At 35.4% G+C, this 219,103-nt stretch overlaps 10 protein-coding genes and 1 non-coding gene across 17 annotated transcripts; 6 read left to right on the top strand and 5 right to left on the bottom strand.

The window, feature by feature from the left end:
- Positions 1-3,128: 3,128 nt before the first annotated feature.
- PAN3 (Poly(A) specific ribonuclease subunit PAN3) lies at positions 3,129-26,750 on the bottom strand. Its single transcript, XM_076135395.1, has 15 exons — positions 26,166-26,750; positions 26,003-26,089; positions 25,804-25,920; positions 25,367-25,454; positions 22,978-23,091; positions 15,958-16,056; positions 15,380-15,619; positions 12,852-13,006; positions 12,184-12,305; positions 11,694-11,796; positions 10,526-10,662; positions 8,979-9,057; positions 8,173-8,288; positions 6,222-6,384; positions 3,129-6,145 (listed from the first exon to the last, which is right to left on the bottom strand). The coding sequence occupies exons 1-15, from the start codon at positions 26,268-26,270 to the stop codon at positions 6,029-6,031; spliced, it is 1,842 nt and encodes a 613-aa protein (XP_075991510.1). The 5' UTR covers positions 26,271-26,750; the 3' UTR covers positions 3,129-6,028.
- Positions 26,751-27,182: 432 nt separating this feature from the next.
- On the top strand, positions 27,183-35,426 carry LOC142986673 (syntaxin-7-like). Its single transcript, XM_076135244.1, has 8 exons — positions 27,183-27,451; positions 27,538-27,660; positions 28,833-28,902; positions 29,437-29,587; positions 32,656-32,749; positions 33,263-33,393; positions 33,978-34,133; positions 34,214-35,426. The coding sequence occupies exons 2-8, from the start codon at positions 27,552-27,554 to the stop codon at positions 34,298-34,300; spliced, it is 798 nt and encodes a 265-aa protein (XP_075991359.1). The 5' UTR covers positions 27,183-27,451; positions 27,538-27,551; the 3' UTR covers positions 34,301-35,426.
- A 1,535-nt stretch (positions 35,427-36,961) lies between these two features.
- LOC142986154 (protein NDRG3-like) lies at positions 36,962-103,890 on the bottom strand. Of its 5 annotated transcripts, XM_076134444.1 has the most exons (11): positions 103,525-103,888; positions 101,264-101,452; positions 99,060-99,131; positions 89,177-89,355; positions 69,272-69,389; positions 50,756-50,897; positions 46,258-46,404; positions 44,170-44,415; positions 42,168-42,252; positions 39,782-39,883; positions 38,744-38,884 (listed from the first exon to the last, which is right to left on the bottom strand). In XM_076134444.1, the coding sequence occupies exons 1-10, from the start codon at positions 103,689-103,691 to the stop codon at positions 39,816-39,818; spliced, it is 1,413 nt and encodes a 470-aa protein (XP_075990559.1). In that variant the 5' UTR covers positions 103,692-103,888; the 3' UTR covers positions 38,744-38,884; positions 39,782-39,815. The 5 variants fall into 5 exon arrangements, with proteins under 5 accessions (XP_075990558.1, XP_075990560.1, XP_075990561.1 ...); XM_076134443.1 differs by lacking the exon at positions 39,782-39,883 and having other exon boundaries at positions 36,962-38,884; positions 103,525-103,890; XM_076134445.1 differs by lacking the exons at positions 39,782-39,883; positions 103,525-103,888 and adding an exon at positions 100,831-101,017 and having other exon boundaries at positions 36,962-38,884; positions 101,264-101,783.
- Positions 83,621-83,692, top strand: TRNAA-CGC (transfer RNA alanine (anticodon CGC)). Its single transcript has one exon. It is a non-coding gene; the product is annotated as a tRNA-Ala (tRNA).
- Positions 103,891-117,843: 13,953 nt separating the features above from the next.
- Fkbp14 (peptidyl-prolyl cis-trans isomerase Fkb14) lies at positions 117,844-158,518 on the top strand. Of its 2 annotated transcripts, none has more exons than XM_076134420.1 (4): positions 117,844-118,124; positions 154,257-154,345; positions 155,624-155,877; positions 157,566-158,518. In XM_076134420.1, the coding sequence occupies exons 1-4, from the start codon at positions 117,937-117,939 to the stop codon at positions 157,746-157,748; spliced, it is 714 nt and encodes a 237-aa protein (XP_075990535.1). In that variant the 5' UTR covers positions 117,844-117,936; the 3' UTR covers positions 157,749-158,518. The 2 variants fall into 2 exon arrangements, with proteins under 2 accessions (XP_075990535.1, XP_075990536.1); XM_076134421.1 differs by having other exon boundaries at positions 117,845-118,124; positions 155,624-155,811.
- A 1,768-nt stretch (positions 158,519-160,286) lies between these two features.
- Positions 160,287-166,980, top strand: LOC142986382 (heparanase-like). Its single transcript, XM_076134858.1, has one exon. The coding sequence runs from the start codon at positions 160,393-160,395 to the stop codon at positions 161,935-161,937; it is 1,545 nt and encodes a 514-aa protein (XP_075990973.1). The 5' UTR covers positions 160,287-160,392; the 3' UTR covers positions 161,938-166,980.
- Positions 166,981-167,925: 945 nt separating this feature from the next.
- On the top strand, positions 167,926-176,146 carry hig (locomotion-related protein hikaru genki). 2 transcript variants are annotated; one of them, XM_076134667.1, is made up of 10 exons: positions 167,926-168,202; positions 168,698-168,789; positions 169,345-169,447; positions 170,777-170,865; positions 171,233-171,392; positions 171,840-172,013; positions 172,629-172,763; positions 173,416-173,559; positions 173,781-173,990; positions 174,657-176,146. In XM_076134667.1, the coding sequence occupies exons 1-10, from the start codon at positions 168,124-168,126 to the stop codon at positions 174,917-174,919; spliced, it is 1,449 nt and encodes a 482-aa protein (XP_075990782.1). In that variant the 5' UTR covers positions 167,926-168,123; the 3' UTR covers positions 174,920-176,146. The 2 variants fall into 2 exon arrangements, with proteins under 2 accessions (XP_075990782.1, XP_075990783.1); XM_076134668.1 differs by lacking the exons at positions 167,926-168,202; positions 168,698-168,789; positions 169,345-169,447 and adding an exon at positions 170,226-170,379.
- A 4-nt stretch (positions 176,147-176,150) lies between these two features.
- On the bottom strand, positions 176,151-178,416 carry LOC142986265 (uncharacterized). The gene has a single exon (XM_076134669.1). It carries the CDS (start codon positions 177,938-177,940, stop codon positions 176,780-176,782), a length of 1,161 nt encoding a protein of 386 aa, XP_075990784.1. The 5' UTR covers positions 177,941-178,416; the 3' UTR covers positions 176,151-176,779.
- A 737-nt stretch (positions 178,417-179,153) lies between these two features.
- Positions 179,154-191,118, top strand: LOC142986443 (glycosyltransferase 25 family member). The gene is made up of 10 exons (XM_076134953.1): positions 179,154-179,487; positions 179,877-180,108; positions 180,286-180,401; positions 182,553-182,779; positions 183,223-183,532; positions 183,649-183,723; positions 184,850-184,907; positions 185,302-185,423; positions 186,448-186,645; positions 188,489-191,118. Exons 1-10 carry the CDS (start codon positions 179,282-179,284, stop codon positions 188,658-188,660), a joined length of 1,716 nt encoding a protein of 571 aa, XP_075991068.1. The 5' UTR covers positions 179,154-179,281; the 3' UTR covers positions 188,661-191,118.
- Positions 191,119-191,750: 632 nt separating this feature from the next.
- On the bottom strand, positions 191,751-193,479 carry LOC142986444 (cytosol aminopeptidase-like). The gene has a single exon (XM_076134954.1). The coding sequence runs from the start codon at positions 193,477-193,479 to the stop codon at positions 191,869-191,871; it is 1,611 nt and encodes a 536-aa protein (XP_075991069.1). The 3' UTR covers positions 191,751-191,868.
- A 216-nt stretch (positions 193,480-193,695) lies between these two features.
- MnM (myomesin and myosin binding protein) lies at positions 193,696-198,065 on the bottom strand. The gene is made up of 3 exons (XM_076134952.1): positions 197,913-198,065; positions 196,114-197,595; positions 193,696-195,323 (listed from the first exon to the last, which is right to left on the bottom strand). Exons 1-3 carry the CDS (start codon positions 197,980-197,982, stop codon positions 193,696-193,698), a joined length of 3,180 nt encoding a protein of 1,059 aa, XP_075991067.1. The 5' UTR covers positions 197,983-198,065.
- Positions 198,066-219,103: the final 21,038 nt, after the last annotated feature.

Here is a 219,103-nt window from a genome sequence, read left to right on the forward strand (position 1 = left end):
AGATAGTCAGCTGATATTTTATTATAGTTTGATTGTCTGTTCCTAGTAAAAAATAAAGATTATAGATGTAGGTATTTAGTGCAGTTGATACCTACATGAAAATTTTGAAAAAAATGGAAGTGTAATTTTATTTGATTTTTTTATGGTCTTACTGTTCTAAATCAGTTACTACGGTTTACTTTCAGCATTCTAAAATACATATATTCTATTGAGCATAAAACATTGTCGCAATAGCTAAAATGATTTAAGATAACGCAATAGGCAACATAATAAATATTTTGTATAAAATTAAAATAGGAACTGATTAATCAAAAGGATGTAATATTCTCCACACCAAGCAATAGCGAGCTTTACAGCCGGAGGATGTACCTACGAGCATAGTTTTGCCAGACAAAATAATCGTCAGTCGTATCTTGAATGTGCCGATAAAGCCCAGGAACTGTAGGAACAGATTCAGATTCGTGATTGGTGCTAGCTAATGTTTTATTGATTTTGATATACATTCTGTTACTAATAGGTACTACCTACGCACGGAACGTTGTATGCTGCGATTGGTCCTGTACCGGGCGGGGGCCTTTATTGATTGATGCGCTATCTGCACAATACGCTTACTTACACATAAATATTGCATTTCACCGTGACCTGTTTGTTTGTGTTACGGTAGTGCACTAGTGTATCCAACAGGTCCATAAAGCTTCTTTTCTTCCTTTCTCTCTCGTTCGAGATTGTTCAATGGGGACTTTCGATGCTGGAATTTTCGGCCGACTCTTTAATCTTGATTTAATTATCTTTAGAATCAAGCAGGCTAGTTAAATAAGTAGCTACCTACCTTAAATAGATATAATAATATATTTGAGGTCGGACTCTCTGCAGATTCTCCATACTTAATAAATTATTTTATTACGTACCTACCGCCTAACAACCACATCTTCGTTGTAGCTTTGAACTTCTTGATGAGGAGGTCTTGGTTTCCACGTAAGATGTTTCAAATGTTCGTACAAAATAAAATGCTCATCAGATTTAACAAATTTTATTAAGATGCCATTACTATGCACATCGCAGTAAACAGATACAGGTACAGATAGCCCATTATCTTATCATCAGCCTAGTCTTCCATCCAACTACGTTGGAGTCGGCTTCCAGTCTCTCCGGCTGCAGCTGGATACCTACCAGTATTTTACATGGAGCGACTGCCTTTGGGACCTCCACAACCCACTTACCTACCTGGATTTTAACACGATACCCTTCGGTAAGGCTGGTTGTCAGACTATCAAACTTCTGACCACTGTTAACGACTGTCAAAGACTTTTGAAAATGACAGCCGGGACCCACAATTTAACGTGCCTTCCGAAACACGTAGGAACTTGATATGCATAAGATGGTCACCTATCCACAGAACAGCCTCGGCAAGCAAAGCTTTACCTCAGAACGATCCGCGCGGCTGTTGTTAATTAAGTTCATAATGTCTGGCACTTAAAATACCAATAAAAAATGCTCAGTTCCAACAATTTGTGATAAGGTGCTATTTCTATATTTTTAAAAATATAGTGTATCTGGTCTATTTTATTACTGAATTCTAGTTTACCATATCAATATTAGCCAAATAATAATAAGTTTTATATAGATCGTTTCCTCTAGTACTTTCGGAGATCTATGAGTATAAACAGTCACACAAATATCCTTTGCGAATTTACGTAGCCACCGTTGTTCGAACCAAGAAATCCGTTAGGTATCTAAATCAGATCACAGATAAGATGCCTTCCTCTAGATAATTCTCAAGTTCATGATCAGGGCAGACTCATACATGAACATATGAAGTAAAGATTGCAAGCATTCCATATTTATTGTTTGTCTGCCAATATGCTTGTGTTGAGGAGCATAATGTACAAAATGAATAAAACATGACCCATGACAATAACAAGTTTGCAAGTCAATACTATGAAATTTAATCTGCAATATTGTTGTATTCACTGTGCAACTAAGTAGTCAACTACATATTTCGGCTTCATATATACCTACATTACCTACCTAGCGCATATATTAGTTTGTGTGTTATATTAAAAAGAGATATAGTCACTTTGCCTAACGTCTTTTCTTTACTAAGATTTACAAGTAGGTAGGTACTAGAAAAATACGCTAAGCCCATCATTTGTCAGAAGTCGACTGTGTGATGCCGGGGCTAAGGTCATATAAATAGTAATACATCTCTCTCAGCTTAGGTACCTATTAGATACTATCAAGCTACTAGTTCTGTATAAGTACTATTATGTTCCTGCCGTTAAAGAAATATTAATAGAAAAGTACCGGAGGATACACGATCCTCCGGTACTTTTTCTATTAATATTTCTTTACTTCTCAGTATTTATTATAGTTACCCACGTCCTACGAAGGCTGACTGCTAGTATCAGCGTTTCCTGCTAAGAAGGGAAGTCGGGTGAAATGGTCACCGTTCTTATTTACTAGAAACAATGAGTACAGCGTATTGAGAATAACCGGAATAGCTTTGATTTTGCTCTAGTAACGCTAAGTAGGTACTAGGAAAATGCGAATTTTATCTGTGTCAAAAAAGAGCGCACTGTACCTGTACTAGGTGGGTAAACCACTTATTAAACCGACTTTGGACGTAACGAAATCTATATTTATTTAGATAAGCATTAAAATACTAACGGGACGTTTAAACTTCGTTTATACGACGACTTTAATAGATAAAATAACGTAAGAGTTATTATGTGTTTACAAAACTGACTGACAGCTATTCAAAGCCGGTGGCCACTTTACCCGACTTTCCTCTACCTACCTGTGGAGTCTTTTAATTAGACCATATCTAAGAAATGTACGCACATTGCCAGCCCCTTTTCACGGTTTCATCGTGGCAACCTGTAATTAGGCAGTGTGAGGTCGGAGCATAAAGGGTACCATCATTGTAAAGGTTTAAAACTTAGATAGTTAAATAGAAAGCGTGCGTACATATATTATATTCGTACCTAATTGGCCTAAGGAAATCATTCAACCATTGTAGGAAATAAGGAACGGAAAGTTATCAGGTACCCAGAGCTGTCACTACTTAATCTAAAGGAATTCAATACCAAGGGTTACAGCTGTCTTGCGACAAAAATAAAACAATCCGATAATTTAAACGTTTTATTTGTTAGAAAAAAATATACACTTATAGTTATCTCAAAATATTTTTATTCTCGTGTCCATCTCTACATAGATCGGAATTTGCAAATTTAACAATGGGATGCCTACATCATATTAAAAAAATAATAAATAAATCATAGAAACATAATTATACGTCTACATATTTAAAACTAGGAGTGCGTGCCGAGTAAAATTTCATCATCATTTTATAGATAAAATTCGGTTTAGACTATCAATGATAAAAGCTGCAGTCATGTTAATTTATTGCTTGTATTTCATATTGCTCATTTTATTTGTGTATAAATGTATTTTGTCAGGGTATTGTCAGTTGATTTGTTCGTGAGTCAAAATACTCTGAAGTCAATAAAAGTGTTAAAATACTCTGGAACGATTACGAGCGCCGCCGCCGTTACGACGGCACTGAAATAAACGTTAGCGTCTGTTACACTGTTCCCACTAAATTGATCGTGGCCGATTTATATTTCATAGGTATTCTAAGTATGGAGATGAAATCATGTATAGCCTCTACTAGAATATCAAAGGTAAAAATAAAAGTGGCTACAATATCTATGGCGAATAATCAACTGAGAGTTATTACATTTATTGCGGCACGCACTTCTGTTTATTTATATATAGTTTCATTTAACTCAAATAAAATAATACATAATTATGGTATGGTTAAAATATGGTAACTCACTAGTTTACCCGTAAGTTACCACAAGGATCGAAGGGCTAAGGGCTTGCCTGTATCAATACGAGGATATGGGTAGTCTCTAAGGTTTCCGCAGATGAGCCGCATGTCATATTTCCAAAAATACGTATGATTTATATTTGAATACATAATTTTATGCGTGATCACAATATAGGATGGATGGCATGATTTAAATTGAAATAGTGCATAGCAAAATTATTTGAAAAGTGTTTACTTAGCCAAAGCTCTGTTCACTTACCCTGCTTACATCTAGATAAATAGCGTCGACTAACTTTTAAAATAATTACTCATTTTGATAAAATGAAAATTATTTACATAAATTCGATAGGTCTATGCTCTGTCATTCTGCAGAAACCTTAAGTTTAGAACTTACGGCTTGTTGTGGAACGTTGATTGCCGAACGGTTTCATCGACATGATCGAACAAGCGGCATGTTCTGTGGGGCGATCGCGAAGTTTCTATCGAGCATGATATGTCAAGTTTATATCATTGAAACGTCGGACACATAGGTGTAGGCGTCATTTAGACATAACGTATAAGTAATTAATCAATATCTTTAAAACGATGGCATTTCTGCACAAAAATCGCCAAAAGCTACACGATGACTAACTCGTAGGTGATTCGTGATCGCCCTTCAGGTAATGATTAAGGAGGCGATAGTTGGCAAGAAATAAAACATTGTAAATGAAATGAAACAACGTGCTTTGAAGAGGGCAGGGCGGACGCACGTCATCCGCGGCCATATAAAAAGTTACTTATTGCCATAGATTTATTATTGAGATCACTATGATCTCCGCTAAGATTAACAGACCCGGCTCTTCGCACTTACCCGCCCTCCCACGACACATACAAATTCAGATCTACGTGACGTAACAGTTACTAAGCTAACAATCTTTATGCGGACGCTTTTGAATAATTAACGCAGCATAGCTTAGGTTAGGCGACGAAGAGACTTCGCTCTTACTATGTGATAGAAAGTTGTGCTGAACAGATAAATAGTCTCGTTAATTATCAAAAGCGAACGTACAAAGATGTCGTTCGATACATAGAAAGGCGAGGCAGCGGTATGGCCCGTGCCACCACCTCCGGACAGTACCGACTGTTCAATTCAGAATTTCGAAACAGTCATTTGATCGCTCCCATCATTTGTTGTTGTTAGTTTGGAATGTTTGTGGCGTTTGTTCAGGCGGCTGATCGTAACGGTACATCGATAAGGCCCTATAAAACCTATTATTGGACACTTAAAGCTTCGAGTGGATGTGATAAAAATTTATAGTCAAGAAATAAAATCACCCACGAAAATTAATAATTAAAATCAATCACTTGTAACGTGGCGCAGTTATTGAGAAGCGTTCATGAATCGGGTCGAGATCGCTTCGGAAATGAGATCGCGTTACAACCCAGATTTAGGAATTGACCTTAAAAAGCAAATTACACATGCTCTGTGGCTCTACCGAGTCGCAATACCAGACTAGGCGAGAGAGCCGATAAGGGATATCGTTAAGAGTGGCTAGCTCTCCGAATGTGAGGGTAAACATCGTAACGACAAAAAACCTTAAAACTCTGACCGCGGTACAATCAAATCCTTACGATACTTTCAGGCAGTACGTAACGTGATTAATATTTTGTTCGACGCGAACTTAACTTGAAATATATTACGATATTTCCCAAGAGCTCCAACTACAATGTTATTTTTGGTAATCCCTCTGATTTGTATATCCCAAAAGAGGACATAATAACTATGATATCGCCGCTCGTTCAATAACTGCCATCAAATATAACTTGTACGAAACCAGCACAGAAATGGCGATGCACCTACAAAAATATTTTATACTCGCGGATGACAGAATTGAACACGGACCAGCACGACGGCTTCACATTACAATTACTTTAACATTTACAACTCGTTTACCAGACTACTAACATCATCAAAAATGCACATGTAACGCACACTAACACGTGTTAATACATAGATGAGGTACAATCGACACGTCGCTCGCACAAAAAATATAATCAATTTCATTGTAATGATGAGCATGAGACGGCAACGTTTAGATGAGTGCGAGTGGCATGTGAATCGTACCGGTATTCCGAGCTACATCGATGAAGGCAGCCATGTATTATTACTTGATTGATAGATTATTGCAATGTGTAGCCGCTCGCAGTCGACTGCAGCTAGGGGCCAGTGGCAGCCGCCTGCATCACTTCGTCAAACGCCTGCTCGAGGCAGTGCTTCAGTTCCGCATAGGAAACCACCAGGACGCTTTGTTCGTCGCGGGACATCAGCTCCACCTAAGCAAAATAAATGGCACATGTTATTTATTGAATAAAATTACCTACAGCGTAAATCACGTGTAATGACCAGTACCTTAGCTGAAGTTCCACCATCGAGCTGGTTGAGGCAGTGTGCGAGATGCGCTTGGTCAAGCCAAGGCCTGCCGTCAGCGGACACCGAGTGGAACAGGTAGTCGCGGAACAGCTTAAGCATGTAGCGATCTCCTGTCTCCGACCAAGAAGCGTCCATGTTCAACCTAACGAAAATAAATTATTAATATACGACTGACAAAGTCATTTAAACTAAAATCACATAACTTTACCGCCAATCAGAACACATAAATACATTTTATTTCCAAAAATAGTAAGGGAATATTCGAAGTGATTATGTTACCGTCGAAATAATAAAATCATGATTTTTTTTTACCATTACTAGCATTGCACTAAACATGGAGACGCAAAGTTGGAAGCTCGGTTCTAATGTGTTAGTACCTCGTGTGAGAAATAACTTCATAGGACGGACTTATCTCGTGGAAAATAACAAAGCTATTTATCGAACAATCGCAATTCTGCACCTATTATCAGAAGCTATAAGTAGATATAAGCATTACATTGTGCTGAAAATATCTAAAAGGTTCATGTCACTCGACCTAACTGACACCTCAGAGTAAAAACACCTCATATTTTCTTTTTCTCATTGTTTGCTTTACAAAGGACGATTCAAAGATGAAGGACAAGGTCTAATGGAATTAAGTACAATGAAGATGCATTAGTTCTACCTCAATGACGTTGTTTACGGCAAGGGGTTCTTAGAAACTTCCAGTAGGTACATGTCTATAGATGATAAAGTTACATTTATAGAGAGGGGCGCAGTCGTTAGTGCTCTGAACCGTAATAAATTATTCCAGTCATAACAATAACAAGTATCAGGTATCACTGAAAGTATCAGCTCTATGTATCAGATTTATATGTGTGCTAACGTCATGCCCTTGTCGCTACGCACTAAACAATACATTCCTATTTTGGTTAACCTTTTATTGAACCATGAATTTCTTTTTCACTTATTTTTGTTTAATCTTTTCGAGGCCCTTTTTCGCAGAAACATACAATGACTACGTCCTCGTTTTGTAAAAGTTTGTTCTCTTGTAAAAAAGAATATAATACTTATGAACTTATATTTTTAGACAACATTATACTTGTAAGAATGATTTGATCTTCAAGAAGAATATTCTGCGAAGTCGAAGTAGGTACTTGAATGGGGCGAACTGTTAACAGTGTTAACCAGCAAATGACCGTTTATATAACTGTTATAAGCGTTTCCGTTGGCGCACGTTGGAATTGCAATGTGATAATACGCGCTAGGGAACGTATGCAGTTGCCGAGTTATAACAACGTAATCGGACATATTATTCTATTAAATCACGTTTGTGCGTTCTTGACCAATGTGCCTACAATGGAAAGATGCTTCTCTCGTACCTACCGTCTCGAACAATCCACACTCCACAACCAGTATAAGTACAAACATATAACTATAAATAATATCCTTGTCGACCCGAATAGATTGTGGTCTTGTCTTGTCTACCGTTCAGGAGTACTCTTATAACCGCTCCTCAAGAAATTACAACAATAACCACAAAATAAGAAAATACTATTATATTATTAGGCATTATAAAGAAGATGTGACAACACCCTTATGTTTGTGAAATGCATTGGAACAACATAACGTTTATGTAAATAGACAGGTCCTGAGTAAGATGACTTAAAGGTCAGGTGTAGGGTGCATAATTCACTTGTTGCTCTCCTGCCAAGGGCACAAACGATTTCACAATATGACAGGGTTTCTAAACACAACGCCCACACTAGGTAAAATATTTAATACCTATAAAACAATAAAAAGCCTAGGATCCAACAAGTACCTGCGATAAATCATTATTTCCGAACCTCGAAGGCTGTGTCGATAACCATTGCTATCGGTCACTATCCCGATGTGCTTTAAGCGCAGTCGATGTTTCTTATGTATAGAATTGTGAATGCATTTGTCTTACTCAGGGCGTTCGTTGACGACTCCCAATTTGATGAGAATACGCAGCAGTCTTCCGTTGTCGATCTCTCTAGCCAATTGGTCTTCGAACACATCCGCACGTCGCTCCAGTGCCTCCACCTAACACACAACATCAAGTTTACTCGAACAGTCCAATAAAGAAGTTACATGTGCTTTTATTATCTTCATTATATTTCGTGTATCTGATTTGGCTTGGCTTACGCGATAGCAAGTAATAGGTACATACGTATCTACTAAAGTGGTGTGTTAGTGGACTCCCCGGTATTGCTCGATCTAATTGTTTGGACGCATAAAAGCCATGAGTGCTATTAAAATGAACCACTATTCCGAGAAACCTAATGTTCTAACATAATAATATCAACCTTACATGAATGAATGATGAACGCGAACGAAGCCAAGCCTTCGACCTGAATCATTAAAAGATACTTTTGCCTATACAACAAATTTTCAAAGACAGTTGTAATTATGAACAATACACACCAATGACCGCTGAACATCAGCATATTAAAATGACAATTGTAAGCTTGTATAATAATATTATTATCTCATGTTACCAAACTGATTGAACACGGGACTGGTGTCTACTGCACCTTATAACTATGTTTATTCTATTAAAACCGCAACTAATACGCAAGCATTACACAATCATGCACCACTAAATAGTATAACTACTTCTACTTAACGTCGAGGCACTAAGATCCCGCACAAAAGCTTTACTTATTTCTATATAACTATAAATAAGAAGGAATTACTAAAGGAACCTATATACTTAAAAAGCATCAAAATTACCTGTGTGTAAAACCTTGCACCTATCATCGGCATGAGATCAGTGACGGAGCGGCGTGCGGTCGACGTTGATAATAAATACCTAATGGAATTTTAACACAATACAGCGTTACAACAAACATACGTGATCCTCCAATATAAGTACAAGCATCTAGAATTTTCACAATTACCAGTTACACGTAAAGGTTGCAACGGGCTGAAACATTCAAAGCCTTTTCGTCACAAAATAAGCTCTCCTAACAGGGATTGGGGTATTAGGTTTACAACAAAAACATCAACTTCTAGCATAAAAATAATAAAAATAACTCAAAAAAGAAATAATTAAATATAACGACCAATACGTTTGTTTACGTTAAACTGAAAGAATATTCTAAGAACATACGTAGTTAAGAGTTGCGATTGCCAACTCTGTGTCGGTCCGAATAACGGATTGGTTCAGGCAGTACCTAGCGTTCAAATTATAAAAATATTGTTAAAAAAACGTCAAAATAACACCAAACAAGAATATATGTCAACAGCTGATGTATCAAACTGTCCCATTGTCCCAAATTTTGACTTCCCACCTAAACAGAAATTTTGATTAGTTTTACGGATTTTTATGTGACTTTTACATAAATATGACTAACCCGAAAAAAAACCCATAGAAATATAGCACACAATATAGCCGTATTCAAGTTATCACTTTACACGTTCATATCGTGAATATGAATCGGTAAGCTCATATATCAATGACAATGCAAATGGCACGTGCATTAAAATGTTGATTTCAGCTTTATATGCTTACAAACAATAATGTATTAAATTAAAATAAGGAGGATTTTGATATGCCATGACTTTCAAGAAAAATCACGGTGCGGTAAACAATCTGTGGGTAAAGCAAACGTTGGCGCGGTCCGTAGATGGGTGACGGCATAGTGGTATTTGAACTGGGTGTCTCCGTGCTTCGGAGGGCACGTAAAACGTCGGTCCCGGTTGTTGTCAATTAAAATAACAGTCGTTAAGCCACGTCGAAGGGCTTCCAGCGGCTTGAACAACTTTGACACTAGGTTGACAACTAATCATACGATGAGAGAGACTAATAATACTATGTTTTAAAAACATATCAAGTAAATTTCTGTGTAATAAAATACACCATATTCACCAAAAAAGATTAGAGGGCCTGTACAAGCCAAGAGTTAAGACTTCGTGCCCATGATTCATTTGAATAGCAGGCCAGCCTCCAACGTTTTGTTTGTTTGATTGTTTGAACGTGCTAATCTCAGGTACTACTAGTTCGAATTGAAAAAATCGAATAGACCATTTATCGAGGAAGGCTTTAGGCTATTTAACATCACGCTACGGCCATTAGGGGCGGAGTAGCAATGAAAAATGTTACAAAAACGGGGAAAATTATGACCCATTCTCTCTTATGCGACGCAGCGAAGTCGCGCGGGTCAGCTCGTCGTATACATGTATCAAGAAAACTAAGCACATAAAAATCCGTAAAACTGTAATGTCCAAAGGGAATTTTGCGGGTGATATTCAGCAATAGTAATAAGTATTGGTCATACAGTATAAGGTTCTTAAGGTCGGCGGAGTAGGTCCTGGCGACGAGCTCCATGGACGCGGCGAGGTTGTCGCAGTGGATGGTGCGGCAAGCAAGCGCGAGGGCCAGCCGCCCAAGAGCTGTTAGATCATCTTGCTGAGCCTAGTACAAAACACATTCTCATTAAAGATTTGTTTTGCTGCTGCTGCTGCTCTGGGAAACGGGCCAGCGGGTGTCGGACGGAAAGTTCCTTGATCAGCGAAATAGAGCTGGTACTGCGGTGTACATACTGCTTAAGCGAGCAGTTGTCGCTTGTATAAAAGCATTTGGGCGGTTGTTTCTTGTTTCTTGTCAACCATTGTCGATTTGCATTCGATTGTATTTTATTGCAGCAAGATCTAATGAGTTTATGACGTAACATTCGAAGATTTCATACCTTTTGTAAATGTATTAAGTCAGAAATTCGTTTTTACGTTACTTTAATGTTATATTCGACTAGTAACACACACATAAATCAGGTGTGAAGTAGTAACCCAACCCCTTTGAGTGGTGAGCCGATAGTGTGAAATACTATACAAGTAGGTAAACACTGTCTTCTAATGGATTTTCTCGGTGAGTCATGCGTTTTTTTATACTTGATGATGTTTGCATAATCATCTATCCATTAATCCATCATTGTATGACTGCTCTATCGAGCGCTTAGCGTTGTCTTCGCTATTAGTGCTGACTATAAAAACATCATATTTCACGGTCATTCATCATGTCAATACACCTGATCGATTGTTTTAAGTCCTAAGTGAAAAAATAGAACAAATTGCCTACTAGCTATTGAAATACTGTTATTCGCTAATGTAGGTAACCGAATGTACGTAACTACATTTTGACAGGTACTCATATAAACCGCGACACTACAACACAAATGCATTTAGATAAGACTTATGTATCGGGTGACCATCATATTAAAAATAAAGGTTACTTTCAGGACTATACATATTTTTTCTTTTTTTTCCATTTACTGTTGGGCAAGGTTCTCCTCCCAACCGAGGGAGGGGTTAGGCCTTTAGTCCACCACGCTGGCCAAGTGCATGGGGACTTTGCATGCCCTCAATAAATCATTCAAATGAATACAGAAACCTTTATCAATGTTCTGTGGAGTGATATTGTATAGAATGTTAATTTAATATTGTTAATACCTGTGCTACGTCATTCGCGTTGGCGTGCAGAGCGTCGATCACGCCAGACCAGGCCACGCGTACGCGGCATCCGTTCATCACGACCTTTGTGGGGTCCAGGCCTCTGTTGACAATATACACGTATTTATACTTGTACGTTTTTTGAAGAGCTTGTGTTGGCATGTTTATTTGTTTATTTTTTGTACAAGATTATAACTTAAGCTAACGGAATATTTTTGAGATGTACTGAGACGTTATCCGTTGAGGATAGTAATTGAAAGGTATGGACGTACTTTACGCGTGAAACTTGGACGTCGTGTAAGTTTTTTGACACAGCTCACCTTAAAGCACATCTTTACTAGTTTTGCGACTTTACATCATGCACTTTTATAATAGCAAAGTTCGTTTCTATTTTTGATAGATTAGACATTGTTCTCGCGAAGAACTGTCTAAAATGTTATATATCTTCACTTCTCTATGTAATTATGTAGAAAATGTGTAGTGTGTTTACCTGCAAGCCAGTCCCGCAGTATGTATAGCTCGCAGAGCCGCCGTCAGTTGAACGAGGAGGCTCCACAACACAGCCTCGGGCAACAGAGCGCCGCAAGCCACCGCGCGGAGCATCGCGTTTTTCTAATAAACAATACATTTTATTTACTCATAGGCAATTAATCAAACCCCACTATAAACTAATGTAGAGAATAAATATAACGAGTAAGTGTATGTATGAATTGCATTGTATAAAGTTTTAAAGCAATCGGATTTAGCACATGTTTTCCATCGGTCTGGCGTCTATGAATTTCATACATTATTCACATGTACCTGTAGATTCATTCATACAGTGTTCTATTGCATATGATAGATGCAGACTAATAGCTCTATTGAATTTAAAGTAGACAAATGTAGTCAATTAAGTTAAAAGAATAAATTCATCTAATGAAGAAAGTCATCTTCAATTATTGCAACGCGCTACAGAAGGAAACTTAATAACTTTTTCTTATTTATGCACAGTACTCAGGTCAAACCTCTCTCCGATTTCTCTAGACCCTTGCACAGCTATAAGCTGAATACTTGTTATTGCAGTGTCCTGGAAAACCACCAGTGGCAGAGACGTCTGGAAGTCTAGAGGAGGGGTCTTTACTCAGCAGTAAGACATAAATTTAAATGCAGTGTACAAACCTGATGGGTATACGGTCTTGGAGCATCAGGGTCAGAGGAGAATGGGTCGTGGAAGGCGCCGTTAGCATCTGAAGAGTTGCTGCCCGCGGCGCCTGACAGATACTTGTTCATCAGCGTCACGCACGCCGGGTGGTAACTGTAGACCAACACCATCGCTGCGACAACACACAAATACTCATCAAGGAATTTGTTTATAATTCTTCGCTTTTTGACTTTGCGTGGAAACATGCGTACTATAAGCTTCCTAAATTTATATTTGTCCATTAATATTTAATAACCAACTATTACAACGTTTAAAGTTGTTTCGGTGAATCTGTCTAGTGTCTACATACACACAAACTCGCAAATTTCTCGCTCTCTCTTTTAAAAAAGTAGTATATAAAAATAGTAAAGCTTCACAAAGCGTCTTCGTAAAGCTTACTAGGAAATGTACATTATCCACTAAAAGTTTAATTGTATTTGACAGCTAAGAAACGATAAACGTATTATTACGGTGGTCACATTAACACTTTAAAATGTTCACCGTTTATTTCAGACAAAATCAGAATATCGGTAAAAGGATCACAAGGGTTTATTTTTTTCGGAATAATAAATTTGTGTCATTCTGCTCGACCCGATTGCATATTGATAAAAAATTATAAATTGTAATTTGTCGAAATGCGTCGCATTTCGGAGTGCAGCTGTATGCAGAGGTCACGTATGTATCTTAAAGTGCATCAAAATTCACATATTTATAAAGTATGGCCGCCACACCGTTCGCACATGTGTTAGGTATATACTCAGGAATCAATACCGATACATAAATAACATTTAAATCATATGGAAAAGTTTTTATGCAGCCGATCTTTGTTTTTGAAATTGATTTTACTGCTTGTTAAACATTGATGTAGCAGTTCATTGTGAAAAACGGCATGCAGTATTTTTTCGTGTGGGTACGGATAAGGCCTATATCAGGTTTTATAAAAACCCAAATAATAATTTCATATATCTACGTTCTTAATACCAACATTAAATATGTTTTACTTGTATCAATTAATCTTAAAATATAATTTTCTTCACGTTAGCGTCTTTGTTTTAAAAAGAATGCAAGACTACAAGTCTTTTCATTCTTACAGGAAGCAAAAATAATTTTATTAAGATAGAACATTTTCCATATCATGTCATCATAACTTTGTGTATATTATTTGAGTGTACGTAATCATATTAAAGTCTAGGGCGTTGTTTTGATTCGTATAATCTTTATAATTGATTATTATTACTATCTATTAAATCGCACCTGATAAAGGTGTCCAAAACGACATTGCTTATGGATTGTTTTTTGATCTGACTGAGTACTTAATTGTCAGAAACAAACAAAACAAAAAATAACAATGACGTGACTTTTTACATCGTGTAATATAAATATACCCTAGGGACCAATATTTGCTAAGATTACCTCTGTATGATATATACAACCAATTTTAGGCTTGTATACCAGTTTTCCATCATGCGACACGAAGAATTTTTTTTACGGTAAAATATCCGTCGTTGATAATCTAGTTTAAGAACTATCTATGCGCCCAATTTAACAAAAAAACATTCTTTAGTATTTGCTTACAACAATAGCTAGCGCCAACATGTCCCCAAAAGCTTTCGCATTTACAAAATTAAAAAGATATAATACAATTTTTTACACAAAGTCATAAATGAGATATAAATTTTGCAAGAGAACTTATTTCAGACCAATGTCAGTTGCGCAAACAATAACGTAATATTATGACTTATGTCTAAGGAAATAGCTGATAGTACTTTATCAATACTTATCTAACTGCAGTGAAGAAATACGTGATGTAACTTAGTACGTATCTTTGTCCTACAGATAACAATATTTTGAATACAAACAACTTTGAATTACTTTACTTAATTTCTCCAGAACTATAAAATAACTTTTTTTTATTCAATTCTGGATTAGGCATTTGTCTCTCATTTCTTCAGATAGCAAGTGACGATGAGCATGCCTATTCAAGAGAGATAACTTTTTGAAACTTCCAGGATTGTGTTTGTACGGGAAAATATACGCAGGCAGATCAGACCTTACATATTCGTACTAAAAAGGAACTTACGAAGCGTTTAGTTCGACTCTTTAGTACTCCAACGATATTATTATGGAGGAATGGTGATGGTCCTACTAGCTCAAAGCTTAAAGTCATTCAGTGTATTTATTTATCCTAATTCACATTTTGAAGGTTTTCATGGTACGTTGCAATCGCCAAATGCGAATTAAAAACCAATTGTTTGTCTGTATGCTCTAAAAGAATCCAAGCTGTTTTTTGCTAAGTATTTAAAATGTAGTGACCAGAATTATTTCCTATCTTTCACCTTTCCTCTATCTTTTTCTTTATCTTTCTTTCAGCGTTAAATAACTACATTTAGATGAACTTCCAAGTTCTTGTCAAGTGAAATTCCGTCATCACATACGGGGCGGTACGTCGTTTGATAGCGCTAGCTTATAAAATAAAAAAGAAAGTGATTTTTTAGCAGATACTAACAATGGTCACCAAAGGCCTTGGTGGTGAACCAGTCATGGAGTTTCACGACATTGGGGTGATCGATCTGCTTCCACATCTCGAGGCGTTTAGTTGCCGAAGTGGAGTACGAGTGCAGGCGCCTCAGAGCGTAGTGCTCGCCGCTCTGTCGGTGAGTCGCGCGGTACGACGTCGCGATCGAGTGCGGAGCCGCTCCCTCTAGGGGAGTCAATTCGGAGTACATTTCGACGTTTTCGGGAAGGTCTGGAACAAAGATTAATAAAATAATCGATAGAAAAATGAAATAAGGTTGACGAAGTATAGTCAAGTTACTTCTATAAATTATACTAAGGAGACTTTAAAAGTTCATTGCTGCTAGGCATCGAACCTATCACGCAGCGCGAAATTCCCTCGCGTAAAGATAACTGGTCGTTTTCGTTGGGGATCGATTGCCTCTAAAAAAATATTCAATTTCTCATTTACTCGGTAGTAGATTTGCCTTTTCTTTATATACTCCTTACAATTCAATTCATCGGACAGTTCCCTTAGCATCATGTGGTTTTAGAGAAGTAAGTATTTCATAATAAAACTGTCATTTATACCTGGGTATTGACGGAGATCGGTCTGTAAGAACACATCGTCGTTTCTCTGGTATATCTCCGAGCGAATCGTCTCGGGCATGTAGAACGACGCAGCAAGACCTTGATGCAACAAAAAAACATTGTTATTCACATAAATAACAAAGGAACTATTCAAGAAATATAAATACTAGAACTATTTAACAATAGAGATAATAATACACAATAGAAAAATGTAGGAGATATTTTTCACGAACAAAAAGCATGAGATTGCAGAGTGGATAAGAACGAATACGAATAACTTTAGTTGTATAAGGGAAATATTGTATACAGCATAAATACATGAGTGCACATTATTCATGGTTTTACAAACAGTTACTGTTTAAATCTCGCATAACAATGCATCCTTTATGAATAGCAAATTAGAGGACCGCGGATCAATCAGTGTCGCACTTCGCTTCTGCACGTGAAAACATATTTGCGGCATTATTTCATGGCCTTGCATGTATAAAGTAAGCTGGGGCAATATATTAACATAATAATTATTTCTTTTATTCTTTATTACAGCTGTATGTTTTAGACTGAGTGGATTTTTCCTAAATTATTCTGTTACTTCTTGAAAGTGCTGTAGATATGATTGTTTTTCGCCAGCATTATAAACTACAGTTTCTATATATTCATAGCTATTTATTTATAAACAGATTTTATCTGTCTCGAACAAGGAGGATAGCAATGAGTTTTTTTATAATGATGTCTCATGCCTGTGGCAGGCTTAGGTCTCCTCCTTATACTATAGCCTATACCCTATAGCATAGACTATACCCTATAAGTCCCTCCAATTAACGACTCTATTAAAACAGTCCAGAACATCGCATCAGCATTTTCTTAAACTACTTTGTTTACTGTAATTGAGACATACAATGTTTTCATTTACATTGAATGGGAAATCGAATCCACAACATGTAACATTGTAAGTTGCAAGATCAACATAAAAATATTGTTGATGTAAAATCGACCTAATAAAATGACTTATAATTAAACGTTTCAATGTAGACATTAATCATCATTTTGTATTGAACAGACGGTTTTATACGTCCTTGAACCAGATAGTTATAAGCAAAACATTGATCAGCAGTAAATAATTGTGTATCTAATCGCATTGCAAGGCAAACTACTATGTTGCAGTGCTTGATAAGCGAAATGCAAAATATTTAATGCAAGCATTTCGCATGCGGATACTGTGACATACTAACAACAGCAAATTACCTTCGCTATAAAAATGCATTTCATTTCCTTTAAATACGTGAGTCATTGTCGTGGGAAACCTTATAACTGTCTCTCATATTACTTTAGATAGAAATTGATAGTGTATTATACCTGACAATAGAACGTGATGAGCCTAAACGTTTCAAAGCTTAGTTCGAGTATCGTTATCAAGATAAGATACGTTGTCATATTTCTAGAAATAACATTGTGTATTTTTTTAATGACTCAACATTTCTCTGCCTTTTTTATCATTTCCTCGATACAAAATCAATACTGAGTTTTTAAAACCATATTGGATAGGCAATACAGAATAAAAATATGGCTTATAAGTACTAGTAGACTAGTATTTTATATATAACTAAGCGTACTAACATGTATCGAGCATAATATGAAATTACTGTGACTAAATGAAATCCTGAAACCGTTTGCCCGTCTAAGGTATCAAGTCCGAGACATCCTAGTAGACCCCTAACGCCAGATCAGATTTATTCATACGTCGTGTGGTTATTTGTCAACCTAGTTTCAAAGTTGTTCAAGCTGCCCGAAGGCCTTTGACGTGGCTTAGATCAAATAAAGCAATTGTTTATAATCATCAAGTCAATATTAACATCAACTATTCTTAGAAACTTACAAGGTGTTAAATGTAAAAAAATAGAAAATCGATATAGGCATTATGCTTCGCTGTTAGCATTCAACCATGTCCTATCACAATTCAGCACACAGTGGGCAAGCATTGCGTAATGTATGGTAATTCATTGTATGTAGTTATTTCGCGACTACAATGAAATATTACTCTGCATTGACATTGAATTCTATCGTATTACAAGTAAGGAAATACTGGAAATATTTCGCATTTCATTTTTATTGTTTTTACACAGTAGACTTTACACGACAAGGCTCATATATCACGATGTCTCGTGAACTAAAAATAGAAACTCTATAAAAAATCAGTTTATCCTATCACTGTTCTAGTGCTGTCTTCTTTAAGACTAAGGGAATGCTTACGAATGCGTACGCCTTGAGTCTATTAATATAGTCTTATTTAAAACCCTGTTGCACCACCTACATATTTCTATTAAGTAGCATATTAGATAAAATGTTGACAGTTGTTTTTGTGTATTTATTGTCACTTTATTTAACAAGTAGGTTAGCTGACACTTATGTATAGACACTAGACAGTAAAACTGGCCATTAGTCGTACAAAATGTAGGGTACTTAGGATCTTTCGAATTAAAGGTAGATATAATTTCAAAAGTGTGTATTGAATTAAAATGAAATAACTATTTGATAAACCTAAGTATGCTGCAAATAACTTGTGGTAAGTATTTCATTTCAAAAGCTTTTTATATCAAAGTAATACGCCAAAGTAAACTAACGCGTGACTGTTTGTCGACCAAGGGTGTGGAATCAGAGTTTCAATCGATAAGACTGAAATAGAAAACCGATCGAAATCCTTCTACTGAAAGATGGGAAAAAATTGAATAGGTAGGGGAATGTGAGGTAAGTTTGATAATAAGTTCTATGAACTTTTTTGAGTCAAGTCTTTTACGTACATGTTTTATAGCCAATAGAAATAACAACTACCTTATATCTATCAGTCACACAATCCTATCACAATCTGAAGATCTGATAGTGAGATTATAATACGAAGTTTAAAAGTGTGAAAGTTATTAAGAAAACAAGTTATTTTCAAATGTATCGGTTTAAATTGATAAGTCTATTAGAAGTTAGAAGACATTTCTCGAATCCCAACGAAAAATATGAAAGACGTGCTTCACATGTCTCAAGTTACTTTTTCGATTCAAGGTAGCAAGCACGTGAAATAATTACATTTTAAAGAGTACATGTTTATTCGCTACTTCTTAATAACTTTGAAAGAGCTTATCAATACCTTAATTTTTTTATTTTATTTTTGTTATATTCATACACTTGCTGTCACTGTATCTAGAAGACAGTTTATTGGACACCTCGCCAATACCAGTGCGTCGAGAGGTCTTGGGTTTGATTCCTACAAGGAACAATTATTTGTGCGATTCACAAATAGTTGCTTCGGGTTTACTTGTACTTCGTGTCTGTTGTTTGTATATTTGTAAAAAGTCCCCGCGACACAAGAGCAATTCTTAGTGCGGGACTCGACTTTTTTTAATAGAAAAGAAATATAAATTTATTTTTATACTATGAAACTGGCTCTTTCTGTCTTATGACTTTATTTTCAATAAATCTTCGTAGTAGAAGTAGTTAACTTAAAATGGTATACAGGTAAACGTTTTATGAATTACTTAGTTTTCCTGAATAACTAGTTAAAGTTCATTTACTTGTTTGGTTTCTTGTGTATTCCTTAATAATATTGTTAATTGAGTGTCCTTGTTCTATATAACAAGAATAAGACAATAAAAGTAATATTACAAAGACTATAGCAGTTAATTGAACATACATTTTATAATTTCCTATGGTGCTTATTTTGCGAGTTTATAATTAAATCCGTTTAGATAGACACATAAATATTGCATTATAAAAACTGTAGATTATTTATAATAACACAATCATTATTATCGATATTACTATAAACAGACTTAAACAAGCATAAAAGATAAAAAATATTCAAATAATTATTATAACAAGATTTTTTTACGTTAACATGATATCAATTATTAGGAGAATGTTGTATACTGTTTTTAAAACATAATTAGGCGTACGTACACAATATGCAATTGTATAGTACACATCTAGATTCCTAGCTCAAACAACAAATACCAAGTACGTCGTATATTCAACAACAAAAGTAGTTAGACAAACAGAATATTTCTAATCGCATATCTGCTACATCGTGAATATCTAAATTCTCGCGTCACAGTTTTCGTTACAGTACTCCTTCGAAACGGCTTGACCGATTCTCATGAAATTTTGTGAGCATATTGAGTAGGTCTGAGAATCGGCCAACATCTATTTTTCATACCCCTAAGTGACACTTTGTTTTTATATCAGCAGTCAGCTAGTGTATTTATAATATAATGAAAATAGTTGGGATTTCTACACACATTATTTCTCAATATAATACAGCAGTCCTTTCGGAACCGGACGGTAGCGCCGATTATTTATCCTACATCTTCAAGTTGACATTTTATGTATTATACCTTAAATAAACAATATTAAATCCATACTAATAGTATAAATGCGAGTAACTCTGTCTGTTTGTCTGTCTGCTACTCAATCACGCCTAAACTACTGAACCAATTTGCATGAAATTTGGTATGGAGATATTTTCTCTTGGCGCAAGCGAAGTTGCGCAGGTCAGCTAGTTACATATACTTTCTACATGAATCACCTCATTTATTAGTGAAACCCTAAAAAACAAGTTAAGTATTTTTTGAGTTTATCGTAAATAAACAGACGTAATGAGGACGGAGGAGTTGGTTTCTCAATGTAGAGTTTCTTTATATACTATTGTGCAAAGAAGTCATCATCTTAATCATTTGCACTAGATGATGATGATGTATAGAGACTTAAATTGAGAGCTAGTTTTGTTATTGCATGTACCAGCTGCAATTCCTAACAACCCTTAACAAGCGCATGCATATTTTATGAAAGGAAATTGTTAAATTACACGGCCGGTATAAACGGAAGCTATCAAGTCAGTGCAAATTGGCGTCAATCGTAGCAAGTGTGTGGCATGCATTCATTATTGTGTCTCCATCAAGGGGCTCATCCGTTCCACCTCGGAGTAAACAATGCACAACAACGTAATAACTGACTGATAAACTAACAACTTGTAATTTAATAGACCAGGTTATCATTTCGACGGCACTTATAGTGCAAAAAGCCGCTTGCTGTGCTAAGGGTTCGGTTTCCGGCACATTGTGTTAACCACAAAAGTTTTGGTTTCTTACCTTTCTAGAATATTCTGTTCGTGTTTTGTTTTTATCTACCATTTGCGTCGTAGGTGATGCAACAACTATTCCTAGCACAAACAGTCTTTTCAGATGTAAATGTAGTAAAGATTAAAATCTCAGCTAGGTCATCAGCAAAAACTATCTTTTGACTAGATGTTCGATAAAATCTAAACAAGTATTCAGCTCTATTTTACGGTTATAGAATAGTTCATTTTCATAACAATACAGAACTTCATAGAAAATTTCATTCGTCATGATCTAAGAAAATAACAAACACCTATTATGTTTTCTGTATAACTGCATCAATGAGTTACATTTACGATTGCACATCAATTTAATAGATAATTAAAATGCCATTCAATAGCTATTAATCGCTTTAATCCGTAACCGACCAGTAGCACGATAAAAAAAACATGGATTTAACTGATTGCGTTCAATGTGGATTTTCACACTAATCGTTTAGTTAATATAACTTGAATAAAACCAAGTCTAGTAGCCAAACCTGCACAACACAGTTTGGGTTTAAGGCTAAACCCGTTTCATTCCGAAACATAACCTTTGCTCAGATGATTTATTGATTAAAATAGTCCTCACTCCAACAAACCTATTTCTACTATTAGTGTTTCCCTATTTTGGTTCAATTACTTAAAATGCATTATTACGATAACACATAATAATCAAACTAGCCTGGCTCAGAAGGCTTCTTATTCAGTGCAAGTGAAAATAAGGGATACATAATAGCATAAAAACTAGATGAACATGCAAACATATGAAGTTAGCGTGAATCCCGTCGCTTGGTTTAAGTTTAAAATGTAGTTTTAGCTTCAATACCAGTGTTATTGACCTGCGCTTGTTATTTAAATTGAGCCAGTTTATACTGAGAAACTATTTTATAAAATAAAGTACCGTTAGGTTGAACATTCGTGGTTTAGCCGTTGAAATGTATGGCGTGCATTAAATATTCTATCACACACGCAACCCGTAATGGAAACCGCATCGACAAATATCGTTTTTTTGCCCACATTATTGATTAGCTATAGGAATATGTAACGTGTTCGTAGAATGTGTACGTATACGTAAGAGATTACAAACATTTTTGTACACAGTTCTTTACTACTTATTATTTTTAATGATACATGGGATCATAAACAACCTACGAAGCATAATAACAGTCAGGGCGTGCTCTTGCTAGTCTATACCCATGAGAAAAAGTATAATGTTACGTTCCTACGCTACTGCGTGATTAGTGGGCACAGAATTCCACTCCTAAGTACATTAGGGTCTGCATATACCTACGCGAATCGAATTAGCGTGAAAACAGTCGCGCACATAGTCATAATAATGCGTGAACTAATGCATTAGTATTATATACGGTACGATAACATAAGAAAGTAGTACGTAATACGTATACTAAAGGCATTATTTGTCACACGTGACATCTTACAATCATGTTAAGTGGTCACTGGTTTGTTGAACAGCTAATGTCTATTATAACTCGCACAGCATGTAATTGCAATAATTAAATATCACTAAGGTGTTAAAACGACAGTAAAATATGTAATGTTCGCCAGCTCGTTGACAACATAAAAATGGGGGTAAAGATGTTTGTCATTACACAGCTGTTGTGTTATTATTTGTTTTATTAATGACTAAATGTAATGTTGAGATCTCTTGGTATTTTTTCCACTCTACTGATGTTGTTCGTCATACCTACAAAAAGCATACACACCTAAGACATAATTTGGAATCTGGAGCTCACAAAGAATACTATCATAAATGTCATAAAAGTCAAGATCTAAGACTATCAATAATGTATTTTTCAGGTCGTTGAAACATAGAAGTGCCCGTCTCTATCTCCTTATACCAATTATTATGAGTCTATAGTTACCTGATTTGGACGTCATCGGCCCCATGTGAGTGGGCGTGCCGGAGTATATCTGTGTGGCATACGGCGACGCAGCGCCGGCGCCCACGGGCCCGCTCAGGCATGCTTCTGATCCTCCTGAAGACAAAACATTGAGTATGCGTTAATAATATTTGTTATTTCGTTTTATAATAGATAAAGTTAGTCCCTAGTTCGTACTTGGCCATTGTGATAATCAAGACTTAATTTGTAGTTCATTCCAGTAAAACACATCTGCATAGCAGTGATAGAGTCGGTACAATAAACTACGATGCAATATAGCTTTCCAATACATACTATACTTTTTTACAGCTCGCTGTTAAATATTTCTATATACTCAAAGCATTGCCTAGTTAATGCTAAAGATTAGCGTCGATAACATATCGTCAAGTAAATCTTCTAATATCTAAATGCTAAGATAACTATAAAGTTGATTTAAAAATTAAGCTATGTTTTATTTTCCCTTAGCCATGATGTACTACCAAAAAGAATATTGAACCCGTAAATGACGTCACGAAGCAATGTGTAATTTTTAAGGAGCACTTTACAATTATGGGTAGAGTCCAAGTGCATACATTGTTAATGAAACCATTATGTAATATAGTAGTGTCTGATGAAAACTATTCTATAAATAAAAGATCGAAGTTCAATTAACAAATCAAGCTCGCCACTTGACCTAGGATCATTGATCTTAGTTATTTTTAGGCAGTTCGAAGTTAATTATCACTTGCTTGCGGCGAAGAAAAACATCGTAGGGAAACCTTACAGGACCAGAAATAGTGATTGATTCTTTTTCATGCTCCCACGTCGAATTGTATTGCGAAAGTCTAGCCGTACAAAAGGGACTAAGAAAAAGATGCCAAGATGGACCTCATTTTATCGGAGATGGTACCTAAGTTTATGGTTTACTAAACTACAATGTACAGTGCATTATGGGTCCAGGTATGCTTAAAAGCCTATATTAGCAGTAGATAAGTAAGTAAGTACCTCTGAAATTCGAATATACAAACTTTCTTTCAAACCTCAATTTGTGTGAATTGAAAGTACTTAAATGTCTTGTCTCCCACTAAAAGCAATTGAACTAGGGGGCTGGCACACATCCCGTTAGGTATAACACGTGTATACATCTGTGCCTGGACTATAACGACCTAAGTTGTACCTTTTGCAAGTTTGATGCTAATTATCAACAATTTTTTAAACTATTCATTTTAGTCGTTAAATATATTGCGGAACGTCGTTAAAAAATATATTGACACAACCATGATTTAAAGTCGAGCTAAGTTTTAACATAATGTTAATGGGGTTTTTCATCGAAACACGTTTCTATTTAGAAGAGAATGTAAATAGAAAAACCAATAATTGCGAGTGATAGAGAATACCATTGTCGATAGCTCAGAGTCGATGAAACGTATATTTTAAGGACTTTAGGTGTCGAATTATTTTTATTCACATTTATAGCTATAAGACTATCTATTAGATATACGCGGACGTATAACAAATCAAGCCGTACAATAACAGATTTATTGAGGGCACATAGTACAGTACGAGTCCCACTGCAAGTCAGTTCATTGGCCCAATTTGCAATGATTACTGAAAGGATCCTACGAGTGGCGACGTAGATTATATCATTGTAGTCAATAGGCGAGATGCAGTACAGCAATACCGTCTTACACATGCGAGATACTATCTCGGTACATTACTTGATTGGAAACTAGGAGGTTACGAGAATACTTAAACTATCGCGAGGATAATAAGGATACTGATTTCCGTTACTGTCTTTAGGAGAAAATAAGTGCTCACAATTGCAACCATTAATTGGTGAACAATAGAAATATAAAACCTACTTTAAAACCTAATCATTAATCAGCCTCTGCATTAAGATGATCTTAAAATTGCAAAGAATACCTATCAAAAGGACAAAAAGAGTATAAACATCGAAATCTGCATTTTCATGATCATAAAATGTAAAAAATAGAAAACCCTGTGTTTTTTTATGTTCAAAGTCTTTGAGATGAATCTTAATGATTGTTAGACAGGAAAAATATGATCAAAATTTTTTTGTAACTGGAATTTCTAACTGATCAAATTAGTGATAGCTATGTAGAGTCCTATTGCAACTGATAAAAATGTTATTACACCAAACACTAAGTAAAGGCTATATTTTATTGAATGGGAAGTATTTAAACTAGTACTAAATTAAAAAAGAACAGCAATATATTATGGATTTATTAATCAGCAGCCAAATTTACTTTAATTGGTTTGGTAGTTTAAATGCAAGAAGCTATTTTACTACATATTAATGTTATAATGGAATTATGGATAAAAAAAATGTTATATTGAGGAAATGAGATCAGAGTCATTAAAATTAACTTACCCATAGAGGCAGAGGAGTTGAGACCCCCTGAAGTGTTCAAGCTGTCCGAGTTTGTGGAATAAAAATATGTTGTGCCACCAACATTTTCCTGTGATAAAAAACAGACCATATTTAAAAAAGAGAAAGCTAAAGTGTTTCAGACCAGCTTTTGATATTTCAAAGACAATAAAATGTAGAGATCTTTATTCAATTGTTTTATTATTATTCATGAATATAATTATGATGGTTAGCATAAATATAATGTAAACAATTAATTGTATAGTTTAAACAACCAGCTTTGTCACATTAATATTGGTAAATCTGTATAAAATACTGCTAGAAATTATGAAACAAGTTTCAAAAAAATTATTATAATTATGTTATTCATTATTTCAAGTAAATTGTAATCAAAATAAATATTTTGATTTGAACTCAAACATTTAATCAAATATATTTACCTGGTGGACTTGTGATGTGTTGGGGACACTGGATAGAGGTGATGAGCTTTCAGGAGAGTCCGGCATTATATTTGGCTGAGCAAAGTAGTTCATGGGAACAAACTCTGTGATTACAACCTGAAACAAAAATAATACAAATTTCCAACTTTCTTTTATTAAAAATTCAATTAAAAAATATTAATTGAAACAAAAAATATACCTTTTTGATAGCAGTTGGGGAGGACTCCAAACTAAGCTTTCCAAGTGCCTGATTCATGGATCTTGTAGGTGTCGAAGTAGAGCGATTCTGAAAAATCGTATAAGTGAGTCACCTGAAAGTTCTTATAAAATCTACAATAAAATAAGTATGCCAAACTTCGTACCATGTAGGTCGCCAACTTCGACTCCTGAGGCAGCCCATTGGGGGGTGAATATTGTAAAAAAATGGAAGGATCCATTGTCTCCAATTCTCTGTGCAGCCAGCTCATGGTGGATAACGAAAAAGACGTCTGTAACTAAGGTGAACCGGCAGTGGGTATCCGTAGAACGGCTTGACGTTTGACTGGTGGCTACGCGATCCGAACTTCGCTCACCTGGGTAATCATCAACAACCCATCTTCCTCATCTGTCACTCTAAGTTTACCGCACTCAAACATCACATCGACTAACTGAGAGCCCAGACATTGTCGCTTTCTTTTTTATGTATTTGATACACTATATGTAACACCCGTGACAGACGATCAAGCCATACATAAATATGTGATTACCAGGCTCATTGTCACAAGAATTGTGAGTAAAACATTTGCTCATTAAGCAATTAATTCATGTGTGATTCAAAAGATTACTCAACAAGAATATAACATTTAAAATTTCTAAATAAAAAAACAGAGGATAGGGACACGAAGACAAATACACAGTAATAGGTATTATCTATAGCTACAGATATATACGTGTATGCTGTAGTGAGAGCGAGATGCAAAAACGTAATATTCTGATCAGTGTTGCCATAATTGGATTTTAAAATCTAAATACTAAGAGAAAGCAAAAACATCCATGGGAGAAAGTTTTGGAACAGAAATGTTTTATAACAATATTGACATTGGCTTAGCTGCAAGGAATCAGTAAAATAAGCCTTATCATCACAAAGATTTTGTCGAGAATATCCAGTAAATTTTCTCGGCAACTTTGGTCACCATCGTATGAGTGAAGCGTTTTCGGGACCACAGGTTTTCAAATAAAAATTAAGACGGCTGCAGGGCTCTACAGATACCTACGTGATTATATTTAGGTAAGTACTTTTGTTTTTTTGCTAAATTTCGAATACACAATCGATCGACTACCTACAATTTTAGAAATAAATTCGTTCTCTATTAGTGTTGTACAATGCAAATAATTGCAGAATGAGCCTACTGTGACTGACTAACGAAGTGAATATTTTTTTGTGGTTTGATTTGTCGTTTGTCCTGTCGAAAAGTTCTCAGGGGTCTCCCAAGGCTCCCAATTTTGTGTTTATAGTGATCCAATTTTATTTATTTTATTTTGTAATGCTCATTTAGTGCTTTATCGTAGTCTATTCCGTTTGCCTGGAAGTGATACAAGTGTATTTTTGACAGGGAAAATAGTGTACGTCACAGTTTAATAATTTCAAATTAGTGTAACTTGATTACAAGTACGTATTGAACATTATTAGGCTTCTCTCTACGTTTGTGGTGATTGATTCTTGTTATTCTTGAGATATTATCATTGTTGTTGTAGGTGACAAGTTCGCGATGGAGTCGTCTTATCAAGGAGGTGTGACTTACGAGGATGCTGGGAGTAACAATTACCAGCGTCTCACGCAGACCATTGCAAGTAACATCAAGAAGATATCACAAAATGGTTTGTATTCATTTCTATTGTTTTTTGGTTATCTTGAATACCATTATCAGTTGCTTACATATCATTGTGTTTGTTGTTAGTCATCAGTATTCTCACTACATTGTCTTCATAATGCTCAGAACGCTACTGCGACGTAACGTAAAGCAATAACAAAACACATCTTTGTTAAACTGAAGGACAAAATCCAACTATATTTGATTCCTATACATTGTCTGGTTATGTTATGAGGACGAGGAATGATGTTTATCTTATTTTTGCTCATAACTTCCTTCAGTATTTTATAATCCACAATTGCAAGCCCTATATTTGAATAAATTAATGTATAAATTTTAACTACTTAATCTCCTACAGTTGGGCAAGGGTCTCTACCCGTAATGAGGGAAGGGATAGACCTTGAGTCTGCCATGCTGGCCAAGTGGAGGCTGGGGACTTTCCATTAATTTTATGACACCAAATTTATTTATATTACTATTATGTGTAATCAGGATATTAATTGGATAATATGTTGAAGCATCTGTTTGATACATAAGGAAGTTGATGAAGTTTAAATATAAATTTGTACTAATTATATGTGTTTATACTAGTATAGTCATTGATTTAGTTTTCCTTGGAGAATAGATATGATTTTTATATTACTTAGTTAAATGCTTCTGTCTTCCTTTTTAATAATAAGTTAACTTAACCTCTTGGCATTAAGCAGGCATGGCTTAATATCAAACTGAATGTACCTTCTCATGGCAACAAATAGCAGATTAGAAGGGAAACGTACAACATACTACTAAGTACATAGTAGGGCTGACTACCTAGCTAAAACATTACCAAACCCAGTAAATACCTTGTGCGTATATTGTATGGCTACCTGCTAACATGACCATTTTCATTCCAATCAAACTAAATCATCATTATCATCCTAAAATTGAAATGATAGAACTATCATGTCTCAGCCTATTGTCAGGTTTCGTACAATAAAAAACTTGTCTTTGATGATGAAATAGAGGCTGTCAACTGGTCTGATAACAGAGATTGGGTACTTAATAACTCATCTTTTCATTAAACTTTATTATATTATACTATTATACCCTTACTATGTACTGATTTTTGTCCTGCTGCTGTTTTATTCCCATATCCAGATAACATTTAAAGAATGGTAACAATGTAATATTATCTTACAGTATCTTCTATGACCAAGATGGTGAATCAGCTGCAGACACCGCAGGACTCCCAGGAGCTCCGGAACCAGCTGTAAGTTGTTATGTATTTATATATCTTAAAACTATGAATGGCAGGACATTGGTTAATGAGTAATTGTAATCAGTGGCTATTTTGTAGTGCATATTCTTTTGGTAGGCATAAATTCCTTCATGTAATTACATGTTATTTTTCCTTTACTTTTGTGGTTAAGATTCTTGAAACCAATTTAGAGCTTAATATGTTAAATAAATGAATTTAACCCATTACTGTCCAACTGCTGGGCAAGACTTAGGCCTTGAGTTTACCACACTGGTCATGGGTGGGTTAGGGACTTTGCATGCTGTTAAGAAATGTCTTAAAGAACTCTCAGACGTGCAAAGATGCATCACAATGATTTCCTTCACTGGTGGAACAAGTGACAATTATTCCTTATACACATAAAACTCCGAAAAGTCATTTATGTGTTGCTTCAGGTTCAAACAATCGACTGCTTGCACGAGAGATGCATTCTTAGATCACTCGGCTATCACTACTTAATATATTATCATTAAGTATGCTTGTGTTCATTAATCGATTTATTTATAGGCGTCAAATCCAAAACTATACCCAGAAATTGGTGAAGGACACTTCCTCCCTAATAATGGACCTGATGAAGCTGCCTACAGATCAGCCGGCACAGAAACTGTTAAGAGAACGCCTCAGTGATGAGTACCTGATCACACTCAACTCATTCCAGGTGTGTATGTTGGAATTTTATATCTATACTAATATTATAAAGCTGAAGAGTTTGTTTGTTTGTTTGGATGTGAATCTCAGGAACTACGGGTCCGATTCGAAAAATTCTTCAGTGTTAGATAGTTCATTTATCGAGGAAGCCTATAGGCTATATATTGTCACGCTACAATCAATAGGAGAAGAGAAGCGATAAAAAATGTTACAAAATCGGGAAAAATTTGACCCACTCTGACTAATGTCACGCAAGCGAAGTTGCGCGGGTCAGCTAGTTAGTTATAATTTTTAAAGCCTTTTACAGGCAAGAAATGGTTGACTAATTGTGTTATAACTGTATTTGGAAATAAAACCGAGGAGATAACTATTGTGTGAGTTTGTATTAAGCTCATAACTAATTATAATGACAACTTATTTTTTTATAATAATATGAAAGTTTGTGAGTATGGATGGATATATGCTACTCTTTCACGATAAAAACATTAAACGGCTTTAAATGAAATTTAGTCCATTGGTAGCTTATAACTTGGATCAACGCATAGATTACTTTTACTCCGGGAACTTGTTTCACGCGGACAGAGTCGCGGGCAGAAACTAGTATTTTTATAGTTCTACATAATGACATTTGATTATAGTAGGTAAGCTTTTTTACGTTCACAATTAATGAATTTTAATGAACATATTTCTCGTTTGAAATGTTATCGCGATGCCCTTCAGATTCTACTCAAATTATTCGAGATTATGTATTCTCTCTTTTGGGTAATAACTTGATGATTAAGTTATTATGTAGAATGAAACTTATATGTATAGTATCTGTAGCTCACCGCCGTTTATGCTTACCTCGTTTACGTTTGTCGTCTACGCCCATCATAGTTACGAGTATCTTGTGTTTTAGTTTGAATTGGTTTTGTATGGGCGTTTCACACACATAGTTACTATCAACATACAAAGTCCTTGCTACATGGACTGCTTACGTTTTTATTACTTTTGCATCAAATTTGATATCTATCTATACATACAAATCATTGCAGTGAGGTCAATTCTGTGCATTGAATATATTTAGATTTGAATAAATATGATAAGAATATTTTAGAATGTAAACCGAATGATTTATCTTATATTAACACCATATAAGGAAACCATATACACATACATGTGATGTCAGTAGCGCCTACTAAATTGCCAGTTGTAGTCAATTTATGGTAAACAATCAAAAGGCAAGTCCTTAAATTTTTGAATAGGTGGGTCACAATAAAAGAGTATAGAAAACAAAAGGTTTTGTTTGTACAATAAAATGTATGTTTATCTTTTACAAACAAATATCATATTCAATTTGAGACATGATGATAGCAGGGATAATGATTTTAAGCTTATCAGTAGTATTATCAAATTTTGAGAGCTGAAATTCTTTGTGTACTAAAATGATATGAAGCAAATTGTTTATAGATAATACACTAATGTCTTAACAAACATTTAGAACACCTTTTTTTAGTATAGAATGAAGCATGGTAGTAGTAATTTTAGCATAGAATGAAACAGTAATAATTGAGCTGTATTAAATCAAATATTTGAACGTCAGTACACGATGATATCACTCGCTGATTAGTGTTTTAAATGCGATAAAACAATCGTTAATTCGTTACGCTTTTGTGTATTAAATCCTAAATAGAATGAAACTCGATACAGTTATGAGGAAAAATTACAACTAATAAACTGATGTTTAATATATTGGTTACTCATGCTATGTAAAATGGTATACCTACTTTGTTGTACCTGAGGCCTATAATCAACGAAACGATTGAATTTTTTTTTTTCTTATAACAATTATATCCGTTATAAAATTCCGGTAGAAGTTGTGTTACAAGAATAAAACGCATACTTATCCGATAGCGCCTACTCCTTGTCGCAATAGAATATAGAGAAATATTATTAACGGACTCCTTCAATATTTCACGAACCTTAGTAGGCCTATGTAGCCCTCTGTTACTTTCCCACTCCTGGGCAAGGATCTCCTTCTAGTATAAAGTAAGGGTTAGATCTCAGGTTCCCAAAGAGATCGTTACCGCACGCTAGTGGACACTAACGCTCTTCATGTAAGACAGTAGCGGGTCGAAAAACAAATGATAAAAAAATATACATATAACATACAATGTTAATGTACTAATATGGGGGCACTGAATTTCTTTCCTTGTAAAGGGACGGTATTACAAAGTAGGTTGGAAACTTATCGGTTAGACCTTGAGTTCAACACGCTGGCAAAGAGTGGAGAGCTAGATTACTGTTGAATGAACTTTCAGGAATACAAGGTTTCTTCTAGAGGTTTTCCTTATTGATAAATTATTTATTATAATTATTATGCCTTTGGTCTCTGTCTCTAACAAAAATAACATGATATTATGTATGTATAAATATATAATGAAGTTATTTTCAACTACATGTGTAACTTAAAAGCATTTATTTACTTATCTATCACATTATCTGTTAGGACACAGACACAGGTGATAAAATTAGTTCTCCGAGCATTAGTCACAAACTATTAAATTATTGTAATGAGGCTTGCTTATCTCAATTAAGTCAATGTACGATACAAGTTGTAATTCTGTACCATTTCTTTATTTGTAAAAGAACAATAGTAATTTAAATGATAAGTAGGTATGTATTTAATTATTGTAAAATAAAAATATGAAGTTGTATGAATGATACATGGCTAATACTAAAGTGAAGTGACTGTTCTATATAAATAGTCCTTTTCATAAATTAGGAATGATAACTGCTGATTCGCTTATATGTGATTAAAAAAATGTAAATACATACATAATATCTCGCCATTTTCTCACGAAGTAGGTAGTGACTAGTGACCAAAGAATGCCACTTGGTACGATCCTTACAAACTTCCCTTGCCTCATTCACATCCATACATCTTGTTATACAGGATGTTAATATGTAAAGAAAAAATGTCGCAATATCATTCAGTACAAGGGTTATTGTTATAACACATTACGAATTATTGCAAGTAGTAGAAGATAATATAGTGCAGTATAAAAAATATAATGTGACTGTTAATTTGTTTGTCAGGCCACCCAAAGGCTCGCAGCACAGAAGAGCAAAGAGGAAGTGAAGAAACAAAAGGCGCAGTCCATCACCATCGGCGATCCATTCAATATGGGAGGTCAGTTTATATTGTAGCTTTTATTTCATATTATTATTAGGTCGGGGAAAAAGTCTTTTCGCATTATAGTATGTATGAACTTGTAATAAAATCTTTTCTCTACACAAAAAAGCTCGATATTTGGGTACCTGACTAGCTCACTGAAAGAAACCTAATGAATCGTGTACTCATTTGTGATTCTTGAAGCCAAAGAGATTTTATTACAAGTTCATACATACTATAATGCGAAAAGACTTTTTCCCCGATTTACAGAAATCATGGATACTTAGATGTTTTTTGAGGAACATGTAAAATACCGTCTATCTTAATTGGGTACTTAATCCTAAACAAGTCCTAAGCCGATGTTGTTAGGAAATACAGGATTTCTTGTACATAGATTTATTTTATAACCAGCAAACTGCTTTAAATAGTATATCATCATCTGAAGGCACTCTCTCCTAAAGTCATTTCAGTAAATAGCTAGAAGCCCATGGTTCATCTTTAGTTAACAATTTTATTATATACTAATTCCAGGTTCTAGCGGTAACAAGGAATTGGTGGAATTAGGTGAAACGGACTTGCGCAAACAAGAGCAGCTCACGATGCAGACGGAACGCAGCCTTAACGAACTTGAGGAGAGGGAAAAAGAGATTCGCTCACTGGAGGTAGGAATATATCCAGATATTCTTTTTATTTTTATACCAGTGTTCAGAAGTGTGCGAGATATATATATTTCGCTGTTATATTATTGATAGTCTATAAATAAATCCAATACTGTGTCAGTCTTATACCCGAGTTCCTTTGATCGGTTTGTTTTGGTTTTTATACATATGGGTCATGAGAACATGTAAAATGTCTATGTTACCTGAATTATGTGTTAAAACAGTTCACTTACTCACTTTCGGTTTATCAAATAACAGATTATACACAGATTCGGATCGGTAACATCAATTTAACACGGTCGTAACAGTCATTTGTTGCAAGACGACCAGCGATAGCTATAATTTTGATCGCAATACTTAAAATGTTTTGGATAGTTTGAAACGTTTTTTTTCTAATCAAACTACATCTAAAATCTTAAATTGTGCTATATCCGGAAAGATGATTAATATCTCATATTAATTTTAACATCGATTTCATGTCACACAGCTTAGTTATAGAAAATCGCAATACATTATACACGACTACGAATAAAACCTAAAAAATGACATTTTCAAGATCCTCTCACATACCTATATTTTATTTCCAGAGTGATATAATGGACGTGAACCAGATCTTCAAGGAGTTGGGCACGATGATCCACCAGCAGGGCGAGGTGGTGGACTCGATTGAGTCTAATGTAGAGTGCACCACCATCAACATCGAGGCTGGCACGCAGCAGCTCAGTGCGGCGGCTACTTACAAGGTACACATTTATTATACTTACTGTTTACTTATTTCATGTTGGTTTTAGGTCCAGATATTAATGCCTCTGTTACTTTACAGAACAAGCTAAGGAAGAAGAAGGTGTACCTGATGCTGGCCCTTATCATCATCATATCCATCATCCTTATCCTCATATTCCGCAACTAAACGTGTGAACAACTAACCGGCGACTAACTAGAGGAACTAATACACTCCAAATATTGCTACTTAAATGTTCCAAGTTTCCCCTACACTTCGTATATAGGGCTATGTTATTGTAAATAAAATCGTATTTAACTATATTATTAATATACATATAAATCGCCACACGGCAGCGGTTCCAAGATTATACAAACGTACTGAAATATCGTTGCCGCTCCTAGTTGTATGGTATAGGGAAAATGTATTATACTCGTGATTATCGATGTCTATGTGAAAACACTATGTATACCTGCGTATATACTATCTAATAGTTATTCTCAACGCGCTATACTTAACACTATAGTGGTTCAAAGTATAAGTTTGCGACGATGAACGTCACAACGTAGTTGTAATCATCGCGGTAGGCCGAAATTATTATTAGTTGTAGAAATTATGTTATTAATAACTGATATTTAAACATATAGATCAAAATATAAGTTATATATTTATAGCCCGCTGATACTAAGTAAGCTATGTTTATATGTTGCCTTAATTGATTTAATTAATATTTAGAACATTAGTCATTAACTACTCGTGCCACGTATTACATCACATCGGGAAACAAGTATCAGGTTTTACAAGGAAAGTCCTGAATTGTTTCTTAAGCTTATTTTCGTCCAAAAGACATAACATACATCACTTTCATGTACCTAGAATTCTAAAAAATCACTGTGATCATAATGGGCACACAATATGGCTGTTATGTAATTTATACATAGGTTTTGTTATACCTGCAGTGGATCATTTTTTTATTATATCATTAGTTATAACAATATACTACTTAAGCATGGTTTTTACTCCATGAGCTTGTGTCGACGACGACGTGTGTTGGCTCTTATTTCCATGATGGTGCGGTCAAGACACGGAGTCATCAGCTAAAGCCCCTTTCACAATCATTTGTAACGTAACGTCACTATTTGAATCCGTCTCGCCATTTCGCTTAAGATATTGTTTATTTAAATATAAGCATTCATGTATAGTTAGATATAAAACTTGCAATATACTATTAAATGTAAATTTAAAACCCATGTTTTGTATTAGACACATTTTTTGTTGATATCTTCTACCTTAAATATATGAAGTCAAACACCAACTCGTTCGTTTCATTTGCTGTGCGTTAACTTTTATTTGGATACCTTTTACTATTTCAGAGAGAGTTTTAAATGATAAAAATAAATAAAATATGTTCATTGCGATTGGTTTGCTGGCGAAAACTATAAAAATATATGCAAATGTCTAAAGCTGAAGATATTACACTGCGCCTAAGCCTACTAAAATATAAATGCTGTGCTCAATTGACATCTTTGTGCTTTGCGATTTGTGTTAATAAATTATTCACTGCCTTCGCCTGCTGTGCGTGAGAAAACCTACGAGTACATATAAATTACTCCGAGGCCTACACTGATAATATAAAGACATGGATATCAGATAGGTATGAGCATACCATGGAGTTTAATAATTAATTTTTAGTTAATTGAAGTATACCTCATTTGGCTATTACAATATTTTTATACCGTTCTTATTATTGGTATACGAATATGATGTTAAAGAACGTTTAAACAAGGTAGGAAAAAAGAGCTGTGCATAATGATGATGAAAGGAAAACAATTGTTACTCAGAAACAACTGTCTTTATTAATATTTAATGCAGGATATATTTAAACAAGTAGTATACCTACATACTGTAGACCTTTCATTAAATTTAAGTAGACGTTAGAGCGCTCGTTATTCCGTCTCTTGAATTGAAAGTCAGTTTTAAAACTACAAATTTAAGCCTTATCCCTTGCTCTGATACTTGTTATGATTCATACGATATTTACGGTTTTGTAAGCAAATAATTCTAATTCAATCCCTTTTGTGAAATTCGGTATGCAGCGGCGGTGCAGCATATATTTGATGACAATAGACAACGAGAGATGGCGTTGTCAGTCTTTAACAGCAGTAATAGCTTCAGTTAGCTCAACTTTGGAAACTTTAAAAGTTCATATAAACTTCTCTTTAACCTTTGATTGGTTTTCTTAACGTGTATTATTACTTCCGAGAGTTACCAAAGTGTGTTCAATTATAAAACAAATGTTGAAATGTTATGTAACTGGTAGATCGTTACTTTACGTAATCTGGGTATGTTTTTAGAGTATCTCATAGCAACGTTACATTCTGAAAGCTAACTTTAAAGTTTTCTATAGGAAGTCTCCTCCAAGTTCGTCCAATTAAAATTTTCCTTTGGTCCACTTCCTTTATCCAGTTTATAATATGATAGTGTCTTCTATAGCTTGCCATCTTGTAATCATGGAACGGTATAGAAATTGAGACTGCACAATGAAACAGTATTTGAATAATTAATGTGATTCACACCTGTAAGAAATATCTTTCGAGCCATTTTGGTCTGGTCTATTGAACTACTTTTTATAGAATCATTTAAGTTGGCAAGATAGTAGACTTATCACAGGTACTTAAATTGCAACGTAGACCTGAGAACTATAGGCATTAGGGTGACAGTCAAAGCTTGCTCATATATTTGTATTACCTGTTTTCTAGTAGTTTCTGTGTATTATATGGATCTGCATCTGTGTGTTTTTATTACCTATGGGATAGGGACTAACTACGAGAAATAAAAGAATAATATTTATAAAATCACTTTTAATCGATTCATATTAAATTCACACGAATGTCATTGTGAACAAAAATGATCTAAATATAACATCTACAGTTCAAGTCAGAAATTAATAGATAAATTTTGAAATCTATAAACTAAAGTTGGTAATATTTGATTGTACGTCTACAAAGCATAGAGGCAAACCTCAATATCGTTCGTATGACGCGTGTAACTGCGTGTAACTATGCCGATGTAGCGCCATACCGGTGGAGGTGTTAACGAGTAGTTATTCTACTGAGATTCAGCTACTGATCAAGTTCTAACTATTAAGAGAAATATTTCAACATCGTAAACACCAAAGGTTGGAACAATCTATTATTTTGCGTGGCCGGCCTCCTTCCATTTTATCAAAACGCGAGCTTTGCTCAATTATTGTTACATCTTATTCGTCTCATACTATAGTTATTTGTTCGCACAAAGTAAGTCTCAAATAGAAGCAGTCGGCCAGTTATACATTAATTATTAAATACGTCTATCAGCGTGTCAAGTCATCGCGATCGCGATACTGATGCACGATCAATTCCAAGTGTTTCGTTACGCAAGTTATAATATTGTAGCGATAACTTCACGCTGCTGAGTGTACTCCGGCTAAAACCTAAGCACAAGTCCACTATTATTATAATGTTATACTCATCAATATCAATTATGTAATATTCAATAAATAGTTACTTAATATAAAATAAAATATTTTAAGCCGTTGCACAAACGTTATTGTTCTAATCGTTATGTTATTTATGTAAACTACTAAAAGCGGTGATAGATACCTACTTAACTATTATAATTATATAAAAATAAATCGCTTTAAAATTAATAAAAAGTAATTAATACTGATTACTATAATCAAAGTATTAAAAATAATATTAAAAACTTATCACAATAATTATAATAAATTAATCACAACTATAATATGTATATAACACACAATAGGCCTTACAACTAAACATATGATCACACAAGTTATGCATTTAAAAAAGAAGCTAAAATTCTTCCAAAACGACTCATCAAATGATCAAGTTCAAAATCTATCTTGGTCTTAGCATAGCACCCAGCGACGTCGTTGCGTGCGCGCGGCGATACCGTACGTAGTGCGCCGTACATTATACTACAGCGCAGTATCGTACAGTATAGTACTAGTATACTAGATGCGTGCCCGCCTCGGCCGCCTCGCTCGCACGCCACGTACACGCGACGTACACGCGGCGTGTACGGCGAGCGCACCGCCGCCACACTCCTCACCCACCACCATTAATTTTATCTCTAAATAATCACGCTAACTAACCTCCTTACACAGTCGCGTAAATAAATACGTACATATACGTGTGTAATTAGCCTAACTCAATGATATTAACGCTCGATAGTGGTACATATATATAATGTATATATCAGTGGGTTCTAGTAAAATTCTCTTAAAATTATACAATGATATAACTTTAACAGTGCGACTCACTATTAACAGTGAGGAAACTTAGCTAGATGTTCCGTCGCCCAGTCGTATAGTGAGCCTCGGGAGACTCGCCGCCTCGACGTGATCTCTCTGTAAGTAGGCATGCCATGGAACAACCGCTTCGATGAGCACTTAAGGCATAGTGCAGTATGGATCGCTGACAGTATAGTATCGCGGAGAACATTCAAGGATGATATCTTCGTAAATAGTTTGTAAACGACGGATCCTATAGTTCCACGTGTAGGCAAGCCTCGGGTTGAGGGGTAAGGGTGGGGTCAGTGCACGTCGAGGGCGACAGGGTGGTATTAGTCGGTCGGCCATCTAGCAGACCACAGCCTCCGAGATGGGGTTCTCGGTGATGCGGATGACTGGCGAGTGGCGGCAGGGGCGACGGCGGCCGGCGTCCGACAGCCGCCGGTACAACACGATCTTGGTCGGGGACAGCGGCGCAACTGTAATGTCAACCACATACATTAGTCATACACGCAGTCGAGCTGTCGAGTGTGGGATGCGACAACGACTTCAATACACGATACGTAAGCTAAAACAACGTTAGCAACTGCTAGTGTTAGAGATGTGGTATTACTGTTTAATTGATACTGTAACTTGATTCTAAACGAGTTGACTAGTATACAGATAAATCCTGTTCTAGTATACAAATTAATGAGGATCATGGTAAATATTAGCTATCGAAAGAGAACTTTGATAAAATTAAAAACTAACATTGTTCATTTGTAATTTCCGTATGAGATTCTATCGGTTATACAGTGTTGTGTACAGTAATATGCTTTGAATACTAACCTTGAACGAACATTAGTTAAAGTTCAACCAAATATTTGACCCGTACCATCTATAATAGCCTAAATTTAGAACAAATATTTATCTTTTAAAGTTATGGAAGCTAAAGTTGCTTAAACATGAGACCGTGAACTGTTGTTTTGTGTAGTGCTTTATAATCAAAATAATATGTTTTGTATGATAACAATCACATCTAATTTCACATAACGGCGAACCAATTAATTAAATATGTACAGAATAAACTTGTTAAAGAAAAATAAACTCGATTGAGAGTTACGTGAAATTAGACCACAGATACTGCACGGTAGCTGTTGAAATATATGCTGGGTTCTTCATATGGAATTTTAGTCTTCAATATCAACAAAAATTTGTTGATTGAGATTTAACTGAAGTCGCTTAAAATCTAGGGACTGACAACAACACAGAGTAATCATTTCCACGATTACTTTTGCTGAAACGTTTATATTTTTAATATGAAACAGCGAAGAAGGAGAACGAGAGAATAATTTCAAAAGCTTCCGTGCAATGCGACATTTAAAATGAACACTTACTTTGTCTAAAAGCTCGGTAAGATTAACAAACTGGCTAGATGTTTACGCTCGGCGTTGATACTGTACTAGCTCGACGATATAATTTTTGCAGTGCTATAACGGCTACAGGGTGATAAACATAAATAATTAAAAAATAAATCGCTAAACGAGCATTATTACTAAAACATTTCTGTATGTTGCAGTTTTAAGAAAATATGTAACTAAAAGTTAATTTAAACCATTTATTGCCCGTATTTGGGCTTACATCTCCTCCCGGATTGAATTAGGAGTTAGGCTTTAATACGTGTATCATTATAAAATTTTATCTCACGACTATATGAAACTCGTTAAGGTATAGAACCATAGTTTTTTAGTAACTTTCGCAACATACGAAAACGTTTTAAACATGGTATAAAATAACATCTACAAAATAAATTGAATATCTAATGAGATGTTTTATCAATGAGTAATTCGCAGGCCATTGCTTTCTTCAGCAATTAATATAAATTTAATCTTATGTGTATTGTAAGTACATTTAATGTATTTTAGTAAAAGAGTTGTTTTAGTGCTCATTTTTGTAGAATAATGTAGCTAAAGATATTATTAATATCTTTTTGAAAAGCGGTGTACTTATTAGTTAATTCCACTATTATATTTCCACGGTTTTAAAAGCAATGACCTGTAATCTAATACACTCCTACGAGGTCACATTTCAACGTCGCTGTAAGTATTGTTCTAGAAAATAAGTTACATTTCATAAATCGTACACTTTATTTTAATACTTTGTAAGAGGAATGCTTGAAAGGTGACCTGATTCAAGTGTGTTAACATTTAAAAAAGGTAATATTAGCCAAGTATATTATTTAAAAAGTTATCAAGTAGCAAAATCAGGAAAGTTCGACCAAGGGGCTAACTACCACATAGACAGTAATAAAAATTGAAGGATAGATAGTATAAAGTATGGGCCATACAAGCTGGTTATAAGCTCTAAAGAGAGTACATACCAATCGTTTACGGACTGCATAACGCTATCGCATATCCAGGCTCAAACGTAAACGGGAGAATAGAAAATAAACTGGGCTTCAGACCTCATCACTTACAAGTTAGTTCACCAATTATAATAAAGCAAAATACAATATAATTTTGATGTATGATTACAAATCGTATTACTCAGGAAAGGGGAACACTTAGATAATCGAAGGGAAGAAAACTGTTGTAAAAACATACAGGTTAAATAAATATAATAATCTATAAGTAAATATATGTTATTTGTATTAATGTAAGGATATTTAATTATATTTGAACATTCAAACTTATCATTAACAATAATTGTAACATATTTACATAAAGCTGCAGAATAGATGCAATATTAAACTATTAAAACAGAGTTGATGTACAACTCTGACTTGGCAGTATTATTACTAAACGTTACTATGATAAAATCTGTTCGAGAGTCCTTTAATACCCGTCGTTAATAGTTATAAAAATATGTGATTTATCTATATTTATTAAGTTATTACAAAATATAGTTTAGGGAGCGATGAATTATGCTACGGACACCACATCATCAGCAAATAAAATATATTACGCGTTAAATACTAGGAACAACTGCGCACATACAAAATATGCACAATATGCTTTATATGCACATATCGAATAACAATAGAAGTTAAAATCAAAAGTTTGTTACTCATAATCAATACGACTGACTGGTTTTTGATGCAAAATGACATACAAAAAGTAATTTGAAAGTTTCGAAAGTAGCATTATGCACTTAAAACAATTAAGAAAGATATTTTCTTGAGCTCAAAGTTTCGGTCAAAAGCTGTTACTATATAAGTTTGCAGCATCATAATCAAATGGTCTCCGTGGCGCAGTGGTTTAGGTGGTCACCTCGTCACTAATAGTGCATCAAGAGTTCGTGGGTTCGATTCCCACACCTAACAAATATTTGTGCGATCCACAAATAGTTGTTTCGGGTCTGGTTGTACGATGTTTGTATGCCTGTAAAAAGTCTCCGTGACACAAGAGCAATTCTTAGTGCGGGAGATGTCTTTTCAATTTATTGTGTTCTTTCAATACCGATACGACGTAAAGAAACCTCCTCATAAGAAACTTCTATACATATTTATCTAGGTAATGGGTGTATTTAAAATAGTCATAGCGAAAGAACTTGATGGTGTAATGTCCATAGAACGTCATCACTCACCCTCATCAAGTATTTACAATGTGAAAATAGTATATATTATATTTTCAATGAATGTGGACGGGTAAGTGTTATCGTGGTCTGCATTATTGCATCTATTGAGCTAGGCGTGTAGTGCAATGTTGTAACATTCGAACTGCAATGCAAAGCTAAGCTTGCATCGGAACAGTGCTACAGGCCGGTGGCGCCGCCGTTACTTACCGTAGCCCTCGCCCTGCAGGAACAGACGGAAAGCCTCAGAAATCTTAGCAGGCTGTTCCTCAAGTACCATGCCCGAGTCTGAGATCTGAAATCGTAGTTTGTTGTTTTACGTGTGTTTTCTAATATGTCTATCGAAGCAGTACGATTCTCTGATCTATGATCTTTTTGTAGATTAGTGTAGTTTTAATATATACAAAGGTACTTGTATAGCCTTCAGACTGTCTTAAAACTTCAGCTTTTACTTATTACTTAGTTATGAAAGCTTATTCAAGAAAATGAATAGCGAAATTTTCTTGAATTTTAACGTGCATCCAGACAAGATTATTTTTGAGACAGCATCTCTGTATTTCATTTAGATTAGAATTTCAAAGTAGTGGGCAGTATTAAAGAAAGTAATTAAAAACGACCACTCTGTAAGCACATCAAAGCTTTACCGAACGGCAAGTAGAAACGCACGTTCGTCCATCTACAGTTTGTTAATTACGTTACACTCTTATTGCTTGTGGTTTGCCTGCAACCAAGTAAATATCAGGATTTTTTGCTTCTCTATGTCCCTGCTCAAATTGCAGAACTTGGATTAATTAACAATCTTTGATTTCTACAAAAATTACGCTATCGTTGAGTCTAGAGGATACTTTTTACAGGTTAGAGTCGGGAAAACAGTTTGACTTATAAGAAACTCACCAATAATCACTTCGGACTTATCCGAGTGGCGGCTAGAATTTAGGGTTATGCACATGATCTATCTTCCTTTGTGCATCAAAGGGTATCAATAACATAATTGAAGGTAGTTATATACACAATACTAATTAACTAATTGTAATAAATAGGTATACGTATTGTGTTTGTCAGAGGCTATCAGTGAGACATCTAAAGACATCTTCATATCGTATGCATCTATTAATTAAATGGATGGGCCCGACGACTGCAACTGTCGTGATTAAGTTATTAGCTGAGCGGCGGCTCGAGGCTTAAGCTGACTTAAACGACATATTATAATCCCTCTGTTCACTTTACAATTAATATCACTCGCGACTCTCTCAACTAGCTTCATGATTTCATTGTTGGAATTAAGCTCACAAAGCACTCCTAAGAATTGTCTTATAATGAAGTATGCTACTATAATATGCTGCTAATAATTTCAAGCGAAAGGTAGTCTGAAGTAAGTTAATTAGATTACCTTTTATAAGGTGCAGCGAGACTAAGAGAATTGCTTTTAACACGATTAAAGTATATGCAAAGTTAGTGACGCATACTCTGTATCGCGCAGACATGAAATATGATGATCTATTTCTTCGCGATTAAATAAATATTTGCATAGTGCCTTCCCATATAGAGTAGCCCTTGGTCTGTTGTTTTGAATTGAGTAATATGCGATCTAGATTAACATGACCAACTTGAGATACGTTTGAACTGACGCATATCAATCGTGTTTGATCTGCGATTGGCAGCACAAAGCTAAACACAATAATACGTGATCGACTAGTAAATTACCTTCCAACTAGGCTAAACAAACAATCGATGTCACTGAATCAATTATGTTAGTCTAGTACTTGACAGTCGGACACTTAATAAGTAATTACAGTTTCCCGAACGAGGCGCCAACCACGATGTTCTGAAGTTGGTGGAAATGTTTCCTCGTTAAATAGCCAAGTGGATAACTAACAGGTGCAATACTAACTTTTTGAGCATACAGATTTAGCTCCGCTCTCGGTTACATTGTTCGCTTGATTAGCGTTTGGAATAATTTTAAAAACTTTAAGCACATAATAATTAATTCCGGCTACGAATATCTGAATGTTTGTATTCATACGTTCACGTAATTAGATTAAACAGGTGATCAAAAATCTGTGTTAAGTTCTTGTAAACTATCGTGAAATGCTTTTCAAGAACAGAGATTGATAAGTCACATACACAGAGCTTGTAAGAAACCTTCTTCCACTTGCATCTGAAAGGCACAATTATAAGTAGAAATATGGTGTAATAATGTAATGTAACTCACCTTCATCCAAGTGGAGTTGTTGGGGTTGAGACGTCCGTTGAAGGTGACGGTGTCATCCACGTGCGGGGAGAGCGCGCCGGTGATGTTAAGCACGGGCACCTTGATGGTGTCGGTCTCGCGAGCGATGCCCAGGTCCGTGCGCCGCACGTACGCGTCAATGAACAGCGACAGGTTCGTAGGGTTCACGTTGCGGGTGAAGTAAGCCCGGTACATCTGAGTCAAGTCGTGGTTGCGCTCCTCAGGGAACTACGACAAATGAATGCCAATTGTTAATAGTTGCTGCACATTTACTTCTTTTGATGTTGTAAAGAGATTCGATTAAGGTGAGGCCCACTGGTCGGTACGGTGTAGAAGGTAATTTAGGTGATGAATAAAATATGTTAAAATAATACTTGATTATACGAAAATCAAGCTGCTATAATTCTCGAAAAACTTAAAGCATGAGCATTGTCATTAGAATTTAAGTTTACCGACTTGCAATTAAATTATTTATATTCGTCACCTAAAAATCCTTTACCGTGCCGCCAGTATGCGACGGGCCTAAAAATTTTATACCGTAAGGGTGTATCGTCCACTATAACACTATACTATGACCGTCACCGTCTCGAAAAACCTCGGTACACCGTCGACTGTCAGCACCGACCCGACACAATTGATGAGCGAACAGCGAGTCCGGAGATGCGACGTGGTTGCAATGTTTATATGTACTAATACATGGTACAAAAATTGACACTGTGTGAGGTGTCGAATAAATCTGCCACGTAAGTTTAAACAAACATGTGACTATTCGGTGTAACGCGACGCTTCGCCGTGTTTGTGCGGATGTCATCAATGAACATACGCAGATACTTATAAAATTCACAATTTTATTCGGCGACTCTCGCCTCCGTGATACGAGATAGTGGATACACACTTTAATCGCGAAGTCATAATAAAAAATGCAGTAGATAATAGCACATTACATCGATAGAAGGTAATAGGTTTCTTCGAAGAGACCTCGTTATTCTAATCACACCCTATCAAAAATGTACCAATGCGTCATAGACTACTTTATGCTGAAAGGTAATTTTCCTGTACACGAGTTTTGCATTGGATTATTGATTTGTTTTGCATTCATTACGGTAAGGGCACGAAAGAATCGTAAGGCAGCCGGTCACGGTCACAGTAATTTCTGTATAATAAATTTAGTTGGCATCGCGTTTGCACGCAGAACATAAAGTTCGCCACGCGATTCGCAAGCAGGCTCAGCGACTTACATAATAGATATTGATTATTAGATATATTGTTGACTTTTATGGAACAACGCAATATACGAAAATAGAGTAACTTTGATTTATAGAAAAGTATATTAAAGTCACACACAGTCGATAATTATAACCAACATATTGATAACTTTTGTAATTATAATAATTAAACAAATTATTTTCACTTTCATCTTAGTTATCACAAATTTAAAGTTGCATAGGCAGTCGCAAGCACAGTTTAAAGTACAGAACAATACGTTGAACACAAAAGCACAATTATGACAACAAACAAAATAACAATCACGTTACAAACAACAAGTTAATTAGTTTCTTTACAAACCACAACACAAATGAAAAAAGATTCACTGAAAATCAGACCATAACTTTTTACAAAGTCACTCAGTATATAATTTGTAAAAGACTGCAATTCGTTGCATAAAGCCATTCATACATTGTGAAAATTTCTGTTTCCCTAAATAATTACTGTATTCATCCGATGTGGAGGCGAATATTAACGGAATTGGATGAAAATTACAGGATAATTACAAATTGCGGTAACTGCTACTGATACATGAATAAGCCGTGAAATAATATTGAATATTAAGTCGTTAGAGAGAACTGTTGAGGAAATGTCACAAAGAGATTACATTAGAAAAAGCTTTCCATGCGATCTTTAAAAAAAACATTACACTGCGATAAGTTGCATTGGACCTTGTTTCTGAAATGTTTGTGCACCTAATTTGGGAGTATTCAAATTCTTAACAAAGGGAAGTTAGATAAAAAATATAAGAATAACACGACATTAATAAGTAAATTTAAGCAATGAGTAATATAGTGTTCATACCCGTCCAAAGTGATGCCACATAAGGTAATCGAGGACGCCCTGCGTCATGCCGCGGGCCTTCAGCGACCGAGAGTTCATCTTTTGGTAGGCCCACTCGATCCATCCGGCCTGGTTTGACGTGCAGTTGATCAGAGCAAGAGCATCCACCTGCGAACAATATTACTATTAAGTATATATGTTACTGTAAAAACACGAACTGTGTTAAATCCTAAGATTTTCCGATAAAACCTAATTAATATTTACCAACTCTCAATGGGGAAAGTCCGAACGTTCTTTTATTTCGAACTTTTACCACCATTTAATTGGTAAATCTTAGGATTTACATAATGACACGGTAAAAGTTGATAAAGTCATATCATAACGTGTTCGAGCCGTAATATAATGATATTGCTAGGGATATAATTATATGCCCTAACATAGTTCTAATGAGAGTTTGAAGATGTCGCCGGAGCCCTACCTCGCGGGGCTCCTCCTTCTGAGTGGTAATAGTTAAACTCAAATGGGCAAAAAAGAGCCGTCCTATGCCTAAAAACTTTATTCGAGATATAATTGCGAAGGTTTTGACAGATTATATGATTATAGGGCTGTTTACATTTTCATTTAGGTAATAACGCTCGTGGGATATTACATGTTTACGTGACTGTGTAAAAACTCAAAAAGCTAATAAAATCTCAGCTCTATCAAAATATTAAAAAAGTACTTTAATATTCAAATGCGTAGGCTTTGCGAAGTAACTGTCACCGTCATAATTGAACTCATCAAAATTTAATTTGAAGTAGTTATTTGAGATAATGTCCAGTACCAGTGGGTGTTTGTAAGACCGCTGTAAATTTTAGGCATTCGGTTCTGATTATTAAAGGTTTACTTCATCGACCGTTCCCAAGTTCACCGAAATAGTTGTGTAATTAATAATTCATCGATCAAATGTCACGTTATTATGAATGCTTACAAAGACTTACGTTTAAGTTAATGTTTATATTACATGACACTATTCCGATTATGGTAAGCGAGTGATGGCCACTACGATATCCAATATCATAATCTAGGCATACCTATTGCTGCTATTGCTACGCTTCAATTACATGTATACAATTCCTTATAGATATGTGGAGTAATACCCGCTGAGTTGTAACAATATGCCCTATAATTAGCTTCCAATATGAAATACAATATTCTAGATGACATAGTACAAGACTAGATATACAAACGCATCAAAGGAAAGTCACTCATACGCCCACGCGTTGTACACGACATTGTGCTATTGTTAGAATATTATTATCAATATTTTTATCGTGCTTCCCTCCATTGTGATACCAATATCTATTTAAAAGAACATTTTGCCTCGATAGCGTATGCCACTGCTAAACACAAGGTTTTTGAGTTAGGTAAACTAGATGTATTGTGTTAATTGGGACTAAAATTTAACCTAAATAATGTCGACTTTATTGTTGGCTTTCATAAAATTAATATTTTTGCTTTTATAAAGAGCAACGTATATGCAAAAGAAATCTCTCTCGCAGAAAAACTTAAAAAATATCACAGAATAAAATATGTACAAAATAATGACACTAGAATAATTACGCTGTCTATTTCTGTTACAAAAGAAACGAGCGGCAACGCTACAACGTACAAAATAATTAAAAAGTATTTCATATCATAAGTTAATATTGAAACCGATATCTGCTTTGAAATCGCAATATTCTACATAAATTCTTGAGCAAAATTCTGGAATACAACAACGAAGAGCGCGGGCAAATATAAATGTAGAGCGCAGGTGTCATGCATTGGCCATATTTCTTCACCAAACTACTTTAAAATGTTCGTGTCCAAGGACGGGGCACGGAAATGCACTATTAGTCGCGGTACAAGAGCACTAGCCCTCAATGTTGTACTGTAGTCTGTTCTTTACAGCCAGATATTACCTACGTGACCTACATCTGCCTGTGTGATTAGCGATCACTCATCGCCACTATTCAATGAGAACAACCTTGGCCGAAGTGAGTGTCTAATCCGCGCTACACATGTTACGGTCACTAAGTTTATAATTATAGGATTATACTGTTTCATTGTCTCACTCTATACGATCGAGATATAAATGTTAGGTTTATTTCGTTACAATAATTTGTTAATATAAACTGCGAAAGAAAACCGTAATCGTGGTCCCTGTAAAATTAATATGGGTGTTTCTTTACATTAGAATATCTGCAAAATATAATCCAATTATCTAAGAGAATTGTGGGATTTGGTCAGAATTAGTGAACAAACAAACATTAGTGAAATAATTTCAGCTCCTATTTGTGTTTAAATCGTCTACGTATTTGCTGATTCAGAATTCCAACTTAATGAGAATCAGTTCGGACATAATTGCATGAACATGAACAGTGGTATCGGCGATACCAGCAACCATAAAATATTCATACCGCTATAGACGGTGTATTGGTTGCTGGTTGCATTCGATTCGATGTAGTACCAAATATAGGTAGGTTATTCGACGATTCAACGGATGAGCTATTCATCGAATACCGTAGTGGCCACGTAAATTGGCATCGCGACATCCGCACTCGCTATTGCCTCGTATTACGAGCGCATGAAAAATGAAAAATCTTACTTTTTTTTCCAGTTCGATAGTTCACTACTCGTACAAAATTGTTCGCTCGTTCGTTAAAAATATTTCTCATAATTATTTGGTATATTAAAAAATGATAAGTCGGCGTTGGTTTTTGGAAATTAGAGGCTTCAAAAATCAGGCGTATCAAACTTAAAACGAATCAAAGTCTGTTTCATTTAACGGGCCATTCTGTCCTGTCTGTTCAGTCTATAATACATTTATTCGTAAATACACGTGTGCGAAAGCTCATTACGTTGGATGGACAGGAATCTAATTGGCGACTAATGGGACTGAACGTGATAAATGAAAAGCCAAAATGCTGCTTTTCAACAGTAAAAGTCTAAAACAAATGTGAAAACTATACTAAAATAATATAGTGGCGTAAGAAATACGAAACCGATGCTTAAGGTACTACAATACGATTGTAGAGAGCGACGCGTGGCGTGTTTTGTATTACGGCTTGTATCAGCATGAATCCAATTACAAGGAGAGCTTTTTACAAGTTGATTGAAGTTCGCCGCCACCGTTTACTGACGCCACTATATCGGTTGAACGGATCCCATTACAAATAATATTGTTGCTTTCTTGTCAACGAGAGCTTAATGTTTTGAAGCGACGTTCTTTGACATTATTCACTGTGTATCTAGAGCTCAGTGCTTTGACTATGAAACAACCTTGTATCAATTTGTTGTTTAAGTAGTAGGTATATATCTCGTCAAGTGTTATTTGAATATGTTTCATCGGGTTTTTGGAGTGCAGTTAAGTTTTTAAATCTTTATAACATACAAAACGCGCTTTTTTGTAAGGTTTTGATGTGCGAAGTTCGGTTCTAATAGAAACTTAACTACAAAGCTCATACACTCTTCATAAGTTATAAGTAATCATTCAGATTAACATAAATAGTAACTCAGTGGTGGACCCGGAAGTTGTTTACGATGACGTCCAAAGTAGATTCAAAGCCAAGCAATAAAAGCTGCACAGCAACCACCTGTTTTATTTTTCCGAAATGTGCTAGGTGGACTGCCGGACGCTATTCAGTACAGGTTTAAATCTCTTTACCGATAAGGTGATTTGCAAATCAATTGCGAGTCTTTACTTAGTCGTACTAAATAAAAATTATGATAGCTTTACCCAGTTTTATTCTTGACATGTTATTATGCTAATTAATATAGTGTGCACTGTAGTCTATGCAGTTATGTTACATAAATTACACAGGTGATTTAACGAGAAGACAGCGGAACCTAATTATCTAATGGCTCGTGTGGAAACGCCCGCGCTCCGAGAACGTAATGAAATATCACAATGTGCCAGTGTTCACTGACGACCATTTTAATCTAGCCGCTAATACAAAATATTATGAAATTACATTAAATAAGAAAGAGGGTACAAAAAATAAAAGTAGCTATGATATTTTATGTCGTTTCAGGGAAGTAACTCTGTTACCTTGATGCTATCTAGTTTCAAGGAAGACTTGTACCGTCGCAGACACTGGTAGCGTTAATGAGGTGTGACATTATTCTAGACTCACTAGCTACAAGTCTAGATCCCTCACAGGGCGCGCGGTGTTTTATCCGAAGGTTTATACTTGTGTTCATTGATTCACGGCTCCGCAGAGTTTGTGTCTCTGATTTACTTTCGATGTCCCAGAGGAGTTCGAAGCTCTTATATTTTCGTTATACCCTAAAAATTGCGTAGGTGCTATGTCAATAAGATAAGTCGATTTTTGTGTAAATATTCTCTCTGCCATTTACACTCAGATTCTTATCACTTTTGTGTAATTATTATACAGGTGATAGCAGGCTGAATAACGCTGTAAACAGTATTTAAGATAAAATATAGTTAATAAAATCCGCATTAACATAATAAACACAGATATTGTATATGACATACCTTTGATGGATGAGTGAGAGCAAAGCGGGCGAGGATGTTAGCGCCGGCACCGACGCCAAATCCGATGAACGACTTGATGCCGAAGTGGCCCAGCACGTAATTAAGCTGGTTAGCCAACTCGTCCATGGTGGGGTAGATATAACTGAAACAAATTTAAACTGTTACCAACTAACTCTATCTAAGCAATGTCGTGGCATGTATCTTTCTGAAATAATATCACGTTCAATGTAGCTTGTGTACTTGATTGTTGTCTTTGCCAGAGTGAAGTGTAAAAAAAAGCTTTGCAGATCTAAGCACATTTTTTACTACAAGTAGTCATATAAATCCATAGTCAAATCTAGTTTCTCAGTAAACGTACATCAGAATACTGATAAACAGATAATGACATTACTGTATTTAATTTAGATTATTGCTCATACCACTCGTACGAGTATAAACACATCATTGCACAGTGGCATGCGCGGTTCACGGAAAAACTTTTGTATCATATCACGATGTCAGGTAAAAGTAGAACAAACATTTATATATTTGACTATGACAAAAAGTTATAAAACAAGTACGAACAATGTGGTGACGCGGCCCAGGGACGTTACACAACACTGCGGCGAAAATGAATGAATTATGTACCTACTGCAAGAACAATCAACGGTAGTCGGTAGATACTTAGATAGCTTTTCAGTCAACCTTTGATAACATTCCTTCTGTACTAAGTTTCTTTTTGTAACCACATAAATGTTTAGCGAGACATGTGACGTATATCCCAAAAAAATCGTGCCAAAGTGATTTTAAGGTCGTTTTAAGTGTATACTTAGCAATAATAGAATATCTCATACACAGGGGAGCCTAATTACTAAGAGTAATTTTCCAAGAATTGAATCTAAATGTTTTATGAAGAATGTAAATATTTGATGCACGAAATTTAATACATATAGACGCGTAAGTATATGCCAAGAAAACTCAACGGAGGCCATTGAACGCAGGTATCAATCGAGATGATTGAACAAGCAAATTATGCATAATTCAAAGATAACGCCAGCATAACGGGGACTCGATCAAACTTGTCATAAGTTTAATATACAAAGGCTAAGACGAGGAAGTCCGCTCACGACCGCACCTTCACTAAGTAACTTAAGTCATTTGTACGTTAGCGCTTGAAGCTTCCGTTATTAGTTTTAAGTAGTTTTTTACACATCAAAACATTTGATAGTGTATTGCAATTTTAAGAACGATAGAATTTCATCGTATGCAAGGTAAATCGTGTTCGCAAAGATATGCGGCGAGTATTTGGTCGCGCCACGTCGAATGTGTGAATGTCATAACGCCAATGCTTTAGATTGGACATGGATCAGTGAATAGCTCCGAGCTGCGATGTTGACAGGAACTACGATTTTTATTGGGAATGTTTCGCCACTACACCGACGCGTACAGTTTCATGTAATAAAACACTCTAGTAAATTTTGGGTTTATTTTCAAATATTGTATGGCATAGTATCACGGTGTTATCTATTATTTTAGGTCAATAATTATAAAGTATATAATAATATTACTATGTGAATGGAGTACGTTATTATCAGTGAACGAGTAATTCAATAGTATACCGAGAACCAGATTTTATGAAATAATTTTCCATTGTCAAATATATAAACTGTCCCATGTGTCTACAGAAACAATGGCCTTTGTTTAATGAGTTTACAATAGTACTGATATATGAAATTATAGTTTATTTCAGCGAACTTGTATTAATTAGAGTTAATAGAATTTAAAATATAATTATTTGCTTCAAATACATTATAATATATAAATGTGTTAGGGTTTGTTTATAAAATGTATTCAGATTCGAATGTATGTAGGGCATAAAGCGCGAGTCAGAGATCTGTAAGGAGCGTGGGAAACGAAGAAGCGGTCTAATGGTAAAATATCGCGGCAAAACAATTTTCCAGTGAGTGATTTCCAAAGTCCCAGAGGATAGGCGGCGGTATGACCAGACGTCGTCAGCCGGTAGCCATCGCGCCGCCGTCATGTAGTAGGTACAGTCTATATCGAGCGGCACACTCTTACATAACACTGCGGTACGAGACCCACTGCCGATTCTATTCCGCCTTACATTTGTAATACAACCTTATTCAAATATTGCACGAAATATCACGTTTTTGCTAACTCTAAACCTTGTCGTTAATTGGTTCTATTGATAATCCTTCAACGAATCAAAATTGAGTCGATTTCGATAACTATAATATTTAGAATAGAAAATCGCAACAACTCCAACGTTTGTCTTTCGTGATTTTATTTGTTTTCTTAATACAATTGTTGTAGAACATTTCAATTGCTTTAGAAAGGCACTGTAATTAAGATTTACTTCGTACAATGTAAGGGAAACTAATTAGTGCTGTGACCAACGCGACTCAAGTATAATTACGTCAAGCGAGTCCCACGGTGGGCGCCAAGCTGGAAAAATGTTGTTGCAATTTATATATACAGGAAAATAAACAGTATTAACTCAGTTACGTCTCTGGATATAGAATCAGTAAATCTTCTCACCTTCTTTACACGTCTAAAAATTGCTATCATCTATCGCTCTTATAGTACAGCCACTCGTGCGATAAAGTGCAGAAGTGGTTTTTGCAGTAAGTGAGTAGTATTTGATAAATATTTTGTATTGTCTCATTACTAGATCAAGTAGTAGCGGAGCGTATTAGTTAATTGTAGTAGAACAACGAACAGCCTTGCCGTCCTGTCTACATATATTAGTGCGTGTTCTTCGCAGCCGGCGCCGATGTGTCGCGTCGCCCCATTAATGCAGTTTATTCACCTACCCTTTACGGGGAAGACTGTCCATTGTCATTTCATTACTCACACCCTCGTGGCTTCGTAAGGTTGTTGTCACTTTTAATCTGTATTAGTGATTTACGTCACCTCATATAAACAGGTAGTCTATCCCACAAGATCGAAGTGTTTACAATAAGTTGTTGAACAATATATTATTTTCAGATTAAAATTTAAGATAGGGAGGTTTCCAGTTGTTCCAGGACTGGGAAGGTACCTCCACATTTCGTTATGACAACAATGGCTATTTTCACCACTCTGTCTTAATACCCTATAAAAACCACTTGAACGAGCTCTTAATTTTTCATACACATCTATAATAATATCAAAGGCGATCTACTAAAATTTATTAGCACAAAGACTCTTACATCTGCACTAAATTATGTAAATAGGTTAATAAATTGTAAAACGCCGACGATGCCTACACACTACACAAGCTATGTTAAGTGTAGGCGTCTCGTTGTCTACCGGCGTGTCGGGATTCACACGTTCGCAGACTTAGGAAACCCGTCGTCGGATCGAGAAACAACGGAATGTAAGTGCTCTCCATGCTTTTTACTTTGTTCCTTTAGAGCCTTCAGGCATCAATAAAAATAGAGGGCAACAGTAAATTAGATGCTCTTGTTTAAGTGTTTGGAGCTTCAATTTTGTCAAACGTTTTTACTCTTTAATGAGCTTAAAATGTTTCTTTTAATTGTTTTTTTATTCGCCAAGCGCAATGAATAAAAGTAAAGTAAAGTGTTGAAAATACGTATCAGTTCGAATGTTGTCTGGAGAAATTTTTATTGCGATATTTATTTTATAGTGTGTTGGCACCCTCCTTACACGGACGAGTACACGACGACGTAAGTAAGACTCATTGCCACTTGCGCGAACATTTATTGAGAGCTTATTGACGGATCCCAGAAAATTGACGTCGATTCTTAACTCATACTGTTTTATTAGCTGTCAATATGACAACGATGTGACGTTAGCTACACTTTACGAGAAATGTTTGAAGAAAATACGTTGTAGCGAGATGTGGGAGAATATATCGAAAATCGTAAATAGAAAACTTTATATTAAAATGCCTTTATAAGTATAATCATTGGTATGGCATCAATGGTAATAAACAGTTCAAGGTAATGTACATCTTGAAGATAACTTTGAATCGCCACAAGTTCTTTAAGTATCAGGTTTAATAGTTCCTCGATCGTTTTAATCATATTCACTAACTAGCTTACCAACCGCGGCTGCGCTTGCATTTTATTTAGATAAAGTAATACTTAGTTTGAGTTTAACCCCAGATCTATCATCTAACTATCACCGTGAATATACACATTCGGAATACGTGAAGTGATCCATAGAGCAAGTTATTTAGTTTAAACGAATCGCCCGATACTGTTATTATATACCTACTTGTCACCTACTTACGCATTTTAATTTAATTGTGCATTTTTGATATTTATAACTTCTAGCGGAATTTTGAGAATTATTCTCATTAATCAATGTAAAAAGAGAAGGTTTAAAGACGCAGGCTCTTCGATGAATGCGTTTAAATACTGAACTGTATCTACTTACTATACTGAGCTATACCACCTGGGTTCAAAATTTACTTTTCATAATTGGCAATTTTTTTTGTAGCAAGGACATGGTGTTGATCATTGTTTTATCTCAGATTTTAGGACTAATACTACTAAAACTACCTTTTTCGTATAATATTCCTAGTAAATTGAAGCACTGTACATTGTTTATTATTTTTTGAACAGCCTTCAATCAAGCTTTGGCCGCCATACTGACGTTGTGCTCTATTCAAAGCGGATACCTCGCTCCGGTGGGATTCACCATACCTACAAAACTGACGGTACCAGCACTTAGACTTACCACCACTAAGAGATTATTCAGTCAGTATCCATGACGTCGCCCGACATATCTAACCCATTAGAAGGGATTGAATATTCCAAAGTGTTCATACGAGTTCGAGGCTATTCACTACCTCAGACGATTACAAGATTAAAATGAGTAACAATTATAACAAGGGTTTTCTAATATTTCATTCAAGCTAAAATTGTTTTTCGTATGAAGGAGTGAGATGATGACGGTACCTACTGGAGGAAAGGCATTACGTACACCCGAGGGGTTACTAATGTCTCACCGACCTTTTTAAAGGTTGAACGCTCTATTTTAGTACACATTAAAGCGACGTTACTGTTATATTTAGTTAAGTAACTTGTAAGAAACGATCTTGATCGATCTAAACCACACAACAGACACTTGAATTGGTTCAAGATAAGTTTCCCTCAGCACGGTCCGTATCGTGAACTCGAGTAATTTAATTTATACCATATCGACTGACGTTACTAAGAACTCAGTGGATTCAGACGCCCTAGTGACCCGCTCGTTTCATTTATTATGAACCTACTTGAAGTACAATGAACGTGCGACCGTAATGCAGTCAGATAAAAATACGGAGCGAGTACACTGTCCTTTTGTATCCTAGCAACGTTCTAGTACACAAACCGCAATTTATGTACAAACAGTTTTGAGGTTTAGCTAACACATTTGTATACATTCGGTGGCAAAATTTTTGTTAGTCGTTTCACACTTCCAGTTTTATCAATACATACTCGTACATTCTATATAATATGTAAATAAAAGAATAGAAATACATTTAGGTGTTTGGGAACGCGGGCTACAGCCGTCTTTGTTTTGTGATCAAAGGTTTCCGTCCTTTGTCTATTGTATATTTTCACGAGTACCGCCTATGCAAAACATATGTAAGTATAGAAAGCGATAGTAAGGTGAAGGGCATTGATGTTGTATACATATTGTAGAAATTGTAGAATTTTTATGCATTCTTTGTAGATTTCTGTAGACGAACAATTTTGATAAAGTATTTTAACGGAACGTTCGCTGAACAAGAATGGCATTGAGAACTGCTGCAGTAGTTTTTAAAACTTCAACGAAGAATTTGTTAAGAGAAGCGAGAGGGACACAAGTACGTATTTGCGTCGACCTCGAAACTTACTCGAACACTGAAGCACTAGTTTCGTTTGGAGAGGCAGTGTCTGTAATTGCGTCCCAATCCCGTAGGAAATTAAGTTTAATCACAAAATTATCGTTTGTTGCTTCTTTCGCAATTAAAACCCTTAAATAGGCAAATACCAAAATGTGTACTTGTTTGTGAATAATCTTTTTCATTAGATGATTCTGGCTGACGATTGATTCGGATGACTGAGCACTCACGGTGCAACATTGTTTCCATTTCACGCCGTCAAACTAATGGAGCTGTCAGGAGAGCGTCGCATGACGGTTGGATAAACCAGCATGGTTTGTTATAGCGCATTGTCAAATAACCAGGTGCCAAACATTTTGAATAGGGATTCGAAGTCCTGTTCATTAGAGTGCTTGGACTGGCATTCACAATTAGCGACTAGTACGTGACCAGGCGTGAGCTCTGCTATTGTTAGTTATTGTCGGGATATTTCTATATTTTCATTGGTATAAACCGCTTTGTGAAAATGCTTGTGACAGCTGTTGAAATAAAAACAGATTTGTTCACTTTTGTGTTGACTTCATTCACGCATACTATCACAAGCGAATATTGACCATGCTTAGAAACAGTGCTCAAAAATATTCTCACGCAGTTTATTGACGTCACTGCGCTCACAGCGCTTAACATTGAAATAACTTTTCATCTATTAAAAGGCCAATAACTCTCAGGTAAAATATTGAAGAACAAATATTATACATTCGATCAGAAGAAAATCATAAAGACGTTTCACTATAGACACTATGATAAAATACTTGTAATGTACATGAAACTTAAAACACCGTAAAATACTGTAAGGTACACAATTTGGGCATGTAAAATGTATATTATCCGAAGTCTAAAACCTAGTCAGAGATCTCAGGGAAGACGACTACACATGGAAATTAAATTAACCAAACTATTTCTGAGTAAAGGTTAATAAAATTTCGAGTATCATCATGAAATCGATCGGCCGCAGTCAGCATTTAATAACAACTTCGCCGGCTCTACATAATTTTCAGTTGAATGAACACGAAATATTTGTTTTCCCAACAATTTAAATAGTCGAGATTTTGCGAAACACCTTTTATATTGTTGCTATGAAGAAAAAATAATACAGCTTTTTTTTGGCTAGGCTTATAAACAACCAGAGCAATTATTTCAATAGGTACTAGAAGTACAAATACGCGAAATTTGTTGAAAAAATTCTTTAAGCAATGATTTCTAGCTTTTGTAACTATAGTAATAAAACATATCTAAGGTTTTTGAAGAGTTTTATATTTGCGAAAATGTACTTAGTAATTCTAATATCAATCATGTATCTAATAATCATCTCTAAAAGATGAATACATGCCAATTTTGATAATATTTTGTAGAATAAAATTGTTTCAGTATTTATCATAAATGTATGAAATCATTGAACAAGTACAACCAATTGCAGAAAAACCATTGTAAAAAAAGATAAGTTCATTCGCCTGGGCTTCTGGAATCGATTAATAAGTACTTAGAAGGCGGCAAACCAAACATGTTTTCTTTCATATAAGTGAGTGTTTGCAAGGCTGCATGGAAGTGGGTCACGAAGTGTGTAATTGACATAATGTAGGGGAAGTTAAAAGGCATTCATTGTATGGTTACCTACATGATATAAGTAAAACAAAGCGATCATGCCTTTTCATAACCAGTGCTTTTAGTATTACGTACAAGAGGAAGACAGGGCGGTTATTATGCCAATATCATAAAAGAACACAATTTTGGGTACATTATTGGAAATATGTTCCGATCATTAGCATCATTATCCAATATCATTACACATGAAATCTCGTAATTCCGAAAATTGCATCAATTATATTTTTAAGTATTGTGTTAATCTTTTCGAATTCGTATGAAAGAGTAGAATATGTAGGCGAAATTACGCAGTCAGTAATATTTAGGGTATAAAAGGTAGATGCACAATAAATATGGAGTAATCTGCGATGTTTCGCCGTAACGAACGACACTAACGAGCACGCTAGTATCTGTGGAGATTTCATCGACGCCGGATGTCCCACCGGCAGCGACTTAATGACTACTCCGTCAAGCCTCGCAGATAATAAGTCCATTTTAACGCCCGTGTAAAGTCTAATAGGGCTGCGATTTGTGGGTAATCATTTCCTCAATTAATATCACTCTTCATTTCTTCAAAATACTGTGAAATTGTATGTATCTGCTTTGAGCATTTTTAGAGTAGAGCAACTTAATAAGTACATACTCTTTATATTACCCACAATAAATAATATAAATGTCTAAAGTAAAAAAAAAACATTGTGCCATACCCCATAAACAGTATTAATAACTTTGACACATGCGATAAAGGTAACCGAGCAAGTCATTAAAATTACAATTTATAAAATTGAAATCCCTATCGTACACAGTTAGCCAGAATAATCCCAACATTGCGTGCGGCGCGTCCGTTACCTACCGACTGACAGAATTAAACAAAATCGTGTCTTGATTAATAAAGGTTTTTCTTTTAATTTACATTATCAGTAGAGGACATAGACATAATGAGCATTTTTAACTTTGGACGGCGTTCAAATTGTAAAGCGGCTTTGCAGTTTCCATTAAGCTTTTATAACGATGTCTTTTGTCGCTGAACACAGGCTTAAATCAACGATGCTGAATGTTTAATGAAGGCCAAAAACGTGCATAGAGAAGTAGATATAATTACTGGTTTAACATTACAGTAGCCAAATGCGCGAATTTATCGACGCTTATTACATGACCTAAATCCGTTTGCGACTGTTCCAAATTAAGAGTTTCAAGCTGTGTTTTAATCGCAATTTAACCACGGTACTATATGTTAAGATAGCGATTGCTTAACATTATTCGATGCACAAGTACAATATAAATAAACGTTATCACATCGGATGGTTGTAAGAGCAACACTTATGAGAATATGGCCCAGGCTCCCTCTGTAACTAATGGGCGGGCTATTACAGACTCAAGGATGCGAGGCGTTAAGTTACGTCACACCAAGTGCTACACAAGTTTAATAGAAGAAAACTGTTTGTGTGACTGTGCATGCTTCTTTAACACATTGCGTCTGTTAGTCAGCTCTACCATAGCTTGTATGAAAATGTGTTATACATATTGTCGTTTATTATCACTGCGCTGCTGAAAGACAAACAATGATGTAATTCGTACCAACGTATTCATGTGTTAGCTTTTTCAAGTTACACAACTTCTGGTTTACGCTTCATTAAAGAGTGACTGTCTATACGATATTTAGTTTTTAGATAAAAAGAGATGATTAATTTGGAGGTTAGTACAGCGTTGAGCTACTGCGTTTGTGTTTCGTGTGGAAGGTGTGAATCATCGTAGATGGGAGCGGAAATGACGCGCGGCTGGACGAGTCTGGGTTACTACAGTAACTGCCGGTGTAGACGTTTTCATAGTGTCGTTAACATTAACACATTGTCCTTACTGATATCACAGTGTGGCTTTGTTTCGGAAAGAGTTCTTACCGCTAAGTGAGCTACTATTTTAGACACGCTTTGTAATAAAATGTTATTTAATACATATTCCCTGTTCATTAAGTTTGCCGCAAGACCTATTCCTTCTTAGAATCAAACAATACCTATAATGAAGGAACATTGTTATTTTTAAGTCCTGGCAAACTTTAGTAAAAGTATAGCTAAGATTTATTTTGCCGGTTTAATAATAATATCTGTATTAAGACCTAATGTAATAAAAACAATAATAATTTGGAGCTATTTTGAAGAAGTTGATACAAATGGATTAAATAAAAACGATTCAGTTACTACGCATAGTGGATATAGACTAGCAGTAACTAGGTTAGGTCTGCAATATTTTTACTGTAAGCCGGTTGAAATAAACAAACCCAAATAGATTTGTGACGGTCTGCATCTTCGTGTACTGGCATTCAATCCATAAATCATTCCTTTACAAACTATGAAGGTATTTATGGTAATTTGACCGACATAATCAGTAGGGATATGTTTACATGGGCATCTTTGCGAGCGTCTACGGCTAGTGTGCGTGTTTGTGTAGAACAGTGTAAATTATCCGTAGTATGCCGCAGGGTCACCGCTGAAATGTTTGACTGTTATGGTACTAATTAGAACAATAAACTTGCCTTACATAATGCCAGGCCAGATTTGGGACAGTGACTACTTGTATAACACGAGTTTACAGAGATTGATCATTTCAGGAATGTCCACCGTTGACAAGCTCCGCTACGCACATTGTTAGCATGCTTCAAACTATTGGTACGCTCGTATCTCCAACGAGTACACGGGTTTAGGCCGCTACTTTATACAATAATTTAAATGTTTAGCGCTTTGTGAAACTCTCTGTGGGCGTGCGTTAAGTCGTGACCATGACAGGTTTCAATGGCACCAGTTTCGGTGCTCGGAAAATCGTGTCATTGAACTCGCCGATAAAATTGATCGCCGCTGTATGGGAAAACCATTGGAAAAAAATAATGGATTTAGTCCAAATCACAATTCATATAAAAGAGAAATCTGCACTCTGAGACATCTTTGTACAAAATGATAATTTCTTCTACCGCACAGAATACTAATGGAACGCCCTCTTATTGACTGTGGAGGGAACACTTTTAAAGCGGATTCCTAAAGGGAATTGAGCCTGATCTCGTGCCCAGATTTAGTGAATCGATAATCTAGATTGGGAATTATAGGCTTAAATATAGTGTTTTAATGTTCCTTTTTATTCCATGATAGTTGGTAGTAGCTTCTAGTTCACTCTGCATTACAGCTCGCGCAAAACCGGGTCAGGAGCTTTGCAGGAAGATTTATAATGCCCTTACGGCTTATGATATGTGAAAATGAAAAAGACCGATATCGGAACAAGAAGGCATTATTCAAATAGTATTACTTGGACGTAGTCAGTGGCGCGTGCCGTTCAAAAAAATCAATACAACCCGCACGCCCTGACTCGCTCGCGCTCGCAAGGACACCGAATAAACGGTTAACTAGCTAAATGTTACTAAAACTTGCGTCACCACATTTAATTCATTGACTTCGTTCCGATTTGTACATACCTTTTAAATTGATTCTCATTTGGGAATTCGATACTATTTTTAGATCGAAAGAGAACGATACGCCGGCGGGTTTACTACACGGTTTTATTTTATTACTCGTACCTAATGAATACGTGCCTTCGATATGAGTGAGCGTGTAGATGTTTTACCAACATTTGGGGGCGGATTTGTTAATATATCCTGATAAATTGAATAACAGTCCATTTAATCACGTCTTTTTATTTCTGTACTGCTATCAATTGAGAGTTGTATCAACAGTCTTTCATTAGAAAACATAGGGAAGGTATACAGAAAAAACTATGTAGCACACAAAACGTGTTCTTGCTTACGTAACTTTTCTTTCTTGAAGTAGAGCGCGGTAATTTGACAGAAAGATACGATTTTCATATAACAAGAGTCATGATAGTCGTTTGTCTAGTGCGGGACGCAGTGCCAGTGTATACTGTATATCGGCAAAGATGTTTGGATAAGATACATTATTGTTTCACAAAAAATATGTGACTTGGTTCTGGCTATTGTGCTCCAAGTGGGGAGGTACGCTGTTCTACTACGACTACTAAAACTAGGCTGTTCTGTTCCACTAGGACTAAATTGAATAAGAAAATTGTTGATTGTTTATTACGAAAATACATCGAACTGCAAGTATTCCAAAATTAACTATGCATAATAAGCGGTGACAAAGGAAGACTTGACAGAGACGCAGGACAAGTTAAGACCTCTTTAAGATTTTTACTAAAAAGTACATAATTCGGAAAAATATGTTTTGGAAGTAATTCATTTTCTTTGAGAAAAACGTCATTAATACAGGACTGTAATTATGCTGGTGGCACAAATGTGGTATTCGTACTGTTAACAGTATTTTTTTTAACTATGTCTGTTTGGTTTCGAAAATTAACACTATATTCCTGAAAAATCGCTTCAACTCTATGTTTGAAGATTCGAGTATGTAGATAGATTACAATAGTATGATAACATATTATTACTTCCACAGGGGTTGTACCTACATGTTGAATCCGTCTAGCCAGACATCTTGCGAGTATAGACTAGCCTCGTTCTACATCTATACATGTGGAATAAATTATCTGCACATAAATAATCCAGTTAGGCCATGTTGATTTACGTCTGCGTTTAGACATTTATCTTTTGTCGTTTCGGGATCTTCAACAAAGTAATTGACATTGTATCCTGTGCAGTATGAATGCTAGAAGTAGGACCGCTATAATTCAACTCTCGTAACAGTGAGCGCAATAGTTTAAAAAGTTTTGGATCCCACAGAGTCGTAATTATGAACATCCCGGTGCGGTGATGTCAGGAGTCGAATTGTGAACTAGTTGGAAAGGCGTACTCTCAAACATGAGATAAATAGTTATAATTTTATTCACAAAAATGCAAGTGGCGAGTTAAAGTAAAAATAACAAAAACACAATATAATATGAAACTGAAATGAAAGCAGAATAAAATCCCGCTCTTTTATGTTTCGTTAGCAGAAAAATATTCAAAAGAGAACAAAAACAAGATAAATAAGCAAAGACTAAGTAGTTGGTAAAAAGTGCAAGTGTGTCACTTTAAAAGTGTGGTGGCATTTACGTCTGCAGGCTCTAGCACTAATTGTACTCGTAGCCTGTCTTTTTAGAGATTAGTGCTGGCACCTGATTCAACGGAAGTGCTGTGTGGTTTTATTTGTTTACTCGAGCACTCCATTAGTAGCCAGTATTACGCGGTGACAAAGACGACAATTGAGGTTTATCATGGCATTATGCAATATTTTAAACATATTTCAAACATTAACAGAAATAATAAATCTCCCATTTATAATAATATAATGAGTTAGTTGGAAACATAAAAGGCGCTTTAATTAAACAAAATATATACCCACTAAATTCCATGAATTTGAACAAAAGTGGACTAATAGCATTTTTTATATTGACAGAGATCCGGCGTACAAAGCATTTTCGGTGTACCATATTTGAAAAGCGTTGTTTGTCATTTCAACCTTAATTTAGTTTGCCGAGGAAAGTTTGCATGGACACACGACTAAATCGTGACAAAGAGAGCTTGGGAACGGTTCTACCGAAACATTGTTTACTTTTTAACTACTTAACTTCAATGCGGGTGAATTCAAACATAAATTGACTTCATTATATTCCGAATTCGAAGTGTTACAAAACACAGCACTCGAATGTGAATAAGGATAAACACAAATAGTGTTTAATGTGTACCTCAAATAGCTATGACTTCCACAGAGCTGAATCGATATTGTTAAATTAGAACTGTTTCTTTAAAGCTTTCATCCTTTAATTCCATTTGGAAAGTAGCCGTTTCAAGGGAACCGCAGAATATTGTGTTTAAGATTGAAGCTTTTCCCAACCTTAATCCAATGGATCAGAGATTTACTCAAGTTGCGGTTTATAGAGCTGCAAGCAAATTTAACGACAAGTTTTCAAGTAGTGTTAGAAACTAGGCGTACTTCATATACTTCAATCAAATAAGAGCGTTAGAGCGAAGCTTTAAATGTATAAAATGTTTTTCAGTAATTTGTAGTTCGACGTTTGAATTGCAAAGGTCACGGCTCTCTAGACTACGAGGTGCTTGAGAGTAATAAAAACCGAGTAATTAAAAAAGCTTTTTATATCCACACCTCCAGCAGTAGTATTTGATTATGTAAGGCGAGAAATTAAGAGTGAGAAACATCTACCAGTATTTTAATTTTCTATTAACCTTTTCCAAACAAATATAGAATGAGATCATGAGGGGATTATAGAGGTTAGGTTGTGTTTCAAGTCGCGCGTTATTTGCAATATTTCCGGACTCATAACACCCAACAGCCTAATGGAAAGGAACTAACTGTTCCCGAACGCTATAACATAAATATTAATATTAATAAAAGTAAACCAAAAATGTTTTGGAGCGTAAAGAATTCATCAAATGAACTTAATTTTGTGCAATTCTTCAATAATGGGTTTCCATTATGGTTGTCCAACCCTTACTACAATGGGGGTGCAATAGCCGGGTGTCAAGAATGCCCTGGATTCCCGACCTGTTTAAAGTTATTGCGTTCCACGGCGCTCATTACGGCGACGGCGACGGAACGCCAGGGCGGTGCACGGCCCCATTGCCACGAAAATACAAAAAAGAAAACATTCCTCTAAGACCGCCTCAGGCGTAACTTGACCTATTCCATTTTACCATACTTTTTTGAAGTCGCATTTCATTTCCGACTTTTATTATTTCAATTTAGACGTCTCAAAGTGGATTGTAATAACGATTATGAATTTACCATCATATTCTACAGGTACTCCAAACAATTCTCATTTTATGTTGGAGTATAATTTTACATTTGTTGCGATGAGCTCAGTTTAAAGAGAACACGCAAAACTTGCGCGGATGTGGTTGTGCTCAGGATTCTGCTGCATCTAACTGGGTTTAGTGAATGCAGCCCAAGTTAAATGTTTCAATGGAAACTTAAAGTGGATCAACGCCGTGGCATGAACGGATTGAGCTCATTACATCTAATGCTCTCAATATTAAATTTGTTGAATAAAATATACCGAGCAATAAAAGTTGTTTCAAATACAAGATTATTATCACTTTGTAAAACCAGACAGCACTCGTACAAAGTCGTTATTTTACAAAGGAACTAATATCGATACTGACTAGGATCAGAATTTAAGGTAGTTACGTAATTTCGGCCTTTGTATCGCAGCACCCAAATAGTTTGAAAGCTTGTCCACATTCATCCATCATTGACGTACTAACTGTTGATGAATACCAACACGAAACTATTAGAAACGGACTGACCACGCAAACTCACCGAGTAGGTATTATATAAAAGTCTAGCGAAGGCCTTAAAATCATGAGGGTAATCTTTCAGAACGTTTCTTGGGGTAGAGAAGGGTTCGTGTTCCATCTTCATTTTTGTAATGATTGAGACAATTTTTTCATTATATGAAAATGTAAGTCGGGTGTGGTACAAAGCATTGCAGGATTCAGGGTGGAGGTGGTCGTTATCGCGCGACGCAGACTCGACCGACTTGTTGTTTAGAAATGTAGCACTGTTTGACTTTAAGACGCGCTGTTGTATTTGTGAGATGAATAGACGGCGGATTAGCTTTGTGCAAATTTTAATGGACTGTGTTTCGCTTTATTTTGTTATCGTCTGAAATTATTTAAAAGCTGTTATTACGCCGGAATTAGTATTTTCAAATACTCAGTAGCTTTAAAATTATTGAATAAAGAAGAATATTTTTTACAAAATACAATAAGCGCTTGAAAGTTTTTAATACTATAAAATTAGAAGGGGCTATTATTACTGGTTAACGTAAATCAATGAATATTGGCCGAGATTAGAAGTAGAACAACGATCGGTCGGCAGAACCAACATCGTGTCGACCGTTTTATATTATGAGAACGCTTGTAAAATTAGCGCGGCGAAGAGCACAGGGACTGCCCACAAACGTGTAGAATTAGAGATAGGATTGGAATTTAAATCGCACTTCGTTCCGAGCTTTAACTAGAAAACGACTACTATGAATACTTTTAGCAGGTTAAAACACAATGTAAGTATGCTAATACATGACTATAGGTATGTAACGATTTGCTTTTCCTAATCACAAAGTAAATATTAGTATTTATATGGCGTAGGTGTCGTAACGTGTTGTTTTAGGCATTATATTTATAACTAGCTGACCCGTGCGGCTCCGCTCGCGTGAATTTCGTACTGTTGCTTATTCGTTTGAGCACGCGAATTGCGAAGCACTCGATACACCTACACATAAAAATGTTAACAACTCTTTTGTCATCTAATGGTTATTTACGAAAGGGACCCGAAGGGCACACAATGTGACACAGGCTCAGGCAGGCCTGATTTCCTGTGGTTACCTTCTTTTCCGCTCTCGTCTGTATCCGTAGCAGTTTACAGTGTAAAATATAATACCTTATTATAGACTGACCATTGCTTACCCGTCTAGATTCAGAATATTATTATAGGTCCTATCTGCGCCGGAGCTCTTCAGACGCGTAATAATGTATACTTACGATGATACGTCCGAAACCGCGTAACCCGTAATTATTTTTTATACTTATATCATCCGTTGTTTATTTTTTAAAACTTACCACATAGTCTGTTTCATAGCTATCCATTTTTTTTCCTTAATGCAACCAATTAATTTGGTTATGTGTTACGAACTACAACGCCATCTGTTAGTAGCGGCGAACAACGACCACAAACGAAATTATTCAGTTTGCCACCTAGGATATCCCGACCGCACCGGACCCTCGTAAACCAACATTTTTGTGTAATAAATCATACAACATTTATGTTTGAAAATCTTATAAATGTATAGCCTGTTTCAAAGGTATTTTTTTTACAATAAAGCAATCAAAATAAATTAATTAGGAAAAACATGCTTTGTTGCGGACTATACGCCATCTATTGGTTGGTGCGAACAACAGGTATCGATACGGCAGGCGCCGCGAACTATATTGCGAATGTTGTGAAATGGATTCGCAACGCCATCTATGGTATCTTTAGGGAAACGCAGGTTCGAAAGATTTCTACGTATTTTTTTCAATTTTCTAAAAATCTATGAAAAATTATGCGATAAAAAGTATCCTAGGAACTGCTCCACTACTTATTCTATGCATATAGCAAATTTCAGTGCGTTCTATCCGGTAGTTTTTACGTGATAGCGACACATACAGACGGAGGACAGACAGACAGACAGACAGAAAAGAAAATTATAAATTGCAGATTCGGTATCAGTATCCGTTACTAAACATCCCCCATTGGTTTTTTTTTAAATATATTCAATGTACAGAATTGACCTCTCTACAGATTTATTATAAGTATAGATAATTGTGAATCGCCTTGTTTGATGAAACACGTCCTCAGTTCTAAACTCCTTACAGCGCGATATTACCACTTAAAATGGTTTCAGAAACTTAGATGTTTGCAACGCCGGAGTTCCAAGGAGAATAAGTAATCAAATATGGACTTGTACCTCGAAACTTGCATGATATGTATTATATCAGTTTCACTTATCTGTTTTGAAATCTTCAAGGTAGCTTTTGAGGAATCTTAAACATTTTAAATACGATCATACGACAACCTGACGAGAGAATAAATAAGTGTGAAAGGAAGTGCCAAGTTTACTTTACTTTTGCATGCGACAACTAACTAGATCACTATTTTTAGGAAAAGTTATAACCGGAACCCTGAAATCTTTATGAAGATTAATGTGTCGCAAAGTGCAATCCTATTTCTTATACGTACTACTCAGAATAATTTAATCATAAATTGTTAAACTTGTAGCACTAACCATTATAATAATTCAATTATAATATACCTAGAAATATCCGATAAAGGTAGCAGATTGAACGTAATCTCATAGCACAGACGTATTGTGTTTAAGTGGCTAGCTAGATACGTAGAGACGTCCAACCGAAGTTGTTGGTCGATTAACGTCCATCATGCTCACCGCTCCACACTCAATATATTAGCAACTAATCGTTTAAATTGATGGCCGTTTAGCACTGCTATCGATTTACCAACAAAGCTTTGTTTGGATATACTACGGTAAATTTTCCTATAGATATACATCAATGTAATAGTTCTAAGAAACGTTTACTGTCCATTTCGTCCCACGTCAAGCCCACGTCCTTTAAATACAAAATCGACCATTTAAACAATTCAGATTTATTAATTTACAGCACATAAACAATTCACTGAATTGACTATCAATTAAGATGGATTAGAGCAAAACGCTTGCTAATTGTTATATGACGTATTTTAAATAATCATTGAGAAATGTCAATTATATTTGTTTTCGAAGAATGCAAACGACATAATATGTAAAGAAATCTCTTTGCAAATGTTGTTCAGCCAACCATAATTAAATCAAAGAAGATGCTACGCAAGTAAATAACATCGTGGGGGAGTGGAATGATAATATTATGTGAATCACAAAGCAGGGTGCATTGTGTCGCACATTCCGATGCGGGGCAAATTATCTAAACGCAGTAGAATTAATAAGATCAACTAAGTGCGCCGCTCGGCGACTCTGGACATTGTGCGGAATAATGCCCTTAAGAATGTTCAGTACATCTTAATACTATTATAGCTTCTAGAAGACGCAATGGATACTTTAAATGCGCGCCTTTCGTATTAATGTATCTTTTACGAGCTCACTTTCATTTCATTTATGAGCAAATACTTTTTTCAGATTACTACTTTACGATGTGGAATCCACAACCTGTCCAGTTTTCAGATACCTAGCTGAAGCGAGTAACAAAATTTGTGGATATGGGTTGGGCAACTTAATCGCGATGAACTGACATCAATAAAGGTAAATTGCCGTTAGAACCAACAACGAGCTTTTTATGCCGACAGCAGTTTAATATATGTTCCCGTATAAAAGTACACAGCTAAAATACGAGAAAGATTTATGAAAACCAAATTTGAATATACTTTTGAAGAGTAGATTATATCGAGAACTTTTGGAAATGCTATTTTCATTCAAGAACTGTAAATTCGACGACAAAAACAACGTATTTTTATTCATGTGGGTGAAACTATTGGTATAAATGTGTCAACCCTACAAAAAAGCTAAGGTTAAGTACTCACTCTTCTGGTAGACTTGGAGCACCATCCTCCTGTCCCGGCGCGTTCACATGGTACACGCAGAAGTTCTCCAAGAGAGCCCTCATGTCCACGAAGTTGAAGAAAGGTTGGAAGCAAACGTCTGTGGACATACAACACGAATTAGACTCTACAACGACGGCGCAAGACACAATTTAGGGCGCCTATTAGGCTTGGGATATTTACATAAGTTGATTAATTAACAGGTCTTTTATTTTGTTCCAGCGCGTGTCGTTTAATAGACCAAATTAAACAAAAGTTATGGTACCACCATTCTGGATACAAATTAAATAGGGCTTTGTCAATTATGAGGCCTGTTTTTTAAATAATTTATACCGGCCTGGAAAGTATACTTGGAACACCAACGGTTGTGCTATAATCTGTTTCAGGAAAACCAGCAATTACAATAAATTAAGTAATTTGAAAAAGTATAGCTTAGCTTATGGTAACGAAATCGCAATGCAGTATTCGAACTCGCCTTATAACACGTATATATGTTCGCGATGCAGGTCGCTAGCAGGCTTTCAGCGGAATTTTCGAGTGGCACACTTTCATCACAATATGCCAGAAATGCCATTGTTTTCTGTGAAACAATCGCCATAACTCATGGCAGCGAGTGTTACCGTCTGATATCAAATAAAATGCATTTTACCAGTTCAATTGAGCCGTATAGACAATACTGTCATAAATTCCCGGTGTTTTATTTAATTATAGTGCACTGACCGGTCTGACTGAGGCTTCAGTTTAGTCAGCGAGAATAGCTGTCAAAGCTCTCGACGGATTATTTATCAACCGGGTTTGTTATATGGACACATTGTTCCCTACTTTTCTACAACAAATCAGAGATAAATGTTTCGGGTAGACTGAAGAAACTCAACGGCCATGTAACCTAAGCATTTCTTTTTTGGTTTTTAGAGAGCTGTCTGAAATACAGTACACACAACAGTGACAACAAATGTATATTTATATAGTGTTGGGAGACACGTTGTGGACAAAATTAAAATTCATAGTTTAATTAAAACAAGTGAGGACATGAAAACAGAGACCCAGTGGAAATCAATCATTGAAACGAAAACATAACCGGTCTGTTTAAATTAACTGTTATCTGAAGTGCGCAATATGCAGTGAGAAGTAAAAGAACAGTGAGGAAATATTGAAATCTTTGATAAATAAGGAATAAGATTTTTTTGTATTTTAGAAAAAAAAAATGCATCTGCAACAATTAAAATTCTATTAATAATTTTAAAGACATCATAGTATTTATTCATAGTAGATTTTTGTTATACTAATAATGCGATGAATAACTACAGGCATAAGTGTAAGAAAAAAATCAGGTGTCACATAATTTTAGACAATTTAACTTTTAAGTAATTTTAGTTTTGGTTACATTCATTGATGTTCTCTTATAATTATTTTATTGTAAACACAAAATTTGGGAATATATTTCACAAAATATAAAACCTTTGTAAAATACATTTCATGAATGAGGGACAGTACAATTTCGTGAAGTTTCTTGGTTTACTGGACAACTAAGCAGTAGCCGGAGGCATTTAGTTGATGTATACTGAAATATGGACCGACTGTGCTTTTTCAGACAAACTTCGTTCAACTGAAATGAAGTAAACATTATTTACTTGAACACATGATCGTTACTTACAGGCGCCCTACTTATTATTTTTGCCCAAAGAACTTAGTATAATCGTAAAATAAAGTAGTTGCATTTTTTCGGTATCGATAAAGATATTGGTAGGTACTATACGATACTTCCATTGTTACAATAATAGATTAACAAAGTCGAAAACATCGTAAGTAGTAAATGGTTTAGGGTATATTTTTAAAGTAAAATTAAGTAATTAAAACTGCCTGTAAAGAAACTCTTACTGCTAGTTATAATTAGATAGTTTTATAGACGTGAAAGTCATTCAAACCGCAAAAACAATTCTGACGCCGCCGGAGGTACAGACAATTCAGCGCAAATTAAAATGAAACAATAGCCGACTGTCGATATAATAAGGTACTTCGACATTGTGTTGTAACCAAAGTTTCCGGACCGACGCGGGAAAAAGTGGCGAACAGACGTCTGAAAAGCATTTCTATTTATTTGCAATAAAATACTGTAATTATATTATAAAATTTGTTTTATAATATAATTACAGTATTTTGTACATACAGTATACAGTACTTTGGTACCAGATACATTTGTAACACTTAATTTCCTAGATTTACGATACTAATCTCGATGGAAATTGATTTTTACCAAAAGCATGAAACGCTTTTACGACTAGTGGAAAAATGTTCATAGCGTGGTAGCTAGATTCGACAAGCGCAGCCGCTACCAAAATATTATTTAAACCATTTCCGTCGCTCCATCACAAACTATTTCGACGAGATCAATATGCGTTATGTGATTGTGTGTTAGTGTACAAATCCATCCATAAACCTATATCTGTAATAAGCTTTGGACAAACAGCGTCAAGAGGATATTTAATATACATTGAACATTCACAACATGCCACGGATGGCACTGACATTTTCCTAATATATGAATATTCCTTGGCTCTCCAATGCTTTGTAAAATTCGTACTTGTTTATAGAATTTTACCTAAAGGATATTTTAATACTTCGGCAAAATATTTTAATATAACAGGTTGTTTTGTTGTTACTTTGACGAACATAATGATCGTCAACGTAAGACAACATTTTGTTAAATATGTAGGATATAGCACCGCGTGTTTTATATGCATTATTACACACAATATTGAAATTGTAATTATGATATAAAATTCTGAAAACAATTTTGCAATGCATTTTATTTTCCATGTATTTGTGCCTACGTAGATTTCCAGATATAGTTTTCCAAACATTGACTTTAACAACAACAAGCTTAATCCTCAATTTTTAATATAGAATACCAGCATGCACCAAATCCCTATATTTTAATTAAATGAGTAAAACTAATTTGTAAAGGCAATAATTTTACTGAATTTGTTGTCAAAAGGCTGTTTTCCTAAAAGCAGCTAAGTTATTTTTTCACTAAGTAGTTGTACACACAAAGTAATGCGGACCTGGTAGCTTGAAAAGACCATGCGCCATCTTATTTCACAAGAAAGTGTATGCAAAGTTTACTGAAGTGACATCGACGCGGCATGCTCTTTCAACCTGTAAGTCGCCCGGTGCAGGTACAAGCTTAAGTTTTCTTCGGGACGCTATTTAGCTCTTTTCACCGGTATTATGTCATTAAAGTTCTGAATAGGATACAAAGTTGGATATGAATTGCAAGAAATATACACGAAGAAAATCTCCGAAGTAATTCTATACGGGATATTTAGAACAGTCCGTATAGCAAATAATCCTTTCCAAGTACTTTAATAATACAGATTATTACGAGTATTATGAATATATCGAACATGGAAATAAAAATCGACGTTGAGGATTACTACGAATCGTGTAGATTGTGTAAGAGGCAGCTCTGTATTTAAGGGCCATATAAGTTTTATGAACGGAAATGTGAACATAAAGATTGTTACACGTCATATAATGCAGCGACTGGGTAATTTAGCAAACCCAAAAACAGAAAAGGTTCAATAACGATAAAAACCATATCCAGTACCAAACCAATTCAAGATGGTGACCCAAAAGCCGAACAAATAGGCGTTCAGTATTCTCGACGGGTTTTAAACTCATATAAACTAGTCACACCGTGTCCTTTTCAACTATTCTGCGAAGCTCTTCAGAATGGGCTGAAGACGTCAATGTGTAAAAAGGTTTCATTCACAGAGAGTTGTGAGCGTGTCTCGTCCTATAAAACCATGACTGCTTTCTAAACATTATGACGATCATTTATTCATAAGTAATATTAACCCATTCTAAAGTTGACATGCAATTTTATATACAAATAATAATTTAATATTCTGATGTAGTTCTATACCTTGCGCCCTAATGTAAAGGTTAATGCCATCAAAAACATTCTGTAAAAACCTCAAGTCTCGCCGTAAAAAGTTGTGAGATCGATATAATACCAAGTCGATTAATCTATTTAGTCTCTACTTAAAGGACCTTCTGTCTTAAGTTATTACGTATGTTATTATCATGCCGATTTAAAAAAAAATACCTTTAAAACAAATAGACCGACCTGGCCATCGCATGATTTAATTATTAGTATGTATCACACTACACAGCACGACGAGAAGTTAATGCTCCTGAAATGTTAATGGCGAATTTGTGTTTTCTTGCGATGACCAAGTCGATCTAATTGTTTTAAAGGTATTTTTTTTTAAATTGGCATGATAATAACATACGTAATAACTTAAGACAGAAGGTCCTTTAAGTAGAGACTAAATAGATTAATCGACTTGGTATTATATCGATCTCACAACTTTTTACGGCGAGACTTGAGGTTTTTACAGAATGTTTTTGATGGCATCTCACTTCTTTTTGTAGAGCGAACATAAGTCCAATTTGTATGGAAAGACGATTTTTTTCATAATTCAACATATTTTCCTATGGGAATGTTGTTCAGTTTCATGGGCTAAACACCCTTACCCACCCTATACCCTCTCCCCCGTTATGTCTCATATAGTAGGTACCTATTTACACCTATTTATTTTATTTTCTACTGTAATAATAATTCATTAACTGCAAATGTAACCTTGTAATCTTATACATTTATATGGGATTACAAAGTTATTGTTGCAGTTGGTGTATTTAGAAAACTGGACCGAAATTAGAAAATATTAAATTTTTCCCATGATTAAGACACTAAACCCTATTTGTATTCTAAATTTTAAGCTTCTAAGTCTGCTAGAAGTACCTTAGACTTTTGATGATCGGTGAGTCAGTGAGTCAGTGAATCAGTGAGTGACAAAATTCAAAATTTTAACAAGTTGTCATTCCTAAACTACTGGTTCAAATTGACTGAAATTTTAAATATACCGTGTTTATACAATGACTAATTATTTGCTGAAAATCCAGGCTTCTTGTTTTATCCACAACGAAATTATAAGGGTGTCAAAAATAGCCCGAATTGCTTCGAGAAAAGGATGTTACGGCCGTGCCGCTTTTTTTTTGCTCGACTTGCGGGGGCACTTCCGTGCCCCCAGATATAATCTCTTTAAGAATCTTCTTTACACTGCTACTGAAAGGAGCTTTATAAACAGAATACCGGGTCTCCTACAATATTATTTGCGAGGAATACATTGACAAAGATAAAATTATATTCCATATTTCTTATTTCTTTAACTGTGCATAAAAGTTTGGTGCATCTGAGGTCACAACACGACTAAGGTCACATTGTTATACCATGAGAATCACGATAACAAACACCAGATAAATCACACGCAACGTCTGGAGTGAAAAGAAAACTTTTACGCTAATGATTAAGAAAATTTTAATAATGTTACCTAATTTTGTACTTAATGTTGCACAGCTTTGTTCACATAAGAAAGTTATACCCCACGTACTCTTTTCAATCCTATTCAAAACACGTAGACAATTTCTTGAAAGAAAACTACATGAGATATTTTTGTTAAGAAATATTGTTTATTCCGGCATTTGGTATAATCTCGCTACTACTTTAATCTTCCTTGTTATCTTAGGATTTATTTGTACGCGTACACAATAATAGAAGAGGTAGAACATCCTAAGTAACTACAAGAGAGTTTAGAAGAGGATTCAGGAAACGGTGCGGTGAGATTTATAACGAACAATCGTTATACTTCGCTATCTGTATGTAAGTTCGGAACCAGTTCAAACAATTTTGGCATGAATATATCCATCGAATGCGTCTCGGTAAATCGCTAACGAGCAAAACCATTCGTTCCTAGTTCAATAGACTGTTCGTGTTTTCAAATTGCCGCAGCAGAGTAATGGGCGATTATATTTCAAATGTGTGGTTGTTTAGGAGTAAAAGATCATTATTGTGATAGCGATCGGTGGTAAGTGACACGATGCGAGCAATCAGCGGCCAGTGTCAACTTGATTGCTTTGCTCTTGCACTGACCGCTTATAGAGCGACACGCAAGAGCCACCGCATACTCCCATCTCATCTAACCCTGTGCCTGTGGACGCTATCAGTAATTACTTGATTCAATGGACTCAGCTTTTATACAACAATTCGATCAAAAACAATATATTGTTTAAGTTTAATTTACATAAACACAATTTTAACTAGATTCCTAATTAATGAGTGGACTAAGTACGCGAAAAACGAACTAACAAGAAATGATTCTTATGACTACATAAGAACCATCTCTTGTCAATACTTGTCATAACTTAGAAATTCAAAGTTGTCTTAAATATTAATAGTACAAGAACACTTATGTACATTGACACATTTTATTCACGTTAATAAGGATAACTTAGTATCACGAAGGTAGAATAAAATTTATACAATGAATATCAAATATAAAGGATTAAATTCCGACGTTGCGACGTCTTTGGCACGAATTTCTAGATAGATTGAGTTCGCGTAGCTCGCGCCATGCATCGGCGTACTTCTATTTTTCACAATTACTGCTCCGTGTAAAAGCAGCGAAGTAAAAAAAACAAGAGAACAAGTTTAGAGGAGTTAGGAGTAGTAAAACGACGGCCGCTCTAAAGGAAACTGTTATATAATATTCGACGCTGGCATTCTGAGTAAAAACGTATTTCGAGAATAGAAAATGTGATAAAACCGATTTAGCTTATAATTTATGCATATTACTCATATCACTTGTGATTTTATTAACGACTAAGACTATACCTATACAATATACATACAAAGGCAGTATGAAATACAAATAAAATTAGCCCATGAGCCCGTGTAACCTCTGCACGAACCTTATATCTATCACACAGCGGTAATAGGATATTCTCTGTGACGGTCAAGCAAAGAATGTTCAAGATAAACAATGTGGACTAGATCTCATCGATCCTTTGTGTAGTGCATTAAGAAAATAAGAAAGCCTTGCAGTCTCATAAACAATAGTACGGCCATCAGGCATCAAAAGGAAGTCAACGTTGTAACATGTGAGTACAATGGATAAAGCGTTAGTGGAGTTTAAAACAATACATCGCTGAATACATTTTCATTTTCAGTAGAACCTATTGAAGCCCTTTTCTAAATATCTGACATCATTGTTTTGCTTTAAGCTTTTATCTGTTGTTACTATTGTCTGCGGAGAAAAAAATGTGAGAACTAAAGCGAATTTCGCAGACGAAAATTTTGATGCAATTGAGTTAAGGCGGCAGAAAAAGAATTCTTTAGAGAAAACATACAATACCAATTTGATAAGATAAGTATTTCTCAATGCTAAAATCTAAAAAAAAAGCAAGCAAACGCATCCCTAATAACCGTCGTGAGCATCAAAGAATTTATTAAAAGTAGGCAACCAGTGTCAGGAATCGAGCCACACGCGGTGATTTGAGACATTCAGCGGCAGCATTCGTTAGTAAAGTGCTTCTGCATTATTAACGTTCTAATGATAACTTAAGAGGTTATGTTACGTAATAACGTATAAGCTTAATACAGGATCATTAATATGTCACACTCACATCCATTAATCCCCCTAAACCTACATATGTCTTTTTTTATTGAAAAGCACCTTGTACTTCTATCAGTGATATTGCAGAAATTAATAATTAAACGTTCAATTAATAATGTTCAAGGTTGACGTTATTACTAATTGTCAAGGGCGATCTTAGATCGATACAGCTTATTAGTGTTAAACAGAAAGTTACCCCCTTTGCTATAAATGCTAGAGTGGTCATTGGTTACTCACCGACGATCTAGAGACCTTAGCTTAAGCTGTAACAACGTTAACTTCAGTGCCCACGTTAACTAGTTTAGAGCAACTCCTCTGCTGATGAAATATATGTCTTAGCTGACTAGAATTTAGTTACTTAAACACAGAGCTCTACAGTACGATCTAAAGTTTAAGGAATTCAAACACCGCACTAAATATGCAACAAAGCAAAATATTTGCAGAAAATACTCTTCCCGTAGAAACTATCCCTTGTAAAGAAATAAAGAAAGCTTGTTGAGCGGTGCAGGTTAATAAGTATCGAGTGTTTGCCTTAAATCCCAGGTCAACATAGATTTAATTAATATAAACCATTTCACCCGTAATCCCAAAGGGAGCCCCAAAGGCGATACTCTAACAATTCAACGATGTCGGTTTACGCCATTTATAGCTCAGTTCTAATCTCAGGCTCTAACTGAAAAGCGTTTTAACAGAAAAGTCAATTATACTTTTGTACAACAGGGATTGCCACCCGAGCCTTCCAGGAACTAAAAATATTTGGAAAAAGTGGCGCTGCATTCCGAGCGAAGCCCGTACGTAACACTCGCCCGAAGCCTTTTTTATTTTTATCAAAATATGGCCCAACACGTTGAACATTCTTGTACAGCCCGTTTTGCTTCACTTTTCGCAACAATGGTGTTCCGTAAACTTGCAGTAATCTTTCCATTTAATTTAATTCATTTACTCGTTAACTAATAGGGAGAGACGTTTGCCCAAAATTAGGATGACGCTAGCAGTATTACTATCGTTTCTCGTCGTTTACAAATATTTTTCCAAGCCAAACTTTGACGTAAATCTCCCTCAAAAACACGATGCTAGTGGATAATGATTTTAGGATCGAAAGGTTTTTAGTCCATTGCAGCGAGCTGTTTTTGGACAAACAGGTATATCAAGAAAATACACCTATATTTTTTTGGTAAAACCGTTACTTTTACAAAATGTTACAGGTTTCGTAAAACCTTATTCAGGTTAATTCAATTTTCTGTACGAAATCACTTTTTGCACCGGAATCGTTGAAATTAGAGGTCCTTCAAAGTTTGGAACCGAAGAACTCCTTTTTACGAAATTGTAGAGTGATGGTGGAAAAATGTTTTCGTTCATATTGTTGCGATTCTTTGTGGGTCAGGGTCTGATTGAATCACTTATCTTATTCTCTGAGTTCACAAACTTGGGCTATTTTACATCAGCTAACAATTTTCTCGTTCGAATTTTGTTTCCCAACTATTGAAATGTATTAGCGACCTACTTGTCGGAATTTATTTCCAGGTCTGTTTCGGATTAGGAAGTTAACAAAACCAAACATCGTTTGTGATAGTATGTTCGCGCATTTTAATCACATTATTTAAAATGTCAAAATAGAACTATGTTTAAAATGTTTAACTTTATGATAGCTTTCTACAAAGACTGTACGAAAACGGGTAAACAACCTAAAATGTATTGCATAACAGTTCATAATTTAAAAATCTGATATGTTGTATTCATAAAAAACATAAATAAAATTAGATCACTACTAGTCTATAAAGTAATAACTACACCAACCACGGTAATAATTGTGATTCGACGAAAAAGCGAGGACATTTCCTCAAAATATTAATCAATATCTTTGAGTAAAAGACGAATCGGCAACAGGCTGTAACGCAGCGGAGGTTAAGCCGCAAAGCTCAAACTTTCGCAAACAGTAGATATATAAATGATACGCTCCAGCGAACGTTGAAGATTTATCGATATTCTGTAATTTACCGTTTTCTAGGAGCGTCACGGGCTAGCGCACCCCGAACCGGGTACGTTCTATCACTAAAATATCAAGACAAGGGTGTAACGTGTTTTAATAGGCGGTGTTAATAAATAAATAAGCGCTTGATAGTGGAATGAATTCCAGGCACATCGTCTCCGGTGTGCAATGCTGCAGCCCAAAAATGCAAACAGCTATTTACGTAATGCGCGGTAAGGTTGCCGTGTGACGTCGTAACAATGTTTCTTGAGTATTTTCAAAAGCTATTTGCCTTCAGTTTTAGTAGAAATTTTCGGCATTATTTGCAACGTTTATTAAAATAAAAGTAATATGGGTTGTGAGCCTGTCAACGTTGTACATCTACGTTATTTAGTACCGACGCGATTTGTTACTCAATAGTTACAGTTTGACATTTACATACAATTTGATTGATTCGTACATACTCAGAAACTCTTATATTTAGGGTTTTGGTCGTAAGTACTTCTATATTTCGTTATTAAGATTATACAATTCGTCTAAATATAATTCATAGAACCACTTGAGATAATCCGACTATTAAATGCAGATACAAGCTATTTCGATATTTCTATTATTCTTGAGTAAATGTAAGTGATACCATGAAAGTTGGACAATAAGTAGTTAAGGATTTGAAAAAAGGTTAATTGATTTCCAATTTAAGAAATCAGGCATAGATTTACACTTTAATTATAAGATTATTCATTGAGGTTTTAAAAATTCAACGATCATTTACATTTCACCACAATAGTTAAATGTTCGTTTTGCATTTTCATTTTCAAGTATACAAAGAGGCCTCTGCGAAGGCATTTAAGGAGCAGCAGTAGTTAAGTAGTGCAACTGTAAAGTTTAACAGGCATTGGAGAAGCTAACAATAGCGCAACAGACTCTTCATTCCAACTGTTTGTATTAAACATCCTCGAAGCGCTTACCGACACGTTTACTTTATAATACTCCTAAATTTTCTCTATAATGTTGTGTCTCTAGACAATATTGTTTGACTCGCGTAAGCTTTTACCCACAAAGCAGGTACTCCGAAATTTTCCTAGGTAAGTGAGCTTGCAGAAGCTTCTCTATGATACTAGACCATTCTCGTATTATGGACTAAGTTGGAGAGACTGTATTTCCTAAATTGTATTAAGTAATGCAACAATAAGATATATTCTACGCCAATTTGCCTGCAGCTTCGCTAATGGAACTAGTTAGCCATTTAGTAACATACATGACGGCTTTCAGTAAGATGTCTTCTCCGTTTTGTAAACGTACCTAAATTGAATGTAACCACTTAGCGACGTCATACAAACATAATAAATGTACCTATCGGCGGATAATAATCTTTCAGCAGGTACTTTTCTTTTATACGTGCATGTTGGTGCCAACGAAGTGGAAACGCAGTTATAGGAGCTTCGTTTTAAAGATTTTACATCCGATTTGCCGTCGGAGGCCTTGTTCAATCATGTGTCCTAAATTTTCATATGTGCTTACGTTTTCAGATAGAAAACATGCACCGGAAAATACTAATATCTGTGGAACATGGCGACGGTTGTAAACTTATTGTGTACCTATATGTTATGATTATATTATTCACAGCGAAGACTAAGAATACAAGAGTAGTTTCAGTAAAAATTCCGGAGCAACGCTAAGAGAGAGGCATAAAAAATTGCCATAAACTTATGTAAGATGAGTTTCTCTCTAACGGTAAAGTATAAAATCCGTTATATAGCGTATATTAAATAAAGAAGTTCACAATAAAGTACCATTTTTAACAATTTTCGCCCAAAATCTCTGGTAAAGCGGCGCTTTTCAACTCAAATGTCATTATAACTTTCAAACTAGTGAACGGATTTTAATAGAAACGAAATGGTCGGGCGCTCAGAATTTGCAGAGACAGACTGACGCCTACTCAAGAGTTTGGGAGATATTAAACGCATATAATAATAAGTATAGAACAATTCATGCAAAGTAGTATGGATGCATAGTTTGGTATACACTTTTGTAATGTATCGTTGTTAGTACTGATCTTGTCAAACAGAAACACCTTTTTAATTGGGTTAAGATAGACCTCGTAACTCGTTATTACTCTTTAGTTAGTTTTAATAAGGTCGCTATAACAGGTGCGCAAGCCTAAAGTTTATCCCTAATTACATTGTGTTATATATTTCTTACCAATCGGATTAACTATTGTGTATTAAAATAATAGTGGTTTATTAAGATCTGTTCCATTAACCACCAAAGATAAATTTATTTAAAAAAAATGTTGTCCATCGATTTAATATTAAAAATGAAGACAGAACTCCTACATATGAACAGTCAAAGTTTAAAAACTTTGTACTCGCTAATAAAATATGTACATGTATTCTCGTATGAAGTTTCCAGTTAAAATCTTCAAGGGTTTCAATATTTTAAAAAAATACTTTGTAGTTTAGACATCTTCATAACTGGCAATTTGTTTATTTTTTGGGCAATCACCTAACTATTAATTGCCGAGTTATGACCTATTAGTGTAAAAAAACAAATATGTTTGTCACCAAACAACTGTATGAGTCTAGTTTGTAGTCCTGTCTATCATTTGTATGTTTGTAAAGTAAGTACCGCACGCTAGACATGTTAAAACGTCCACTGTGTACAGTTGCGCGACAATTACCCTTGACAGGTGTTGTGGCAGACCGTAGTAGGAAGTAGTGAGTCGTGAGTCGTCTGTCGTCACTCAAGTAGCCTCTTACAGCCACCGAGGGTTCCAGTACTCGTTCTATTCTTTGTCAAGATGGCAGCGCAATCCAGACAAAAGTAGTCATAAAATTCAATCATTTTATAAGCAATTTATACCACTATTCCGCAAAATAACTTTCATTTCTCAACAACAACTATACTTGAATAAACTTTAATAAGCAATATCAGCATCAAAGAAATACGGTATTTCATCGATGACCGACTCTGAAAGCAGGAAGCTTTCAAGTTACGAGTATATATTATATTATCAAAGCCTAGAAAGGTTTCTCAAATCCACTGGGAATTAATTTTCCAGGAATGATCCGCTATGCTATATGCATCACAATTTGCAATGTTATACCAGTCTAACGAAAAGTAAGCAACAACAGATAGTTGCAGAAATTATTAAAGTTATGCAATATTTGAACGTCGCACATCCAGGAATTAGGAATGTGAGCGATGGACAGTTATTTGATTCACAAATTAATTGGCGAGAGCTGCATCCGTGTTTTAATTCACGCCGACATCTGTGACAATCTGGCTCTTTGATATATTGAAAGCGGTAGTAGGAGTGGTACCCGTCCAATTAATTGGTTTAACTCAACGACCGCACTAATTAATTGCCCAATTATATTATCGCACTATCACGAGATTGTTTGTAATCATCTAAAACTACGCAAACTATGTACTGAAGACAATATTATTTAAATATGAACAGTAAATTACTATTTACCAACAACATAGGTAACGCTTAACTACTGAATATAGTGTGTGTTGATACTATTTAGTTATGTATGTCTTTATTTACCTGGTGATTGCTAGCATAATGGAATCTTTACAAAATGTGTCGAACTTTTGTTACTTTACCTTATTTTCTTTATAAACCCTTTTTTGTGTATAGTCGATGAAATAATGTCTGGGCGAGAGCGTGACTTGCGTCTTTTGTTTATCTGGCTATTGTGCGGATTGTACCTACCCGACAAATGTTGAGTCAAGGAATCGATACCGACACGAATCAACGTACCCAATTACAAGCTTCCAATGACTCAAAAAAATATAAAGTAAGGAAATTAAGTATTCTTTTAATTATAATGAAGAAAATTGTCTTCAATTGAAATAGTTGTTGGCAGCGTAATATCTTGTGAACTACGTATATATCATTTGATTGCCGCAATAAAAAGACGGTTGACTGGATAAATCTAAAGTGCCTTCGGTTTATACTCCACTGTACTATAGATACCTGTTAATTAAACAAGAACCACAAATGCAGTAATGATTAAAGTATTGAGAACAAAAAGCATAACTGTTAGACAAATACATACGTTGTAAAATTAGGAGTCTAGTTACTACGAAATGTTTTATGCACTTGATGCAATTTTTCTAGTAGTATATAGAAATTCGTGCCAAAGAATGTCGAGTGTATTTATTTTAGGGAGGTCGATATTAAATGGTTGAAGATCCTTACGAGTTCCGTAGGCGGTGGCATGTCATAAGATTTATATGATAGTGTGCTACACCCACACACAATTGCTCCCTTTTCATTTCAACGTCTATGTTTCTCGTTAAATTGTCTACTCTTTGTGCTACTATTATAAAACAGAGCTAAAATTGTGAGTTTTCGTGTATTTTGAGTCACAGACTCACAGTACGTATGCGAAAGAACGCTGCATCACTTAAAATGTAGTTAAGAACATTATTCCTGACTAATATAAACTATATACCTATCATTATCTTGTGTATGTATATTCAAAAAAAATAAGAAAATTCCTTATTTGTTGAAGTTATTCAGTCTTTTCGAATTTAAATCTCAACTAGGTATATCTTCTAAGGACTAATTCTACTTATTTTTATTATTGAAAATCAAATAATACTAAATCTGTAATAATTAAATTGTCGTCAGTTAAAATACTAAATAATTTTAACTTACGACAAACGGAAGAGATCCACTTTAGAAACAGTTAATTTTAAAAATGTATCTTCTATACCAGTTATATTCGCTAACTAATTGTAAAGTAAAAGTTAAAACTGCAATACAATGTATGCACTGTATGCAGGGAGTCTCGCTCGTATAGAACCGCTATTTCGGCTAGAACATCCAACGGGGGTGTAACTCAGCGGTAGAGTGTCTGCTTCGCATGCTGAAAGTCCTGGGTTCAAATCCCAGCACCTCCATTGATACACTTTTGCTCCTAGTTTATGGGGCAGAAAATATTTATTTTATACTTAGATGAATTTGTCGTCAAAAATTCGAATGCCATCAAAAACATTCTGTAAAAACCTCAAGTCTCGCCGTAAAAAGTTGTGAGATCTATATAATACCAAGTCGATTAATCTATTTAGTCTCTACTTAAAGGACCTTCTGTCTTAAGTTATTACGTATGTTATTATCATGCCAATTTAAAAAAAATACCTCTAAAACAAATAGACCGACCTGGCCATCGCATGATTTGATTATTAGTATGTATCACACTACACAGCACGACGAGAAGTTAATGCTCCTGAAATGTTAATGGCGAATTTGTGTTTTCTTGCGATGACCAAGTCGATCTATTTGTTTTAAAGGTAATTTTTTAAAATTGGCATGATAATAACATACGTAATAACTTAAGACAGAAGGTCCTTTAAGTAGAGACTAAATAGATTAATCGACTTGGTATTATATAGATCTCACAACTTTTTACGGCGAGACTTGAGGTTTTTACAGAATGTTTTTGATGGCATCTCACTTCTTTTTGTAGAGCGAATAGAGCAAACATAAGTCCAATTTGTATGGAAAGCCGTATTTTTTTCATAATTCAACATATTTTCCTATGGGAATGTTGTTCAGTCTCATGGGCTAAACACCCTTACCCACCCTATACCCCCTCCCGTTATGTCTCATATAGTAGATACATATTTACACCTATTTATTTTATTTTCTACAGAAATAATAATTTAATTCATTAACTGCAAATGTAACCTTGTAATCTTATACATTTATATGGGATTACAAAGTTATTGTTGCAGTTAGTGTATTTAGAAAACTTGACCGAAATTAGAAAATATTGAAATTTTCCCATGATTAAGACACTAAACCCTATTTGTATTCTAAATTTTAAGCTTCTAAGTCTGCTAGAAGTACCTTAGACTTTTGATGATCGGTGAGTCAGTGAGTCAGTGAATCAGTGAGTGACAAAATTCAAAATTTTAACAAGTTGTCATTCTTAAACTACTGGTTCAAATTGACTGAAATTTTAAATATACCGTGTTTATACAATGACTGATTAGTTGCTGAAAATCCAGGCTTCTTGTTTTATCCACTACGAAATTATAGGGGTGTCAAAAATAGCCCGAATTGCTTCGAGAAAAGGATGTTACGGCCGTGCCGCTTTTTTTTTGCTCGACTTGCGGGGGCACTTCCGTGCCCCCAGATATAATACGTATATTGTAATGTTTTGAAAATTTGTCTGCAGTTTTTCTCTACCCCGATACATAGTTTGTTCAGTATACCTCACATTAATACGTACAAATAGTTTTCTTTTCTTCATGTATTTTTAAGTCTGAAGTTTTCATTTATTTCACAAATATTTTATCGTTATAAAATCTGTAACTAAATTTCTTCATATCTTCCGCGTTTGTTAAGTTAATTTGTAAAAGTGTTGATTTGTAACCAGTCACTAGAAATAAAAGTACTGTTCGCCGAGCATAATGTAGCGGCCACTCGTCGCGATAAAATATGTATGTAGCAGGAAAAAACAGAAATTGTTCATCAAATGTTCGTCCACATTGGTTTAGTTTGATGTGGGCCCTGTGTCACTCTAGACTTAGGGTAATGTAGATTTGATACATTTTTAACGCGTATTTTCTCCGTAGTACTTAGTAAGTTAAATTTCTTAAAGTGCATTAAAAGTCGTACTTTTGAATAGAACATATGTAAAATTTTCCTTTAGTGGATATATCTAGTCTCAAAAATTTCATAATATTACGACAGTTCTTTTATTTCAGTGTGTGTCCCAAGTACAAAGGATATGATAAAACAACAATTTAGCACTAGATGAAAATATATTGTTAAAACTTAGACCGTTCTTACTTACGGCATAAGGATTATATTAGAAAATAGTGAAGGATGGGACTTTTGTCTAACCATGTAGTTTTAAAAGAAATATCTATATTTCCATGGTTCAGAAAGAAAACAATACTTTTGGCGACTAGTAAAATAGGTCAAGCAGTCGTATCGTTCCGAACACATAAAGTACTTTTTTTTTTTTGGGAGAATAAATTGATAAGTATTTCTCGGTAAAAAATCTTAATATTATTATTTCAATTGTATTATCATTACTAAGTATCATTGAAAAAATTATACCGTCTACATGAAAAATATTGAGAATTATAATAACGACTAAACGCGTTACACGTGCCACATTACTTAAAACTTGAGTGAAAATTATCTAATTGACGTCATTATTTTTCTTCAATTATAATTCATCACAATTGTTGAGGATCTAAAACATTATCTGTACATATTTTTACATCTTTATAACGTCACATATAAATCGTGTAGGTATATGGGTTCGTGGGACGTTGTCACAATCTTATTTTGGAAGCCAATAAACACGGACAATTTGACGTACTATAAGCGTTCTGCAGCGACAAGCTATTAGCCGCTTCCGTAAGCAGCTTGAATGACAAGATGCGGGCTCATACCGGCCGGTGATCGATGTTAAACATGTCAAGATATCTGACGAGTATTTTACGTCATCAACGTCTTAGCATGACTCCTAAACATGGCTTATCTTGTTCAATACGAATGATACAAACGTACACCACCTGAAAAACTTGTCTTACGTTCTAGTAGCACGCGAGTTACGTAACCGAACTTACGTAATCAATAAGGGTCTCATTACAATGAGGACCTAGATTCTCGTTCTGCTGATGTGGCCTCTTACATTCTCACTGCTTTATGTATTTCAATTACCGTTTTGAGAAACACGATGATAAGGACCGAGATCTTAATAATATTTTTCCGCCATGAATGTTTTACATTAGTACTGAATCTTAAATGAGAGATAAACACAGAATATTAATAATTTAAATGATAATATGACTACATACACGTGTTCCAGCTTTAGTACGTCACTATTTATAAAACACAGCCAAATATCCTGAATGTTGATTCGCCGACGGCACTTACCTTTTGTGTGGCACAGGCCCAATGTATAGATAATATTATAGTTAAACATTTACGATGTTCAATACAGAGCAAGGAATCGTCGCTTGAATGTTTAACACAATTTAACGTTTGTTTCTAAACGTTTTCATCACATTCACAAGGTTCGAATTCAGACTATGTTTGAACGAATTTAAAAGCTTTTATTGATTTGAACATTAGGAGCGAACTCCCGAGTTTTGCGAATTTCAATAGCAATGAATTATAGATTCATCAAAAAGGAGTGATAATGGGGTGACGAGGTCGGTAACAGAATCAGTTATTTGAAGTTAGATGAAACAGAATGCCATTTCTTATATAAAGCTTTCATTACGCTGACATAGGTGCAATACTAATTATTTTTAGTCTGAATCATAATCTTGTATTATTTAAAACCACGAAACGTTACAGGTAATATTTAATACTTGGTCTGATCGTGTGTAATTCACATCCTCAAGATCAGGTACTTCACGTTCATTTTATAACGTTTAAATAAATAAGGTTAATTAATTCTGCCTACAATAACATTCCACTGCTGTGATTATTAACCTTTTCATTATCATTTTATGATACGGAACAAAGACAAGCAACTACTGCTATACTGTGACTGTCTTTAAAATAGATAGATATCGCTTGTTCCGACATCCTAGGGACCACGGACAACCTTGCTCATTTAATAGGTCGTGACCCAATCGCTGGATGTACCACTCATTTCCGGCAAGTCGGGACTTCATCAATCCATAAGTGTCATGGTCGTAAATAGCGACAATACCGCACAGGAATAACGATTGAAATTTATTATTCTATTTTCATAAAATATTTTAATAAGGACTTGAAAAGAGATGAAATCTTTGTTCGGAAACAAAAACTTTCCGTAGAAAAATAAGACGAGCCCGAAGTTCCATACGAACAGAAAAACATTCTGGTACCAAAAATGTAAAATAAGTTCACGTTAACTGAATATCTCGACTCGATTTTAAATAGGTCAAAAGGAAACGTCAATCCAAAAATTGCATCATCATTCCAGTCGACCAATTGCTCTTGATATAAGGACAATTTTGTCATTTCGTGCGACACAAAGCGTTGTCCTTTTATTACCGCACTAGGTGAGGCCGCCAGCGATTCCAGGTGTTGAATATTGCTTTAATTAAACATTAAAAAGGTGTTTTCAGCGGATAAAATCTGTTATGGTGAGAAAACAACGGTGTACATTGAAATTGATTTTCCTGATACCGGGAAACTTGTAGATTACCTGTTTAGCTTTTATACCGACGCGAGGTGCGTTGTAAACCGACGGCATGGTTTAGAAGTAGATTTTATTAGTGGTTTATGTTGGTAAGTTTACCGGTAGTTAAAAGGTAATAATAATAGTGGATGGTACGTTACGGGAATGGCGGCACGTTCGTCGCTTGTATTGTGTATTTTATGTCAGTTCTGGACATTGCGTGTGTGGATTTTCTCATTTGCAGTAATAACGGCGTTTACGTACTCATACTATTGAAGATTAAACCTTACGTAGGCAGAGCTATCATTGCTACTTGTATCGAACCCGACATGTAAATTATGTAGTGTAACGATTTCATCAGACCCTGTGATAAAATTGAGCTCCTGTTTTTCTGTGAACGTGGTTTTTGGTGTATTTTGCCTTATCTTTCATCGCAACTGTCATATAAACTCAACAAAACCAAGAAATAATCAAATCTTTAGCAGATTACCCGTAAATAGAGTAATAAAATTACTGTTTTAGGAATATATACCGTTAATACTTATTGGCTAAAGATGGATGATTTATTCACGCCGTAGATTAAAGCGGTAGAGTCTCGGGGAAATGACAGTTATTAGTGAGTTACAAGAACACAGCTGTTGCAGATGTTATTGATGCATCGTGCAGCGTCCTGCGTGTATTTGTAGCCTTCATTATCGTGGCCGACTGCCTGAATGTTCACATAAACCGTACAAAGACAAACTATTACCTATAAGCATACCTGAAAGTAAAAACATGCAATATTTATGTGCAAAGAGTCGACCAAACGTTTGTAAAAATATTTGAATGAGGCATCACGTGAAATAACAGCGTTTGAGTTGCTGCGTCAATGTATTTTTAAGGTAGAGTACAGACAAAAAAACGCTAACATAATTAAAACGCTACAGGCGAGTATGGCGTGAAAGTAGTTCTCTTCACTAAATGGAAAACATAAAACCAACCTATAAAATGACACAATGCTTTTACTGCAAATAGTTGGAACGGAATCCCAGAACTTTCTAGGTAAGTAGTTTGCAAATTCGATTCTCTGCACACTTGTCTAATAGAAACAAATTAAGCTTCACGCAGACTGACCATTCGTCAGTTTATGGGATCAAAATGTTAACAATATAATATAGATATGAAGTTTAAGAAATGCATTTAGAAAGTCTGTTTGAAGCATAATAATTTATGATACTAATAGTAATATAACACGTGGATAACTTACAGTTGAGACCGAGATCGTGATAGGTGATGATGGCCGGCTTGGCGCGGTCGCCCTGCACGGCCACGACGATGTCGCCGCGGTCGGTGCGCACGCGCACCTCCGAGCACCCTCCCTCGCCGCTGAAGCGACGGGCGCTCGGGAACTGCAGCTGAATGTTCTTCAGTTCGATGTCATCCATGCTGTTAATAAATATACAGTTAAAACATACGATATGAAATTACTATATAGGTAATAATCTCTTTAATCGATCAAATAAGTCAACTCAAATGAAATCAGTAAAATATAGATACAGCATACAGCACGAATGCAATATATACAAGTAGTTTATACAGGATTTCGTTATCCAATCAAATTGCTGGTTTCACAAAAGCACGGATATCGGTACACCGTGTCCACACGCGATATTGTTTTAAATCTATTGTTCATTTTTTGTCCTTTCTATACCGCCGTCCAGCTTGTTAACCGTATGCTAGCCATATAGGTGTGCGGCGTGTGTGCCGTGTCGCTCACAATAGTTCCAATAAAACTCAAAGGTATCAGTCGAGGCACGACGTGTACAATATACACACAACAACCAAACACGTCATGAACTCCTGACACGGGTCTACTGTATAAAACGACGTTATTCAACTTTGCTGAATTAATTAGCGTAAAAGAATCGAGCCAGAATAAAACAAATACAGACGATTAAAATGAAATTCTGTTTGATTTCGTTTTGATTAACGACTGTAATGAAAATTCAAATTTATCGCACGCGTCCACACGAATTTTATTATACAAATAAGTTAACGCCTGACGAAAATTTAATAATTTTCTTTAACAAGTTTATCGGAAAACTCATAATCTAATTTTTCTAATTACAAAAGATTTTCAAGTTAATAATTTCGTTAAACGTAAAGCAAAATTAATCACAATGAGTTCGTTGCATTGTGATTTGTGTTGTATGTAATGTACTAAGGTTAGTACTAAAGTCTTATTCCGTCGTTAACAATGGCTAAGTTAAAACCTCATAGTTTGATGTGGTTATCTTGTATAAAAAGATTCCAAGCAAATCTCGTTATTTATTTTACTTTAAAAACTAGTTACCTTGAAAAATGTGCAAGCTGGAATTAAAACTACAAAGTACTTGACCACTGGGTTCAAAACTTTCACATTTTTCAAAGAACTTTTAAAACAACCTTCACGTTTTAATCTTCCCGCACACTTCCCAACTAATCCCTTTTCTATTGCCCCTTTGAGTATAAAAGCACCTCCCAGTAGAATATTAAATGTTGGTATACATAAAAAATATAGAATTTGCAAGACAGCCTGCGGCTAAAGTTGAAATTGATTACTGGTCACGTCATGGCAAATATTATGAGTAAATATATTGTTCCCGAGTAAAGAATATACCAAGACGTTGTTTACGTAGCCTGAACCTGAACTAGGTACGGAGGATCACACTAACATGATGAATACCTATAATGTTTTATTTTGCTACAACGCGGCGACGCTACAATGGTCGCGATCTTATTATAATGATAGAACAACCAATTGTTCTGAATAACGTTATTGTCAGATCATTGTGGTTATTGAAATAGTCTTTTTTTATTTATTTACCGTCTCAGTGAGAATCTGAATTAATTGTAGAAAATATTGTAAAATAATAATACTACAGGTTTTGCAATAACACTGTAAGATTCACATACTATTCCAGCAAGGAATAAGGGACGAATAGGATGCAAAGTTTATCGCCATTTATCCGATAAAGTTCTAGCTTTGGTTTGCAACTGAGATCCTACGAAATAGAAAAATCCGAATACTTTTGTCAGACCGAACTAAAACCTCAGATACCGCTCTCCAGTTCCGAACAGCTTTTACCATTAGACCAACATGGCTGCTATTTGAAAAATGTATGTAAGAAAAGTTCACATTTATTCTTCTTACAATACATGTACAATTCATTCTTACAATATATTTTATAGACACTGGAGAAGGATAGAAAAAAACTAAAGTTTTATCTATTAAAATCCGTTGAAACAAACTCGCTATTATCTTCTTAATCTGGTTTCATAGTAAACACTGCAATAAATTATGAGCAGTGGCGCTATGATCAAAAACTTCCTCTTAGTTTTCAACGGTAAATGAGCAGGACAAATTTAAACAAACAAGTTAGCATAAAATAAGCTAAAGGGGTGAGGACCGCTTGATCGTGTCTGCTATCCTAAACTATGCTGATGAGTTAACGTTCAAGCTAAATTACGTTAAGCATAATATATTTCGGACAAAGCTCCTCTACTCCTTGAAAGTCGTCCTCAAAGGCAGGAATCTCTCATAAATACGTAGTCACAGAGTGGAGCGTTGTTGTAAGTCAAGAGGCTCGTATACTCGTATCATAGTGATCACTCGTTTGCTTAAGGCCTCCTTCACGTGTTCGGTTTATAGACACTAGACACGTTAATCGTGTTAGATGAAACTATATCAAATTGGACGGATCAAAATAGAAAATAATTTTAACGGATATTATTGTTCAAGTAAGGTTGTTTGCTTGTAGCTACTAGAAATGCTTATCTTATAAGGCCACGTCACTTACAACCGTACCGGAGGCGTGGCGGAAGCGGGATGTGGTGTGTTTGTAACAAGTTACGCTAAAACTGGGTTGTAAATAGGTAGCAGCACTGGGGCAGTCAGCTGGGCTTAACATGCCGAAGAAGTACAAATTCTAATAATAGATACAAACAAGAAGAAACATCTCCGCTTCCACGCTTCGCTAACGCTTCAGTGCGATCTGGCTTTTAACGTTATCTTTAATGCGGTAATAAAACACCTATAAAATTCTCTGAATCACATTTTTTGAAAGTCTGGTTATATTTTACTAAAGGACAATAGCACACTGTTATGAAAGTCTTTTATGTTGGACATCTTACTGTAATCGGCCCTTACCTTGCGTTAATAGCAATCAAAGTGCAAATAAATATTTGAATTTGCTATATTGTAGATTAGATGTGTGTTTATTTCCTATTCTGTGAATGCTGTATAATCTGACGCCAGTGATCAGAGTTAAAGCACAGTTGAGGATCAAAAAATGAATTATTATGTTTCTAACCAATTACTGAAATCCGAGACGATAATTTTGTAATACTCTAACCATCATAATATTTACTTATCAGTCAAATCATTTATTTAAATTAACACAAAATTACTCTACTTTCCTTGCTATTAAACTCTCGTTAGTCAAGATGTTACGGTTGGTATGAACAAATAAAAACTTGAAGTGATTTAGTAGCAAATACATCGGGAATTTACGACATTGTGCGGACAATGAAATGGTCCAATTGGGTATAAAATGAAGCCTCTTCAGTTAATGTAACGTTTTATTAAGCTAAAAGCGGCAGTGTGCCGAGGGGCCAGACTTCCGTCTGTCAACGTCAGTGCGACAACAAAATCGGATATCGCTGCGCATTACAGAGTACTTATCCCGAAAGAGACCCTGGACGCACTTCAATGGTCAGTTGGTGAAGTTAAACCTAAATATTGATAGGGCATTGCGTTTACGTACGTTGCGTATCACCAGTGCAACAAATCTATAAATAGGTTATTCCCATAGCTATATTGCCGTTATATAAAAATGTTTTGTGCAGATTTAGTGCTACTGCAACTTCAAATGTGAATACTCCTATGAATTTACTTTGTATAACTTTATAATGTGAAATTGGTCTCAAAAGATAAGAAATGAATTTAATTGGCTACCTTATAACATTGATGACAGGATAATTCGGTTTTCTTTACTACTTAACGTAGTATAGTGTTAAAGCTTATACAATACGCTATTTTATAGGTGTTCCTTAAAGGTGCCTACTGGCTAACAAATTCACAAGTAATCGTGAAAAGAAAAGTGAAACAACAACAAAGTATGGCGTTCCGGTCCAGTTTATTATTAACTTCTAAAACTTTACTGTTACTGTTTCAGTGTCGCACTTATTAGCTGAATAGGTGCCTAGTTGAATAATCAATAATTCAGAACAATATAGCCACAATGTAACATATACCTATTATGCGACCAAACAGTTTTTTTACTAAACATCAAATAATTTGAATATGATATCCTCAACAAATTGCACTGTTTAATTAGAGTTTGACTTAAAAATATTAGGACAAAAGAACTTTGTCAAAATCGAAAATATAGGTTCCAGGAGATACATAATCAACTTTCCTGCGGGCTTATCACGTATCTCAGTTGACAGCTAGTGTACGTCAAATTGATGGTCATTATTAAGTACATTGCTGCTTTGACGTAACGTGCTAACCACAGCATTCTTAGGGGGAAAACAATGTACAGGGTAGTGACTTTCAAATATTTGACAACTGAGATACGTGATAGCCCCCATGATCCTGACTCGAAGCAAGCACTTAACACGTGTGTCTCTATTACTATAGTACTAATCTCATATCGAAGATACTCAATGTAAATGAATATGTAAGTTATAAAAGGACGGAAAAGTACCTAGTACCTTGCAAAGCCTTTTCTTCCCCGTTTGTGTATTCAAGGGTTGTTCACAGCCTAAAGTCTGCTGCTTACACAATCATTTAAGGTACACAAATAGTGACCTGGCTCTATTGTTAGCTACCTTTGATGAAAACAGAGAGTGCACTACTAGTAAATTGGTTCGTATAAAGGACCCGACAATCAACAGGGAATTACGAGATAAGACGAATAAAGGGCCAAACAATTATGATGTGTAATGAGATATTGACGTATGTATCTCCAGTGGTATCTGCGGCTTCACCCAATTCTATTATAGGAGATCAGCTCTTTTTTATTGATACGGTATTACGAGAACGCGGTCCTTTAAATTGATTGCTATAAAATTATTAAAAGATAATGATTGTGTCAAATATTTAAAATGGGTAGACAACGTGGAAGTGGACGGTCCTAATAATTACTAGGTACCAGCTTATTACTTTAACTTGTTATGTAAAAATATTAGGATTTCTCAGGCCGGGTAGAAATTATTGAAATTATGTTAATTGTAAGGAAATATAGTAGAAAGAGAAAGATGGCTACAGTGGTGTAGCCGCGACGTCTCTGATCGCACCTTTGTGTGACAGCAAGTCGAGGTCATCGTTCATTAGGGCCATCACGTCCAGACAACATGATTAATGTTGTGAAGGCTGACACCGTAGAAGTGGATACAAACATAAACTGTTCACTCATAGGTAAACACAACACATATGACCTTTACAGCGAATCCTCTTCCCACCTATGTTTCAGATTATAGCCGGTAATCCTCTGGTCATTACTAAACTAGGACAAATGGAGGCTTACAGAACATGTCAGGGGAATGATAAATTAAATCTATACCGGTCGCTGTCGGTTTACACCAGCGCTGTTCTGCTAATGCTTAACTATGTTTATATGTTATGTTCCCAGGCCTGATTAGGAGTTTAAATTCACATTAAGAGCGAAAGTAAGAAACATTCGTTTGAAAATAAGGTCGAGACATAGGATCCGGCTGGAGCCTTACCCAGGCGATGCCCGCCCCCGCGCGGGGGGCAGCGAATCGACCGGGGTTCTTGGCAAGAGGCCAGGACGAGAGGTCGGGGACAACAGCGCCACTTTCAATTTGTGAACGACTGTACCAAGCACGACCAATGCGCCTCACCTTATCGCTTTTTCACTAATTATCTAGGCACTGTGATAAATCAGCTCATAAAGTTTGATCACCGTCAAATGGTGCGCGGTACCTTCAAATTAAGAGCAAAGTTTAACGATCGATCTTCTACTATTGTTAAACCCATACTAAAGGCTGACATAGGCCAGTAACCAGAGCAATTACGCCTTGACCTCTAGTAAAGTTGTCTCGGAGGAGGTGTACTATATGTATAGACAAGGCAGCAGAAATATGTGGGAAGAGTGGAAAGAATCTTGTTTTATATTCAGCTCAGCGACGTGAAGTTAACTGTAACACCCGAGCTAGGTGACATCTACGTTGAACACGCCAGCGTGGCAGAACCAGCGGGATTTTTATTTAGGACAAGGTTTGGGCCTAAATCTTATTAGGAATAGGAAACATGGATACGTACCTAAGAATTGGGATCTATAATTCCTAATACATAAAACGGTTTTTGACCTCTATAATTGTGTTCTACTTTTAGAAATGAACTTACGTAACTCAGTGTTAGAGGTACAATTTATTTTTTAAAGTTGAAAAGGATTTCGTTAAAATTCTAGTGCACTGACATTATGTAGGTCACTAAGAGAAATAAAAAAATACGTATGCGTGCATTAACACTGCAAGCACTGTCTTGTGCAAAACTGAAACGGCCGGAAATTGTGACCTGGGACCTAACATGCCAAAATATTTAACAAGCTATGGTGTAGCGTGATACCTCTTTATTGACATCGAATTGTCAGTGTTCGAAGCTAACATTGTTACTCTTACTCAACTATCGTCCACCAAATATTTATTAGAAATACTGAAGTTTCACGGAGTGAGGGAGATATTCATTGGAGCTTTTATTTGTTCACCAAAGCTTGCGGAGCATTCCCCTCTGTTGCCAGATCATTGCATATATCGGAGTGTGAAATACAAAGAGGAACGGATTCTTTACTTTCTAAAAATATAAAGCGTATCCAGCTCTTGCCCTGGGGACGGGTTCGTGTTAAAAGCAGAATCTTTTCGTTGCGAATTCATGTATATCGTATGTCGCATCGTATCGTAACGCCAGGAGTCTCGCAGAATCGTGACCTTTACGCGTCACCCTATAAATATGTACTGACATGTAATGTTGCTTAATTTTACTTTTTCTACTAAGCTTTTTATCCTTTGTTAGATAGATTTTGGTGTACTTCCGTTTAATGACATCAAAGATTGAATAGTCTTAAAGTTTGTCCGTACTGTTTTACAAGATTTACGAAAAACATTGGGCTTTGTCGAAATTTTCGTGGGCTTTTGTCTCGACAACTCAGCACCCAATCGAACATTGGGTTACTTTTTGTTATAATACGTGCAGCAGCCAAAATTTCTTGACTTACAACATAGTTGGTAGGGTATACCTACTTAATGTAGAATTATAAAAAAAAGAGGCTTTGTCTACAAAATAGCGATTCGATAACAATTTTGTCCACATGTTGCCGAACAAAGACTACCTGTATAATGATTTAAATTCAACATTGAAAATGAATACTTGATAAAGTTTATCGTTCTCTGTCACACCCATATGCCACTGCACAAATAGATAAGTAATATTTTACCAGCATTGCGAATTGAAAACGAACGAGAATATAATTATACAAGTGGAATGGATCTTGCAATAAATAATTAGGTATACACATTATTTCAAAACATTCATAAAATAATCAAGAAGATTCAAAACGTGTACGCAAAAATAATATCCGTCTCTGTGATTTCTAAGAAAAATATATAGGTACCTACTCATATTATCTGGAAAACATTACACACGAAGTAAAATACTCACACGATCCTTGGAGACGTAACCTTCAGGGCTAATTTAACTTCACGTGTCATAAATGATTTCTATCAATATACGACGATAATATTTTATTACTACACAGTATAGCAACATGTATTGAGCCACAAGATCTACCTGATATTTCATATCTACGATTTTGTATGTAAATTATTTACATATTATTGTTTTATATTCGATCAAATCCAAAATCACGGGAATACGAACATGCGATATAGAGCCGACCGCGGTGATGTAAACTGATGACTAACGATAAAACTGTCGAAACTAGTTTGCTATTAATATGTATAAAATAACGGATGGTATATAAATAGCTACAGGTATGCCTGACTCTAATAGACACAAAAAGCAACATAGTCTATTCTACGAACATAAAAATCAATGAATAAATCAAACATAAATATTGACGTCAACAAAGAAGAAAGAACAACAAAAAATGTTCTGCTCGAGTTCAGTGCTAATTGCTTCACAGCTAAAGTAAACAATTATAGGTCTTGTGAACAGTTTGTTGCAAACCGTTTGTTTGTAAGTTCGCACTACTTTATTAGCATTCAAAGCTAATTGCTAACTGGACGTCCGCAACAGCCTGAACAGGTCGCGTTTCACCGCAACCGACAAACTGTTTTCTCTCTATTCCATATTTCGCCATAAAAACAATCGTTCAAAATAAGCCAAGTTGACTTATTACTAGTGACACTAATAGAATAAATCCCTAAGTGAATAAAACGAAATGCGTCACAGGGATTGACAACAAGAAATTTCCATTAGGAGCAAGGAACTTTGCGAGTTGCTGTTCAAAATATGTTATTAAGATCGTTTACTTCAAGTCATAAAACTTAATTTTAGCCAACAATAAAATAAGTTGTTTGGTAGATTGTCATCAAATTGTGGTACATTCATGGAATGACTGTACTAGTTTGTAGTGAACAGTGCACAATGACTCAATCATTTTTCTTTGCGTCATTACTACTCAAAGAACTGATATTATGCTTGTTAGACAAGTCATTATATACCTTCAAGTAAATAGCTTAATATACTAACGTACTGTTAGCATTTAGGCCAAGGTAAAGACCTTTTCACACTATGTAAAATAGTTTAATAAAATAAAGGTTCAATCAGCTGTCTGTTTAATTATTCATGCTTCTCCAAGCATCACCATAACATTATAATCTAGAAAATGTTAAATTTATATCGTATATATGTTAGACATTAACATTTGATACCCTTGTAAAATGCCTACAGATAAGTTGCTACCCTGACCTGCGCAAGCGCAAGTACGTTTTTGAAAAGGGTATTAAAAAGTTATTATTTTGAAAGAGTATATTCATGGCATTCAGGTTCAATTTAAAAAATCAAACGAATTTAAGGGACTATTTTCAAATTAAAATACGTTTATCCACGTATCAAGGAACTTTGAAATATAGCTGATGTGAAAAATACAAGCTGTTACAAAAAATATAGAAGGTTCATTTAAAATTATCAGTTCATTACACATTTTACTACTTAATACAGAGTAATGGCCTACGAACGTAGTAGTAAGCAAACTCTTAATACGATTAGCGGCTTAGAGCTCACAACCTACCGCATCGTAGAGTTCATTACATCCAGTCAATATGTGTATCTAAAACGTTATTTCAAAAGTGGTCGGGTTTTCGCACAACGCAAATTGCGCTGTAACCAGATCGAAATTAAGGAATTTTACAAAAGTAACTGTAACATGTATACGATAAAGCTGAAAGTTGTGTACATGCAATACGATACGTAGTATGACTAGCACTGCACGAATCGGCTTTTATGGTAAGTACACGGTAAATGAACGGTTTAACAACAGAAAAACTGCATTAACTTAATTATAGTATAATAAGCTTTGCTTTATTCTAGTTAAAGACTACAAAATGCTCGATAAGCAGTACCCATAAGCTTTTAACGCTAATACTGACGCTGGCTATCGATTGGTACTATAGATATAATTTTTCAGAAGTAATTTTACTTAGTTTGCATATTAGAGTCGATATTATATATTATCCATTTTAAAAACCATTTTAGCAAATTCAGTGCGAATAAAAATTATATTAAATTTAATTCTCATAAGGAAATCTTAATTATCCGTCACGTGCCTGTTTCTTAGTAACTTCTAAAGTCGTAACACTCCGAATAAAACGACAATGAAGCAATACGCTTAATTTAAGTGAATTTATTTTATTCAATCTGCAAATTTGCACATACGCGTACATGATTTTACATGATCACGTTTAGTCACGAAATTATATTAGTTGCCAAAATATTTGGCACTGTTGATTTCAACACGAGAACATTATAAACAAAAGTATAATATATAGACAATATGACAAAAGATTAACGTGCTTATTAATGAAAGGAACTTTTATTTATTCTTATATGTTATTGAACTTACCCGAGCAGAGCGGTTTCTTCGGCGTTGATAGGCATTTTTGGGTGCTCCTTTTCGCGGTCGTCTATTGTATCTCTGAAAACGTGCATGGTATATAGCATACTGTATATGGGCCGTGAAGTGTTCCTCGATACAGGCTCATAGCTAGATTTACGTGGTAGATATACGAGCAGTACTTTATTTTGGGTTTGGAAGCTTTTAACATAATATTTTAGTTGAAAAAAATCTAGGTAGTCAATTGTTAAATATTCCCGAGAGTGCGCTTTTAAAGCTTAAATAAATTATTAGACGTATGAATGGTCAAAAATTTTATGTGAATGCTTGTAAAAAATGAATGCAGTGTAAAAACGGACATGAAAACATTAGTTATTTTAGCTGCAAATTGACGGCAATTTGACTAAATCATGTTAATTTAAGTACCGAGAGGGGTCGAATATATTTTGTTAATGTATTAATCAAAAACCGCAACTGCAATTAGAATTTAGGAACAAGATCTCACTTTATATTATGAACTACAGGTAACAAAACCTACAAATGTTGGACAATCCCTAACTATACCTAACAGCAATTATAGTAGTGTTTCGAGATGAAAAATTGTTATTATATGTAGGCTTAAGCTCGTCTGTAGGCTGTTCCTAGCGACTAGGGATGTCACGAATAACTTTTAAGTACCTGACGCTCAAAAAAATCGCGACAGCAAATTAAAATATGCCCGATCGGCACCTTAATTATCTCGTTAAAATACCTATACATAAGTGCACAAATTGTGCCTAACTATGATTAATATTATATTTTTTCGCTTTTTTATTATTTGTATCAGGCTTCTGATGGCTTAAGATTTCCGTTACATAGAAAGTAAGCCGAAAGTAGAAGAAGCTAAATTCTGGAATTTATAGCAATAAACAACTCTCTTTTCAGGAATTTCAGTGACAAACATTCGCGGCCCTATTTTCTCGAATGTTAGTCGACTTTAAAACAGAACAATATTACACAATGTTTTAGACATATTAAATGCAAAATTGTTAATAATATGGTTTTTTAATACCTATGTGAAAATATATATTCATAATATTAATACTATAGTTATTTTAAGGGTTCATCAATTACTATGACTGAAATAGCCATCATTTTGTTAAATATTATTTAAGACTTATGATTATGGTAAAAAATTCCTGAATAATATAATATTTTATTTATTTGGAACATAATAAATATGTAGCAATAATTTTAAGTTATAAACTAACCCTCTTATAACACATTATAAACCTATTTTAGTTTAAAAAAACTACTATAATGTTTTCTCTTTTTAATTTCACTAAGGAGTGAAAGAAACAAAACCCTTTATAAATATGCTTCCAAACCCATACAATTTTTTTCATTTCCTCAGAAAGTTAGTAAAATTCTTATAAGAATATCTTTCTAACTATGCACCTGTATTTATGTGGGGTTTGAGAAATGTTACATGAATCTAATATGTTTAAATGACTGCCCAATTCTACCCTGTTTGACTATAAATACTCCTAAACTTTAAACTACCTTGATACTTTAATTTGTACAGCAATGATGAAACTTTGTTGAAAAAGTTTATATTATACAACTCCAATTACTCTTCCTAAAATATTATGATGAACAGAACATGAAAAATATTATACACTAACATTGCAAGTATAAAATTATGAAAATAGTGCTCCACTAAGTTTGACCTACAAGCTTGAATGTGTTGATCAGTAATGATGAGAAGCGAATGAGGCTCATGCAAGGACACATTACTCACTCAGTCAACGCCTCTGTCATATCAGACATGCATTGATCAAGATATGGCTCTAATTTCTTCTTAGCTGCCCCTCCCAGGTGGAGAATTTTCTTAACATTATTCTTTTTGTTTGGCACTGTTGTACCCCGGTACACTTGCCCCAGGGACATGTAAGAACCACCATTCAGCAAACCCCGATGCATGCCAACTTAACATCAACAAAAAAAATAACTTTAAATAAGCAAAATAAATTCATGCCACAATAAACATGCTGCCGGTGATACAAGGATACTCTGGAAACTTAGTAGTGGCACTTTTTTAATTTAAAAAAAGTAAGTAGTTCGGCGTGTAACTTTATTGCCTAGTAGTTACGTGAACAGCTGAGTTGCGAATAGTAAGTAGTGCGTTGACAGTAAACTATTAAAATAAAGTTTTCAACTCAATATGAACTTACCTTTGAAGTTTCCGGGCTTTTTTCTTATAGTTTGAGGAAAGAAAGTCGTCTTCTGATGCAGCAGCGAAGTCGCGCACCGAACCAGACACAGTAGACCACTGGTGGTAAACGCCGCCAACGGAATAGTTCGTCGTCAGGAACCTCCTCACAGACAGAGCTAGCACCAGCTGTAGCTCACTTCGCGCCGAACTAAAGGCGCATGCGTATGTGAAGACGTCAATTATTCAATTTACAACCCGGGAAATTACAATCCCCAAACTTAGACGAACGAGGAAATTTAATTCTTTAATACGTTGACACCTTCGTTATGATACTATTGTTACTAATAAGGAGTGAAACACGCCCGCGTGATTTTTAATACAATTGTAGAATTCCGATTTATCGATTGCACTAAAAAATATGCAATAACTCTTGCTTGACGATTAAACCATGGTTTATTTCAAAATGTTAACTAATAGGTAACGCACATGTTGCAATAAACAATCTGTTTGAATTGTTTGTTGTTATTTTGTTGATAAATTTACGCAAACTTGGTATTGTTAGCCTAAAAAAATTTGTTCGTCATTGAACATTGGGCTTTTTAGCAAAAAAAGTAGAAGAAGAATAAAAAGGATTGTAAATAATAAAATGCTTTGATAAATATAAGTAATGTTCTAAAAAAATACTAATAGAAGAAGAAGATAATAATTATGTAGTCATATCTCCTACTATTATTATTCAAAATTAAATTCAGCTTAGCAAAATAACAATCGATAGCGCCATCTATATATCTTGCACTGTCATCTTTGTTAAAGAATGCCATCTATTGATGAATAGACAGAGTTTACAACAGTTATAGTTGTTCAAAAATCTATGTCTCTTAAAAATGCTTTAACATGATAACAGATGTCGCAACTGTTATAAAATATGTTTCAAAGTAGAAACGTACATGCAATTCACGACATCTCTTAAATATGCGAACGTATTAAAAACAGTAAGCTGAAAACCAAAAAAGGTGAAGTTGAAGACTTATCAATCCCTAAATAGGTACCTACCCATTATAATAAGTTTGTCAAACCTAAGATAGGTTTGTAATCGATGATGAACTAATTCCCCTAGCATATAGCCATAGTACCTATGCAGTTTTTAAATGTATGTTCCTTCGTCTGGTTAACATTGAGTTATGAATTAAAATAACGTGAAGGATTTTAGGAAAACATTTTTTGCATTACAATAAAACGTTATCAGCACGTATGTATAGGTAGAGCCTAAAATTTATGCACCTACTCAAAAGTATAGGTAAAATTAGGTTCCTGAGTATTCATTTTGAGGCTAAGGAGATGGTAAAGAAATATCTCTGAGGGCAAAGTTTAGATAAGACGTCCTAAGAGCTGAGATTTCCCGGAAAACGTACACACATCTACACGAATTCAAGTCTATGACAGTGGTCAAACAAGGAACCAGAGGCCTTATCAACGAAAAAGTATGAACTATGGTACAAGTTGTATGGTATGGTACAAGGTATGAGTAGAACTATGGTACAAGAATATAAGCCATGCTCATCAGGCGCAGTAGTTCGTACCAAAATTGGTACCTAAAGAAAAAGTCACAAATAATCAAATAAGTAAGTATTTGACCAAATTTCGGTTTTGCGAATCTTTGTAAGTCCTCAGATTCTAACGTTTTCGGTCATTTTGATTCCGTTGCAAAGTGCGATTTTCTGTTCTTCACTCGGTTCTATACTTTTTTTATAACATTTACACGTTTATTCACATAGTTAGAATCCTACTTATAATAATATACTTAATAAATGCGAGAGTTTGTGAGGATGGATGTACTCAAGAACATATTATTATGTTTACCACGGGAAACTTAGAACTGCTTTTTACGCAGACGAAGTTGCGGGCGGATGCTAATATAATACAAAAATATGTCGTCCATTCGAGATGGGCGACAGAACGAGTTACCATGACGAATTGAGTCTTTATATCCATAGCGGATCTTGTACGAGTTAGAGTCAATCAATAGGCGATAAAGTTATACTCTCAGGACAAGTCTAAGGTTTACGAGAACATAGATAAGTGTTTTAGCTATAGGCTATTCACATTGAATGCAGGTTAAATGATGCGAACAACACGCAGCATCTGTTCTAAAATATAAAGCTAAACAAAATTGAGTTGACGTATTCAATCGACAAAAATTCCTTTATAAATTAAACTTTTACTGCTTAGTAGTACTTAGATTATGGTAAGAAGGCTATAAGTAATGAAGATATGACTCACAATCCATACACTGGAACTACGGCGCCGCAGATCATACTACAGGAACACGGCTGGGCTTCCAGCCCTCGCCCGCTGCTATACACCGCCACACAACGAACATCATGTCCTATTTTCACGTCACTAATCACCGGCAAATTTTCATCAACAACGAACCCTATATTGTCCATTTTTCGAACTGTCCTTACCAAAATTTATTACCACAAAAGTTTTTGAACTTAATATTTTGCTGTTTTTCGCGGAGAGTATCACTGGACGTAAATGTGAACGACTGAATGGCTAGTATTGATGAACACGCATTTTATAGGCTTGCATTGTTAATCCAGCATTTGGCAGTCATGTGGAAAACGTTCAGCGTACCCGATAATACCTATTATACGCCTTAGCATTATACTTTAATCGATGTCAAACGAAATTGCGAAATACAACTGCTTATAGCTGACGGTTTTTATTTTATGTGTATCTTAGTAATCATCTATTGTTGTTTAATAATCATTGGAGGTGTACAAGTATGAAATATTATTAAATTTTAACACATCAATTTTCGATAAGAAATCGACAAATTTTAAATTAAATAATTTTTATCAACCATTTCGTTCGCGTGTAACTTAATAAGTTGATGTCATGTCTACGACTTATTTGGAACGATATATTTTTAAACTCAGCAGTTTTGGCTGTGAGTTTATATTTGGTATACCTTGAAAAACTTCGTTAGCAACTTCTTACAGGTATACTCATTATTTACTTACGTATTTGATGCCATCTTCCACAAAATTATTGAAAAATATTGTGAATTTGTTGAAGAGTTCGCATCCAACTGTTCTATGTAACTTGTTTTGTGTTGTTAGTTTCCACTGAAAACCATAGGGCAAATCTAACATAACATTAAAATAGTTTTGCATATTTTAATGCGCACTAAATCGATTTACCCAGCGCCGATAAATCGATTAAATTACACAACGCTCGTTGTTATTTGGCCGATGGAAAAATATTACGTGAAAAATATGTACGTTAAAAATAAGAACCACGCACTTGTACACTGATTGTACCAGCTACTTTCCGCGTGAGACTCTCCGGTACTAAACACCTGTTGACCTACGTACTACGTGGCCCTCAGACCTTGGTATCTTAATAAAACAAGAAACACAAGTGTTTTGAAACGTAAACTTCCACATATTTAAAATTAATAGCACCCACGAGGTACGAGTACCACGATAGAGCGATGCAGCTGACGCAACCCAACGGTGCCGAGTGAACTCGTGTCAAGTGACTTATACATACAGGTGGAATTATAATAAATAATATTAATATTAAGTATGAGGCGACTATGGTTATGATTGTATCCTGAATGCTGATAGAATGTAGGAAACATTTTTCTTTTTCTACAATTAGTCTTACATGCCTTTTAATTATTAGGTAACTGCTACGTATATTAAGTATTCCTTTACACTCTGAAGCTGTACTTGCGATGAAACATTCGATCAATAGGTCTGTACCATAAGGATAGCATAAGCATCAAAAATTATAATTATAATTTTCGTAGTCACGCGTTTATGTCTTTATTACAATTTCTCTACTCGTAGTTGTAAGACAATGATCGTAATTAATGTGAGATCTAAATCAGTAACCGACCAGTACTTTAAACTATACAAGTGCATCATTTGAATGGCATCTGAAATCTTAATGCGCTAGTGCATTAAGATAAGAGCAACAACAGTTTGACATGACAATAATGGCTCTACCCTTTCTCTAGAACGTTTTCTATTGCACGCGTTCGCAGAATCACTTAACTTAAAGAAACCCGGATAATCTGATACGGTGGATAAAATAATGCTAATAGAATACCTAGTAGTTATGATTTAAAATAAACCTGCGCATGTATATGGCATGTGCATAGGTATATTTCTTCTCTAAGCTACTAATAAGTTTCATTTTGGCTCCGAGCCATACAAATGTCTAGATATGCCTAACACTGAAAACGCCATTTCTAACTGGTATATTTTATCCGTGCAGCGGTTTCCGTACTATTATATTCGCGGGTCATAATCGTAGAGGTAAATGTGAATTCAGAGACAGTTCTGCACACGTTCAGTTTGAACAATGACAAGTCTATTGTTAGCGGCGCAATTACAATACGAATGGTGATTAGTGTCAAAACTATTCATAGGTCGATCGCAATCCCTGATCACGTTCAAGCGAGCATTTCGTTACAGCTCTCCGGGAGCGGCTCGCGGGGGCAAAGTGATTGAAGTTGGAGCCTCCGACGCCTCAGATACCGTCCGCTGGCTACAACACAAGCGACGGCGATAAACCTTCAAATGATCGCCTAAAGTAGCACAATCAATAATTTTCGAAGAATAACTTATTAATTATTTTTGATTGACAAAATCACTATTAATGAATTTTACGGGAGTAAAAAAGAAGTAAAACCTGTAAAAGGTCCTTGCAAAAAAACTGTTGCTCGCATATTTTGCAGGTCTTTGCTTTGAGGAGCATCAAGCAATGTTATATTCCAGATTATACGTAGGTAAGTGTAGTTGGGTATATAAAACATCGATAACTATAAAAGTATAATTACGTTATTTTATTGAATTATTCATGTGTATGCCGTCATGGTTGCACCTAAACAAGTTTGTCGCATACCTTACCATACTGCATCTTTAATAAAACAGCGTGAAATAATATTTAATATTATTTTCAAGGATCATTCCATCATAATTTAAAAAGATTTAGACAAAGTAAATCTTAATTCTTATTATCATTTGAGAACACATCATCTTGCCTCGTAACTCACACAGTTAACTATTGTTGTTAGGTATATTCCAACAGCTTATTCGAGAGCCTTGGCTTGCACAATTTATTAGGATAAGGTATAAATAACTAGCTATGATACGCGCGGCTACCTAAAATACAAATAATTGGAAAAAAAAAGTTGCAACGTGACCACAGATCTCCGAATACCTCATCAGTACCCGTTCAGCAATTTACACGAGAAAAAGTAACAGGCTTTTGCATTTGTATATTAAGTTAAGTTAATTAATTAAGTTAAGTTAAGATTATGTATTTAAAAGCCGAATGTCTAAAAGCAAGAGTCAAGATTAGATAATTGTAAATGACAGATGCGCCCCTTTTTCTTTATTCTCCTATTTTTGCTCCACCTTCGAAATATTTGTTATCGCGGGGTCGCCTTTAAAGCACCCTTACGTCAGTATTGTCGATTTTTTAATATGGTGACTAAAATACTAGTAGGCTTTGATACTAATATTTCGAGTGTTTCTAGTGCGAATTAATTTTAATAAGTATTAATATATGCGTACACTAAACAATATTGTTAAACAGAAACAGTTTAGGAACTGAATTGGTATGATTAATAGACATAAAAAACACGTGTTTTAGCTGGTCTGGTAGGCTTTCAAGTAAGTAAGTTAAATACACTTTTTACGTTAGTAAAGACATCAAGAGCGTATCAATTCTGAAGCCTGATAATTCAAATGACTTAATTGTTTGGCCCCATTTGTTTTATTTGGCTTTAAACTGAGTCTTAAATTGTATACGTATACTAAGATACTTTCACCATAGCTTTCCTTAAAAAAAGACTAAGAAAAAATCGCTAGAGCTCGTGTTTAAAGCCAATAAGGCACACAACATTTTACCCGGCCCTTCGAGCGGTTTGATCCATTTCATAAATTTGCTTCATAACTCTACTCCGCCTACTTACTGGATACAGTACCCTGAAATATTGTTTACACTACTACTTATGAATGTACCGTGTAGTTTATTTTTAAACATATTGCGTAATGAACATCATTAATGAATTTGTGTATTATGAGTACGAAATCTCAATACTACTGTAACAAATCAAATTGCTCACCCCACCCCCATTTCATAAGCCGTAAGACAAGAACAACGACTATATTTAACATCCGTCTGTTTATATCTTTCTATTTGGTGACTGTCTTTATGACGTAAAACTAGTTAAAACTTCACATTATATAAAAACGAGCTAATACAAACCTTGTCTTTAGCAATACACTATACTCGTACAGTTTCCTTTGGTTACACTTCCATTTGCATCTGACTATGACAGCAATAGTGAATAGTAACAATCCCATTCATGTGACGGACTGTAGAACATAATCAATGCAAACCTCTGGCCCAATTTGTATGATTCAGATAATGAACATTAACACGTTATGCTATGGTTACGTAGGCGTAAAGGGCGCACTGAATGGGAACTATTTGTGGCGAGGAAATTAGTGACCGGCGACCACTACTGATGTGTTACCTGAATTAGTTAGTAGCTATTATTATTATGCGTACCTATACCGTATTATAATCTCTGATTTTAAAGTGAAAATTGTAGTCTATTGTACTTAAATAAAAGACAGCCAACTGCATGGATATTTTACAAGCCGTAAGAATACCTGTAGCCGTTCAGATCAAATTCTTTTAAGATCTAAAAATATCTGTGCCCTGGTTGCACAATTTCTGCGAAGCAACAGCTCCCTGGAACTGATTCTACGTCGATAAAAAGACAAGTAAAAATGTGTTCATTCGCCTATTAATTATTAAATTGAAGCCTTGTATGACTTTTATCAATAACGCCTCTTTAAAGTCTACCTCGTTCTAGTTGAATGTTAATAAAAGTTAATTAAATTTCTTTTTAGCCGTCAGACGTGCTCCCACCGATCCTTCTTTTCTCTCATGAATGGCCACATTGAACGATGCAACGTCGATCGTCGCATCGAAAAATTAATATCAGAGCGATGAACCAGACATAATAAGCGATCGCATTTTTTTCTAAAACTCCTGGGACTTAATACGCTAAGAGAAATCACTACGACTGCATACAAGCCATTAAAAAATCACGAAGCGGAAATATTTTGTGTAAATACTCATATGGAATACTTATATCGATGAAAAATCTCATTGTTGTAAGTAAGTCGTAGCATAAATATGTATCTCCCGAGTTGTCGTTGGTTTTATAAAACACTGTTCAACTAATTTGTCTTTAACTTTACTTTTAAAACTAATACTATACCACTGAAAAAAATAAATTTCGACCCCTGGAGAATATCTCCGTTGTTTTAAAAAGCAGAAAATGATTCATTACCTTACAACGATTATGGTTCTCCTTTACAATGGATTACCTATTAACATTTGATTCCGTTTATTAGGGGTATGGGTTTGCATCAACGAAATCAAGCCGCACTATATCTCCGTGTGATTATTTATTTTTATTACAAGACCTTCATACCCTCATTAAATACTAAAATTCCTCAGAAAACATTCCTTGTTAAAAGTTAGCATGTCCAAAAGCCACAATCTTTCGCCAATCTGCGTTTATTTGTAGCAAAGTTTAATATGCACTGGGAGCCCTAATACTACGGAATCCCTCATTTCATACGTATTACGCACTTGGGCAATATTTGGCGTCTCGCACGACTACAGGTGGTAGGTACCCGTCTGTCTGTCTCAAGACGAATTAAGCTCGTCTCAGGTTCCCCAAACATCAGCTGTCAGTCACTTCACTCCGCATAGTAACATGATTATAACTGAATATTTTTCACCTTCAGAGTTTTGCTTGTTTTACCGCTTGCTAAGGAAATCTGTTTCCTGTTGAGCGGAGAGATTAAATATGCGTAGGTAAGTAGTATAATATAAATAGTTACTAAAATCTATTTTTACCTGATTTATGTCTCGAAAATACTGATGCAGAATCTCTCAAAGTGGTATGTCCTAGAGCTCTAACTGAAACTGATAATACACCATCAGGTTGACTATATGTTATTACTATATGTTGACTATATGTTAAAATTATTCTTAACAGATAATTAATTATATCGTCAAAAATGGTAGCCTACTACATTGACATATTGTTACCTCCAAGCACACAAATAACATCAATAAGCTGTTTTCTAATGCATCAGTAGGCTAGACACGGCAAAGGTACAATAAAAATCATGTTAGGAAAGATATCGTGCACCCGGTAATGATACGTTCCGAGCTCGCCACTCGTTCCTCACAGAAACAGTTTCAGCGCACTGTCGGCGCAATGAAGGAAGTTTCCACAAAATTTAGGTGTCCTAGCGTTCGGAGACGCTGGAGACAGCTAACACAACCCACTTCTAAACAATTTACGATTCCATAAAAGTTCTGTTATAAGTGGGGGAGGCGTTAGTGGCTGTAATTTCATGGACGGGCTTTTAGAATGGGTGCAGGGTGCTGTGCGCGAGTTCGCGGAGCGATTTCTTGATTTTCTATTAGTGGTTTGTAACGCAAATTAGTTTATGTCTTATTGTATTACTTGTAAGATATCATATCGACGTAATTCTCCGCCTATTAATTCCACAACCGGATTACCAGTTAAATGTTTAGGTCCGTAAAACACTAAGGAAATTTTAAAGCAAACTTTAAAAAACACATTTTATTTATGGCAACTACGTTAAACTTTTACATACGACTATCCTCTCACACACGTAGCTGATACATTATATTATTGGGAACTCTGAAATCATCGATGAAATAGCTGTATATCCCTTACTTAGGAGTTATCTATCGCTCGTCACTATGTGTCCGCGTCCCTAGATGCAAGTGGCAGCCTGAGCGGACGCGACGGTTCCTCTATTATTCAAATATTAGTCTTTGGGCACGGCTTTATTTTATATAACGCTTTCATCACCACCTCCGTCCCCATCTGCTGAAACAATAGCACTTTATGCCCGTGTTTGATCATTATTTTTTATTTAAACTCAACGTAATTGAATATTTGAAATTGATAAGACAAACTTCTTCGTCAATTTATGTTAACTCCGAAACCTACGAACGCTTTTAACATTTAATTATCCATTTAGGAACGCCTGAGATTGGTCCTGCGTAACCTATGATAATTCAGATCAATAACAACTCGTTGAGTATTAAAGGCACTAAAAACTAGTACCAGATATTATGCTATACCTATCTTTCGGGAGTAAACACGTTTTTATAGCTTACTTCATCCTAAAACTTTAAATGCAGCGGGTGATCTGCACACATATTATACGACTTTATGTAAAATTATTCTATAAATAAATAAGTAGGTATATTATAGCCTACTTATTTATTTACCCACCAAAAATTGCATTCGCCACGACTAGGTAGGTTTCTGGAGCTGCATGTGATTTTCTACTTAATTTAATGTAATCTGTTTATTACTATAATATTTAAAGCATAATAAGTTTGATGTAATAAAAATAAGGTAAATTTTCATTATTTTACATAATCATGTAAATAGTCATGTGCATGTCCACATACGGGATTGCAATAGAAGATACGAAGTAAAAGGAATGACAATAACTTTAATACATTAACGCAGTGAAGAAAAATAAACACTCTTTATGCGAATTGGATACTGCTTACCTTAAAATATTTGTCTAATGCAATAAGTGGATCTACATTAAATATGCAATTCGAGACCGTAATTCTGCACCGTAACATTATTTGAAGATTCCAAAGTTCAATGAACTATAAATGTAAGTACGAAATAAATAAATTCGTCAACATAATTTCGGTTAGCAACATCAAATGCTAAATTGACAAGAACGTTTCGGGACGATATTCACAATACACAATTTTGCAGAACATTTAGCATGCATCAAACCCTTTTTTAAGCTATGTAGTTTGCTTTTCTATTTGTACTATTCGAAGTGTTGTAGACAAAGTTAAACATAACAAAACTTTGATTGACAAACACAGATTTCTCGATGTAGGTCAAACATTGACTCGCGATTTTCCATCTTAGAGTTAGTTTATTTACAGTCTAGCCGGAAGGTAGAGCCCGAAGTTGCATGAGCGAGATCATTTTAGGTTACCTGATAAAAGTAGACAGTTTTAAAAGATACAAGACTGACATAATCGGAATGGGTTTTGTATGCGGGTCATTTGTACAATGGTGGTAGTAACGACTATGTAAAGTATAAAAACACTAAATCTAATATTCTCATGTAGCAATAGACAAAATTACAAACTTACATAATAAAATATACATGGAAAATCATGGACATTAATTATTCTTTAGTACCTAAAAGCTTGTATATAAAGGAGACATTAATTTTGACTATTCTGTACCTACATTAGATCGTCAATGTTTAACGAACGAAATAACTTTAGCCTATGCAATAAATATACTTCGGCATGCGCGAACTAAGAATGCACTTCAAAATAGACAGTGAAACTCCCTTGAAAACGTGCTCGTATATTTGATATGGTTGTAGTCGAAGCATAACCAGGCCATTAGGTGTTGTGCTTCACAAAGCACTGATAGACACTGCATTTGCGTGACGAAGTATTGAGTGCCTAATGCTCAACATGTCCGTAGGCACAAACGCCACAAATTCACGTTAAGATTATTAAACGTCCAACCTTTGCTTTGCTAATTGAGTGTAAATCGGATAATATTTGCTTCATGCATACGTGTTTTGTTATCAGTAAAATACGAAGGTCTCTCTCTCTTTTACATAACTTGTTTGTATCGAATAGGTAGGTTTTGATAAAGTTTCGGACGTTCCGATGTTACCAAGTGCATTGCTGTGACCTGTGACTTCTTATCGAAAATGCGTCGCCAATTGATGCGAATGATACACGTTTTTAACTGTATAAGAAAATTAACTTTTTCTGTACTCATTGTTATATATTTTGCACCGCCCATTAAAGTCCTTTCGTAATGCGCTATATGAGTAGTCATCCAGACAAAAAATGAACGCATAGTTCTTAATAGACTTCTTACAAGATTCTAGATATGGCGTGACAAAATTAATCATATGTGTCTTTACAAATGGTTTGAATTAACGGGTATATGAAAACGTTTTAAAACATTCAATTAAGCCATATGAGTAACTCTTGTATTTGCATCACATTTTAGTATTTTGTAACTAAATTAATTATATTAATTCATGGTTGGATGCTTGTTATTTAATTTAGATGCAAGATAGCTAAGCAGACGAGAAGCCAGTTAAGTTGAAATACACTTTTTCTAGAAAAGCGGGGGGAAAGCCTTTTAAGAAGATATCGTAATATCCGTAATGTAAGTATAATGTTAGGATCTGTACAGTTAGTCTAGTGATATTCTCGTTCATAAAATTGTCATATCGTTGTACACTGCTGCATTTGTAAGAAATTAAAAGATGCTTCTTGGAAGTGGAGAGGCGTACTATTCACTAATAGTACACGGGAACTAACGAGATCGTGCATTTTACCTAGGATTACTTGACATTTCAGGACAGATTACCCAGTTCCTCGGTAACGAGCTGACTACAGATCTTTGTACATTTTGTTGCTCTTTAGGTATATTTTTAGTATTTTAAATTACAAATGCAAAAGTCTGTTTGTTGGCTTGCTTTTCAGTAACGTTATTCTCTCGTAGCCTCGTAGTCGGTACTTTCGAGTATCAGGAGTATGACATTTAAAATGTAGGTAGGTACTGCCAAAATAGTTCTTACGGCGAGAGGCGCTAAAAAGATTTTCGTGTAATATTTCTCGATAGCTAGCCAGTTGTCGGTAGCCAATAGTAGGTACTCGAGAATCGAGTTACTGGTAAACTTCGATTTTGATGTTTTAAATAGATGAAATGTGAAAGTACCGAATAAAAACCAGCTACTTGCCGTGGAAAAACAAATCCAGCAAAGTTATTCTTACTCAAATAACCCGAAAACAAGGGTTTCCAATATAATCTCCGTTCAACAAATTTTACACTTGAACCTGCTTGAGGCCAAATGCTATGACCGAAAAGACAGTCGATTCGATAATATATCTACAAAGATGAAAGGTGATGAACCATTAAAACCAAACAAACGTAAACAGTAGCGTTACTTTGTAAACCGATCTTCATACATCCCGACGTTTCTTTGTTATCACTAATGATATAAAATGCCACTACCTCTCATGATAACACAGAACAGAGGTTATTTATTCACAAATTGCACAATAACAGGCAAATTAGACGGGAACACTAGTCAAGTTTCAGGTTAATATGGCGCTGGAAATTGAAGACTTGTAGTCTTGCATGTTAGGAAATCATTAGCTTTTCCTTTTTAAGCCGAGATATTGTTTGACTGCAGTTAGTATGTATGTTAGTTATGTATGTGATGGCAGATAAAACTATGGAAACTTAAGAAGAGTCTGGAACAGAAAGCGAACCGACAATAAAATAAGTCATTACAAATTGTAGTTATTTCACATTATCGCGTTTTTTACATGCTGAGGTGTGATAGAGATCTAACAAAAACCAATCCGACCGAATTTAGAATTCGTTTCAAATGCAATGGAATTTCTTCCATTACAAATTACCATTCATATTTTATTTAAGAACATTATGAAGAACAAATTGCTGCCTGATCTTAAATATGATCCCATAAAATAATCTTCCTTGGTAAGAATCGACTAATTGAGTGAAGCAGTAGTTCCGTGCACTAAAGTGGACATTATTGGCATTTAGCTGGTCATTATGACAATTCCCCGCCGAACTGTTCGCTCATGAGCCGAGGTGGCCTACTTTCGCCGAGTCTACGTGCATCCAGCTACGTGCTGTTGCCTTCAAAACAGACCAAGTCGAGCCTCAGTGCTGTTACTGTCTAGATTACTTATTTATTTTATCAGACAGCCCCTTATACCTAATTCTGTTTTGTTCTTTATTCGTCCGAAATAGATACCTTGTTAGATTTCTTTTGGCATAATTTTAAATGGAAGGTAACTAAGCGCGCACTTTAATAATTTCTAAATTAGAGTGGGTATTTAAATTATCTGATTATCTGCGAAATAAATGCATGGCTGCTTCGGAAAATAGTCAAATTACTTTTGTATAAATGACCATTTGTAGCAGTGTCCCTTGGAAAGTCACAAGTAAATAGTTTAAGATATTATAGCGCTTAAATATTAACGCTTATCGACATAGTGCCTAAAAAAACGTTTACTCTTTACACATTAGAACGTGTTTGAACAATAACAGCTGTAGGCGCTACAAACATTTTATTATCTATCGGCACATTTCTTCAGATAGTAGATATATTCTTGATAAATTCACACACCCTCATATATACGTTTAATTTAGTAAACGTCGCTCTGGAAATTTCGTTTCTATACATAATAGATATACAGTATACCAAATCCGGTTCAGTGAGCAATACAAAAAATATCTATGAGCAAAACTTTTGAGCATCTACGTTTGTAATAAAAATAAATAATGTTAAACGACGTTGTACAGCCGCGATGAATTTGTTTGTAACATTTTACTCTTTTCTTTAGCGGTGCGGTGAAAAACTGAAAAACTAAAGTTTTCCAGTGCATTCGAGTGATACGCGTGGCATACGGTCAAGAGAAAACTTGTTAGGTAAAGTTCACACGGCGCGTCGGTGTTACCCGAGGCACCACGGGATATAAAATTGTAAACAATTCATGCGACGCACCAAACCGCGCTCGCGAGAGGATTAGCTGCGGATACGGCTACTGTTCGCCCAGGAAAAAACACGCACTAATCGAATAAGCAACCCCACTTCCTATTGCATCGCATACTACGTACATAATTTTATCAAGAGTGAGCCAACTGACTTTACTTGATTTTATGAACACTGGTCGCAGCGATGCCGGTAAAGCGGTGGTGGGAATGACTCAATGCAAACAAATTAATTCTAGAACCTTTATAATTAGCATTCTTTAAATCAAATTTTCCACTATCTCGTATCTTGGCATTATTTGACGACGTGATTAGCGAAACAGAAAAGGCGGATGGCTTGTAACCAGATATTTTGTGTTCGATGTCCATATCGAACAAATAGCTAGTAGTTTTAATCACTGTAAAACCTACATGCAGACTGCTCACAACAGATGTATAAATGGCTCCGGACTTTAGTGGCTATTCATTAATGTTAGTGTGCAGGGTGCATTATTAGCCACAACTAAACCCAAATAGATATATATTAATCATTACTATGATTTTAAAACTATTCCGCCAATATAGTATAATTATATTACCATTCAGGAATGCTTTAAATCAAACAAACTAGCAAGCTGTATACAAATCTAATTTATTTTATAAACAGCGCATTAGAATGAAGCGATGATTCAAGTACACGCACAGCAATTGTCTTTAATCAATCTGTTATATGGACAATGAAGATTTCTTTTAATTTTACACTTTTCTTTAAATTCACGAGTTCTTTTAAAATTTGTAGATACTTAGTAATATCCTATATTTTATGTGCCTCTAATAAGTCAGCTCGCTATACTTACAAGTGACCGAATATATTCTAAATTAATGCTGTTCCTTACTACGTACGTGATTTTTTTTAATAGCCTATGTCTGATTGTCTTTTTAACCCTTGCCCATTTGAAGCAAATATGAAAGACTTAAACACTGACTTATTTGTAAGGGAATTACCATTTTTTAATGACACACTGCTAGCCTAATGTTTTAGTGGCTAGTTTGATAAAAACCGGACGTTAGTTTGTTCAAAATATTATTAACATCTATGGTTATAAATAACGAGTGCGGTATCTTATCACCATTTGTAACGTTTTGACGTTTATTGATACCATATAGCTCCGACCATAAAAATCACAGAAATAGCTGATAAACTATCAACAATCTTGTAATAGACAAAATGCAGTGTACGAGAGCACTATTAAAATTAAAAAAAAATCAATATTGTGTTTGAAATACTTATTTTATTGCATTTAGGAGTACAAGATTCGCATTTGAAGTGTCCGAGTGTTGTGCGTTACTGTGTTAAATCTCATTCAATTAAGGGCGATGAATAACGAAAACATTATATCAAAGCATATAAATAAAAGTTAGCCCGTCTATTTTTAACAGTCAGTTCTTAATAAAAACCAATTTCCCTGTCTTCAACACTTGATGTTGAACGAATGACCTACATTTCTTTAAAACACGGGCAATAATGGAAAAAACAGTAGAATTTATTCAACAGCGCTGAAAAGCGCAGAGGGTGACACTCAACCTGACACTGGCCACTTGCTTCTGACATCGTGACACTGACATCCCCGGTCCAATCGCTTCGCTGCCAAACACGCCACCAAATAATATTGTGTACTATATAAAAACCTATAGGTATTAATAGTTTGGTAATACTTACAGAAATAAAATAATAACGAGAAAAACCTTATTTTGATAGTCCTATATAGCAAATTGTTTAACAAAATACATGTAAGTACGTACGTAGACTTATTTGTCAACCAGTCCGGTCAATTTGAAAAATCAAAAAATCAATTTCAAATTGAAAAAGCTAAAGCACTAACTAAAGAATAAGTATTAGTTAGCTTATTCGGCGGAATTTTGACATTGTTTTATTTTCGTTCTTTTCCTGTCACTTTATCTAACAGATAGGCTCTCTTCTTTTATCCATAAGGTGTGAAACCGGCCCTAAGTCGTGTGACGCACTTGTATATTATTTTAAAGTAATAACTGGTAATATTTGACTTCTAGATATTATTATATTCTTATACTGTTTTGAAGAAAACGGTAAGCTAATAATACGTGTTTGTTACTAACTGCCGGACTACTTCATTACTAGTAATTACTTTTTAATAGCGCATACACGGTCCATAGTGTGCATATCTTAACATTGAAAAGAACAGTTAGATTTTATTTGAAGTTAATGTTCCTTAAGATAACACGAAAATTGTATTATGAAAAAGAATCGGTGTAGCGCGTACTCGAAGTGGCTGTTAAAGTAACTATAGTGTTAATAACGTCACTCGTGGCCAGTACGACAGTGATTTCTTGACCTGGATTACATTTTATTAATGACAAAGGTGAATCAATTGTGTTTTATATATAGCTAACAAGACTCGCGAAGTTAAGGCAAAACGATACAACAGTTATAATCAAACACTATCGCCATAACAATGACCTAGTAATTTAAAATTGACATTATTTCTATCATTAAGTAATATGGCAACATCTTAGCGAAATAAATTAAAAGTAACTGTGTAAAGCCGGTTGGTGTTTAGGGAATAAACAAACAACAAGTCGAATCTGCTCAAGAAATCATCCCCCTTGTGCCATTTTAATGTAATAATTTATTAAAAATTGTTTTCATAAGTTGGCAAGTTTTTGGTAAAAGTGGTACACGGCGCGAATAAGGATCACGTCATCGCTTGCTTGGCAAGAACGATGAGGCGACGCGTCACCCAACTCAGAGGCCTGATAAAACTACGTCTATCTCATTTTCCTATGACACATAGTAGGCGGTGGAGCGAGATAGATGATCGCTTACTTCACAGTAGCGAGCTAGCGGCAAACACCAAACTTCGTACAAATTCCAAGTTGTCGTAACCCGTTCTGCGCTCAGTTGTACACCGGTCGCAGACGATAGCGCACGCACTTTCACTCTCTGATTCGATATAACTTTTCGTAAGTTAGCCATGACGATGCGCTGCGTACTTGCGGTATTAGCCTTAGCCGGTGCTACGTTCGCGGGCTCCGATGTCACAGAACTGAAGGTCGACGTGGTGAGCGTCCCAGAAGAATGCAGCGTGAAGTCCAAGCACGGCGACATGCTCACCATGCACTACACCGGTACCCTAGACGATGGCCACAAGTTTGACTCCAGGTAAGTGACAATTTTTACGCGATTGTTTTGCGCCGTGTCGACAAGTTATATTCAACAAGACGCAGTTTCCGTGACTCTGTCATTAGTATTAATAATATTATCCAATTAGATTGAGCTAGGTTCTTTATCTGTACCTTCACATGTTCCGTTGTAATCGGCAGAACTGTACGTTAATATAATTGATAACACCAATAACACCGTATTTCCTTTTTGTTAATTGAAAATGTCGATTACAAAGTAGGTTTCACCGGGCACCGGGCCACCGGTTCCGCTTAGAATCTAATGTACGATTGTGAACCGTCATCAGTCCGATGACCTGTAAATACGTAAGAAAAACTTAACCAAGCGCCTTACTTACCCATTACACGAATAAAGCTGTTACGAAGCCGATATTTCCCATTATCATGAACATTTAATGGGTTTTTTGTTCTAAACTTTAATATTTTGTCCATAAAATATAGATGGGTACCGAAGATTTATTTTCTAAATGACTTTCTAGATTACTTACATTAATTTTTGAATAATATTAAGATTCGGTAAAAAAAAAATTTCCGGTATCTGTTTCTTCTCCGGTTTAAATTTGTAAACTAATTTATAAATTTGATTGATCTAGGAACTATAAAATAAAATGTAATTGCTAAATTCTCCTGTTACAACAGATCTCACAAAATAGTATGTACATGATATACATACCTTAACTTATATTTATGTGCATAAAATGATTTCCATAACAGGGCTGCAAAATTTATATTAATAAAAAAATCATCTTAATGCGTATATAACAGCTTTTTGTTTAAAATGCTTCCACGCCAACGTTGTAATAAAAGTAAAAACTAACAGGGATATTATTAGAATTTTATTTTTATTATATAACAACATAAAATCACCCTCTCAGAATGCAGGTGGGTACTACGAGAAACTAAATAAAAACGAAAACGTATAGAGTTTTAAAAAGTTACTTCTGACGAAAAAGGAAATTTTCTTTTATGATGTACAAAACTCATCTTAAAATACATACATGTTTTACAGAAACCCACGTAATTTCCCTTCTTTAAAAGAAACAGGGTATTTCTGAGCATTCCGCAAACGATTGCTTCACGTCGACTTACCTTTGCTCCTAGGTTTGGTACCAGTTATCAACATTATCTCTATGGATAACCTATTTCAGGAGGTCTAAAAAGAATAATTTATTTTTACAAATATATCTTTTCGTATACTATCTACTTCGTATGGTTGGTTAAATTTAGCCCACAGATATTAGCCCAATATCCTTTGAAAAAATATTGCTGGTATTTTTTATTCTGTGAAGTTATGCAAATAGTTCATGAATTGCTGGTGAAATATTATCATGTTATTGAAGCCCATTGAAAATCATTCGAAATACCTCAACGTTCGGTACACGGGTTTCAAAATGCAGTAAGCTTTTAATGGGATTGAAACAGCAAATTAATCCTTTAGGATTCCGATTAGGATTAATGGAACTAGAAATGTTAGTGCAGTAAAATGATATCGTTGATGGTCTATTACGAACCGTTTACATGTCGCATGTTTGTCAGCTAGGTATATCATTATACGCGTATATCATAATAAGCTGGTAAAGTATACGACACATTTGAGTAGGTACATAATTAAACCTGATGTCTAGAATACAACTGTTGTTATTTTTCCGCGGCAGCGCACTAAACCTTAATAAACACAATAACCTTAATAAAAATATGGAAATAAGCCACCACAACATACACAAGAACTGTTTTCTTAAAAAATCCTATCTTAGAGTCCTACTTAATTTTTGTTGGTAGAAGCTTGTTAACTTGTTAATTATAGTGCGTCTGCGGTTTGTATTCCTACATCCAGCGTTGTATCTGTGAAGGTGGCCGATGATGGTAATTTCTCTTTGTTACTTGTAAGGAGTCGGACGAAGGCGCGTGGTGGCGCGCCGTGGCTCGCGGTGGCAAGGAGGCGCTGAACGTTAAATGTGCTTCACACTCGCACTACACGTACTCAGATATTGCGTACGAATGCGAAATTCAGGCGTAGGCTGTGATTAACTAACAAAACTTGGGCTTGTTTCATAAACACACGGAGAAACTTTTGTTATTACCGTTTATGGGTGTGCGTGTAAAATTTACCGTTTAATTATATTACATTGTTAACTTATTCGCGTTTCATGTAAAGATTTTACTTATTTCAATTATACTCAGTGGAAAGTAAGACTCCGTCCTGCGGAAATACCTGCGGTTTTCCGTTGCTGCTACCCGTTTCTGGCATTCAGGTGGAAATCGATATTTTAGTTTCACTTCCAAGAATAAAAAATAGTTTCGTCAATTAGCTGTTATTAAATGTTTGTGTCGTAAATGTTTATGTGCTATTTACAAATATTGGCAAATATCCCCATAACTATCGGCCGAGCTATTAAGCTGTCATTATATGAAATATAATGAACATCTATGTTATTAATACAGTATAAAGTTAATTATTTTAAGCTTTCTTATTTGTTACGTGATCGCCGAGGCTTTTATGCACAACAACTTATTATAAAATGTCGAAATAGTCTGTATATTTCAATTTAGTGTCTTCGTGTTTTATAGTGTAATCTAATAAAGATATTCTAGTGAGCGAGTCTGTAATTTATTTCTGTACGGGTATTGTAGAAGCAAAGTTCAGTAAAAAGTTAGACTTTCTCTCAGATTATCATACAATATGGAGGACCGTGTTCTGGTGGTCTGAGAGTGTCGACCGCTTCCTAACTTTTTAATTGTTTTTTAATTTTGTAATGTCACGGGGGTGAGCCATGTAACGCCCATGGCTTCTCTCTTGCAGGCCCCTTGTTCTATAAATTCATAAAGTGTTTACGTCAGTTACGCACATGCTAATATGAGCGATTGCAAGTCTCCGAGGGTTCTACTTGACACCGTTACGAGAGAAAGTGCATGTGATTATCTAAAACAATGGTGTTATCGCAAAGAGCATTAATCTCGCCATATTTACGAGAAAACTGTATTGTATTCTGTTTACGCAAAACTCTCTTTATAGTACGTACCTCATTTCATTACGATCGTTTGTACAGGTGGAAATGTGACGAAATCTGACTTTTTCGATAAATTATTGTTTGAACAGGTGGAAATATTACGAAATTTTGCTTGCTATTGTGTACTGTATAGGTCTAAATAATTGTATTGTGATTTTGTGATGTAATGAACATATTTGTGTACACAAGACGTTAATAGACATATCGCACATAACGTGCTGTAACAAATTATGCTGTCTTCAATTATACAGTGTCACATCTATACATCCATCCTAGTATAATAATATTGTATATTTATTATGAAGGTACTAGAGAAAAGAATGAGAACATAAAATTATAAAAAGCATCAGCTTATTCCTTGGAAATCTATTTACAATATTTCGTTATAAATTCTTATAATTATACTACGAAACACGGAAGTTTCTACAACGTAAAAGCCCTACTTGGCCTGCTCTTGAAAACGTCTAGTCAGAAAGCGCTATTAAAGCTTTTCACAAGCAATATTTCAGGGAATGTTGAAGAAGAAAAGCGGATTTGTCTGCAATTACATGCGATTAGTATCATACTTATGCACACATTGCAAGCATATTTAATATTTCAACTGGTTTATATTAAATGCTAGAGTTTGTTTTGAGAATATATAAAGCTACTCGCTATCATGTAGGTAGCACGGTTAGGGTGCAATTTAAGTTGTACCATTCAGGAGTACAAGTTTGGTGTAGGTGCAGTACTAACGCTATTAGACGCTGAGGTAAACATCTATCCGAGGTAATGGGCCGCCATTACAAGTGGCGAAACACGTTACACTTAATAATGGGGATTATGATGGCGCTTCATATCTGCTGCGATACTACAAACTGTGTTTACAATGTGTATTTATTCTGAGGCCAGTCATCATCTTCTAGAGTTAGCTCGAGATCAATATAAAACGTCAAAAACACATTTGTTGAGATTTTTCTGTCATTATCTTATATAATATTTGTATGTTTGTCAAAAGTATTGAAATATATTCAGTTATAAATAACACTTGTATGCATAATGGCAACTTTCATTCAATAAATTCGGTTTGTTTAATAAATATGTGACAATTTAATAAATTAATGTTGGCTCTTAATACACCCACACTAAAATAATGGGGTTTGATGTAAACTTTTAACATTAAGTGTTCAAGCATATATTAAACAGTACCTGACTGATACAATTTGTCAATACATATTACCATGTGAGCATTATTATTTGCTCTACTTTCGTATTTATCTTTTGCGGCTGTGCAGTTTAGTTTATTGTCGAGTACACAATACACATATTTACCACATAATTAATTAGCAAATAACTGCATGCGTAGGCGTCGTACTCATCAACGATACTTCTGTTTGTCGAATCCAAATTGTTTTTTTCACTAAAGCATCATAATAAGTATATGAATTGTTAAATAATTGATTGTCGTTTAAGTGACTAATTGAACGTGCCAGGAGACTGATCGATATATATTTCTATCAACTGGTATAATTATATACAGTGTTGGAAAACCATGAAAATTATCGAGTGCTCAGCATATATCAGCACAAGCACTTCAATGTATGAAACAATAAGCAAAACCTACGTCCCCGCGGTTCTCCCGCGGTTTCATTAATAATTTTGATTACTTTGTATTTGTGTTGACCCATCGCATCGCCGCCTCGGCGCACCGAACAGAAATTTAATGGAAAACTTTCAATCGCCCAAAAGAAAATTAAGTTTCGAATGTGGAGAGGATGTCGAAAACGGTCCGAGTAATTAATTAAGTAAACACGAATAGACCAACTAAATCTCTCTTACCAGAAATGGAAATTTTGCATTCATTTCAAACTTAGCGAAATTCATTCTAGGATGTGCCCGCTCGTTATGTGCCGATGTTGGGGATTGAAATGGGGCTTAGATTGCGAGACGTGAGCATACATACATTCTTCCCACAAATTGTGTTTTATAAAACTAGCTAGCACTCGCTCTGCCCGCAGGAATAGGACACCTGTCAGTCACATTGTTCGCCTAGTGATTAAAAATCAAATTTTAACGAATAAAATCTGTAGAGATGGTTTTGGTCCAATTGAGTGTTACATAAAATAATTTGACTTTGATAACTTAGGTTGTAAAACATATGCCAAGAATTAGGCGATCTGAAATGACAAGTCACAAAACAATGTAAGAAGTATTTTAATAGCGTTGAGTATATTTTGTCACACGCAACAATAGTTTGTTTAGTTGGCACTTGTCAGCTCATGCATGTATCAAGGATAACCTGCACTCGAACTGGCTGTAAAGGTTAATTACGGCGCTTGTCGACGACGAGCTTACATCCAATCTCTCCGTAGATCACGAGTGCCATGTTTAGATCTCACATTCTGCCAGAGTTCACACTGAGAGTACCCCACTGCTTCGCGCTACCTTACCACATTAAAGCTCGCACTTGAAAAAAATAAATGCTGCCAGCAAATTTCTTTTGCTCTCTCAGTTAGCGGACGCTAGATTAAAATGAAGAGATCGTTATATCATAAATATATTATGCAATACAAGTTTTACTAATTCACTGAGTAATTTAGCTGTCATCTTCTAAATTGCAATCTGATGTCAATATTTAAAACGAAAGAATAAAATATTGAGCTTAATTGTTTTTCGCGGTCCCGGTAGTGCGCAAGGCAGATAAAGTTATTTGTAAGTAATAACGATGCGGTTTGTTCCGTTGAATACGCTCATTACATTCACGTGTGAAACACATTTCGGCCTTTATTTAAAACGTATTCGTTGCATTGTTCCGGGGATACATTGCGTTTGCGTCCATGCCATTGTTGGCAACAGAAACAAAAGCCTCTGTTCTCTCAAGGTTTTTACTAAGTGCAATTATGATTCTGCAAATTTATATTTATCTGATCCGAAACACCGCGCCGCGCGCCGCCTCGCCACCACCTCGCCACCGCTCACCACATTGTTGTAAACCTCTAAACACTTGATTTTATCTGTTCAATAATACTAACGCTATTCTTTTATTTTCTATCCAGTCTTAAACCCGAGTAAAAAGGATGGAAGTATTTCCATTCGCCAACCAATGATATATGCCTTGCCTCATATAAAATATTTTAAATGTTAACATCAAGTTATAGCACATTATTTTTTAACCAGGATGCGATTGCATTTGTTTACAAGGAACAGTCAGTTTTTCTTATATGGCATTTCCATATTAAGTGCATCGCACTCATGTGGGCAGGCTTATAAGTAAGGCCAGTCTGACGGTGATATCATGAGCATATCGTAATTCAAAAGCGAGAGAAAGTTAGAAGATTATCAGTCACGAAATATTACAATAAGATCTAATACAGACTCGGATATGACCAACACGTATTATCTAAAGTATTTCCGCCTGGTGTGAGTGGTAAAAAAGAGAGGCTAATAGTAACAACATAGCCAAACAAACACTCGTCGATGATGAAGAATACAATATACAATACAATATAGCTTTGTTCTACACCATAACAATATACTCTGTAACGGGATTACCCAATCTATGTTAGGTTTTACAGAACTAAAATATAAGTTCTAAAACACTAAGCTTCAGATGTTCATTTCCAACAAAATGTGCAACAAAAACAGTAAACAAGACACCGCAACAAACTACAAAGTTTCAAAGGAAAATATTATGGTTGTCCATGAACAGCAAATTAAATAAAAAGTACTGTTCTTGAGTTTCAATTCATTGTCAAAACCAGTTGCACAGACACTGGCAGCTGAGAAATTCCTTTATATTGAAAGCCTAGTCAGTAGACACACAGTTAACAAAGTAAAAAATAAAGTCTTTTAAAAACCGCTGTCCATTTGTAAGTACAGATGTTTAATTGCTACAGACAGGTTCTCTGAATACTTTTTCTATTCAGTTTTATTTAAAATCATTACACTTGCTTTGCGTGTTTCTCCTTTTAGGCTTTCACCAGCCTTAAAAATATATAAGAGATACTAGCAATGAATATCTTTGCGTCTTTTAACAACTAGGGCTTATTGGAAGTTGTGTAGTTCTCATTTATTCATGTAAACAAATCATAAAGAACCATGTGTTGTCCATATTTCAGCTTAATCACTTAACCGACGTAGTAAAAGGGAACAAATCGTTGGTATGTCGCTCAACGACAATACTACTACTACTACCATTGCGACTTGTTTTATAATTTTATATCCTCAATTTATTAAACTGCCTTTAAATTATAGAGCGTCACGATTGCGGCTTCTCAAGTCACCTGCCGCAGCTTTAATATCTAGAAAATGTTAGTTGGCCTCCCACGAAATGGTCATGCATTTTCAATTTCCTGCAAAATAGAAATTGGAATCGAAAATTGAAAATATAAATTGAATTGATATAAAAATGAAGGAGGTAGAAGCTCCAAAAGTGTATCATATTTTCTGCGTTTTCTTTGTGAAATGGTGTTTGTATAGAATTGCTTCCACGCTGTGGTGAGAGCAAAAGAAAAAGTTAAAAGTTGTCAGCTGCTTATCACCCCGCGTAACTCGTAATAACAGTCTGAAACAAAAAGTTGCGGTCGTACTTCGCGGCTGTGCTAGTGAGGAAGATAACCTAACAACTTGTGTTCTTTGTCTTTTTAGCACATTGTACTTATGCCAAACGTGATTATCTTACCAACTATGAGAAGTATTCCTAACTTGTTATTACTGACTTGGAAACAAAGACTTGGAACGAAGTAGGTAATCACACAAATTAACACTGCAATTAGACTTACGATCTCATTCTCAATATTGTTAACTATCCGTATATTTGATGGAGACCATTTCTTTTTAGGATGGTTTCTATTTGGACATATCGTAACAGGTTCAAAATGAAAGACAAACCCTTTGGTCACGCGCGCACAGAAGACGCCGTAAACGTGTTATTTATATCGTTCACTGAGTCTACTTGTTACGTGCAACAATTTCACTACATGAGGCATAAAGACGAGTGCGTCCCTTACAGTTAACTTTCACAATCGTAAACGCGCTCCATGCCTCTGACTGTGACCTGCCGTCCGGAGAAAGTATATACGTAATAATCAAACTACACGTGTGTGTACACTACTTATTATATGAGCAAAACTTTATATAAATCACTGTGCGTTTTGAAATAAAACGCCTCCCCGAGCACGACTGATGACGATTGACGATTTGGATTTTAAATGGAAGATCAATGTGCAACCACGTACTATAATTATTTTAATTGTGGTAGTAATATATTATTTTGGACTTACAGGAAAACAGGTTTTCTAGAACAACAACAACATTGCCCATTTATATTTTCCTTAGAGACATGATGGTTTATTCTCAACAGGGATTTTCTTGTTTTTAAACTAAACATTTAAAAAATGAATGCATGCACCTAGAGGGCGTAAAGGAGCAGGAGGCAAAGAAACGACTCGTGTCAGCACATTTATTTTTCTTCTACATCTTAAATATTTAAATATAGTTTTAACGAAAACACATAAAACCGCACGTTGTTTCAAGTGTTAACTCTTTTATTCTGCAGTTGGAAGGATTACTATCGCCATTTTGTTTTTATAGTCCTCGTCTGTAGAATCCGAATTTTCTGGTCAGTGATTGTAAATACAGCATAGTATTGCAGCATTTAACGACTGTGGTAGTTGTAAATGTCTCTCTCTGTTGGTATAAGGTAGAGCTAAAACAGTGCACGAAAGTAGAGAAACAGTGAGGTCTGTAAATACCGTCAACTTTAATTTAGTTGAAAAATACTTCAAATGTTGCAAATACTATGATACTGCAATTTCCTCTTCATTATGCATTTACAACTAAATGTTTCCTTGGTTACATACACCGAAGGAATGATCTAAATCTTTAAGAATGCAACTGGCAAGTCCCGGCACGTCATGCACTCTGTGTCATAGCGCAGTCACTCAGCACGTGGGTTATATAACACTAGAGTATAATTAAAGTAATAGTTTGAAGAACTGTGAAATCGATTAGTTTATAGTGCTCATGAACACTCGATAACCTAGTAGCAGATTGATTAATGTAATATCAGTGACGTGGCCTTAAAGTCATAGTAAAATGTTGCTATACTCGAGTGTAGAAATCCCATGTGATCAGAATTCGAATTCGTTACGGGACGATAACAATCAACTGCCCGTGACTCCCAGCTGGAGGCCATTCTATTAGATATCTTTTAGAATTATTAATATGATTGATAATTTCTATATAATCTTTATAGCAGCGATGAAGTCGTTATAGCCTCTGAAAAATAAATCACTGACTGGAAGTTGTTATGATGCAAAAACCCAAAGCACAGTACACGAACTAGAATAACAAATGCGCCACCAATCTCAATACATTCTTTAGCTGGTATTTGGCGCAACTAACTGTTACAATATTTGTATTGGTACACGTACTATGCTTACGTGTATTAATAAAAATATGTATGCTTCTTCACGGATAAATCTCGAAATCGTTTAGTAATGGACATCAACACGGGCGTTATTCAATAAACTGCATTTAGCATGATTGAAATTTGAAATGGCCCTGCTCACTTTTATATACTGAGTAAATATATTTGCATTTAGACTTGATAACGTAAATTGTAGCTTTTAGATAGTAGTTTTGGTAATAATAGCCGATCTGTAGAATTGATTATTTGTGGTAATAATACGATACGCTAACCGATAACATTCACCGTGACTGAATAACTAAGAAAACCTGACGTGGCCTAAGATTGTGATGTAAAAATAAGTGTTCATACAAACCTAAGATTATATCGAACAAATGAGTACCTAAATGAGTTTGGCTGTATCAGCCTAAGAAAGATAAAATATAGTAACAATTTGTTTTGCTAGGTATAAGCCTCATGCTGTGATACACGTGGCTAATCGTGGTTTTTAACAGTATATCAACCTATTTATTCTGTGCAATCTTAGGCCACGTCAGTGTTACTTATTGACAAGGAAACTTTGTAAAATATTCCGTATTTATAGGCGTTGGCACAACAGAACTGCTTAACATTATTTGTATGGTAAACACTGATATTCTAATTAAGTTGCATATCATTAGGTAGTTTATGGCCTCAGTTAAGCTATCTGCTTATTTTGCTAACATATATCATTAAAATTATACGTGCTTTGAGTATTAAAAAAATATTATTAGCGCTGTTTAACATAATTTTAATATATCGAGAATCGTCAGATCACCGAACATCAAACTTGTGAATACGTCACAACTCATCGATATTTACATAACCAGTTTAAAAAATTCCACGAACTCGATAATAACGTTGCTAAATTAACTTTTGAACACTTTTGCCATTGTTACGTAAGTTTCTCAGAAACAAAACCATTTCAGATTATTTATTAATATTCAAACATTTCCTTAAACAATTAACCTGTTGCAATTCTTCCGTTCGATTATGTTGAAATCGGTGTACACATAACAGCTTAATACATTGATTCATAAACAATTAACTGAAATAAAAAATAATGATGTTAGTGTATGTGTAGAGTTCTAAATAGTTATCAGTTTCAAATTATGCATGCTGCAAATTAGCCTGCTGGCTGCGTTTTAGTTAAAACAAATATAGAATGAAATGAAAATATGCGGTGACATAACATCAACGAAATTATCACACTATTCATGTGATCAGTAGCAATAAATAAACTAGTACCTATCTGTAGTTTATCTTAAAGAAATTACTGTTATCGGGACGCGGTAACAAAGGTTCTTTCTTTTAAGTGACCTACAAATGTATTGTGTGCATTGTCCATGTCTTCAATGCTACTCCTTAAGAGCCTTTAAGAGGAATTACGTCCAAGCTATCAGTGCATCTAGTGTGTATGTAACTATCAGGAACTAACTCTGTGCAATGGCTTCTATCATTTGTATGCCATTTGCTGTTGTCCACTAAAACGACTTGCGGTGATATCTTCCGCAACTATAATATGACATGTCTGCATTGTTTACTTCCTTATAGAACTTATATACCGTAGTACTGAATGTTACAAGTCTGTAATTTTGCCAGGTCCACAATAGTTTATTTAAAAAAAACGCAATTGTCGTCATTGTTTAATCATCAGTTTAATTGGTGGAACCACGTAAAAATGTTTACATTGAGTGCGCTGCAGTGGCGATAATGCACCCTTATCGCCAGTGAACTGTAGAATAAGAACACTTACGTGGCTCGATAGTAATGGTTAAAGAACTTTTACCAAACATTTGTGAGTTAGGCTAGTTTCACACGCGATGCTAAACTTGTAAACTCTCATGCACACGATCCTTTGATCACATAGTTCAACGCACGGTTATAATCATAGTACGCAGTGGACGTGCGACTTCAAAACACTTGACATAAATTGAAAATTGTGACGAGGTGTCCGCTCTAAACATAGAGCGTCCGATCCACTGACAAATGCTTAAGGCTTCGAACACATTAACATACTTTTACTTATTATTTGGTCACGCGAAGTAACTGTACATACAAGCGGATGTGGGTTTCCCTACTGAAATGTTCAGGTGAATATAGTAATCTCGCTAATGGCTTGCAAATAGATGAAATTTCAATTTGATACGCATTAACATATGCACGCAGCATTTTGCTAATAGCATTTATAATAAACATAAGTTAGTAAACTGCATCCACAAATTACCTCTTGTTAATGTTTCTGATAACACTTATGCGCACATTTACCACTATCATTACGTAACGAGACCGAACACGTGTGATTAGATTTGAAATATTTATTATATTTTATGCCGATATTACGTGCAGTACAAGTAAGATAAACTATTTAATTTTGCCAGTACATGATGTATGTACAAGTTCACGTTAAGCCTTAACCGATTTGGTGACTCAACGCAACACCACGACTAGTGAGCGACGTGACGATTGTCACTCACACGTAGCTTTTAATATAACATGTTACAGGTAGGAACACATAGGTAGTTATTTTGCGTATATTAATTGCAATCAACACTAGATCAGCAAGACTGACTCAGGCCTAACTCCTCTCTTATATAACGAGAGATAGATCTGTGCCCTGCCACACGACATTAATGTAATAAATTATCTTTTTTTTATGTTACGTACAAAATTTTCAATGTCAGTAAAAATTCATAAATTTTACCAAGTTTAAATAAACTGTTTGTAGGTAACACGTGAATATCGATGCTATATTATTATGATCACCCATTATATTTTGTTGTATCCGAAATGATAACAGGGAGGTTAACTCTGATAAACTAATGTCATTGAGTTAATTTGTCCTTCTATAGTTGATAATAACTAAATTAAGATTTTGTATTCTGATATCACAGTAGGTGAAATGTTTGCATAAAATATTTATAATAAGTGCCTTCTTTGACGGGCTTCCTACAACTTTTATAAAGTTATATAAATACCCTTACTTTGCAAGATATCAAATGACTTCAAACTAAATTCTTGGTTTAAAAATAAACAGAGGATAATGCTATTGAGCATTTTACATGGCAAAGGACGTCGACGCTAAGTAGGCTTTGTACTCTTAAACGTATAAAGCTACCAGCAAGCCTTTAGTCTCACAATATCGATAACATTTTAAACAGGACACTTCTTTCGGGATTTTATTATTTGCTATACTTACTTTAGTTCTTTTTTAGTTTGCATAGCGATTTTCTTTTTGTTTTACTGTTTTGTTTTATAAGTTACTAACAGTTCTACCATAAGCAACACTTGAGCGTAAGTTTTAATTTAGTTATATTATTTTAATTTGAATAAAAATCCGGGCCTCTACCAAAAAGCATACATGAACGCTTGCACTGCGAAAGGCTGCAACCGCGATTTGAATAGCTGTGCGTTTTGATGTAAAATAAAAATTCAGATGCATGCTTTTTGTTAGATGGCGCCGGTCGGGGCGGTGCATGTGAGGGCGTTGCTAGCCCAGGTATGTGTGCACTAATCACTTCAACAATATACTACACCTTGCTTGCGTTCATTATTAGTTCTTTTTATAATTTCGCAACAAATAAAATAATTCAATAAAATAAGCCTATAAATAAATTAATAGCTAGAAATTACCGCCGTTCTTCTCAGTTTTTCTTAATATCTTAACTCTTTCGAGAAAAGAGAAAAATCTGTAGCGCTCTTTCTGCAACATTGAAATACTGCAACCAATAACCGATCGAACCCATCCAGGAGGCGTCGCAGAACCTTCCACAAAAGATGCTACATGAACAACAAAAATTACTACCAATAGTTAATTTAATCTTGTACAGACCTATTAACATAATGTGGTTTCCCTAGCTCTAGAGCATACATTTATGTTTAAAATTTCTACTCCTTTGTCTGTCCTAATCAAGTATCCACTGAAATTAATAATGAATTGTTGTTCTCTTCAATTTCACCTAAAACTTTTAAAAATGTACGAATAACTTTCCATCACTTTGCAAATATGTGTTGGTACTAAAACTGAAAATAGACGCATTTTACAAAGTGTATACACATAATTAAATAAAAGCTTACTGCTGTAGCACTTAAATAAATAACAAGCTACACGGATTGATAATGATGTAGACGCAGTATGTATGTGAGTTTTTAAAAGTGAATACTTCGCGATACATTCAATCATCTATTCTACGGTTAGAAGCCAATCTTGTAGGGACGACGATACTCAATTGAAAACACAGTTGAGTTGTTTCGCGCCATTAGAGCCCCAGACTAGAATAGTGGTCCGGGAGTGTCATCAAGCCGCCCCGTGTGGCCTTTTGGTGTAGCGTAGACAATACAGATTGGGCCGATTTACACCCGTTGTTCACGGATATGAGGCGGATCTACGCGTGCGAAGTAGGCTGTGCAACTACGTTACGTTTGCCCGCGTGGATACGAGTCTTTTTGTGAATTGCACACATTCAAGTATGTAGGAAATGGGCGCCGAAATGTATTGCCTGTTCGCCGCGCTAGGGATGCTACAACTTTGTTTGTTTCAGAGTCGGGTCCTTCTTTTTTTGTGTTTTTATTTTCATATTCTCGCTGCCTTTCAAGTGCCCGGTTTCGAGTTATACTAGTTTATTAAAAAAATCCATTTGCCAGCTAATATTTTATCGACTTTAATTAAAGCCTCGTTAATAGGAGTTTTATGTAGAATTATGCAACCATAAACCATGATGGGTGTAAACGAGAAGTAGTATCGTAGTAAAGTTGCGTATCGATATATTATTGACTTATGTAACGCAGCACTAGCCAATAAAATAAGATTGTCGGTTGCGGGTAGATGCGAAGGCCCAGGTGATACATGGGGGCCAAACTTTATAGCCCGGGCGAGGTTTGCCGCCCTTTAATATTTAATATTGAAAAAAATACACACAAGCTATCCATCGCGGTTTCGAATCGAAACTTGTTTATTGGTGTACGTAGCTTCGATACGTCGGACGTAACGGCCTCGAGTAAACAGCCCCTATCCCGTACGCTTGTTGGAAGTAAAGCGCTTACACATGAAACATACACCGCGAACAGACACAAAAACATACATTTCTGTGTACTTAGTAGTAGCTAACTATATCGAAACTATTGAGAACTTGTGTCTATCTCCAATAGTAAGTACTATTGGTGTTTACGTTATTAACCCTAACGATTCTATTCAGGGAAAGTTGTAGAGAAAATATGTTTAATTCTATATTTTGTTAAATTTAGAGTAGGCAAGATGTAGTATAGATGCTTGAGCTTAACCTTAAACACATCCTCCATTATCTGTTAAAGTCTGTTTTAATGAGGACTAAGTTGCCTCCAAATGGTGTAAAATTGAAATTTGATTCTTTTATATTTTCTGGTGCACTCAGTTAGTGCTTCATTCACTCATTTCACGTGGCACCTCAGTGCCTAATATTAGTTCTCAGTGTAAAATACCCAAAGAGAGACGTCTGCGATTGTGACGGAAAGACAGCCAGACATTTGATATAAATGCCCCCTCCCTCCATTAATATGAACTCTAGCAACTTTTGATGTCAATCACCTGAGGTGTTAATCTTTAATTATAACGTGCAACAGAATTGAGAAAATTCGATAAAAAATGGACAAAACTACAGTGAGGAATAAAGTTTGCCCAATCCCGAAGTTTTAACAAAAAGTATTCGGGTCATATTGAAAATCTAGATTTTCCACGTCCGCTATGCTTACTTTCGCGCGGCCTGTCATTCTCTATACCAATAGTTGTCTGAAAACGTGCTTCGATATTCAAAAATATTAGAAAAAGAACACAGAACATATTGCAACGAAGCTTTATAAAAAAAATACCATAAAAAAAAAAACATTTAAAACTAGTACGGCCACAGGATTAAATAAAAAATAATATAGTTGCTAGGTATTTGCTAGTAGTACCAGGTTCTAAGTGACAGTTTGTAGCTTTATTATAATTACATCCGCCGCTAGAACCTAAAACACATAGATTCTAAAAGCTCGCACTCCTGTATTGACCTCTAGCGAATTCCACAAATTAATTATTTATAAAAGTTCGCTTAAAGTATTTGCCGCCTGATACATATAAAAGGCACATGTAGGAACTTTTATTGAATATAGTAAACAGTGTCACAGAGCTTCCATTTAAATGTAACTCGTACAAAGTGGGTAAACGATGGAGATTTTCCGTAAGTAGTGTAAAGAAAACGCGTTAGGTAATCGACGTCTAGGTTCACGTGCGATCCGCTACACGGCTTCAGTAGAGAAGTTGCGAGCAAGAGTCGTAAACCGTACCGTATACACCCGCCGACCGCACTGATCCTAAACATCGCGCTAGATGAGACCTGACATTTTATAAACTTCATCACTAGATATAATGTAAATTATTTAAGTAATAAAATAGCCTATATTGTGCCCGATCTAAGTTAGGATAAGTTGTCATTTGTCAAGCCATTGTCTTCCAATATATTCCGCTCCTACTGAACATATGTTTCAATCAGCTAGATCTAGGCGGGTCTATCCCACTAGTCCCGTTGAGTTGTCCCGTGACGGGACAACTGGCACTATTTTGTCCCAGTTGTCCCGTGGCGGGACAAGTGACACTGTTTTGGTGCCAGTTGTCCCGTTGCAGAAAAATCACGGGACTAATGGGACAGACGGAAGGGTCAGAACAACTGGTTCCATTGAGTTGTTGTGTGACAACAGGTACTTGGTACTTTGGTAAGATAGCAGACGTTATACGTTGTGTTGTAGTACATCTTTTCTTAATTTCTAGTAGATAAGTTGAAATTACATTAGGTACATGTTGAATTGACTTGAGTGTTTGAGCTGCTCCAGGGGCCTGTTAACAATATATTTTTAGTTTCCTTGCATTATGTTTTTTCAAGTAGGGAATTTCGAATAAGCATTTTACAGTTATGGTATGGAAGGTCATAGATATAGACACTCTTGTCAATTTAATTATAAAGTGAAAAGCCCAAATGGTAAAAAAAAACTTCTTGTGAATTTAAAGTTTACATAGAGTAGCGTACAATTCATCATCTGCGAACCAGTTGTTTTGACCCTTCCGTCTGTCCCATTAGTCCCGTGATTTTTCTGCAACGGGACAACTGGCACCAAAACAGTGTCACTTGTCCCGCCACGGGACAACTGGGACAAAATAGTGCCAGTTGTCCCGTCACGGGACAACTCAACGGGACTAGTGGGATAGACCCAGCTAGGCTTGGTAACTGTTTATAAATATACAGAATTTGACAAAATGGCACAACGCATAACTGCAAAGATTGGAGATGTTTTTATGATAAAAAATATCACGTTGATAACGATCTGGGTTCAGTTTATTGAATAAAAAATAGCTAGCAACTCATCTTTGATTCGATGTCATAGTAGCCGGCAACATAATATGTATGTCTTATAGGAATATTTAAAAATAGATAACTAATACGAACTATTGCATTATCAAGCCCAAAACTGTAATTTAATGGCAAAACCTAAAATTATTAACAATACTATTGAACCAAGTTAAGCAATAAATAGCCTAGTTTAATTTCAAATATTTTCGTACTACGGAACTGAGTGTCGTCGGTTTCCGAGCAGCGATAAAGGCAACTGATAAAAGCGTTCGACTCAGTGCAGCCACAATTCATTCAGGATCGATTATAAACACCAGAGCACAATTCAAATGAAAGATTGACACCGCAAAGAGAGGCAGACAGTAAAAGCCTATTTGTGATGGCGGTCTGAATGTCCTTCTGACGTCGATGTTTGCACTTCGTTATATTTGTCATTAGCCTTAGATTTAAACATCACATTTGCACATGTTAGTTAGATGTTATCGTGAGCTACAGCACGTTCCAGGCTCTGTATATCCATAGCACAACCGTAACCTCCTGGCGTACCAGTAACGATGCGGTCTCCCCCACCACTCCGTGAATTATTAACACGTGCCATCCAAGAAGTTGAATCGACAGAATTAAAACTTACCGACCTCTTTCATATTTCACCTACTTATGTTGTTTTCCAAGTTCGCGAGGCATGCACAATACGCTACGTTCTAAATGATCTCTTGTACTAAATATACCCGGCAAAGAAGTGACGCCTGACACGGCGCGACGAAGTGTCAACGTTGTTAGGTGCCACTCGCTGACCTTGACGCGAACTCTGATATGACCGACCAGCATTACTCGCTAAATAATGTATAATTAGGTCGTTTGCTGTTTATAGTCACCCCAAAAAAGTTGTAGCCGCGTCCTCGGGGACAAGTAATTCTGCAAACTTCTACGATACACTTTTTAAATTGTTAGTTTAGGTACCCAACCCAAGAAATTAATCAAATAAAAACTCTACTTCATTCATGACAGGCTACAGTCGTTTCGTCTTCAAAACAAGAACAGCTTGGTATCGTAAATAAAAAAATGCTTATCTATGAACCCTGAGCCAGCTATCTGAATGCGTAACGTGCAATATTTTACACTTCGATATGTTAAATGCACGGATGTATTACGTGCCTCACATTACTCACCTATGTTCGCTCCCTACATCGCACTTACCTAAATCTGAGAATATTTTACACACTCCGTGGTCCGCTCGTATAACCAGCCATTTTATAAAGAAATAAACACGGAGTTTTACATATCACTACGCTAATGCAAAAGCGAAAAACATAGTTACGCGGTCGGTGGATTGTCAGTGGACACATGTGCCCGACTCCACCCTCTCTGAATAAAACACGAACGTTGTTTGAGGCTGCGATCTTCGCCTGTTTTATTGCGGACGATTGGCTACAGAATTTCGGGTCATTTTGGCACTCGCGTCCCCGTAGACCTTGATTTAAAAAATAACATTTGGAAATAAATAAAAGTTAGGGTAAAAGTGAAAATGTAAAGTATCATTCAGACGTCTTTTGAAGCTAAGGTTTGCGTGGTTAGCCGGTTTCGTGACTTGTGACGCTTTTACTAAGTGCGGTGGCTGCGTAAATAATTAAGAACACTTTTCCACGCGGTGCGGCTTGGTGAGCGCGGTGCGGAGCGCGGCGGGCGGCGGAACCGCACCGCTGCCGCACCGCAAACGCGACCGCCGACGAGCCGATGTCTGACTTGCTAACTATTCTCAAGCCTATCAACTATCCATAGAATACCAACCTGATTGGTCATTAATCTCACACGAACGCACAACACATTAGCAACGCGATCACTGAACACGCGTGACGACTGTGTTTAGGATTCAATGGAGACGTGTCACCGAATTACAATATACACATTACAGTTAACCCAACTGCTAACATATATTATTGGTACCTATGTACATACATACGTCCTACAATACTGTAACACAATCATTTTAAAGACGCTCAAAAATTCGTGATAGCTTGAAGGGTTGAGGCTGGAATGTTTTCTACTGTAACAAATATAAAGTGTCGTGTTTTCTCGTCCCGCAATAAAAAGTATGCATATTCTTAAACAGGTAAATATCTCAACGTACACGTAAGGTAAGGGTCGACATTTTTTCAACGTTACGCGTTTCTCTAGCCGTACTAAGTTAACATAAGCCTCTCTTGACAAATGTTTAAGATGAACGGTTATTTTGCACACTGTTTATGCTGTGCATGTTTTTTAACATAAAGAATGTTCCCTGCTATACGTTGGGCTTCAGGAAAGATAAGATATATAGCGTTAGCGTACAGGCCGAAGCTGTTTCTGTAATAAGTACCGATTTTTCACCCGTTACCTGCTTTTATTGCGGTGTTTGTTTGTGTGAATGTTTGATATAACTGAGCCGGAGAACCTTCTATTGATGAAAGGTGCCTTTTTATTACAATCCCTAGTACACTTAAGAAAAGCTCTATGCTCATCTATGTTTCATATATGTTTGTACTATGTATCTTGGTTACATATATTTTGAAGAAAGTTTTCCGCAGAACTGACAACAAAGTACCTAGTTTACATTTTTAACCTAGTTAAAAGTCTAACCGCAGGAGCGGCATCCGTGCCTAAAATCTAGACACTGGCTGCGCACCAGATATGCGCTACACTACACATACACAGTTTTCGTTTACTCTTTCTTAGCTTAAATTAAGCCATAAAGGCGATAATTACACTTTTTATCCAAAAATTCAATAAGTTTCGGTAGAGTTCCGTGCTTACGAGGGTGAACTTAGGGGGCCATGAAATAGCACATATTTAAATATACATTAAAAAACATTGCTCCTATTGTATTGTATCATCCTAACTCCATAGAACAAACAATAGAGCCCTAAACTGTATCAGAGTATATATTCCACATGTACCAGCAATGACCACTTCATATTTTCATAACCTTATTCCGTTCAACAAGAACATGGAAAGGAGATATAAATAAAATATTTTAAAAACTAGAGAGTACCTAGATAAGTTCACGCCTTTCAGTTCTTCAGTTGATTGATCGGCCACCCTTCTGTCCAATAAATATTAAATAAAGTAGTGCGCAATTTGTCTGTCTCACTTGGTTACGATGAAATGATATATGAACAAAGCTGGAAGATGCATCGCCACTCGACTCATAGCTTGGTCGCACGTTCAGATGTCTCTACTTCTACATTCTGTATCTCTAGAACTATTCTACGGACCATAGAGTCTAGACATCTCAACTTATTTTTATCTGTCCCCAATTCTTTCCACAGTTAGACATCTTCGGATAATATACAAGACTGATCTATTATTTGTATTGTGTCACTAAACCGCAATTAAATTGATTGCCTCAAAACTGTGAAGGCAATACGAGAGAAAATCAAACGACACTTTATAGAATGAAGAAGTAACTCGTATTAGATCTATTCGGGAACTCCTGTGCGTTCCTAACATTAACTTCAATATTAGTTTCGCAAATGTATCTAACCGTCTGCTCCCAACTTTCGAATATCTAGCACGATACTGAGGAAATGTATCTATACATCTCTTGGTACTTCTATCCAAGTTCAGAAGATCTATAACTTATGACTTATACCGATTTATTGAGAACCCTTTAAATGTGTAGAAGCTGAAACACGACTCAACTCAATCCATAGAGTTTAATTTTTCAAATCTCTCTTTGATTTAAGTGATAAAGAGTCGAGCGGTTGGTTCGGTAGAAAACACATTCAATATTATATGAACGTAAAGTCAACTGTCAATCACTTAGCGCAGGTATACAGCAAACTTTTTATTTATAGATAGAACGTAGACGTTTAAAGAGAGATTGCTTAAAATGTTATTTAGATTCACATTTTCCTCACATCCGTTCAACTCGGAGACTGCTAGCTATTGGCTGTTTTTTGAAGCCTTTAGAGTCAACGTCGCCAAGATAATGCTGTTAGTGACTAAAAGCGGACACATGGACGATGAAATATCTCCAGAAACGCGGCGAGCCCGCGGAGGAGCCCACACATTGTCTTAAGTTACGAGCTCGCGCGACACGTGCTGTCCGCTGTAGCGTGCGGTCATTAGCTCTTATCTAAGAACAGACCTTGGAAAATTAACACTTATTTGAAAATAATTTCAACTATCTACTTGAAATATTACACTGGCAACTTTTTACTTGTTGTATAAGGATCAATGCCTCTATAAACTCTTTAGGACTTTAGGATTCAGGTAACATCTAACAACTAAAAAGGGGATAATTTAAATATAAGAATATAATGTTAAGAGATATGTTATTATACCGATATTAAGTAAGCAAATGTTTAATATATAAAAGTAGTTTGAAGATTTAATAGGCATAAATAAATAATATTCTGTTCTCACATGTGAACAGACTGAACAGTCATCAATCGCTAACACTTCCGTGTTGTCCCTCAGTGCTACGACGTAGACTGACTTCAATTTTCCAAAGATGTGTTCATTTCACGGCTATTTGCTATCTCCTCGAAATATTGCACGAACTCGGCGTGATGATGCGATTCGGACAGACTGAAGTCACAGTTCAGCATGTGAATGTTGCATTCATATTTTAATTCGAGATCAATCGTTCGTAGCAAATTCACAAAAGATATGACATGTAACGTAGTTGTAATAGAAAATGTAATGGAAAACAGTACGACATGTTAAAGTATTCAATTACAAGCGAAGGAACGGCCGGCGTGCTTGTCAAATTGAGACGTCTCCAGAAAAATTGTAGCCCGATCCCGCGATGTCTCATAACGAGGCAAAAACAAGGTGTGTTGCCGACTATAAATATTAAATTTTCCGTATTCTGCGAGTTCGTCGGCTACCACATCTGGTTCACTAACCGTGCCTTTAAAAATTCAGCGAAACGTTATCGTCGTACCAGCCTTTGTCTTCGAACCGATCGGCGGTTCTTGATAATTTTAATGCTCTTATTTACTTCGTCAGCACAACTTTCAAATAGATCTATTAACAATATTTCAATGTCTCTCCGGCGATTCATTGAATATGAACGTACACGGTTTTGTCGTTAAACGTGTATTCGAGTAAGTCATCAGGTATTCCATTATCCAGTGTGATATTCGTTGAAATATTCAACAAAAACAATGGCTAAAGTGCGTTTAGCTCAAATGTGTTTGCATCCTTGCATATGCATTCCAATGTATTTAAAGCTTCGCTTTTGTTTTAGCGATGGACATCAAAATAGGATTTAAGTTGACAACATTTTATAATATTTTGAACATTTTGAATCGAAATGTTGCGAGTTCCATTTCCATATGAATACGAAGTTATTTAACATAAATGATATAATGGTAGCGTATGATCTAGATTTAACGTGAAAACCCGTGTAATTGCGCCCACACACGTACTTAATGATGTAGACACATAATGTGCGCTAATAATGGCGGATACATTATCGCCTTTACATTAACTCTATTGTTATCTTACGTTATTGTTGGGCTAATTTAATACCACACTAGGTATAAACACGTGTACCTGCCTGTTTGTTACACCTTCATTAAAATGTATTCGTAATATCTGTTAGAAAAATTGTTACAGAATGTTTTCACAGTCTATTCGTTTACAGCAGCATACGGAAAGAGCTCACCTGGGCGGTGCGTGCATGTATCAGTGTTGAGTGACAGTCATCTCACTTGTTATATTTAAGCTTTCCGCTTGCGAATTTAAAAGATGGAACCGGGTAAATGTAGGCCAGAAAACAATTCAAGGGGAGGATATAAATAGGTACTTACTAAAACCTCTTTCTTGTTTCGTGTTATTAATTCAATACACAGATAGGCGCAATAAAGATTGAGTTGGACTAATGTGGCGGATAAATTGATTGGCCAAACTTGGATTTGAAATATATTTTATTTAGGTTAGATGAATTAGGCAGGGTCCGCAAAGTCATTTAAAATTAAATGGTCACTTTCTCGCCAAATAGGTGTGTGTGATAGATGTACCGTTAGCAACAACAACTTTCAAGCACTTGACATTTAGTGGCGAGCAGTGTCACGGAGTCGGTCGACTTTCGTCTACCTGTGCATAGTCGTGAACTTTCTAGCAATAGTAACCCAGATATTCATATTGAGACGTTTGGCCTTGTTCCTAACGATAATACAGTTGCCACCATTCTGCCGAGTCGATCATAATGAATGATCTCTTTGTATTTATTATGTTTACTATTTTATATATTTTCTATAAATAGCGGGACCGACAACTGCATCGTTGTGGTGTCAGTACGTGTATTAATCTCATCGTTGGTCAGTGTACAAGCAGTGTGATGAATTGGTAATATTGTCCCCACAATATTGAATACTTGTGTGGTTTTAATATCGCGCTCGTTAACAGACGACACTGAACGAACATTGACAAAGGCGTTGTGAGACTATAGATTATCGAGCACAAAATAATGGAGTATCGAATTTATTATTTACTGATATTCCATAATAATATTCATATACTTAGTTCCAGAATATGCTTAAAGCTCCGGTATAATAATTTTATTAGCAGCGAGAACTGATGGAAGGATTACAATAGTGTCAATCAGACTACAAAACACTTGTAGTGAATGTGATGAAAATATTTCTGCCTTATTTTTCTGACGCGTATCATTGTCCACTAAAACAATATTTTACTAACAAGAAGAGCACCAGCTGGATGCAGGACAGTCCACACCACACGACTATACCAGTTAAAAAGATAATCGAACTCAAAGAATTTTACAACCGCAATGAAGGCAATATTATTAATATTTTCTTCTAAACCTTTTCGTTTATTTTGATAGCTCTTTCAGCTTTCACATATGATCGTCTTAATCTAGTATTTTAACAAAAATATTATAAAAAAATTAAGAAATCAGTATTAGCTTCCACAAGTTTATAAAAGGACAGAATAAAAAAAAACATAGGTAGTTTAAAATGCATTGTTTACATGTGTACATACGTCCACATTGAGGTAAATGTAAATGTCGAACTAAAGGTCGGTTGCACGCAGAGTTCCGTACACTCGATTCGACAAACAAATGTTTTACATGAATAATCACAGTAAATCCCGGTTTTGGTTTCCAACGCTTTTGCCGTTAACACTGTGAGTGAATGAACTAAAGCACCTGGCACTATCCAACGAAGATACTGGACCTCCTCTCCAAGTATTGACATCTATTTTTAACTTGAGGCGGCATTAATATTGAAATAATGTAATAAGCTCTTAAAGCTCTGAGTCTAGCTGTAAGGCTGCGAAATTCATTTTTATATTGACGTGTAATCGTTTAAATCCTACGACCAGTTATTAAGACAGGTATTTATTTGAAAGGAGGAAGTTGAGACAATAATACATTTGTCTGACTTAAAAGATCAGAAGAGATTTAAAAGGTTTAAAAAATGGTTTTATGCTTGTGTCTGTACCTACTTCGTCCAAAACTTTTACTTATTAATAAGTAATTAGATATTTCTTACTAGTAACTAGTAACTACTAAATAATAAGTCCAACTGTGATTGAATGTCGGTATCTCAGACTTATTACTCTTATCGGCAATTATAGTTACGTCCAAAATGACTACTACAATTAAAAGCTAACAGAATTTAAAAACTTTTCTAAAATCGACTAGGGGTTTGAAACGCTAGATTCAAATTCCAATGAAAACATATGAATTCCACTTTTTTGTATTTGCGTTGTGTCGATGTTTTCGGGATATTTCCGACAATCTCGATGGAGTAATTCCCTCTAGCTCTAACCTGTTACAGTTCAATCAATTTTAAGTGTAATTGAAATTATTTTTTTCAAGTACGATACTCCGTTTTAAATAAAAAATCAGGCTTTTAAGTACTGGAAATGGATCCTAGGTATTTGGTTTATTTTTGAGGACTCCACAAAATCTTTATGATACCTGCTAATACTTAGGTAATACGAGGATAACTGAAATGTCACCGCCAGTAAAGTTTATGAAAATTCCTAAAGTAGTTTTCAATAGTAGAAAGGTATCTTGTTGGTGCTTCGAATGCATGTTATGCAAATACATGCTTGAAACGTTTATTTTACCGGCTTACTAAGTACGTAGTAATAATAAATTCTACATGTCACATTTCATGGAAGGTGCAATTTCCGTAGAGCTTAATCTTGAAAGTTAGCCGGGTTTCTCAATAACAACTTGTCGCGAATTACGTTCGTGGAAGGAGTAAAGTTTATATTTTTGAGATGTGACGAAGTCTACCCTGATAATATTTTATTAAGTGCGGGGTGACGGCGCATTGGGGTGGCGAGGGGGTGTGAAAAATTCAACATCGGCAGCCGCACTTCGGATGCTCTCGTATAAGACGTGGTATAGGCTTTTTAATATGTATTTTTATGCCCCGACCTATTCAATATATTTAGAGATTCGTTACATTCCGTCAACTTGCCTGAGTGTTCGTAATAAGGACGATGAATAAAAAATACAACTCGCTCCAATCCCTTACAAAATGTTACCTCCAATTTTGCCCTAAATGCGATTTTATACAATTGTAATGACAATTGTTGCAAAGTGAAGTTTGACACTCATTTTAACTTAATTCAACTTTATTTGATATTCACTTAAACATATGCATGAAGGTTTTTCTGTCTTAAGCTACATGTTAATATACCTGTGGCAAATAATCAACATACTTTATATCTCCCTTATAATAATTCATTTCCATTAGCATTTACTACAATAAATACTAAAAAATATTAAATCGCAGACAGACAGCTTAAAACTAAAGCCTGCTGTAGGATCGGAACAGGCATACGTTAGGGGAAAATCACAATCATAAAGCTTCGGTCCGGTATCAATGAAAACAACAAAACAGGGATTATTTTCAAAATACTAGGCAACAATTTTTTGTCAGAAAGGATTTCGCACAGTTTAGAACAGTTTCCGAGTACTCTTACTGTATTACGGATTTGTGCAGGTTTCATGTTCACGTTTAGAGTTCATAGAAATAATATTCTGCATATTTCGACGAGTCCTATGCATTTTTTAGACTAACAGTTAAACATTTGCTTTTATGAAATCGCGATACGAATATCACGTGCGTGGTACAAATACAGAAAAACTAGACGTCGTTGTTAAGGTTATTTCTCTCAGAAACTACGAATAGTTATTCATCAACAGAATGCAGTAAAGTATAGCAAGTTAAGTTACAAAACTTAGATGAACTTGTAGAACATAAATGTGTACTTGACATTTAACTTTTGTTCTCAACGGTTCGATTGTGTGAGCACTAATTACTGTACCACAGGTTTATACCGTAACTTAATTAATGAACAGTAAATTACAGAGAACATTTTGGAAACTGGCATTTTACAAAAAGAAGCTAAACCAAAAACCAGTGAAAAAGAAAACAAGCCGCGATGGTGACAAGTATGGAGGCGACTTTGTCCAAGTGGACTTTAGTTATAATATCATGGCATGTTTCTATAGCCTTTATATTGTAAGCTGCAACATTATCAAGTTTCATTCATAATTAACTTAGTAGTTTTTCGTGGAAGCGTAACCAACGTCATCTTCACAAACTTTCGCATTTATGATATTAGTAGGATCAAATGACTTAAACATTAGGTAAAGCCATCCTTATTGTAGTAGAAAATGGTGAATGGTGCATCTAGTCCTAGTGTAAGTGACTGCGCAGGTTGTAGTGAAGGTATGCGGTGTCATAGAGTCCACGACCCGTTCAGCCAGAACTTCTGGACAAGTGACTTTCACCGGAGGGACTAGTACGGAATCGAGAGATTATTTACCGCGCGCCGCGTGCTTAGAGCAATCTTACCGGTACCGCATGCCTCATACTTAATCATCACATATTATAACAGTAATTACAAGATTTATACGATTGCAAACACAGTTTATTTTTCGTTTTCTATATTTTAGAACCTTACGACTCTTCAATAAGAACAATAAGTGATACACATTACACAACATTTATCGCCCCTTTAATTATAATATAGTTTGTAATAAATCAATTATTAGGTAATTAATTATTACATAACAACTATTTTGGCACGCAATCATGTTATCTCAAATCAATTAACCTTATCGCACGTGATAAAAATATTCAAAACTCATAAGTGCACCATTTAGATAGGAAATGAATTCATGTCACAAACTAACGCAACAGCGTGTAGTTAAATGTCGCTAAACTCGCAAATTGCGTGCCCGGCGCACACAGACAGACGCCTACAATTTCATTCACGCAAATTATGTACAGTAAAGGCAAATGCGTACGCTACAGGTGTGAAGTTATTCAAAATTTTCATGTAAATTGATAGACATGCCGAAGTTAAATGAAGTTCGACACGAGGCAGATAATTATTTATATAAAGTGAATAACTTAGACTAGACTGCAGAGTGTAGAGTGTAGACTGTACTGAGGTACAGTGTTCGTGGTAATCAATTGCAATGTAGAGCCACTCTACTAACGTTTACGCGAAGCGCTACTCAGGTTTGTCACACGCTTCGAAAGTGTCATAAAATATTACTAGGCCAGAATACAGAAACACAGTAGAGTTTTACAAAGTTGTAAGTGTTAAAATTTCAGGTAGTTTATGAGGGCAATTAAGCAGCGCTTCAGTTCAGACCGCTCGAGCGCTCGAGTGAACTGCAAGACACCTCCACCGCATTCTGTGAAAGTGTAACAATTAACTCGGAGCGGCTATCGATCCTATTCAATATTCATAGGCCAAAATCACACTGTATACTCATTACAAGTAGTCTAGTATTCGCGGAAATGTTACACTATTTCTTGGACTTTATTATTTAAAATGCAAGAAAAGTTTCAAATAATGTGAATCTACATATGTATGTATTCAATATGATCATTCTTGCTTACATATAGCTGGTGTATGCTTTACTGTATCACCTAAACAGACTCAATGCATTTTATATTGCAGCGGATTCCTTGTGGAATATAACACTTCGAACTTATCGCGTCACGTGAGATACAAAAATATGGTTCCTTTCATTCAGCTTTTATTGTATTTTTTAAATTGAAAAGAGAGTTTTGGTAAGATACGTACTAGTGCTACAATGTTATGTTTATTAATATGTTGCTTGTGTTACGGTTTAACGACCCCAAGGCTTTATGTGTTGACCTCCAATACGACATTAGTTAGTTTCGACGTTGAAATTGTAACGCAGTTACATTGGGTCGCAATAAAAAGGTGTGCATTATAAACAGAATGTAATATACAAACACACTAGTTATTTGTAAACACTGCTCTAGCAAATGACCTTTGTTAAGTCTTGTGGTGGTTTATTTCTGTCTAACACGATCACAAATGCATTGACGATCTAGTTACTTATGTAGTAATTGCTATCGATTCAAGTTGACTGTTCTAAAACGTTTAACTGCCACCTTAGGGAGGTTGCATTCAAATTGTACGTTTAACAAATATGATGGGTTTAATAATATACTACAGTAGGACGTGAACTTTACAATATACCCAATTAAGTGAGCGTTATCACATTATTTTCAGGATTATTCATTAATAGTGAACTCCGACCTAGTATAGAGACTAGCTTACATAATAAACTGTATCCAATTTTAGGTTATTATTTCGTGCATACTGCATATAGCTTTTAAAAGGAATATTTAATTTTGTCCATATACATTCGTTGCTTATTCATAAAGCTCAGTGATATTGACTGAACGACGTAAAGGACTGCATCCAGATAAAAGTTACTATGACGTAAATATACATATTTGTTAAAATGCTTCTTTTTACTTGTAGCGAGTAATTAGAACATGTTGCAGTTGGGAATAACCTCACATTGACAATAATCGGGTTTACACGGGCAAAGCCGTCTAAAAGCTTTTTTAACCGTGGCGGTGGTTTAATCTTTATCCGTTTACGTAATCAAGTCACAAGCAACGTCTGTCCGGCACCGTGGACCTCTAATTCAATATTTTTCTTAACGCATTCACTAATCTGACTCTACATTGAGTACTTGCAAACTAATAAACGTGTGCTGTAGTCTCAGGTTGACTGTAAAAATATTTAAAATGCTCAAAGTAAAGATGTTGCAGTAAATACTGAGTCGTTTGACATCAAAGCAGGTATTTATTGAAAATTTCTTAAATGTATTCGCTTCACTTATTACTGCGTGCAGCAAGCACGATGTAAATAGGAACAAATCATGAAGATGTACAAATACTCTTTTCCCGGGAAGAGACAGGTGTACTTTGTGATCTTGCTTATATTTGTCCACTTCGTAGCGATTCACAGAAATTCTTCAGCACAGATATCGTTTTATAAGTAATAAGTAATGATGCACATTTTAATGGGTAGTTAACAGTTTGCAGCCCCGGTATGTACATACTGTATGCGTCTGAAAAAAAATGAATCCGCGCATTCAATTTCCGTAACCGTGCATTCAATAGCCACTGCAATCGGCTCAGTTGTTAAGGACTTAGATACATTGGCATATGCAGCCCATATTGATTGCTCTCCTTGCCTCCCCTTATATCAAAGGATAATTAGTATCCTTTCTGCATAGCTCATGCATGTCCCTTTTGTTAGAAGATACATAGAATCATCATGGCAGACCAGCCTTTATGTTCAAGCATACTAATTGCATTGCGCCATTCCAAATCGATTTTCATTAATCACTCATGCGTTATAAAATTCATAAATCTAAATAGTTTGTTACATAACGCGGCACTCGTTTATATTTTTATAAAGTGATATAAATGTTTCCTCATGCAATATTCACAATAAAATGTATTCAATTAGCGAAAAGTTAATAAATGGAACTTCATAATCTCCCACTGAAATTAATGCACTAATAAGTATTTATCAGTCGTATTGTATGACCTTCAACAATGGCCGTCAGGGCGGCTTATTTTAATATCATGTGAAATTAATCTGCTTTTACGAGTCATTGTGATGCAGGGTGGGAACTTATGGGAGCATTTTAATTAATATACATACATAATTATACGTGTTTGTAGGTAATAAGGTGGCCGGTGTACACGATTTCACAAATTGTATCTAAACGATGCGGCATGCGGATCTTCTGTGCACATCTAGGTATTACGTGGGATTCTTATGTGAGAGCGTGTTTGTCTTGGCCTTTGCTCACCTGCCTGACATTTGTAGGGTCACGTAACTATTATAAAATGTAGTGTTTATTTATTTCTGCATAACATCGTTGGAAACACTATCTACATTCGACTAATTAAAGTAGTGCTTCAAGATTTTGAGAATACCAAATTACCAGGCATCATATGATAATAGTAATTGATTTTACCGTGACTCTGTGTATTTGACAAAAGGATTAGATTTTTTTTTTTGCGTTCAGTCGTATAAATTGTCACAACAGAACCAGCCAAACATTACCCACGACACGGTCTCTCTAACACTTGAATGTCTGTTAAAACAGTTAACATAAATTGCGTGCGTCTGTGTCATAGTTATATTCGGTCACTTGATGAAATGTATTAAACGGCGGAACTCTTTCTTGCACGTACATTTACATTTTAGCCATCGAACAATGAAGAGATGTTCTAAGTTCTGGATTAATGTCCAGTGTACACAAGGAGCAATCAGTGGCCGGGCATAGGGGTTCAATCTCCAGCGAACATATTCACCGAGCTGAAAACACTCGATACTTTAATTAAACACGACCAACCAATATTCTCTGAAGTCTGTGCATTTCAATTAATATTTGTTCCATCGCGTTATTGAAACTAAATAACCATATGTGGGAATGATTCTGGATACTGCACTCTATTAATTCAGTTTCAGAATGGAAGCTGAGGGTACGCCTACTGGCCGTATTACATTTCAGAGGCCTAATTAATGATACGGAAATTATATTGGTGTTGTACAGGACCGGTTTCGACTCGTTTAAGTTTGTTTGGGTAGTCATCTTTAACAACTATGTTACTGATAGTTGTCGTGCAGTATATTAGGTAATAAATGGTCGTTGTGGCTCATCGCAGAAATAATTACATAATATCAGGATGTGAGGAGTGAAAGTGCAGCAGACAAGTTTAGTTCGAGTGGGGATCAAGACCTCGTTACGTTGCAAGAAGATATGCAAAACACGTCTCATGTTTAGTCTTGCCACTTATGGGTACGTTAATGGGTTAAAAGCTATTGACCACCTGCTTAGTCATTTTCACACGAAGGGTTTACCCAATACTGAATATAGATATCTCTTAACTAACACTTTTAACCTAGATCGCGTTAAGTACAGTTGTATAACTCACGCACACCATCTACGTATTGTCAATCAACTCAAAGTATTATTCTGCACAATTTAATATGAACAAAAGTGCCGAATTATAGCCCAATTATATGAAGACGAAGTTATCAAAGTACTAGTAGTAGTAGTTGCTGCTAAGTCAAACGCAGTGCCTTAGATCATACACATACTAAATCTGTTTACATAGCACTGCTCGCTAAGAAACTTTCATGTCATGAGCACAAAGGATTTTACAAACTACACTTTGTCTAGCCTCCCCGTGCAGATTAGCTGGCGGTTAATTAGAAATCCATCAAGTCTTTTAACATATAATTACATTGGAAAATCAATAGCTACCATTAACTACTGGAACTAACTACAATGTCGACGACTTAATTATTAATTTATAGAACCATTTTATTATATTCGTTTAGAGAAAGTACACTTTGCTATGATCGATACATACTCGGAAAAAGCAGAAACTTTTTGTCTCGTGTCAACACTGTTCACTTTGCACTCAGGGTTATTTTAAAAGCTTGGTAATATAATTTATCTCGTGATATTTTTTGTAAAATTACGTTATAACAAAATCCGTGCCGTTTTGATAGCACTTGGGAAATTATTTACTACAGCGTTTACAATAACCCAGCGCGTGCGATACATTTTTGCTATTATTATTTAATAAAAAAATTGGGAAACTTTTTTATTATTTAGTTTTATTGAAGGTACTGAATTTAGGTGACTAGTTACAATGTCTGTTGCATAAATAATATGACCATGACAAACCTAACTTCATAATAACTGTTTACGGAACAGAAATCTGTTCGTAACGTAAACGGACATTGATAATCTTCTTACAATTACATTCATTATAGTCGGCACTGTTGAGAAGCGAAACATTCAATAAGCTATACGTCTTCTGTTCGTATTGTTGTACACAAGTGGCACAAACAAGCTGTGTTTCTCTGGCAGATGTAAACCTTTGGTAAGATACACGCTTTAGACTAGCTTTATCTCACAAATTGGTTCATTAGTTCCAAATACGATACAAGAAACTTGTAGTGTTCAGAATTCGTGGAATATTGATATAATAATGACGCTGCGAGTACGTTAAAGCGCGACGCTGAGGCGACAGCAGCAGTACTCCTAATCACATCAACGAGAAAGCTAATCGAATAGATTTGTACCGACGATGTTTCTTTCTGCTAATTTCCCGGGTTTAATCCAGTAAAGTAGTTCTCTCAAGTCTAAGTATAAGTTGGTTAACGCAAGTATTACTCAGCCTGAACGTAAGAATTATTCTTCTAAACTGAACGTATGCTTGTGAGAACTAGCTCCGTCTGCTAACGCGGCTATCGTACAACTTGTCTCACAGTCCATTAGACAAAGTCGCCCAAAGTCATTAATAATATAATTTTTATTTCTTTGATTTCTAAGTTGCAGTCATCAAATGTAGGGTAAATTAATCGATACCAAAAATATTAATTTCACAGTGAACTTAACGACTCGAAATCATAAGATTTAGAAAGTCCAATGCGTAATAATTAAAATTTGCATTTTTGTGAAGTTTCACTAAGTCATACATGAAATCATGTTAATCATAGTAAATGTTAAACAATCTCGCCTTCCGCCTTCGTCTGCATATTCGCCTTTTTGTTCCGCGCTACCATACCAATCGATATAACACAGTTCTAAGAAACCATTTTGGTATTTAAGTTAGTTGCTCTTCTATAACTCATGTTTAAAAAAATGGATCCTTGTATGAAACTGGGGCTTGTTGATTATCACCTAAGTCAAAGTGAGTCAAACGAAAGTTGACCGTAAAAATGATTTAACCACTAGAAACTCAGAACTATACTTATCAGAAATATGACTAATAGAAAGTATTTGTTTTGAAACAACATTTGACCGATGAGACGGGGCAAAATACAAAAATAACGGCACTATCGATTGAATTGATGAATGAGTTAACCTAGTTAATGCTACTTGAGGTATTTGTAAAGCGTATTGCATGATTGAGGTGTTGTCGCAATAAGATAACACAAATAAATTACGTTTACGTTCGTTCCACAGACACGTTACACGCATGTACGTTCTGTTCGACTCGAAGCCGGAACCGCAATTAATTAGACACCTAATCGTAGCTCCTGCCTTCTGCCGCATACGTGCGCATACGTTTACCTGCCTTTAGACAACTTTATTACTAAGTAAGAAATAAGTTCACATGAATTATTTACCATTTTCCTCGTTTCTAAACATGACAGTTCGATTAGCTCTCTTAGAAATACAATGACAAATGTACGGCATACATTTGGTAACAAAAACTGTAAGAACAACAGTTATTGTCAATGTTTTTTTACTAGTAACTACAACGTCTACAGTGAATTTAAATATGGTGGGAGGATTCTCCGTTTCATTCACTTAGTCATTTTCATCTTCTTAACTTTCTCTTAATAGCTCTACAAAGCAAAAGTAGTAAACAAGCGATATTCGTAAACGTATGCTCATGTTTATGAATAATGTTCGTTAATGTAATAAACAGAAGTTCGTAAAATATGCGGAAACATAGAATTTAATTAAATTAAACCTGTGAAAAGAGAAAACGGCAACTGAGAAAATAAACCTATTCGAAGTTTACAGATTTATAAAACTGACAGACACTTAAATAGCGTATTGTCAAAACAATCCAACTCGTTAACAATGGAACAGAATGAATTGTTAAACCTTGCAATGAAATGAATACACTTCATACACTGTCAAACACTTAAACATCCGTGAATAGTGTTTTCAGCTAGTGTCTACATATTAATACATTATTGTTAATCACTCATGTGGAATTTGATAACGTCAGTTGAAAATAGAGTTTCTACGAAACGATGAAAAAGTCCTGTCGAAACATGGAGATTTAATTTTGTATAAACTATGTTTCATATGCGCATAATATTGGATACTGTGAAAATTCATTTAATACCTCGCTCGGGGTACATTGGTTTTTTATAAACTGGTTAACGTTTGGCCTACGATGACACAGGCGGTGATGGAAAATTCAGTGCCGTTCAGAATAAGTACTTGTTTTAGTATTGGATTGAACTGACTCACGGTTTTCGCTGTATCTATCGTATATGGTGACATGATAGATATCTAGAGAAATGAAAACAAAAAGGCTATAATCTGGAAATTACTTAATGCTTGCAATACAATGCAAAGGTAGATGTGTTATAAACATTTATAAACGAGAACGCTCCTTCATCGGCAGCGCTTGGTGACCTTAATTGTGCTAGTTTTTTAGTTATTTTATCCGAGCTTACATCCTGATGAAGTTAATATCGCTTCATGAGCCCGCGTTATTTTACGCTTATAAACTGCTAGTTAACGTTAATCCTGTAATAACTAGGCTCGTATTAATAGTCGAATTAACTCGGCTAGATTTAGGTTCTGAACCACCGAATACAACTTCCTGACGCACAAGTAAAACGGAACCGCCAGGATTAATATAAAGCTCTGCACAGTGAACGTTAAACCGAATTCGTTGCGAAAATACCCTTTGAAAGCTCTCTGTATCAGTTTTTAATCAATCTCACCCTAGGTATATCCCCGGTAAACAGACTTGCGACGGTTATGAGTTTAAGCTACATACGAGTATGTAACTATATGCAGTTCATTAATACCCCTGGATCAACAGACTTTTTAATTGAACTAGTTTTCGATCAAAAAAATCCGCTGTCAAAGGACTTTTAGATTATTTGATAATTTGATTATGGTACGTGTATATCCATGTAAAAATATTTATACAGAATTTTAAAACATTCACTAACTAGTTTTATGTTTAAAAACACTCAGAGATTGGTGGCGTTTTAGTCAACGGATTTCAGATGAGTCAGTAATAATGATGTTATTAAGTATGGTGATAAAGAGAGATAGTTTTATGAACTAGTAGCTCTGTAGTGATAAACCGTAATGGATACACCAAACTGTACTAGCAGAACAAAGGCCTACGTAATAGTGTTGTTCTACCGGTCGATTTATCTGATACTCCGGTCACATTGACCAAATATATGGACAATTCGCCGAGGCTGCGTTAAATATAATGCCTACATGTGCCGCTTTGTTGTCTTCTACTCAATTTCAATGACGCATTCGGTTTTCATAAGTAGCTTTTATGGAATAATTAGCTTTTATTCATCGTTCATGTTCGACTTTACCTTGATAAATAACGTGATATTCAACACAAAGTATAGTATCTAAGCTATTGCTAGATAAGTGGAAGGTTTTACTCTATTATTTATTTATTTTACCCTGCAGGCATATTTTATAATGCAACTACGATAATATCACAAGATATTTTTATCTCCGAGACTCCGCCTGAACCCTGATAGAAAGTTCTTCACTTTTATCGTAACGTCTTTCAACTAATCCTATGAGAGCTCAATAGATACGTTTTATATACCAAAATGTATAGATCTAAATGCATTATTAAAGCTCGTTGAACCGTTCACTTGAATACACTGTAAAGCAGGCAAGCAGTTGCACTTGTTCGAGAATTTAGAGGTGTTCGGAAACCCACAAGCCGCATCGTATCGATTCAATCAAACAACCAAACCAAGAAAATGGTACTCTGAACTGACCCCAATTGGGCAATGCAGTTTATGCAGACGGTTACCGAATTAAATATACATAGCGACTTACACACCTATGTATATTGCAGTATAGGCTTTTTGGGGCGCGTTATTGGGTACCTATTTATATATTTTTATTGTGGCAGCAAGAAACTTTTTATTTGAATGGTGTATGGGGTGGTTCGACTAAGCGTTTTGCGCTTTGATTTGAACATGTACTGCTGGGTTGGGTTAACATTAGCCTTCATTTATTGTGACATTTTCTCTTCTGCACTCGTTTGAGTATTAAGTTAATTTACGCTCTTGGTTTCAATCATAGTCTCATATGGCTAAAGGTATCAAGAAAGAACGGTATTAAAACTGCGTCACGTCATTTATCCTTTAATGCTTTCAATTCGAAAATTCTTTGATGATTTAACAAAAATTATTAAACGTCCTCATTTTGTTTGTTCTAGTTATGACCGCGACCAGCCCTTCACCTTCCAGATCGGTGTCGGCCAAGTGATCAAGGGATGGGACCAGGGACTGCTTGACATGTGTGTTGGTAAGTCACCCTTTACATTTTTAAGCCTCCTTTTGTGAGAACATACAAGCCAAGCATTCACCAATACATCTATCTAATTTCATCTACATCGGCGCAGTTGTTAAGCCGAGAGCAAAGCAGAAAGACTTACTTTCACAGTTGTAATAACATATTAATCTCCACATTAGTGCAGATTAAACTCCACGATGCGATAAATTGAGTCAATAAGAAACTCTACATGATGTATGTCCATTTGTTTGTCCGTATTCCGTAATTAATATCTAAGTAAACATACACGTAATCATGTATTCATCTTTTGGTAGCCGCTCAAAGGATACCAATCACGCAGCTTGCACATAATTAACAATATTAATCAGAATAATCAGCGTTCTGTTGTGTAAAGCAATAGCCGGAGGGCTGATTGAAACCTCCCAGACAGTTTTCCTATCTTAGTTCTTCTTAATTGATCACTCTGACATACTTAAGATTAAAGTTTTCTCTTGAGGATTAATATATCCTTGAGTGTATTTCTTTTTAACTTGGTATGTATACCTTTTGTTTGGTAGTTGTTTAAATAAAATTAGTAATAGTCACATGTTCCTGAGTGCCTTCGAAATCGCCTAAAATAAAACGAAAACAACTTATCAATGAGGTCTAAATAATAAACTAGCCACAACTTCATACTGGCATTATTAGGGTAAACAAAGAAGTTCGCCGGGGTGTACACTAGCAAGTTAATAGTTTGTTAGAAAATTATGCAACGTGAAGCTTTCGAACAACTCTACATTTTTAACTTTGTCACATTAGTTTAACTTGACGAAATCGCGAGGTCTCGTTTATTATTCTTGTACAATCGCAACTGCGACGACTCAAGACCAAAGTCCAAACTCCAAAGTTTATTTTATCTTTTTTCATTTTACTAAGACTGGAACAAAAAATAGTTTTAAAGCTTTATTCGGAGTGGACGGATAGAATTGAAATGTTTTAACTACAAGCGGATTTACTAACAACCGATAGTCGGTGTTACTTACTGCAGATTCGGAAGCAAAAACATACTAGTAACATTTTATTTTCACTTTTTGGGAGGTTTTGTTCACCTCTCATGTGTGTAGTTCTTTCCGTTCCATCGGGACTACTCGGGATTAATTAATCAATGGTGACGTAGAGGTCATTGTTCAGTCTTTTCACTTTTAGGCCTAAGCTACGCTCCCGAATTGCAGTTTTTAGTTGAAAAGAGATTTGACAATGGAGTTTACAGACCCAATTTGGTTGAGTAATGACGTAATTTTTTAACTTCAGGCGAGAAACGTAAACTGACAATCCCATCGTCCCTGGGCTACGGCGAGCGTGGAGCCGGCAACGTGATCCCTCCTCACGCCACCCTGCACTTTGAGGTCGAGCTCATCAACATCGGTGACTCTCCCCCGACCACCAACGTATTCAAGGAGATCGACGCCGACAAGGACAACATGCTATCGCGCGAAGAAGTGAGTATAGAGTTAGCGTTCCAAGCCATGGATACCGATGGAGACAGAGAATTGTCCCGCGAGGAGGTCAGTCCTAGCATTACGTAGAGGACTTTAGATGGATCTGGGTATCTAACACTTCTCCCGTTTACTTATCGTTGCAACAAAGAACAACATACAACACGTAACATTTATAACACACTTGAACCTATTATAAAATGTTCAAATATATTGAAATACTGTCTGTACGATATCCTATATGTCATTGATACCTGGTGATTGTTGTTTAAAATTACCACAGTTCGCATTCGTTTATTGATTTTGAAAGGATAATAATTGAGGTCAATACATACAATACAATTGAATGCAAAGCAAGTGATAAGTTAGCGGGATTGTACATAATCTTTATGTTACCGGCAATGTATAACAATAGTTAATTCTTATCGAAGACAACAAAATACAAAACTATGACTTGGTGTTGTTTTTCATAAGATTTTGTTAATAATTAAGACCATTTGCAGGCAAAATGTGTTGTATTACAAAAAATATGTACACATTTGATTGTTTGATACATTTGTTTGAGATATACATTGCCGATGTAGATTAAGTAACAATGCAAGAAAGACTCTTTGAACTATACTCTCTTAGATGACCCGTGGCTGCTAAATAGTAATTACAATTTAAAACAACACTGGTGTATTATATTCACGCTCGCAATCGCATGAACAGTTAACTATTGTAGGTAATACTACAATTTATATACTTACCTACACATAGCTTTGTCTCGCATGATTAGAATTTCTTACTTATACAATAATACGACACATGAACACACACAGACTGTCACAATAGTCGCCTTTATAACACTATGACTGTTTAGAATGTGTTACTGCGTAAGTATTATTTATTTTATATTTCTAAACTGTCCACCTTAGCATGATAGAATAATATACAAAATGGTGTAGGAATGGGTACGCGGTATGAGTTTGCATGATTTTTTGTTTTGTCTTCATTATTATGTTCTATATAAAATGTATACGGTGCTTGAACAAGTTCAAAATATTTCAAGTGGAACGCGGTGCGTGTCAAAAAATCAAAAGTTAACGTTAACCTGACGCACTTTCGGTAAATCAGAATCGCGCAGGCTGTCTGCAGACTTTCACTTGAATACTAGACGCATTATAAAGAAAGTTTACGGAAACGCGTATCCGTTTTTTGCATATAATATATCCTACTGTTCGATGTACGTGCGACACAGTGGACTTCGTTTTCACGTGCTATTCAATCGGCCCGAATATCCACACGACTCTAATAAGCAGTAACAGTTATGTCCACTGCTCAACAAAGATTAGGTACCTGTTTAGCGTTCAGTGACTGTTAGAAGCCTGCTAATTATTTGCGGAAATATTGACTTTAGATGAACATTAATGACTATTAGCAAACAAGTGAAGGAATTTATAAGTGAACGGCTCTGCTTATTGTTCGTTTCTCACGACAACAAAATAATTTTAATAGGTAGTCTTTGTAAATATTCTCACACGGCGTCTTTTGTTACTGCATGGTAGATAATGTTGTAAATAAGAAATAATTATACGTAATGTATGTCTCATATTAAAAAAATGTTTCTTCCGTCACTGCTAATTGTCACTTATTAATACTTCCTGAAACTGCACGTATTTAAGATTTATCAATGTTTGTATGAACATATTTTAGATTGTTCAGTTTAGAATAGCTATTCCGTTATTTGTCTGACCGAAAATGTGTTTGTCTGCCAGGTAAGCGACTACCTTAAGAAGCAAATGGTGCCGTCTGACGGTGCTGAGATGAGCGAGGACATCAAGCAGATGCTCGAGAGCCACGACAAGCTCGTCGAGGAGATCTTCCAGCACGAGGACAAGGACAAGAACGGCTTCATCAGCCACGAGGAGTTCTCCGGACCGAAACACGACGAACTCTAAATATTTAAGCTACCTAGTAACACCACTCCCGCTCAATTCCGATTTGAACTGATTTCTAAATTAGCACTACCCACGGGAGGTCGGTCATAAGACTTAGTGCAAGTGTTTACAATTTAACTTATACAGTCAATGTAATTCCACAATTTAATAATAGCCTGCATTATAATGAAGTCGATCTAGATTTAGTAGAGCGTATGTAAGAGTCATTTTAAATTAAAGTTTTGTTGAGTCTTTTGTACTTAGTTTATTTTCTTATGTTGTTGTGGTTTAACGGAGTTTTGTTATTTAGGATTTTATTCGTATCTACTTTATATTTTATTTTTGAATTCAGCATAATATCTCTATATTATTAATCGTTATGCACGTGTATTGTATTTATATTTGTAATATTTAGCAGTTGTAGTGGAACTGTTTTAATCTCAATAACGTACATTTCAATGAGCACAGTGTGATCGAATGTCATTTTATTATATCGACGATATAATCGTTCAATGCATTTAGGTGAATGCTCTCACCTAATATTTTAATATATAATTTATATTCACAATCAAAACCAATAAGACTTGTAAACTCTTGCATTTCGAATTTTAGCATGAATAATATGAATAATTTATTAATTTTATTTTTTTAATGTATCATTTATTGATATTAATTTTAATTGTATTTTTAATTTTGTGTAAATAACTGCAGGTATTCGTAGTATGTAAAATAACGATACCTACTCGACATTCATTCCGCTGTGGTTATAATAAAACGTATTTATACCAATATCAGTGTGGTTTCATTTTTAATTAACTGTTAAAATACTCTCGATTATTCTGTATGGGTTGAAATAAGAATTAATCGTACCAACAACCTACTTACATAGATAAATTATAATATTCTGATCCGGTATTCATAAAGAATAAAATTCACAAACAATAGATCAGAGGCCACCAAATAAATACTATTTTGGCTAATAGTCAAAAATATTAACTGCTGGTGTAATTTAAAAAAAAAAAACAGTTTTTCTAATGATAATAGAATGAAATTCCCACCTCAGCATTTTTCAGCATTGACAAAACCTAGGTAGGTTCACCCAGCACTTTTGACTATTCAGAATTTAACTACCTTTTTGATACGAGTTAAAATTATTTTTAACATCCATATTGAAACTGCCAAAGCGTCGATACATCCTTGAATCTTGCCTTTCTTGATCTCTGGGTCTGGTTGGTTTCTTACCTCCGATCATGGTGTTGAAAACAAAGATATTACATATTAAAACTGATGACTCTTTAAGAATATTTTAGTAAGTACTGCTACTCCTGATTATAACTATAAATACATGTCTTAAAAGTAACATAGAGACTACTACAATAATCAAAACGAGGATACCAACGCCATCTAGTGGCATCTGGCGTCTGAATAATAAATAACGTAAGTGTAGTGAATGTTCAGATACGTGTATTATGCTTGATTTAACCCGTACATAAGGCTCGTTTACCATTTCTATGTATTAACCCAAACCCTATTATAAGCAACGTTTTCACAGGCACCATGACTGACTTTGCTTATCAAATGCGAATGGTACAAGCATTTAGGCTGACTCTGAGGCCTATTTTACACTGTCACGAATCTGTAACATCTTACCTTGTGTCAAAGACAGACGTGAATCCGTGTCTCTAAACTGCTGCAGCCGCAGCTAGGGGAGCAGATTATCAGCAACACGTGCTTACCCATCCTACTCGACTCACTGATATTTTGTTTTGATCCAGACAATAATAAGTCATAGGACATTGCTCTAGTTTACGTGTCATTGTTATTGATGAGCAATAAAGATGAATTACAATGACAAATCTATGAAACATGATTGAAATCAATTTACTTCGCAGAGTTCAGAATGATTTTAGCTGGCGGTAATATGGTAAGAGCTAAGTTCCACAGTATGCAACGACACAAAGTAATTATTTGAGAGAATTATGTATCTGAGAATTCTGGTATCAAATACCTAGTTATCGCTGACCCTTCTCCATTAGAAAGACTTGAGTAAGATCCTGTGGAGTATATACCAGCAGATGACGTTGTACTGGACTGGATAACTCAGGCGATGGAATGAAGTAAGTGCGACTGCGAGCGAGAGAGAGCAACTGCATGGAGATACAGAATAGAATATTATTAAGAGCTACATTTAAACTTTAGGCTCTTAGCAAAGATTAATCGCTGATCACCGATGCCAGAAATAGAATGTCCGCTAAGGACATAACTTACTTAAGGTAAGATAGGTAAACGTCACATTACCTATGACCCCCTTGGGTATATAAATGATGAACTATGTCATTAAACTGGTTGTTAAGATGGAGGAGCAAGAACTATCAGCATTCTAACTAGGTTGATTTTGTTTTTGTCAATATCGTTGATTTAAAAATATCTATATCAGCGTTACGCTTTTTTTCAAATTGGCAACTGATTAGGAATTGGCAGGTGTCATAGTTATGTCAACTTGACGTAAGTGACGTTAACCTATATGAAAGTTGCAGTTGCTTTTTATTGTTGCTGTCAGTCAGTGTGTGCTTGTGTTTGGTAAAGTTGTCGTCCCGTCTGGTGAACCTAGTGAGTGGATATTCAAATTTATTATACGTAACAATGCTTCTGTAAAAATATCAGAATGCTATCCAACAAAAGTCTCGTGGCCGCCTGCGCCATAGCATTTTGCTGTAATGTAGCCGTATTAGTGTTATTTGTGAAATACAACTCTGGGGAGAAATGCTACATTACCATTGACGAACACCAGAAGGTAACCAACATACTACCAGATGATTTCCTTAGTATCGGTATCGATACGTCAGAAATTGAAAATTATGAGAAACTGGATTTCAAAAATTCTAGATTTTTGAAACTAGCTGGAGCTTTAGCGCCGGCGCGGCTTCGTCTCGGTGGCACCATGTCTGAACGACTTATATTCAGCGAAGATGATGTGCCGAATGCGACTTGCGATCATTGCACTAAGAATCCACACTCAAAGACTGTATGTCGTGCCATTAGAAAACTGTGCAAGCATAAGTTTCTGCCTTTTTTTATTATGACTGGTAAAAAATGGACAGAAATCAATGAGTTTTGTAAAACCTCTAAGTTAAAATTGCTATTTACATTTAATGTTCTTCTCCGGGATGACCATGGTTGGGATGAACACAACGCTAGAGAACTCCTAGATTATTCCAAAAACAGGCAGTTTGATATTGATTGGCAGCTTGGCAATGAGCCCAATTCTTTTCAACATGTATTCAATGTGAGTTTAACTCCGCACAAACTGGCACAGGATTTCCAAAAGCTGCGCAAGGTTTTAAATGATTCTGGCTATAAGCATTCACTTCTAGTAGGCCCAGACACCACTCGTCCACAGCCGAAGCATCCCTATTGCCTGGAATACATGAGAGAGTTTTTGGGTAATGGCTCAAAACATGTGAATGTGGCATCATGGCATCAGTATTACCTAAATAGCAGAACTGCTACTCTTGAAGATTTTTGGAAACCCAGCACTTTTGATTTGCTGCGGACTCAGATAGAAACTATGAGAAATCACACCAAGAGGTATAGACACATGCCTATGTGGCTGACAGAAACTAGCAGCTCATATGGTGGAGGTGCAGCTGGACTGTCTAACACTTTTGCAGGAAGTCCTCTGTGGTTAGACAAATTAGGACTGACATCTAAATACAACATTACAACAGTTGTTAGGCAAAGTTTGATTGGTGGAAATTACAGCATGATTGATAAGGACATGGAGCCTTTGCCAGACTGGTGGCTCAGTGTACTGTACAAAAAACTTGTTGGCAACAAAGTACTGCATGTTGATTGTAAATGTTCAAACTTACAGAGAATGTATGCTCACTGTGCTAACAGAAAATACACTAATGATACCTCTGCCATTACCATTTATGCAATTAATTTAGAGATGGCTAAAGCTAGATTTTTATTAAATGGCACTGCTCTACATGGGGACAATTTACTGATTGATGAGTTCATTCTAAGTACCCGTTCCAATAATAGAAAATCAACAACTATGCTGTTAAATGGATGGCCTCTCATTTATGAAGACTCACTGCCAGATTTAGATCCAGTGCATTTAAAATATGGAAATCACATTTCAATGCCTCCATTCTCTATGGCATTTTGGGTAATCAAGAACACTTCTATAAAGGCTTGTAAATAGAAGTTTATGCAGTTCAAAATCTTAACAATTATGTAATAATTTTGTCTCTTGTTCTTGACATTCCATTAAGATATTTCTCTCACCATCTAGATCTGTTTAGAATCTTCCAGATGTTTAGAACTATTTATCAAAACTAAAAATTAACACAAGATAAAAGTTCTAAGTGAAACTGGTAAAATTGAATACCTAGGTAGCACTTTAGTTCTTTTATCTTGTACACTTAATTGCATCAAATACTACTTCTGCATTTAATGGTATTTATTATGTCACTCATATTGTCCTAACCATTTTGAATATACCTGCTAGCAGTGACTACAGATGTTAACAAAGCAATGTGCTGCAGAAAAAGTGTAAGAACTACTTCCCATAAGCCTGCTTATATGACTTATAATAGTATCTCATTTGTGTGATATAATGTGCCAATCAATTTTTACCTAATATCAGAATCATTCAATGGCACAAATTTCCTGAGGACTGTGACCATGACTGTGACTGGACCATAAAAGGTTCCTTTTAAAAAGTGAAATGACCATGATTGAACAAAAACCTGAAAGCAATATAGATCAACATAGTACAGTGAAACTAAGCATAAAAAAACTATTTTGTGGTTAGACAGTAACAAAAAGTAATAAAACTCAAATTGTTGAAAACAATGTGTAACATCATGAACCAGTATATTTTTGCTAGCCTTGAAAAGTATATAATGCCCCTGTTTATCATAATATTTCAATTTTCATTTTGCAGCATCTTTACGTTAATTATCTTTAAGTGTTGACAATATCCAGCCTTGTTCAACTGTCAAGGAAATTTGCTCTTCATTTGACTTTGAACTACTGCCACTATTTGATAAGACTTCTCTATAGGGCTTATAAATTATGCACAAACATACATATTAAAAGCACTGAACAATTAAAAGTGATGCGTATGTCTACTGTGTGTAATATTAAATGAATAGAGACGATTTGCTTTAGTCATATGACATATTAATCAAGTAATTTTTCAGATCTCTACAAATGTGATGTCATCCAGCTTCTATTAGGTATTTTGTAATATAGCATTACAAAATACCAACCAACAATACAATTTGTAATCTCGTTGTTACTTTTGTTTTTAAGACAGTATACTCTTTCTGCTTACTAGATTTACAATTAAATGTTTAATTAATTAGTTATACATGTACCTACTTATCCTAATAATTACTGCCAGTGTCCTTAAGTGCTATAATAATGTATTGGTGCTTACAAAAATGTATAATAAAAATAATATTATGAAGGTTTTTCATGAAAAAATAGTTAGACTTAGACATGTATTTCTGGTGAAGATTAATGTCAAGTGTTTGTATTTTATATTGCATTTGTTGTATTGTAATGTTTATAATATAATGCAACAACATTTAGTGTGCTGTAATTATAATATTTAAATGTTGACTGCAAATATCTAGCCAGTGCTTTTATTATCTTGGGACATGAACACATTTTGAACATGATATACTTAGTATTAAGACATGAGAACTAAAATGGACTTATGCTTTTCAATTAAACATAGAATAATTTTTACAATTCATCTGAATGGCCAATAGCAAATATTTTTTTATTATTGCCATTTCATATATTTACATACTTAGCTTAAGAATAATGCAGAATATTTATCATTTCCATTTTTTTTCACTGTTGTTGTGAATATGCGGTGCCTACTTATGTGTAAGACTGATTAGAATTACAATAGTATTTATTTTCCGATCGTGCCTAACTGTTACCGTTAGATTATCCAAGTATTTGGTAATATTACAATGCCTTCAGTGTCGCGAAAGAATATTATATTTATAAATATGGAAAAGATAATATTATGCTTCTTAATGTAGACAAATACTTGGGTTGGTTGCTTGTAATCGTCGTTGAATAGATTATTACAACAATTCATTGAGTGCCTTTCTCAAAGATGTAAACTTCATAGTTTACTTGAAAATTAAATGTATTCCTTGTATTTATCGGATTTACGCACATAAATTAACCGAACTAACTAACTTTTAATTTTGTACCTAATAAAAATTAAGATGACGTAAATATTATTCGATTAATTATAATTTAGTTGTAAGTGAATTATAACAACCTGTACTAAAGTCCCTGAGTTGACTGTAGAGAGTAGAGACATGCTTATCTGTTATTTACATTGGTACCTAGGTACATACTTTCTGACAATTAATAATTTGTATTTATAGGGGACATTTTTTAAAATAATAGCAATTATTAAAAGTAAAAGGTACCCAGCATAAATAATACAACTAAGTTTAATACTGTTTTAGAAGATGTCGATTCTATGATAAATATTATGTAGTTATATAAATTGGGTCACTACATCGTGATACATACTCGTGCCTCTGCCAATTATTCGATTAGGTAGTTAAGCTTGCTGAAAATGAATATTATGAAAAAAATATTATGAAATATGTAGCAATACATAGCACAATTTCATATAAAACATTAAGTATATTGTTACTGTTTGTCAGCTTCAATATTCGATACATTTACAATTTTCAATGATTAAATACAATATGTATATACATTTTCTATTTTTAAGTCATATATTGTTATATCTATTTAGACTTAGATGAATGATAATACACAGTGAATTGAAGAAATGCTATGTAGTGCTATGTCCATTGTCCAACTACGCCGTAGAGTTTATTGAACCTACTTTATGTACCGAATTATTATTTTATACTCCAATCTTTTATATTTATGATAGTTATTATTTATATTTGCTGTGTAGTTTTAATATCTGCAACGATAACTAATTATGCTTTGTTAAAACTCCAGCACGATTTTTTATACGTAAAACTATTTTTACATAGTGCAAAGCCGCGATAATTATCTTATTCTTCCTTACTAATAGACGTCGTGTGAGCTCGTGATTAGTTATACAGTGTTTTGTGTTTTTCACCAGTGACAAAACACTGTTTAACTAATCAGAGCTTATACTACGTTTAATAGCTAGTTAGACGGTTGGTGTATGACGGTAAAATACATATAGGAATCTTTGATTAGAACCAACTCATATGTCTGACCTCATGACTGGATGGTTCACGGGTGGTTCATAGTAAACAATCTGTTTACTATCTTTATCTGGTACATACATAACTTAGTTATTGATTTATTAATAGTTAGATACTCGACATTTTCAGAATTTACGCGTAAGCGTCACAATCTTTATGCCTTACCGTACGGTATTGAACCAACTATTTTGTTATCATAAGTATTTAACTATAAGTTATATTTTAGCATAATATATAATTTTTTGCTTCAAAATGACTGCAAACCAATAATGCAAAACTGTCGCCAGTTGATGTTCCCATTTGTCTCAGCTTGAATTGATTTGCGGTCAAGGTAAATAATATTAATATAAGAATAGTAGCAATTCTGTTAAATACTGACATCACAATAATGTTATACCTATTATAACTTTGAAAAAGACTTCTACTTGTTATTTATGTAACATATTATAATAACATTGTACCTAATGCCTTCTACTTACGTTAGTGTTTCAAACTTCATAAAAATATACCTATTTGCTAATAATGAATGTAAATTGTAATGGATAGATTAATAACTTCAATAGTGTGGTTGATTATTTATTAAGTGTTTTGCCTTTTTAATGTTAAACGTGCATTGTAAACAAACCGTTTGTTGTGATCTGATCTAATAGCATTGTAGATTCCTGATTGATTCTGACTTAAGCTAATCAGGATCTCAGATTGTACCTACAGTTTGGATAAAAATTAAAAGCCATGGAGGGAAGCTATACCTTATATATTGAAGATATCTTAATTTAGGGATAGGCAACTTGCTTTAGCGTTCGTGTAGTTCGATAACCAGTTAATTTTTATTAAATCTTTCTTTCCAGTGAATTAAGGTATCACTAATATAAAAAGTAGTCCTCTTTAACCCTTATTTTTATCCGTTCTGTATGCTACATGTCCATGTACCTACCTATTTAAAGTAAAAGCTTGATCAAAATCAATTCGGTATTATTGCATGAAAAGTAGTAACAAACTTTCATGTTACTAATATTATTTAGGTAGACACATAGAATACTTGACCGAATTGGTGTTATAAAACTAACAAGAAAATAAGGAAAATACCTTCGGAAGAAATAATGATGAACTCAATTGTTACAGCTCATATTATTATGTCAATAGAGTTTGTAGCCTGTGTCGTATTTTAATAAACCTATATTTAGGTCATGTTGAGACGACGTACCTAATTTTTCTCCATTCCATAAATATTTACTTAAGATCACATCAATTAGAAACAGATCAATGTCTACAGTAAAGAATTAAAATAAAAGTTGTGGACGCTTTATTTCAAGAACTCAATTTTTTTGGGAAAATATTAATGAATGCCTTCTGAAAGTGGCCTTATAATCTTCAGTTATCTCGTTAGATACCTGATATTCCATTGAGGAATTCGTGACATCATTTATGTTTAGATTTTATTTAACTATACTTAGTTAATGTGTGCAGGTGATTACATTTTGTGACTAGATAATTCGAATTAAGTACCCTATATTAAGCTATCTTTCTTCACATTATGAAACAAGTGCGGGATGTTTAGCGAGATTGCCTTTAGTAATATGTTGCTTCGGTGCCAATATATCGTGTTATTAAAACTTATGTTGGAATGTGTTTGTTTAGTTACCAGGAGACATCCAATGATTAAAAGATTATTGCATGAATAGGTCTGACGGTAAATAAAATAGACCTATATAAAATGTTATTATTTTTACGTAAATAAATAGGCATCTATCCTAAATCCTTGTCTGGTGATTGAAAATTGACACTGGCCGTAAAGTTGATGTGTGAAAACTGTGGGTTTCCTTTCTTCGATACGTGAAAGATCCGCTAGACACCCCGTCACAAACAATTAATAAAAATGTTCGTACAGCTACAATGTATCTGCAACTGTTCTACGCTTGTGAAATAATCTCTTTCCGAGTCTCTGACTTGTGTAAGTAAATGTTTATAATAAACGTCGTGTATGTTCGAAATTAACGTTTTATTATTTCTTCCCTTACCCTAAAGTTTCCAACCTACACTAAGGCTCGTAGTATACGATAGTATATTGCCTTAGGCTCGTTTTCAACACCTATAACCAAATGCAATAGTATCTGAAGTAATCTGAACTGAATCATTGTTCATTCATCATGTTGAGTTTTGAATTATTATGCCTCTGTTAGTACCGGTTCGGTTCCTGGGTCAGGCAAAATATAAATGAGCTTTTCGAATTTCGTTTGTTCTGTAATAATAATATGTTAATTCTGTTTAATTATTGTTATGTTCTAGGTAGGTAGGTAGGTATATCTTAAATTAATACGAAAAGGGCACGTTGATGGAGAAAACATGCGCGTTGTCCACCCAGGTGAATTTAATGAATGGACGACATATAACCGAAATTAGCATGATACACAGCTTAATATCACGCTATACGGCACTAGGCAGAAACCAAAGAATGCCAGTCAGTACGTTCCTTACAAACTTTCCTTGTCTTATTCGTACTCATACATCTTGTACATACAGGACCGTCGCGTCGGTTTCGAGTCACGCGTACCTGACCCTTTTGCAAGATGTTATTTATATATTTCTAGGGAATCTCCCCATTCGGCATTATTTACGTCCGGACGTTAAATTTAAGAAGTTATTACTACCGTGATATAAGTATTTATTTAAAGCCTAATACATTTGCCTTCCACACTGGGTAAATAATAGCGTGATATGAAATCGGTTATATTGTAATTATTATCGCTATCCTTGAGCCAGACCCCCGATGCACGATGGTTATAACTGAAATTTATTTCGCAACAGTAGTTTATTTCAGATCAAGTACCTACAGATGTTTTTTGTGCAGATTAAAACTACTTTGGATATCTTGAGTCAATGCTAAGTCGTCGGTTATTGAACGGTTATTTGAACACTGGTCTGTCAGATCAGTCAAATACAACACACAGATTGTCAGTAGTGTCAGTGCTTGTCATTCCCGAGATTCCTGACATATTCCTGAAGATTTCCGATGATTATAATCTGAGGTTCTAGCTTCTATATTATAGTTTAATATTAATATCAATAATTGGCAACAAGAGCAATCACTCTAGATAGTGGAAGACGTTGATAAGACTACAATTGCCCGAATCGCGATGATTTCGGCCTTGTTGTTCTTATTGTTTACTCCCTGGATATTGTGCGAGGACGAGGAGAACGTCACCTTTCCGCAAGGTATTTCTCATAAATCTTTCACTCTAAATTTTTGCTCAAAAACATTCTATGGTTTTTCAGTAATAGGTTCTCTAAATTAGGATCAATAACTCGTATGCTGCTTGATTTGTTTTTAAAATTTTCTCTTTCTTATCCCTTCTTTGATCCCACTCATTCTACCTAATATGCAATTATTTTTAGTCAGTCTTTATAGATGACATTGCAGCTTGCAGCATGATCGAACTCTTTTTCCATTTGTAGAGGTAGCATATATATTTATGCTAACTAAACTAAAATATCAGGATAGTAAATATATATTAGGTACCTAGTTATATAGTATTACTATTAATACTATACAAGTAACTGTCTAACTCCTTCAAACTTATTTTATTTATTAGGATGTAAATAATAGGATTTTCTAAAAAGGAAAATAATAAAAAATACACACAAGGGATTACACACATGCCAAAATTTCATTTGTTTTGTTTTCATTAATAATATTTCTTATTTTTACAGATGAATTCAAGTGCTCTCTTCCTGATGTGACAAGCTTGGACACCAATTTAGATGTCACAAGATTTAGATCTGACTTTTCAAAAATATCAGAGGTGAGAACTGAGAACACATATTTCTACTTTTGTTTATTGCTCATCTATATTCATAACATTCTTGGTTATTTCTTATCTCACTATTTTTATCTTGATATTACATTCCCACCATTTTTTGCAATGATGGTCAATAATGCGGTTTTTATAGGTCCATATTAAAAGCAACTTATTGTTATCAGTTAATTCAAACTAACATACTGCCATACATTGCCATTGATGTTATGGCTCTCTCTAGCTTAAGTCACTGGCCAAGTTCATTTCAGAACTTCATCAAAAACTGTTTGAGCCTGAATACATACCTACTTAACATGTTTATGTTCCTTAAATTAAAGAATTAATGGGTGCAATATTTATTTACAACATTTTCTTTCACTATTCAAATAATATACTATAGAAAATGAGTAATGTAAACAATTTGCAATAGAAATCTTGTTGTCTGGGTTTGATCTTAAACCCTTGACTACTTGTATGCAGGGCAAGTCTTCATACTACTCAACTATAACTGCTTTGAATCATAATAATAAGTCTAATCTAAAGTAAAGTTTTCTGTTACAGGTGAAGTTCCCAGGTTTAATAGGGCCTCTGAACGAGAGATTGATATGTAAAATTAAATGCATTGACGGCAATTGGGTGGGGCCTTTATGTTCTAGTACACCAGGTAAGTCAATTCTTCTATTGTAATGTTTAAAAATTATGTCTTTATTAAATGATAGCTAAATACTTCTGATTATGTTCACACTTGGTCAATTCTGTAGACAAATTTTACAGAAAACTTTTACAACTACAGCAATTTTATAATTAACTAATACACTTTGTTGCAAAAAGTCACAAACACTAGTCACATGTATAATAAGTACTGTTCATCTAAAGTAGTTGTATCAATGAGACCTCCATTCATACAATAGAATGGAACTCATTGTATTATTCTTTAGTTGCCTCGTTACATAAAATCACGATTCTTCATGATCTATCCCTTAGCCTCCTATGGACTGACAACAAACAATGTCATTTTCCAAATAATATAGTTTTGCTTAGAAGTAATGATCTACTACATACTTAATTTGATACAAAATCATTTGAAACCAATCAAGTTAACGGAAATGCCGGGAAGGGGGCCCCAGAAAGACATTCACAGATCACATTGGCAATGTCTTGAAAAAAGGTCATGTGCAAAGTACTGGTAACTGGGTATGTGAATGGGGCAAGAAAAGTTTGTAGGGATTGTACCAAGTGGCGTTCTCTGGTCTCTGTCTATGGGCCAAAAACATGATATTATGTTGAAACCAATTTCATGGCTTACAAGGTCATTATTAAGTTGATAACATAAATAAAATAGCTTCCTCATCAGTTTATTTCCTGAATATTGTGCAACATAGCTGTTCTCATTTACAATGACTATTTCAGGATTACGATTATCAAGCCATTGAAGGCTCAATTAATCGTTTGAAGAGATTCCCCTACGCTAGAAGCGTGTTTGACGACAGGGTCACGACTCACATTGCAAGTTCATTGTTAATTGACCATTATCAGGCACTCTGTGAACCTTGACATGCTATCTAACTACTTGTTTGACCCAGACAGATATAATGAGTATACCTACTATATTATAATATTACTTAAGCTACTCATTTTGATAACACTTTAGCTTTGCATATGATTAAAAAAAGTATAGGTAAATGTTGGTTGGGAATGGACCCATGCTTATTTAATGGGGTAAAACTTATTTGGTAAAAGATCAGCTTACAAAACTAATAAAAATCTTGAAATAAGTATATAGATGACTAATAAACTTTTTGATGTTCCATTTCTGTAATGCTATTAATCTTTTAACTGCCTAAATCACTGTAGTATTTGGTATATTAACAATCTAGCAATATTTGTGTCAAGTGAAGCAATGATTAACATTTAATTTTGTAACATGTCTATAATAACATTATGAAATACTCTTAAACTACTATCAATACTTAATTGCCAATAATGTTTTCAGATGGCAGATTTCAACCAATACTGAGAGAATGTTTGTATCGCAATGATCATCCTCTATTAGCAATATCGTTCAGAAATTCTTCTATAAACGTAAGTGTGACTACATACATTGTATTATGTATTTAGTTTTAACCCTTATGTTATATAATCGTTACTTGATGGCCCACTCTGGTTCAATTACATGCCAACTGCTGCTATCTCTCAAATATTATTTATAATGCCAGTTAAACCTTGGTAAATTATTTTCTTAGTAAATATAGAAAGATATTGGTTGGAACGAGCATTATATATAGCTTTTTTTCCCGGGATAAAAAGTAGCCTATGTCCTTTCACGAGTATGAAAATACCTCCACACCAAATGCATGAACAAATGGGTTCAGTAGTTTAAGCGTGATTGAATAACAGACAGACAGAGTTACTTTCGCATTTATAATATTAGTATGGAAATTATTTTCAGAAAGCCACCCATTTTCCTCACGGGTCAGTGTTAGTATCAAGATGCAAGCACTTTGGCTTGTACAAGATGAAAGGAGAGAATATACTTCGTTGTGAGAATGGCGAGTGGACCCCAAAGTTACCAGAGTGTGTACCCACTACCGTAGTCACGAACTTTACAGGTGATTACTAATTATTATTTGTTATTTTATTAAACTTTATATAGAGGGTACTGGACTTACCCCTGGTTTCTGGGGGACATTTAACGGTAGTTTATCTATTTAATAGCGTTAACTCATATAAAAAAACGCAATTGTATAGATAAACTATCGCTAAATGTACTCAGAAACCGGTGGTTAATGCCTGCCTTTTGCAGTTTGCCTCAAACCATCAGGAAAACCACCATCTTAATATTTAAATAAATCCCTAACAGACGCTATCAAAAAAACCAGCAAATGATTATTGTATCCAATACTCAATACAATTTCGTGAGACTAAAGAACAACTTTGATAATAAATACACTTTCTTCTTATGAAACCGAAGAATCAATAGGTTTTAAGATTACCTACATTTTAGAAACAAATTAAGTTTGCTCTTTCGTTCATGTAACTGTTCTTTTGTCCGATAGGTGATGCACCGCCAACCATTCAGTATACGATAGTAAGTGGTTCAGCAGTAGTTGAGCATTCGGGGGAGCTGTACGTGTACCCTGATAGTACAGTGCGATTAGACTGTGTGACGTCACGAGCACTCGGTGACCCCGACTGGAGTTGGACTCAAGCTTTAGGACAACATAGCTCAGGTATATAAACATCAGTATTTTATATATCTTGCTCAATATAATCAATCAATAAGTACATGTTGCTAAGCGAAACTTGGGAATGGCTCGACCAAACTACCTGATTACATATTTTTGACATATTAAAGGTTTATAAGTAGAACAAATAAACAGAATATTCTCGTGGTGTCAATTTACATGCTGGCGAAACCACGTGATTCAGCTTGTTACAGAATAAAGTGTGTATAGCAATAATGTCCATGGCATAGCTGTGTAATCATACCGAAAATTTGATGGTGCGCACGTTTCGTGTGTCTATAAAAATGCTGAGTGAAATCAAGCTATATAATGTGCTGGTAATATTTGCTTTGCTAATTAAAATGCCTACAATGCCTACAATGTGCGACTTTAATTTAAAAGCCCTAACTCATGGAATTAAAACAACATAAATACTTTTTAACTCACTCAAATAGCTCCTGGGGACTGTATTGAAGTTAAAGTGTGTTTTTTATCATTATGACTAAATAAAAAAAAATATGTAAAAAAAAAGAAAATGTGCTGTAGCATTTATATAATTCTAGTACCTATTTGCATATTATGAAGTCTTCCTTACAAATGTATTTTTTTTGTTCCACGTAGCATGGTCTACAGAGGAGGGAGAGAAAGAGACGCACTACAGGTTGACGTTAAACAAGATGTCGGTGCGTCACAGCGATCAGTACACGTGCACGTCGCACGCCGGTCACACTAACACCGTGCTCATTAAAGTTGTTAGTGAGTCTTGTCTTAAGCACTATAGTTCACTGTACAGCTAGAAAAACACATTTATTTATACACAGTTTTTAATAACAAAATTAAAATAAATGCCCATTAATATCCCACTGCTGGGCAAGGGTCTCTTCCCGTAATGAGGGAGGGGTTAGGCCTTGACTTTGCACACCTTCAAGAACTGCTCTTATGAACTCTCGGGCATGCAAGGATGCATCATAATGTTTTCCTTCACCGTTGGAACAAGTGATACTTATTTCGCGTATTTAAATCATTTTGTCTCTTATAAGCACTAGAGCAGGGGCTCCCAACCTTTTCTAAGCCCGGGACCACTTTTACATTATTCTTGTTAGCAGGGACCACTATGTAAGTATATTAAAAGTGTAATAATAATCCCGATAATTTAAAATTTTAAAGTCGCTCGCGGACCATATTTGGACTTCCGCGGACCACTGGTTGGGAACCACTGAACTAGAGCTTCTAGCTATCTGGCATGAATTTATGGTCCACACACTTTTTCTCCTTTCACACACCTTTAGACTGCTTACATAAAGAAGGATAAACAAATCTTATTAAAACATTTTATGTAAGCACCCTTAGCTGCCTTCATCAGCGTTTCGCCCTGCATTACGATTATAGTATTAATTTTTCATCGTAGATGTGGTGTGTCCACCGATAAGCGTATCGTCGACGCGTATTCGTCAGTTCACACAAGGCACGAGGCTCGGCCACTCGGCACACTTTAGCTGCCAGCCCGGGTACCACCTCAACGGTTCCGCAATACTTACATGTATGGGCAATGGTTAGTAAAAATATATTAAAGGTAATAAATATACAAAAAATTTAATACATAGTTTTCAGCCATACTGATTATGTTTTTATCTATACACTCAGCACCGGTTTCTTCTGTAGGTGCAGCTGGTTTTTAACACATTTATAGTTTTTTCTTAACATAGATTAATTGACACTTATTTATTAACTATTAAACAGGTCGTCTGTTATTAACATGAACAAAATTCGTAGGTCAATGGTCTTCGCTGCCGCCGACGTGTGTGGAGACATTCTGTCCGATCCTGAAGTCGCTGGGTCCCCACCTGAGTGTTGTGGAATACAACTCATCGTTCGGTGGACGCGCAATGTTCCAATGTGCGTGGGGGTACCGGCTTGTGGGGGCGCCAGGTCTCGAGTGCGAAATAGATGGGACATGGTCCGGCGAAGTACCACTTTGTTCTCGTAAGTAAGAAGTTTCCAGTATTTACAAAGAATGTTGCATATTACATTGACATAAGAGCTTCCAGTCTCGTCGGATGCAGCTGGATACCAATATTTTACAAGAAGCGACTGCCTATTGGACCTCCACAACCCAGTTGTAGTACTTGTGTAACCCAGCTGGTTACAACACAATACCCTTTGGTAAGGCTGGTTGTCAGACTTTCAAGCTTCTGACTACTGTTAACGACTTTCAAAGATCTTTGAAAATGACAGCCGATACCTACACTAATACAGTTGCGCTGCAGTTCATCACATTTACGAAATTCATTTTTGCATCACCTCCTTCTTAATTTCTATGTGTCTTTAAGCTTACCCACTACGAAAACATAGGATAATGTTCGAGCATTTAGGTGCTATGTAGGCAGAGCTTTTTGTGAATAAATCCCCTATACAACAATCTAGTTTCTGTCATTATGTCTTGTCATATTAAAAATGTAATATTTAAGTTTTTATTTTATTACTAAACACTAATAAATGCATATATCATCAAACTTTACATATACACTTTAACAATATTTGATTTTAATAGTTTGAGAATTCCCCTGAAATGAGTATTGGTTCTTAATTTATCTATGTTTTAGCAAAACAATATAAGTATACCTAAGCATCTTGTTATTTGTTTAACAGCTATCTACTGCCCGGATCCATTGGTGCCTGAGAACGGGCGACTACTGACTCAATCTTCTATAAAACATGGAATGTATCCAGTCGGGGACCTCATGATATATGCCTGCGAGGAAGGCTACGAGATCGTAGGAGAGTCCTCCATTGTGTGCACTGAAAACGGCTTCTGGTCACACCCACCGCCATTCTGTCTCCCACCATCAGAAATACGTAAAGCAGACACAATATTCGTGGAGAATACTACACTCATTCATATCGAAGAGTAAAATGTACTATTCTAAGCAATGCTATATTTCTAAGCTTACCTGTTAAGTAAACGAATTAAATTGTACATTATGAGTATTAGACCCTTCGTGTACAACGCAATATAAATCTCCTATACACGACGATTTTTACGCAGTACAAATTCATATAGGTTCGTTCAAACATGAAACATCTTGAAACATGGCGCCGACATTTGTACAAGGGGCTTATTGTTATGTTTGTATAAGTCAGCGAAATTGAAAGCACGATGGTTACTGAATTTCAGCTTTAATTATTTAATTTCATGATTATTATTTATCACTCGCTAATGCCAAAGATTTTTATATCTATTTGTGTAGTGTTTCAAATCGATGCATCTGCTAATTTATTCAAAGGCACGACATAAGTAAATAAAGTATCATATAGGTAGTCTTGTATGTTTTAATGTTCACGTTCCTGTAGTTATTAAGCTATAAAATAATGCCTAGCTGCGCGACACTGCATGTTACAGCGAGTATGATCGCGTGACCTTTACACTTCAGAGTCTTATGTCCTAGTCAACTGACTGCCACTGCGGCGCAGTGGTTAAAGTCGACAAGCCGCTAACATTGCGTCGGGAGGTCGTGGGTTCGATTCCCACAGGAAACTACTCTTAATGCGGGAGTTGTCATTAATATAAAAATAAATGCTTAGTTGACTAGGAAATAAGACCCTGAAGTCTTAGTATAACTCTGAACTCTGAATCAGTTGATTCTAATTTCCTGAACTAAACATCTGGATTAATATGCAATTGTATGGTTCTGGTCTCGTCGGCTTAAACATTCAAAGATCAATGATTATATTTCATAACAAATGTACCTATATTGAAGTAGTGGTTTCAAGAATGCTGCAAATAATTTAAAACTTACACCGTGCCTACATACGACAATTACATTCATTATTGAAAATGGCTATAGTAGCTTGACAACCGTTTTATCTTAAAAACATAAGTATAGCTGTCCTTTCAATCTTTCACATGACTTTATGTAACTCTGGGTAGTATTGTCATGGCTAACTAATGAAGCGATAATGATAAAATTTCGCCTGAACTTCTGGGGATAGACCTGAGTTTATATTCAAAAATGGCCTGTATCAGTAACTGGCAAAATGTCTACAATTTGTGTAGGATTGTTAATAATCTATTTTGTTAGAAATATATTTATAAGGTTCATTATATTATTATACCAAATGTTATGTTATAATAAAAGAAAGTGACAATGTTTAAATCATCTTTTATTTGGCACATATTATAATTCCAAGATACATTGTTCTTATTACTAAATCATTACATGAAAATACAGACTTACATATATTATCTAAATATTCAGGCGTACTCTAATAGGCCTATCAACATAGTTTCACTTTTGAGTGCCTTACAGTGGCTTGTCTAATTCATTATAATGTGAAATCTAAAAGTGTTACAGATATAAATTGAAAAGACGTTTGACAATTAGGCAAAACACATATTATATTATCAAGGGTCTATCTTACTAGACATAGGTTAGTAATACTATTACGGTTTATGGTGACTTAGTGTATACACTTGAGATTTCTATAATGAAGGGTTCTAACCCTAATAAACTCTTAATGACTAATAAAAAAATAAAATCACACATAGTGTCATATATTAGAGACAATCATATTTATAAAAAAAATAACGACAAAAGAGGCATCTAGCTCTCTTAAAATATCAATTCAGTGGTAAAACCACCCATTAATAATAGAACTAATAATAAAACCCTTTATTGAATAATTAAATAAAACAAATGCTCATTGAAATCACATCAACAACAATACTGATTACATAAGAATATATGGGCAATGGAAAAATTACATCCAAATGCCTACATATATAAAATCTGTACTAAGTGAGGTTCAAAAACCCCATCACACTGTTCCTTAATTTCAACCCAGAGATTACCTTCATAAAGAAGCTTCCCAAGAGGAGATCTGACAGGTTGTTCCTCAGTTGTACGGCAATATATAGCCACAGCTGGGCTCGCAGCAAACAATTTAGTCATAACAGGTACAACACTGTCATTATCGTATTCTTCTTCTATTCCCATATCAATGAGTTTGACCAATACCTTGGTAGGAGTGGTTCTGGCCAAGACGAGGGCACGCTCATATGTGCCAGTGTTACGGAATTTTACAGCCGAAGTTAGAGAACCATTTATAGCTTCATCAATATTTTGCTCTGGCTGCAAGCTACAATATTCACTGAAGAAGGTTTTGTCGGTCACATACTTCTCATATGCATCAGCTTGTGCTACATAGAATTTGTGCGCACTTTCACTATGGAGTACCTTGACATATAGTCTTTGACCAACCTTATATCTTGTAAAATTAAAAGGGTATATTGGTGCAGTCGGAATGTAAGCTTTATATAGGGGTACTCCAATAGTCGTCATTTGTGTCACTTTTATCATAGCAAGCTTTTGTGCAAGATCACCGTATACAGTTGCCAACTTCACTAAATATTTATTAGTAAGTTTTGTTACTACCTCCAAAGCACAAGCAGCTCGCACATAACGTTTCATTATAGGAACAACATTTGGATGAAACTCTTCAGCATTTTCTCTTGGGTGACAAAAATCTAGTGCACATGGTATTGCTAATGGTGGGAAATACTCATCCGAATACGGAAGATAAATGTTGTCTAAGCTCCTCAGCCAATCCTGACATCCATAGTCTATAGCCAAAATCCGAGAGTGTATTCCAGATCCTTCGCGTTTCCATTCCAAAATCTCACCTCTCACTAGTTTCCTTACAATGTCAGATTTGTAAACAACATGCTTGAATTTAATAATGTCTTCTTCAGTAAAGGCCCTTCCTGCATTCACCAGTTTCTCGTCATCCCGTAAAGTTTTGAAGAGACGTACATAAAAATCATGAGGTCCATTGATATGGGTCACCTTTACCTTGTATACCGCAGTACTACTTAGAACTGGGATCTCTGGCTGAAGGCGTCTCCTGTAGTAATATAATGTTGGAGCAAATGCCATTGTGATTACGATTCAGCTGCAGCTGTGCAAAATTTACCAGCAGCTGCTGATCTGACTCCGAAGTATATAATTATATCTCGACAATCAGACGACAAGTAGGTAGGTACGTGCAAATTAAACGATTTTAATGACTGCTAGGCTGCATTGTATATAAGAGAACAGCATTCTTGTATAGTACTGACCTTTCAATGCTAATAATGGTCGGTGGGTCGCACCCTCGCGGTTTATAGAGGTGGTCGGCTTGAGACAACCAAATCAATTATTTGTACAATTTATAGTTGTTACGATATCTTTGAGGTAATAATCGAATTCTCGATGGTATACGTAATGAAATTATGTAAATGTAGCTCACAATGCAAATTTATTGCATTAAATTAACCGGTTCAAGGAAATCGGAGAATGAACGCCAAACAATATGTCCGTCGCTCTCTCAATTAATAAATGTAGCAATGAGCTTAAGCGACCCACTCAAATTCGATCAATAGTTTACAGTGTTGCCATTTCAGAAAATTCCCACTTACTAGGTCTACCGTCTATGTGTTGTAAAGTCAGCACTGTTCCAAAGTATTGTAGTAACACATAAAACGTATAATGTATGCATAATAATACAATATCAGTAGATTTTAATACAATGCTCTTGTATGGATCCCCATGAGAAGATGTATGCACTTATGGGATTAAATTGCGTACCTATATCTATTCAGAATGTTAGACAGACGATTGTCCTACCGAATTTGAATGATGATCGTTCAAATGAATGAGTTATTCAACTGCTCAGAAGTTCAGAACTTCTTTACTTCATACTTTTTATGTGCCATAAGCACTAGGGCTTCCAATTCCACACGTAATTATCAATCTCGCGGGATCGATCTAAATAGATAACAGTGAACAAACGCGCACATTGTATTTGTATATAAGACATGACGTAATTTCAATAAATTAAACAAAATAACTCTCAAATTAATGAAGTTTTAATATTAATATGAAATCAATTCAATCGCACTGTTTATTTATTACAGAAAACGGAAAAAGTACCCTTAGTGGTTTGTTTACTGTAAAATTATGTAGTTTTACTATTGTCTAATGATATTTACAATAATTTACATAATTGTTAGACGGAATTCGCAATACTGATGCCGATCGACAGTCTGTAAACAGTCAAGTGTCAGTGTCAACTAAACAAACCCTCGCGGCTTCGGTGTCATTTCATTTGTCAACCAAGCAACGGTATCAACACTTGGCCTGGTCATTTGCGGTTGAAAACACTGTTTTCATTGATTAAGTCGAAAGGGCTTTAGTAAAACACTACTATTCTCATGACGACATATTTTTTTTATAGATATGTATAAGATGTCCCGAATTTTATTGCTGTTATTAAGTATATTTATATCTTATTTTGATCCTAGCGATGGAGTTACTGTAGTAGAATCTCTCAAAGTACCGACGGTGGAAATATCTGTGTTAGTACGTAATAAAGCGCATACATTGCCATATTTCTTGACTTGTTTGCATAACTTGGATTATCCCAAAGATCGTTTGCATTTATGGTAAGTCAATTTTCATCGTTTTATTAGTTACCTTCGGGAAGTGTGCCACTATTTCACAGCTACCATTATGCATTACCTACCGATAATGACGTGTCCGGAAACTAGGAATAAGTTTGGCGTTATAATGATAACTTGTTAGTTATTTTAAAAGTAATGACTAGCAGATAGAATAAAAAATATTATAATTTTATTGTCATAAAAAATCTTTGGATGTATAACATTAATGCTTCAGCATGCAACTTAAGGGTTAAGTTCAAGCATTCAGTGCTTAAAAGTTTCAAGGACCACTCTTAGAAACGGGATGTCAGTAAAGCACCTGGTTTGGGACTCTTTTGACAATACTGCTAACTACATTTGACAATATTGCTAACTACTATATTTTATTTCAGGTTTTATAGCGACTTCAATGAAGATAAAAGTGTAGAGATTATTGAAAAATGGGCTCATAATTACAGTGAACCTTATAATGGTGTTTACATCAACTACAATAGTTCTAGTGGACCATTACATAGTGATGAAAAGAGTTCTGTCCACTGGAGTCCAGAACGTTTTAAACATGTTATACAGTTAAGAGAGGAAGCTCTAGAATTTTCTAGAAAAATGTGGGCTGATTACCTTTTTGTGAGTGTTAAATTGATTATTTTTTAAACCTAGCACTAAAACTATGTAACATTGTTAAGCCCTTAGTTAATTCAACAACTTCTTTCTAATAATATAACTGACACTTTAGATTCTTTGTCATGTTCTAAATTGGCACCCATGACTGGGACCCAAATAAAAGAGATTTTTGTTTTACAGATGGTGGATGCAGATGTGTTTCTTACTAATCCATCTACTCTTAAAATTTTGGTTCAGAAAGAGTTGGATGTAGCTGCTCCCATGCTGGTGTCTGATGGATTATATTCTAACTTCTGGTTAGACTCTCTGTTAATGCATGCCAACATATCTACTCAAGGTGCTTTAGTGCTTATCTTATACCTTATTTCATATAAGCTCAGTTTCACAACTTCTGAATAAATTTCATGTAGCATAATTTAATATGTAATTTTGACAGCCTGCTGTTTGTATACATAACATTTCTATTCATAAGGTGTGAAAGGGGCCCCAAAAGTTTAATTACTGAGTAATCATTTAAATACCCTGCTGACTGAGTGTCTAATTCATATAATATGTCAGTTTACAAAGATAAAGCATGTATATTTTATTAGTGTGTGTTTTAAGTAGGCTAAGCTCATTATTAAGTGCTTCCTCTATGTTCTGTTTGTTTTAAGTATGTAGGAAGTTATCATAAACTTAATTTATTTTCCTAAAAAGGTGATCAAATGATGCAGAAACAAAGTATTAATTGAGTAACTGATGATGAATAACTTGAGAGTTACTTAAGATAGTAGAACTAAGTATTTATTTGTAAAGTCAATAGCACTCTCTATCATAGTTTGAGTATTATGTGCAATTATTATAACAAAGTTAATTTAATTTAAATTAAGCTGCAATATTTATGGCTTGTCTAAAATATGGCCTAGTCTGTGCCTTTCCACCAGAGATATGCTACTCTATGTTTCTATGGATATGTTTGATATCCACCAATCATATTCAATGATGCATATTACTTAGTGACGCTGGAAACAGGTTCAGCTAAGATATGTTTTTTATATGGAATATTATTTATGGTGCATGCTATGGATGCATGCTATTAATTTGTGATGCATTGCATTATTGATGTGTGCTATTAAGTCGGACCGCGCCGCCCTCGCCGCCCTTGCCGCTTCCCTTCTATAGATACCTGGCATAGCTCGAGCTACGCATCTTCCTCGTAGAGCTCCTTTGCGGCGGCGCAATTTTATAGCACATCTTACTCGCACGGATGCATAGCTTAGTATTGGTGTAAACTGTCACACAGTTTAATAGCTTAACTATAACATCCTAACAGCATAGCCGCATACCACATCTTTGGTGGAAAGGCACTCCTAGGCACATATATATACATTACACTACAGACGTCGTCAAAGTGCTCTATAATAACAGCGACTACGCTTGTAGAAACTTCTGCCAACATTTTGATTTCATTGGGGCTTAATGTTCATAGTCATGTTTAAATGGTGCTTCACCCGGGTACCATAAAAAGGTGATACAATTCATTCATGTGCCCTCTCTCCCACATGCTCTCCTTGGGTCCGCATATGTATTGCAGTAGTAGTATTATAATAGTACTAGCTGACCCGCGCAACTTTGCTTGCGTCCAATAAGAGAGAATGGGTGAAATTTTCCCCGTTTTTGTAACATTAATTACTGGTACTCTGCTCCTTTTGGTCGTAGCGTGATGATATATAGCCTATGTCCTTTCTCGGGTATCAAAATATCTCCATACCAAATTTCATGCAAATTGGTTCAGTAGTTTAGGCGTGGTTGAGTAGCAGACAGACAGACAGAGAGAGTTACTTTCGCATTTATAATATTAGTATGGATGTATTATGGTCGGCACTGAAGTAATTCGTTATATTTAGTACGCCGCGTTAATGATTTTATCAGCTATTCCGCGTCTGGGTTTGTTATCAGCTGCTTGTTATTAATAAGAAAATAATTATGACTACTAGCAGATTTTTTGTCGGGTTGTTTAATAATTTAAGTGTATTAGATTGATTAAGTTAAGTTGATATATCCGTAACTAAATTTTGATCGCTACTTTGTCCAAGTGGATATTTCGGATATTTTTATACATACATAATTTTTGGGATAATATACTTATGAATACTAATCTTGCTTCGAAATATTTATTTTACAATAATAGTCCTTAGGTGCGTACCTACTTTGAAAACTGCTTTCAAGAACATTGAAACATGCAGACTAACCTTGCCGACTGCGAAATGAAGCATGGAGTAGTTAATATATGTTGCAAGTTTAGCTATGTTTTTTTAAGTTCAAAATAACATGTGATTGTAAGCTAGTGGCTACAGACACTGTTTAATTAATGTGCTTACTACTGCTTACGCAGGGTTCACTTGAATAGGTACTTTACTTGGATATTTTTTATATAATAAATAGAGGATAATGTCTATTAAATTCAGGTGCGGGATGACCGAGCGTTATTATTACAAAAGGACTGATGACTATCAACCTATACAAAGCAGGGAGACCATTGGCTGTTTCAATGTTCCGATGGTACACACAGCTGTGCTCATACACTTGAGAACTAAGGTCTCTGATCAATTGACGTACAATCCGAAGAAGATCCGGAATTATGATGGACCTCAAGATGATATTATCGCATTCGCCTTGAATGCTAAACAAAATGGTAAGTTATTTCGACTTGGTTATACATCATTTTGTAGGTTAGATAAATCTAGCGGCCCGCTTCTTTTATTCTTCGTCCGGATTGTGTCGGGTTATCATTATCAGATTATATTCCTACATTAAAACCCTCGGGAATAGTTCTACCTGCTGGTGAAATCCACATAAAAATTAATTTGGTACACTTTTTGGATTATCGCTTACAGATAGACAGACATTGCTGGCGACTCTGTCTCACCCTCGGTTTCTGAGGTACATTTAGCGGTAGTTTATCTATTCAATAGCATTTAAACTCATATAAAAAAATGCAATGTAAATGTAAATGTACCTCAGAAACAGGGCATCAGTGATTCATAATTTAAGGCGGAATAATTATTTACTTTTGAATAAATCAAGTTCCAAAGTCATTCACCGGATTAATTACGTAATAAAATTGTATATAACCAGGTGTGACGTTAAACGTATGTAACGACGAGCTGTTCGGCTTCCTACCGGTCCCTCTAGAAGACAATGACGAGCCGGAGACCGACATGGAACAAATTATCAATATAAAGTTAGAAGCTATCAGCAGAGGCAGTCCCATACCTGTCGACAAGTTCTTCAGCGACTATCTGCTGTACCCTGATTGGTGGAAGTATGGTTGTTCGGAAATATACATGATTAATCTTGAGAGGCGATCAGAACGAAGGCATTTGATGGAGTTGAGTTTCAAAGAGCTCGGTATGGAGGTGACTCTTTTTGAAGCTGTTGATGGGAAGTAAGTTATCCGTGGTACATTTAATCATTAAGAGGGCTTAATAAGATGAAACAGCATTGAACTGTAATTATCTTTTCCTTTGTATTTAATTATTTACTTAATGTTCCTTCTTTTAGGAATTTGGACATGGACAATTTGAAAGAACACGGCATTACCCTTATGCCAGGCTACGAAGACCCGTATCATAAAAGGTAGATTTTATTATATTTACCATCTTGATAAACCACATTATTTCAGCTCTATGCCATGATAAAGCTTTGTTTAATAGACCATGATGATTTTAAATGATTTACAGTTTAACAAATTAACGTAAGTAGGTAACTACATAGCAATTTGATTATTTCTGATTAGTTAGATGTGTTTGCCCATAATTCTTGAGGTAAACCGTGTCTTTTGTATAGTATAACTAAAATTTCTAGGCACTTGAACTCTAGTAACTGTAGGCGGGTTCAAGGAGAGCGAGTGGGTACGCGTCTCCCCTCCGGAACAGTCTGATTTACATCACTGCGACACGATACGAGGGTGAAGCTCAAAGTATTCAGTACTTAGTTTATGTCTCCCTTTATAAATCTATACTAATATTATAAAGCTGAAGAGTTTGTTTGAACGCGCTAATAAAGTGTTAGATAACCCATTTATTGAGACAGGCTATAGGCTATATATCATCACGCTACGATTAATAGGAGCAGAGTATCAGTAAAAAATGTAACAAAAACGGAGAAAGTTTTGACCTATTATCTTAGGTGACGCAAGCGAAGTTGCGCGTGTCAGCTAGTAAATAGATAAAATACAAAATCGCCAGGAATATTGTCCATCAACTTAGTAAAGAACCTTGTATGCAAGGATCGCGGCTAGAGGTGATATACAACATTTTAATTTTTTAACATTAGTGACCGGTAGGCTTATAATGCACGGTAGCGTGTTTCATACAGCTGTTTTATTTTTAACCTACACAGAATTATTAATTATACTCACAATATCACAATTTCGCTGTGTTTTTTTGAATTTCGTGATCTTCATTAAATATGCTATTAATCGTAAAACAAATTTATGCACAAAACATTATTAATTTCATAAAAAAAGTTAAGTTTTAGTGAGTCATGGTTCACAAAAATATCGTTAGTTAACTTTGACGCTTCATATTGAAAAAAAAATGTATTACACTACCCTTGGTAAGTTATTTCAAAAGATGGCGCATTTCATTCGGTTTTGTCGCCCGACTGGCCCGATTAATAACAAGCTGAATATGTGCGTAGCAAACCTCACTGTTAGTTGATGATACCTACAGTAGCAGTAAAATTAAACTTTTAATTACAGACCAATGAAAGCCGGTGAAGTCGGCTGCTTTCTAAGTCACTATTACATCTGGGAAGAGGTGAGTATATGTAATTTACCCGCTAATAATATGTTTTGATAGAAATATAAGCGCAGGCCTGGGTTGTACTTGTTTCAAATAGCATTTGTTACAAACAAGATAGCTGATAGGTTTATTTTTCTAGCAGTTATGATCTGTCCGTTTTTTTCTGCTGCTATCATAAGAATATAATATTATGTAATTGTTATTTTACTTAGAGAAATGTCAGTAATGCTTACTGCTGTCCCATTATACTACCTTGAATAAGTCTCCCAAACTCTTATCACTTTGTCTAGCAGATAGGTTAACCGACGGTTATCCTTAAGCCTAGATTCTGGTATTTCATGACGTAAATTTGTAGTGTTTTCTATGACTATGTATGTAGCGGTAATAAAACTGTGTTTTGTTTGTTTAGATTGTGGACAAACGTCATGCAATAACTCTGATCTTAGAGGACGACATACACTTTGTGCCGTACTTCCGTAATCGTTTCCTGCAGCTCATGCGGGAGATACAAGAACTCGACTGGGATTTAGTGTAAGTACCACTACTATTAATAAACTTTATTGTCAATGTTTTTGAGTATGTGTTGAGTATGTCTGTTACACTTTCAAGCAAAATGTACTTTAACATTTTTATGTAATTTACCAAACACATAGATTTGGTATTTTTCAAATCGAGAGAACTTGTTACGCGAACAAAGTTTCGGCTAAAGGTTAAAGTAAATGTAGGCTCTTATTCTTCTGCTATGTTGCAATAAGTATGACCTTGTATTTTAAAAATATTTAAAGAAAGTTGACAAATCATAACTGACACCACTTAAATCATCTGGAAAAGATGTAAACAGGCCAATGACTGGCTGAACGATCAACAGTACAGCAAAAAAAATCCTGTTTAAATGTTTACGAATTTAAATGATTGCCTATTATATACTCTACTATGATCGGTTTGCTGCACTTACCCCCGGTTTCCGAGGTACATTTAGCGGTAGTTTAGCGTTATTTTATATGAGTTTAAACGCTATTGAATAGATAAACTACCGCTAAATGTACACAGAAACCGGGCATTAGAGTTCTAGTCTAGTTAAGCTCCACAAGATAAAATTCCTTAACGAACCACAGTACAGGCATATGTACTTACTCAACTGCACAGAATTAAAACACGTATTCAATTAGGATGTTTCATTAGTTCAAGCAGATTTGGCTCAGGACTAGTGATCTCTGGTAAGACAGCGCGCCGTGACACGTAATCAGTGGTTTCAAGTATGATGGTGTTTCGTGTCTGTCTTTTTTTCGTTTGTAAGTTTGTAAAGGACTTCTTGCCTATACTCAGGCCGTTACAAACGTGCGAACAATTACATAATCAAAATAATCATATGAATGTGACAATGTGTAAGTGCGAGCGAGAGACTTCTAAAAAATTAAATGGCTTGATTACGTTTGAAATGACCCGATTATAGCATTTTATGCAAATGCTCCAAAGTTATTCTTAATGCGGAAGTTGGCACATTCAAAGAGAGTAAAAATTCACCATAAACATAAGCGATATCAATGAATTCCAGTTACATCGGTCGCAAGATCTTGCTGGACGACGCGGAGGAGTACGCGACTGCTCACACGACGAAGCCGCTGTATTCGTACTGGACTCTGGGCTACTTGATCTCGGAGCGAGGGGCTCGCAAGCTGCTGAGCGCACGCCCGCTCGACAAAGTCCTGCCCGTCGACGAGTTCCTGCCCATCATGTTTGACCAGCATCCCAAGTATGTATTATTTATTTTCGTTTAACGTTTTTCCGTTGTCGTTAAAACTGTTCGTGATTCAGTGACATTTAAAGAAAATAACCTTTACCATACTGTTATGACTCGCACGTCAATCACTAAAGTTATTATTAGGGAATATTTATTTTAGTATGTCGCTGATCTTGGCCCTATGGATGATATACATATTTCTAATTTCCGTAGATATTTTTATGTACCACACGAAGGTGTGTTCAGCTCAAATATCGTTAACGATCTTAACATTGATGAAGTGTTTTTTTTTTGCGAAAATTTACTCTCAGCTAATTGTAGGAAAACTGGAATTGTTAATTGGCTAATTAAAATAAAGACATTATTACCATTAAACATTTCAATATCAATTCAAAGTTCAGTTCGTAATATTACGTCGCAATACATAAAAATCCATACTTCCATACTAATATTATAAATGCGAAAGTAACTCTGTCTGTCTGTCTGTCTGTCTGTCTGTCTGCTACTCAATCACGCCTAAACTACTGAACCAATTTGCATGAAATTTGGTATGGAGATATTTTGATACCCGAGAAAGGACATAGGCTACTTTTCACCCCGGGAAAATGACGCATTTCCCGGGAAAATTCAGTTGGCGAATTAAGTCGCGAATAATCAATATTATAATGACATTAAATTAACAAAATTCCGTTGTCATGGCAACTGTTTTAATGGCGGATATGCCTTAGCGCGACTTCGTTATATAAGGAGATATTTAAAAAAAAATTGATATATTTTTCGTGAAAAAAAGGCATATTTTATACTAGCTGACCCGTGCGGCTCCGCTCGCGTGAATGATTTTTTTTTACTAATACAAAGCTTAATTATTCCTTAACAACAAAATATGCTTTTTTTCACGAAAATTATTCTTAAAATTATTTATATCACATATAACTCGCGCTAAAGCATATCCGCCATTAAAACTGTTGCCATGACAACGGAATTTTGTTAATTCAATGTCATTATTATATTATAATAGCCGATGGATGAGGGCGGCCCAGGACCGGTCCTATTGGCGCTCGATGGGGGAGGCCTTTGTCCAGCAGTGGACGATTCCCGGCTGAGATGATGATGATGATGATGATGATGATGATAATATTGATTATTCGCGACTTCGGTGGCGAAACCTGAATTTTCCCGGGAAATGCGTCATTTTCCCGGGGTTTACCCCGGGAAAATGTAGCCTATGTCCTTTCTCGGGTATCAAACTATCTCCATACCAAATTTCATACAAATTGGTTCAGTAGTTTAGGCGTGATTGAGTAGCAGACAGACAGACAGACAGACAGAGTTACTTTCGCATTTATAATATTAGTATGGATCATCACGCTACGACCAATAGGAGCAGAGTAATAGTAAAAAGTGTTAAAAAAAGGTGAAAAATTCTGACCCATTCTCTCTTATGTGACGCAAACGAAGTTGCGCAGGTCAGCTAGTAAAATATAACTTACTATTTTGTGATCGGTATTATGATTGGTGATTTCTATGATAATTTTAAATGATCTCCTTTGACACGAAGATCGAACAAAATTCAAGATTTGTTGTACGAATATTACCTAGACGTTTAAAGGTAAACAAGTTTATTTTTGTTTGTTTATTTGTAAAGGGAAATATTGGAAACTACAGACCATTCGTGTAAAGAGGCACAAAGGTGCACCACAAGAAACCTACTACAGTATAGGTACACGCAGATAACATCGATCGAGAAAAAAACTAGTAGAAAAAGGATTTTAACTAAACATCACTTTTATATACTTGAAATATGAAAATAAATAAAATTAATTAAATATATTTATTCTCGTTAATATTGTTTCAGTGCTAGTTGGAAGGCTCACTTTCCTAATCGTAATATGTTGGCGTATTCAGCGGCGCCGCTGCTCATCCACCCGACACACTACACCGGCCAGGAAGGGTACATCAGTGACACCGAGGATTCTGACATCGTCATAGATACGCCACTACATCTACACGATAACAACGAACTATGAACTGATTGCTTAACAACTAACGTTCATGACGTGTTTTAGTAAAATGTTTTAAATACTATAATATAAATACCTGTAGTTTATAAAACCATAGGTTCCCGAAATAACCCTGTGCTCTTATACATGATGGTTACCTTTTTAGGGACCCGTACTGAAAGGATAAAACGGGATCCCTGTTACTAAGACTTCGCTGTCTGTCTGTCACCAGGCTGTGTCTCATGAAACGTGAAATTTTCACAGATGTATTTCTGTTATCGCTTTAACAGAAATACTACAAATGAGAATAATATAAATATGTATTTACGGGTGCTTCCATACAACAAACGTATTTTTTAAAAATAATTTATACAGGTCGGTTTTTTAATTATTATTTCTTGTTTGTCTTTGGACTGGCAACCGCCCTCCATGATTAGCATAGCAACTACTTGGAGCGGTGTCGCCTCCGTTGGGAACCTATGGTTTATAAACTTTAAACTAACCAATATAATTTAGCGTCAATGACTAGTGTCTACTGCTCGATTTGCGACTTGGCTACGAAGTAGCGTTATTAAGCATCTATTAGACATATTATATTTAGTTAGTTGAATTTTATTATTTCCAAAGATTATTTCTACGTCAATTTAGAGTTGCATCGGTTATTAAATTAGCTTACTGGTTGCCATAATTACTGCCATTCTATATAAAAATATCAAATATGTTTTGTTATTAAGCAAACTGAATAATTATAAGACTAAAATGTTTTATCGGCTATATTGTTTCCAAAGAAAAAAATACACTCTGAACATAATGTAATACTTAATTGAAAATATTTAAATCTTAACTGGTTAAACTGTTTATTGCTTTTCCGCTCTATAATTGTACGATTTGAATACTGTCTGATTACTCTTATGTACTTGTTAAAGCATTCGTAATTATACTACATTTTATTACCATTCTGATCTCCATTTGAGTAACATAAAAAGTATAATAAGCTGGCAGCTCAAATACATTAATTTAACATGTTTATGTGCAACAGTCTACACTTACTTTCTAATTGCAAGACGAGCGGGCATATTTTAGCTTCGTTCATAAATTCCTTTTGTTATCAGTTGATCGTTGACGGACATTGTGTGGCGTCAAGTGGAAAGTCTCGTCACGCCGTGTTCATGCGTCTATCGCGTCCATAACATAGTTGGCACATGTCAGCGATCACGCATCAATGTCGCGCATCCATTGTCGCATACCTACATTCATTATATAAATAAATACGCACAAATTTGTTCCTTTGTAGGTCTTTATTTACGACCATTCTTGAGAAAGGCTATTATTTTCAATTAAAAAAGAATGTTTTAGTGTTTTAGTCCTTTAGTCAGAATGAGAAATAAACGTGTTATAGCATTACTATTATTTACAATACTTTTGATGGTTATTTTGTCACTTATTCGCGTATGGGATACTGTTTTCTATCTATTATGACTGCATTTAGTTTATTAATAGCGAGTGGACAAAGCCGAAAGATTGGCTAGTTTATCCTTGCATTAATTACATACAAATTGATTGGCAACGTCTTAGGTGGATTTGATTTAAAGAGCGCTAATATATTCTCAATAACCATGATACGTTTTAATGTTCATATTGACATATTATTATGTGATATGAACAAAATTATAACCTTTGCACACACGGGAACTGTTAAATGCGTGAGAAATAACAACTTTAAACAACATTTTGATATTAAAGCACTATTAATGAACTGTCGAATGTTGTTGTAATATCACACTTATATACATTTATATTTCGCAACAATGTAATAAATAGTAAATGTACCTCATATATTAATATTGTCATATCAATAATGTTTTGAAAACCCAAATATTTTCTATTTTTCCTGTGTCAAAAATAAATGAAATAATATGTTGGGTCATCGTACACTTAAATGAGGAAACGGAAAATTAATATTACTATATAATACTAATATTAAAATATAGTGCATTATGTAATATATAAAATTTTTGTATACTATCATGCATTTATTGTGTTTAGGTAACATAATGTTTAGAACTGTAAGATATTCTAAAATACGTTTGTATTAACAATGACTATTATCTGCGTTATAGCTATGCCTTTATTAACACCAAGTACATAGGAGATGTACCGGCGTCACTCCCATAACAATTTACGTGTAATGTATTATTCATATTTAATATAAGAAAATAGAATAATATTCGCATGTGCAGAATGATAGTTACATTTCAGTGCTATTAGTGCTTTGATTACTTATTTAATTTGATCGATAATTATGAGTGCTATACAAATTGTTTTTTTATTACTTACGAAAGTCTATGATTTATTAATATTACCACGAATGTAGGTATGTAAAAGTTATATTTTATGATGTTATTTCTTAGAAACTATTACGATATATTTTTATAAAATAATGTGCCATAAAAATATGTTCCTATTTTTGAAAATATTATATTATTATTCTTACTCGTAATAAACAACTATATCAATAATTATCTTTCATTCTAGTTGAATCCTGTAACCATAGCGATTGGTTTTTATAACAAATCGCAATATGTCGTCGGAATTTTTATTTTGTTTTTTTAACCGCGTATTACAAAGCCTTCTATTGGGTTTTAAAAGCAATGAGGAAAATTTTAAGATACATCCAGTTTCGAAGAGCGTGTGTGTAGCCACATGTGAGTGTCGCAAGTGTGCGCACGATCTCGCGTTGAACGAAGTGAGTGCGTTGTTGAGGGAGCACTACAGTGACATGGGCACGAGCTTGGAGACGCTGCAGAGCTTGCTCGACGCCTTCACCCAACAGCTTGGCGAGCCGGTGGAGTTGTGCGAGCCGCAGCGAAAAGCGCTGCTGCGCTGTTACACCTGTCACGCACTAGACACGCTCCACTGCGACCACCTCGTCAAGGACCTCATGGAGTGTGCCCGCAAACATGCTCTGTCTCAATGTAATCGATAAATGCATAGCGTTCAATGTTATAGATAAGTATGGAGCCAGTTTATGTTTGTGTTTACTGATGAATCACTTATATTCAATTGAATTTTATTTTGTTGTTTTCAAATGAATTGTTAAGATTTAATAAAACTATCTAATGTTAAAAGGTTTATTATTTTCCAAATATAATTAAAAATCGATAAAGTATAGATTACGCACGACAGTTTGACAACATTTTTTTATCTAACACAGAGTAAATGTAAAACATTAGTATTATAATTTGGAATCGGCTATCATTTGATGAAACAATTCGATCACTGTGCGAGTAGGTCTCCCGGTCATGCCGCGGTTGAGGTATGGGAAGTCGGAGCCTTTAGTGTAGCCGACATTATAAGTGTCGAGATGTATCCATGTGCTGTCCTGCACGAATTGCTTCAGGAAAGCCGCACAGTTCGGAGAGTCTCCGTGGAAGTTCCGGCCCGTGTTGGCGATATCCGCACACCTACAGTCCATCACGCGGTCCTCGTAAAATCTCCACAAAGGCATCCGCCAGATTCTATCTCCAGTTTCGCTGCTCGCTACTTCTAGATATCGATATAATTCTTCTGAATTTGTATAGCAAGCGCACGCCGCTCCTCCTAAGAAATTGATTAATTCCTTGGACATAGTGCCTATATCAATGATGAACTTGGGCCAATAGTTTCGTGCGTAAACTAAACTGTCTGCGATTAGAAGTCTTCCTTCGCGTGACGGCAACCTCAACTTTATCGTTTTGTTATTTGCATTTCGTATGATATCCCCAAATTTAGGGCTGTTTCCATTAGGCATCAATTCACACAATGGTAAAATACCTCTGATATTGACAGGAAGTTTGAGCCGAGCCGCTGCTCTAGTTATAGCTACCACGCAAGCTGCGCCGGCCATGTCGCCTTTCATATACCTTAGATCATCAAGATCTTTCAGATGTATGCTTCCGCTGTCAAACGTGACGCCTTTACCGATTATGACTATGGGTCGCGTGCACTCGTCTGCACCGTAGTAACTGATCTCCACGTATAGCGGTGGCTGCACGGAAGATTTGCCCACACTTACGAATCCACCCATGCCGTGGGAAGCAGCCCAGCCTTTAGTTTTCACTTCAACATTTATGTCTAGCTCGCATAGAAGGTCCACGGCTATTTTGGCGAATGTTGTAGGATTAAGTATATTAGCTGGCATTTCCTGTAAAAATCTGGCTAAATTTTGGGCTTCCGCCTTTAATGATCCTATTTGCCATCCCTGGGCATCACAATCGTCGTACAGGTGTAAAAGTGGTTTAGGTATGGCTCTATGCTCGCTGACGCTCCTGTATTCAGTGAATCCCCAGAGAGCTAGACTGGCGCCCTCCGCGGCGGCTTCAGCGTTGCCGAATGACTCCACATGTATATGTTTGGGATTCAAAGGTTTAAGCGCTTTTGTACCGACACCTGCGGCTATTCTTATTGCTTCTTTAGTCTCGTCCAGTTGTTCGAGTGGGTTGTATCTTAAGCACTCACTCCCGAGTCCAGCGACTGCGACAAAAGCGTATACAGGATCTAGGTCGTAAAATACCCTCGTTTCTCCCAGTTTAGGTATCGGAGCGAGTTGTAGGGAACTCCATAACTTCCCTTTTACTTGTTCATTATATTTTTTTGCAGAGGTGGTAAGCATAGCCGGCTCACCCATCACAGTTTCATTGAGATATATGCCTAGAACCAGCCCTTTGTCCCTGCGAAGGCATTTCTTAGGGTCCAACACTTTACGTTGCGGTATAAACGGGATACAGTCTGACATAGGTATCCGGAACTGAGAAACGTATCGTACACATCTTGGAACTGATGTTAGACTGTACCGTGAATGTAACATGTTAATTTTGTGACGAAAAAAATGTGTCAATAGAAATTTACTATTTCCCAAGAAAAGTGGATTTGGGGGTCGTCGCCTACTCGATTTAGACAATTTACTTTTTAATATGAATTATGTGTAAGTTTATATTATTAAAACAAGTAAGTTCACAATATCACACAGCATATATTGCCCACAATTCAATCAGATTATCGCACAACTTGTCTTTTGATGAGGTCAAGAAGTTTTCTTCTTGAGCCAACTGGGTGTATGACGTGTAAACCATTCGGGAATATTTTGCAGAAGTGTTTCTTGTAACTGTCGGTATATGATCAGTATCAGGAAGGGAATGGCAAGTCTTTCGTCTTTGAAAAAGTATACCCAAAAAGCTAGCAATAATAGGCAAACATCAACGGTGTAGTCAATAGCCGATCTCACGTTCATTTTTGCTTTTTCTTCAAGTTCTTGATAGTTTATAGGAATCACTATAGTAGCACGTTCAGCCTTTCGGAGAACAACATGTTGAGTGCCGTTCTTCGGAGTTTTGTTTTGTAATTCTGGCGTTTTTGGGCGCGCTGGGTTAGGTGTTTTAGATTTTTTCTCTAATTGTTTTTTATCAGAACCAATTTGTTTCGCTTTGGTTGATTTGTCAAGGCCATTGTTAGTTTTCCCCTTTTGATGGGTCACTTTATTCGCTTTGGTTTTATTTACTGTTTTCTTTTGCTTTGTTATATTATTTTCTTCCTGGTGATCAGGTTTCTTTTCAAGTTGTTGCTTTTCAGCGACTGCTTTTAAGTCTTCCGTTTTTAGATACATAGGAGTGTTGGATTTTTTTTGACCTCCATATTCTTTAACTATATTAGTGTAATAGTCTATAACTGTTCTGCCTTCTTCACTCACTTTGTCTTGAATTTTTTCTGGTTTGCTAATCGTTTTGTTTTCAGTTGGTGCTTCCTCTTGTGATTTTGCGGGTTCCTTTTTATTGACAAATTTTGGAAATTGAAAAGATTTTTGGCCAGGCATTTTCGTAATTTTTTTAAATATTGCGAGCTTTTCATCTTTTTTAGACTTTTCGGATGACTTAGACGATTTAGGTTTTTCGTGTGGTTTTGAATTGCTAACCACAAGCGTTTGTTTAGTTTCTACCATATCGGATTCTCGACGTTTTAATATAGGCTTTGGTACAAAGTTAGGGTCAGGTAAAGGCAAGGGTTTCAAAGGCTCGCGTTCGGATAGTTCCTCTTCTTCTTCCACTTCTTCTGCAGATTCTTTGAGGGGCGAGGGGCGAGCCATTTTATCTCTCGGATTGTAAGTCTCTTCATCGTTGGAATATTGCCCTCCTCTTTCTAAATCACCGTTTAGGCTACCGTCGTCTGAATATTCCTCGTCAGTAGAAATTGTACTGGCTGTGTAGTCTTCGTCAAAAGACATTTGTTGCCATTTTTGTTCTGATGTTTCGGAATCTTGTGATGCTTGACGGGAGTTATATTTGTACTCAGTATTCTCTATTGAATCTGTTTTAATCAATATCTCGGGAGCTTTTAATTTTGATTCTACTAAGAGCTCTGGTGATTTAGTGGCTTCTCGATCATCGGTTACGTTGTCATGATCAAAGCTAGTATTATACGGAATGTCATTGTTGTGATTGGGGGATCTTTCGTCTTTATTTTTGGTTTGTTCTTCCTTCATGGCGACTGCTTTGCGGAAACGTGCCATAGCACGTTCATGCAGCAGCTGTGATGAGCTGACGGCGTTGCGCAGCGCTTTGAACGGCATCACACAGCGCGAACTCAACTCGGGTGCAGAAAATGAGATCGGTGGTGGCGAAAGAGCGTCCAGGTCTAGTTGTATGGATTGCCTCTTTTCTGAAATTGAAAATTATATTATTAGGGCTTACTTGGTCTGCTATTTCAGTGTTATGATGCAGTTTTTTAATAAATGCAAAATTCGCTTAGTGTATGCTGACACATATTGCAGTGGCTGCGGCATTCGAGATTTTGGTCATAATATAAAATAAACTGTTTGATGCTCTTAGTATTAAAGTGACTAAGATTGTACTGGTACAATACAAAAGTTTATTACAATGATGTGCAGACGTGTGAAAGCTAGAAATAGATTTGATTTCGCAAATGTTCCGTTGTATGTAAATTTCGCAGAAGCTCTGATGTGGTCAACAGCTCACGTTTATGTTTGTTTCTAGTAGTTATGTTAACGCGAGCAGTTCGGTTCAACTTATAGCGGCAGACTGCTATTTATAGATCCATGAAAACTCGAATTATTACCCAAACGTTCTCATTTTATTTGTGTTTGTTTGTTTATATAATTTTATATACATATTTTACAAGTGATATTACATCTGTTGCCCCAAAATGCGAAGGACTATTTCAACTATTACTAAAGCTTCATCAGATAGAAGTGTCACGTAAGGGTCGTTGCAGAGCCGCGTGAACCCAATTCAAATATTTATTTAGTTTGAGAAAGATACTAATACATTTTTAGTTTTGTGTGTATTTAATTAATTATGGTTCAGGCAAGCAATTTATCCTACCAATATTATGGTATAAATCTCGTCACATTGCAAAAAAACAACCTGCTGCACGTGATTTCACAATAGATAAATCGATTAATAACTTGTAACAATAATATTTAGCTTACCAGATTTGTCCATTTGCTTCTGCGAGTCGGGATAAAGTACCAACATGAACTCGTTACTACCGGAGCGTTCCCTGGCCAGCGAGCGCTCCCGGCCCGGCGAGCGTTCCCGGGGCGGCGAGCGATCCCGGCCCGGCGAGCGCCGTGCTTGCCGCTGAGGCGGCTGCGGCTCGGGCGGCGCCGTCTGTGTTCGCTTTCGGCGAGGCGCTGGTGACACCCGCGAGTCCGTGCTGCCTTCCTCGCGCGTCAACACCTCGTTAATAATCTTAGACTCCACCGCTAGGAATTCCATATCTACCGGCCGCCCTGGTATCCTTACCGGTGCCGACTCCACGCTCGGTGCGCTCATCCCGTATGGGCTCTCTGCTTTAACACGAAAACGATACTCGCTTCCTTCGATAAGGTCGAACAACGTCACATTCGTCTTTCGACTTGTGGTCGCTTTAAGCCAGACGTTCCAACCGTTGCGATAGTACTCAACCACGTAGTTACCGATTCGACAACCTCCATCGTCTTCTGGCGGTTCCCAGTCTAAAGTGACAGACTTGTCTACTTGTCGCGTGACAGACACATGCTGTGGTGGGTCTGGTGGTGCCGTTATTGTCACTAGGAATGCAGCCGTATCTTCACCAATTCTGTTTTTGGCGTGTATTTGGTATTCACCTCTGTCGCTTCTTCGCGCCGAGTGTATTTTGAGCATTGAAAACTTTGGGGTGTTGGAGATCTCCACGCGCTCGTCCACTGTTATGGGTTGGCCGTCGTGTCGCCATTCTATAGTCGGCGTCGGTTTTCCGACTATTGTCGTTTTAAGGAATACAGTTTCGTTTATTTCGTACAATATACCATCTTCGTATTGTCGCGGGTAGCGTAGTTTTGGTGCTGCTTCGAGTGACAGGCGGGCCTTTGTGACTGCATGTCCACTACGATTTGTCGCTGTACATTTTATTTCGCCTTCGTCGCTCGGTAGCGTTTGATGGAAGACAAGCACACTTGTGGAATCACTGGTGGTAATGGCTGTCCTTCTGCTGCTGAAAATTTCATAATCATCCTTGAACCACGCTATAGTAGGTGGAGGGATTCCAGAAAAAGCGACTCGAAATTCAGTTTTGTCGTTTTCAAGAGCAGTAAGGTCCTCTAAATGTTGAAGAAAGAGTGGAGCCTCATGGGGAAGTCGGTCCGAACTGACCGTAAGTACATCTGAAAGCTCACTGTATTCGGATCGTCCGACGGCGTTCAGTGCCGCGACTCGGAACTGGTAGCGATAAGGGGGGTCGAGACCGGTGAGCACTAGCTCGGGGCGTAGTACGATCGGGGGCGCGGTGCGGATCCAGTCTGGTGAGCCGAGCCGGTTGCACTCCACCTGGTAGCCAAGTAGCGGGGCGCCTCCGTCGTGCGTTGCAGCCGTCCAGCGTAGGGTGATCGAGTTCGGTTCTTCATCTGACAGTATCGGAATGATATCCGGCTTTCCTGGCACTGCGGGACGTCCTGGAAAATACAGGGAAATCCTTGTTAATTAGGACCCTCTTTATATTAATTTATATCAGCTCGGGCGTTAACCTTTGTTCGGTAACCGTGCTGCCGGTATAAGCCATTTGGCATAAAACTCCTTTCAAAATTAGACGCGTGATAATCGTTACATGAACGCGGACGGTCTTACGATTTGTTTTGTTGTGCCACGCTTTAGGAATCGCAGCGCGCAGTCTTTTTAAAAATAGAAATATCGCACAGCCTCGTATCACTAGGTGCACACGTGACGAGCGGGCCGAGGGCTCGTGGCGGCGGGTAATGACAGGGTGGTTTACCTGCAGTTTTCCAGCGCACGTTTTTACTGGGCTTGTGAACGTTGTGTGAGGCGGAGTGCTGGTTGCCCATGGCGGCGGCGGCTCGCGCCGACACACTGAGCGCGGTGGCCGCTCGCCCCCGCCCTCTCCGCGCCGCGCCGCGCTCTGGGAATAACTCTGCGCACCCGCCGCGCGCCCGGATGCGATCTTGATCTGTTTGATCGATAGGTTTTCATTAACGACCGTCGATGGGCCACGACCTTTGGCGCATCCACTGATCATGTTCATACATTTCAATCATTTAAAAGCATTGCCAATATTAATACTTAATTGCATGTAATATGTTTTTCGCAAACGTTTGCCGCTTATCAAAGCAAAATATATTTAATGAGATACACAAAACTATTTACATTCTGTTTGGTTTACGATATAATTTGTAGCAATAAATCAGAAGTGTAGTGTACAGCTATTTCTAGGGCTGACGTCAATACGACATCTGTTATTAAAAATGAACACTACGTTGTCTTCACAAAGTCATTGACCATAGCCGCAGTAACTCCATCTGTTGAGTAACCTAGAAACAAACAGTGTACGACACTCCTTGGCAAGAGTCAGATTTTCTCTGACGGTGCTCTATGTATTTCACAGCTGAAAAATATAGATGGCGCCTCCTGAGATCTGGGGAAAGCTAAGTGGTATAAATATAGGAATCGAATTTCACGGATTACAGGAATACACTCTTGAATATTTAATGGTTTGAAATGGTTAATTGGTTTAGTATTCCTGGTTAGCAGTACTTAACCCTGATTCTGTACTGCAAACTAGTAGGTTCTCTCTTTAAAATTTTATATAAATCGGTTCTACAGTGAGAAACAGTCGCATTACATCTCTTTTTCTGTAATACTAACAAATGTTAGTTTAGTTTTTATTTATATACAATTGTACATTATACAGACAACAAATTCAGCCATTTTGCATTGCCGGGTGGTTTTAGTAGAAAACATAATATTTGTTTTATCTGTTCTCGAATAGCTTGTGGTAAAGATCGGTACAATGTTTTTGAGCGCGCCTACGCATCGTTCTTACGTAGCTTAGATATTTACCACCTGAAAACATTTGAATAATAAGGTATTTTCGGATACTGGTCTTTAAAAAATATATGTATAAAATGTATAAAATGAATGCAAACGTACTGATGATATGGTGAATCTTAGTGAGTAGGTAGTAAGTACTGATCAAATAACGAAGTAAAGATGAAATCACATTCTAATTCTGTAAGTAGCATTCCATTTGGTGAGTAGGGGCTGATAGCGGTGTATCAGATTATAATTGCGATGGTGAAAAGCTCTAAATCTCTTATGTTAGCTATTTAAAATAGGTAATTAAAGGCACTGACTAATGACTCTGGATGACATATATTTTAAGATTTACACTCTCAAACTGATCGATGAACGTCTTAATCCTTATAATTATATTTGATACCAGCGGACTGGCCCGACTTCGTCCAGGTATAGTACAATTTTTTCCCGTTGATTCCATTATCGTGGAAATTTTCATCCCATCACCCCCACATGTTAAAAAAGAATTATTCAATTCGAAAAGTAATGCGCGTACATACATTTTGGTAATTAGTTTTTAAGCAATTCTCAATTTTTTTGACCACATCCACTATGACAATGTCCCATGTTTTTGTTTTTGATTATTTTTTTAATATGATATTACAACTAATATATTCGATTGTCATTACTTCGTCAATATTATTAAATTATCAGACAAAATATCAAAATAGCGTTCAAATTGATTAGTTAATTTTAAAATGTAATAATCTAAAATATCAAAATTCTCGTAGTATGGAAAACAGTTTGTCCCATGGTGACCGCAGTGATTTCGAATTCATATAATTTCATAAAATTCTAAGAACCTAGATATATATTTTAATCCTAAAACACTGATTAATGTATTAAAATTCATGTAATATTGAGTTTATTGTAAAACATGCTATACTTGTTTATTTTATTTCAAAACTAATATTGTCCCATAAAAAGTTCCGAAACAAAATTCAGATTTTGTTACCGATTATCGTATCGACTTTTTTCAAAAGGTGTTAAATTATTAAGTGTTTTTACTCGTGGCACCACTTTAGACGACATTTAACTTCGCGATATTGTTGAAATTACATTTTGGAGTCAACAACAACCGCGACCAGACACTTCACACTGCACCGCCACAAATTCTTTCCAGGATTTGTTACGTTGTGTCAAGGTAAGTTCATAGTGATTTAATATTTTGTTAAAATTGGTTAACAGTTAGTTTTATGCACTACACTTTGATGCAAAATACTTGTTTCAACTGTTAGAATTTAACGGAAATTTTATTTTTTGAATATCTAAAACCTTCATTTCGTTACTTCTGTGTTTGTTACTTTCGCGTGGTAACGTATAATCGGAACGCGGGGTAACAAAAAAGGATTTTATAAAGCCAAGTACACATCTCATAAAAATTTTGTTGTAGGTTTATATTTTTTAACTCCTATAGCATAATATTGCTTTCTCTTTCTAAAGTTACGTTGATATTGCTTAATTTGAAAATTGTTACATAGGATCTAATATGAATAGGGCATCATTTTCAAACGAGCACCAAACTTTATAATGCCGATTACATACTACTACAATAAATGTATTGTTCTAATATGTAATATATATATCTATATAAATATTACAAAATAAAAACGGTTGCTGGGTAGAATCGGCTGACCGTAGCACTAAAGTACCAACCTACTTTATTTTTCGAATGGATTTTTAATTGATTGTAATGTATTGTTAAAAATAAGGTGATAAATAAGAAGGCACAAGTTTTTATTTGTTTCCTTTAGTTCATTTGATGAATCTTTTATTTTTGGAATGTTTAAAAATTTCGTAAATTTTTTTTAAATTTTGTATTGATTTTTACTACTTTTTATTTCCATTTTATGATAATGTCAAGTATGTGTATGCTAAGCCTAACATTTCCAATTTTGTTACCGAAGCTTCTATTTTTGTTACTGTCCCTAAATAAAGCTGATAATTATGTTAAATATTGTTATTATTTTAAATTTAAAGACAATAAGTAATGGTTTAAAATTAACTTTATGACAGATACTTTATAATAAATAAGAAATATAGCATTCTTCCTTTTCAGTTTAATAGAAAAACAAAACTATGTGAGTAGAAAGTGTTAATGGTAACAAAAAAGCAGATGTTGTGCCAATAAAAAATATTGTATTACATTATTCACAATTTTTCTTTTCTCAACATGTTATAATGTTATAATCTACATAGAAAAATATAAAAACATAAAACAATTTGAGTGAGTTTTTATGATTCTACACTGATTTCCAAGTAACAAAAAAAAAAGAACTTTTATTTTACCCGTAACTAATATTTTACAGTTTTTTTGTATAAAACATCTCTAAAACAGAAAATCAATCACAAATTCAGAATTTGAATAGTTTAAGCTACCTATATTTAGCGTAATATGTCCAATATATATGAATTTTATTTTTAGACTATTTTTGAGAGTATGGTCAAATATTTTGAGAAATGCTCTTTTATTTATATAGATAATAATATTCAGTAGAGTTTACTCTTCCTAGAATTTCAAATGTATTTTTTTTATAAACAATCTCTCTTTTCAGTCTGTTTGATTGTCCCCTGCTAGGCAGCTTATAGGCTAGGCTTATTTACTTTCCAGATCACCGGCAAGTTTTGACTCAACATTCTGAAATGCATCCAGCGAAAATTCAAAATATGCAAACCAAATGGGGCCAAATCCCAACGATTTGGTTCCTAAATCCATACAAATCGAGAAATTCGATGTAAATCTTACAAAAATGCAGTCTGTATCTAAAAGATCCAAATTGAGGTTAATCCCGGTATTTTCATCTCACGTAGAACTAGTGCGGTAATTCTGGCCGGAGTACGGCCATGCCACAGGCCGCTCCTTTGCGCAAGGCGAAGATAGTTGTTTGTGGCAATTTTAGATGTTACATTTAACATTTTCGCCGTCGCTATTTTTAAACAAGTATTACACAATATGAATTAGCGGAGAGTTCAACTGCGGTTAGTGCTAGCACAGATTAAATAAAGATGTGCCGGTTTACTTTCTGAAGAGGGGTTTCTTGAAAAATATTTTTGTCACTAATATAAGTTTTCAAGCAAACCGAAGCGAACCAAATAAAATGTGTCTGAGGATATTTTTTGTCTGACGTTATGCTCCAAAACTAAATACCTACCTACTAACGTGAATGAATTCATTAGTTTAGTTTTCCGCAATAAATTTAAATTAGTTCAACTTACTGTTGATAATGTTGTTGATGCTGCGAAATAATTACAACGCCAAGCTCCGATTTCACAATTTTTAAATGAGTAAAGCTTATCAAATCTTTTTACAGATTTTTCATACACTTGTCTTTACATCTATCGGATAGGTACTCCAGCACTTATCCAAAAGCAGTGAACACTGGCACTTCTCTTTTTGAGAAATTACTAATTCAATAAAGTAATTTTTTTATGTGGTGCCTAATATTATTATGTTCGCGAACGCGGTCTGCAGTTAGTTTAAGGCTTTCATTTCAAAATTTTCACTTATTCTCATTTTTAACACCTCTATGTAACTTTACTATGAGACAGTTTATTGGATGAAATTTTAATAGTAGTTTTCATACATCTGCTTTCTCTTTATTTAGTAGATCTGACACTAAATCCTAAACTATGAAACTGGCCCTGACTTTACTCTACAATTACTATTTGTATTTTTACACCATTTAATATCATAATATGTTTATTTTGTTCGTTACAGTGTAAAACAATTATCGAGTTATACGATTTATTCTTATTTTCATATTGTTGTTGATTTTTTTATTGCTCTAAGACATAGTTTTAGCAGTTATTATGGATGATTTAATAAATAATACCTCTGTATGACTTGATAATAAATACTGGCGGGATCACAAAGTGTCGTTGAAGGCAGTTAAATGTGATGAGTTATAATTCAGCTCAGTAAGATGTTGACATCGTCAGTGCGTCAGTTGGTTGCGAATAGATTTCGAATATCATACTAATTAGGTGACTGTGACTAAAACTCAAATGCGTTACTAACTTTAATGTTGCAGTCGCAGCTAAATGATTTATACAGTAGTGATAATGTTTACAGAAATGCGCAACAAAATCTTTACAGATAATATAAAGCTGAAGAGCTTTTTTGCGTCTTTTTCGAACCAGTTATTCCTGAGAATAGAGTTCAACTCTAATCTCAGGAATTACGGGTTCGAATTAAAATACAAAAAAGGTCTTTAGCGTTATTAGCGTTAAATAGTCCAGTTATTGAGTTACGTGATGTTATGTATAGGTTTACATCGTTTTGACTAAAACGAGTGGAGCTGAAAACTAAAGTTCATACGAACAAAGTCGCGGTCGGCTGCTAGTTATTAATATTCCCCGTTCAGAGTTCCAGCACTCAACTAAGTTGAACAAAGCCGATATGAGTCGGTGCGAGGCGTGCGAGCATTTGTATTAAAACAAGCGCCACTCTAGTTTAAACCACGCTATTCGCAAAGCCATTGTGTGTTAGCGCTCTACTTTTGTAATCAATAGTTATACTTCGTTATTTTCTGTTGTTCTTTCGGAAAATCCTGTTTGTTATGTTGTTACAAGCGATGTAAGGGATATTTCCTGTAACGCGATTCCTCAGCCACCTCAAGTCCAAAGTAGGTAGCCATGTATTCGACATAAATTGCAAGTCTTTTCAATGCTTGAACTTAGAAGTATGTCTGAGGGCATAACTACTGCAGTCGATTTTAACCACCCACGTTATTACATAAGACTGCTAAATATGACACATTTATGAAATTTGGACCTCGTGATTAGCAGCGTTGTGTGAAAAGTGCAAACAGTAGGGCACCGTATCGATGATTCTGTTTATAAATGAACAATCTTTAAATACATCGACGGTATTCGCTCCGAATTCCTTCACAAAATGTTTTTGCTCTTTTATGAAGATTTAATTGCTACGAAATGTTCAAAGGCGCCAGTAAAATCCTCAAACCCACGCAATTATATTGGCAAAATACTCAAGTTCAGCAGCAAACATCCATTAATGCCGAATTACTGATATTAATGTGCATCTGAGTAAAAAGTACTTACTACATACTTGCAACCATAAATTGAATGTTAACGTCAAACAATACATAAAGTGCATACTGTTTTTTAAAGTCGAATAGAAACTAAATAGCTTGTTTTTGTGATGTCTGCTGAAGGATTTGCAAGCTATCTTATGTTTGTGTATTGCCCTGTTAAGATCGTTCGAATTCCTGGAGGCCAGAGCATGAGCGTAGCTATTTATATTCACGCGCATATTTAATCTTCTAAATACATGTAGACCATGCAGCCTGCCTGCATTTGTGAAGTCTTTTTAACTAGATATTCCAGCTGATTACATAAAATTAAGACATTATCATAAATTTTACAAAGAAATTCAGTGCCCCATACAAATGTCAACCTCTATTTCATCCCCTAAAACGTAAATTGTAGGTACAACAAAGAATTAATTTTAACTATACCTATATAAAAAAAGTAAGAGTTTTTCTTCTTTCTTATGAACATGGGCGTAAGTCGCTTATGATTGAAAAAAATCATGAGCATTGTAATCGTATTGAAAAAGGATACCTATTTCCAAAGTAGTTTCATGAGTTCTAATTTTAATGAAAACAAGGTGTAACTAAAAATTTAAGATAGAGAAGATTTAAGTTTCTTACTTTTCTCATTACGCCATCACACCAAATTTAACAAATAAATCGGAGCAATTAAGACACTCGGACTAAATTTTTTGCAATATTAAGTTTGTCGTGGAATAATTTCGTGTAGATCTTTGAACTCTACACAATCATAACATTATTTTTCATTCGTTTCTTCGAGCCTCGGTATTACTCGGTATTGTATCTGCGCTGTTATTTTGAGAGCAAGATGTCAGAACAAGATTTGTCTCCAGCTATAAAAAAATATAAAAAGATTGCGCAATACTAAATCCCACCATTCACATTCGCGCCAATACGCAAGGGTAGGACGACATATTTCAGCATAGTATAGTGTAAACAAAATTATAAAATCGTATAAACCTTTGAACTATGTACAAATGTTCTACGAGCGTGATTTATCGGGGTAACAGTGCTATGATTTAACATGGTGCAATAATATTTAAAATCTCTAATTTTAATCTCGTAACAATGAAATCTTGAGAATTGTCAGTCCACTGGCACAGCTGTTCGTGTATAGTACGCGCCAAATAATTTTATGTGTCTGAATATGTAGTTCGGCTGATGGACAGGAATATCGACGCGACGGCGTCTACCACTCTATCACCTGCACTTCTCTTCTGTGCCTCTTGTTTTTATTTTTCGCCATCCTTGCATCGGATTGCTGCTATATTCTGACACAAAGCTATTTGGCGCCTAATATGTGCGATAGCTTTTACTCTACCCTTACCTACTACAAGTTTGTCATGCCTCTGGTGTCCATCACACCGAATATTAATCGAATTTCCAAGCAATTACATAGTCATTATGGATACAATTCCATCCGAAATTGAATCTGTTGACCTCCGCACGTGTGCAGAGTAAATTTGTCGATCGTATAATATTGAATAACCGGCGTAAATGAAGCAGTTAGGAAGACAACGCAATGGATTGATTAGTGTTGCTGGCACGTGTAGTTGCGAAATTACAACATCTACGTATAAGTTGTGTCGGTAAAGATAATAATGTGCTGTAAAATCATTATAAGATTAAGTATTCCTCCGAAAACCTTAATCTGGGGGCACGGAAGTGCCCCCGCAAGTCGAGCAAAAAAAAAGCGGCACGGCCGTAACATAACATCCTTTTCTCGAAGCAATTCGGGCTATTTTTGACACCCCTATAATTTCGTTGTGGATAAAACAAGAAGCCTGGATTTTCAGCAACTAATCAGTAATTGTATAAATACGGTATATTTAAAATTTCAGTCAATTTGAACCAGTAGTTTAAGAATGACAACTTGTTAAAATTTTGAATTTTGTCACTCACTGATTCACTGACTCACTGACTCACCGATCATCAAAAGTCTAAGGTACTTCTAGCAGACGTAGAAGCTTAAAATTTAGAATACAAATAGGGTTTAGTGTCTTTATCATGGGAAAAATCAAATATTTTTCAATTTCGATCCAGTTTTTTAAATACACCAACTGCAACAATAACTTTGTAATCCCATATAAATGTATAAGATTACAAGGTTACATTTGCAGTTAATGAATTATGATTACTGTAGAAAATAAAATAAATAGGTACCTACTATATAAGGCATAACGGGAGGGGGGTATAGGGTGGGTAAGGGTGTTTAGCTCATGAAACTGAACAACATTCCCATAGGAAAATATGTTGAATTATGAAAATAAAAACGTCTTTCCATACAAATTGGACTTATGTTCGCTCTACAAAAAGAAGTGAGATGCCATCAAAAACATTCTGTAAAAACCTCAAGTCTCGCCGTAAAAAGTGGTGAGATCTATATAATACCAAGTCGATTAATCTATTTAGTCTCTACTTAAAGGACCTTCTGTCTTAAGTTATTACGTATGTTATTATCATGCCAATTTTAAAAAAAAAACCTTTAAAACAAATAGATCGACTTGGTCATCGCAAGAAAACACAAATTCGCCATTAAAATTTCAGGAGCATTAACTTCTCGTCGTGCTGTGTAGTGTGATACATACTAATAATCAAATCATGCGATGACCAGGTCGGTCTATTTGTTTTAAAGGTACTTTTTTTTAAATGGCATGATAATAACATACGTAATAACTTAAGACAGAAGGTCCTTTAAGTAGAGACTAAATAGATTAATCGACTTGGTATTATATAGATCTCACCACTTTTTACGGCGAGACTTGAGGTTTTTACAGAATGTTTTTGATGGCATACACTTGTACAGTCAGACAATAAAATACTCCTTTAACATTATATGTCTTACTATTAAAGTTGTGTGAGAAATAATTGTTATAATTGAGTATTATATAATGTATTGTCTTTTTCACTCATATTATTTTTTTTTAAACCTATACTGTCCCATTGTTTGGCAAAGGTCTCCCCCAGACTTCTCCAACAGTTTCTATCATCAGCCATTTCCTGCCACCCGTCCAGACAAGTGTTTAAATCGTCACGCCAACGTTTTCTCGATTGCTTCGACATCGTCGTCGACCTTCAGGCATCCATTGTGTGACGATACTTGCCCACCTATCTGGATGCATCAGAACAACATGGCCTGCCCAATCCCACTTCAGATTTGCAGCTTTATTGCCAACATCCGCGACTGCTGTTTTTGAGCATATTACGGTAATACGTATGCGGTCTGCGAGTTGTAGGCCTAATACGCTCCGCTCTTTGGCAAACCTTGAGTTTAGACTTCTAAGTATCGGTCAGAGACCAGGTTTGAGCACCGTAAGTTGGGGCAGGCAAGATACACATGTCGATGAGTCTACGTTTATGTACCATCGGTGTCGCCCTTGAGTAACGTCTTCATGGACTAGTAGCTCTTCCATGTGTTTTCGACCTGACGATCGATCTCCTTGTCCTGCCTGTTTTCGAAGGACACTAATATTTACAAGTATATGTACTCATCGACATATTGTATTTCTTGCCCGACTACCACGACCTTACGCATCATCAGTCCAACCTCAAGGTGTGCTGCGCTCAGATTTTACACTATTGAAGCAAAGATTTACTTGATAAAATAATTATCCCAACACTTAAGATCCGAAGATTTAGAATCAACCAATATCTAAGAGCTCATTATAAAAACATTTATCACTGCGAGAAAGGAATCGTTTAGATATTCGGACTGAAGGGTGTGGCAAATACGAGTACAGATTAAGATTGTATGATGGTGTTCTCCAATGTGAAATAATATCGTAAATTTTTATACCAATAATATTCAACTGCCGATTGATATTATTTTTCACAAATAAGGGTAGGGTAGGGTAGGTTTATCATAAAAATAATTAGGAATAATCTCATCTGTTTTGTTTTTAAATCTAAAAGCTTCGGAGTTTTAACAATCTCATTTGCCAATTTTCTGCATTTGTGTGCTGTGTTTGTAATGTGAATGTAATAGTGTGAAGATTCCACATGTAACATTAGATTATTTACATCACGTGTTTATTTTTATTCCTCTTTCTGTAGTCTCGTTATTTCCACGGTGCAAAAGTTTCCACAAACAATGACGTACTTCACCACAATAGATGCAGCTGTTATTGCTAAATGTAAATTTGAAAATAATGTCGATATTTTTTACATAAGCCAGCTGATATATTATTTTTTATGCTGTTTATGTGTCCCTTTACAGGGAAACTGTTTCCTCCTTTACTACATATTCACCCTGTCGGTACTAACAATGGCCATTTTCGTTCGCTCAATTGATTAACAAAATAAAATATAGTTAGGATAAAGGGAGGAAATACAATAATATACAAAACGTGTTTAGTTCTTTTTAGGTGGTCATTACTATTACCTTTTCATCCCACAAACCAAATATTTATGTGGTCCACAGCCGGTTGTTTCACAGGAAATCCAAGGCTGCAATTCGTACAAGATATTTGTATGTTAGTTAAAAGTTTCGCTAGTCAAATGCATAAGACTATATAGACTAGTAAGACAAATAGGCGTTTAGATATTATGCTTCCGGATTAGGGTTGCTAGACGGCCGGTAAGTCTGGGATTTTCCTAGATTTGCATCTGGTTCAGAGTTCACAAACGTTCAGTGACGAAAACTTAATGTTTTGGATTCCCGACACCCATAACCTCAATTGTCTTGCGACTGTAAGCTCCCAAGCCCTGAGCCTGTTTACCTAGAATGGTTATTCGTTTAGATAGACATTCGTAGATCATCACGGCAAATCCAGCAGTAGTATCGCATTTCTTCAACTGAAATTCTCCTCCTTGACATGTAATTATATTTTTCGGCTATAACTATAATGGTAATAAAAGCTAAGGGGACTAAACGTTGATATTAAAGTTGACATAATGTAAAAGACGAACGTTTATTTTCACCTAGTTTTTGTCGGGAAAAGAAAACGAAAGCCAAGTGACACACCTCTCCCTTCTATTATCTCCCAATACGTTTATTCAGATATTGACGCCTGACAATATAATTAAAGTATTAATACATTCTTATTCATAGATGATATTTATTATTAGGCATCTACCGAAGTCCAAATTTACTTCAGAATACACAGGTATATAATACTGGATACCTAGCAAATGAGTAAGTATTTTCTATGAATCAGACTGTTTTCAATGAAATAATACGAGTAAGTCGTAAGTCTACACCGAATACATTTTGAAATAACAATTCTATTTCAAAGAGATTATTGTTTAAATTGTAAGCTCTCGATATGAATATGATGTTGAGCAGAGTGCGCGCACGCAGCCGACCTACATCTCCTGGATCGACGCCAGCGCATAAATACCTAGTGAGACCACCACTCGGCGTCAAGGTGACATTGTACATACGCCAAAACATTTGTTATTACTTGACTACACTTTTTATACCAATATGAACAATATTTCTATAACCGTAAGAACGATAATTGCATAATATACTTCGTTGGGAATATCCTGAAAACGATTGTTCTCGAAAATATCGAAAAGTATTTTTCGATGATCTTAGCTTGATCGTTACAATTTTGATTATAATTTCGTTTAGAGGTGTTTTTACAAAGACAAATATTTTATTTCTAATTAGGTAGAGTAGTGTAAACGTAATATAGAGACAGCATATACTAAAATGTTTAGGGTTTAGCGTTTAGACGACACATGAAAACAGACAATACGTAGGTACACATATTTTTTTTAAACGTAGTTTGAAGTATCTGCCTGTGTTTAATGAACTCCAAGAGAAATAAAATATACCTAGTAACTGTTCATATGGATTGACACTATCAAAACTTTATACAACCAATGCCAATACTTGGACTGTCAAAGTTTAAGTTACAACACAAAATGTTACTGCGAGTTAGGTTCAGAGTTAGTAATTCCCATATAGATCTGTACTGTTTGTCAACTTGTAGCCAGGAATGTTCGGAACTGGCATTGTGCCATTTTACCCTCTCAATTTACCAATAGATATCTAAAGTACCAAACATTATAAATACAAATACGCTGTAGAATATAATAGAGAATTTGATACGATAGCTGGAAAAATGATTTTGGTAGGGCACCTTTTCTATGTTGTCTTCAAATAAAAGAAAAACCAGTACGCCTAGTTTTGTAAACATCGATTAATTATATTGGTTAACGAAATATAAAAGACTGTCATAAATTGTTTATTTAAGACGAGTAAAGTGGGTTTCTGTCAGAGAGTCACGTGTCTACAAAACGGTCAGAACTGCGGTACACGGTACCGTCTAGGAAAACGGTAATGTATAGCAGAATCCTTCGGCGTAAATAGCAGGAATGCCGCGACAGCCGCTGAAGCGGCTTTAGCGGACAACGCTTACTTATATCTTCACAGGCCTCTATGGTTAGTCTATTCGCCTGTGGTGGTACCAGTATTTCTTGTAGGTAAAGTACGTAGGTTGGTACATTTTTATGCGCTCAGTAAATACCCAATAAAGGTAAATACATTCTTATTAAATGTATTTGCGAAAGTAAGTTTGTAGCACAAACATACTGGTTTACAGTGAATGTCATGTACTTGAAACAGATTATTTTTGTTGTTGTGGTAGAAACACATTGGTCAGATTTTATACGAATTGATTGATTTGCTGTTCTCAATTACAACTCCAAGTCTATTTGTTTCAAAAAACCTATGCAGAAGTGGTCTGAGATTAAGAGAGTGAATAATAATTTTATCCTGTATATTTTCCTTAGCCTGTTTGAGTGCCCCACTGCTAAGCAAAGGCTTCCTCTTTTCGTTCCAAATCAATTAAAATATTGTATTAAAGTGCTCATTTCATCAGATTCAGTAGTGGACAAATTTATATTGGTTACATTGATGATGAATATACTTACTTATGGTCTAGGTAGTTAGTTGGAATGACAATTTCAATCTGTTTCAGTGGCTGATATGTTTCTAGTAGCACCTGATATATTATAGAATAATAATATCAAGATCAATCAGATTTTGCTCTATTCAATATCAGCATTAATTAATTCTCGTGCTACGGTCTGTTGGAACTTATCGAGCTATGTTTCACGGCGAATCGTGCGGGCTAAAAGTTACCTCCCTTCAACTAGCCATTAGCCAACGGCGTAATACAACGTCTAACATTATACTTACTACATCATTTCAGGCAAAGCATTAGAAAAAATGTCTTGGTCGTCCTGACATCTCTGAAATATATACTAACGTATTGTTTATATTTGAAATCATTTGAAGTCTTATTGTCTAACTCTAAACAGTGATCCACGTAGGTTAGCCTGCTGTTCAATAATCTGTATCTATTGTGATCCAACCCGGGATTTTCTGTGATGATGTGTTCTATATTTTCGCTGAAGGGATACTATCAGTTTAAGATCATTGTGACCATTGTCAACTATGCAGTAAATTGTAAATAAAGTAATTTTGAAATGTTGTTTGTTCTAAAATTGTAACATGTTATAATGCACCTATGGTAGATAGTATTTTTGCCAATCTGCTGGCCACATAATATTCCTACACCTATTCAATATTGGATACAATCTGTTTGAAACACACTTACCTATTTAGGACTTAGTGATTTTATGTAGGATTTTATAAAAATAGAATCTTCTTCTTATCGTATGGTTAGTGGTCAACCTAGTGTCAAAGTTGTTCAAGCCACCCGAAGGCCTTTGACATTTATTAATCACATAAAATCGAACATATTCCAGTTTATATCGAAAAAGAGTTCGTGACAAAACATTAAAATTATTTTAGAGGAACGTCTCATCGTCAGAACGCAAAATAATTTGAACAAATGCCAAGTAAACGGGCAAATATCCAATGTGCTGAGATTTTAATATAGGGTGAAAGGCTCAGATTGCAGGAAACGGATGCCCTGTAATAATGTTACATGATCTTACATTGTGTTATCTCACAAACAGCATAAAAAAACGTGCTGACGTGTATTTACAAAGTGGCATAACTTTTGATGAAATTCTTAATGCCCTGTAATCCATATTTATGGCCATACTTGCTGTATCATGGTAGACACGAACTGGAAGATGATAATTTAATATTATTTAAGCAAAACTTGTAACTTAGTATACCTACTTTACTCTTGCTCCAAATAGTCGTAAAAAAAACGTATGTCACAACTATTTATCAAACTATATTGTGCTCATATACCTACCTATTACAATTGAAGATGACAGATAAGTGAAAATGCAAACAAGATAGCATAAATAATAATTAATAATGAGAAATGAAATGTTTGTAGTATTTGGATTGCATCACTGGACGCAACTCTCCAGCTTGGATCTCGTTTCAGCGTAACGTCAAGGATGTTCTTTTTCCATCGGCATAAACAAGTTAACACGAATGCATTATTATTTCAGTGGTTGTGAATAAAATTGGCGAGGTCAGACGGCGGTGTCCCGCCCCCGTACGATCTTACCTAGGTACATAACTAATGTGCAGTATTTATATCATTATGATATGCTCGTGGCATACTCTCGCGTTAGTTGTTTATACGGCTTTGTCTCATAGTGTAATAAACATAATACAAGTAATAAATATAAACAGCTATTCATATTACAAATTATATAGGAAATTACACTACTTATCTCACTTCTAATCCGGTGCGGAATTGTCAGATTCAATTTTTTAAAACAAAACTGTGACTGAAAATTACGAGGCAGAAATTAAGATTTTTTTATTCGAACCTGAAACCAGCGCGCCTTATTGTCACTGATAGGTTCAAAGGCATTCAAAAAGCTGACTAATATCAAATATATTACAAATTATTCATAAATGACCGGATAGTAAAAACGAATAGTGGAAATTGAAGAAAAGATGCTATATACTTTCTTACACATATATATTATTTATACGTGGCTCCCACCATTTCCTATAGTTTTTTTTGCATCTTACCCAATATCACGTTACGTCAAGAGTCAACAAGATGAAATGTCATTGAACTTGCAAACTAAAGATTCGCAGTAAAAGACTTATTTTGTGACAGCTAAGTAATAATTATAAAAAAACCAACGACTTTGTAAGTGCTTTTGGAAAACATCCAGAAACATTTAACATTCTTTCTTGTACTTATTTTTAACCATATAACGTCAATCGGTAATTCAGAGACTAATTCTCACGTTACTTGGCAGAATCGGTTTAATGATTTGGTCGCCAACCTTAAAGATAAGGTGAGTAATTGCAAATTATATATAAAAAATAGTACGACCCACAATACCAATTTAGGAATGTTATTTCTGATAAAGTACCTATATAAACAAGATAAATTGATCGTTTACAACAAAGATTTCGATCATTACTAATTTGTAATTTTATTAATACAATGATTTTTAAATTCGTTCAACAGGAAAGTTCACAATAGGTAACGTCAGCTCTAAACTCGTTGAAATAGAGTTTTTTTTCGGAAATAGAATGTACACTGCACAGCGACTTTTGGAATACTCGTGTACAGCGACTTTTGTAAATTTCCGGTGTAAAGGTAATTTTGTTTCTAAGTCGCGACTATAACTTATGGCATTTTATTGTGTAGGTACAGGTATTTTGTAAATTTGATCTGTTCAGCATTTGGAGCTGACTATATCTACCTACTTAGCTACAGCCATTTTAGCTTATATGCGAGTCGTGGCCGTCCTTCATCCACAAGGTAACTTTGAAACAGTTAATCAATTTTTATTATCTAGATAGTTAGACATGGTTAACAGTAGTGACTAAACATGCATGATAACAACAATTTTTTAAATAAAATACTACATTACTACGATGTACATTTTTAACATTAACAATTTTGAATATTTCTGTCTGCCGTCCTGGCATTTATAAAGATTTCTACTACAAATCAACTTATACCCTAGATAGATTCACTCTTACTCTAAGGATTGATTTACCAATATAAATATTAGCTAGTCAGAACCTTTATTTTTATAGAAGGCAATAAACTAATAACAAATACTAACTTTTTTTAGTTTTAGCATGCCACCTTTTGATTTTGTAAATATCTCAGAAGAATACATAAGGTCAATTAGGACGACAATATATGATTCACCGTGGTTCCATTGTCATACCCAATTTAAATGTAGTTACACTTTATTTCAGGTAGGCACCTATACGAGTATGACGTTTGGCTACAGTCGATAGTAGGCGGTCGATATTTTCGTTGAAAAACAAAAAAACACCGTGTGAGTCGCCCACTAGCCCACACTGTAGTATAGCTACCACGCTGACTACAACCCGATGGCATTCAATGAGTAACCCTTTGCGCAATACAGGTGACCGTATTTGAAATCTGCTCGGTATGCGTGATTTGGATCGTTCTTGAAGTTTAACCTGGAGCAATTTATTGTTCAACAAACAAAATAATGCACTCCACAAAGTGTTTATTGTATAAAATGTGTAGTTTACGAATTAATACCAAATAAATGCAATTATTTCATTGTATTTCAATAACTATTGTCCTAAGTATATCTGTAGTGTGATGTTTGTATTGATTGAGTGCGATTTATATTATAAATTATTAATAAAGTTTTATCAGCGGTCCTACCATATATATAAAACGTCTATACATGAAACATTTTTACTGTATACCCATGCTAAGCTAACGTAAGAACACTCAAGATAAGTATGAGAAAAAAACACATCTGAAATATGATGCCATCTTGTGAATTCGAAGCAGTTTAATATAGCCGTGCTCGTATTAATACGCAGCCCACCTAGAAACAAGCGGCATCGCATAATTCCGCGTCTACCTGTGCAACCCGAGAGTGGGCTCCTACTCAAAAATAGCTTGCGAAAACTGAAATTTCCAGTTGTCCATTATTGTGATTTGATTACAATTATTTGCATCATAACGTTGGCAGCTATCTCTTCTGGCTAAGTCACTGTTACTCGTTTTTATGACAATATAAAACTAAACATAGAACAATGATCATCGTTACGCGCTGAAACATAAGGCACTGGGTAAAAGCCAAGTGTCTCGTCATAAATTAACAAATGGCTAATCGACTAGTAATCGATTACGATTAGTCTGTCACAGCTGAGACGAGGACAAGTTCGTTGGACCGGCCTGCGTGTAAACACGAACATTTCTTAGTTTGCGAACATTTCACTTCCATATGTGTTTAATTAATAAGATCCTTGAATTATATTATTAGTCTTAAGGTAATAAACATAGCGCTCTATCATTCACTAAAATTCGTCAAGTGGGTACTATATGACTATATAAGAACAAACCCCTATAACTTTCCTCAGGGCTAGTTTCCATAGGTTTTGCTTCTTTAAATGCTGAAAAATAATCCTATTTTTCCACGCTTAGAACTGAAACAGCTGCGTTTTTAAGATGAACGGCTTACATTTTATGTATAAAGTTTTCATAATACTTGATTTTGATTTCCCAAACAACAAAATGATAGATAGACAGTGCAGTGATGCTCTAGTAGTACCTCTATTATCGTATAGTAACGGAACGCTAAGTGTGAACTATTAATTTCATCGCTAATTAACGCGGTATTTCTTTTTTAATATTATTAGTACCCACTAAGTATGTAACCAAGGCTAGAACCCCGGTGTTGAAGCTGAAGTACAGAGTAGAACAGTTCGCATATACGTACTTGCAGTCATCGTCTCGTTGCTCCAGTAATAACATCACACCCCCTTTCCCTTCAGTGCTCTAACGTGCAAGCGCGCCCCCCCCTCCATCGCCCCACAGCTGACTATTGCATTTCAGACCAAAATAAATTTGTAAATATGCGTCATCGCATGACTGATCTCGCGATTACTTATGAGAATATCTTGGTGCATTTATAGCGACACTTTGTCCGATGAATCAATTTATGTGGATTTTCTTAGCTTATTTATTCTAATGACGCATTCAGAAACAGTATTTAATTTTACGAAGTACATTACATTATTTTAGTCTTAAAGCTTGTAATACAATCAAAGAACAACGGCGCAGCTCCGCGCGCTTATGAGTTTTTGTTTCAGTATCCTAATTAAGAATGGCCAAAAATTAAGTGTAAGTATCTACTTAGTAAAGTAACTATTAGTAACAATTTCCGGTTTAACGTCCAAGAGCAGTGATCGTCAAATAATCTAAACGATTACTTACCTTACTCACGATGCTGAAACTTTCCATGGCCAAAAGTTCTTTGAAACGGTTCAATCGCTCTACAATATTTAAATATATTGACGTTTGCTTTGGATGGGAACTATTCACTTTAATTACTCTAAACACTATTTTCGGGCCCATGTTTCCAGTCTTAATCATTTTTGTTCAAGCAATAATTACTTCGAAAGTTCGTAACTACGTACATGCTGTATGTAACATTATGCACAATCATTTATTGTTTCCGTAATTAAGTTATGAGACAGCGGAGAAATTGGGCGTTACAGCCAGTTCCATTATAATAACATCATACTAGAAGAAGCTTTTCGAGGCAGAAAGAAAACCCCGTAAAACGGAATTCAATTACAATATCTAAACAATGCCATTACAACAAATTTTAGGCATGCAAGGTTTCCTCACGATGTTTTCCTTCATGGAGCATGTGATAATTATTTCTAATATACACATAATTTCGAAAAGTCATTGGTGTGTTGCCTCGGGTTCGAACCTGCGACCACTTGCGTGGGAGGTATCAACTTATACCACTCGGCGTGTTCTATCGATCATGTTTCAAATAACATAAATTAATAAAAAAAAGTATGCCCGTTGATTAGGTATATTCACAAAGTAAAATAAAGCCCCTTCGGGTTAAGAAACGGTAGCAGACAAAGATCCCAAGAATAAAAAAGTGTATTTCTCAGTTTGTACACGCTAATCTCCGAAGCTATCTTCTAGACGGGTTTGGATGAAACTGTTTTCTTTATAGCTATTAAGTCTGGGCATTATTTTAGACGGTATAACGCTGATGAGACTTAGTTTTCTTTGTTAAGAACTGCTTAGTGAATTGCCCGAAGTTAGGAAGTTAAGTGTTTCAGATAGCGCATAAATTCTTCGATCCTGCGCCTAACCTCTTACTGATTGTGTCGGTTATCAGTCCCACCGGCGGCTATGAGAGTAAAGGAATTGAATGTGTATAACACACTAGAACACAATAAACAACAGTCTTGCATTATTGACTCGTTTCAATGAATCTAGCCGCCGTGGCCAAATTTTGCCCAGGAGGACATTATTATAACCTGCGACATGACCCGCGCGGCTCCACTCGCATGAAATATAGTGCGGTCTCGACTAACGTACATTTCTCCACTTTACTGCTGAGTTCTCACCATGATACCACGTTTCTTTTTATGCAAAGCGACAGTTTCAATAATGGGAACTAGTTATCATACTTACAGTTGTATAATTTCAGCCCAAAAATGTATGGATCTTAAAACCAGAGTCGATTGTCTGGCAAGGTAGAGTTCCAATTTCAACAAAAGTCTGCGGTAAAATTCTAAGTGATCTCCAAGTGCTAAAAAACTCAAGCGAGCGATTCTTAGCAAGGTACAACTAACTTATTGCAGTTGAATGTTTAACCATTCGTTAGATATTTGCTTGGTTTGGTATTAATAAGAGACTAGTCTCCTTTTTTCTCGTCTCACAGCTCGATCTCACTTAATATGTAGTTGCGAAGATTAGCGTGTACAAACAGACGGATAGATTGTTTTTGGCTATGCTACCGTCCACTCCCATCCCCTCTTAAAACAAGACAAGACAATATTTAAAAAAAACAAGCTGTACCGTATTTAACCTTCGTTCTTAATTTTATAAATTACTTTGTATATTAATAGTGACATATCAGGTGCTTTATTTGTAAATTTTGTAATTGGGTCCCTAGAGATATAGCACATTTATTTCACTAGTGAGTAAAAAGAACAATAATTAATAAATCAAAAAATATTCCACGTGCTCTGCTGGACCTCCCGAATTCTTGTATGCCGCTGACCTGTCTGGTTTCAGTTTTATGCGAAACGAGTTGCATAATATATTTGCGACCTCTTATTGAAGGTCTACATAAATTATTTAAGTCGATTCTCAGTGGTAACAAATACACCAAATTAAAAAAATCTCATTGAGATAGCGAAATAGTTGCTCTTAAACAGAGGCTATGAAGAAAAACTGCCTACGTAAGCCTGCTAGCTTCCGTTCCAAAATCTCATGTCATGAAAGCTTTATGTTTCACTCATAAGGCCTCGATAGAGAACATTGACAATGATGAATAGATGGTATAAAAGACAGGATAATTAATTTATAAAAAAAGAGTAAATTTAAATTTGATGGTATTCTAAGGACTAAATAACTTTGAGAGGTACCTTTGTTTTTATGTGATTTATATAATCAAGATGAAATGATGAAGATCTTTCCAAAACTACCTACTTTTTTTTTGTTTTGCCTTGTTTTGTTTGGTTTTGTAATGCCAAAATATTTCAAAACTAAAGTATAACTGGTCTGAATTCACTTACTGTCGTCATAGATGTATATGTAAGCAAATTATCAGTCATCAAAATAACATGACACTAAATTAATATTTTTATTTTGGAATATCCGGGCCAAAAAATAGATGAAATCAAAATCAGTATATTTATTCATTTAGGTCAATGCTGACATTGGTGGTAGCCAATGATACAGAGAGTGAATTTGCCGCCAGTTAGGAAAGTAGGGCCAATGACAAGAGCTGAAAAGAAACTACTGGCTAGTTTTTTTAATCGCGCTGAGCCTGAATGCCAGATTTATTATTTGTGCGAAACATTAAAACTTATTATCTAAATCAGACCTAGGAAGGTTGCGGAGTTCACCATATCTAATCCCTCATCATTTAGTTCTCTATTTTTTTTAGTTATCCTTGAATTTAACAATAAATTGTTGGCTGTAAACCAATCGTGAACCAGAGCACCATTTACATCATCGAAATGTTTTCTTACGATCTTCTTTAAAAAAAGTGATTATCAGCAAATCATAAATAATATAGTTTATATAAATTTACATAAAATGTACATTTTTTACCCAAAGATGTGTAA

The sequence above is a fragment of the Anticarsia gemmatalis genome, chromosome Z, assembly GCF_050436995.1.
Source record: "Anticarsia gemmatalis isolate Benzon Research Colony breed Stoneville strain chromosome Z, ilAntGemm2 primary, whole genome shotgun sequence".
Lineage (NCBI taxonomy): Eukaryota > Metazoa > Arthropoda > Insecta > Lepidoptera > Erebidae > Anticarsia > Anticarsia gemmatalis.

Bases quoted from the DNA above. Each gene is read 5' to 3' on its own strand.
- hig (XM_076134667.1), top strand. From the start codon at position 168,124: ATGATTTCGGCCTTGTTGTTCTTATTGTTTACTCCCTGGATATTGTGC. The intron at 168,203-168,697 runs GTATTTCTCATA...TTATTTTTACAG, and splicing joins GAACGTCACCTTTCCGCAAG to ATGAATTCAAGTGCTCTCTT. The intron at 169,448-170,776 runs GTAAGTCAATTC...TAATGTTTTCAG, and splicing joins TTTATGTTCTAGTACACCAG to ATGGCAGATTTCAACCAATA.
- LOC142986673 (XM_076135244.1), top strand. From the start codon at position 27,552: ATGGAGTCGTCTTATCAAGGAGGTGTGACTTACGAGGATGCTGGGAGT. The intron at 27,661-28,832 runs GTTTGTATTCAT...ATTATCTTACAG, and splicing joins CAAGAAGATATCACAAAATG to TATCTTCTATGACCAAGATG. The intron at 29,588-32,655 runs GTGTGTATGTTG...TTTGTTTGTCAG, and splicing joins TCACACTCAACTCATTCCAG to GCCACCCAAAGGCTCGCAGC.
- LOC142986154 (XM_076134443.1), bottom strand. From the start codon at position 103,691: ATGGACAATATAGGGTTCGTTGTTGATGAAAATTTGCCGGTGATTAGT. The intron at 101,453-103,524 runs GTGAGTCATATC...ATGCGCCTTTAG, and splicing joins GTAGTTCCAGTGTATGGATT to TTCGGCGCGAAGTGAGCTAC. The intron at 50,898-69,271 runs GTGAGTACTTAA...AATTTGTTTCAG, and splicing joins GCTCCAAGTCTACCAGAAGA to TTATATCTACCCCACCATGG.
- PAN3 (XM_076135395.1), bottom strand. From the start codon at position 26,270: ATGAGCTGGCTGCACAGAGAATTGGAGACAATGGATCCTTCCATTTTT. The intron at 25,455-25,803 runs GTAAATATATTT...TTTTTATCACAG, and splicing joins ACACATCACAAGTCCACCAG to GAAAATGTTGGTGGCACAAC. The intron at 15,620-15,957 runs GTATAAATGACA...TCTTTGTTCCAG, and splicing joins CGATCTCCGTCAATACCCAG to ACCTTCCCGAAAACGTCGAA.
- LOC142986443 (XM_076134953.1), top strand. From the start codon at position 179,282: ATGTATAAGATGTCCCGAATTTTATTGCTGTTATTAAGTATATTTATA. The intron at 179,488-179,876 runs GTAAGTCAATTT...ATTTTATTTCAG, and splicing joins AAAGATCGTTTGCATTTATG to GTTTTATAGCGACTTCAATG. The intron at 180,109-180,285 runs GTGAGTGTTAAA...TTTGTTTTACAG, and splicing joins TGTGGGCTGATTACCTTTTT to ATGGTGGATGCAGATGTGTT.
- Fkbp14 (XM_076134420.1), top strand. From the start codon at position 117,937: ATGACGATGCGCTGCGTACTTGCGGTATTAGCCTTAGCCGGTGCTACG. The intron at 154,346-155,623 runs GTAAGTCACCCT...TTTTAACTTCAG, and splicing joins ACTGCTTGACATGTGTGTTG to GCGAGAAACGTAAACTGACA. The intron at 155,878-157,565 runs GTCAGTCCTAGC...TTTGTCTGCCAG, and splicing joins GAGAATTGTCCCGCGAGGAG to GTAAGCGACTACCTTAAGAA.
- LOC142986382 (XM_076134858.1), top strand. From the start codon at position 160,393: ATGCTATCCAACAAAAGTCTCGTGGCCGCCTGCGCCATAGCATTTTGC.
- MnM (XM_076134952.1), bottom strand. From the start codon at position 197,982: ATGGGCAACCAGCACTCCGCCTCACACAACGTTCACAAGCCCAGTAAA. The intron at 197,596-197,912 runs GTAAACCACCCT...TGTATTTTCCAG, and splicing joins CGTGCGCTGGAAAACTGCAG to GACGTCCCGCAGTGCCAGGA. The intron at 195,324-196,113 runs GTAAGCTAAATA...TTTCAATTTCAG, and splicing joins GAAGCAAATGGACAAATCTG to AAAAGAGGCAATCCATACAA.
- LOC142986444 (XM_076134954.1), bottom strand. From the start codon at position 193,479: ATGTTACATTCACGGTACAGTCTAACATCAGTTCCAAGATGTGTACGA.
- LOC142986265 (XM_076134669.1), bottom strand. From the start codon at position 177,940: ATGGCATTTGCTCCAACATTATATTACTACAGGAGACGCCTTCAGCCA.